Source organism: Oryzias latipes, chromosome 14 (genome assembly GCF_053564925.1).
Source record: "Oryzias latipes strain Hd-rR chromosome 14, Olatipes_Hd-rR_3.1".
Lineage (NCBI taxonomy): Eukaryota > Metazoa > Chordata > Actinopteri > Beloniformes > Adrianichthyidae > Oryzias > Oryzias latipes.
In genome coordinates this window covers 19,252,640-19,540,997 of record NC_136250.1, presented here as the reverse complement: position 1 = coordinate 19,540,997, position 288,358 = coordinate 19,252,640, and the positions used below count along the sequence as shown (strand labels likewise).

Here is a 288,358-nt window from a genome sequence, read left to right as displayed (position 1 = left end):
TTTTGGTCTTAAGTAAAGTATATTCAATTCTGCTTAATTTTAGTTAAAGTAAAATGTTTTTTTAGATTATTGTTAACAAATAAGGTCATATTTTAAGTAATAATTTACAAGGTTGATGCGTTTTCCAATAAGTGGCCAGAAAATGTTATTGTTTCTTGGTAGACACTTTTTAAACCCCCATCAATAGAGGTTTAGCTTTTGACTTGTCATGATTGCATGTAGTTATATGCATTAGATGTTATTGATTTTAGTGTTCAGCAATTCCTCTTCATTATGGGAATAATCTTATTTATTAAGGCTGCATATACAGGATTAAACAATATCCCTTACCTTCCAACACAACACACCGGGCACCAGTCATTCTCAGATAACCCTGATTAATGTCTTTTGGCATGGAGAGTTTGAGAAGGATCTTTTTTTTTTCACCATAACTCACAAAGGCAAGGATCTGCCCTTTTGGAATAAACTGCAACATATTACTTGCAAGCCTTATTATCAAAGAAAGACGGACATACATTATTTAGGCAGTGAAGGCCATTTTTACACAAGGCTGATTCAAAAACAAACATGAATTATTCATCTGAACATAGGCTTATTGGTTTTCTGAATGCAATTAATATTAAGAACAGGCAGTTTTTAATCAGACTCTCTGGCTTGCTTCTTCATGCCCTGAGACAAAAAAGTGATGGAATCCATCAGGTCGAAAGGTTGCCTGTTACACACACACATGCACACACACACACACACACACACACAAAAGGTGAAGACCTAAAGGTGAAACGTGGCAGTTTATTGATCTAAGGTAAAGGGTCAGATTTTACTGCTGCTCAAAGAAGATCAGTATTTTGTCTGGAGAGATCAATGAAATGCCTGCAGCTATGATTACCATAAATCTGACGTGTTACCATTACAGTTCCTTAAGGACAATAAACTGACTGTAAACTCCAATTGAATTTTAGCGCACATTAACTAGTACTGATGATTGAAAAAAAAAAAAAGCGTACCTTCCAGATGTGATCACTTTCCAAAAATGTTAAAAAAGCAACTTCAATGAAGCCGACATTTCCCTCAAATGTCGATGATGCTCATAAATGAACCCATTGCCCCAGACAGCACAAACCCAATGAAGCAAAGGACAAAGACTACATTAATTATGCAAGTATAACTGTTCATCCCCCCAATCACTACTCAAATACAAAGCACTTGTGACAGAATGCCTGATATCAAGTTAACGAGATATACCTATACAGCTGTTGGATAGCTATTGACAAAACAAAAACAAAAAATTATGAAATGTGGGAAGCGATTGCAAGGTCAAAGTTAGGATGACCCAGATAAAGACAGAGCCAGAAGTTAACTAAAGCTGCATTCCCATAAGTCCTACTCAGTCCTGCATGGCCTTGCTCTACGTTGATTTATAGTATTTTCATTTCGTGTGATCGCGCGCTGTGCCCTACTTTTTTAGAAAGCTTGAGGCTATAGGTCCAACTGTGCTGACTGGCTTGCAACCAGACATCGGGCCACTGACAGGCTGTGGAGCGACATCATAATTATCTCTGTTATTACTAATCTAGAAACACACTTGAGAATATGTTGCCTCCATACAGACAAAGAATGGGGCAGCCCGAAGCTGGAGCGTCTTTTTTTCTTTTCTGTAATGCCTTAAAAATAGACTAAAGCTGTCAATCAATTAAAATGTTCAAACACAATTAATCACATGATATTGACAGTTAACTTACATTACTTGCATATTAATTGCATAATTTTAATTGCTTATCATGCCAATTGTACAACCCTATTTTTAGATTCTCTATTTGCATAGTTAGACAAACAAATAAAAAAGGATAATGCTTTGTAAATAATACATTTGTTTTTGTAACAGTTTAAAATTTAAGAAAAAAATATGCTGAAAGGGAAAAAAAAGCCATCCATTCATTGAGGTCTATTGTCGCCGCTTACATCTCTAGCAGACTACATTCCCACAACTAACTTTATTACAGTCCCATCATACATAGCGTGTTCGTCTTGAGGAGGGTTGGGGTTAATTAAATAGGGTAATCAAATAACACAAACAATCATTTTGGAAGTGCAATAATCAAACTTTCAATAATGCAACAGAGGACAGTGTTCATTAAGGGACACACAACAAAATCTGGTATGCCAAACGAAAAACAGCACGCCCTGATTTATGCTGTATATATATATATATATATATATATATATATATATATATATATATATATATATATATATACATGTAAATATATATATATATATATATATATGTTTCTATTACTATATGCATTGTTATGTTAGGGGATTTTTGTGTGTTAGGATATCCCAAGTTGGTTTTTGATTTGGAAGATTGTAGACAAATTAAGATGCGCTGTTCTGAGCCCGCCTTCACCCAATAGTAGCTGGGTTGGTTCAGGCAGCCCTGCGATTCAGCAGGTTGAGTAGAAGGATTGATATTTTGATTCTTCTGAATGAATGCTCTGTTGACACATGAATGCTGGGTTGTTGTTTTGATGCAAGTTTCTAAAACTAACCCTAGTTAGATATTAGTAGAAATGTTTGTTATTTCACAAACCACAAACAAAAATGCTCTGTAGTTTAGTGGTTAGTGCTCTCACCAGAAGGCCCTGGTTTGAATGCCAGCTGGGACCGTTCTGTATGGAGTTTGTATGTTCTCCCCCCTGCATGCGTGGGTTTCTTCTGTGTACTCTGGCTTCCTCCCACAGTCCAAAAACATGCTTCATAGATGAATTGGTATCTCGAAATTTCTGAAAAGACTGCCGAGCTGTTCAGTGTGTATCCCACCTTCATGCAAAGGTAGATATAGGCTCCAGCAGCCCCGTGCCTCCTACAGGGATTCAGCGGGTTCTGAAGATTGATGGATGTAAAATTGCTGTATTATTTGAAATTTAATAAATTTTTAAAAAGTACTATAATATCCTAAGATTAGATGGCTATAAGTAGATGTGTAGGAAAAATCTATATGCTGATGTATTTTACAACACTATTGGTAAACATCTACTACAGTAACAAACTAGAGTTGTCTGAGGTGTACAGTAGACATCTACGATGGGTGCATATTAGTTTTCCAATAGACATCTTGTGCCCAGTAACGGCATTGTTATATTAACTCAGTGTAGTGTCAAACCTTCAACCAGAAAAATAAAACGACTTAAAACCCAAAACCAGTCCTTTGGCTATTTAGACCTAAATTACTTAAAGTATATAGAACTGTGCTCAGCTTTACAATAAAATACAAATCGAAAATTGTCAATCCAATAAAAAAAATGTATAGAAAATAGTGGTTGATATATTATCCAGAGTAGTTTGTCTTTAAGTCCCCTACATAGTGGTGTAAAAAAAGGTGCAATCAAATTCTGTCTGAACCATTATTAGTGATCCCTCAGGGATCACCCTGCAATTCTGTGCCAATTCATGGTGCTAAACGTGGTTTGGGCTACATGTATATTCATGGCTCATATGTTCTTAATAATACAAAGAAAGACACCTTTCTCTGCTCCAAGAATTTGGAACACTTTTAATGGCCGCAATCAGCCCAAATTATTTCAAGAAGTGACTGAAGACGAGCAAAGCTGTAGGTGATTAGACCTGAGAGTGGAGAAGTGAACCCGAACTTCTTTTGAAAATTGGAGATAGACTTCCTGTCTGTGTGCTGTACTCTTCTTTTATATTTTATTGCCAGTTGTAAACTGGACACACAGCAATGTCATGTATACTTTTTATTATATTAAATTTAGATAGGCGTAAAAGCTATGGTGTCAATTCAGCGCCTAATGCATTGCACATCAAAACCGTAAAACCGCAAATCAAAACCCCAATCTGCGAATCAAAATGCATACACTGAGAACCAAAACCCACAATTTGCAACCAAAAGCTTTAACCCAAAGCACAATCATATTTCTCAGCTGCCGATTTGTTTTCTCACCATTCTAAAATCGTCGTTTTGAGTTGCGCTTTTATTCTGAAATGGTCTTTTTGAGTCGTGCTATTGTTTTTTCCATTCTAAAACGTGCACACGTAAAATCAGCGACGCGTCAATCAAGCAGAGGGGAAGTGGGACATCCCTGACATCCAGTAGCTCATTGGCTACCAAATAACTAAGTCTCACGTCGACATACTAGTTTCAAAAGGTGAGCTTTTCATGTTTTTCAAATGTTTTGCTATATTAAATGATCAAATGTGTACTTTATGTAACCGGAGGACGCCAGCACAGTCAGATGAGGAGCTCCACCAGTAGCTGCTAGTGAAAAAAGATGTTAGAAAGTAAAATGTTACATGAAAAACTATTGCCATTCATTGTAAACAATGCTCTTCTGTGCTAGCCATGCTAGCTCAATGCTAGCATATTTCTGGCTCATTTCATGACTTTTTCAGATTAAAGAGTCAATTTTGTGTGACAGTGTCAGAATCGGTCATGTCAAACCTGGGAATAATGGCCCGTGAATTGTCACTAGGATTAATCAAATTTATTTTCCAAGAAGTACATTAATGTATATCCTCTAAGGTTTCTCAACATTTCTTTAGGGATTACAGAGGGAATTGAACATAGCAACATATTGCTGTGCCAAAAAATAGTATATGTGAACAGTCAATGCCCTTGAACATGATACATGCAGTAAAAATAGTGAGTCATATCCATGAGAGCCGTGTTCCTGGCAAATTTCATTTATGTATGTTATGTTCTTGGGGCTAAGAAAGTGACACCTTTCCCAATTGGAAATCAAGTTCACCCCTATTAAAAAAAAAAAAAAAATGTACGAACTATATTCCAAAACCATTTTATTGTCAACCTTAAACATTGCAGGTTCACAGGAAGTTAACTGTCACAATATGCAGCTACTGAGTATTATTTAAGGTATATGGGCGGCCGTGGTGCAGCGGTAGGGCGGTCGTCCCATGATCGTAAGGTTGCAGGTTCGATTCCCGCCTTGCACGCCCATGAGTCGAAGTGTCCTTGGGCAAGACACTGAACCCCACCTTGCCTCTGGTGGTAGGCGGGCGCCTGTGTTTGGCAGCGGAGCGACCACCAGTGTGTGAATGTGTGTGTGACTGGGTGAATGGGTCTGTGACTGTAAAGCGCTTTGTCCTTGTAGGAAGAAAGGCGCTATATAAGTATACGCCATATATATATATATATATATATATATATATATATATTCTCATTTTAACTTCCTAAATACATTTTTCTTTGTGTAAAGGATGCTGTGGAAATCATTGTTTAACTTAAACCAGGCAGAGCTGTTGTTCCTTCTGTGGCTTGTCCTCTCTCTGACGCAGACCTGTCCCTACTGTCCCAACAAGGGGTGGGTATTGTTAAGGTTTTAACGGTACTACTACTCTTATTGATACTGCTTATGGATCCGTTATTTTAACAATACTCTTATCGATACTTCTTGAGGAAAAAAAATACATAAGTAACAAATTAATCAATTATTTCCTCATTATGCAACAAGGTTTTTTTAACAAAACATTTTACTTTATACATTTTTCCAACTTGAAAAGTAAAATACATGAAAAATGAGTTATTTAGAGAAAAATAAACAACAATGTGTTGACATATTGCTGTCATGATGTAGATATAAAACAAATTAAATAAATGTTTGAGTTCATAAGATCATCCCAGAGAAAGTTTCTGCTTCAACTCCCACAGTGAAAGCTGCGTCTCTATCTGATGCCCGTGTTTCCATCTCTTTGAAGCTAAAGCCCCTCCCCCGCCTCATTACCTGCTTCTCCACTCTACCTGTTCACCTGTTCAAATCCTATGCAGCATTGTTTTTTCCCGCGCTCCTCCAGTGTGTTCTATACAGAGAGCGCAAAATATGGTCATCATAGCAGCAGTTTGACACGACGATAAGTTAGTTAATTTTACGTACGTACTGTCAGAACAACAGCCCCGCCCCCCGTGCACACAAATAGCCAGACAGACCTCTCTTCTTCAGCGAGAATAGCGAAATTAATATCATCATTAATTAACGGACAATTGACTGACTTATAGAGTTATATATGGCAAATAACGTTTTTATTTTGTGGGACACAAAAAAAAGCGACTTCTCCAGTACAGAACCGTTGAGGTCAGATTTTAACGATACAGCGGCCTTGAAGAATGTTGCCCCGGTACCCATCAGTACCTAGTCCCAACTGTTCAACCTGTGTGTGCCTTTGACAAACCATGTCCAAGAAATTTACATTTCTGTACTGAAATCTGCGTGTAATCACAGCAGGATGTAACAAAAACTAACAAAATGAACAGATCTGATCTGCCTTACAGAATGCTGCCCCCCCCCCCCCCCCCCCAAGAAAATAAATGGCTAATAATCACCACTGGTATTGTGTAAAACTTCAAGTTTGTTTTGTGCAAAAGACTGGTTGAGGGTTTTGCAAAGATATTTGAAACACAGAGTCAAGTGCATTAGATTCTGTGAAATTCTGCACCACACAGAGAAATTAAAATAATTGTTTTTAAAACTCATCAAAATACTTAAGGCGAGCTGATGGAAAAGTCACTGTTTTTGTGCAGGCACTGACAACTGGGAAGCAGATAGTGTGCCTGGGCATGTTGTCTGTGCAATCGTGGTCAAAATGGACAAATATTTTAAATGCTTTTCTTTCAGTTAACAGGAGATGTCTGTGAGCCTGCCCAGAAACACTTTGCATCACACAGGGGACATCACGGTCTTTGGGGCCTGCATCTTCAAACAAACAAAAAACAGCAAAGTCAGTTAACCAAAAAAGGAGAAAAAATTAAGATTAAAATAGTTTCGATGACCTTCAACAAGTTGTAGACATCCACGCCTTGTCGTAGCTGGCTCAGTATTTCTGCGTTTTTTGTTATGGCATGCAAAACAATGGCCCTTATAGAAACAACACAGATATACAGGATTAGTCCATTTTAAAACCACCACCTCATTTTAAAGTAACTAATATTTCTATGGATGTTTATTTGTGGAATAATTTTCAGGGGAATAAAATCATACAAAGCAAGTTATTGCTGGTCTGCTACAATTTTCTCTGCTGTGATTCACTTATACCATAATTCTGCCAGTATGCATAGTGCAGATGCACATTTTGTAAATTTGGCACAGCAACATGTTGCTATATTGTTCAATTCCCTCTGTAATCTCTAAGGAAATGTTAAGAAACCTTAGAGGATATACATTAATGTACTTCTTGGAAAATAAATTTGATTAATCCTAGTGACAATTCACAGGCAATTATTCCCAGGTTTGACGTGACCGATCCTGACACTGTCGTAAAAAAATTACTTTGTTCAATCTGTAATCCATAGCATTGAGCTAGCTAGCATGGCTAGCACAGAAGAACATTGTTTAGAATGAATGGCGATAGTTTTTCATGCAACATCTTACTTTCTAACACTTTTTTTCACTAGCAGCTACTGGTGGAGCTCATCTGACTGCTGGCGTCCTCCGGTTACATAAAGTACACGTTTGATCATTTAATATAGTAAAAGATTTGAAAAACATGAAAAGCTCACCTTTTGAAACTAGTATGTTGACATAAGAATGAGCCGGTTTAGCTCGTGCTGGTTTGCGGCGCCTTCCGTCCGTGAAACCAGGGTTCGACTCCGGGCTGCTCCCTGTTCCCTTCTCTACCCCTGTGCCGGTTCCAAGCCCGGTTTGAGAAGGTTGCGTCAGGAAGGGCATCCGGCGTAAAACATTGCCAAATTTACCATGCGACTTGTTCGCTGTGGCGACCCCTGATGGGAGAAGCCGAAAGAGGAAGAAGATGTTGACATAAGAATCAGAGTTATTCGGTAGCCAATGAGCTACTGGATGTCAGGGATGTCCCGCCTCCCCTCCGCTTGATTGATGTGTCGCTGATTTTACGTGTGTAGGTTTTAGAATCAAAACCGCAAAAAATAAAAGCACGATGGAAAAAATAAGAGCGTGACTCAAAAAGATGATTTCAGAATAAAAGCGCAATTCAAAACGACGATTTCAGAATGGTGAGAAAACAAATCGTCAGCTGAGAAATATGATTGTGCTTGGGGTTATAGCTTTTGGTAGCAAATTGTGGGTTTTGGTTCTCAGTTTATGCATTTTGATTCGCAGATTGGGGTTTTGTTTTGCGGTTTTACGGAAAACAATAGGCGCTGAATTGACATCATACAAAGATTTGTTACCTTTAAAATCAATGTTAATGCTTACTAAAAAAAGTGTTCTCCTTATAATAATTTTTTGAAAGACAACCCTAGTGTCATGATTTCACAAGGATGAGGAACCCAGATGCTGCAACCCAGAAGGAAGACAGGTAAGTGGAGGATGAGAATGGATTTATTGTTTGCTCCAGATGTGAAGATGGCTGATTTGAGGAGTGTCCAGGTTAGACGTGGCTGTGGCGTGGCTGGAGGGTCTTGAAGCGGTTAGCGGCTGCCGAGAGTTTCCGTGCTCCTGAGGCGTAGAATGGAAGGTCCGTGCTGCCGTCACTCGTGAGCGGTAGGATCCATAAGGGGTAACAAACTGGCGTCGAGTAGTGGCGTTGATCTCCTTTTGAATCCACAGAAGATGATCAGGAGAGTGATGGCAGCTGGTGGCAATCAGGAACATTAGGGCAGAGCTGGAGGGGGGAGGAGACCGCCAGGCACCGTGACAGTACCCCCCCCTCAACGACCGCCTCCAGGCGGTCCGGGACGCCGATCCGGGTGGGCACGGAAAAAGTCAGCAAGGAGGGCACGGTCCAGGATCAGGGAACGGGAGACCCAAGAGCGTTCCTCCGGACCGTAACCCTCCCAATCCACGAGGAACTGGTGGCCGCGACCCCGGCGGCGGACATCCAAAATCCGACTGACCGTATAAGCCGGGGCACCATCGATGAGCCGGGCGGGTGGAGGGGAGGCGGATGGCGGGCAAAGCGCGCTGTCAACGACAGGCTTGACCTGAGAGACATGAAAGGTGGGATGGACTTTGAGAGTCGCTGGGAGGCGGAGGCGGACACAGGTGGGATTGATGACCTTTTCCACAGTATAGGGACCGATGAAGCGGGGGGCGAGCTTGCGGGAGGTGGCCTGAAGAGGAATATTACGGGATGACAACCAGACTTTCTGACCAGGGTGATATGTAGGACCCACCACACGATGACGGTTGGCCGTACGGCGATTGGTCTCCTTAGTCTGGAGCAGAGCAGCCTTGGTCTGATGCCAGATGCTCTGGCATCGGCGGAGATGGTCCTGAACAGAGGGGACAGCGAGGTCTAACTCGTGGGAAGGAAACAGCGGAGGCGGGAACCCCAGAGCAGCCTCGAACGGGGACAGGCCTGTGGCAGAAGAGGGGTGAGTGTTGTGTGCATATTCGGCCCAAACCAGATACCTGGACCAGTCAGAGGAGTTCCGGTCGGCGAGACAACGCAGTGATGTTTCGAGCTCCTGGTTAGCTCTTTCAGCTTGGCCGTTAGATTGGGGATGATAGCCTGAGGACAGGCTGACTGCGGCCCCCAAGGCCCCACAGAAAGCCTTCCAAACCTGGGAGACAAACTGGGGGCCCCGATCCGAGACAATGTCCACAGGAATACCATGGTGACGGAATACATGCTGGACCAGGATCTCCGTGGTTTCGGTGGCCGTGGGCAACTGTGGGAGCGGGATGAAAAGGACAAATTTAGAGAAGCGGTCTATGACGGTGAGGACGACCGTGTTTCCCTGAGAAGGAGGGAGACCGGTTACAAAGTCCAGGGCAATGTGGGACCAAGGACGCCCGGGAGTGGACAGCGGATGGAGGAGACCAGACGGTGGTGAGTTGGAGGTCTTGGAGCGGGCGCAGGTGGTACAGGCAGCCACATACTCCTTAACGTCCTTAGTCATGGAGGGCCAGAAAAAACGCCGACGGAGGAGGCAGAGAGTCCTGGTGACCCCGCCGTGACAGGCAAGACGTGAGGCGTGGGCCCACGTGATGACGTCGGACCTGAGAGATCGGGGTACATAAAGTGTTCCGTCAGGAGGTTCTGGGTGATTGGGTTCCTCACCTTGAGCTTGCATCACTTTATTCTCAATGTCCCAGGTAACGTTTCCAACGATGCAGGTGGAGGGAATGATGGGGTTCGTGGTGCCGTCCTGGTCATCAGAGGAGCAGTACTTCCGTGAGAGGGCGTCGGGCTTAATATTGCGGCTTCCTGGTCTGTAGGTTATGGTGAAATTGAAACGGTCAAAGAACAGGCACCAGCGGGCTTGACGGGAATTCAGTCTCTTGGCGGAGCGAAGATATGAAAGGTTCCTGTGATCAGTCCAGACAATAAATGGATGAACCGCACCCTCCAGCCAGTGTCGCCATTCTTCCAATGCTAATTTAATAGCGAGAAGTTCACGGTTGCCCACATCATAGTTGCGCTCAGCAGGGGTCAGTTTCTTAGAAAAGAAAGCGCAGGGCTTCAATTTGTTGGAGGACTCTTCCCGCTGAGATAATACTGCCCCGACGCCTGAGTCGGAGGCGTCAACCTCGACCACGAATTGTCTAGCTGGGTCGGGTTGTATTAGTATGGGGGCTGTAACGAAGAGGTTCTTGAGAGTGTCAAAAGCTTCTTGGGCATCCGAGTTCCATTGGTAGGCCCGAACAGTGGAAGTGAGTCGCGTGAGGGGAGCCGCGATGGAGCTGTAATTTCTAATAAACCGCCTATAGAAATTAGCGAACCCTAAAAATTGCTGAAGTTTCTTACGCGTGGTAGGGGGTTCCCACTTGGAGACAGCCTCGATTTTAGCGGGGTCGGGTCGAATGCTACCTGCCTCGAAGATGTACCCTAAGAAGGGGACGACGGTGGAATGAAACAGACATTTTTCGGCTTTGACAAAAAGCTGATTTTCAGACAATCGTTGGAGTACCTGACGAACGTGGTTTCTGTGCTGATCAGGATGTTTAGAGTAGATCAGTATGTCGTCAAGGTAGACAAAAACGAAGCGGTCGATAAAGTCCCGTAGAACGTCGTTTATGAGGCGCTGGAACACGGCAGGAGCGTTTGTTAACCCGAATGGCATGACGAAATACTCATAATGACCGAGAGGAGTTTTGAAAGCGGTTTTCCATTCATCACCCTCCTTGACCCGTACGAGATGATAAGCATTTCGTAGGTCAAGCTTGGAAAAGATACGGGCCTCCTGAATCGAGTCAAAGACAGAGCTGATGAGCGGAAGGGAATACTTGTCTTTTACCGTGATCTGATTTAGTTCTCGATAATCTACGCACGGTCGGAGGGTTTTGTCCTTCTTCTCGACAAAAAAAAACCCTGCACCGACAGGGGAGGAAGAAGGACGAATGTGCCCCGAGGAAAGTGCCTCTTGAATGTAAACCTCCATAGCGGCTTTCTCGGGGCCAGAGAGATTGAACAGCCTACTTTTAGGGAGAGGAGCGCCGTCCAATAAAGTGATTGAACAGTCGTAAGGCCGGTGGGGAGGTAAGGCACCAGCCTTAACTTTGCTGAAAACGGTGTGAAGATCGTGGTAGCAACTAGGCACGTTAGACAGATCGATCTCCTCAGGAGATTTAACGGAGGCAGAATTAGCGGGTGGAACAGCGGATTGCAAACAGTTAGCGAGGCAGAACTCGCTCCAACCAATAATACGACGATAGACCCAATCAAATTGCGGGTTGTGGTGACGAAGCCAAGAGTACCCCAGAATAATGGGGTTCTGGGGGGTTTGAGTTACGAAGAACCGGGCGAGTTCTCTATGATTACCAGAAGTAATTAATAACACCGGTTCCGTACGGTGAGTAATCACCGAAAGGTGTTGACCCCCCAACCCAGCGGCTCTAATAGGGGAAGGAAGGGACTCTGTAGGCAGGGACAGGCGAGTAACTAGGCTGTGATCTATAAGATTCTGTTCAGCGCCGGAGTCAATCAAAGCGTGGAGATCCAGAGTTTCAGAAACATGACTTAACTTGACAGGAATGCGGAGAAAATCTTTAGAAGATGACAAGACTTGACCCGCCCGCGGCCTGTCCTCTAGCGGGGGGTTTTGGAGTTTAAACGCAGGCTACATTGGTGTACCTGGTGTCCTGGTTTCCCGCAGTAAAAGCATGCCCCTTCGATCCGGCGTCGCTGCCTCTCCTCTGCGGAAAGCTTGGAGTGTCCAATCTGCATGGGCTCGTCGGTCTGACTGCGAGAGGTTTCAGACTGGGTTATAGGAGAAATGTGTGCCGCCGTACCTTGTGGTGGATTAGCAGGACTTCTGCGTGGAGGCTGAGGTCTTTCATGCTGTCGTTCACGTAAGCGGGTGTCCGAACGGAGAGCCGCCGTGACGAGCTCCTCAAAAGAGTGGCTTTCTGGTTGCGAACACAGGTGGTCCTTAATGACTTCATTTAAAGACTGATAGAAGACCCCTCTCAATGCTGGATCCGTCCAGCCGGCTTCCACCGCCAGGATTCTGAAGTCTATGACGTGGTCGCTCACTGAGCGACTTCGCTGCTTAAGAGCCAGAAGCTTTCGTGAGGCTTCCTCCCGCTTACGGGGTTGGTCAAAAACCAGCCTGAATTCATTAATGAAGTGCTCGTACGATAGGTGGGTGACAGGATTGGCGGCCAGGAAAGCCTGAGCCCACTGCAGCGCTTTATTGCGGAGTGAGTTTATGATCAGGGTAATCTTGCTGAGGTCGGAGTCATAATACCTCGGGGCTTGCTGGAACAGGAGACTACATTGCAGCAGGAACCCTCCACAAGCTTCGACGTCGCTGAAGAATGGTTCCGGCTGCAGTCGGTAGTTTTCAGGTGACGGACCGGAAGCGGAAACTGCGGCGATGCTGGAAGCGGGAGGTGATGGTGCGGGGGTAGCCCCCTGGACAGTTAAATTCATCAAAGTTTGCGTTAGACCATCCAGGCGCCGAAAAAGTTCCTGTTGGGCAGAGGATACTTGCGACAGAGCGTCGGCTTGGCGGCCCAGGGCGATGCCTTGCTGGCTGACGGCAAAACGAAGTCCCTCTGGATCAGCTGGGTCCGGAAGTTGGCCAGTTTGTTCTGTCATGATTTCACAAGGATGAGGAACCCAGATGCTGCAACCCAGAAGGAAGACAGGTAAGTGGAGGATGAGAATGGATTTATTGTTTGCTCCAGATGTGAAGATGGCTGATTTGAGGAGTGTCCAGGTTAGACGTGGCTGTGGCGTGGCTGGAGGGTCTTGAAGCGGTTAGCGGCTGCCGAGAGTTTCCGTGCTCCTGAGGCGTAGAATGGAAGGTCCGTGCTGCCGTCACTCGTGAGCGGTAGGATCCATAAGGGGTAACAAACTGGCGTCGAGTAGTGGCGTTGATCTCCTTTTGAATCCACAGAAGATGATCAGGAGAGTGATGGCAGCTGGTGGCAATCAGGAACATTAGGGCAGAGCTGGAGGGGGGAGGAGACCGCCAGGCACCGTGACACCTAGATCAATAAAAATGACATTTTTAGCATTACAAAAAATTGTGAAAAAAGTTGATGGCGGTAAAATAAACCGTAAGACTGTTGCCTCTTTGTCCCATTGTTCTTGTGATGTGATGCAACCAAAATGTGTGCCACTGTACTCCAACAGGCTCCACTTTGTGGGATAAAGGAAATTTGACTGCTTGCCGGCATTTTGACGGCATGTCACAGCATCTAGCAAAACCATCCATTGTCCAAACCCACTTCATTTTTTTTTGGGTCACAGGAGCCCATTACAGCTACTATTGGGTGAAGGCATGGCACACCCTGCACAGGTTGCCAGTCTGCTGCTGGACCACACAGTCACATCTAGGGAGAATTTAGAGCCAGCAGTTAACCTTTTAGGCAGGTTTTTGGATTGTGGGAGGAACCCACACATGCTCAGGGAAAACTAACAAATGCCACATAGAAAGGTCCCAACCGGGGTTTGAACCAGAGCCTTCATGTTGGGATGTGAAAGAGCTAACGACTACACCACTGTGCAACCCCTAGAGAAAAACTGTGTAATGAAAATGTGGCTTATTTTCTGAGCTCAGGCCAGACCATCCCTTCAGGGGGGATCTGCTTGGGGATTTTTGCTTCACCAGAAGACAAGGAAGTCAGTATGTAAAAGTTAGACACAGGCAGAGACACACAGCAGATTCATTTCTTGTTTCTTTTTCTTTATTTTTACCCTTTCAGGTGTAAATTTGATTAAAAAAAAAATCAGTTTCAAGGTTGGTGGGGTTTTATAGGCTGATCAACCAATGACTCTATAAATGCATTTACAGGTGTTTGATTTTACCCATTTTACCAATATTTAGCCTAATTGATTAAACTGATTGATTGGCAGGCTGGCTGGCAGATTGATTGATTGATTGATTGATTGATTGATTGATTGATTGATTGATTGATTGTGTCTAGACTTTTTTTTAGGGACCCCAGATATGGGCACAGGTTTGGGAAAGGGGGGCAGATGTAAATGACCCAAATCTTATTCAAATCATAAACGTTGGTGGTTCTCATCTCGTGAGTGGTTTTAACACCCAAAGAAACTCAAAACAAGCCACAGAAAACCCTCGTCATACCTTTAGATTATACATTGACATTATGTTACATACTACAAACATTTTACAGTTACACTATCTAAAAACAACTCTTTTAAAAAAGCACACAATGTTAAAAAAACATATTGTAAAATATTTAAATATAATTGTAAGATTGAAAAGTATATTATTCAAAGATTGTTACGACCATGTCAATGTATTCAGATAGAACTTTATTATGTCCATTAGAAACATCACTACCTCACACGTCTTCCATTCTCACACTCATACCTTGATCCGGAAAAGTCACTGTGGACCCTGATGGGTGCTGCTCAGTCCTTCCCTCCCAGTTTTCTTCTATCTTTTGCTTCTTAATAAAGAAATCTGCGATCTTTTGTGACCTTTTCAATTTTTTCCTCTTATTTCTCTCCCTGTTTCTACTTGCTAATCCTAAAGAAATAAAAGAGAATTTTCTGTCACAAAATGCCATTAGTTAACAGTACCACTTTAGCAATGTAAGGAAATGTATATTCCGCCCCAGAGGCTTCCGTGTTTCAGGCTTAGATGTTTCCTGCTTCATTGTACCAGTTTCTGATTAAATCTGAAATTATTCTCCCCAACCTGTAGTAACCCATTAAATCAGGTGTAATGAAATCTAAAAGGATAGGAGGCTTAACAACCAGGATAGGGACTCTATAAGAACAGAGTAGTCCTTTATGCCCACAAATGAACTGCATTTTAAGGAGATATATTATTTTGGCTACATTATTTAAATCCTATTGGTAAATTTTAACTGCCTGAAATGCTTCCATAACTTATGTTCAGGCTGCTATCCTAACACTGACATGAAATTTTCACCTGCAACCAATCCAGCAACTAAAGTTTTTTCACAAGTTTAAGCCTGTTTGTTGGTTAAAATATTTTTTACAGTTTAAATGTTTCATTATATTATGATGTCAGTGACTCTGACCTAACCTCACCATATGAATATCGCTCCTTCTGATCCACGCAGAATGTGATTGGTGTGTTTAAGGAAACTCGGACGCATGACGTTCCTTATTAAGACATCTGTTAACATGCGATGAAAATCCATGTGTAACAAGCCACCCAGTGGTTACATTGGGATCTGACCTGGCTCCATATGGGTTTAAACTAGCCTCTAAAAGGAAGTGCACTTGGTGATCCGTTTGATCACTCGCTAAACAACTCCAATGGTGGAGGTAAATTTATGCTTAAGACCCACTCCAATAAAAATGAGGTTTTTCGTGTTTTTAACACGTTCATGTGGTATTTTTTATGATGGAAGACACATATAAAGAAGATTAAACCTAAATTTGTGTTTCTGAGTATGTCTTTATTTAAATTGTTGTGAATCAGGAGAAGACGAAAAAATGTCTTTAGAAAAAGCTTGTAGTTGTTACGTAAAATCTGCAAATGAACTACTGCAGCTCTACAGAAGCTGTGTCCTGGAAAACATTCATTTTATTTTATTTTTTATTTCAGCAAAAGACTGCATAATCATTATTAAAAGGCCACTGGAACACTTTGAAAATAGATCAAAAGAGGATTGGAGTGAGTCTTTAATTGGGCCCATGAACCAACAGGTCATGTGAACTCATACTCTTCCTTCACCAACTCCAGTTTTGTGTTAACATGGGTCATTAGCAATAAATCTACCAATCAGAGGTTTTATTTCAGATCGTCATTCCCAAATAAATCATAGAATTAAACATGTCAATCGAGAAAAGAAGAAATCATTGAAAAAGAAAAATGAACAGCTGATGTTGATTATAAAGAACATGGTCATCAAGAGACCCAAGGCACTTAAGCACTATTCTAATTCAAATATATACCCTGTTTTATATTTCAAAAGCAAGATTTTTATTTAGATTGTTGAGAAACTCCAACAGATAAAAAAACCAAGTGGCTTTAAGACAGTAAACATGAAAATCATCAAAGCCAAACCCTATACAACAAGTCTGTAAAAACAGCTGAAGTCCACTAACAACATGAACTTCAAAAATCTACCTTGAAAACAACAAAGCATCGTTTCATTTATTCATTGAAGTTTGCTATCTTCAGTTGTAGTCTACATGCTCTACTGTCAGCTACTGGAGCCGTCAGTGCTTCCCTGTCAGTGTGGTGCAAAGTGCTGCAGAATTCAAACATGGGGTTAGAGGAAGATGAAGAAAAAACAAAAGTTCTTTTATCTGAGTAAACAAAAGCTAAAGGAACTGGTGAAGCATGGACATCTAAAAATACTAATAGAAAAACCTTGAAGACAAAAGGCAATTAAATGATTCAAGACAGAGTGACTGTGTTTCTTTCAGGAAGAATAGTCCTGTAGATTTGGTTAAAATGGGTGGAGAAAGCTAATCAATTTCTCATCTTTTTATGGTTTGGTTTGCTTTTTTTGGAGCTAACCAAAGCGTGAAGCTTACCAGAGCATCTAAAAACTGCCCATGATCCTACATCAACTTCTCGTAGGGTGATAAACTCTAACCAGAAAATAGAAGAAGCAGAGAAAATAACTGGATAGTTTTGCTAATGTGCTTATAAATGCCTTACTTCCTCACAGCAAAACTGCTTATCCAACAAACATTTTATAACATGCTGTGATTAAGATCTACTCTGATTGGTGTGGGCGGCCGTGGTGCAGAGGTAGGGCGGTCGACCCATGATCATAAGATTGCAGGTTCGATTCCCGCCTTGCACGCCCATGAGGCGAAGTGTCCTTGGGCAAGACACTGAACCCCACCTTACCTCTGGTGGTAGGCGGGCGCCTGTGTTTGGCAGCGGAACCGCCACCAGTGTGTGAATGTGTGTGAGAATGTGTGTGTGACTGGGTGAATGGGTCTGTGACTGTAAAGCGCTTTGTCCTTGTAGGAAGAAAGGCGCTATACAAGTATACGCCATTTGATTGTGATGCATAACAAAAAAATGCTATTTTATTCCCCTATGCTAGTTTGGCCAGTTAAACCAAATTAGCCAAGAAAAAATAAAACCCTTGCAGATTGAATGTTGACAGAAGTGAATATATGATGGAGAAAATTTTTAAAGAAATATAGAAATATATAAAGAAAATTAAGCTCAAATTTGCATTTCTGAGTATTTACTATTTTGCTATTGGTTCACTATGAGCTTTCTCAGTCTCAATACAATCCGTCCTCGGAGCGGAACAACTGAACCAAAATGGCCACTGTAGCCAGTGGACAGCTGATGTAAACAGAGTAGCAATGAACGAACCAGTGAGCAAAGCAAATATAAAGCAACGACTGTCGTGTCATCAAACAGAAAAATTAGTCCAACTGTTTATTTGTCAGAACGCTTATTTTAACACAACTGAAAACACATTTTACATTGTTTTCGGTGTCTGGTTATGCAACACGGGCTCTGCACTGCTGTGACGCTACCTTGTTCCATAACAGAATTCTCTTAAAAACAATGCCATAACACCACAACAATGAGTAACACAGTTGGAAAGTGTTCCTTATTTTCCTTCAGTTTATATGAGTTTCTCCCTCTCAATGGAGAAAGATGCCCTTAGTCTGTTCTGTTTCCACTGCGCCAGTGTAGCTACAAAGCAGCTGTCAGCTCACATCTGCCCCCTACTGGTGGGGCATGCCTCATTTTCTGCTGGCATACAGCAGCGTTCTCACCGCACATCTCTGTTACCATTGAGCCCTGCTGTGAGGTACAGCGCTCCAGAGCCTCACCCGGAGTTTCCGCTCCGTATGTGATTTCGCAACACTTAGGCTAGGCTAAAGGGATGATGGTAAATGCATGCAGGCTTTCTCTGCAAAAACAGTTCTGACCACAACTCAGAGGTGAATTTCTAAAAAAAAAAAAAAAAAAAACTCCTGCTGCTCTGCAGAAACTATGTCCTGTTGGCTAAAAACGGCATAATCATAATTAAAAGACATCTGAGAACGCTTTGAAAATAGATCAAAAGATGAGTGGAATTAATCAAATGCTAAATTATTTTTTACTGTTAAAACACTAAAGAATAACATATGTCATGCTGAACGTAAAAACAAAATACATCACTAAAGTATCTTGATGTTTTGTAACCAATTATTTGTTGGTTTAATGAAGAATGAGAGAAGATCCTGATGATCAATATCCAGTATTCATGCAGAGTTGGTACTTATGAGTGTAAAATAAAATGAAAACATTTCAGTAACTTGAACAAAGTCAATGTGCACTCAGCAAGACTTATTGACACCAAGCTGAGTTGTGCTAAAGTAAGTAAGTAAATCTTTATTTATATAACACTTATCTCACAGAACGACTCACAAAGTCCTTCACAATGTTAAAACAATATAAAATCAGAGAAGTCACTTTCTTTAGTTTTCCCAGTTTGTTAAAAAAAAAGCATTTGACAGTAATTTTTTCACATCCATTTTTAACAGTAAAACATGTTGGCCGTTTATAGAAGACCTGATAATAATGGTAGATGTTTTGTTTTTGTTTTTTTACTAAAACAAAGAAACATGAGGCAAAAGAAATCACAGTTATTTTTTTTTTATAATATTCAGTTTGAACCTGAGTCCTAAAAACATTTTAGGAGTCATAGTTTAAAAAATAAAACATTTTTGTGAATCATACTATCAAATATCGGAAAATATACCTTTAACATGTCTGAAATAAATTAAAAAAAAAATAGAATTGCCTCTTTTAAGGAAGGACTAATAGTTGTTTTATACATATATATATATATACACACATATACATATATACACATATACATATATACACATATACATATATATACACATATACGTATATATACATATACATATATATATATACATATACATACATGTGTGTATATATATATATGTGTGTGTGTGTATATATATATATACATATATATATATATATATATATATATATATATATATATATATATATATATATATATATATATATATATATATATATACACATATACATATATATACACATATACGTATATATACATATATATATATATATATATATATATATATATATATATATATATATATTAAATTTTACAAAAACAGAGCAAGAAAAGAATAATCTCTGTTACGACCCCTGGTCATATGTGGTTGTTTCGTGCGTGTATGTGTTTGAGTTTCAGCACAGCTGCTGGTAAATTATTATTTTGTTTTTATTATTCTTCAAAAAAATTGTGTTGAGTATAGAGAGGGAAGGTCAGGCCTGTCATGTGTGTAGATGAAGGGAAGTGAAAATATGAGTGGAACTTCACAAACACAAGCAAATGATGCAGGGGTCAGCATTAAGAGTCCAGAGCACCTTACTTGCAGGATAGTTAACTTTATGCCCAAGATGTTGCACTTCTCTGCAGCTGAGCCACACTTCAAATATACAGATGCCATTCAAACCACTGGCCACTGGCCTACTGTTGGATGACTAAATTACATTTTCAAAGGTTTTCCAAGGAATCATAGACGTTTCCATCCACCTTTTCAGTCATAGATAATATTTGTATTTTTATCTTATTTATTGCTATTATTCTTAACAGCTTTAACCCAATTATAAGGCTGCATCCACACTTTTTTTCTTAAATACTTTTAACTTAATATTTTAGTTTGGTTAAACTATTTCCAAAGTGGAGTCTTATAAAATAGCATACAATATAGCAACAATATAATCCCATGACACCTGATTTGATTAGAATGAAATGTGTGCTGTGATGAAACTGCAAATAATATTTGTGTGTGTGTTTGTTTGGTAGTGGTCCTGATCTGCATCAGTATGAACTCCCTGTTCTATGGCCTGCAAGCTTAGATCTCAGAGCCAAAGCGCTGCAAGTGAGTGGAAAGGCTTGGAGTATGAACAGCAGCATTAGGCAAAGAAAAAAAAATTGGTTTGGTTGTCACCATTGTCAGAACGAATGCAACCCATTTTAAATATTGAAATAGGATTAAGAATGAATGCCTTTACATAATGCAGAAATTATAATTAAATTTTAAAAAAGAGAAATGAACTACTGCGGCCTAAAAGGCCCTGTGTGAATTTAATGGCCACCTGATTGGTTTCCAGTAGAGAAATGGAAACCACCTGCTTACTTTATACTTCTGGTGTGAACTCCCCTCCTGACAGGCATTATAGAAATGTGTTTCATGGTGATGTAGGTGAGAGAAGACAGGAAGCCCCGGCCCACAAATTAGGCAATTTAGACAGAGGAAGGAAGTACGTCTTTTAGAGAGGAGAGGAAGAGCTCTTTGTTGGATTATGCAATGTTGAGGACACTGTGAGAAAAATACAGGACAGGAAGATAAACTACAACCTGAGTGACTTTTTGTTTATATACACAATGGTAAATACACATCTGCATGGAACCCATAGATGGAACCCGCATATTATCCAACATATGTGGCGCTATTACTTCTTGCAGCATATATGTTGATAGAAAAAGCACACACATAGTTGTATAGATGTATAGATAGATGTATAGATAGATGTATAGATAGATAGATGTATAGATAGATGTATAGATGTATAGATAGATGTATAGATGTATAGATGTATAGATAGATAGATAGATAGATAGATAGATAGATAGATAGATAGATAGATAGATAGATAGATAGATAGATAGATAGATAGATAGATAGATAGATAGATAGATAGATAGATAGATAGATAGATAGATGGCTTGATGACTAAGCCACAGTGTACAGATTGTTCCATTTACCAAGATCTTTTCTGAAACTTCATCAAAAATGTAGTCTGTCATTACTTTCTTTGAAAGCTTAATTTTGATGAAAGTGGTTCTTACATGCTTTGAACTCAAAAAGAAGCAGAAATGAGCCATATAAGATAGAAGCACTCTGTACAAATGTTGAAAAACAGAAAGTTCATTTGGAATTAATGGTTCTGTCATGACTGAATCTGGCATTTTTTTTGGAATAGCATTTGTTTCACTCTCTTTGTGCACTCTTGCATTTCAATGACCTGGTGCATAGGATTTTGATTTCAATATGAAGAGATCAAAATCCAAGGAGAGGATGAATCAAAGAGAATGGTATGTTGGCAAATGAGGTGTATGGTAGCCAAGAGAGTTGCAAAGGACTTTACCATTAAACCTTCCGTTAACAGCTGAATGCGCTAAGCTATTGCACCACAAGGACCATATGATGCAACATTCCCATTCTGATAGAAAAAATGCAACGCCTTAGAAAATTACTGTTAAATTTGCATGGCAACCAGTTTCAACTCCTAGTGTCTTACTAAAACAATCCACCAAACATAGACTTTGCTCTTTTCTGCCATAACAAAACCATGCACCATAGAATAATTAACAATTAATTCACAAATGGCGGATACATTCAAAACGGAACCATTCATTCAAATAGACTTTCTGCTTTTCAAATTTTGTGCAGATCTAAAAACCCAAGTGGTTCTGTCTTATGCATGGCAAAAGTAGTACATGTTTACATGGTTGAGGACGACTCTGGGCAGTTGAGCATAAGTAGCACTGTTGCCTGAATGTCAGAGGTGGAATTTGAACCCACGCCTCATAAGGAGACTGCTACCTAAACACAGCACCTTGGTCCGCTCGGCCACCCTTACAGCTGGTCAACTGTGGGAAAAGAAAAAAAAAAATATGTTCTTAACAAATGCTTGTTTGTTTAGAACAGTGTTTTTCAACCTTTTTTGAGCCACGGCACACTTTAACCCTGACAAAAATCCCGCGGCACACCAGCATCCAAAAAAAAAAAAAAAAGCAGAAATTCATGGTCTGTATTGATCGACAGCCCCCCGCAATCTCACGTGGATTTTTGTGATAATTGTGGCAGAAAAAGCAGGAAATTGAGGCTGTTTTTTTCTAAGAGATGAACCACCAGCTAAAGACGAGCTTTAGCTGGTATTTTTGTTAGAACTGAGCGACTTTATCAGCAGAATTAAGAACAAGGAAGTGAAGACTTTAACCACTTCTGATTGGTCAAACTGATGACATGTGATTAAGCCTTCAAAAATGATTGGCGGAGACAGTTAAAGGGGCGGGACTTTTCCTTACACAGTTATAGCTGCAGCTAAATCGCGGCACCGTGATTCTTATCAAAATGTCTTTAATAGAATTAATTAAACACAAAGAAAAAGTAATTTTAAGATCTTTTATATTCCTTACTACTCAGTGTTTTATCAGGGCCTGTTGGGATACACAGAGAGCTGATTTCTTGGAGATGGAAAATGTTTTTAGATCAGTGAATGAGGGCAATTTCCCATGGCGCACTTGACCATCTCCCACGGCACACTAGTGTGCCGCGGCACACTGGTTGAAAAACACTGGTTTAGAAGGCAAAGATTATAAGGTGAAAATAGGCCATTCTTATTTATTTAATTTACAAGCAGGAAGACTACTGAGATGCTTTGCTTTTGGAGTAACCAATATGCTAGATATAGTTACAATGTAGGTACTATGTTAGGTGGCAGTACCAGAATCTTCTGCAGCCTTGGGCACTAGGAAAACCTTGACCGTCCATCCAAATGAACAGCCTATGTTTTGCAGCAGCAGAAAAAAGGGCCATTTCTTTTACTGCTCATATCATTTGTCTCAGTCTTTTTGTCCACTCTTGCATTTTCAGGACTTGGGGAAAGGATTTGGATTTAAATATGAAGAGAACAAAGTCTAAGGAAAGGACTAATGAAAGAAAATGGCATATTGGCAAACGAGGTGCAGACAAGGGAGCAGAGAGGACATGGAGCTTTTTCAAATGAAGCTTTTGAGCAAGAGATTCCTCTGGGAAAGTTTCAATCACCAACCTTTTGGTTACCAGGCAAATGCACCGGCCTATTATGCCACAAAGACCATATGAAGCAACATTCCCATTCTGAAAAAAAAAAAAAAAAATACTAGTTGGCCAAAAATGACACATCATTTATTGCTCTATTCATTTCATTTAATTTATTCTGAATAATAACCACGGGACATGCCTATTTATGGTCAAAGTCAACGTACTAAACAAATCTTTTTGTGAGAGATTGTATTTTAATCAGTTTTTCTTGAGCTTTAATGTTTGAAAGAAACAAAGTGAGCATCACCCATGTCTTAGACCTATCTTCTATGTGTTTCAGTAATATTGGCAGGCCCTCATTAGTATAGTGGCCAACGGGGAGTTTTGCTTTCCATTCTTCAAACCACAGCTTTAAGGAAACGAATCAAGGCCTTACACCACCATTCGTAAAGCTTACATTTTGCATGGCAACCAGTTTCAACTCCTAGTGTCAGGAAAAATGGAAAGAGTTTTATTTGCTCACCGAGCTGAATGCAAAACCCTCGTGCTTGGTGTGTCATCAACAGGTGCTCAAGGAATATAGCAATTCAGCTCCACTATAAAAAAAGGTTTCACCGTTTGCAGGGGCAGTCAAGAAAAGAGAAGCTTTACCAACTATTAGCTGGACTGATGAAACAACCGTCTCCATTCACAGCAGCTGTGACGTCAGTGATGGAGCAGTGAAAGCTACCTTACTGCAAACAAGTTGGTGCAAACATCCAAACCATTGTCAGATGGTGAACTTATGTAAAAATGCTGAAGGCTGCTAAGTCTTGTGCCCCAGAAAGCAGTCGACCTTTGTAAGCATAAGTCTGTTGAGGATTACGATTGCAGATACAACATCTCTGAGATTTGGAAGGAATCCAGTCATTTATTGCATTTTCGGTCACTGTTGATGAAAGCACCGACATCACAGATATATACAACTGTGCATATATTAGAGGTGTTGAAGAGACCGTCACAGCGGAGTTTCTTGAGTTGATGGACACAACAGCTAATGACATAGTCAGCTCTAGTTACTGGGCTGGGTGATGTTGGAGTGAACTGGTTACAGGACGTCAGTCTGGTCACTGATGGCGCCCCATCAAAGGTCAGGAAGAAGGCAGGTGATACCACAAAATTCAGGCAGAAACCAGGAAAAGATTTTTGGATCTTTCATTGTGTTTTTCTCACTTGAATGACAATTATATAACAAGCTGACCATAGGTTATTTGGACCAGCCCACTGGACCAGCCCACTTAAGATCAGACGGGTTAAATGTGGCCCCTGAACCAAAATGAGTTTGAGTTATGGCAGATTCATTCATGACGGAACCATTTATTCCAAATTGACTTTCTGTTTTCTTCGCAGCACGTGTCCTGACATTAAAAAACTAAAATATATCTCGTTCCCACAAAATAATATCTTGTTCGCACGAAATAATATTGCGTTTCCACAAGATAATATTCCGTTCCCTCAAAATACTATTTTTTCCCTCAAAATAATTAATTTGTGCAAACAAAATAATTAATTTGTGCGAAAGGAATAATTATTTACGTCATAAGTCATTCATAAACACGGATATGGTCTCCGTCCAGCCGCAAAAGCCGCTTTCAGCAGTAACTTCCGTGTCTCTGTGACCCACATTCATTCAAGAAAGGAAAAAGAAAAACAAGAATGATCAATTTATTATTGTCTCAATGAATATAAGAAAAATATCATAAGATTTAGGATACCTAGGCTTGTTGCTTTGCCATACGATTCACCGGACATAGCTCTTAGCTCCACCGCGGAGCTCTTTTTCTTGTCATGCTGGCATTCGGCAATTGGCCGGCCGGTAGACATACAGCCAGCTGATATTGTAGTTTATGGTCGAATAGGAATAATAATATTCAGGACTTGTCTTTTATTAACATACTCTTTAGCAGTCGGCTACATGCCAACTAGCCGATCAATTATCCTGTTATTCATGTCATAGATTTAAAGCAGATACCTTCACGTTTCTGTCTGTGTGTGTCATGTCTGGGTTCATTCACATCCTGATACGCTCCCCGTCCATCTTGCTGCAAAAGCCGCTTTCTGCCGCTACTTCCGTGTCTCTGTGAGCATTCAAAAGGGGTAAAAATAAAAGCAAGAATGATCGATCTATTATTGTCTCGATGAAAATCAGAAAAATTTGCTGCGCCCACAGGACTTAGCTCTTAGCTCCTAGCATCACAAACATGGATATGAGCAATATCCCATCATGCATCACGCATACCCAAGATGCATGATTACCGATGCAGCTTTCAAAGAAATTCATGACAGACTGCATACGTTTCAGGAAAGGATTTTAGAAGTGGAAAAAAATGCCCCACTGTGAATTATGGTGAAGTCATCAGACTGATATGTTCAAATGAAACAAGTTGACATCTCACTTGTTATCATCCAATGTAAACCAGGCTGCCAGGTGACGGGTTGATTAGGAGAGGCAAACTGGTTTGTATGAACCAGAACTCTTCATGACTACTAGGGATCAAAAACTTGTTTCCAGCAATAAGATGCAAATTATGTAAATTCATTCATTAATCTTCTTGACCGTTTTTCCCTTTCGGGGTCACGGGGTTGCCGGAGCCTATCCCGGCCACTTGGGCGTAGGCAAGGGATGCCCTGGACTGGTCGCCAGTCTGTCGCAGGGTAGAATATCCTCAATCACACGTCCATTCACTCTCACACCTATGGACAATTTAGAGTTGCCAATCAACCTATTTAGCATGTTTTTGGACGGTGGGAGGAAGCCGGAGATCCTGGAGAAAACCTACGCATGCACGGGGAGAACATGCAAACTCCACACAGAAAGGTCCCCCATTGATGTTGTGTTTTTCATGTCCCCCAGCCGGGACTTGAACCGGGGGCCTTCTTGCTGTGAGGCAAGAGCGATAACCACTGCGCCACCGTGCAGCCCATTATGTAAATTATTTAAAGTAAATAAATGTGATATTTTTATCTCTTGACCTACCATTAGGTTGACAGACTGTCAATTATTTTTTAAATGGGCAAACCTACAAAATTTGGGAGGGGGATCAAATGCTTATTTACTCCACTAAGTTGTACAGCATCTTTCTTGTGTTCTTGTTATTTAGTTAGTTAGTAAAAGCATTATTATAATATGCGGTTATTGTATTCAATTTAAACATTTTTTTACAGAGACTTTTTACTCACATAATGGGCATCTAAGCACTCAGGACATAGTTTGCAGCTGTTAGGATTCAGGATTCGCTTCTAAGTGAATCATGCTTCTTGTCAAACCACCTCTGTGACAAAATGCTTTGGAGGAAAAAGCAAATCTTCTGTGGTTGAAAAGAAATAAACATGAGGTAAAAGGTGCCAAATCCAACTCAAAATCCAATTTACCTGCATTAGATTATTGCAGCCTGCAGAATCTTCCTCCAATTCCTTTCACGCTGCAGCGGTAATTCCGATGGGCAGTCACAGTAGCACAGAGGCCGCTGAAGATGATCCTCATGGTCCAGCAAAATGTGGTAAAACAATGTTTCATTTAAAATTCACACAGAAAACAAGACATTTTAATAATTAACGAGTGATGGAGAGTGCGTGACTGCTTTGCGAGATGTGCAGTATTACAGGTAGGGAAGACAATAAGAGTGTGATACATGCAATGAGAGGGAAAAGGTGGAGGCAGACAACACTGCAAGTAAAAGTTAGGCTTCTCACCCTGGGAAAATGTATTGCTGTAATATTGTAGCAGATTTAAACTTTTGTAACTAGTTTCTACAGGCACCAGGAGCAATATGAAGAAAAAGAAAGTGTGTGTGTGTGAGGTGGGGTACACATACTAGTGTGGAAAAAACAAGAATAGAACTGGCATTTGAACAACACCTTTGCACAAAATAAGATAATGTATTTATTCGCAGGACATTTTTGGATCATCTTGGATGTATTGTTTAGATTTTTATGGCTTTGGGTGTTGTTGTTTATGTAAAAAAAGTAACAAATACAAAATTGTAGAAAAAGATTGGATTTACAGATGCTTAAAATAATAAATGAATAAAGGTTTAAGCTTGTGACACAACTATAGCCTAAAGCTATCTAGTTACCAGGGAGAATCACTATGATGCTATGTGCACACTGCCCTCGGCAATGAGCGTTTAAGTGACCACTTTTAATGAAAAGTCCATTTTAATCACTGACTGTAGATGAGAACTGGACTTAGCACCACACTCCCCCCCTCGTGTCCCAAATCGGAAGTACGACTGGTCCCAAAATCCTGTAGATTTCTGTTGAGGAATAAACAGCTATTACACATGTTTTTTTAGAATGACTATTCTTGCTCTGAGACCGTTTTTAACATGCTGTTGCTAATCCTCATCTTTCTTATGATATTTTTGCTGTAGCACAAGTTATTCAAGTGATAAACTGACCAATCAGATCCTTCAATAAAATCATTAAAGGTTTGAAGCATTTGATCGACAGATTCGCCCAAGCCCGCTTTTATTGGAAGGGGTGTGGCCTTCTAACATGCTCACTCCTGACTGGAGAGAATGGTTGCCATAGAAATGTGCACTCAGACTGACACGGACTAATCACAGATTCCAACATGGTGATGAACATATTGTGGAAAAATGGCAACTGAATTGATTTCATTTGGTTGGAAGGTTGGACATTTTCTATGGGTGATGTCACGCTCGCTCAGTCCAGTTCTCATATACAGTCAATGATTTAATTGGGCGTAAATGCACTTTCACTCTTCCATGTTTAAAACCTCCGTTCATGTGTATCCAAGCAAGTTTTAAAGTCTGCTTTTGGGCTCTACGTACAAAAAACGTGACCACGGAACATGCTATGAAAGTTAAGCCATTTGAACTTTGACCTATCAGGTACTCGGATTTGGTAGTTATGTACAGGTAAAGAGCCTTTTGCATTCACTCATTAGAATAGAGCTGTGAAAAGAAAGTCAAAGTTCACGGTTTGCAACACTGACATTTCGCACCAAGCTTCTTCCAACAGTAGGTGGCAGACATGTGCTAGTATCGGGTATCCATGTGAATAGCGTAGGATCACTAACTATTACCGTAATTTAGCCCCCTCAAAAATTCTATAATTTCACTGAAATCAGAGTAACCCTTTAATTAAAGCAGCAAGTTATCACTCTTGTTATATGTCTGAAATAAGTTTTTTGAAGCTGAAAAATTGTGTGAATGTTTCAACTATGTCTCTTTCTTTTTATGGCAGAAATCCTGTGAGCCTCACCTGGGTTTGGGCTGTTGTTCAGCTTAGAAATACAGTAAAAATCTCTTTATGAGGTTAGCATTTCACACAAGGGCATAGAAGGAACATTTTGTTCTTTCTATAAAAAAATGTAAATTTTGCACATTTATTTGGAACTTTTGCTGAATTCCATTTCATAACTTTTTAAGACGTCTGACCCTTCATGGGACTGTTCTGTTACATTTGCTTGTGGGTTACTTCTTAGGTTGACTTTATCATTGACAGTCATACAGCAGTGATACAGTCTCTCTGCTTTAATAAACAACCTAACCAGAAATGGACCTCATTCAGAAAAAAACATGACCATATAAACCCTTTAACCCTTAGATATCTTAGATGACCCCACCCTTACATTGACGTGAACTCCCTACCATGACAAAGGTGGATAAAGGTGGAAAGATTTCATGTAATCCATGGACACCAGTGAGGTTCACAAATCATTGAAAAGGGTTCAGAGCACTGTCTAGTGGGTCTAGATGACCCAACTCCCAATGTTAAAGTGCCTAGGATAGCACAAGGGTTACTAAACCTTTGAAGAGCTCTTTCCTCCAAAGAGGGAAGAGCAAAACTAACACATGCTAATTATAAAGGATCCAAGAAGTGGAATACTTCATTAATGTGTCATCATTTTCATACCAAAAGGAAAAAGGCATAGGATTTCCAGATTTTTGTAATCTAACAAAGGACTGAAGACATATGCTGTGGTCGACAGTATTCCTAAACCCTCTGCTATTCACAATCCATCTTTTAGCAAAGGGTAAAGTCAAATTAACAGCGTGCTCTAACTAGTGTATGTGTTAGAGTTAAAATCTCATTATTTGTTTCACACCTGGGTGTGCGAAATTTGTTCACCTTATTTGACACAACACTTAGGGAGGTGAGCTGCAGACTTTGGTGCCACACTTTGGTGGTTTAAGCCCCCTAATCCAACCCCTAAATGCTAAATGTCAAGCAGTGAGAAATTAGGTCTCATTTGTTAAAAATGTTGACTGTAAATTTTAACCCACGACATAGCTTGAACTTGAACAAGCTTCCACCATAAAGCCAAACAAGTTGGCAATATTTGTTAGTATTTGGATAATATACCTAATAAAGCGTGGCTTTCATCGTTAAATTGTGAACCTATCCTCTTCTCTTTTCTCTCCTGTGTTATGTGTGACAAAACCTTGTGCTGCCAGACACCAGGGAGTTTCTTTCCACAGAGCCTCACTTTCAGCAGAATGGGTTCATTATTTCTTTCTGCTAAAGGAAATCACCCACCTGTACAACAGACTGTTGCACTCAAGTTATATTACAGTTTAATTGCACTTTCCTGCTACCCTAAGAGCCTAATTTGCAGTGGCCCATTTTTTTTTTAGCCATCTTAATTGCTTTACTCTCCTAACAGTTTAATTGCTCTTTGCTAATTGTAATTTTACTACATATGTTTAGTAATGGTAAAATATATGGCAAGAAAAAAAAAGTAAAACTTCCAATGCAGAACATTGCAAGGTAGAGCATATTTTCACACCTAGATGCAAACAAAAATGTTCCTGAAGATCCAAATCATGTCTAGACTGTTTATATGGAAGGAAAAAATCATTGCAGAAGTAGTGGCATGAGACGTAGCAACAGTACTGGCTGTTTAAAATGGGTTCCTTTGACAAAAGGCAGGCCAAAACTATGCTGGACAGTACTTAGACACAACAAAGCACCTCCAAAGAGTAACTAAGATTATGAAAAGCTAGCTGGATGGTGATGACTAATGTCTGGGCTATGAACACATGCCTTGCAAGTTATCAGATGCCCACTGATAAAATAGGCTAGTCCTGGGATAATGTACAAGAAATGAAATAAATAATAAGAAAGCTCTCACAGTGCATTAGGGGTTCGCTCCAGGTCCAGCACCCCAAACCTCCCATTCAGTGGATAAAGGTAGCCAGAGGAGTTTAAAAAAACAAACAAAAAAAATAGATAACAGAAAACAACAAAGACCCAGGAGCACCAATGGAGGATGGCCTTCAGCCATGAACAACCAAGTCGTTGCCTAAGGCAGAAGAATCATAATGAGGAATAAGAAGAGGGAAAGTAACCCCTGTGGAGGGTTTGCTGCCAGCATGATGATGCAGTTGACATTAGGAGGTCCTTTTGACTTCAAACGGGAAGACTGAAAGAAAACATAGACGTACAAATCACAGCCTTATGGATAATTATACAAAAAAATCAGACAAACAAAATATAGAGAGCAATCTACACCACCATTCAAATAGCAGTGGAAAGCAAAGTTTAGAGAAGTGGTTTTAAATCCACGCCGGCGATGGTTACCAACTGGTTGGATTGGACAGTGAAGACCTTTTAAAACAGGTAAGCTGTTAAATGTTTTAGGCTGAGCTCTGACCAAAGTCTAATAGTGACAACTTTCTTATTCGTAGTTTTAACCTTTTAAATTCACCAATTAATCTCTTCACAAACTGCCATAGTCTTGAAAATGAAGCTACTCTGAAACTTGCAGTCCATATTCATAGATTTTGTATTCTTCAAAAAAGACAATGAGGATACTTACTATCTTGTTTACAACTGCCCTTATGGGTGGATACTGGCTGTCTGCGGGTGAAAAATATGCAAAATGCACACAGGTGGCCCACGCAAAATTTACTGATTGTAGAATGCTCAGGGAGGTCCTACAGTGAGAATATTCAAGAACATTTTTTCTACAGACATGCTGCGGGTGACAGGTTGTAATGAACACAAAAGTAAGTAAGAGGTGAAGTAGGTAAAGTGCAGGCACGGTGTACAGATTTATCAATTATTGAACCCCACAAATCCTGCGCACTGCGTAGGGAGTCCGTTGGCACATTCTATGGGCACACCCCATGCATGAAGCATTTGCACACGGTAAGTAAGGGGCTACAGTGCACACCGTTCTAATGACTAGTTTGGAGTAACGACACCGTACAACAGCATCACCCGTACGTCAAACTTCATGACATATTTACCAAAACATGCGATAATCATACATTCAATTTTCATGACGTCCCTTCTGGGGGCTGTATGAGCCTCTAAGTATCTGCAAGACACATCTGCACTCATCCTAAGATGTGGTGTCTATGACCCTCCACAGATTCGGACAACCCAGACCCTACCCTACCTAGATCAACCCTTGTACGGATGCATGTGACTAAGGCTTTGTCCTTTCTTAAGTATCTGCCACTTCCAATGTTCCAATAAAGTCGAAGTTTTCTAAGTGTTCATATTTGAGTTAAAACAAGGTTAGGTCTAACTGGATGTTATCATTGCTGGCAGGCTAGGAGTGCCCTTGGTTAACTTGTTTTGTGTGATTGGCTCACCCATCGGAAAAACCTTTAATCTCAGTTTGCCAAATACAGCCGCAGGGCAGCAGATAGATTGTGTGGGCTTGGCATTTGCCAGAGTTTAGAGAAATCATAAGAGGTCAAGGAAAGAATCAGACATAGAAACAAAAAAAAGTCCCTAAAAGCTTTCTTAGCCTTGGATGACTTTAAATTACATCTATAAATAGATTCTCTATTGATCTCCTTGGTCTATATAAATGAAGGACACTTCATAAATTGGTTAAACATTTGAGGCCAATAAGTAAAGAAATAAATTGATGTTCATTAAATGGGATTAAAGTTTATTACACCTAAATGTAATTTTGAAAATGCTGCCATAAAAATCTGATTTGCTTTCCTCCTATTTATGAGCAAAAGGCATGAGGAGACACACACTCACTCACATTCACCTCACAGTGAAGACTATTTCTTGAGATTACTGTTCCAGCTGATGTGGATGATAAGAGAAATTCCTATATTGTCTGAGCCGTTTCCATGTCTAAATAATTCTCAAGTGTTGGTGTCAAAACAACTGTATTTAAGTTTCTAAATAAATCAGAGCTTTCCCAGTCACAACCTGTATTCCTCAAACCTAATTTAATATTTACAGTTCTTGCCTCTGATCAAATTATGCGGGTACGACTGGTAAGAGCAGAACAGGTAATGTCACTGACTGGATATTGTGAAAAGCTTGTGGACATGACAGCAAACAACACACTCTGAGAAAAGAAAAAAAAATTTGTACAGAACGTTAGGTTGCAAGGAGCTGGCAACATTATATTTGTTTCATGGGTTACATATTATGTACAGTACATGTATTAAAATACCTATATGAAACATTTACCATACAATATCTGTATAAATCGTCTATTTTGGCCAAATTTTATGTTTGAGGGAATTTTTGCTTTTAATTTTTATTCTGTTTTACATATATTTCATTTAATTTTGCAAATGCTCTAGTGGTGTCTATCAATTCAAAAGGTTACAAAAACCCAATTTCAACCAATTAGTAGACACGCATAACACTTTTGAAATTAATAAAATCCATTACTTGCATAAAATGATGGAAACGTATAAAAACCAAAAATAATGAAGACATTACAATAATTTAATACTGCACTAATTTTATATTATAGAATTAAAGCAATTAATGATTGTTTTTCCAATCTCAAATGCTTGACTAAAACAAAAGCTAACACCAGTGAAAGGTATGCTACAACAAAAAAGGATATATATATATATATATATATATATATATATATATATATTTTTGTCATTGTTTAAAGTTCAAGCATAAGGTTTATGTTGTTCACGTGTCAATCTGGTGTCGGCTCAGACAGGGGATTTTTTTTACAAAAAGTTTCGAGAAAATCTCTGTTGACAACTTTCTTAGTGATACATTTTAGTAGTTTGATTTCCTAAGATTGTCTTGTGCCATCTGTAAACATTTTAAACTATAAAAAGGTTCTTTAATCAATCCTTAGACTTCATAGACAACACTAAAAAATGTTCAGAAAAGGTCAAAAGAATACTACTACAGTGAATGCTACAGTGAATTTTCGGTGAATACGGACATTCCAACCGATCGGAAACGATCAGTCTTGGAAGTATTGTATAAAGGCCACCAACTAAAATATTTATTTTCTTAATTTCTTAGTTTTTCTCAGTCTTAGTTTTTTTTTTTTATTTATCTTTAAAAAAAACACACCGCATGACAACAGTGGGTCTTAATATTTGAAATCATATTGATAAGAGACTACTCTGTCTGTTTTCAAATAGTACAGTGTCTGCCCCTGCGATTTAACATACCCTAGATTCCCCACTTCTCATAAGTCTTAAAAGCTGAAGGCGGGGCTAACCCCCAGATCGCCACAATATATTGATTTGCTATGTGAGCAGTGCTATTTTTGGAGCATTCCCTGCGGGCGCCACCAGGGTGGGGTGGGTGGGGGGTCAGGGCTGCATGGGCGCCTGCGGGCACAGGGTTGGTGAACCCTGTTCTAACGCTTTTGAAGAATACCTTACTTGCTAATGCTTTCACCCAGAAATGCTTTGTTTAGCATGTTGGTTAAAGACCTAGGGGGTATTCCAGGAAGCATGTTTAAACTAGCCTGACTTTAAGCCTGAACTCTGGCTCAAATCCGCCTGAACTTGCTTACTCTGGGTATGTCGGTTCCAAAAGACCGGGTATGAGTTGGCGCAATTACGCTCGACTTGGTAACCCTGGGTTAACGCACGTGCACGGAAGGTACATAAAGACATTCTCGATAGATCGCCGATTTCTGGAGTCACCATGGAAATGCGTGGAGAGAAAAAAAAAGCACGACACTTGAGACGGAAGTGAGACGGAGTCTGAGATTTTAATGACGGCCGATAAAGATTAAAAGTCCATCAAAAAAGTAACACGGCTGCATCATCAAAAAAAAGAGTTTCTGCTTGGAGAAAAAAAAGTGAACGCACCAGTTTCTGATTTTGTCTCCATTTTCTTTGTGACGTATATATATATATATATATATATATATATATATATATATATATATATATATATATATATATAGATATAGATATATACATATCTATATCTATATATATATACACATCTTTATCTTTCTATCTATCTATCTATCTATCTATCTATCTATCTATCTATCTATCTATCTATCTATCTATCTATCTATCTATATATATATATATATATATATATATATATATAAAACTTCAAACTTAAAAAAATTTCTTCTATTAGAAGTAAATAATTTAGTTAAATTTATCCAAACTCAATAATTGTTTATACAACTCAAATTTACGTATTTATCTAACTAAATGTCACATTACTCCATTAATCTTTTTTCAATCTTAATTACTTATATTTCTTGAACTTCCATATGTCTAAGTTTGAGCCGGCAGATATGCTCATTTTTATAACAATTAAAAGAACGGAAAAAAATGCACGGAGTGCAAAAACTCACTAAAGAATTTTCCGTCACTGTCATTACAGCATTAGGCGGTAGGGCTGCTATATAAACTCATCATCCTCTCCTTTACTCTCACTCATAGTGCAGAGACGTAAGCATAGTTGGACAAAATAACTCGGCAAAACACGGTGAAACACAGTATAACAGCTATACAACTAAACACATTTTGTCAAAAACCCACACTTAAACCCAAATCCGTCCAGACAGGCAAAGGAAAGATTACATGTTTCAGTTAGGTGGGGTTTTTGTTTGTTATTTTGGCCTTGGTTCACCCTGAAGCCTTTTTGCTTCACTTTTAGTTATTCTTGGTCGTTGTTTATTTGTTTGTAAATAAATGTGTCATACTTTTGTATGGAGACATTTGTTTGGTGTTTTTGTTTATTTAAATGTGGTGGCCAAAACAATTACTTTTTATGTTATGCCCCCTAGGTCCCACTAGACTCAAAAGGGGGCGTAACAGGTATTTAAAAATACAATTTTTATCGGAGCAGGGGGTATTCCAGAAAGCAGGTTATGCTAGCTCCCACGATAAGTTTGAGGCTAAGGAAGTTGATAACCTCAGCTTTCGGTTCCAGAAATGGAGGTATGTTTCAGGGTAGGTCAAGTTACCATGGCAACTCATGCTCTGAACATAACCTGGTCCGGAGCAGGTTTAGTTGAAACTTAGTTTGTTTACAGAGAGGTGAAGCAGCATGGCGTGTCCATTTGAAGATGATTTAGTGGATGAAGAAGCTCAGATAATACCTTTTTCAACATGAGAGGGTGATAAGACCATGCATGGATGTTGTAAAGATAAACATTTTTACTTTGATCCAACTTAATTATTTGCTTCATTTAAGATAAATCATTTTTTTTAGTTAAGTCAGCTTAAAAATTACACGTAGTTTTAGGACAATTATTTTCCTTTCATTCAAATTAATTCAATTAAGTAGGTGTAACTTTGGTGCTGCCGTTAGATCGGCACCGCAAGGGATTCTGGGATATCATTCCCTTTGCCTGTCTGGACGGATTTGGGTTTAAGTGTGGGTTTTTGACAGAATGTGTTTAGTTGTATAGCTATTTTACTGTGTTTTGCCGAGTTATTTTGTCCTACTATGCTTACGCACCATGAGTGAGAGTGAAGGAGAGGATGATGAGTTTATATAGCACCCCTACAAGTATGTATTGTAATGACAATGATGGAAAATTCTTTAATGAATTTTTGCACTCCGTGCATTTTTTTCCGTCATTTTTATTGTTACAAAAATGAGCATATCTGCCGGCTCAAACGTAAACATATGAGAGTTAAAGAAATATAAGTAATTAAGATGGAAAAAAGATTAATGGAGTAATGTGACATTTAGTTAGATGAATACGTAAATTTGAGTTGTATAAACAATTATTGAGTTTTATAGACGTAAGAAATTAGGTTGAGTAACTTTAACTAAATTATTTGTTACTAATAGAAGAAATTTATTTAAGTTTATATTTACATATATATATATATATATATATATGCGTCACAAGGAAAATGGAAACAAGATCAGAAACTTTGTTATTTTTCTCCAAGCAGACACTCTTTTTTTTTGATGATGCAGCCGTGTTACTTTTTTGATGGACTTATAATCTTTATCCTCCGTCATTAAAATCTCAGAATCCGTCTCACTTCCGTCTCAATTGTCCCGCTTTCCTTTTTTTTCTCCACGCGTTTCCATGGTGACTCCAGAAATCGGCGATCTATTGAGAATGTCTTTATGTACCTGCTGTGCACGAGCATTAACCCAGGGTTACCAAGTCGAGCGTAATTACGCCAACTCATATCCGGTCTTTTGGAACCGACATACCCAGAGTAAGCAAGTTCAGGCGGATTTGAGCCAGGGTTCAGGCTTAAAGTCAGGCTAGTTTTAACATGCTTCCTGGAATACCCCCCTGGTATCTTGCTCTGCACAAACAGTCTCGCCCACAACTCAGAGGCGGATTTCTGATGAATTACTGCCAATCTGCAGAAACTATGTTCTAGACAATGATACCTTTGGCTGAAAATGGCAAAAGACCACTGGGAACACTTTGAAAATAGATCAAAAAAGAGATTTCAAACCTCAAAGTTACAAAACTATAGAAATAAATAAAGTCATAAAAATGAATGTATAGCACCTGCATCTGAAGAGAAGTTGCTGGCTACTGTGTCATCAGAATATAGTTCTGGTTGCCTGTTTAAAATCAAGTCACTGACATGGCATGAATAAACAAACTTTCCTTGTGGGTGGTTGGACTTATGTAATTTACATTCATGATTGAGCCAAATGAACTACATGTTTTGAAGTGAATTAGAGTAATATGTCCTTAACAAGCAGAACTTTTAGATCCTAAGCCAGCCGCACAGAAAAGAGGAAGCAGCACCACATGGCTGAGCTCCATGTCATCATAGATCACGTCTTATAATAAAGTACTTTCAAAGAACTTTACAGTTATTGAGTTTGAATCAGAGTTTGTCTGTGGGCATCAATTAAAAGCATGTGGTTCCATGTAATAATTACACATTTGAAATCATAGCCTGTGACTTTTAGAAACCACCGAGCCCCTAAAGGGATTTAAAAGTACAAAAGCAAATAATTACTGGTTTCTTGTGCGCAACAGAAATCAACTCATGGGGACAAGAAAGAAACTCCTGTGCAGTGCACCAGTTGATCAAAATTTTTCTATCACATACCCCAAAACAAACCCCATGGCTTTAGAACTCATTTTTGGTGACATTAACAGATAACATAACTGTAACGCCGAACAACCAAAGCTGCAATTTCTTTGCAGGCGAGTTTGAAGGTAAAATAAAACCCAAAAAGCTCTTATGTCATTTTCAGGTAACTGACTCCGAAAAGGTCTTCTGCACACTAATGACTATTCAGCTTCTTGTGCCCAACAGTTTGTTTCTCCTTTCTTTGTTTCTCTCACCAGTGCCCAGTTTTATTTTTATTTTTTTTACCTCAATGTGCATTAAGGGGCTCCATAGCAACACGTATTTTCCAAGTATTCTTTATACCTATTTTCTCCAGTTTCATTTCATTCTTAAAAAGTAAATATTGATTTTTTTGTTCTTTTCCCAATATAAAGAGGTTGATAGTCTCGTGATTATGCAACCATCTTAACCTTAAGCAATATTAAGTCTTGCATTGTGGGTGTATTGACAATGGAACTTTAAAAATAAAGTCCTATTCCATTTTTCGTTGGGTTTTGGGTTACCTGCTGAGAAACTATAAGTGCATATCAGAATTGTTGCTACCATCTGGCATATGAAAATTTATCCTTATTAAATCGATTAATTTCCTTTATGGACATCTTTATTTGAGCAGTATTTAGGAGTCAAGATCAAAAGTGAAGTCCCATTAATTGTGTGTGTGCATGTTTAACCCATCCCTCAGTTGAGCAGGAAGCTGCAGTCACAGTGGCACTCAGGAAGGATGTTCAAACTCACAATCTGTCAGGACAGACACTTTCTGAGCTCATAATTTACTGGCATAACCCCCTAAAATACATACATCTATCAGTGACATTAACTGATATGTACGTTCAAGTCAAAGTGGCCCCTAAATTGCTTTTAAAATCAAGAAACGTGTCAAACTGTGCTGCGCCTGTGTTTTGTACATAGGATCAAAGTGAAACTTTGTGTAACTGAAAGCCGCTTTGATTGACAGACTCACTGCTGTAACAGAACTTCTCCCATTGCTTCTTCAAAGTAAAGAGTTGCCATTGTATGTAAACAGGTCTTCCAGAAACATCAAACTGGAAGACGCTGGCTCTGGTTAATTTGAGATTTCCCCGGAGTGTCGTGCAAAATGGAATAGAAGAAGTCCCATGTTTCCTCGCTCAGAGCCATGAAGAAAATCTCCAACTTGATCTTAAAAGACTGACCTACTTCCACAAGGAGGAGATGGAACTGTTCTTTGAATTCTAAATGTTAATTCAAGATCCTGAGTTCACTGACAAGAGAGCCGTCCAATGTTTGCTTTTAATTAAGTTTCAGAAATGTCATTTCACATATTCATAAGTCATCAGATGTACATTTTCAGCAAGTAAAAATGGTGTTCAGTACTGAAAATTTGAAAAACCTCATCAAATACCACTTAACTTGAGATACGTTTGTGTTAATGGGATTATTCACAGTATAAATGCTTTCAAAAACTAGAACATAGTTGGAGAAAGCAGCTCAGGGAATAATGAAAACATATACATTAAAATGGAAAATGCCCTTGGAAAAAAAAAAAGAGTTTGGCAAAGTGCTTTTGCTTTTTAAGGCTAAAAGGAAAAAAAAGACAGCAAGACATCAGGGTCAAAGTCTAACTAAAGATGAACTGTTTGTCTGAAATGGTGGAAGAAATGTCATATTAAAATGGTAACATTAACATAATGCAATATTGACATTTTTGTTTAGATCAGACTAAGTCAGGGGTCTGCAAACTGGGAGACTCCAGAGCCACATTTGGCTCTTCTATCCCTCCGTAGTGGCTCTCTGGTTAAAAAAATTATTACATGACATGAAAGTTGATTTTTAAAAGTAGGTGTTGTTTATTTCTGCATTAATTTAGGTTTGGCTTAGATCAGGGGTCTCAAACTCAATTTACCTGGGGGCCACTAAAGGCAGGGTCTAGCTCAGGCTGGGCCGCAACTTCAGCGCACACACACTTGTAAATATGTATGAAACACATACGATACTATTAACTATACTCTATTATTAACTGTTTTACTTATAAAACTCTCATTCAAATGAAAAAAAAACCCAAATAAAAAAATCAATAAGTAAATAAATCAATGATACATTTCTGTTTATTTAGTCTTCTATATCTGCTGTTTTTTTTTTATTTAAACGTCCCTATTAACGCAGTTCAGTTAACAGTGTTGAATTATAACCATTAAACCCAAAGGAAGACTCCAATTCTACAGTTCTGTAACCTCTGTCAATGGTTCTTCTGAACACGGCTTCTCTTGTCTTCTTCTTAATGCTGGACACTAGGCAGCACTTCCTCCCGTACAGCTGAGACCCTTAGTATAGCTTAAAAATGATTGTCAGTAAGACTTATTGAAATTTAAGGTGGAGAAGTCAGAGAGTATGTGCTCCCAATTTTGAGTCTGTGTTGAATGTTTAATTTTTTTAAGTTTACTTTTAAAAACATAGATCAGTAAAGGAGAAACAAAGTTCAGAGTTACCATTTTTGGATTTTCTTTCTTTCTTTTTGCACATTTAAACCCTGGTCACAAGTTATTGTAGAGCAGCCGGTCAGCCACTCCTCTATTTTCATAGTTGAATTCAAACTGTGGTTCGTAAAAGAACGGGCGCCGTTCATTGGAGATCAGAACATCGTTACTGATACCTGAGATAGGAGAAAGGTTCCAAAAACTGATGGAAATTCATGTTGGCGACACCAAATACAGTAGGTGCAGCCAAGATGCACCATAAGTGTGTTTGAGATCACGCAGGTGGACGCAACGCTGTGCACATCACCTGGTGTGTGAAATATGTTTTTGTCAATCATCACAAAAATATCACGAGAAAGGGGCGGGAGCAAGGCGCCAACCTAAGTGAACGCAGCTGGAAATTTAGTACTGTGCTGACTGAAAGCTGCCCTAATGACTATAAAACAATGCATTATGGGTAAACGGTGTCCTGACGGTTTTTGTAGTTGAGTGATTAATTAAAATTATTTAAAATACCTATTGATAAAAGAAGGCTACATACATTACAAAACATTAAAATAATTATAAAATATATAATAACAGATCATACTAAAGGGGAGAGGCATATTAAAACTAAATTGAATAAGGACAACTCCAACTTCCAGTTCTCCTTCAGTCTCACTGCCGCTCAGCGTTTGCCTTCACCCCCACCCCCCCCCCCCCCACCCCACATGCTGCCGTCTGGTCTCGCTCATGATCCAGGCGCGGCGCTGGTTCATCTCAAACACGTCTATCGTTGCAATGTTCACATGTATTTTAACTGTGTCTACGGCTAAATCTTGTGTTTGCGCCCACGTGTTTAATGATAAAACCCTGTTAGCTGTCACGCAAGTAGGTGTGTGATTCTCTGCGGAGAATAAATGTCCTGCTTTCAGGGTCATATACCCCACTGTGATTGGTTGGTTCGTCAACTCAGCGTGCAACACTGAAATAGTGTCATACATTAAAAACTGGTGGGATGCATTAACATTGAACTTTCATATTAAGGCGGGGGCCGCAAAAAATCAACTTGGGGTCCGCAAGTAGCCCGCGGGCCTGGAGTTTGAGACCCCTGGCTTAGATACTTTTATAATAGTAAATTAAACTGTGTAAATTTTTCTACACCACTGGTGATACTCAATAAAGAAGGTTTGTGTGATCAACCACTGAATGCACAGATTTTCAATACTAAGCAAAACTGGACTACAATGTTCAATCCTCTAAACTTTGTTTATAGGTGTAAAAAAAGTTAAGCATTTGTCATGTTTATATTCAGGTTAACAACAGTAGTAAGTAGGGAAAAAGATGACAGCACATCAATATGGCAGATTTTTTGAGTCATAATTTAAAGGGATATGAGATCCTCAATTGAAAATTTAATTCAAGCTTGGAATATGAAAATGCATTTTGAAATTCAAAATTGAAATTTACAATTCAATATGACAATTTTAAAAATAAAAATGACATTAAAAACCCATGGCTAAATCAATTGCATTTGAAATTGTCATGGGTTTTTGATGTCATAATACAAATTACAATGTGTTTTGGATTTTACTATTCAATATTAAAAATTACATTTGAACACATGGTTTGCTTTAATAAAGCAACTTAAAATCTATAGCTTCTTAAATTGCCATGCTATTTATGTGTCAAATTTCAAATAAAATTGTAAAACAGCACCCCTCTGGTGTAATGCATTTTCATTTCCATACCTTTGCAATTTTTTGTGTCAAGTTTTAATTTGAAATGCAAACTTTCAGACAGTCATCAGAGGATAGACAGACAGACAGACAGACAGACAGACAGGCAGACAGATAGATTGGTAACATATATTTTAGTAAAACTGAAACAAAACTCACATGCCATTTAAAAAACAACAACTGAAATATTCCAGATGGGAAATATTTACAGAAACGTCCTAAGTTTGAAGTAACGTAAAGGTTAAAACATAAGATCACGCTTTCCAACATACGTAAAAAAGAATCTGAGTGTTTCCTTATTTTTTCTTAAATCACATTTATCTCTCAGGATTTTGTTGTTGTTGTAGTTGCTTGTTTAGCATTTTTCAGTTCATGTATTGTTTCAGCTTTTCTATATCTTATTGCTGTGAGATTTTTGCTGCTTGTCATTACAGCTACTTTCTGGTTAACTAACAGGCTTTGCTTTCTTCTGCTCACTGGTGAAATCTTTCAGTGTTTTATTATGTTTTTCTATATTTAAAACTACACTAGGTGACAGGGTTGCTGGGACCCCCCGAAAGGGAAAAGACAGCATCTGTTCACATAGTACCTTAAGGCATAGTAAATAAAATATATTATATAAATAAATAAACTACTGTCCAATAGCAAGACCTGCCAGAAATACATCCACAACAACAAGGCAAGGCAGTTTTATTTTGTACAATTCTTTAAAAGAGTAATTCAAGGTGTTATACTGAAAAAGGAAAGCTGAAGCAGCTGAATTAACCCCTCAAATAGTAAAATCTGAAATTTGATGTAAGTCTTTAACATCAGAGCTTTAGCTCCAGTGTTTACATTCTTTCGACTACCCTAACTCGTCAACTGTTTGCACAATTTTTGTATTTCCAGCAGATTTTGAAGGGCTTGCACCGATATTTAACACTGAGAAACAGTGAATTGTTTATCCAATCAACATAAATTGGCTTTTCACCGATATGCAACAGGTTAGGGTTGGGCATATCAATCTGAGTATTGATAATACCAAGGTGAAGTATTAATACCAGTAAAAACATCTTTTAAGAAATTTGAGAAAGTTTTATTTTTCTAAATATTCAGGGGGGAACTTCCTTAAAGCAGTTCAGAGACTGTTTAGAAGGATGCTAGAGGGTGATGAATGTGGCTAAACACAGTGTTTAAGCACAGCTAAACCACTTACGAGACTAAGCTAACAAAACCAACCTTGCTGCCTACCTGATTTATCATGAAGGCTAAAAATCGAATCTAGGCAACTTCTGAGCGGTGAGGTTAAAGTAGCGATGGAATGGTCACAAACGAAACGGCTCTTAGTGTCAGCTCTTTGAAGTGAAAGATCAGAGGAGGCTCATGTCTGTGGGGCTGTTTTTTTTTTTTTTTTTTTTTCCAACCGCACAGGATTGGTCAGATACATGATATACAGTCGGGACATCTGTGTGTCCACCCCGCCTGCACTGAGCACCAGTGGGATCAGACAGAGTTACAAACAAAGCACTCAGGCAAACGTATAGCGAAACAGGAGAAAGGGAGTCTAAAACAGCTGCATTGATGAGAAGCAGCCAAAGGTGAGTTTATAATGGCTGCGCGCTCCAGCTGCCCTTAGTTAATCTAAATGTCAGTGAGAGTCAGAAAAGGCTGCAGCTTTTTTTCTTTTTGGTTTACAGATTTTTTTCTTTTTCAAAATTTAGTTCAGTTATTCTATGTTGTCTAAACTAAATAATTTCTTAAAAAATATTTTAAACTACATTTATATATACTGTATGTACTGTATTTTTGTGTTACTAACGAGGATGGAAGTTAGTGTGATCATAGTAATGTTTGTGTTTGTGGTATCAGTCTATTTTTCACGTTTTGCAACCAAGGTTTGGAATTAGTGTGGTCACAATAAAAATGTAGCTAAATCAGTCTGTTTTTTACATGTTGCAGACAAAGTTGGGAGTTATAGATGTTATAAATGCGCTAACATGCCTAACATGTAGCTGTGATGGCGTGTGGTTGTGTCCGAATTCCTTCACTGCTCACTGCATAGTGTACTATATACTGTGTTCGCCATTTTGTAAAGCTGTCTGAATCTACAATCCCACAATCAAGTGCCCTCGAAATTTCCCAGAAGCCTCTGCGAAAAACCTATTTATATCAACCCTCACTAGAAAAGGAGAATATAGCCCACAAAAGTGTATTTTAATATATATATTTTTTCTTAGAAACCATCAACAATTTCATCATCTCACCTTTTCATAGCTGTTGTAAAATGCCAAGCTTCATTAGGTTTTCACTTTTTGAAATTTGTTGTGTAAAAACAAATGATGGACTTATCTCCAACACTTTAGTGTCGCTTAAAGTTTGAAAACCGACTATTCATTCACGGTCCACCCTGAAAAATACGGTATATAGATATTCTCTGATTTTACGACCTGTTTAAATTTTTAACATGAAATAATGCATGTTCCTTAAATCAATTAGCATTTAAATAAATGAACCATGATTCATTTAGCACATGCTTTTTTTTTTACTAAAATTAATTTCATCTTAAAATTTAGAGGAGCTATTTAAGAGTCTCTTTTAAGTTGACCTTGTCATCATACCCAAATCTTCTAAAATAATTGAAATAACCTCCACAAGTAGGGCGCAGCTGTTGTAAGATTTGGGTTAAAAATATGGAAATGAACTAGAAATTACCCTTTAGATCAGTTTTACCATGGAAATGTGCAGTTAAAGCAAAATGTTTACCTCAAAAAGGATGAAATACAGTAGTTTATAACTAGCAGGGTATATAGATATTTTTTTAAACCTATTTACAGATTTGAAATAAATTCAGCTGACGGTTTCTCAATTGCACAAAGAAAAAAAAAATGTACTAAGTGCAAAGTAGTGAAGAGCACTTCACAATCGTTTAAACATCACAAAACACAGAGGCTGCTCTGAGTTCATAACAGTATTCACTTCAAAAAGAATCAGCTTGAAACAACAATCCACTAGTCCAAAACATAAACTGCACTTTTCTGGTAGCCTTTTACCTTGGCCCTTGCTTTCTCTTGAAAATAATGTTTTCTGACAGCCAATGAACATTTTCAAGCACATTTCATGACTTAATTTTTTTTTTTAGAATCTGACCCCATTCCATGTGAAAGCAGTTCTTGGCAGTTTACCACAAATAGAGAGGATTAAAGTTGTTTTTTGCTGACGGTTATAATACTGCAGGTTTTTGACTTGAACATGGGTAATTAAAACTGTTTTCCACTGTTTTGCTCAGATTCAGTCAAGGTTAAAGCTGGTTTTTCATGTGAAAAAGCTCCAACTTGGAGAGAAATAAATTTGGTGAGAAGTTGCCTATCTGTCTGTTCTATTCTTTTTTGTCCTGTTACATTAATTCCACACCGAGCAAAATGATGAGCATGCCAAATCCTCTTTAGAGGAAATGATGGTGCTCCTGCAAAATATTCCCATTTATCTGGGGTGTGATACTCCCACTGACACCTGGTTTTGACCTTTACTACACTTCAGTGATAATACCTCTGTGGTAGATGCTGATGAGGCCGAAAACACTGCAGACCACTACGCTCAGCATCTTTTAATTAAAGGTCCAGTAATATTAGACACAAATTTCCTCTCAATATTTCTTTTTTTTTATTGTCTATGCATTCCAGTGAGGGAGGCTGGCCAGTCATGCCCACCCTGGGTTGTTTCTGTGGTAATGAGCTGTCAAGGATATAAAAAAGGCCATTCTTTTTTTCTTTGCATATCTCCAGCTTCCAAACAGGGACTGTAGATGGGAAAGCGAGTTTGGCAGCAGCATCTGTAGAAAGCACGCCTTGGGGATTCTTGTGTCACAGATGCAGTTTAAGAACCATGTGAATGGAGTGGCTCTTCCTGACTGCAGGCTGTGGAACTGGCATGTTTGGACCTTCAGATTTTGTCTCGAATGAGAATTAAGGTGGTAAGAAGGACTAGTCGAAAGGACTAGTTAAATTTGCACATTCATAATGATCAAAGGACTTTCTCAAGTCAGTGTCTTCTATTGGATTTGCTGAAATGTTTGTTTCCAATTGTCTGAGCACTAATTGGCTTTTTATTTTGTGCCTGCTGACCACTGAACATCACACTTGTTGACCAGCAGAATGTATGGTCAAGAAGGCCAGTTTGAGACAGCGTCCTTGTTGAATTTTCCTCTCTACAAGCGTTCTTCTTTTTTTTCCTCAACCAATTTAAAATGGTCCCTATACTTTGACTGGTTACATTAGTTATAACATTCTACATTAAAACAGAGGTTCTGGATAAAGTTTGAAGTTTCAATAATGATTAAAGCTACAAGTAGCATTTAGCGGGCCCGAGCACGTGCGACCGCCTGGCACGAGCGACCGCCCCGTTAGCAACGCCCTGCTCGAGCCATTCTCGTCGTTCTTTCTTGTCCATTCTGGAGCTCCAAGCTAATGTTAATATGACAACAGCCTGTGGGGGGTGGGGGGGGGGGGACTGTAATCTGTTGCCTTAAGGGACAAAGACTTTTGCATATAGCATGAAAAAAATTCTTAAATCTAAGCCTCGTTTAGACCTGCTCATTTTCTCATTAAGGAGAAGAAGGTTTTTTATCAGATTAAGAAACAATTAATGATGATAATTGCTATTACTGTTCCTAAGAATGAGAAGAATAGAACTCATTCAATTTCCACTACAATGTCAGAGTGTCAGCTATGTCTGATAACTTGGCGAATTAGCTGGACCGGGATCTTGCAAAGTGCAGGTGGTTAACGTCCAGTGTGATGAGTCTGTGGACGGCAACAGTACAGCATAGCTTTTGGTTTCCACAAGAGAAGAATTCCTGACACATCTGCCCTAACAGACAACTACAAGAGGAGTTGAAATGTATAACACGGTGAAGGAGTTTTTGTGCAGAAAAAGGTACCATTAGAAAAGCTGGAAGCCATATCAGCAGACGGGGCTCCTGCTATGATTGACCGACAAACAGGTTTCATAACTAACTGTAAAGCTGACCAAGACTTTCCAAAATGTCTGCATTACTGCTGCTTCATTTACCAGTAGGCCTTATGTGCAGAAGTGATTGGCTCTGGACACATAATGACTCCTATTGTGAAAATCATAAAAAAAACCTCAGCTGCAAAGCAAAACAGCACAGGGTTTTTAAGGTGCTATTGGTGGAGATATCTGCTGAATATGGTGAATATGAATATGGTGAATCTGAACTTGTATTCTTGACTGACATTACTGGAAAACTAAACCACTTGATCTGCGAGCTGCAAGACATTGGCAAAACTATATTTTTTTATTGACCAGCCTGCCTGAGCCAGTGTTTTTCTTGTGGGGATCTTTTCTGCCAGAGCTTGGTCAGTGGATGTTGCTGCAGTTGTCTCCCTTGCTGGGACAGCTGGAGTTAAACACAGCAGCCTCACGGCTGTGAAGTGGACCCCGTTGCTGTCCCAGTCTGGATGGGCACTGTGGTGATGTTCCAATGTTCAGGCTGGCTCCTGGTATGAAGAGATTCCCAAGTACCATTTCCTAACCGCAGAGCCAAGGATGTGTTTACATGTTTAGGTCAAAAATGTGATGGACAGCTTCATGTTGTCTATTGATGTAAGTTTACACCTAAACATGCCATCCTGTTACTAATCCAGTTGATGTGGTTCTCCATCTGTGTCTAGGTGATAGAAAAGCATTTTTTTATATTTAGAGCTCTAAGCAAACAAACAGTTGTCTATATAAAAGAGCTTTTACAATTGTGCACTTTTAGCAGGACTTTGAGTACATGTGACCAATGTATAATGGATTTTTACAGACTTTGTTTAAAACTGAAGGTGACAGAGACTTTGGAGAAGTGGCTACATTGTTCTGGACTTCTTTGTTTCATCCACAGAAGAGTAAAATATGTGATTGATTTTGAAAAGCTGCTGAAAAATGTATCTTTTTGAAAATTGCAATTCTAATTTAGGTTTTACATTTTGTGTTCCATTTTTTGTGATTTTATTAGAAAGATTTGTGTTTTATTTGGTGTTTAAATGTGGTACATATTGTATATACACAATCTTCTTAGAGACATTTGCTATATGTTGTGTTTGTTGTCATTGTAGTTTAATTTTATTGGATGTATTGAAAGGAAATGAAAAGAAGTTGCAGCATTGATTAAAAAAGCATAAAAGAGACATTTACTGTCTGATGTTACATCTGTAGGAGTGTACTGAGGCTGGGTTTTGTTTTGGAGCACATTCATATGTTTTGTTTGTAAAAAAAAAAAAGATAAAATATAAAGTTAATTGTATTTTGGATGAATAAAAAAGCAATGATTAGTGCTAAGGATGTATAAAAGACAAACAAAACAAAGGAAATTGCTGTATTTTAGTGTTGAACTAGGCTTTCTAACTGTTTTACTTTCTGTCTGCCGCTCCTGGCTAATTTACATGTGAGCACACAGCCGGGGGGTGGGGGGGGGGGCTAACTCCACTCCTGCAGCAGGGGAGACTGATGAAAAGCTTGAGGATGTAAGATTGAAGTTGACCAGTTCCTTTTTCTAAATGTAAATATTTTTTATTTTGGTGCTGATAAACTAAACAGAAGTTATGATAAAAATATTTGCTTGAGTCAAAATGTCCAAAAATTTGCTTTTAGCACAATAGGGTGATTAAGGTGGGTAAATGTTTCTCGTACGTATAGTGCTGCTTTTCAAACGTGGAGCTTTGTAAGACGTATTTAATTCTGAAATCTCAGCCTCCTGAGACAAAGGGCTGATTTCCTATGAAGCTTGATTATATGACTGCAACGGAATCGACCACTTCCTGTTTGGCAGTGCCTTACGCAGGCACCGTCAGATGTACAGCCATGAAACTTGAGATGATGAGAGAAGAGCCTTCTGAGTATCTCCAGTTTTAATTTCATGCACATCGGAAAAAGCACATAGAAAATACAGGGGAGAATGTGCCCTATGCAATAACTAGGTGGCGCTATAGAGCTCGTCCAAAGTTGTCATATCCATTGGTTCAGAATGGAAGCCTCATCATATCCATTGAATTTCAGTGAGATTGGACAAGGAATGTGCACGTGAGAGCAACTTTTATGTGCATGGCGAGACGCCCAACTTTGCCGCTCTGTCACGACCACACACCCGCATTGAAAGTTATGGCTTTTTATCAGAGTAAACTTCAATGGCTTTTTAACAGGTGGACATCATTTTGAGGTGTGTCGGCTCATCCTACTTGGAGCAGTGATGCTCCAAGTAAAACATGTCATTTCCTGTTGCCAGCAGGTGGCGCTACACCTTTTCCAGATTTTTCCACTGCATATTTGTTCAAAGTCAGACTACAATAATGCACATCAATTTTTGTTCAGATTAGATTATGCATGGCTGAGTAATGGCCATTTTTCTTTTCATGGCGTGTTTTCGAAACGACCTCCAATTTTGACGTGCCGCCACGGTCACAAACAACCGTAAAAACTTAAAAGCTTCGCAATTTAACATCGGACATGTGTTTAGTTTACAAAACCAATGTTTGGAGTCATTATTCACAAATCTCTAGGAGGAGTTCGTTCTAGAATGAGGCCTGCAAATGACCAAAATACAGCAAAAACGACATATTGACACCAATATAGCAGACTTCCTGTTCAACTGACAGCTTGGTACCAAGAGACTTTTTTGTAGGTTTTCATTTGATGAACATGTCCTCTGAAAAATCAAGCTTGTATGTTAAAGAGCATGGCGGGGCTTGCGAAAACAAACATTGTAGGTGGCGCTATTGAGCCGTTTTTGTGCACCCGTGGGAGTGCTGTATATCTAAGTTGGAGATATGTATGGGGGAATCTCATTCTGAAATCTCAGCCTTGTGATACAAACGGCTGATTTTTTATGATTTTTTAATTATCTGACTGCAACGCAATCAACCACTTCCTGTTTGGCGGTGGCTTGCACAGGCACCGTCAGGTGTACACCCATGAAACTTTAAACGATGACAGAAAACCCTTGTGAGTATCTCCTGTTGAAATTTTATGAACATCGGACAAAGCACAGAGAAAAGATAGGTCAGAATGTGACAAAAAATGGATTTGTCACTATCTAGGTGGCGCTATGGAGCTCGTCCAAGATTGTCATATCCATTGGTTCAGAATGGAAGCTTCATCATATCAATTGATTTTCAGTGAGATTGGACAAGGAATGTGCACGTGAGAGCAACTTTTGTGTGCACGGCGAGACGCCCAACTTCGCCGCTCTGTCACGACCACACCCCCGCATTGAAAGTTATGGCTTTTTATCAGAGTAAACTTCAATGGCTTTTCAACAGGTGGACATCATTTTGAGGTGTGTCGGCTCATCCTACTTGGAGCAGTGATGCTCCAAGTCTAACATGTCATTTCCTCTTGCCAGCAGGTGGCGCTACACTTTTTCCAGATTCTTTCACTGCAGATGTGTTCAGAGTCAGACTACAATCATGCATATCAATTTTGGAATAGATTGGATTATGCATGGCTGAGTAATGGCCATTTTTCTTTTCATGGCGTGTTTTCGAAACAACGTCGAATTTCTACGCGCCGCCACGGTCACAAACAACCGTAAAAACTTAAAAGCTTCGCAATTTAACATCGGACATGTGTTTAGTTTACAAAACCAAAGTTTGTAGTCATTATTCACAAATCTCTAGGAGGAGTTCGTTCTAGAGCGAGGCCTGCAAATGTCCAAAATAGAGCAAAAATGACATATTGACCTCAATATATCAGACTTCCTGTGCGAGTGACAGGTGGGTCATTTCAGACTTTTTTGTAAGTCTCCATCTGAAGAACATGCCCTGTAAAAATCAAGCTTGTACGTTAAAGCGAATGCGGGGCGTCGGGACAAACGTCACTGTAGGTGGCGCTATCGAGCCGTTTTTGTGCACCCATGCCAATCTCCTATAAAATACGAAATTTTTCGCGACTCCTGATGTGTGTGCCAAATTTGGTGAGTTTTGGGGTATGTTAAAGGCCTCAAAAAGGCGACTCTTCCGGTAGAATAATAATAATAATTAAAGCTACAAGTAGCATTTAGCGGGCCCGAGCACGTGCCACCGCCTGGCACGAGCGACCGCCCCGTGAGCAACGCCCTGCTCGAGCCATTCTCATTGTTTTTTCTTGTCCATTCTGGAGCTCCAAGCTAATGTTAATATGACAGCAGCCTGTGTGTGTGTGTGTGGGGGGGGGGGGGGGGGTAGACTGCAATCTGTTGCCTTAAAGGACAAAGACTTATGCATATAGCATGAAAAAAATTCTTAAATCTAAGCGTCGTTTAGACCTGCTCATTTTCTCATCAAGTAGAAGAAGGTTTTATCAGATTAAGAAACAAGCAATGATAATTCCTATCACTGTCCCTAAGGATGAGAACAATAGAACTCATTCAATTTCCACTACAATGTCTAGATGAGTGTCAGCTATGTCTGATAACTTGGCGAATTAGCTGGACCGGGATCTTGCAAAGTGCAGGTGGTTAACGTCCAGTGTGATGAGTCTGTGGACGGCAACAGTACAGCATAGCTTTTGGTTTCCACAAGAGAAGAATTCCTGACACATCTGCCCTAACAGACAACTACAAGAGGAGTTGAAATGTATAACATGGTGAAGGAGTTTTTGTGCAGAAAAAGGTACCATTAGAAAAGCTAGTAGCCATACCTTCAGACGGGGCTCCTGCTATGATTGACCGACAAACAGGTTTCATCACTCACTGTAAGCTGTAAAGCTGACCCAGACTTTCCAAAATGTCTGCATTACTGCTGCGTCATTCACCAGTAGGCCTTATGTGCAGAAGTGATTGGCTCTGGACACATAATGACTCCTATTGTGAAAATCATAAAAAACCTCAGCTGCAAATCAAAACAGAACAGGATTTTTAAGGTGCTATTGGTGGAGATATCTGCTGAATATGGTGAATATGAATATGGTGAATCTGAACTTGTATTCTTGACTGACATTACTGGAAAACTAAACCACTTGATCTGCGAGCTGCAAGACATTGGCAAAACTATATTTTTTTATTGACCAGCCTGCCTGAGCCAGTGTTTTTCTTGTGGGGATCTTTTCTGCCAGTGCTTGCCAGCTTGGTCAGTGGATGTTGCTGCAGTTGTCTCCCTTGCTGGGACAGCTGGAGTTAAACATAGCAGCCTCACGGCTGTGAAGTGGACCCCGTTGCTTTCCCAGTCTGGATGGGCACTGTGGTGATGTTCCAATGTTCAGGCTGGCTCCTGGTATGAAGAGATTCCCAATTACCATTTCCTAACCGCAGAGCCAAGGATGTGTTTACATGTTTAGGTCAAAAATGTGATGAACAGCTTCATGTTGTCTATTGATGTAAGTTTAAACCTAAACATGCCACCCTGTTATTAATCCAGTTGATATGGTTCTCCATCTGTGTCTAGGTGATAGAAAAGCATTTTTTTATATTTAGAGCTCCAAGCAAACAAACAGTTGTCTATATAAAAGAGCTTTTACAATTGTGCACTTTTAGCAGGTCTCTGAATACATGTGACCAATGTATAATGGATTTTCACAGACTTTGTTTAAAACTGAAGGTGACAGATACTTTGGAGAAGTGGCTACATTATTCTGGACTTCTTTGTTTCATCCACAGAAGAGTAAAATATGTGATTGATTTTGAAAAGCTGCTGAAAAATGTATCTTTTTAAAATTGCAATTTCTAATTTGGGTTTTACATTTTGTGTTCCATTTTTTGTGATTTTATTAGAAAGATTTGTTATTTATTTGGTGTTTAAAGGTGGTACATATTGTATATACACAATCTTCTTAGAGACATTTGCTATATGTTGTGTTTGTTGTCATTGTAGTTTAATTTTATTGGATGTATTGAAAGGAAATGAAAAGAAGTTGCAGCATTGATTAAAAAAAGCATAAAAGAGACATTTACTGTCTGATGTTACATCTGTAGGAGTGTACTGAGGCTGGGTTTTGTTTTGGAGCACATTCATATGTTTTGTTTGTAAAAAAAAAAAAAAAAAAGATAAAATATAAAGTTAATTGTATTTTGGATGAATAAAAAAGCAATGATTAGTGCTAAGGATGTATAAAAGACAAACAAAACAAAGGAAATTGCTGTATTTTAGTGTTGAACTAGGCTTTCTAACTGTTCTACTTTCTGTCTGCCACTCCTGGCTAATTTACATGTGAGCACACAGCCGGGGGTTGGGGGGGGGGGGCTAACTCCCCTACTGCAGCAGGGGAGACTGATGAAAAGCTTGAGGATGTAAGATTGAATAAATAAAATCCTAGAGTTGACCAGTTCATTTTATAAATGTAAATATTTTTTATTTTGGTGCTGATAAACTAAACAGAAGTTATGATAAAAATATTTGCTTGAGTCAAAATGTCCAAAAATTTGCTTTTAGCACAATAGGGTGATTAAGGTGGTTAAATGTTTCTCCTATGTATAGTGCTGCTTTTCAAACGTGGAGCTTTGTAGGACGCATCTAATTCTGAAATCTCAGCTTCCTGAGACAAACGGCTGATTTCCTATAAAGCTTGATTATATGACTGCAACGGAATCGACCACTTCCTGTTTGGCAGTGCCTTACGCAGGCACCGTCAGATGTAGAGCCATGAAACTTGAGATGATGAGAGAAGAGCCTTCTGAGTATCTCCAGTTTTAATTTCATGCACATCGGAAAAAGCACATAGAAAATACAGGGCAGAATGTGCCCCATGCAATAACTAGGTGGCGCTATAGAGCTCGTCCAAAGTTGTCATATCCATGGGTTCAGAATGGAAGCTTCATCATATCCATTGAAATTCAGTGAGATTGGACAAGGAATGTGCACATGAGAGCAACATTTGTGTGCATGGCGAGACGCCCAACTTTGCCGCTCTGTCAAGACCACACCCCTGCGTTGAAAGATATGTTTTTTATCAGAGTAAACTTCAATGGTTTTTCAACAGGTGGACGTCATTTTGAGGTGTGTCGGCTCATCCTACTGGGAGCAGTGATGCTCCAAGTAAAACATGTCATTTCCTGTTGCCAACAGGTGGCGCTACACCTGTTTCGGATTTTTCGACTGCAGATGTGTTCAAAGTCAGACTACAATCATGCACAACAAATTTGGATCAGATTAGATTATTTATGGCTGAGTAATGGCCATTTTTCTTTTCATGGCGTGATTTCGAAACGACCTCAAATTTTGACGCGCCGCCACGGTCACAAACAACAGTAAAAACTTAAAAGCTTCGCAATTTAATATTGGACATGTGTTTAGTTTACAAAACCAAAGTTTGGAGTCATTGTTCAAAAATCTCTAGGAGGAGTTCGTTCTAGAACGAGGCCTGCAAATGACCAAAATACAGCAAAAATGACATATTGACATCAATATAGGAGACTTCCTGTGCAACTGACAGCTTGGTACCAAGAGACTTTTTTGTAGGTCTCCATCTGATGAACATGTCCTGTAAAAATCAAGCTTGTATGTTAAAGAACATGGCGGGGCTCTCAAAAACAAACATGGTAGGTGGCGCTATTAAGCCGTTTTTGTTCACCCATGCAAGTGCTGTATATCTAAGTTGGAGATATTTATGAGGCATCTCATTCTGAAATCTCAGCCTCGTGATACAAACAGCTGATTTTTTATGAATTTTTAATTATCTGACTGCAACGCAATCAACCACTTCCTGTTTGGTGGTGGCTTGCGCAGGCACCGTCAGGTGTACACCCATGAAACTTTAGACGATGAGAGAAGACCCTTATGAGTATCTCCTGCTGTAATTTTATGAATGTCGGACAAAGCACAGAGAAAAGATAGGTCAGAATGTGACATAAAATATATTTGTCAATATCTAGGTGGCGCTATGGAGTTCGTCCAAGATTGTCATATCCATTGGTTCAGAATGGAAGCCTCATCACCTCTATTGAATTTCAGTGAGATTGGACAAGGAATGTGCACGTGAGAGCAACATTTGTGTGCATGGCGAGACGCCCAACTTTGCCGCTCTGTCACGACCACACCCCTGCATTGAAAGTTATGGCTTTTTATCAGAGTAAACTTCAATGGCTTTTCAACAGGTGGACATCATTTTGAGGTGTGTCGGCTCATCCTACTCGGAGCAGTGATGCTCCAAGTAAAACATGTCATTTCCTTTTGCCAGCAGGTGGCGCTACACCTGTTCTGGATTTTTCCACTTCTGATGTGGTCAAAGTCAGACTACAATCATGCCTATCAATTTTGGATCAGATTGGATTTGCATGGCTGAGTAATGGCCATTTTTCTTTTCATGGCGTGTTTTCAAAATGACCTCCATTTTCGACGCGCCGCCACGGTCACAAATATCCGTAAAAACTTAAAAGCTTCGCAATTTAACATCGGACATGTGTTTAATTTACACAACCAAAGTTTGAAGTCATTACTCCAAAATCTCTAGGAGGAGTTCGTTCTAGAGCGAGGCCTGCAAATGTCCAAAATGAAGCAAAAATGACATATTGACCTCAATATATCAGACTTCCTGTGCGAGTGACAGGTGGGTCCTTTCAGACTTTTTTGTAAGTCTCCATCTGAAGAACATGCCCTGTAAAAATCAAGCTTGTACGTTAAAGCGTATGCGGGGCGTCGGGACAAAAGTCACTGTAGGTGGCGCTATCGAGCCGTTTTTGTGCGCCCATGCCAATCTCCTATAAAATACGAAATTTTTCGCGACTCCTGATGTGTGTGCCAAATTTGGTGAGTTTTGGGGTATGTTAAAGGCCTCAAAAAGGCGACTCTTCCGGTAGAATAATAATAATAATTAAAGCTACAAGTAGCATTTAGCGGGCCCGAGCACGTGCCACCGCCTGGCACGAGCGACCGCCCCGTGAGCAACGCCCTGCTCGAGCCATTCTCGTCGTTTTTTCTTGTCCATTCTGGAGCTCCAAGCTAATGTTAATATGACAGTAGCCTGTGGGGGGGGGGGGGGGGGGGGGGGACTATAATCTGTTGCCTTAAAGGACAAAGACTTTTGCATATAGCATGAAAAAAATTCTTAAATCTAAGCCTCGTTTAGACCTCCTCATTTTCTCATCAAGTAGAAGAAGGTTTTTATCAGATTAAGAAACAAGCAATGATGATAATTGCTATCACTGTCCCTAAGGATGAGAACAATAGAACTCATTCAATTTTCACTACAATGTCTAGATGAGTGTCAGCTATGTCTGATAACTTGGCCAATTAGCTGGACCGGGATCTTGAAAAGTGCAGGTGGTTTAACGTCCAGTGTGATGAGTCTGTGGACGGCAACAGTTCAGCATAGCTTTTGGTTTCCACAAGAGAAGAATTCCTGACACATCTGCCCTAACAGACAACTACAAGAGGAGTTGAAATGTATAACACGGTGAAGGAGTTTTTGTGCAGAAAAAGGTACCATTAGAAAAGCTGGTAGCCATACCTGCAGATGGGGCTCCTGCTATGATTGACCGACAAACAGGTTTCATCACTCACTGTAAAGCTGACCAAGACTTTCCAAAATGTCTGCATTACTGCTGCTTCTTTCACCAGTAGGCCTTATGTGCAGAAGTGATTGGCTCTGGACATATAATGACTCCTATTGTGAAAATCATAAAAAACCTCAGCTGCAAAGCAAAACAGAACAGGATTTTTAAGGTGCTATTGGTGGAGATATCTGCTGAATATGGTGAATCTGAACTTGTATTCTTGACTGACATTACTGGAAAACTAAACCACTTGATCTGCGAGCTGCAAGACATTGGCAAAACTATATTTTTTTATTGACCAGCCTGCCTGAGCCAGTGTTTTTCTTGTGGGGATCTTTTCTGCCAGGGCTTGCCAGCTTGGTCAGTGGATGTTGCTGCAGTTGTCTCCCTTGCTGGGACAGCTGGAGTTAAACACAGCAGCCTCACGGCTGTGAAGTGGACCCCGTTGCTGTCCCAGTCTGGATGGGCACTGTGGTGATGTTCCAATGTTCAGGCTGGCTCCTGGTATGAAGAGATTCCCAAGTACCATTTCCTAACCGCAGAGCCAAGGATGTGTTTACATGTTTAGGTCAAAAATGTGATGAACAGCTTCATGTTGTCTATTGATGTAAGTTTAAACCTAAACATGTTTCCCTGTTACTAATCCAGTTGATATGGTTCTCCATCTGTGTCTAGGTGATAGAAAAGCATTTTTTTTATATTTAGAGCTCCAAGCAAACAAACAGTTGTCTATATAAGAGCTTTTACAATTGTGGACTTTTAGCAGGTCTCTGAATACATGTGACCAATGTATGGTGGATTTTCACAGACTTTGTGTAAAACTGAAGGTGACAGAGACTTTGGAGAAGTGGCTACATTGCTCTGGACTTCTTTGTTTCATCCACAGAAGAGTAAAATATGTGATTGATTTTGAAAAGCTGCTGAAAAATGTATCTTTTTAAAATTGCAATTTCTAATTTGGGTTTTACATTTTGTGTTCCATTTTTTGTGATTGTATTAGAAAGATTTGTTATTTATTTGGTGTTTAAAGGTGGTACATAATGTATATACACAATCTTCTTAGAGACATTTGCTATATGTTGTGTTTGTTGTCATTGTAGTTTAATTTTATTGGATGTATTGAAAGGAAATGAAAAGAAGTTGCAGCATTGATTAAAAAAGCATAAAAGAGACATTTACTGTCTGATGTTACATCTGTAGGAGTGTACTGAGACTGGGTTTTGTTTTGGAGCACATTCATATATTTTGTTTGTAAAAAAAAAAAAAAAGATAAAATATAAAGTTAATTGTATTTTGGATGAATAAAAAAGCAATGATTAGTGCTAAGGATGTATAAAAGACAAACAAAACAAAGGAAATTGCTGTATTTTAGTGTTGAACTAGGCTTTCTAACTGTTCTACTTTCTGTCTGCCACTCCTGGCTAATTTACATGTGAGCACACAGCCGGGGGGGGGGGGCTAACTCCACTCCTGCAGCAGGGGAGACTGATGAAAAGCTTGAGGATGTAAGATTGAATAAATAAAATCCTAGAGTTGACCAGTTCATTTTATAAATGTAAATATTTTTTATTTTGGTGCTGATAAACTAAACAGATGTTATGATAAAAATATTTGCTTGAGTCAAAATGTCCAAAAATTTGCTTTCAGCACAATAGGGTTATTAAGGTGGTTAAATGTTTCTCGTACGTATAGTGCTGCTTTTCAAACGTGGAGCTTTGTAAGACGCATCTAATTCTGAAATCTCAGCTTCCTGAGACAAACGGCTGATTTCCTATGAAGCTTGATTATATGATCATGCTTCATGATCATTTATGAACATATATAGCTCGTCCAAAATTGTCATATCCATGGGTTCAGAATGGAAGTTTCATCAAATCTATTTAATTTTAGTGAGATCAGACAAGGAATGTGAACGTGAGAGCAACATTTGTGCATGGCGAGATACCCAACTTCGCCGCTCTGTCACGACCACACCCCCGCGTTGAAAGATTTGTTTTTCATCAGAGTAAACTTCAATGGTTTTTCAACAGGTGGACGTCATTTTGAGGTGTGTTTGCTCATCCTACTTGGAGCAGTGATGCTCCAAGTAAAACATGTCATTTCCTGTTGCCAACAGGTGGCGCTACACCTGTTTCGGATTTTTCCACTGCAGATGTGTTCAAAGTCAGACTACAATCATGCACAACAAATTTGGATCAGATTAGATTATTTATGGCTGAGTAATGGCCATTTTTCTTTTCATGGCGTGATTTCGAAACGACCTCAAATTTTGACGCGCCGCCACGGTCACAAACAACCGTAAAAACTTAAAAGCTTCGCAATTTAAGATCGGACATGTGTTTAGTTTACAAAACCAAAGTTTGGAGTCATTGTTCAAAAATCTCTAGGAGGAGTTCGTTCTAGAACGAGGCCTGCAAAGGACCAAAATAGAGCAAAACTGACATTTTGACATCAATATAGCAGACTTCCTGTGCGACTGACAGCTTGGTCCCAAGAGACTTTTTTGTAGGTTTCCATCTGATGAACATGTCCTGTAAATATCAAGCTTGTATGTTAAAGAACATGGCGGGGCTCTCAAAAACAAACATGGTAGGTGGCGCTATTTAGCCGTTTTTTGTTCACCCATGCAAGTGCTGTGTATCTAAGTTGGAGATATGTAAGACGCCTCTCATTCTGAAATCTCAGCCTCGTGATACAAACGGCTGATTTTTTATGAATTTTTAATTATCTGACTGCAACGCAATCAACCACTTCCTGTTTGGTGGTGGCTTGCGCAGGCACCGTCAGGTGTACACCCATGAAACTTTAGACGATGAGAGAAGACCCTTATGAGTATCTCCTGTTGTAATTTTATGAATGTCGGACAAAGCACAGAGAAAAGATAGGTCAGAATGTGACATAAAATGTATTTGTCAATATCTAGGTGGCGCTATGGAGGTCGTCCAAGATTGTCATATCCATTGGTTCAGAATGGAAGCCTCATCACCTCTATTGAATTTCAGTGAGATTGGACAAGGAATGTGCACGTGAGAGCAACTTTTGTGTGCATGGCGAGACGCCCAACTTCGCCGCTCTGTCACGACCACACCCCCGCATTGAAAGTTATGGCTTTTTATCAGAGTAAACATCAATGGCTTTTCAACAGGTGGACATCATTTTGAGGTGTGTCGGCTCATCCTACTTGGAGCAGTGATGCTCCAAGTAAAACATGTCATTTCCTTTTACCAGCAGGTGGCGCTACACCTATTCCAGATTCTTCCACTGCAGATGTGTTCAAAGTCAGACTACAATCATGCATATCAACTTTGGATCATATTGGATTTTGCATGGCTGAGTAATGGCCATTTTTCTTTTCATGGCGTGTTTTCAAAATGACCTCCATTTTCGACGCGCCGCCACGGTCACAAACAACCGTAAAAACGTAAAAGCTTCGCAATTTAACATCGGACATGTGTTTAGTTTACAAAACCAAAGTTTGGAGTCATTATTCACAAATCTGTAGGAGGAGTTCGCTCTAGAGTGAGGCCTGCAAATGTCCAAAATGAAGCAAAAATGACATATTGACCTCAATATATCAGACTTCCTGTGCGAGTGACAGGTGGGTCCTTTCAGACTTTTTTGTAGGTCTCCATCTGAAGAACATGCCCTGTAAAAATCAAGCTTGTACGTTAAAGCGTATGCGGGGCGTCGGGACAAAAGTCACTGTAGGTGGCGCTATCAAGCCGTTTTTCTGCGCCCATGCCAATCTCCTATAAAATACGAAATTTTTCGCGACTCCTGATGTGTGTGCCAAATTTGGTGAGTTTTGGGGTATGTTAAAGGCCTCAAAAAGGCGACTCTTCCGGTAGAATAATAATAATAATAATAATAATAAACATTCGAATTACAATAGGGTCCTTGCACTCCGTGCTCGGGCCCTAATAATAATAAACATTCGAATTACAATAGGGTCCTTGCACTCCGTGCTCGGGCCCTAATAATAATAAACATTCGAATTACAATAGGGTCCTTGCACTCCGTGCTCGGGCCCTAAATATACGGTATCTAACAGATATGGAACATAGCAACTCTGATAAGCTCTGCTTAAACCTTTTGTCAACTACAGATTTTCATAGTTTATGTAGTAAAAACAGAAGTAGTATTTATTCTAAATTTTCATTTAAGTGCTTGAAATCAGATAACCACATGCAAATGTATGGATGCTGTGGGTTCTTGGGTTGTCTGAGGTCGTGGAGGTCATAAGTCGTAGGGCTGCAGAGTGGGGAGCTTTCTGTGTGGAGTTTGCATGTTCTCCCCGTGTATACGTGGGTTTTCTCTAAGGGAACTCCGGCTTCCTCCCACCGTCCAAAAACATGCTTCATAGGTTAATTGGTTAATCTAAATTGTCATTGTGTGAATGTGAGAGTGCCTTCGCCCACCGATAGGCTCCGGCAGCCCAGCGACCCCGAAAGGGAATAAACGGAAGAAGATGAATGAAAAAAAAAGGTCTTAAAGGGAGTGCAGCTGTGTCTTTCAGATCCTTTGTGGTTCTTGCGGCCACCTTAAAGAATGCCATGAAGTTGAAAGGTGCAATTGTTGTTCCTGTCAACGTACTATACGTAAATGTATAGAAATAACAATGCAAGTCGCACACACTTTTGATGTTCAGGTTATGATGTCATACTGTGTCATTGTGCTGCTCTGTAGCCATTAGCAAGGTGCGCACACTGGTTTCTTACTGACCACACAAAAATGGTGCATGCACGGGGTGTGCAAGTGATACGCAGGTGCCCATAGAATGTCTGTGCATGAACATTTTATTCTACGGCGTCCCCAGAAGTATGATCTTAAAACTTTGCTAATTTTTCACCCACAGACAGCTTGTATCCACCCAAAAGTGCATTTGAGATTAAGGCTTTAATTTAGTTCAATTTTATTTATATAGCCCAATATTACAACTTGGTTGTCTCAATGGGCTTCATACCGGTGCTTGTACAGTGAACATCAAATCAGAAAATGAAGTCATGGAAATCAATAGGTAATGGCTAAACTATACTAAACAGACTAAGCTAAACTGGGCATCCCTGGCCTTAGACCCTCCAACTCGGTAAGAAAAAACTCCTAAAAAAACAAATCCTGGAAAAAAAGAAGAAATGTCAGTAATGTCTACATTAACCCTTGTGCTATCCTAGGCACTTTAACGTTGGGAGTTTGGTCATCTAGACCAGTGTTTTTCAACCAGTGTGCCGCGGCACACTAGTGTGCCGTGGGAGATGGTCAAGTGTGCCGTGGGAAATTGCCCTCATTAACTGATCTAAAAACATTTCCCATCTCCAGGATTTCAGTTCTTTGTTTATCCCAACAGGCCAACAGGAAATTGGGAATATGAAAGATCATAAAATACTTTTTTCTTTGTGTTTATTTGATTCTATTCAATACATTTTGATAAGGATGACGATACCGCGATTTAGCCGCAGCTTTAGCTGTTAGGAAATGTTCCGCCCCTTTAACTGTCTCCACCAATCATTCTTGGGATCTTAATCACATGTCATCAGTCTGACCAATCAGAAGTGGTTAAAGTCTTCACTTCCTTGTTCTGAATTCTGCTGAAAATTCGCTCAGTTCTAACAAAAATACCAGTTAAAGCTCGTCTTTAGCGGTGCAGCTTTCCACAAAATCCGGTGTCGGACGGTGGAACAAGTGAACAAAACCATGAAGATCAGAGACGCTAGTCTGTCTGCGTTCGGAGGATTGTTGAACTACATCTCCCATGATGCATTTGGTTATTAAAGTGACAGTGTGAGCGTCTGGGTGCACGACTATCTCCTCTTAACGTCGTGAAACCACAACGACCACAAATCAAACGGTTTTTAAATCTTTTAACTTAACTTTTATCACATCTTTAAAAAAAACAGCTGCAGCTTCCAGCTTTTTCTGCCACAGTTATCACAAAAATGCATGTGAGATCATGAAGGGACTGTGGATCAATCCAGACCGAGTTTCTCCTTTTTTTTTTTTTTTTTTTTGAATGCCGGTGTGCCGCGGGATTTTTGTCGAGGTTGAAGTGTGCCGTGGCTCACAAAAGGTTGAAAAACACTGATCTAGACCCACTAGACAGTGCTCTGAACCTTTTTTCTTCAATGATTTGTGATCTTCACTGGTGTCCATGGATTACGTGAAATCTTTCCACTTATATCCACCTTTGTCATGGTATAGGGCAGGGGTCGGCAACCCATGGCTCCGGAGCCACATGTGGCTCTTTCATCCTTCTGTTGTGGCTCCCTGTGACTTTGGAAATTAATAGGTATTTTATAATAATTAAATTTTATTTTAGTTTGTTCATTTTTCATGGCATTTCAAAGGCGCTGCTGGCTCCGCACGAAGCCACGTAAAAAACAGCTTCGTAATGAGCTCGTATTTATCGGGCGAGACCTGCAGAGCTGATAGCAGGGAGAGGCATGCTTGTGGCTTCAATAAACACTCCGATCTTCTGCCGGGAACTTGACGTGCCGCGGGGCAGAGGCCAACTCGCTGATGACAGAGAGTTCGCGCCAGTGTTGCCAGATAGAGTCACAGTTTTCCAGCCGAAAAGTCATCTGAAAACCGCCAGACCCAGCCAAAAACTGCCCAACACAGCTTTTGTTGATGTTCTTTTTCGTACTGGACTGATAAAATAAAAGATTTTTCTAAATAAAAGATAGTTCTGACTAATAATAAAATGTGTACAATATTGAATATTTCTTCAGCAGGCCGTCTTCTTCCATTCATTTTCTTAACCCGCTCTATCCCCCCTATAACCTGCATCCTGCTCTTTCATCCTTGTGCGGCGCTGGAGCCCCCGACTACCGTATTTTGTGCTCTCTGTGTAGGACACACTGAGGAGCGCGGGGGAAACAAATCCCAGCTACAGAGGATGTGAACAGGTGAACAGGTAGAGAGGAAAAGCAGGTAGAGAGGCGGGGGAGGGGCTTTGGCTTCAAACTCTGTCAGAGAGATGAAAACACGGGCGTCAGATTCAGACGCAGCTTTCCCTGCAGGAGTTGAAGCAGAGACTTTTCCTGGGATGATTTTATGAACTCAAACATGGAAACATGATTACCAAGTAGAACTCTTCAAAATAATAAACCTGATCTCTCCACATTCTCAGTGTCTTCCATGCATTGATAAACACATCGCTCCATGCAGCGATCAGACCAGAACCAGTAGCTGCAGCCACGGTATCATCCTTTAAAGAACACAATGTGCATTTGCAGCGACGTATGCATGTAGATTGTCCGATTGGCCAATCTACATGTCTACATGTCAATCAAGTCCCGTACTTCTCAGTGAGGACTTTGGTGGATTTTAAAGAAGTACCGGTAATTCCTTTTTTTTTTTCTGGCCCGCGATCAACACTCATGTCATTGAAGATCGACCGGTCGATCGCGATCGACGTAATGAGCACCTTTGAATAATATATACATGCATAATATATATAGTGATGTCAAAACGGGTTGTGGCTCCGGGTGCTTTCTTTTTTATTAGGGGCGGTCCCAAATGGCTCTTTGAGTAAAAAAGGTTGCCGCCCCTGGTATAGGGAGAACACGTCAATGGAGTCCTCTCCCTGGACGGGCAGGCAATGTACCAAAACTCTTAAAGAAAAATTAGCTTATCTAACTCTACTATTACACGTTTGAAAAAGTCCAGCAGATGGGCTTCATCATGGAGTTGGGGGGACGGCTGGGGTCGTGAGACGAGCCAGAGGCCAAATGCAGGAGCAGGAGCTCAGATGAGCCAGAGCCTAGGTCCACGGCCACAAACAAATTCCGTCACATACTATGTATTTAAACAAATGTTTTTGAACGACTTTCCCTAGACTATGAGGAAAAATACCTTCTATTTTTATTTATTTTTTGTCAACACATCAGGATAATTCCACATGGGGAGCAGTGTGCATAGAACTTGTAAACCCGTTGTGGATTCAATAAATTTCCACCACTATTTCCACACAATCTTAAATAGAGTAAGCTAATGTGTACTTTTGAACATAAAAAAAAAAAAAAAAAAAAAATATATATATATATATATATATATATATATATATATATATATATATATATATATATATATATATATATATATATATATATATATATATATATATATATACACATATGTATATATATATATAGAGGATCATATTCTAAAACATGTCAGACCTAACAATTTTATGCAGACTTTTACTTTTAACTTAGCCGTTGCTCAAAATGAAATAGCCCAATAACTTAAAAAAAAAAAAAACTTTCAGGAAAGCACAGTAAAACATCATTTAGCACCAAATTCCTTTAGGAAGGGTTCAAATTTATTTAAAAAAAAACAATAACATACATTACTTATAATTATTATTTTTGCAAACTATTTGGACCTTTTGCACAGACACAATATTCTAACAAAAAGTCATTTGCAATTTTGAATAAATAGTGAACTGTGCCGCAGAATAAGGGAAATATATTGCATTGAAATATGATTGAGATGACTGTCATTAAAAATATAAAGAAAAAATATATATTTTCTGGCAGGGCCGTTATGACTTTTTTTTACTGCAGAATCTCTCCAGAGTTACACTGTTATTTTACAGTCGAGGTAACCGCCGAAATGTCAAGGAGAAAGGGCAAACCTAAACAAAGCTTTGTGATTCATTGGATAAACTTTTTTTCTTTTTTTGGGGGGGAGATATCAGCACAAACTAGAAATGCTTTTCTGTTTGTTGGTTTCTCTGCCCTGTCTTTTCACTCAAAACCTGTAGACTTCAATAGATGTTCTCCCCGGTCCTGCAAAAAGTTTTGTTCTTCTTCATTGGCCGTCGACACTTGTCTGCTCAAGATAAAGAGGAGGGGAGACAGAAAATGATTTGTTGGTTTTCTTCTTCTGGTTAGATAAATACCAATATGAGGAAAAGATAAAAGACAACAACACAAAACAAAATTTCTCTGCAGGGAACTGTTAATTAAATAGTTGTCTGGAAAATGCTTCAGTGGTCCTGCATTGAACTGGTTTTGTCTGTATGACAAATTGATATCAGCGCCAGAAAATTTAAATAATTTAAATTTAAAACAGTTCTTACATGTGCAATTGTTTGCTGATGCCGGAGACTTTTGCAACAGTTATATTTAAAAAAATCACTATTTTTTATCACAATACCTAAAAAAAAAATTAAATTTTTTAAGGCAGCTACATTTTTGTGAAACAAAGCAGCTTAAAAACTATGACTTTATTATCCCTATTTATGGATCTGTAACATGCAGAACATACTATACTGTATCTTCATGTGAACTTGCAGACTGTTGGTTGATTTCACAATATTGTGCAAAATGAACTGTGAACTAATATCTATTTATGAAAAGAAATATGAACATTTTCAAAAATCTGTTGCTTTGACTCTTTAAAGCAGAAAATACAGTGAGTGCAACTGCCTCTCATCTTACAATGTCAGGTTTTAGTGGAAAACAAATTAATTTTTCACCCAGAATTGGACTTCCATATCACATGAAAGACAAGAATGATGTATTGCACTTAATAAAAAATTTCCATCATCTCTGGCAATCCTTGCACTCTTTGGCAGGTTAATAGTGGTCTTTTAAGAGTTGGGACATCATCCATTTCAAATTCCCAAGATAACCACTTTTTCCTCATGCTGAACATCTACATGGCCACAGATATGTGTTTCCTTACAAAGGAGACCAGTTCTACTATTTATAGACCAGTGTTTGATTGCTAACCACTCAGATATTTTTGCATCTTGTTCCAATGAAATAACATCACACTAACAAGCCCTTGAGCATGAAGATTTAGTGACCTTCAGTTATGTAAAACTATGAAATATTCCCAGGCCTCAGTAACGGTTTCAGGCCTGATAAATAAGTTTGAGCCTTTGATGCAACCAAATAATATATCTGTCTGTCTGCTGTGCTCGAAAGTGCACATGAGGTTTAAGCGGCATCTGACAAAGAATCTGAAGTTCATTTGATTGATCATGAACGCAATTTCCGAAGGGATATACATAAGAGGGACTGTCCAGCTTGTAATCAGTGCAGTCTTCAAAGGGTTGCATCTGTGATGGTATATGGGAGTGCATTAATGCACTCGGCAAGAGCAAAACACATGGGAAAGGCGAAATTACTGCGCAGAATTCATGGGGAAAGCCTTCTGAATGTGGCAAACACCATGTTGCAATGCCATTTATTTTTTAAGCCATAAGAATCAATGGTGACATCAGTGTAACAGAAATATTTCAGAAATAGGTTCTTTACTCCACTTGATTTGTGGTAAATTACACAAATATTGTATTTTTAAGAAAAAATGGGTCTGGGTTCTTAAGGATTAAGGGAGACAAATCTTTTTTGCATTACATTGGACAAACTCATTTGTTCTGAATTATTATTATTATTTTTTTTAAAGAATCTATAGTAGAAACTTCATTCCATATCCTTTTACGCCTTGTGGCTTCTATTCTAAACTCTTTGTTTAGTCTGATTGGGAATGTCATCTGTGCATCCATTTTCCAGCTGAACAACGTTTTTGTCCGTAACAACAGTACACTTTAGTCACATATGAGTTGTTATGTTTTACACAAGCTTGGAGTTGGTAAAATTAAGTGAAATCTAACATTACAGCACATAACACATCAGTTACATGTGAGTTGAAGCCTGCTTTTCTCCCATGGTCCAAGATATTTATGTGAAGCTCACTTATTAATTATTGTTCAGTATGTGCAGTGCATTTGTCATGTTTGCCTATGTGTTGGGCTCATGATGGACTGGCAGCCTGCTCAAAGGTTACCCTGCCTCTCACCAGATGACAGCTGGAATGGAATCTGGACCCCATGCGACCCTAAACAGGATGAGGCGGGTATTGAAAATGGAAAGCTGGATGGATAATCCTCTGAGGTATTGTAACCAGAGTTGATGTCAGGACAAAACAAACAGATGGTCTCCTCCATGATATAGCCTCAAGAGAAGCTGTGACAGACATATATGCACACTGGCGAGACCACACAGCCTAACACTGAGCAACTAAACAGAATTGAAGCCCGACTTTGATACTCCCATGGGGAGTATGTGTAAGCCATGTTCATAATCAGACCTGATTGACAAATGCACTGCAGTAATGAACACAGTTTTTTTTTTTTTCTATTTGGCTGAATGATGCTCACAGTTTCAATATTCATAGAAAACCAAGAAAAACAAGAGGGAAGACCAACCTTGTGTTTGTCATTATGTTTTAGGTTAAAGGTTGTTTAAACAGGGTTCCCATATTGAGAAGGGTTTAAAAGTTATTTAACTAAAAAAATAAAGTGTTCTAGTGATAATGGTGCCCTTTTGTAGTTAATTCTTTTCTTTTTCTCATGTTACATTATGGTTTAGACATGTTCTCTGGTAATTACATTGTAACAGTTAAATGAAATGTGCCAATTTTTACCAAATCTTTTGCTTTGTATTTCTTTTTTGAGGTAAATAGGGAAAATCTTGATTTAATAACTATCTTCCAGGAGAATTCATATTATTTACTTGCACGTCTTTTAAGCAGCAGTCAGCCCATACACTTTTGCTGTACAAGGCAAGATGGCAATGCACAGCCATGAATATGACACTGTCGTGTGAAGAAGGACATTTCTAGAAAAAGCACATGCATATTCAGCTGGCACTGCTTCAGATCAACTGGTAACGAAAAGATTTGAAGAGCTTCAGTGAGTGACAGATGATGCCACTCTCTGTTCTAACTGATACCGCATGTGGGAGGAAACTTCTGCATGTTGGAGATATTTGTAGAACAGAGAATCTTTTTGTCCTTCGCTTAAGAAAAAAAAAAAAAAAAACTTAAATGCGATGGCAGAGCAAGAAGCAAGCTCTTCATATCATTTATCCTGCACCTGCTCAGACCCTTTCTTCTTTTTGAATCCCTGATGAGCTCCTTCTATGTGGAGTCTGCCTGTTCTCCCTGTACTGCCTGATATATATATATATAAATATATATATATATATATATATATATATATATATATATATATATATATATATATATATATATTTTTTTTAACTTATTTTTATCTTTTTCCAAATACCTGGTTATTGATTTGATGTTGGTCGATCTATTGATGAAGTTGTTGGAAAAATATATTTGACCCAATTCCCAATTGGCATATGTAAGTTGTCCAAACTATTTTGTTTACTTTTTTGTGTTTAAAATGAGTTTAACTTATTTGAACCAGTTCAATGCTACAAATACATTGGTTTAGTTAACATTTTCTTGTATTTTATCAGATAGAAAGCAATGTGATTCAAGTCCGACAAAAACAATAACAACAACAGCATATTTGTGTATTTGCATTGTTTCAAACATCCATTACCAGCCACTCCTGGACTTTACTTATGTCCATTTTTCTTTCCAACAGGGTCTTGTGTTCTGCACAGGGTTCTGACCCTTTAAAGAGGCCCATCCTTGATCTTGTTTATATAATTTTCACATACCTTAAACTTTTAACCTTGATTTTTTTCAATACATCCCACCATTCTCCTTCTAGGCCAGTGAGTGCTGATTTTATGAATAAAATTTTCAAAATGATCAAAAGCATTCTTTGTTCTGTATTTTTAGGCTGCACAACATTATGGTTAAAAACTAGGTTCATTCTTTAAGTGCTTCATTGATGCTACATTTTCCCTGAGTGGAAGCTTTCAGCTAATTGTTTTGATTAGTAAGCAAGGTCTCTTTGATGTCCTCCAAATTCTGGTGAGGCAAAAAATATACTTCTTAAAAAAATATGAAAATGTGTGGAGGTGTCTTTTTAGTAAAATGCTGAGGAATAACTTCCTAAACCTCGCTGAAATTTTTGAATTGCAATTGCAGGGGTTGTGGTTATGTGTTGATAAAAATACAGTAGTCTTAAACTTTATGTTCTTTATATTATATTAAACTACGGTAGTACAAGTAGTAATAACAGTAATGATAGAAAGGATTTATGAATATATTAGAGGGTGAGTTTGGTAACTAAATTGGTAAATGGTGCATACTTATACAGCTCATTACTACCTTTTTAGAAGGCCCAAAGCACTTTACAGTCACAGTCCCAATTACCCATTCACACACCAATGGCAACTCAACTGCTTTACACTGGCACCAAACAACTCCACTGAGCTTAATGTGGGGTTCAGTGTCTTGCCCAGCACACCATGGTATATGGGTGAGCATCGCAGGAACTGAACCTGCAATCCTCTGATACAGAGGTCAACTACTCCACCTCTGAACCACAGCCGCCCCAACTAAGTAAACAGTTTACCCAACAGGTCACATTTCTAGTGAAGAAATAGTAAAGAAAGAAAGTACTCTGAAGTTCTTAAGTATGATAGTTACATCTTTTGACATACTGTATGATGGTGGTTACATTATAATACAACCTTTTGCCTGTTAAATCTCACAGAATTTGAACAAATATGACTTTCTTTCTGCAAAATGACTGAAATGAGCTTCGCTGAACCCAATCAAAATGTGATGTCCAAAACTAAAGAGCCAAATCCAATTCCAGTGAGTTTTAATTTATCTACAAATAATTAATTCAAACGTGAAGAATGTAAAAAAAAACAGTAAAGGAGAGACTCAATTATTTAATAATGTTGCAATTTTCTTATTCCAACAGGGTTAAAATTGGTTGCTGGAGCCTATCCAGCTACTGTTGAGAAAAGAGGAAGTACACTCTGAACAGTTTGTTAATCCATCACAGAGCCCAAAATAGCAAATCTTGTTTAAACAACGGTCTAAAAGAGCAACCAACAGGTTACATCAAACAATTGCCATCAGCATCCAAGACTGAAAAAAAATAAGCAAGATAGAAATGCATGTATGGATGCTAAGACAGAAAAGAAAAAGTCCACAGCAAGGAGTAAGGCAAGGCAAGGCAAGGCAAGTTTATTTGTATAGCACAATTCGTACACAAAGTAGTTCAAGGTGCTTCACAAAACAGAAAAATGCATTAAAATCACAATACATCATAGAAATAATCAACGTAAAATTTACTTTAAAAGAAAAGAAAAAATAAATAAATAAATAAATAAATAAATAATAATAATTGAAAATTGATTTAAAAATAAAGGAAGGAAAGGAAAGAAAAGTGCAGATAGGACCTTTCAGTCATATACACGGCTAAACAGAAATGTTTTAAGTCTAGATTTGAACATGAAGTTCTGACTCTGGGAATCAACAGGAGGCCGGCCCCTGTGGTCCTCAGAGTACGAGATGGTTCATATGGCACTAACATGTCAGAGATGTACTTTGGTGCTCGGCCATGGAGAGACTTGTACACAAGCAGAGCTGCTTTGAAGTCTATTCTTTCAGGTACAGGGAGCCAGTGCAGAGACCTGAGCACAGGACTAATGTGATCATACTTCCTGGTTCTGGTCAGGACTCGAGCAGCAGCATTCTGGATGTACTGAAGCTGTTTTACAGCTCGTTTGGAGAGGCCGGTGAGCAGGCCGTTACAGTAGTCTAACCTGCTGGAGACAAATGCATGAATAAGTATCTCCAGGTCTGGCTTTGACACTATGTTTTTGATTTTGGCAATGTTTTTCAGATGGTAAAATGCCGCTGATGTTACTGACTTGATATGGCTGTTAAAGTTCAGGTCAGAGTCCATGATAACCCCTAGATTTCTGACTTGATTTGAGGGTTTTAGAGACAGAGAATGAAGGTAGCTGCTGACACTTTCTCTTTGTTTCTGTGGGCCAAAAATAATAACTTCGGTCTTGTTTGAGTTTAGCTGGAGAAAGTTGTTCTGCATCCACGCACTGATCTGTTGGAGGCAGTGGCTGAGTGAATCCACCGGCCCATATTCACCTGTTGTCAGTGACACATAGATCTGAGTATCATCTGCATAGTTGTGATAAGATATGTTATTACTGCGTATTAACTGCCCTAGTGGCAGCATGTAGAGGTTGAACAGAAGGGGTCCCAGGATCGATCCCTGGGGCACACCACAAGTCAAGGCCATGTAGTCTGAGACACAACTCCCAATTTCAACAAAATATTTCCTGTCTTCTAGATAAGACTTGAGCCAACTTAGGGCAGATCCAGAGATGCCAACCCAGTCTTGGAGTCTGTGCAAAAGGATCCCATGATCAACAGTATCAAAGGCAGCACTCAGGTCTAGCAGGATTAAGACAGTGACTTTGCCATCATCAGTGTTCAGGCGGATGTCGTTGGTTACCTTGATAAGAGCAGTTTCTGTGCTATGATGGGGTCTAAAACCTGACTGGAAAACATCAAATGAATTGTTTAATAAGAGAAAATCAGTGAGCTGTTGGTAGACAACTTTTTCAAGGACTTTTCCTAAAAATGGCAGATTAGAGATAGGTCTGTAATTATTCAGTACAGTGGGATCAAGACCGCTTTTCTTCAGGAGAGGTTTAATGACTGCAGTTTTTAAGGCCTCTGGAAATATTCCAGATTGAAGAGACATGTTAACTATTTGAGTAATTGATGGCAACACACTGTTCAGGACAGACTTTAGAAATCTAGTGGGTAACACATCAAGGCAGCATGTAGACGAGCTCAGACGGGTGATGGTCTCTTGGACAGTTTGGTCAGTGACAGGTACAAAGTGAGTCAGCTTAGAGTGAGTAGGTGGCTGTTCGATAGTTATATTTGTTGTGGAGTTGATGGCTTTTTTAATGCCCTGAACCTTGTCATTAAAAAATACAGCAAACTCATTACATTTAGGTGTGCAAACCAGTTCTATTGGTAGCTGGGTTGGAGGGTTAGTTAATCTGTTTACTGTTGTGAACAGGACACGAGAGTTGCTGCTGCAACTTCCAATGATTTCAGAGAAGTACCTTTCCCTTGTTCTGCATAAGATCTGGTTGTAAGCGTACAACTCCCCCTTATACATTTCATAATGAACCTGGAGTTTTGACTTGCGCCAGTTTCGCTCAGCTCTGCGGCACTGTTGTTTCTGTGCCCTGACTAGATCATCGTTCCTCCAGGGAGCTTTCTGTCTATGTTTTCTCAATTTAACCTTCATAGGGGCAATGGCATCCAGAACATTCAAGATGCTAGAAGTAACAGAATTCAGCATTTCATCAACATTGGCACCAGAGGCGTTTTCAGGGTTAGTCATTTCTACAAACTGTGCCCTAGTGCTCTCATTTATTTGTCTCCTTTGGACAACTGCAGGGCCAGGCGGTGGTTTCGGAGCAACAGACAGGTCAAAGAATACACAGAAATGATCAGAGAGGGCGACATCAACCACACTGACATTGTAAATATTAACCCCCTTTGTGATGAGCAGGTCCAGAGTGTGCCCTCTGCTGTGGGTGGGGCAACTTACATGCTGAATTAGATCAAAGGTTTCAAGGACAGCATTGAGCTCTTTTGCATTAAAAAGTATCTCCCACCAGCTTAGATTTGTAGCACCTTAACTGAAGTCATGACTCATGGTCACTGATCTGTGTGCTTTAGCAAAAAAGGAAAGTCCTAAGCCTAACCTAAAAGATAGTGTCTACCTGTGAAGCAGGGGGCTGTTTCACAACAAAGAAGCTTGACAGCTGAATTCTGCCTCCCATTTCCCTTTTACTTCAGGAAATTCTGGGAACAACTAGTAATCCTGCAAACTGAGAAACTAATAAAGTGAAAATTCTTTAACTGTGGAGTCTTTTCATTAGGGCTTTCTTTTTTTAACATTTATTTATGCAAGACAAAAACTAGTTTAATTCTAGACTAGTTTTAACAGCCAGCCAAAGGAGATCATTTGTAGATTATTAACAATTTAAGTGATACTTTTTAAAGTGCATCCATAGTACACAGATGAGTAGAATGGTTGTCTACCTTTCAGCATATCCCCTCAGGGGTCACCACGGCAAATCAGCTGCAGTTTGGCAGATATTTTTCATGCCAGATGCCCTTCCTGACACAGATCTGTATCATATCTGGGCTAGGGACTGGCAGAGGGGGACCCAGACTATGGGCCCCTTTGTGACAATAAAGTTAGGCAGTAGCGTGAAGGGTGTTGCCCAAGGACCCACACTGGATGAAGCTCATCACGCCCTCTGAGAAATGAACCCTGGTTTCCCATCTGCTAGTCGTGCAATTAACCAACTGAGCTGTTCAGGTGCTTAATGAGTAGAATGGTACAGTTTGAACTAAAGAAAGAATTTGTGCAACATTTTATTTTTATTTTTTAAATATACAAAATAAATACTTTACTTATTGCACAAGAAGAAAAGTATTACAATTAAACAATAAAAATAGTTAATGTATCAAAATCATAAAAAAAAATTTTAAAATGATGATTATAAACAGTAGTCTACTGCCTTAGGTAAGACGGAGAACCATAATTAAAGCTTTTATAACTCACAGACATTTGTTTTTCAGGTCATATAGGAAATCTTTACCAGGATCATTAAATACAGACAACCCTTTTGTTGTAACACCTTTGATATAAATGCATTACCGACCACTTTAGAAATCAAATATGAACATGAACATGCAGGTGAAATTTCCTTGAATATGCTTTTTGGTTTCAAGTCTAAGTTTCAAAGCTTTGAGTGTTAATAACATGCTTATAGTGAATGTTATTAAGCTTGGAACAGGTCTTAAGGTTTTGAGTGGTTAAAGTTCCAATGCAATCATCTTTTGCGGTCATCTATTTTAAAAGGGTTGTCTGTGGTCTTTTAATTATGATTATGCCGTTTTAGACAAAAAAAAAAACTGTTGTTTTCTATAATATAGTTTCTGCAGAGCACCAGTAGTTCTTCAGAAGTTTGCCGGTGTGGGTGGGACCGATAGCATGGAGCTTTAATCTTTCTGCATAGGTCTTAATCTTTTATCTCGTTGCAGAGAGCTGTCTGTTTACACCCCCCCCAGCCTACTGGTGCAACAAAGACGGTGGGGCTATCCAGCCGTAAAGCGGAGTGCGGCAGGGAGCTTGTGGCTCGCCCAGCATATTTTCCACGTCTTTTTCAAACGGCATTGTTTTTGCCTTCACAATTGAAATAAAAAAACACTTTTTTTGCTCTCAATCATTAGAAGAATATCAGAAATAGAATATTTACAGTGAAGAGGAGGGTTTTCCCTCATTGTTTATCTAAGAACATAAAAGCAGAAGTTACAAAAGCTATTAGGAGATTTTGATTGGATTCCTTAAAAATGAGGCAGAGAGCATTTTCAACTAAATCTGTAATATTTTTCATGATGAAAAACTCTAATTTGTAATCATTTGTAATATCAGTATGTTTGGAACAAGAGGTCTGTAAGCTGAAAGTGAGGTCAAACCAACTGAGCAAGAGGCCTTGCTGAGAGACAGGATCACAGTGAGGACAATGATTTTACACAATTCTCACTCGAGGCAATACAAAGCTGCAGGCTATTTTAATGGCCAGTGTCCCTTTTGTTTCAGAAAAACAGGGCAACACAAGAAAGAATAAAAACAAAGGCACATAGTGCGGACATTAACCTGATATTAGAGGTTATGTGCTTTCCACAGCACAGGAGACTTAATATTTAACAGGTTTACAAGCTTTGCATTTCTTTTAAAGTGTGCTGCGGCTATCAGAGTGGGCTACAGAGAGCTGGCATAAACCATGATCTTGTTAACAAAACAAAGAGATGAATAAAGATGCAGAGAGCTGGAGGGCAAAGTGGTAGGCGAGGACTTTGTCCTTGGTCTCTAATAGCTCTACATATTCTCCATCAGCTTAATGTTTCATTCTATTTATTTGTTGTTGTTTTTTTGTCTTTTTTTTTTAAAATGACATAGTTTTGCTTAACTTTTAATTATTTTGGGAGGGCATGCCAGGGTCAACGCCTTCTGAGATATTAGGTTTCTCACAAATGATGAGAAATTTAGTGACTTCCTTGAGTGTACTTTGAAGGAGGTAATACGAAAGAGCAGCCTGCTGTCTTCTCTTACACCGCAAAAACCCGTTCATGCTACATTTACATTGGCCTCTGCAATGCACAATGAAAGTCTAAGTAAACACACATAAATGCTCATTTTGGGATTCTGTGTTCATATCTTTACGCGTTGCTAAAAAGTTTTCAAGTCACTTTTTGGGCTCTAAATTTTTCGATTCTGTTGAACGTTAAACCAGAATAAACTTTGACTAGTCAAGGGCTAGCATTTGGTAGTGATTCATGGGTAATGTCCTTTTCCAAATACGGCAGTGCAGTTTGTGCCCGGCTGAAATTTAATGACTCCAAATGTCTCAAATATCTGTAAAATTGAGATTACACTTTGACATTTCACCAAGGCTCTTTCTAACTGTGAGTACATGCATTAGTATTGGATGTTTCAACATCACACGCACAGTGTGTACTTAGTACCAAATACACTTCCAGGTCTGCATTTCTACACAGGATGGTCAAAGACCAAAGGCACATCTTCACTCTTACTATGTATTTACCTTCCTCAGCCATATTTCTTGATAAGCAAAACACTTACAGACCACAATGCATTTACAGAACAGGAATTTACCTAAAAGGTTTTCTTCAAAAAAACTCCCTTAATTATGTTAGGACTCCCTTTTCGCTGACTCACTCTTGACTTTTTGGAAAGCCGTAGATTTATGACTTTACTGACCTGCTGTGGGAGAGAATTTGAATTGATACTATTTTTTTAAGCTTAACTTTTATTTAAAATAAAAAAAACAAAACAAAACTTTGAATGTGTTTTAAACTGACATGACACAGACAACGGTTTTTACATGGTTAGCATGATTGTTCGCATTTTTCTAAATCTAATGTGATGCAACACTGAAACACATTTTAGCTTGCGTTACTTCACTGAATGGTCAGAATAATTAAAAAACGGGGAAATATTTTTCTCTAATTCCTAAAAGGCTAAATATTTTTTAGAATAAAAGTAGAATCTCTATATCCTCCCTTTTAGCCGAGAGACAAGGTGGCCTCTTGGTTGGAGAGGAACTGCTCATTGAAAAGAGCTCAATATTTTCATTATATTTTTGTTTTTGTTTAGTCTCTAGGTTTTTAACTTTGGTTTTCTCCATACATTTTAATCTACTGTTAAAGTAACTGAGGTAGTAAAATAAACAACTTATTTGGAGCAATAATTTTCTCTATTAACATGTGTAAACACCTATTTTGAAAGCTCCTAACATTTTTGCTTATGTCTTTTTCCAGCCAATCTAGTCAATAACTTGAAATGAAATGCAAATAATAATAATAAAAAAAGCCTGTAAATCCATCACACTTGCAATGATTTCTTCTGAAATCTCCCCGCTGCTTTTGTGAGATCTTCACAGATCCGGCCTTATTTGACCTCAACTACATCAATGGCTGAAGGAGAACCTCTTTGGGTCCATGGACCATGCAATGAAAATCCAAATCAAATTGAGCTTTGAGCTTCTGTAGAATCTTTCAGCCCACATGATCCTGACTGTTGCAGACTGAAGTGGTTATAAATTGCCAACCTTATTCTTTTTAAGTTGAAATTGGTGTCTTAAACCATCGGTCCCCAGGCCACAAACCGGTACCGGTCTGTGGGACACAGAAAAAGACACAGAAAAAAAGAAAAAGTTTCCCCCTTTTTTCATAATCCGATTCTCAAGGACGTTTTATTTTGTAAAACTTCTCCCCATCACATCCTACTCATTTTTTGATTGATTGATTGATTGATTTTTGACTGTCAAGTATCTTGGTCTCATGTTGAAAATCCACTTTCTTAAAGCATTTGCAGCGGCCGCTAAATTGAAACCGTCATGCTATCATAGTTAACTATAACCAAATTTGGAAAGTTTCTTTTTTCTGAAAAGAGCCAGTAAGGACACAGCTGATCATCCGATTTCAAAATAAAAGAAAGCTGCATTTAATAGACATAAAAACTTTGTTTAATCCAAATATGGATTCTTTATGACAGTTGTTTCCATAATAATAATGCATTATATTCAGCAACCGACTGTAATGTTACAAGGATGCTGTGAAAAAGTGAATCACTTCAGTTACTACATTTATGAAATCCTGGGTTTCATTGCTGTTGTTTTTGTTTGTTTTGGTTATTTTTGTCATTGTTTTTTTCTGTCTTTTTGTTGTTATCCCTCGCACCTTCAAAGTCGGACGAGGTTGAAGTCAGCGTCTTATTTTTAGCTTCCACTTTGACAGTTATGGGTTATAGGAAAATCTATATTGCATTTTGATGATTCTTTCACAAAATCTCGTGAAGTAATAGCTACAAATAAAAAAATAATAAAATGGCCAACTTCAATCTTGTACAGACCACTTTGGGACCACCTTAAACAAATATTAATATTTTTTTTTTTTTGGTCATATTCCACTGTTTTGTTTCAAAATGTTCTGGTCATGCCTTTGGTTATCTACAGACATTCACACATTCATACAGACACACTCATCCCAATGCTACATTATAAATCTCTCACTATTTATATTTTTGGGATAACTCTGTAACAAATAAAAACAATCATTTTGTTTTTTTTCAGTGGTGATTTGGTCTGTTCATAAAAACACTTTCTGCTTGTAGTCTTGAAATAATTGGATTATCTGATTAGTCAACTTAATCTGTTTTCAAGGTTGAAACTTTATTATCACTGGATAATTTTTCACTCCAATAATGAGACCATGTATTAGATTTATGCCTTTTATACACAGTAAACAAATAGCCAAAATTGAATTTGAAATAGACCCTTTTATATGATTCAAGAAATCTATCTGATTGAAAATCCTTGATTCTTTACCATTGTTTGTTATAAATAGTAAGCAATTGTTTTCAGAGGACTCTTACTGAAGAAAAAAAATCATTTCATTTATGCAGATTTATATAATCACAGGTTGCTTAGCCAACTCCCATTGCTGCTAAAAGTCATGTCATCATAATAAATTATAAAATTAAAAAATTATCAAATGCTGAAAATTATGACAATTTCTAAAAATTGTAATTTATTGTGTGGCAGAACTTGTGGCATTTCTTAACTAAGTAGATGTTGGTGAACATTTTCCATTTAGCATTTTTGAAATAGCACAACTCCCTTAGACTGTTAACTAATGATGAAAAAATAATAATTCACTATCTGAAATGGAATAAAAAGACTGTTTATTTATTTTTTTGTAGATAGTTTTTCTATGAAATTTTCCTAAGAAAAATGGTGTCTTCCAACAATAAAAAAGTGTAATATACTAGTTCAGAAGGTCATGAAAGGACATATACCTTCTTTCAAACTTGCAGGTCACAAACTCGTCAGATTTGCTGCAGTAGTTCTGGACCAGGAGTCTGCAACCTTAAAGCCCAGGAAAAATGCAAACAATAAAAATAAACAATTGTTTTACTAGTAAAGGGAATTACACTCCTCAGCCTCCCTGGGAAAGTCTATACCAGGGTACTGGAGAGGAGATTTCCTCCGATAGTCGAACCTCAGATTCAGGAACAACAGTGCAGTTTCCGTCCTGGTCGTGGAACAGTGGACCAGCTCTACACCCTCTTTAGGGTGCTGGAGGGATTGTGAGAGTTTGCTCATCCACTCCATATGTGTTTTGTGGATTTGGAGAAGGCGTTCGACCGCGTCCCCCGTGGTATCCTGTGGAGGGTGGTATGGGGTCCGGGGAGCCTTACTGAGGGCTGTCCGGTCTCTGTATGACCGGAGAAAGAGTTTGGTTCGCATAGCCGGCATAGTCAGACCTGTTCCTGGTGCGCATTAGACTCCAGCAAGGCTGCCCTTTATCACCAGTTCTGTTCATAGTTTTTATGGACAGAATTTCTAGGCGCAGCCAGGGGCTGGTGGGGGTCTGGTTTGGAGGCCACAGGATTTCCTCTCTGCTCTTTGCAGATGATGTTGTTTTGTTGGCTGCATCAGGCCAGGACCTCCAGCATGTATTGGGGTGGTTTGCGGCAGTGTGAAGCGGCTGGGATGAGGGTCAGCGCCGCTAAATCCGAGGCCATGGTTCTCGACCGGAGAAAGGTAGTTTGTCATCTCTCGGTGAGTGGAGTGTCCCTGGAGTGGAGTGGTGGAGGAGTTTAAATATCTGGCGGTCTTTTTCACGAGTAAGGGAAGACCGGAGTGTGAGATTGACAGGTGGATCGGAGCGGTATCGCTCCGTTGTGGTGAAGAGAGAGCTGAGCCGAAAAGCAAAGCTCTCAATTTACCGGTCAATCTTCGCTCCAATACTCACCTATGTTCATGAGCTATGGGTCATGACCGAAAGAACGAGGTCCCGAATACAATCGGTTGAAATGAGCTTCCTCCGTAGGGTGGCTGGGCCCTCCCTTAGAGATAGGGTGAGAAGCTCGGTCACCTGCGGAAAGCTCGGAGTAGAACCGCTTCTCCTCCACATCGAAAGGAGCCAGTTGAGGTGGCTCGGGAATCAAGTCCGGATGCCTCCTGGACGCCTCCCTGGAGAGGTGTTCCGGGCATATCTCACTGGGCGGAGGCCCTTGGGAAGACCCAGGACACGTTGGAGAGACTATGTCTGTCGGATGGCCTGGGAACGCCTCGGGGTCCCCCCAGAGGAACTGGAGGAAGGGGCTGTGGCGAGGGAAATCTGGGCATCTCTTCTTGGACTGCCTCCCCCGCTACCTCGGATAAGCGGAGAAAGATTGAAGGATGGATGGATGCAGAAATAATAAGATGGCCAAAGGAAAAGATACAGACCACAGATTTTAAGACACGAAAGCTCCTCACCATGCATGGAGGGTTCCATCCCAAATCCAGCACCCTGAGACTGTATGCTAGCTGCAAGCAAGGAGGCCGAGGACTAGTGAGCGTAGAAGCCACTATCCAGGCTGAAACATCCAAGATGCATGAATACATCAAGCTCAAGGCCCCAACTGACAGTGTGCTCAGGCAGTGGAGAGCAGAGGATGCAGTGCTGGAGGTCAGATCCTCATGGGAGGACAAACGCCTGCATGGGATGTACCACCGGACCATAACTTCAGTGGCTGATATCAAGAAGTCCTACCAATGGCTAGAAAGGGCTGGCCTACAGGACAGCACTGAAACACTCATCCTGGCAGCTCAGGAACAAGTCCTGAGCACCAGAGCGATAGAGGCTCAGATCTACCACACCAGACAAGACCCAAGGTGTAGGCTGTTTAAAGAGGCCCCTGAAACAATCCAGCACACAGGGTGTAAGGTGGAGGCAGGGAAAGCATACATGGAGTGCTACAATCGAGTGGCTGGAATAATATACAGGAACATGTGTGCAGAATATAGGCTGGAAACCCCAAGGTCAAAATGGGAAACACCCCAGAATGTGGTAGAGAATGAAAGGGCAAAGATCCTGTGGGACGTCCAGATCCAGACTGATACCAGGGACTCAGAGAAGAACTGGAGAAAGCCTGGAAAGTGAAGGTGACAGTGGTGCCTGTGGTAATTGGAGCACTCTGGGCAGTAACCCCCAAGCTGGAGGAGTGGCTACAAAAAATACCTGGAAAGACCTCAAACCTCTCAGTCCAGAAAATAGCAGTGCTCGGAACAGCTAAGATACTGCGCAGGACCCTTAAGCTCCCAGGCCTCTGATAGAGGACCCGAGCATGTGTTAGAAAACATATATCTATATTTTTGCTTTAATGCTAAAATCAAGGTATTTCTAGAGCAAAACTGGTTTGATCCATATTTGCATTAATAGGCGTCGAAAGGTTAAGTCAATGTATCTATATATTTCTAACATTATGTGTCGCATGGTCTTCAGGTGATCGTTACAGCCAGTCATGTTCAAGAGGAACTGGTTGCAGACAACAACATGGTGCCCAGACATCATTAGCCGAAACTAGAAGTCTCTCTATATCTTTGTGGGAAATTAAGTGTAGCAGTTTTACAAATCTGAACACTGTTGTCAATATCCTCTTTTAAAATGAATAGAACAATGACTGTTTTTGCTCCGTTTTATGTGCAATGAACAATGAACCATTTATTTACATTATTTTTTTTTTTATAAAAGGTGCTGTTCTGATATGTTGTAGAATTTCTGTTTCTGGCCAAGGACGTCTGGGCGCCATCTTGTCTGCAACCAGGTCCCCCTTGTCCTGTTGACACCTGAATACTTTCAACATCTGGAAGTGACGTGTCTTTGTGACTAGGTCATTGCTCACATTGAGGTTATTTAATTGCCAAGTTACAAACATTAAAGAACCATAAATTACTAAAAGAAAATATAGTTGAGAGTGCATCATTTCTATGAATATATCATATTTATTTAAATTTATAGTTTGTCAGTACAATTTGTTCAGAAAATAACACACTACATTGCTACATATTCAAAGTTGTGTGTTTTGAAGGGATGTAAAAAACTACCTAGAAAAATTTCTGTTGCCATAATTATTTTTAAAAAAGTCCCAGCACCATTTAACTAAATTAAAAGTCCTAAATTCAACAGGAATATTTTTCTTGTCCTTCCCTGTAGTGTCTGATATGATAAATGTTTTAAATGCACCACCATAATACAAGCAATCCTTTGATGCCCTGCTTGCAATTTAGTTTAGTGTTACAGGAGGTGTCAAGTTCAGTGATCTAGTGTAATAGCTAATGGGTCTGTAGACCTGCATCTGCAAATTTAGGGATGCTGTACTTGTCAAAAAAAAAAAAAAAATCACCACAGGATGTAAAGCCTAGAGGGAGTTTCACATCTGATCAGGATATCTTCCAGACACCTCCCAGGTGAGATGTTTCCGACACACACTATCAGGAAGTCGTCTTGGGGCAAACCTATGATTCCCTGGAGGGAGTTTATATCCAGGATGGCAGAAATGTGTGGCACCAACCTGCCACCAGAGGCAAGATGGGGTTTGGTGTCATGCCCATGTTGTCTCTCCACGTCAAAATAATCCAAAAGGAATATTATTAGACAATTCTACCACTGTATGGTCACATCTTTGCAAAATTCAGTGTTTCCACACATTGGACTGGATCGATGCACTGATAATTTTTTGCTGACTCACATGTGTGTTGTCCGTTGTAATCTCACTTGGTAGTTGTTTTAGTAAAATAAACCTACCGCCTATGTCTCAGTCCAGGTGGTATTTTCCAACATTTATATAATTGATTTATTTCAGTTTTGAACCAATTTTATAAAGGTATACGTCAATTCAAGTACCAACTTGCCTCAGACATTGATCTAGTTGGATCGTAGAAAAAGAAAATAAGTCGATTTATCGTTACATCGTATTAATTAAAGAAAATTTGTCAAATTGTAAGAATTTTTGACTAATTTGTTGGGGGCCCATTTTTTTGCTGTGTATATTCTAATTAAAAAGTGTCCCAGTTTGGTGACTTCTCAAAGTACAAACTTTGATCTAAATGAAAAGTGGTCACTGTTTAATCTTTAACATGAACTTGTGGCATCCTGCTAAACTAACGTTGTTTCGCATCGACAGTTCTTTTATAATTGCTGTTAGTTCTGAATCAGAAAATGGAACATTCACCTCTTTGTTACTCTGAATTAAAGTTTCTTTTGAGTTGCAAACCACTGAGAAGAGATAGAAAATTGCTGTTTGTGTGATCTGTTGTGTGCATGTTCCACAGCACTGCTCCCAATTATTTACAGGCTTGCTGCCATCCTTGCCGACGAACCGTGATGCTGGTAACTTTAACGAAAACATAGGCTATTACCCACTGTCATGTTATCACAAATCCACTGTCATGTGGACATGTTGATGCTGTTAACTTAATGGCTAGTTTACTTTCAAATTATAAGAAGAATTTGTGCCACATGTCTGCACCAAGAATAATGGAAATTCTTCTTTCAGACAGCAGCATATGGTTTCAAATAATGGTACACTGTTGGAAAATGGGAGAGTATGAAAACTGAAAGGTGGGCTGATGTGTGTGTCTAGACAAAATAAGACCAAAATCCTGGAAATTGATCCTGCATTTATTATTGTTCACTTGACAGCAGTCTAACGAGATGTAAACATCAGTTCCAGATTGTCAACATGTCTGCAAGAATACATGGTGTAACATTAGCATTTTAAAACTGTGTTTTTGTGCACATGACAAATAACAACCTCTGGGTTTCCTTCCTATTGCTTACCATTTTATTCTTCTCCAACCTTAAACTTTGCAGAGAGCTTGCATTGGTTTGTTTGCAATTTATTGATATGCTGCACCCTTTTTTTGTGTGTTTTTAGATTTTTTAAACCAAAGCGTTTTTGTGCTGTAAACAAGGTGGGGCATAACCTTTTAATTTCTGCCTCCCACTTGGAGGCAGATTCTTCTGAGTAATAAACATTTCATTTCACACACTGATAAGGTGTCACCTCTGACTGTAGCACAGGCTTTTCCGTCATTAGCCCTAACAGGTCAAACTAGTACAAACATCAAACTTCTTGCAATATTGATGGAGAGAAGACCACAAACAGCACAACTGCTCTTTTAATGGAAGCTTTCAAAGGCTGAGAAAGAGCTAGTTTAGCAGCTAGGGGACAGGCAGGCGAGCCAGCTCGGAATTTAGAGATGCCAATCAGAAGGCTGGAGATAGGCTGGGAAAGCTCCTGTAAGCCCACAAAGCCCCAAAATATTGCAATAACCTCCCCAAATGATCACCAATGCACTACTTAAGAGGCTTCAGATCCTTAAAAAACATTACCAATTTATTAGGCTTAGAATATCAGGATGTTGTTGCTTTGTAAAGGGAAATCTTCCATCGCTTCCAGGCAAACATCTTGATGTAGCCTGTGGCAATGTTTTTTGTTTATAAAGCTTTGGCCTGACTATCTTTATCCTCAAGTGATGGTATTTTGTTTTTAAGTGTAAAGATCCAACAAAGTTACTCAAATGTAAACCCCCTAAAAAAAAAAAAAAAAAAAAAAAAAAATCAAGAAATCAGTGATCTTGGTGATTTGTAGTGCACAAAGGAGTTTTTGTTTCAAAACACACTAAATACGGTTCTGGAATGTGCCCATGGTACTCACATTGGATGAGCAGGGATGAGCTTCTTTTTTTTTCAACTGTTTACTAGCACATGTCCACCACCTGCAGCTTTGTGCAAAATGTCGAAGCAGTGCAAATCTGTCTTTGTTTTTTCTGCCTTCAGTCACTTGGTGACTTGGTGAATGACTTGGTGTCATAGAATTTCACACAAACCACAATTATTATTTTCTCTTCTCTGATCAATTTTAAAATGTTTGGCACATCCGTGATTAAATGCCATCCAAGCGTCACTACCAAATACGAGTCTCTCTGATTGTTCTAACATTCAACGGCCGCGTGTTTTGTACAAAGAGCCTGAAAACGCTTATAGAAACTTAGTAAATGTGAATGCAAGAGTTTTAAACATGGAAGCGTTTACATAGACTTTTCATTGAAAGTGGCTGCTTGAACACGCTTTGCTGAGGGCAGTGGGAACATAGCTTTACATGCCAAGTCCACAGTTCCCTCAAGTATTTACTTGACCAAGTCAATGCATGCGTGAGTAGTGCTATTAATATATGTTTTACATTTTTCACAAGTCCCGGCTGGGGGACCTGAACCAGAACACCAATGGGGGACCTTTCTGTGTGGAGTTTGCATGTTTTCCCCACACATGTGTGGTTTTTTTCCAGGGGCCTCCGGCTTCCTCCCACCAACAGTAAACATGCTTCATAGGTTCATTGGTTACTCTGCATTGTCCCTGGGTGTGAATGTGAGTGTGCTTGGGTGTGTGATTTGTGGCCCTGCGACAGACTGGCAACCTGGCCAGGGTGTCCCCTGCCTTCGCACACGATAGGCTGGGATAGGCTCCAGCAACCCCGTGACCCTGAAAGGGACAAAACAAGTTTAGAAGATGAATGACTGACTTGGTCTAATATTAAAACATATACTTGGGAATTTCTGTACATTATTTTTTTTGTATCAACTCACAAGCACAAGAAAGATGCAATAAATAAAAAATGGGAAAATATGAGGAGACAAAAGAGTTGAGAAAAAAGAAAAATCCCAACCCGATTACCGTAATTTCCGGACTACAAGCCGCTACTTTTTTCCTGCGCTTACAGCCGTGCGGCTTATTCAGTGACGCGGCTAATTATTGGATTTTATTGGCGGCCGCCGTGTACGTATTTTCGGAGACAGTGAATGGTTTGAATTCTCTAACATCAAACACAAGTCATTTATTTTTCAACACACCTCTAAGCAGCCAAACAGCATGGACCTCACTTAAGGTCTTAGACACTTCAGTCATGGTTCAACAAAATGAAACACGCATGTCCAGCCGCATCCCAGAATCCTTTGGTGCCATTAGACCCAACGTGCACGTGATCGCCGCTACAATATGATGAAGCTTTCAAGTTAAAAGCAATAGTTAAAAGCAGCGTGAAAAAATCACCAACGGGTTTGGAAAAGCCGGTCAGCTGCGTGACAGAGAGAACAGCGCATGCTCAGGAGTGCATTTACCTCTGAGTCATAGTGACTCGGCTGGCTGCACGTAAATATGTGGCAATAATATCAGCCTTTATTTTGTCGGGACACGACTGGAAACACAAATTGACGTGGTCGTTTTAACGGTTTCTAAGGACTGAGCAGAGATTTGCATTGAAACGCTCACAGCCTCCGTGTGAGCTGGAGACTGCGTGTCGTGTGAGCTGCGGGGCCGATGGCAGTCTGAAGGCTCCCACACGTAACAACGCATCCGCCCCTCATACACAAAACGTACAGTATTAAGTCCGATTGCTCTGCACAGACACGATTTGCTCCGTCCACCGGCGCAATGGGGACGAAGCGCTCCTCCCTGTAGCCGCGCTGGCCAGAGCTGTCGGAGTAGATAGGAAGGGGAGACAAGGAGCGCGCGGGAGCGCGGAGCGCAGAGGCGTCGAGCCATTCTGCAGGCTGCAGCCAGGGCTTACTCGAGGCGTCCGCGGAGCAAGTGTTTGTTGTGGAAGGAAACTTCTGACCCACGCGCCGCGAGGAGGCACGCGTATCGCGCTGAGGCGCGCGCTTTTCAGTCGTCGCTGCTTTATTTTACTAGCGTGTTTTTTAACCAGCCCTGTTACTCCCATAACGCTGCCGCGACACAAGCGGAAGGAGAGCTTTACCCGTTTACCCCTCCATGCACTGCTGATACTTGCTCATTCTTAAACACGTACAACAGAATGGCGAGCCGGGCGTTGGCCCCGCCTTTAGCCCCTAAGACTCATGGGAAATGGGGGATCGGGGATGTAAATTTCCTCATCATAACTGAGGGATGTAATGTTGATTATATGGTTACTGTTTGTAATTTTATGTGTGATACCTAGATTGTCAATAAGTTAAAAAAAATAAAATAAAATAAAAACCATAACTGAGGAACTTGTGAACAGAATAGAGGTGCATACTGTTTGGCAGATGCAGATAGACTCAAAGACATGAGCCTGAGGCAAAAATGACTCCACCCACTGTGTGCTAATAAATCACACTTACACTCTGAGTCAGGAAGTGATCCGTCAGGATGACAATGTTGCCTAATTCATGCGGCTTGTACCCTGACGCGGCTTGTGTATGTATAAAATTAGTTAAACACGTGAAAATGGGTGGGTGCGGCTAATAATCGGGTGCGCTTTGTAGTCCGGAATTTACGGTACTTTTTTGACGTATTGTAAAAATGTTCCCGATGGTCTTTTACATATAATTAAGCCTAAAAGAAAAACCTATCTTTTTAGTTTCGACAAAGCCTCTGATGTGCGAATTGGTGTGAAAACAGCCTAATAAGGTCTTTCACTTAAACTGAGAATAATTTTTGACAAATTTCATGACAATAGAGAGATTTATGTCCAGCTCATACATCACAATCTGACATGTGGCAGCGTTTCTGTCCTCCAGCTCCACGTAGCAGCAGAAGTTGACAAAAATTGGAAGCCGTCTTTGCTTTTTCTGCCTTTAGTCTCCATGTGAGATTTTTTTTCCCATCCTCCTCCCACAGTCCAGAGGCAGATGTTTGGTTGACTGGTCCTTTTAAATTGCCCCTAAGAACCAATGGTAGGTTTGGTAAGTAAACAAAAGTTGTGTGCAGGTGGGATTTAAATAATTTATATCGCAAGGGAAGTTGCAACTTTACTTGAAGGAGAAAGTTTTCAACCATCTTCAAAAACACACATTGCACAGTGTCGTTACATTGTTGCACACGCCGAGAGCCGTGCATATGCTGGGAATAGAACCCGTGTGTTTGACATTGAAGAGTCACATATGGCAGCGGTGTTTGGTAGTGGATGTCTGGCTTGGCACTTCTTCAACTGCCTCTGTCAAACCATAGCAAATTGTCAATGAAAGTGAATCTGACAGTGCAGTGTGTACATCCAGTACAAGTCAGTCAAACATTTTAGGGGAAAGGTTCAACTTGGACTCTGAGGTGCTCAGACTCAGCAGAAGATGCACTCTATTTTTATGTATAGGCAAACTTTACCTAGCACTGGCAAGCTAATATTCATTGTGTTTAACTGTTATTCCTTTCATTCTTTAGGTTGATAATTGATTTGATTTGTTGTTGTTTTTTCTAGCATTAATTTTACACAATACAACAACATCACTCAGATACATCAAACTCATTACAAAAATAATGAAATGCAATGGAAAAAAAACATACACAAAAAAATTAACTTAAATGTAAGATGAAAATAATTGTGTCAATTAATCATAAGTTGAGATTCTTGCACGTATGTAATACACACTTAGGTCACAATGATTAATTATGTATAGTGATTATTAACTTAAGTCAAATAGAGTTTGATTTATTGCCTTAAAAGAAGTGGGAAGAAGCGAACATATATAATCCCACTCCTACTGAGTTATAACAAAATTGTAATCATTAAAAAGTTTTAAATTAAAAGGAAAAGAATGGCAGAACGTGTACAACAATATATATTTATTTTTTTAAAGGCTATAAATTCTTATTAAATGAAAAATATAGTTAAATTGTCAAACATTGCAACCTTTTTAACCTTTTGGCTGGATCAATGAAAGATTTGCTTGCTTCTTTTTTCTGTGTATAAAACAAAAATGTGGGATTGCAGTGCACATTAAGGAAAGAAAAAAAGGGGTGTAACTACCCATGTGGTTCATCATCTCCCAGGTTTAAAAGGTACACGTTAAAACCTCCAGGGGTTTTTGGCTAAAGATCAAAGAAAAAGAAAAAAGAAGTATAGTCAGAGAAAACTTGAGCCTTACTTTGAGGATGCACATATGCACAAAAAATCTTCGCCCTTAATATTAATAAAGAACAAAATGTTCACCTCAGATTTTTTCCTTCCGTGTCTTTAGAGGTTTTCCTAAGATGTTCAGTCTTTTGAACTCTTTTTATTAAAAAAAAAGGAAAAAAAAGAAAATTGATGTTTAGATATCATTCTGGTTTTACTTCACACGAAAGCTGGCTTTGTGCTGATTAAGGCGTACGACATTTGTTTCATGTCTCCCTTTTAAGACACTCAGCACCATAGTCCATCTGTGACCTCCTCCTGATAATCTCCACATAGAGCTGACCCACTAAACAGGATATGTGTTCATCAGTAGCAGATAAAGCAGTGCTTGTCAGTCTTCATCCTGTGCCCCTGATGCTTTCAGCTGATGCACAGTTTGGCTTCTTCTGTGCAATCCCACCATTTCTTTTTAACCTCGGCAGGGTCCTTGGCTCTGCTTTTTGTGAGCAGACCAAATGTGTGACTTTTCTATTTGGCAGTTTGTTATCAGTCGGTGATTTGAGAAAGAAAATTTCCCATATCGTTCTTTATGAATGATTTAGCTTCTCTTATCATAAAACTCAGCTTTTACTTTGTTGTTGCTTTCACTGTCATGTTTCTTTCGTTTAGTTAATGTATTTTTTCTTGTTTTTTTCTTTCAAAAATGCTGTGGAGAATTCACATCCATCCATTACTTTTTAATGGAAAAATCTGTCAAAAGAAATAAAAACCTACAAGCAAAACCAGAAAAACCCAGATGTCTGGCAGAACTTCTTGATGTAAAGTTTTTTTTGTGGTCATTTTAAATTTTCAATAACAGAAAAGATAAAATAAAGATAAATGGTAACAAATAATTGCATTTGATTAATATTTTAAATGAGTTTTTCCATTTATAATTACTAAAGGCCTGATTTTAACTTGCTTGATCAAAGGGTGGAATGTTTTGTGCTCTTATAAACATTTCAAAACCCCCAATGCTTTGATTTAATCTGAATATTTAAAATTGAAATAAATTTGATGTAATAAGTGAGTTTGCAGGCTAATCCAGTGTGTGTCCTGCAATATTCTGGATAATGGAATTTAACAATATTTGGCACGTGACTTTTAATACTAATACTACATCGGTATTTTTTTATTTTTTGTATTTGAAAGACTACATCAAAGGTGTGGTTAAAGAGTAAATATTACTTTAATTTGTGGATTTTCTGTGATTTTAATAATTTCTTGAACAACACAGGTTAAAAAAAAAAACCTTCCACAATGCATTAAATGTTTAACTAAATGACAAAGTAATGTACAATTTCTTTATTTTTGGACAAAATACATTTAAGATATTTGTTTTGAAACACAGCATTATTGCAATCACAGATGTAATATAAGTTTGTTTCCCCCTCTTTTTTGCCAGTGTACCGTATTTACTTAGGTGGGTTATTTTGTAGTTTGTTTGCTCATCTTCTCCCAGAATTGGCTGCTGCAATCTGGGCCAGCTAAAATTGAGAGCTTTAACTCGTCTTTGATGCCTCTTGCGGTGCAGATACCGACTGATCCGCTGTCTGGTTGCCCTACCTTTATAGTCTTAAAGTTTAACAGGTATACAAAAATAGGTGCTAATGTAAGATTGATGGCACTTGCTTTTTTTGTAATAGTGAGCAGTAACACTTAATAATAAGGTACCCTTAATAAGGTTAGTTATTACAGAACACTAAGCAATTGCAAATGGAAAATTTTAGTTAAGCTTTGTTATGCATTAAGTAAGGCAAAATAATAAACATTGGCTAAACTGCTAACCAATGGATTAAATAATACACTTAGTAAAGCAAAATAATGCATAAAGGTGTCTGTTAACACATTCATTAATGGTTAGATAATACTTTAGTCTGCATTAACTAATGTTAATAAAGGGTGTCTTAATGTGTTACCTTGTGGATAATAATGAATATGTATGATGTGTTTTTTTCAGAGTATTGAGCACACCTAGTGTTGAAGGAAAAGGCTTGCTAAAAAGACATTGAGTCACATTGGTCAGTTCTTTGCATGTAGCAGTGGTTTGACTGTGAGCATCTGTTCTGTACAGAAAACTGTTCAACTCCTAAAAAAACTGCTCCGTTCACCCAATAAGACTTTTGAATGCAGCGTGATCCTTTCCCAGGTTCACGCCTGAGCAGGCTTTCATTTGTGTTTGGAGGAGTGACCAGCTGAGTCTGAAGGGATTCTTCCATCGATTGTACCTGTGCATCAGTGTAGGTGAGGGAAATAACTGTCCATTTTTCACTACGTTTTTGATTTTTAAAGCCTTTAATGGCAAAATTTTAAAATGTGCCATCTAGAGATACTAACATGGATGCCATCGCTAAACTGACTGATAGTGTAGTTCAATAATTTAGCCTTTTACTGCTAATTACCTGATTGTAATGCGTTTCCCACTACTAAATAAAAGGTGTTCATTGACCCGACATTTTGACACTTTTCTCTAACCACCTATATGGTACTACGTTCCCTATAACATATATTTGCACTATTGGCGCACCATCAAAAAAGGCCTATTTTCAAACTTGTCACATAAAATACAAGCACTCAACCATATGGAACATTAGGCAAGAAAGAAGAGTCAGATATAAATCTGTCAGTCAATCAGACTTTATTAACTGTTTTTACATTAATTCTATGGACATATGTAAGACTGAACTCCTTCCCTACTCCCTGACAGCTAAAAAACTATATAGTGTGGGACTATCTAGTCCCCTGGATTTTAAAGCAATTTGGACACAATGCTCACTACTTTTTTTAAACAACAAATATGGCATCACTAATTTTCAGAAGTAAAAACCTGATCAATATGAGCATTTTACGAAGACTATTTATGAATCCACTGTGTTCTGATGATGAAAACTTGGATGGTTTATTAAAAAAAGTTATTTGAAATAAATAAATCGGTTAGTTCAAAAGGGGCCCAAGTCGAGGAGGCTTGTTTTTCCAGGAGATGATTTTGATTGATTATTATTATTATTATTGCATAGCTTAAAGGGAGGCTAAACCAAATGATTAATACTTTACCCAGATTTAGCACCAGTTCATATCATACAAATGCTATAATATGAAGCACCTTACTTTAATAATTCCAGACGACTAGCAAACTAAAGTGTCTGGACTTGGGCCCTTCTTGAATTAAACAGGGGCGCTGCCATATTGGATAACTAGTGCTGCCATCTATGGGATAAAGCTAAACCCATGCAAGAGAGGCCCAAGTCCAGAAATTTTGCACTTAATGCATTTTAAATGTCTAGCATAGTCAGTACATTACAATGGACTTGGGACTTTTTTGCACCTAATCAGATAGCTTTTCCCTTGAAGACCATAAAACATATAACATCTCTAATTTGAAAAATTGTGGACTTGGGCCCCTTTTGAACTAACCGATTCAATTCTTTTCTCACAAATATCATTCAAATGCAATGCATTGTGGTCTATATTCGCCAATCTAGTGAGCATTGGTACACACTGGATTTTCCCAGAGACTTCTGGGAACTTTCTAATTCACTTGAGTTTGGAATTGTAGATTTGGACAGTTTTACAAAAAGGCGATCGCACTATATAGTGCACTAAGAAGTGAGTAATGAATGGATTCGGACACAACCTTGAACTTGTTTTTTACATGCTACACATTAGCCATGTTAAAAGCATTAGCCACAATAGCATTTCTACAATACCTGTGACCAATGAGTTATATTGATAGAGACACAAAACTAGCCTGTTATCATTGTCCAAGATATGGATATGTCAGTAAACAATAAGGTTGGTCAGATTTTAAAAGGAAAATAACTCTGATCATCATAAAAATAAAACCTAGGTCATGGTATTAATGTTTTTGGACAAGATGCAACAGACGAATGACATTTCAAACTTTTCTATTTATTTGTTTAGAAAACACAAAGCATACCTGATGAATGGCTGTAACTTTGTGTGAATCTTATGTCTGTACGGATTTTAATAAACTGTTTGACTCAAATTTTTTTTTTTAAACGGGTCATTAGGTAGCAGCGTCGCCGCAGACCAGACCCCGTTGTATTTGTTGGCCGGTCTGCACCCAGGGGATGGCACGGGGGGGGGGGGGGGGGGGCTGTGGATGGGAAAGAGGGTGCAGCGAGCACTTTAGTTCAGGGCTCTGGTGTCGTGAGGTCCGAGAGGTGTTTGCTCTAAAGCAGTGTTTTTCAACCTTTTTTGAGCCACGGCACACTTTAACCTTGCCAAAAATCACGCAGCACACCAGCACCCCCCCCCCCCCCCCCCCAAAAAAAAGCAGAAACTCATAGTCTGTTTTGATCTACAGCCCCCCCCCCCCCCTCCCCCCGCAATCTGACGTGCATTTTTGTGATAATTGTGGCAGAAAAAGCAGGAAGTTGCAAATGTTTTTTCTAAAAGATGTAATAAAAGTTAAGTTACATACAAACTGTATGTTCGTTGTGGTTTCAATCCGTGTAACAAGGACGACTCATTGTACGCTAAGGCGCTGTCCCTTTAAGCCAATGCATCATGGGAGGTGTAGTGTGAATACGGCGAGAAAACGGCAGAAACACTTGCGTCTCTGAGTTTCATGGTTTTGTTCACTTGTTCCACGGTCTGATACCGGATTCTGTGGAAAGCTACACCGCTAAAGACGAGCTTTAGCTGGTGTTTTTGTTGGAAATGAGTGAGTTATGAGCTAAATTGGAACAAGGAAGTTTAGACTTTAAACACTTCTGATTGGTCAGACTGATGACATGTGATTAAGCCTTCAAGAATGATTGGTGGAGTCGTGGAGACAGTAAAAGCTGCGGGACTTTTCAGAAAACAGTTATAGCTGCAGGTAAATCGCGGTGCCGTCATTCTTATCAAAATGTCTTTAATAGAATCAGTTAAACACAAAGAAATAAGTATTTTATGATCTTTCATATTCCTAACTACTCAGTGTTTTATCAGGACCTGTTTGGATGAACAAAGAGCTGATTTCCTGGAGATGGTTAATGTTTTTAGATCAGTTAATGAGGGCAATTTTCCACGGCACACTTGACCATCTCCCACGGCACACTAGTGTGCCGCGGCACACTGGTTGAAAAACACTGCTCTAAAGCACGCCAGAACTTGTAGAGCCGGAGCCAGTCGCAAAGCACTGGTACGGGGGTTATGCACCAGCTCACCGCTACCGAGGGAATCCTGGTTAGTTTCTTATCCTCCACTTAGAAGTATGCTTCAATTCGAAGGGTCATCCTCTGGTCCTGCCAGAAAATGTGGCAATAGTGCAACATCTAATGCTACCATTGACTTTGAAAAGACAACAAGATCAGTCAATGTTGAGAGTGAACTCCCTCAGATGTTTCTTTCTAAAATATTTTCTACAAGTTCTCCTTTATTAGCTGACAGTATTTTATTTACTTGTGGAAAGTCGCATCCTTGTTTGTCCGGCTCTGTTTGTGCAACCGTAGCATAGCAGTGAGCCGTCATCTCGACTTAGCCAGTATGGCGTCCAACTCTGCATACACAACAAGCTAGTGTAGCAACCTTGTTTGCAACACATACAAAACACAGATAGATATAACTAAAACAAACATTACTGTGACTAAGCTAACTCCCAACCTTTTTATAACAAGTAAAAAAAATACAGTCTAACACTGTTACACGTTAGTGTATGCACAGTTGCACATGAACTTGTTAAAAAAAATAAAAATAACGGACATTTTGACAGAGTTCCGTGAGCAAAAATATGATATAACTGCTGTTGTATCCTCTGAATTATCCGTAAAAGAACATAAGGCATTCCAAAAAATTGTGCAGTTGGTCCTTCTACTGTGAGAAAGATTTCATCATATTTAGTTTGTCATTCAGGAAATAAATATCCCAGTTCCCCTTCAAAGTCAGACTCTGCAACATTCAGACTGTAAAAGCCAAAGAGCTGCAAACTCTGCAGCATTCTATAGCATGTTAAATGTGAACATGAAGGTGAAAGTATGGCACAGACAAAAGACAAAAGAAGAAGAAATGGAGTCTCAGCATAGACAAAGAGGCAAAGCAAGACAGACACTTCATGCAGAAAGACAATTATAACACCTGCTTTTATGGCTTCATCCAAAATGTAGTAATAGATCTGACTCACCTAACATATTCCTACTGTGTACCTGCTGGAGGATGTAAGCAGAAAGCAGAAATTTTCTAACTCTGCTTTTGTTGCGTGTACACAGAGAATGTAACAGATTGTGCTTAGCAGACGTTAACTTTGAACATTTATAGTCACTTAAAGCGAGATTAACGACATAACAAAGAGCAAGGCTAGGGAAAATCCCTGTGGTGCCATTTCTTCAGAGCAATTGCTCAACTAAAATCCACGACTTCCCAAAAATAAACAATTTAAGAAACGAGGAAGAAAAACCAGAAGAAAACAGAAGCAAGTTTCTTTCTTGCTGTGACGTGCGGTGAGGTTAATGGCTGGTGAGGCACTGACGTCATCAGTCAGATTTACAAACATATGAACCATACTAAGTAACTTATTAACCATTTGATTGACAACAGTTAACGTGTTTTGTTTAAAATATCATTTCAACATGTTTTTTTTCATATGCAAACTGCAGCATAGAAAAAAGCACAAACGTTATTTTCGTCTTACCTTTACTTGTAAATAAAGTCCATACGCCGCTCCTTCTGAAGAAAATGACTTGCCGCTTGCTATCACTTCTTCTAGTATTTTTTAGTGTCATAATCTCAGGGCTCACCGGCGCCCCCTAACACGAGGCACGACAATGTCTGGCCTCACCCAGCGGCTTTTTTGCCGGCGTTTAGCGCTCAGCACAAGAAACACGTCCCTCACATACAGTTATTTATAAAAACAAACACTGTACATCATATACATCTGCTAAATTATGTAAACTCAGCTCATATAGTACAAGTGATTGAACCGACATACAGAGAGACAGCAGTACCGTCTGACTGCATAGGTATTGCGCAATCCAAGGTGAGGCTCAGCGGGCTGGTGCCTCATCGCACGTCACTTTTTAGTATCTGAACGGCAAATGCGGAAATTCAGCGATTTTGAAAAGAAACAAAACCCAAAAATGGTAAATTTAAATGGAAAATGACTGCAAAGCACAAATTACTGATTAAATATAATAATTGAATTTATTTTTTCTCTTTTCTTCCCATAATGACAGGTGAGGCACAGCCTCACCTGCCTCTCCTGACTGCACGTCACTGCTTTCTTGACAATATGATGCAAGTCATGCTTCTCCATGTCTGTGAGAGGATGACCATGTATGGACTTCCTGCCTCAGCTGTTCATCTAGATTCTAGAATGATCAGTTAGGATATTGCCACACACCTGGTATTCAAGATTTCTACTACTAATTTTTCTCTGACACATCTTGATAGTTGCATTACTATTCATGTTAGTGGTTTCTTCATGTCCAAGTCAGGTCAAGTTGCAGACCTCTGCATGCCCTCTGATGACCTGTTGCTTTGCCAGTACCTCACCTCTGCCTGTCCATCGTTTTGTGCTTTTCAGTCATACTTTGGCTTGTACCACTCGTCTGTCGTGTCACCAAGTTCCTGACCATCGCCTGCACCTCACTTTGAGTTATGTTTCACGTATCAACCACTACCAGACTACAGTCTTCAAGGAAGTCATACCGTGGTGTATATCTTCCAGACTCCAACTTTCTTCTCCAGTGCAATCCCAATCCTGACCCATAACATATGTCCACACAGGAGTACAATACTATCCTTTTCTAAACCGACCAAGGTTAAATTTAGTCATTTCTGTAAATCTACATGCTGGGAAAAGATGACAGCTCTTTGATTTGTGTCCAAATCTCTACAAAAGATTATTTAATTGGTGGAGCCCCAAAACTACAACAAATGGATAAAAAAGCTTAGCCAAAAAAAAAATATATATATATTAAAAATTATAATAAAATAATAATAACAGAAATAGCTAAATATCTAGATGTATAGTACTGTATATGCAAGGTAAAGACCCAGTCTGATGAAAATTATATTTTTGGTGTTTTTGACATGGCTTTTATTCTGTTGATTCCTTACGTATGGAGACAAATTAACCTCAATATTGCATATTTGAGTACCTTTTTTAATCAAACTGTTGTGTATCAGGCGCGGAAAAATCCTGTTGGAAAAAAAGTTTATTTGAGATGTAGAAAACACAACTAGCACACACGAGGAGTAGAGAGATGATGCAGAATCAAAACCTATTTACTGCAGAGAGTTGCAATTCAAAGAAGAGATATAGAAATGCTAGCTATTGTTTTTTTTTTTTACCCAAAAAGCAACTGTGAGGGGAAGGGGGCGGGTTTGCACCGTGCCAACTGTCCTGCTCATGACTTAGATGCAAATTTCTATTTAACTCCCGCCGCTCTGCAGAAACTACATCCTATAAAAAGAAAACACTGGGTTTTTATTTAGGCTAAACACTGCATAATCATAATTCAAATACCTCAGGGAACGCTTTAAAAATAGCTGAAAAGATGATTGGAGTCAGTCTTCAAATGTGGATGAGACAACCTTCACATAAGTATACATAGCACATGGAAATCAGCTGAAGTTTTTAGTTTAGCTTACCTGTTTTTGGACCGAATAGGACACGTGGACACTGAGTGATTGTGTTGTGTATGTGCTTGTATTTGTACACACTTGCAAACACGCTGATGTGCTTTGGCACCTCGTTAAATTTTAAATACACCCCTGCCTTTCAGTTACTCAGTTGACCGTGAACTTCTCTGTATACCAGGGAATACTGTTGTCAAACATGAAGCCATCTATCTGACAGTTTAAGTCTGGCCATAACCAGTTGGGCTAAAGTACAGAGATCCCACGCAGAGCAGCATTCCTATATTAGAAAATCAAGGAGGTCCCATGAAAACGCATCACAACTCGATTAAAATGCTGTGATGGAGTCTTAAGAGAGCAGTTCATAAACAAGCGCTCACTCTATTTAAACAAAGTCACCACATAAAAATGGAAATGATCCACAATAATGTACCTCATCAAGAAACAACAATAATATTTTTACATTCTTTAAAAAAAGAATGTTGAAAGGGACGTTAAACAAATTAAATGGTTTTTTTTGTGTAATTTTTTTAATAATAGTTATACTTCAGATATCTATTTAAAAATACTTTATATTTTATAATTTTGACATGAAAATCATACTTTAAGAGTAAAAAAGATATCAGGCTTAGAGTGAAAAACCAAAGGGTGACATGTGAGTTGCCTTTTTATTCCCAGGCTTACAGTAAATGTGCCCAAAGCACACATGGAGATTTGTCAAGAATTGGCCAAAAGGGCACACTGTGACAAACCGTTGTAAAAAGACAGCAGATTTTCAACAGTTAAGTACTGTTTTTCAGAAGTAAAGTGAAGTACTGAAGGGTTTTCTTTTTCTTTTTTTTCTTTTAGTGCTCGAGATAAGAATTACAGTTAACAATAGACTTAGCTTATAATTTTATGGAAACATACTGTATTTTTTGCCTAGGAGGCAACATTTTCCTCTGTGGTTTGGATTGTTACAGCAAGACTCACTTTCAGCTTAATAATCCTTTCTCCTTGAATTTGCCTGCTCAGTAGTATCAATTAGTACATTTTTTAAATATAAATATGAATTTTCATTCATTCATTCATTTTCTTAACCATTTATCCCTTTCGGGGTCACGGGGCTGCCGGAGCCTATCCACTTCAGCCACTTGTGGGCGAAGGCAGGGGACACCCTGGACAGGTCGCCAGTCTGTCGCAGGGTAGAATGTCCACAAACACACACCCATTCACTCTCACACTCATACCTAGGGACAATTTAGAGTTGCCAATTAACCTATGAAGCATGTTTTTGGATGGTGGGAAGAAGCCAGAGACCCCAGAGAGAACCCACGCATACACAGGGAGAACATACAAACTCCACACAGAAAGGTCCCCCGTTGATGTAGTTTTTCAGGTCCCCCAGCCGGGACTTGAACTGGAGGCCTTCTTGCTGTGAGGCAAGAGCGCTAACCACTGCACCACCGTGCAAATATGAATTTATTTAATAAAACATTTGGGTTTAACATATAGTAGTTTAATAGTTGCTAAGGATTTATTGTTTAGGTTTACATGTTTTTATTTTTAGCAAGTTACTTACACTTACAAAGGTAAGATCTGGCTAAGAATTTTACATTAACAGTGCATTTTGTTGTTTGTATTTAAATTAATTTCGTTGATTAAAGCTAACATTGAGTTAGAGTTAATACGTTTTTTTTTCATACTAAGTTGGGAAGAAAAGCAACTTTATTCATTAATTGTCTTGTAATTATCCTTAAGTATTTAATGTTATGTTACAATGCGCTGTCTGATTTGAGCTTCTTTTCTTGCTAACCCACAGTTTTATTTCAACCAAAGAATAGATTAAAGGGCAAACTTTAGACCAAGGTTTTCCAAGAATACAGAAAAGCTTGTTTAGAGGAAGGCACAAAGCATGAATCAACAGGTTTTTTTAAGTGACTCTTTATAATAATAAGTAACGTGTTTGAGTGATAAATGTTTGTCTATTTTCCCATTATTTCATACCTTTATGTCTCAATTTTTCTTTTTCTCTTTTGTTTAATTTTAATATCTCACGAAGTGAGCATTCAGTAAAGACTTACCAGTCTTCTAAACTATTTAGAAAAAGACAGCACATTGTTTGACATTGATTTTAAACATCCTTTCCAATGCAAATTGTGTTTTTTTGGCGTTTTTAACATGTTCTTGTGGCATTTTTCTGATGAGCGAGAACATATATGAAGAAAATTAATTATATATCTGCATCATTAGGTATCAAGGGGTTAAAACCGCTCAAAAGATGATCAGAGCAGGTCTTCATCACAACTATGTTCATATTCATAACTTTTTTTAACCCAGAATTTTTCTGTAATAGTGATCTATTCACAGGTAAATATGACAAAGATCTCAGATTTCAGAGTTGTTTATATGTAAGTTTAATTATTAATTTCAGTGAAATCATTTTATGTTAATCAATGTTGCACAGTGGAAACATAATATATTGTCATAAGGTTACGAATTAGAAATGCTTTACAAGTCACATATATTAGGTAGGAGGTCGAAATAGAGTACCATCCTGGTGAGCGAGGACTCTATTGTATTTGTACAGTGAAAAGTTGCTACAGTGCAGCAAACTCTGTCTGTTATGCAAAAAAAAGAGAGAAAAAAAAAACCTTTTTTTTTGTTATCTGGCTTACTACCAAAACTCTGTAACTGTGATTGAAGGACCTTGGCAATCAAGTTTCTAGGGGTCACCGTGGATAAGAGTTATTTTAGCAAAATGAAAAATTTACAAGCAGCTCTCCGATTCTGTTATTGAGTACTGAAAGAGAAGCTGCTTAAAGGCACATGAGAGCCCAGTGGGAGTAAGCAAAGTAGCATCTCAGTGATTTGCACAACATAAGAGAGGTGAAATAGTGTGATCTAAAGAAACAAATATTAGATCTTTGATCAGAATAGTCGGTCATGTATTAGGTCTAACTGCGCTCTTGGGATGAGCAGCAGGCAGGCATGGTGATGGATGATGGATCAGTCAATACAATTTACAGCAGGTTTGAGTGAAAGGCTTTTCTCAGGATTCCAAGATAAAGTAAGATATTATCAGAAAAAAAGAGAGACCATCCAAAGTACCATGTTTTTGAAGACAACCCTGAGTGTAAGGTCGGGTTTCTGTCCATAGTTTGGCCGGTAAAGTGACTTTCACTCTGGTTCGACTTGTGTTACAGTCATATTGGCCTCGACAACGCACGTTTTAGCGACCTCTTCCAATGTAAAGTCTGTGTAAACACACTTACATGCGCATTTCCGACTTCCAATCTGAAAATTGTCACGTCCATGTGTCCTTACTTAATTTTTAAAGTCTCTTTTTGGGCTCTACGTACAAAGTGTTTGGCGATATTTGCACATTGAAAGGCAATTAGGGATTCAGATTTGGTAGCCGTGTTCGGTTCTGTCCTTTTTGGGGAGCCGGTTTAGCTCGTGCTGGTTTGCGGCGCCTTCCGTCCGTGAAACCAGGGTTCGACTCCGGGCTGCTCCCTGTTCCCTTCTCTACCTCTGTGCCGGTCCCAAGCCCGGCTTGAGAAGGTTGCGTCAGGAAGGGCATCCGGCGTAAAAACATTGCCAAGTTTACCATGCGACTTGTTCGCTGTGGCGACCCCTGATGGGAGAAGCCAAAAGAGGAAGAAGAAGAAGTTCGGTTCTGTCCTTTTTGATTCACTAAAAAACCAACTGTTTTAAAAGAAAAATTTGATTATGGAGAAGAAAGTAATTACTGCGGTGTGTGCCCAAAAAGAATCATATGAAACAAAGTCTTTCATTTATTGGAATGGAGCTGTGAAAGACAAATCCTGGAGACAGATTCACGAGATTTCCATTTTTTTGACATTTCACACCAAGCCTCTTCCAAATGTGAGTACATATGTTCAGTGAGAACAACATATATATGCTCAGTGTGTACATAGAATTAAATGTGATTTAAAAAAAAAATAGTAATATAGGACACAATTTCTTTATTGTCATCTGGATAATTACTCATATGTTTTACTAATATACAAGACTCCTCCAATGAGCTTCACGAAACAACACAAGCATCAATGTGTAATAATAATTAAGCGTCCAAATGTTTTATCGATTATTGGCATCTATTCTGTTTTTATGATTTACCTTTCAAGATTAAATTTACATTCTTGTTCCTATATTTTGTTCAAAACATTTCACCCAAAAGTGCGACTTATTCTCCAGAGCGACCTTAGTACCGACAATGATAAACTTTAATGATAAACGAAAAAGTTCTTTCAGTACAATCTATTTAAAGAGATTGTTTTTGATGCCCAAAAGTAGATAAAGGAACACAAACAGCTCCTCATCCATCCTGAGTTTACTTCCAATAAAAATGAGGGAAATTGAATTAAACATGTATGTATGATGAATGGAAAATTCTTCATTGTCAAATTTTAAATACTGCTGAAAAAAAAATGTTCTAGCACAGACCATTTTATAGTGAAAATATAAAAGAAAGATAAAAGAGGTTTAAAAGTTTTGGAAAAGTTTAAATAAACTATATGAATGCTTTAGCGTTGTTTGTAACAAGGTCATTTGGAAGCAGAAGGAAGAAGTGGTTTGCTTCTGTGCCTCACAGCTAAAATGTCCTGTTTCATATCCCGACTGGTGTTTTTCTATGTGAAGTTTGGCTGTTCTCCTTGTGCTTGTGTGGGTTTTCTCCAAGGAGTCCTGCTTGTTTGGTTCACAAAAAACATGCTTTTCAGGTTGACTGGTTATTTTTCATGCAAATGAGAGTGAATTAATAAAATACAGGAGCAATTATTAATGGTAGCCTAGTTTTAAATCTATCCAAAATGTGTGTCTTGTATCTAAGTGTGTCTTTCTTCCACACGTCTCGCTTTGCAGGAGTGTCCAATACAAGAATGGCTCAGATTTTACACCTGCTGACATAAGATGTCAGACACAATTTCTTCTGTTGCACTGGTCAGTCTGCATTAATAAATCAGGTCTCTTGACAGGAACGCCTTAAGGTACATATTGTAAGGGACCAAAGACGTTATTTTCTGTGATGTTGGTCCTCTTCAATTTCACTGGTGGGAAACCTCTGCAAATATAATAAGACAATCTGTGCTTTTCAGCACCTCGATATGGACAACAAATCCCTTTGAAAATGTTCCCGCAGAAACCTCTTTTGAACATCTTTAGTTGAATTGTTTGGTAAATAAATGGAGGCTTACTCTTACATTGGTGGATGTGATTGCTCTGCAGAGCATGTGGGCTGTAAAAAGAAACGTCCAGCTTTGTGGCGTAGCATTAAGCATTTCATTTTGAAAATGTCTTTTTGTTATTTCCAATAACTCTTTGTGCCAACATTGTTACATCAAAGTTTCTGTTTTGTTTTTTTATAAACACTTTGAATTAAATGTTTCTGACATCATTTTTACATTTCCCTGTCTTGAACAGGCATATAGTTCACTTAAAGTTCACTTAAAGAAAGAAAAGAAAGGTACTCATTTTATCTGTCCTTTTAAGACTGGCCCTGTTAGGCGAACCTCGCTGCTCTTTCATGCCTTGCTCATGTCGCCATGGCAACACACCAGCCCCTGCAGGCGTCTGCCAAATTGACAGTGTAAAACAGAGCGTACACATCCAGCCATTCATCCAGCCCCCACTCTTTCCTGAGCAGAGGCATTGCCCATGTTGTTAATTAGTTGATACATGGAAATCCAACCGGTGACTTATCAGATGAACCGTCATTTTCTGGCTATAAAATCTGGGATTGCTTTGTTCATTTTTCAAAGACTAATTTGCTAGAATTCAAGAGAGGCAAATTGCAAAAGGTGTTAGTGACCAAAAAACCTTTCAGGTTGAGATGGAATCAAGCGTGGGAGCAGGATCACAGTGTAGGAGGATTTAATAGACCCTTACCTGCAGGGTATACAGGCATTTTCAGCAATTGAGCTGTGATGTTAGTAAGCTGTTATAAAGCCGGAGATGACACAAACTGTGTCAGTTCATCGCCGACTCTCTACATAAAGACCATCCATGTAGTTACAATGCGCAGCAGGCATCAAAAGACATGCTTTTCAGCACTGGAAATCAATTAGTTTTGACATTTTGCATTTTAAAGAAAGAGCAGAACACATGATGTGGATGTCTGACATGACTAAACTAAAAAGCTTGAAGCAAAGCACATACATTTATAAAATAGGAAAATAGTAAATTGTATAAAATCAATATTTTTGTCCGCACATTTTAAGCAAAATTACATTAACACTTTTTTATGCCAATGTGATCTATAATCTACTGTGTCCCTGAAGTGCAAATTGCATCAACAAATCACTCAAGGAGAAAACATATTAAAGATCACAACAATTTAAAAAAAAATTAAAAATATTAAGAAACAGCATTACACTTTGGAAATCAAACCACAAATCCAAAAAGTTGAAATGCAGTATAAATTCAACCTTTTGGGAAACAATAGTAATTTCAAGAAATCAAAATAAAATGCTAAAAACTGAAAGACATCAAGAACTGGAATAGATAGGTACTATGGGGCATCACTGATTGGATGATGGTGTTTGTCCATTATTTTTAACCGAAAGTAATTTGGCATTAAATGATACTGGATTCCATCATCTAATCAGTGATTATTTAGTGATTGACTTTCCAAAATGTTTATTTTCATTTTCTCCATTTGGAATTGTGTTTTGGAGTGTAAGGTTGCGTTTCTATCTACAGTTTGGCCGGTAAAGTGACTTATACTCAGGTGCAAAGTACGTTCACATCGGCCTCGGTGATGAACGTTCAAGTGACCACATTAATGTCTATGTAATCTCGCGAATACACACCGCTACTTACGCTTTTTGGTCAGTTTTTCGGCTCTACGTAGAAAACCCGTTTTGAAAGTTTCACCAATCAGGGACTCAGTTTGGTCGTGACATTTGGGTAGTGTCCTTTTTAATTCCCAGAAGTGCCTCCTGATTTAAAAGTGATCATGGAGGAGAACCCAAACACTGCGGTTTGTGCCCAGCCGGAATTTGTGTAATTTAGTTTTGATTCCTAAAATTAAATGTTGTTGGAGTTTTTTTATTTTTTGTTTTACGTACTGTTAAGTTTTGTTATTTTTTGCCACAAAGGTTCTACCCCTTGTCTTGTAAAACCATGTACACCCATGCCAAATAAGGAGCACCTCAAAAAGTTGGGCTGCACTGCAGTCAACCTTGAACTGTATGTGTGTACTGTATTTCTGTTGTCTGTCTTGTTCTACGTTATTGTTAATACAATTGTTTCTCTCGCAATCAATAAAGTACAGGTCCTTTCTATTCTATTCAAAAATTTTAATTGTGATATTCAATATGTTTTGCATTGAGTGATTTGTTGATGCGATTTTGCACTTCAGCGCCACCGTAAAAAGCTTTTTTAAGTGAAAACGAGAAATTATTTGAACAATTTCTTTTTTTTTTACATATTGAAGTCAGTTCTTTGTTCATTTTTGTTTATACTGGTTTTATAATATTGCAAGCCACAACTAAGAAACAAGACTATTCTTAAAGAGTGCTACAAAAAGATGTTCTATTACACAAAAAGCAGAAAAAAGTGTAAATGTATACGAAACGATATTTACTCATACTCTGGTCACAAGCAGCTGGTGGGGGGCCAGATGTGCTAAAGATGAAATGATTTATGTTCATGAACAGTCCCTAGTGCAGTCTAATTAGCATGTAATAGGACACCAAATCTAGTACAGGAGGTCTGTTATTCAAGGATAAAGCTCATCTCTCATTTGAATGCATTTTTCATAAGCTGCTCTAATTAAGTTTCATTAGCATTATTAATTAAACATGAAAAGACTCTCATTTCCTCCATATCATGGTGTCTACTTCAAAACAGCTCAGACTGACACTTCCTATAATAATGTAAATCTCAGTTGTTGTTTTTTTATTCTTGTAAATGTCCACTACTAGAGTAGTTTGGCACAACCAAATTAGTGTTTGATAAAAATGCTTTGATGAAGTATCAGCTGATCCATTCATGTTGTTATGCTTTCCCAGTGGACTGGGTTCCAAGCAGAGATCTCCAGACCTTCGTTGCTTTTTGACTATTCCCCATAGGAGTCACCCCACCAAATCATTTGCCTTCAGCCCCATCATTTTCCTTTTTTTTTTTACATGGCACCCCCTTCCTGCCCCAACTCTCTGCACACTTTCAGGTTTGTGACAAGCACACAAAAATACTCGATTAAGAAGAGATCTCAAGAATGTGAATAAAAGAAAGTTTATTTGTGATACAAAAGATGTGCATGAAAGAAGTTTTTGGTGGTGAAAGGCTCTGGTGGGATAAACTCGGACCGCAGATGGATAAACCCCAGAGCCTAGACGCTGATGGTGGTTGAGGGCCACAACATTGGTCCAGATAGAAAATAGTGAAGGAGGGCCAGAAAAACCTATACGGAGGCCATATGCGGCTCATTAACTTAATTTTTCAATTCTGGCAAGCCGAACTGAAATAAACTGTAATGAAAACTTTTGTTAATGTTCTATTTTCCCTGTAATTTTGGTATTTTCCTTCGGATGGCACACTATAAATACATCAACCTTTGTTTAGGTGCATAATGTTATTCAAAATTCACGCAGTGTTGGAAGATTTGTTGTCTTTCTTGTATTAATGCTTGTTTTCCGGGTCATTTTTTTGCCGTTTCAATGTTCCATTCAGATGAACGCTACATTTCTCTAAGTTTGCGTTTTTCCAACCCATTGGTGCAATTGGCACTACAATGAAAACAAAAACCACAGTTTTGAATTCAAATCTTCAAAATGTTCAGTTTAAAGTATTTGAATTAATTTTCCATCCGAATTAAAGCATGTTTTCATCCAGATTCCATGTTATTTCTTTCTCATATGATTACCAAAATGCACCTTGCACCTGCTTCTTGCCTGGCCATTCTGTCAAATTTTAGAACCTTTTGTGGCCCACGAGTCAAAACAATTTGTCCACCCCTGATCTAGAATGTAAAAAGATAGTGGTAAAAATATGATTGTAGTAGAGAAGAAAGGGCAGATAATTTACAGTGTACTGTAGAGTGAGTAACATAAGAACCCAGCTCAAGTGAGGTAGATCTTCCCTATCGTAATTGTATCCCTTTGTGATTGGAATACAGATTTTGAGACTTAAAATGTTGAAATTACAGCTTTTTTTTCCTTCGTACAGCTTTTGATCACCAAAAGCTCATCCAGTATCACTGCTTCCCTTGTGTGGCTGAGAATCTGCTTTAGTCTGCAATGCAGCTGTTTAGCATTGTGTTGGCAGGGAGACCCCTCTACATGAAATTTCAGAGAAGCTGGGCCAAAAAACACTGGTGAAGTTCAGTATTGATAGGCAGTTACTATTCACACTCTGGGTGGTATAGGCATAATGCAATCGATGTAATTTCTCCCAGTCTATTTTATGCAATCAGGAGTTGTGTCAAAATTAAAAACATCAGGTCAGTCTCGACTGGGTAATGCATCTTAAACTGGGCCACTTACGACTGAAATTGAATCCAGTGGTTCTGAAAGAGATTGTTTTCAGAATTAATGCTGCATTCACACCGTTTTGTGTATCAATTTTTTCGTCTGCCGGCTCTTATTGACGGTTGTCCAAAAATGTGTTAATACACTTGACACTTCTGACACCTGTGGGAGGAGCTACCATCAGAAGTTTTTAGTCCTCATCGCTGCATGCATGGAAGACATGGATGACATCGAGAGGTCAGATTTATTCATTTTAAAGACCTCTACAAAAGCATCGGCAAGAATTTCACCATGTCTGTGTTCGTGAGAATATTCAGAGACTCTCCCAGGACGGTGAACTTCACCCTCTACTGCAGGAGCTGCATCTGAATGACGGCCCTTTCAGCCCTACTTCTGTCTCTCTGCGACCCAGTTTGACGACATGCAATAATTAGAGGATGGAAAAAGTAAAAATAAAATTAGAGGACCTTTTTTTTATTATCTCGATACAAATATGAAAAATATTCTGAAGTAAAAGAGGAAAATGATCAGATGTTAGTTTGGTCTTGGATGTGTTGACGACGTGATCAGCGGGTGGAGTCCCAAACTGAGTCCCTGTGTCTAAAGTCAGAAATCTGCCTCCCCCTCTGGTCACCGGCGGAAGCACTCTCCAGAGTACTGAAAGCACTTCATCTCCCTGCACACCCAACATACACTTCCTGGATGCCACACAGCTGACTCTCATTCACTCAATCAAAAACAGCATACTTAAGCACCGTACTGAGCTGCACTCAGTGTGAAGCATTGTTTGTGCCACTCTTCCTTCCTGACCGAGTGTTATAGTTGGACCTGATCTTCTGTCACCTGTCACCTGTCACCAGACCCTGCTGCCTGCCTGCCCCAACTCTCACCTGGATTTTGACTGTCCTGTCTCTCCTCTGAGGAACTTATGCCCGTTATCGACTCCTGCCTGCCTGTCCCTAATTCAGCTTTATGGACTTTAAGCTGAGCTAATAAACCTGCTGCATTTAGATCCAGCCGTCTGCCTATTCTTGTGACACCCTGATTGGTTGACGCGATGTGAATTCTTCAAAGTTCAGATATTTAAACTACGGAAACAATGATGCCCAAAACGCACTGCTGCCAGACTGCCGCACAACGCCCTGACACCCAAAACACGCTGCAAAACCTTTGATTGCATCTGTACATTGACTTAACAATGAAACTGGATGCCCCTGCCAATGGGAATCAGGTTTGATGTAAATGCACCTTATTGCTTTGTCTTAAAGTTGGTTGTTTTTTATTTAGCCTGCACAACCCAACATTCCACTCAGGTTTAACTTTCACATCAGCCAAAGCTTAAATCATTCAAAAAAGGTCTAATCTTCTCCTCATTACAAACTGATGTTTTCAGTTTGACTTAATACTGTACCCTGAAGAACAACACTTACTGTGACAGTGATGAGGTCTTTGCTCATGGATCCTCACATATTGATATTTTTACCAAAAAAAAAAAAGATATAAATTGTTTTTAAAGCACTTGTTGGTTTTAAAAGGTTAAAAGATTTTGCTCCCTCAGTGAGAGTAGATAAGCTGCTCAGATCAAAGAAAAGGAGTAAAAGAAATCAAAGACTGGTTTTAGTTTAACCTGCATGTGGCTTAAAGGCTCAAGGAAACCTTCACCCAGGGTACATGGAGGTCTACTGCAGCATAACTGACACAGCGTAACACTCACACAGGGCTAACCGCTTCAGTGCCCACGAGAAGCTGGCATCCCCGACCCTTCTGGATTTAGATAAATATCCTCAATGCTACTTTTTGTAGTCCCACTGGGATTTTTGGTGGATATCTTAACAATTCCAAATCTACACTGAATTCACCTAATCTACGTTATTTTTGTTAACCTTCATAGCTGTTTATTTGATGCTAGTCTCTTCCCTAAAATAAACAAATGGTATTTCTTACTCCATCCTGACCATCACCGTGTCCACTTTTTCTGGCAATGGAGTCATCCTTCGCCCGAATGCATACACATACATTTCTTAAGAAGCATGACTGGTTAACTTGTACTGTCAAATGTAACCTTATTCAACTCATAGCAAGATGCTGATTCATTTAAAAGAACTAACCCTCTCTTTGACACAGCTACTTCAACATTTGAAATCAAACAGGGTTTTTTTTTTATAAGTTATTTTTTTTTTTTTTTATTGTATATATTAATTTGGTCCTCTGATGTTGAATTAAATAATTAATCAACTTTATATCTTTTTTCTTTTAAAGGCCGCTGCAAGAAAAAGGCTTCACAGCAGAAAGTCTCGGTTCTCACTCCATAAACATCCCAACATAAATATTATTAACTCTAAATCTCTGAAACGCATCCAATTCACTGAAGTATAAGAAGTAAGTACTGTTTTTTGCTAACTTTCCAGTATTATTCCTTTTTTTGCACCTTTAGGTTGCGTCTCTATCAGGGTGAATTTATGTTTTTAATGTATATTTGCATATTTATAATCTTGAATTTGTTTCCATTTTAACAGCAAATCAGTTTTAATAGGTCTACATCATTTGTGAAAACATTGTTTGCGTCCACTTTTGTGCTTTAAGCTACATAATGCAGTATTGTGATGGTCCGGGACTCTGGCAAAGCTTAGAACTTTAACATTTTAAAACAAGTTTGAAAAGTTTCATCTTGAAATCAGATATAGAAAACATTGTTTTCCGTATGTCCTTTTTATTCTGTTCTTGCAATCTTCTAACTTTGAGGCACAAGAGACTTCTATCCAAGAAAGTTTAGATTTTATTGTTAAAGTTTGCAGGGCCAAACCATCCACAAAAATGAACAGGATGCTGTTTCTTGTTCTTCCTAAAGAAGACATAAAGCTGAAAAAGTAGACAGGCAAACAAATACAACTGTGTGCGTGATTGTTGCGTTGGTTATATGCAATTCATCAGTAATTCATGCGTCAATTAAGTAATATGTGCACCGTATAGGTGATATAAATACACATTCGTGGTATATGCGTGAAAATTCTGTTAGACATGCGTGGAACAGTCATGAAAAGACACAAATCTGATTCTTGCAAAAATTTCACACAATTACAGATTTATAATTACAGCTGTCATTAGCTCTTAATTTGTCCTCCTGATTTTAAACAAAAACAAATTTATATTTTTCACACTGATTCTAAATGTTAGTTCAATTTTCCTGAGGAAAATTATTTTATCTGGCGTCTTCATTTAAAGTGTTCTTGGTGGAATTTATGATCCGACAACATAATAGTTTGCAGCTGAACCCCAAAAGTAAACAGGATCTAATAGATAGTTAAATAATTTATCTAGGCTCATGGGGGAACTGAAGATCAGGAGCATCTGGCAGATTCTCAGGTCGGCAGACGGTGTAGCAGTAACCAAGCAGTAAAATATTAACATTAAACTTTTTTTTTTGCCTCTCAGTTGCTCCCTTTAGATGTCGCCACTGTGAATCATCGCCCTCTATCTCATACTCGTTCTCTGCATCCTCCTCGTACACATCAACCTCTTTCGTCTTCCTTTAAGCCTCTTTCTTGGTAGTTTCTACTTCAGCATCGATTCACCAACTTCATTACAATAGGCTTTCCACAGGTTGGGTCATTGCTGTCCCTCGTGCTCCTATCACCACATGAGCCATATCCTTTAGTGTGAGAAAAATGTAAAGGAGAATGGAATGTTAAATCTTATAAAAATATAAAAATAAAACATGGACCAATGGGCTTGATGGAAGATAAGGCACTTGTTTGTGCCAAGGTATTTTAAGTTTGTAGGATTAGTTGTAAACTTACCATTGAACCAACGTCTGCATCCAAGTCAGTTTTCCAAGGCCAGCTTGATAGACATAGCCTCTGACCTTTTGGAAAAGAATGGCACCCACACTTGAAATAGAGGCATGGACGTCAACAATAAACTGTCAGGACTTGACAAATAGAAGAGAATTTTCCTAAAGTTTATTTTATTCCTGTTTTGCAGCAAATGTTGTTCACCTTTCGGCATATCCTTGTAGGAGTCACCACAGCGAATCATCTTTCTCTTATTCACGTGGTTTGGCAGAGATTTTTACCCTGGAGGCCCTTCTTTACACAACCCTGTTTTTTTAGGTAGCTGTATTGAGGGCATCAAAAATAAATACACCATTTTCAGAAGCCTAATATTGTGCAGATAACATCCATTATTTAAAAAAAACTAATTTTACCTTTTCAGGAAATTTTCATTTCTTTAGATCCGCCTGTGTTCAAGTTCAGCTTAACTTAAAAGATTGTGTCAGGGGTGCCTTGTTTTATTAGCTGATGAAGTTATGTATTTTATTTTTACTTTTGAGAGTTCAGAAGTGAGCAGAAATGTGATTTCAGCATTCACCTTTTGTCTGTCAATTTCAGTCCCAACATGAATCAGCTGAGGGAGCGCTCAAATTGGAGATGGAATGAAACAAACTGCTAAGTAGCACAGCTCACTGATTGATTTTTGACTGTGTGGCTCTTTGTTACATGCAGTAGCTTTCATATTGAATGTTTTTAGTGCTGGCCTTCATACTTTACAACAAATAAAGCTGCTGAGAATGAATGTGTGATATTAACTATACATATGAAGCGATTTTGCCAGTGTTTTTATAAGTTGTGTCTTACATTATTATTTTCTTTTTAATAAATTTATTTTATGTCTATATTTTTTCAGTTAAAACATCATCAGAACAGAAAATGCTTCTCATCAAAACCAGCCCAAGCATTTAAAAAATATCATTTTTAAATTGGAACAACCTTTTAAAAAATATCAAAAAGCCTTTGATTTATTTTTTCTGCATTCGTCTTTGTAAAACTTCGATCATACTCAATAAAGTCCATTTTCTATCATTGTATGTAAATGTGCACGCTCCACTCTGATACACTAAATAAATCTCAGTGGTGAGTCTAATTAAAATTTGGAGGCCAGATGTTTTGCCATCTCTTTTTATCCCTCAAGTGTTCTTTTGGCAGCCTGAAGAGTCTATTTTTTAATACACAGTTTGGAGACACAATAAAGCAAACGGAAATCTCTTTCATATTTTGCCAGATTAATCTTACAATATAACTGTGTCCTTTGGTGTGAGTTTGTTCATCTACTCATCCTTTAGGACCAAAAGGGTTTAATCCAGAAATGATTTTTTTTTCTTTTCTTTTTTGCTAAATAGGCTTTTGTATCTGGGTAAGAATACTAACAGTGTGGCTGAAATCAGGAATAAAAGTGTGTTCATGCTTACTACTTTTAATCATGGGACACAACTTTAGTTAGTTGGTGAAATGTGTTTTTCTTTAACCCTTGTGCTATCCTAGGCAGTTTAACATTGGTAGTTGGGTCATCTAGACCCACAAGACAGTGCACTGAACCTTTCTTCTTCAATGATTTGTGATCTTCACTGGTGTCCATGGATTACATGAAATCTTTCCACCTTTATCCACCTTTGTCATGGTAGGGAGAACACGTCAATGTAAGTGTGGGGTCATCTAAGATAGCACAACCTTGGGGTAAAAAAGGGCATAGCCCTGCTAGGAGGACATCACCAACAGGGTTCTAAGCTGGGAGGACATTTGGAGAACACCACCAGCAAGACCCAGTTTCCTGGTGAAGACAGAATTTGACAATCTACTTTGCCCCAAAATTGATCTCTGTTGTATGTAGCTGTAAATTGAACATTGTCAAAGAATAATAAAAGAAGATGATCTGGAACGTTTTTGTCTTCATCTGTATGTCCTACTGAACATACTACAGAGCAGTCCTTTACAGTTTACCAATGTCCCCATGTAAGGTTTTGTTTTGAAAAGTAAGGGCTTCTTCCTTTCTTACTCCTTCCTCTTTACCTCAATTAAAAGCCTAATTGTTTCCTCAATTGTATTGATCCTTTTATCATTCCTTTTGCTTCCAAATCATCTCACAAACCCGTTGATGCAAGTCCAGTATGGACACATCACTCACTGTTGTGAGGTGTTTATGTTGCATCTCGCCAAAGTATGTGTTTGAGTCTAACTAAGGTCCTACTTGCAGCCCACTTCCCATGTCGGCCAGATTCTAGTAGACCCCAAAGTATCAATGAATTGGTTAGTGTGGTTCTCATGCACAGAATGTTGGGCCTTGTTACAATGATGGGGTACTGTCCCGTTTGCTGGGCCAGAGAATAAGGCTGTTGTGCTGTAAAAGGCATTGCACGTCAGAGAGCATCAGTATAGAACTTCTCAATGTTTAGTAAATTGGTTCTTAATTATTCTAAAATTACTTGACTAAACTTTAACAGTTGGTAATGCCTGCAGTCCAACATTTTTTACATCATTGTGCATATACAACTTTTGAAAAGGTTTGGTTTCTGTTAGCCAGGATTTAAACCAGGGCTTTATTGCTCTGATGGAACCTTTTTATGCATATCACTGTAATGCGCAGATGTTTCTGTCAGGCTGTGGAATCCTCTGTTCTATGAAGCAAAACTTTGAGTCCTTTCAGTTGTATAAAATTCAAATAGGAAGAAGTCTTTATTTCCAGGACCACAGTAGCATTAGAGTAGCCTTGAAATGACATCAGCTCTGGGACTCCGGGAAGAACAGAGTGAAGCAAAACAGGCAGGAGCTTAAACAGAAGAAACTGCAAAAAAGAAGATAAAGAAATCATATAGAGAGAAAGAGACATATTTTAAAATACATTTATTAAGACACTAACCAGCGGCTTCCAGTTTTATCAACTTTTGTCACGTAGAAACATCTAAAAGACAGAGAAACAAAGCAGAATGTAAGGCAAAGGATCCAGTGACTGTCACAAAACTAACTGTAAAACTGTAACATTTTAAAGTAATGAACGTGGGTCTGTTCATATTTTTATTATTATTTTTCTTACTTTGAGATCATTTTAATCCAAAAAAATCCTTTAAAATCAGTAAAACTACTGTATTTTCTCCACTACAAGAGACGCCTAAAATCCTTTTAAGACCGAATCCGAAATCTTCCCCCCTACTCCTCCGGCTTCTCCCTATCCATTCAATTGTAGGGGCATTTGGAGGGATAGGAGTGTCGGAAATAGTTTAGATTCAGGCTGTCTTTTTTTTTTATGTGTTGAAAACAAGCAACAGGAGTAGACTGTTTTATAGTCAACTCCTGTATCTTTATGTTTGTCAGTTTTTCCAATGGTAATTGAACTCAGCACATTCACGAAGCACGCCCCATCAAGTATGTACGGGCCATGGCAGAGGAAAAAATAAAAAGGAAAATAAATTGGTCAGAGGTTGGGCTGTTGACTGTTTTATTTATTTTTTTGTTAAACAGAGTCCCTTCTCATCTTCGATCAACAACCAATAACAAAAACAGTGATCATGACCCATTTACATGAACGCAGTTAAAGTCTGATGCATCTTATAGTTCAGTGTGCCTTATTCAATTTTCAATTCAATTCAATTTTATTTGTATAGCCCAAAATCACAACAACAGTCGTCTCGATGGGCTTCGAAGTAAAACATGAAATCAAAAGGATCACGAATACAAAGAGTTCAATAGAAAAATACTAAAATGAACTAACAAACTGACTAAGCTATAATGGCATCCCTGCCCTTAGACCCCCCTTCGCGGTAAGGAAAAACTCCCAAAAAAACCGGATTCCGGAAAAAACGAAGAAACCTCAGGGGTGCCCACATGAAGGAGGGATCCTCCCCCAGGACGGACAGGCGATTTACCAGAAATCTTAGAGAAGAATTAACTTATCTAAATCTACAACTACATATATAAAAGTCCAGCAGACGAGCTTCATCCAGCCGTGGTTATCGGGACAGTCAAAGGCGCGAGTCGAGCCGGAGACAGGAACCACAGCCAGGTGTAGGAGCAGGAGCAGAGACGAGGTAAACGGTCAGGAACTGGAGCACGGATGAGCCAACTGGAGTCTGGAAGCACTCCCACTCCCCAGAAGGGGAGAGGAAAAGAGGGACAATACATGAATCGCACTGCACCAAACAGAGGCATGGAGAACTAAATGATAAATTATGATCAAGAATAGAGGAGAGGAAGGGTAGAAGTAAAAAAGGAAAGAGGACAGAACCCCAGTGTACCATAGTTACCCCAGCTTCAACTTCTAGCAGCCTTTTAAAAGAAATAGTTATTAAGTTTAATTTAAACAAACTAACATTAAGTTAAATAATCTCTGAATACTAACTAGTCTGACAATAAGCCTGTCCAAAGAGGAATGTTTTCAGTCTAGCTTTGAATGTAGAAACTGAGTCGGCCTCTCTTACATGAGCTGGGAGTTTATTCCATAAGACAGGGGCTTGGTGGCTAAACGCTCTACCTCCAACCGTACTTTTACTAATTCTAGGAACCACAAGCAGTCCTGCATTTTGCGAGCGAAGTGTTCTGATTGGTTGGTAAGGGACTATGAGGTCCTTAATATAGGACGGGGCCATTCCATGTAAGGCCTTATAGGTTAACAGGAGGATCTTGAACTTAATTCTAGAATCAACTGGGAGCCAATGGAGCGAAACTAACACAGGAGTGATGTGATCTCTTCTGCTGGTTCCAGCTAACAATCTAGCAGCTGCGTTCTGAACAAGCTGGAGACTTCTTAAGGAACTCTTAGGACACGCTGCTAACAAGGAGTTACAGTAATCCAGCCTCGACGTAACAAATGCATGGATAAGTTTTTCAGCATCACTCTTAGAAAGTATATTTCTGATCTTAGCAATATTCCGCAGGTGAAAAAAGGCAGTTCTACATGCCTGAGATATGTGAGCCTTAAATGATAAATCCTGGTCAAGTAAAACCCCAAGGTTTCTAACTGTGGAATTGGGGGCTATACTTATACCATCCAGGGAGACTATCTGAGCAGACAGAGCATCTCTGAGGTTTTTAGGACCAAGTATAATGACCTCAGTTTTTTCTGGGTTCAAGAGGAGGTAATTAATTGTCATCCAGGTCTTGATGTCACTGATGCAGGCGTTCAGTTTCTCTATCTGGTCATTCTGGTCAGGCTTCATGGATAAATACAACTGCGTATCGTCGGCATAACAATGAAAATTAATGCTGTGTTTCCTGATTATGTTTCCTAGGGGTAACATATAAAGCGTAAACAGGATCGGTCCCAAGACTGAGCCCTGTGGGACTCCATAGTTGACTCGAGTGCACTGAGAGGAATGGCCATTTACATTAACGAACTGATACCTATCAGACAGATAGGTATCAGTTATGTATGACATAACTTTGAATATACACCGTTCATTGACAGTACACGTTATGATCCTGTGCGCACTATAGTGCAGAAAGTACAGTATATTTTAAAAGTTCAGTTTTACTTTAAAAATATTAGACTTTTTGAAAATTATTGAAAAGGAAGATGGAGAAGTGTAAGGTTAAAAAAAAAAAAAGCAAAAAATTCATCGGCCAAGTCATTGTTAGTTTTGCCTGTAACAATATTAAAATGAAAATGGAAAAGCTGCTGGACATCTCATATTCACAGTCACACTCAGCTGTACAGAGGGTGACATTGTAATGCTAATTTAAATGTGAAAATGTAATTACTTCAAAGGCGGCATGGAAATGCAAATATAAACTGTCAGGTTCTTTTGGAGGTGAGTCTTTACCGCCTTGCTTTTCTCAAAGGAGTGACAAGTATTTCTACCGCACTAATGTTGTTGTTTAGTTTATTAAGTTGTCCAAAACAATCCAAATGCTGATATCAAATGTCAGACATTGTTATTATTAAATATTATAATTTAAACTTTTAAAAAAGCATGTTTAACCAAAGCGCTAAATGAGGGTCAGTGGCAGGCAACAAAATCCGAAATACAATTTGTACATAAAATGTGTGCAACATAGAAGTCAAAGTGACAATACACACAACCCTGAGTTGGAAGATTTAAAAGAATGAAATGGGTAAACACTGGAAAAATAAAAGTAGGATCTTTTCACAGACAAAGAAGCCTATTTTTATCACAGATTACTTATGAGTAATTGTTTTTTTTGTTTGTTTTTTTAGAAAAAAGTTATGAATCAGTCTACTTACTTCCATTGTGAAGCAAAGGCAAAAACAGATCTATATTGTTATTATGGCTGTCAGCGATTGTTTTAATGGTTAATTAGTCAATTATTATGTATTTTCGAGCGATAATTGTTTACATAAACTGGTGTACAAAGTCTTTAGCAAAATAGGAAGCAAAAATATTTTACAGGTTTCACTTTGATATAATTAGTTAACAAAAATAAAATATATTCAAATAAAGTGGAATGTTCTTAAAAACACAATATTCTTGGCAAATATGAACATTGAACACTGGCAGAGGTCTCATACTTTTTTAAAACATGTTTAAAATACTTGGAGTCAGTGCAGCAGTAATCTACGGTGTGCACTGGGCCCTCCTCATAACACACTCATCCAACCGTAATTACTTGGTGCTGCATTTGAGGAACAATGTTTAAAAAAAAACGTAATTTAATAATGTTGTCAAGTTATGAAGTCATGCAAAATACTAATTAGATTAACTCCGGAAACTCAGGGACATTGATAAATTCTTGTAGCATTACCGGACCAAAGTGCCAACATAATAATTGTCTTGGCTACATTCTTTGCAACATATCATAGCTATTGCTAGCATTAGCAATATTGGCCCAGTGACATAAAATCATACACCCATACTGTAATAATATCATCTTAGTTAAAGTTTTCCTAAAAGAGATGTTGAAGTCTTTTTTTGTGCATAGATGTTGTGCTGCCACGAAACACAGGTTTGTGCTCTTCATTGACCTTATTGACTTATTAACACTGTAGTGATCCCAAATCAAGCCTAACTTACCCCTTCTGCTTCTTGTTCTGCCATTTTTTTAAATATGGCGTCTTCTTCTTCTTTGATTGAGGTTGGGATATACTCCCCCCCTAAAGTTTCTGTCATGCTTTATGATCCAAAAGGAACCAGATGCTCAAAAATGATATAGCTGTTTATTATATATTAAATGGCATATATTATGTATTTTTTTTAAGTCTTTCAGAGTAAACTATATCCATGAATATGACAGTATATTAACTAAAGAACCAATTTAAAAAAGATATGAGTTCATTTCGCAGCTAATTTTTCTACCTGAAAGTAAGACGACTTGATCTCTGAGGCTTTCTCTCGCCTTTCTCTCCATGTGGGTGCTGCCTATTTCCTGACGTCAACCTACACTCAGCCTTGGCAGCATGTCTGCGTTTTGCCCACGACAACATTCAAGCGTTTTCTTAGGCAGATGTACATACAAGATGAAAGTGTTTCTGCCGATCACAGCTAGCTCAGCAGAGAGAGACGACTTTAGAGGAATGCTCAGAAATGCATGAATGGATCAAAATACCTCTTTGTTTAAGTTTTTTTTTTTTTCTTGAGGAATTAAGTTGGTTTGGCGGGATATAGACCCTTTAGAAACAACATGTTGACCATCAAAAATTTGCTTTTTTTTTATAGCCGATAAGTCAACGACTTCGACTACTCGTCAAGATCTCCAATTGTTAACAATTACAAGAGTGCTTGGTCCTAAATTATCCACTGAATAAATATAACCATTAGACAAAAATGGACACTTTTGAAAATCAAGAATTATCCAGTATTAAAAGTGAATTTTTAAAAATTCTCTTTTCTACTGAGTTTATAGATCTCTAAGATTTATGAATTCTTAACAACCCCAATATCAACAACAACATTATGAGATTAATTTCAGTGGTAGCCATGTACAGTACAGACCATTCAAATGATTGGGAAGGTGTGTCCAAACATTTGGTATGTACTGTAAGTATTGCCCTTCTTACATAACAGGCATTTGGTGAATGACGAAACAGTTTCAGGGCTATAAGCCACTCAATGACTGCTTTGTCAGTCAAGAGCCTGAACCCTGTAGCTCATCACCCAAGCGATGCATGAATAGTCATTTCTCTCACCAAGTAATGCCAGAGGCAACCCCATTATGCATGCAAAAACATCACATCACTTGGACACACGTCCACATCTACTGTTACTGTTAGATGTAATGAGAAGAAAGTGGCTGCCATTAGGATGACTCACATGACTTTTTTTTTTTTCATTGAACTTTTATTTTGTGGCCTGTTTCAAGTTTTTGTGTGAGAAGCTGAATGCTTTCTTTTGCAAAATATTTCTGCACTGTTTAAGTGACAGTTTTATGCACCACCATCACATAAGGTTCAACACCCCTGGGCTCCTTTTTTTTTTTGTATGCATTACCATCTGTGCTCCTTCCAACATCTTGTCTCTTTCAACCTCGGCTTCTAATGTGCACGTGGACCCTAAAACAGTTTTTGCTTTAAATACTTTCATCCCAAAAGAGAAGTGTTACTATTTCTGCAATGTGCACTCTGTCACGTTATCTATTTATATTTATTCATGCTTTTTACTATTTATATGTGTCACTGAAATTGCATGCTTTCATTTCAATATGTAAATTTGTATTAGCATAATTAAGCTCACTTTGACCTGGTTCTACTACAGCATATTGCTTTTTGTATAAAAAAAAATTCTATACATAATTTGCTCGTTTTTGTAAGTCTGTTTGTTTTCATTACAGGCAGAAGGCAGAAAGACAGTATTGGCATCTTTCACAATAAGGATTGTTCAGAAAAAGGTCATATTGAATCCTGCTATAATATTGCATGTCTGGCATTATTATCTTGCTGTCTTCTTTTTTTGTCAGTTTTTTCACTGGCCCATCAAGAGCGACAGTTTTCATGGGTGAATTCATTGTCGCAAAGTACAAATTTCCCTTCTTATCATGAAAAAGCACATTATGTGTGACCTACAATAAAGCAATTTGCTAAATTCTACAATTTATTGTCTTTATTCTCTATTCTCTTCTTGTCTTGTAATTTTATTTGTCAAAGAAATATCATCAGAGAGAAAAAAAACAATAAGTGTGATATATATTTATTTGTAAAAGTAATATGAGCAGTAAGTAAATTCAGAAACTCCTTAACGGTTGTCTGTATTTTTAGAATAATGAATCGTGAAAGCCCAAAGCCTGTGCACTTAATCTGTAGGTCAAAATAATTGAAGTAGCAGAATAACTGAAGTGGAAAGAATGGGTACATCCTTGAAAAGTGAATATGTATGAAATTGCATTAGTATGCTTGTATAATGTCATTTTTTGTTCTTGCATTGAAGATAAACTGTGATGCAGTACATTAAAAAGTTCATTGACTATATTCAATTCGCCGTTAAACCTCATGAATGTATTATTTGCTTGAATGTATTCTTTAGATATTCATGTAATTCTATTAGAGCTCGTAATAAGAGTATAGAGAAAGTGTGCCTGAAACTGTATTATAAAACTTATTCCCTTTATATAAGAATTAATACTGATTTATTTTTTCAAACCTCGGTAGCTTTAAATTCAGAAAATTAATAGAATTCTTTGTATATTTTATCAACGAAAGTCTCAAAGTTAAAGGGCTTATTTCATGCAAAATCCACAATTTGAGGTATAAGTGTATTAAAATGTTAATTTCTCACAAAAAACAACCCAAAGAGGTATTTTGATCGCTTCACGCATTTCTGAGTATTGCTCTATAGACCAGCTCTCTGTGCACCAGCCCCTCCCAGTCCACTAAAACAAGTGGGTTCCCACATTGTGACATTGGTGAATGGAGAACAGCCTTTTCCAGGAAGAGTCTGCATTGCCAGGACCGCCCCCAGGCTAACGCACACACCCGCTTTCTCCCCAGATCTAGTGATTGGCTAAACTCTTTCCTTTTATATGCACGATATTCACATCCGTCTTTGCAAAAGTTTGGATGCTGTTTATTTTCGTGGGCGAAACACAGACACGCTGCTGAAGCCGACTCTAGGCCGATATCAGGAAATGGGCAGACCAAACAAGGAGAGAAAGGCGGTGCCTCAGAGATCAAGTCGTCTTACTTCCGCGTAGGAAAATGAGCTGCGAAAATAACTCATATTTCATTAGAAAAATTGTTCTTTAGTGTGCCAAAAGTAATATCATAGATATAATTTACTCTGAAAGGCTTCAGAAAGCATGATCTTGGACCTTTAAAAGACGAAGACCTTTGCCCAAGTTAATGTAACGAGGAGTCTATTAAGAACCTGAAAGGTCAAAAGAAACACTACAGAAATGTTATCGTTCTTTAACTTTATAGGGTCTTGAAATAAAAGTGTAGGTGAGTCTAGCATAACATGTTTTTCATTTCTGCACAGATCTACAGGGAGTCAGGCAATTAACATATATAAGAGCAGTGTACAAGTGCAGGTGTCTTTTTTTTCTTTCAGGTGGCTTAGGGGATAACAGCCACTGTTGGCAAAGGAACAGCACACCAGATCTGTTGTTATATTAATGCAGCATTTCACGGACTTTCTCCAACAGGCTCTAAAACTTCTGCACACCCTTCTGGTCGTTTTAATGTTATCTATTCAAACAGAATAATAAACTGTTGTATTTTCATCTCAAATCTATTTGGAATACTTTTTTCATAACGTGCTTTCATTATTTGAAAAGGACAAAAAACAAATCTTTTATTGAGTCTTATGTTCACAGAAGTTCGAATCTGATTCAGAGCTTTATTAAACTCATTTCTACCAGATCCCACTTTAATAACATCAAATAATGTGAATAACAATAACAGATAACATGGCTATTGCATTTGTCTGATGCTATTATTTGGAAAATTCACACATTTCCAGTTCTGAGTGTGAGGTATAATAAATTTCAAGAAAACTTACGTCCAGCTCCATTTGGTCTTTGACCAAATGACCAAATGGAGCTGTTGCGTCTGCTGTCTCATGATGACATTTTTCTTTATGGTATTTCAATAAAAAATGTGGTGATCTTTCATTTGGTCAAAGTGCATTAAAGCCTTTGCATGTCTTTTATTCAATCTTGTTTGGGATTTTGGAAGCAGAACATACTCAAAGTCATGAGAGAATACCCAGTCATCCCTTTGTTTAAAAGTTACATCCACTGCAATTCATAGGCTGTCACAAATGAACACAAACAATAATAGGATCACTCAAACTGCAAAGTTCTTTGTTTATTAGATTTACCTGCTGATGCCAATATGAGCTATTGTGTCAAGTCAGTTTAAGCTCTGGGCAAGTCTCTTGTCCAAGAACGATGACAGTGTCTCACAGCTTGTAAATAGTTTAGGACTGATTAGAGACACGGGTTATCTAAGAAAATATTCCAGTTTGTTTAGTTTGCACAGTTATTCACTTTGAATTCTACTATTGGCTACGATGTTCAATCCACACTCCTCACAATAAGTTAGGGATATTGTGAACAACTCAGTGGATGTCATAAACACAGTTTCTGTTTCACTTCAAAGATGTTTGGGATAGGGGGCAATTGTATTGGGGCGATAGATTTAGCTTATGTTTTGTTTTCCACATAATGGAGTCGCCGTGTACAGTGTCTCTTCCTTAATGGGGCCAAACATAAAAATTCCAAAAGAAAAACCTTTTCAATGTGGCATCAATTTCAATACTCTGTGGCTATAAAAAAGAAGATTTTGTCAGTAAGTCATTCCAAATTCATCAGCCATGAACACATGATGCAGCTTTACTACAAGCAGCACCACACGGCAATAGCGTGTCTTTGGGTTGGTAGTAGGCAGTCAGATGTTGCAGGTGAACTTCAGCAGCGTTGCGTCAAGACAGAACTACTGACAGAGTTTGTGACAGACTCACCAGTCAGTGATAGACCACAACCATAGACCTACGTAAGGACCTCTGCACTCTGCCACACAGCTGCAGGCCCGTGTATGAGATATGGGGGGTACTAGGGTTTCCAGACAAATCATTCGCAACCAACTCCACCTATTTGACTTGAACGCCAGACGACCTTTGAATTTGACTCCACTGACACCAAGACACCGGTACTGAATTTGCAGTGGACATAAAACTGTGTGACCGGGACAATGCAGCAATGGTCTATCATCCATAACCATTGATTATCTTACGTTGCTGGAGAAGACGAGGTGGGCGATATGCCAAGGTCATTATGGTTCCAAGGGTTCGCCTTGGTGGAGGAGATGTAACAGTCTGGACAGGCATCACCAGTCATCGCAACACTGATTTGGTTATTGTAGATGACCCAGTCACTGCACATTCTTACCTTAGAGACATCAAAGAACCCATCATCATCCCCCTAATCTACCAACCCACCCCAAACATTCTGTTCATGGATGGTAATGGTTCACCGCGTGGTGCCAGAATCGTCACAGCTGGACTTCAGAAAGGGGGAGTGTCTCTGAACCTCATAAGGCTATTGAGGAGCATGAGACATTGCTGTCAAGCTGTCATTGCAGCAAATGGTGGAAATACCTGCTATTGACATTGTCAACTTTTGTTTTTTGGGGCTTTCTTTATCATTGTCTTAAATTATGTGGTAATTAATATCAAACTAATGAAAATGATGTTTCTTCTCATTTATTATTTGTATTTTCAAAGGGACCTTTTCATGTTTTATTCAAATTCAGACCAAATAAGAAAATGACTCATGTAAATAACATATCCTTAACACAGTGTGAGTATTGTTCTGTAATTCATAACATATATATTTGTGTGTTTCTAAATCACGGCATGGGAATATTATTTAATGAGGCTACATTTTCCTGCTTTTTTCCATTGTTTTTTTCCCCTTTAGTATAGCTTTTAAAAAAAAAAAATCAACGATTTTTTTTCGCGCAGTAGAACTCTAAAGGGATTTCATCTTGAGTCAGTACATAATATTATTATTATTTTTTTATAACTTAGTGTGTATGTGTGTGTGTGTTTTTTTTATTTTTGCAGTATTTATTTTTACAATAGGAGTCATTGAAACCAAAAGTGTTGAGACTAATACTGAAAAACAGAACAAAGAAAAAAAAGGGGAAGAACTAAGGTAAATTCAGCATCTTTTTGGAGCTCTTAAATCTTCACATAATTACATTAGTAAAACAAAAAAAAGTCAAACAACTTTGTAATAGCCTAAGTGGTAATAGGCCTAGTATTTACACATAGGATACTGATTTTTGGAATTTTAAATAAAGGACATGATCCAAATTTTAATTTGTAACTCGCTTCATTTTGCAGACGTTGAGGAGTCACCACCATTGACCTTTCTATTCATTGTGATAACATTTTTATCCCCCTTTAACAGGGTTTTAATCTCTTTAAAAGCATTACTACTTCATTTAACCTCATGCCATCTCCACCAGTTCTCATAGATGGTGTGGGGATACCATTTGTGTTTGGCTGTAAATGCAGGAGTGTTTAAAGCTAATATTTATCTAAGAGAAATGCTGTTGGTGCATCTCAAACTGTGACAAGTGAGCATAATCCCAGCTCTGGGGCAAATGTAGACAATATGCAAAAAAAAAAGGAAGCAAATTTCCCTTGCTTTTGGTAATGCTGCAGTCACACAGGGCATGGGATGGGAGTTCTGAAACACGCGTTTAGCATATGGTATTCACACTGGACAAGCAGGGAAGGGCTTCTTCTTTTTTTGTAGATTTTTTGAGTAATGTCCACCATCTACAGTTCATGCGTAATGTTGAAGCGGCGTAAATCTTGTGGATTTTACTCCAGACTTTTTTTTTTTCACAGCCTTATTCTGAGATATGAAAGACTTGCTATCATAGAATTACCGGCTGGCACAAACTGCAATAATTAACTTATCGTCCATGATCAATTTTCAAACGGTTGGCACTTCCGTGAAATCAAAGGGATTTGTCACTACGAAATCTGATTCCCTCATTGATCAACGTTTAACTGGTTTAACTTTCAACATACGTTCAATGAAGATGCGTTTTGTACTTAAAGCCTGAAAATAGTCTTAAAAGTGTGCGTAGTTTCATGTGAACGTGAGTTTTACAACAGAAATTCTGTGTTACATGATTACACAGACCTTTCATTGAAGGTGGTCGCTTTAATGCCATTGCTGAGGCTGGTGTGAAAGTAGCTTCAAGCTAAACATTTTGCTAAACCATCTTCATCCATAAGGGAAGTTAAGCTGAATCTGAATTCCTCCCCTACCCCTCTGGCACCTCCCTACTGATCCAATTGTTGGGGCATTTGGAGCTTTAGTGGTTCTGAACTAGTTCTTTTAAGGGTAGTGACCTTGGGCTGGGTATCCCTTCAACAATAGGGTGATTTGCGTCGTGCTCATGCTGCGGAGGAGAAACGCAGTTCTTCAAGTGGATGTGCTCTGGAGCACAGAATTTTTATATTTATATGTAAGTAATGACTTTTTATTTCTGCATGACTTTTAAAAGTTATAAAACCAGTGTTGTTTTATATTTTCTGAGCGCTGGGAACTACACACTATCGTAGATAACCGGCAACTATTGATGACATCATAAAGCAGTCGTAACGAATTTGAAGGCACTATTTTTTCCATATCTCTCCACTTGTAGGGCTTAATGTAGGGGTAGCGGCAAGCCGCAGGGTCAGGGAATAAATTCAGACTCAACCTTTCTGACATCTAGCCACTTATTGTAAACTCTTTACAAAAGATAGGATCAGGCAAAGATCAAGATGCTTTTCTGACATCAACGAGATGACTCAGACAAAGTATTCTCCCTGTGCTTACTCAAATGTTCAACTATTAGTTTTAATAATCTTTTCATTGGCTGACTATTTAAAGTCCAGTTTTGTGAAGATGAAAGAGCTATTTCCATGTTTGTTTGAATTCAGATGTTTTCAACAAGCTGGCAGGGTGGTGAAGATCCTCCCACATCTTCATGCTCTGCTTGCAGGGGAGCCCTTTTCTGTTAATTAACCAAGCCGCATGGGGCTAAACATAAGTCCAAATACTCTTTTATTTATTTTTTATTGAAGCTCACAGTTTGCAGTCCCCTCAATAGGAAGCAACATAAATTGCCTATAAAATTGCATCCTATTAAGGACTTGATCTGAGACAAAAGGAAAATATATAGGGGTCAAACTTTAATGTAAGTTTTGGTCTTTTTGAACGATGCGTCATTTTGTCCCGTGGTTGTTTATGAAGTCGCACCCTTGAGACCATGAAAAATACTCAGGTAAATTGTTTTAAATGTCTAATTATTAAACGCTCTTACACCAACATTCATATATAATTGAGCGGTCTGAGATCAGATTTATTTGATTAACATCCAGTGCCAACTGAAATTGCTTACTTATCAGCTGCATTTAAATGAAATGCGTCAGCCATTCATCATTTTTTATTAAGGGGCTGAAGTCTTCAGGCTTAAATGCTTTCTGCATGTTTGGCCACACTCTGCGGCTTTTAGTTGTATCTGTCACCACAGGAAGTGGGTAATTAAAACTTGTTATTTTAAAGTCGGGAAACCAGGTTTTTTAGTGACAGTTTTTTTATTGAAACAACAGACTAAATTCTGTGAACAGAAAAAAACAGTTTAATTATAAAAAAACATCGCTATGTTTTTTTTTATCTTTTTATTTACATATTTGCTTTTTGGGTATAAAACAGGTAGATTTCATAAATTTGGGCTTCAGTGTTTAATTTTTGTGTTACATTTTCTGTTTCTGCTGTATTTATTACTTTTCTTCAAATGAAAATTGAAAACTGAAAATCAAAGCCATAAAAAAGCATTTTACTGTATGGATTTAACTACCGTAATTTCCGGACTACAAGCCGCTACTTTTTTCCTGCGCTTACAGCCTTGCGGCTTATTCAGTGACGCGGCTAATTTATGGATTTAATTAGCGGCCGCCATGTACGTACTTTCGAACTCAGTGAATAGTTTGAATTCTCTATCTAACACCAAGCACGAAGCATTTATATTCAACACACCTCTAAGCAGCCAAACAGCATGGACTTGACTTCAGGTCTTAGACACTTCAGTCATGGTTCAACAAAATGAAACACGCATGCCCGGCCGCATCCCAGAATCCTTTGGTGCCATTAGACCCAACGTGCACGTGATCGCCACTACAATATGATGAAGCTTTCAAGTTAAAAGCAATCGTTAAAAGCAGCGTAAAAAAGTCCACCGTCACCAACGGGTTTGGAAAAGCCGGTTTGCTGCGTGACGGAGAGAACAGCGCATGGAGTGAATTTACACTCCATTTACGGTTTCTAAGGAAACCGTAAAAGCGGAATTTTGCTTTGAAAAACTCACAGCCTCCGTGTGAGCTGGAGACATCTTCTCCTGCTGATTGAGCTGCGGGGCCGATGGCAGTCTGATGGCTCCCACACGTAACAACGCATCCGCCCCTCATACGCAAAACGTACAGTATTAAGTCCGATTGCTTTGCACAGAAACGATTTGCTCCATCCACCGGCGCAACGGGGACGAAGTGATCCTCCTTGAAGCTGCCCTGGCCAGAGGTGTCGGAGTAGATAGGAAGGGGAGACAAGGACCGCGCGGGGCGGGAGCGGAGCGCAGAGGCTTCTGAATTCTGACGCACGCGCCGCACTGAGGCGCGCGTATCGCGCTGAGGCGCGCGCTTTTCAGTCGCCGCTGCTTTATTTTACCGTTGTGTTTTCTAACCAGTCCTGTTACTCCCATAACGCTGCTGCGACACAAGCGGAAGGAGAGCTTTTCCCGTTCACCCCTCCATGCACTGCTGCTACTTGCTAATTCTTAAACACGTACAACAGAATGGCGAGCCGGGCGTTGGCCCCGCCTTTAGCCCCTAAGACTCATGGGAAATGTGGAATCGCGGATGTAAATTTCCTCATTATAACTGAGGGATGTAATGTTTATTATATGGTTACTGTTTGTAATTTTATGTTAGATACCTAGATTGTCAATAAGTAAAAAAAAAATGAAATAAAAACACCATAACTGAGGAACTTGTGAACAGAATATAGGTCCATGCTGTTTGACAGATGTCGATACACCCAAATACGTGACCCAGGGGCAAAACTGGCACCACCCACAATGTGCTAATAAATTGCACTCACTCTGGGATGCTGGGTGTGATCTGTCAGGATGACAATATCGGTTAACACATGCGCGGCTTGTACTCTGACGCGGCTTGTGTATGTATAAAAACAGTCAAACACGTGAATATGGGTGGGTGCGGCTTGTAATCGGGTGCGCTTTGTAGTCCGGAATTTACGGTATATTGTAATTTTAATCTGGAACAACTTGAATGCAGAAAAAAAGAAAAAAAAAACTATATAGGAACACTGTAAAGACATTCAAATTACAAACAAATTATAGGAACAAAACACAAGAACACATGATGTGTATCAAAATACCTAAAAGTAATTATAATAAAAAGAAAAAAAAAACACTATCCGAACACCAATGTTAATATATGGTCATAAGTAAACATAATCAAATTATTATTGTTATTATTGTTGTTGTTATTGTGGTTGTAAGAGTACTCGTCAGGTATATTGATGAAGAAAAACATCACATACCATGAATAAGACTGTTAAAGTATTTTAATGCTTAAAAAAAATCCATAGATTTTTTTCTCATCTTTTTTTCCTTTCAATGGGCAAACTTTAATAAGTGTCTGCCTACTCCCTTTTAAATATTTCCACATTATTATTATTATTATTGTTGTTGTTGGTATTATTTTTATTATCTACTATATTGTGCCATGCTGACTGCACTTTTTTAGCATGTTTGAAAAATACAGGGCAGATTCTTTTTTTTTTTTTTTTTTTTTTCTTCTTTCATTTATTTGTTACATTTAGTGTGTGTGGGGAGGGAGAAGGGAAGAATGTGAGGGGAGGGTGGAAGAGAGTAAAAGGAAGAAAGGTGAAAAGGTGGGGGATACAAGCACTGATTTGACTAAGTTATTAATTTAAGCTGTAACAATTATACCAGATCTGCTGGAAAGACGAATGTTACATCAAAGGTGAAAATCTGACACTAAGATGAGCGAGAAAAAAAAACTGTCCATCAATACACTGTAGGTAAGGAGGAGGGATGAAGCAGACAGGGAGCAGTGTGGAGTGTGCACGTGCACGTGGGGGTGGAGATACATGCATGCTGCCGACGTGAACCGTGTGTTCATATATACATACAGGGCAGATTCTGCAAAAATACAGGATTATTTGGGTTTGAGAAAGAAAGAAAAAAGAGAAGCATAAAATATTGTTTTCTCACATGGTTTGAACACCACAGGGTTTACACCTAAGGAATCTGCAGGAAATGACTAACAGTGTCAGACTCTCTTATCATCACCATAAAAGTAAAAGAACAGAAAATATATAATGGGAGGGAAAAAAACGCTGCAAACTTGCATTATCTTATTGAAATATTTCCAAGGCAAATTGCTACCTGAAACAAAGCTAAATAATAGATAAAAAAAACAGACGTGTGAGATTTTGTTTTCTTTAGATCTCACAATAAAACTCAAATCAATTAAACTCTGCAACAACTTCGTGTTTAAAGCATAGTGTTAAATTAAAAAAAAGACTAAATTGTGATAACCTGTGAAGGAAGCTGGGGAAAATGGAATGACAAAATTAGATTAAAAAATTCACAATAACAGCTATTTGAATCTTGTTTACAATTTAAGCAACAACTTTTAAACTTCTTTTTTATACTTATATGCCAAAAAAAATGGTCAAAGACTGAAGTAGCACAACTTTACACCTACTTTTTAATTAATAGATAATGGTCTCCTGAGGTTAGGTGGTTCCATCAATGAGGTGGAAAAAAGGCCAAAAAAAGTACATCTAGATTGGGATCTGGCTTAGAAAATGTCTTTAAATGAACCTCCATATCTCTTAATTTTTTTGTCAGCACAGGCCACAGCATCTGGGGCAAAACAGAGTTATGAAACGGAAGGTTTTCCTTCTTTTGTCCAAAACGTTTTTCCGTTTATGATTGTTTTTGTTACGTTTATGCTGATAGAAAGGCCATTTTGCTAAGTTGCTTCAAGTGGGAAATTTGTGAAGCAAGTTGATGTAAAACTATACAAACCGCTTTCCTTGGTTACATTTTTATTTTTGGTGCATTACAACAGCAAAAGAAAAGAAAAGAAATAAGCCTAGAATTTTGAAAAGACAGGTCTGGAAGATGGATTTTTTATTTTATTTCATTGTTTTTGGTCATAATTGTGTGCAACATTTGCATGTAGTCAATGAAGGGCCAGTACACGCACCTCACTGATGACAAGACTGCAGCGTGGGCACCATACAACAGCATTACCCATACATCATTAGTGCATGTAACTTACACTATCCTTACATATATTTCACAATACAAGTACCACGCAAACAACAATGGTACATTTCATTTTCATGACGTCCCTCGAGGTGGCTGCAAGGGAACTGCAAGACCTGCACTTGTCTACATTCCTCAATGGGCCCGGAGAAGCCAAAAAACCTGCCGCACCCACACAGGTCAAACCTTCATACAGGTGCATGTGACTAAGGCTTTAAGTGAACAACCGGTGTTACTACTTTAAGCTTCCTTCTGCTGCCTAGTAAGATCCTAATGGTCACGCCAAGCTGAAGATGGTGTTACTAACATCCCTGACTCATTTGTCGAAAATGATTATTGGTCTCTGCCAAGTCATCTGAATCTTACAAACGATGCATTTTATTTCCCCCAACTCCAGAAATCACAGGCATGTTAAGTTCCACACTGAATTCCTTAATTATGTCCTAATTGTCTGTCATTTGTTTACATGAAACGATAATTTGTGTTTCTAATATCCTCTTCCCTCATTGTGCCTGCTGTCTTCACAGACGATGGAGGGCCACCTGTGAAAACCCCATAAATGTTATCAGAGTGGCCTGTTGGAGGAGCAGCCGTGTGGCAGTGGCAAGGCGTGGGCGGGAGCTCTAATATGATTGGCTCGGGGACACTGTAAGCCTGAGTGGCAGCTCTTAATGGGAGCCCTGGAGATGTAACCCAACAGCTGTGTGTTTGCTGCTAATGAGAGATAGGGGGGTGGAGTAAAAGATCACATTGTGGAAACACTGATAAACTGTTGCTGCACAATGTCTGGGGAAGAAGGGGAATGGAGTTTTCTCGGGAGCGCACTGCTCGGGCTTTCCTTTGTGACAAAGCCCGCCTTTGACTCATTGCTCCTGGCTCATTGCTTTATGCTTAAGCGGTTATGATCACTCCTGTTAGTGTTTATGGGAAGAAAGGAAGAGAGTTACTGTAGCATGGGATGGATTTCATTCCCCGCTGAGCCATGCTGATTTATAGCCCTGAGCAAAAGCGTTGTTTTCCTTTCCCTCGTTTTAGTTTTTTTATTAATATCATTACAGTACAGCAACTTTAACACAAAACGTCAAACATGACCTTTGTACTCTACGCCAACATAAAGTCCCACGTCGATCATCTTTTGATCTATTTAAAAAATGTTCCAAGTGGTCTTTTAATTAAAGTTATGCCATGTTTAGCCCCCCCCCCCAAAAAAAAATAAAAAATAAGAAAAAGAAAACTGTAAAGTTTTCTAGTTTCTGCAGTAGTTCATTAGCAATTCACCTCTGAGTTGTGCAATTCTCATCATCCATCTGTTTACACTCCCTCCCACTAGCTAGCTGCCCCCACAACCCCAACCTAACTTGCCAGTGCTACAAAAATGGCAAACGATATTGGAGCTATTGATCCGTACAGTTTAAAGCCACATGCCAGCTCGGACAGGAACATGAAGACGTACAGGGATCTAGTCATCCACCAGTTGATGCATCAGAATGGAGCTGAGCAGGCAGCTTAGAGCGCCGATTCTAGCACTTACGTCACAGCTACAAGGTTTTTCCATCAGCATTTATCTATCTGCCCCTGATTCACGGTGATTTGCATAAAGAAATACTCTGAAGTGTCATTTTAAGCTTAATTTTCTTTTATTTATATATCACCATGAGAAAAATGACGGTGTTAAAACACCCAAAAAAAAACAAATTTTCACTGGAGTGCATCTTTAAAAAAATAAAAAATAAATAAATCTCAGGATCCCTTAATTTCCCCAGCATTCCTCCTCCCTCCCCTTACTCTGACAGCCTGAGGGTGGCGCCAAATGAATAAATAGTGGCCAACCGCCTCCCATTTTAGGCCACTCATTTTAGTACATGTATTGCATATCAACAAGTAAAATAACGGACTACCTGTTACATCAATTCGGGGCAAAGCGGTGCAGTTTGTGTTTCTCAAAAGGAAAACACTCCTAAAGCAACACGGTTGCAGTGAAGGTGGTTGCGCCTGTTTATTACGCAGCTGCTGAGAGATGACCCAGTTTGATGAGATATTCTTAAACTGTAGGAATCACACAATTTTCCGGGGTGGCTGCCGTGGTATGATGTGATGTTGAGTGTGAAGTTGCTGTGCGCTGCGGTGGATGGGAGCCCCACCTCCTCCCACGCGCGGTTGAGTGGAGAGAGCAAGGGAGAACGGAGAGAGGGGAGCAACTAACCTCCAGTACCCACAGTATCTCAGCACTTGCTCTCTGGAAATACTTCAGGGCTTCTTGCTTTCTGGGCTGCTCCGTTTCGCAGAAATGGCTCCTCTGTTGCGGTGATTCCGCCATCCGGCGCTTCTTGTGAGTGCGCTCTGAGCTCCATCCAGCATAGAAGAGACGACGGACAAAAAACGCGCTGGCGAAACTTGGATGCTACAGCCACTGCATATCTTGGGAGGAATCGGTTATTGAGGATTGAGAGGAGAGAGGTGGGAGGATGGAAAACGCTCGGGCATCCCAGTGGAGCGACACCCGTCGGTGTTCAGCTGTTTTTTAAAAGCAGCAAAAACTGCGTAAACTGGGAGAAAAGCTGTCAGATTAACCCCTCCGAAGCGGAGCTTGGCATCCTGAAATTGATGAAGAAAGTTCTCTGCACTCCTGGTGGATTTTGTGTCGGCACTGTGACGGGAGTTTTAGAGACCTGGTTGTAGGAGCGAACTGAGCAATCGAAGTTTCTGGATCAGGTACAGTATTTGAAGTTATTTATTTGAAGATTTGCACAAGTTAAGTTTTTTTTTCTCTCTCTCTCTTCATTGAATACCTCCGGCTTCTCGGGGCTTTTACACAACAAGTTGCCCACCGTGCGCCATGACGCACGGTAAAATGCTGAAAAGAAAGCGGCGATCGCTCCTCTGGCTCTTTTTTGGGGGTGTTACAGGTTGATGAAATGTGGAGAGGCAGCGGTCCAGATATGTCAGCCACAGTGAGGATCCGCTCTGTGATTGATTGGACGATGGATTTCAATTAAGGCGCATGCGAGGAGGCTGAAGTTCCAGCCTCCGCGCCCGATGGTATGAAGTCATTAAGTCTGCGTATCGGCGCACTTCAGCGACAGGGAGAGCGCGCGCGCGCTTCTATCTGATTCGTACCGGGCGATCGGCTAATTGCATTTTACAACACCATTATGGTTCTGCGAAGCAGAAAATGCGATCCAACCCCCCCCCCCCCCCACCACCACCACCACCACCACCACCACCACCACCACTCACACACACACACACACGTCATCCACTTCCCACTGCAAACATCAAATTAATCGCCATGGATCTGTTACTCACGCGAAACAAATTTTCTGCGCAAACATAGGAGCGCCCCCCCCCCCCGCCCCCCCCTCCTTCATGGCTTTGGTGGAGCTTCTTCCCCCGTGGGAGAGATCGGTGCTTATAATTGGGAAGTGGGTTTGGGGAGGGGGACCTTTGATCTGCGCATCTGCACTAGAGATCTCCCAAGATCTGTATGAAAAGGGTGTTGTTTGTCACCCCTCCGACCAAGCATCACGCACATTTTGATAGTGTGCTGCACATAATGATGTGGGTCCAAGTTCCCACACTCAGCTGTAGGCGAGGCTCCAAGGATGTCAAAACAGTGCAGATCAAACAAGCCACTAACCCACTTTCACCCTCTATCTATCTATCTATCTATCTATCTATCTATCTATCTATCTATCTATCTATCTATCTATCTATCTATCTATCTATCTATCTATCTATCTATCTATCTATCTATCTATCTATCTATCTATCTATCTATCTATCTATCTATCTATCTATCTATCTATCTATCTATCTATCTATCTATCTATCTATCTATCTATCTATCTATCTATCTAGCTGTCTATATGTCTGTCTGAATTTACTTTCTTGAGTTGATCTCACACTTATACAAATAGAATATTTCTGAAGTCAAAGGTTCATCTTCATTACTGGTCTGGCTTTTCCATCATTAAAAAGGAGCTCCCTCCCCCCCTACATTTTGCAGTAAATTCTACTGGTAGATCAGCTGTGTAAGGAGACCCATAGCTGAGATACTACCCATCATAAATCATGCTCGTGGGAGGGTAATGGATTTTACCTGTTATACTAGCTGAAGGCGCAGAGTCAGCCAATATATCAAATCACATCAGTTGAGAAAATCATTAAATCACCCGTTATCTCTCCACGCTAGCTAAGCACAGACGAGCGCTTCCTACCTGCACAAATTCATGAACTTGATTTGTAGCAGGTGAAAATGCGGGTTCTGCAGGATCCCAGGGCAAAAAAAAAACTCTTTACTGCAAAGTACAAAAAAAAATTCTAACCAGTAATGAGTCTCTGTTTGGTTCTGACACCACCCCAGCCCTTTCATATTTTAGTGGCCTAAAGTGATGCTTAAGCAGGACCTGTGGAGCGGCCAACTTAAAGAGCAAATGTCACCTATTCAGTCATTGACTTGGCTCAGTCTGTAGATAGTCTGTCTCTATGGCAACAAGAAATGCGGGTAGTTAAAATTGAGGGACAGTATAATTGTGTTGCGGCGAATGTGCGCCTGTTCTAATGTGCAATGACTTGGCACACACATGGATTTAGCTACACAGTCCTATCAGTTTTTTTTTTTTTTTGCATTTCCAGGCAAGTTTATTTAAGCAAGATTATCTGAACCCATGATGTAGCTTAAAAAAAAGGCATTGCATCACTATGCAGATAAAATGTTCATTTTGCCTAAAATAAATGATGGTAATTGTGAGGGAATGAGTCAAATTAAAAAAAAATGTAATTTATTTGTTTTTATAAGCACACAGTTCCTAAAATTGAAAATAATATTTGGACAAAAAATGAGTGGAATTCAGTATTCTTTAAAAAAAAAAAACAAGCAAACCAGTTTGACAACTCTTGGAGTGCCAAAGGTTGTTGTTTTGTTTTATTTTTTTTTTGCAAAACCAACGTATTGCACTGTTGAGAGGAGGATGCTTAACATGTGTAGAGATTTTCCCGTGCTGTCCTCCAGCTATGGTAGGAGTGATCCTGGCAGGTGAGGAAGGATGGTTGCAATTTTGTTATGTAGCCTGGTCTCATTAGAGCAGAGAAGTGTCTCTTTGTCGAGAGCTGGATCTGGAGACAGCCTGAGAAGTTGAAATGAAAGGTAAAAGTTGACTCAGTAGAACCTTTTTGTTGATTACCATAGAGGTAGTTCCAGCACTGACTGCTGCGCCTTCAAGTCTTGTAGCTGGAAGGAATATTTGTTCTTTAAAAATGGTTCTGGGACAGAAAGGGAAAATTTGAAAGCTAGAGTACAATATTTTCTGCACCATAAGGGGCACTTAAAAGCTTTAATTATTTTAAAAAAACGACAGTTCGCCTCATTGACAAATGAATTCTGGTTGTGCTGCATAATATTGAAGCAATTCTGAGAGGTACACAGTGCCCCGTCAAAATGTCTGTCTTTTTTTGCAAGTTGCAAACAAAATTGAGGGTTATTGTAAAAAACACTCAAACACAAAGTGTAGCAGTGTTGGACTGTGTTTTTTTTTTTTTTTTTTACATGTTATTAACATGTTATTGTAGTTAAAGTCACATTTGTTTTAGCGGTATCAGTCTCTTTTTCTATGTGTTACTAACATTGTTGGAAGTTACAGGTATTGTGAAAATGCCAACACAGCTGACATGTATCGGTGTTGGACATTTTTTTTAATTAGCGCACTTGTGTTTGTTTTTTTTGCAAGTTGCAAACAAGGTTCGGTGTTTTTGTCAGTACGCTAATGCAGCTACTGTGTAGTTGTGTTGGACTGTGTTTCTTTTTTATGTGGTACTAACAAGGTTGGAAATTTCTGTAGTCAAAGTAACGTTTGTTTTAGCAGCATCAATCTGTTACTTTTACGTGTTACTTACAACGTTGGGAGTTACGGTAATGTTAATGTGAATGAAATTTTTATGAAAACACTGGTTCCTCCCATTCTAAGATTCAAAATAGAGGAAACCAGACAAATATGTAAGTGCAGGTGAAAAATATGTGTAGCCCTAAGGTTAGGGGCATAGCTACGGGGGGGTGGGGGTGGGGGGCTGCCCCCCAGCAAAAAGACCCCCCCCCCTGAATTTTCAAATGAATATTTGTCTCCTTATTGACAAAAATTAGGAATTCATTAATACAAACATCCTCAGGCATTCATAATAGCACCTCAGCTAAAAGAACAACTGTTGTAATATTGATAACAACAATAAAACTGATTGAAATATGTATTTGTACCCCTTCTAGTCTTCTGCCCCCCCCCCCCCCCCCCATATAAAATGTTCTAGCTCCGCCACTGCCTGGGGCATGCCGTCATATGTTTTTTTTTGTCCATGCTCATGTAACACACTTGAAAAAAGTCCAGAAGACAACAAAACTGAAGTGACAAAAATAACATTAGAGCTACATCCCCAACTAATTTACTAAGATTAAAAGGCAAATAAGGTACATTTAGTTAACTTTCAAGTTTATTTATCTGGAATAAGCAAACACAAGTTATACATTATTTATGAGAGATTTAGAATTGTAATCATTGTAAAAATTATGATTCTGACCAAAACTCTGTTGATAGTAGCTTATCTTCCATAGACAAGTTGTCATAGTAATGTATCAGCCAGCATGCATGGAGTTCCCTTAGAGGTTTCTTGTCACTTTCTGTATCTAAACGCTCCTCCCATAGAAAAAAGCACACTTCCCCAAACATCACAAAATATTCCTACAGTCTGCCATCTTTTTATTTATTTATTTTTTTGTTCAAATCATCAGGCAGAGATAGGAATTTTACATTACAGTGGCCACATCTTTGGTTATTTTGCTAAAAATACCTGAACGTAGGACGCACAATTCACTATTAAAGTTTTCTTGATTCCAAAAAGAGTAGTTTTTGAAATCTTGTCACTATCAAAATGAAAACTCACTAGCAATTAGCAGACTTGTGGTTTGCCTTGTAAAATCCACAATCAAACAAAGTAAATGTGCACTTTATGAAACACTGGAGAAATTCTGCAAGATCCGTGAGAAATACACTATTTCATGTAGCTACTTGATGGGAGAAAATCCATGAAAAACACCCCATGTTTGAAGCATTTCATACGTTTAAAAGCATGTGATTTAAGGCCTTATGCCTTAGAGTGTAACAAAAATAATACTAATTTAAATAATAATAAAACTGTTTTCTTTTTATTCTATTTTTTTTGTAGATTTTTATGTACACTTCATTAAAACACAAAGGATCAACAAAAATACTTCCTCTATAAAAAAAATGTTAATTAAACAGTTTGAAGTTTTAGATTTTTTTTCAGAAATTTAATGTAATTTAATTGCCAAATAGTTTGTTGTTGTTATTTTTTTTTTCAACATTAAGGCAACAAAAAGTGCCTTCTTTCAGCAGTTTGATGTTTTTTTTATTTCCCACATTAAAACTGTGCCACGGCAGCACGTCCTCAGCCTTTTGCGGGTGGAAACCATCTGGACGGTTGTGCGAACACAGCATGAGGTGAGGAGTTTGAAGTGGAGCGCTGCTTCTTCAGTAAACTTCCCTTCTTGGTCAATCCACGGACGCCTTGATTGTATTTGGAAATATGTCAGCTTGGATTGTGTCTGCTCCACTTTCCTCTGTTTGTGGATTTTCCTCAACTGGATGTTTTTTTTTTCTTTAAACTAATCATTTGGGAAGGAACATACTCTGTAGAGCTTTGGTAGTGGTACACCACAGGTAAAGGAAAAAAATGTTGTGAACTTCTGAAAGGTTAGCCCGGTTATTACTTAGGTCAAACCTTCCTGCGGTGCAGCAACTAAAAGGAATTTTTTTTTATTTTTTGTGCCATCAATGATTCTCTGCTTCAATCGTATTTGTCTGTTGAGATTTGAGGGTCTGTGTAAAGTGTTGAGTGCGCTGCCCGACTACTTTAACAAAAGTCATTTCTCACAAAAACAACAACCTTCAACATGGAAATCACCAGGAGACCTTTTTGATTTCAAAGCAGCTGACCAAAACCGAAAGAAAAAAAAAAAAAAACTCTCACTGGACTTGCTAACCTCTTGTTCCTCCATTTGATTTTATGCTGATTTGTGATCTGCTGGAATCGGCTTGTAGTCTTAAGGGTCTACCACACCATCTGGGATGGCAGATGATAGCCAAGTTTTTTAGAGAAAAAGCGCTGAGATGCAGGAAATGTCACTCCTGGTTGTGTTGAGCACTTCTAATTTATCCATTTTGCAGCTCAGGTAGTGAGCTTTTGTCAGACATGGAGTGTTGTTAGAAATCTCACATGATCTAGCAGAGAAAAGTGTCAGAACAATCCCCACTTTGCCATCAGGTCGGAGCACTTTGAGAGGCAGAAAAGGAGTTGGATGCCGTCACATAAAATTCACTGCTCAGGAATGTGAAACGACAAAGAGGTGAGGATATTCAGCTGATGAGGAATTGTCAGGTAAATGCAACCTTTACAGGAAAAATGATGTTAAAGTCAGTAAACAAAAAAATGGGAACACCAATTTAGTGGGCTGCCAGGCACAGTGCCATCTGGAAGACAGGCATGAGGCCAACTGGAAGACATTAAGTCATGAGTGTCATCAACCATAACAATCATGTCACTATCAAAGCAAGCCTGTTCATTGTATAAGTGACTAAAATGGCAGAGGGACAGTCCTGGGCACCAAAACATTATGAAATTAATTAAGGTTTCATGTTTAAATAGCCGTTTAAAAAAAAAAGCTCTCTTATTTCAAAAGAACAATCACGCTTACATCAAAAAAAGAATTGAGTGTGTCCACTTTTAAAGTGCAGTTAAATCAGTTTATTCACATGATAATACAGTAAATTGAATTTTCAATTCAACTTGACACATTTTGAAAAAAAAACAAATGCTTTTATTTAACACAAAAGCACACCAAATAAGAAAAAACATAGAACACTAAGGGTTGTGTTTACCCTTAGCAAAAAGTATTACACTTGAAGTTTATTTTATTAAAAAATACTTGAGTATAAGTGCAGCACATATACTATAGACGATGTTCGTATAGTGTAGAAAGTATACTAACTAATACTTATCCAGACTAAAAGGTAAACTTCAAGTAAACTGCCTCACTTTAATATAGACTCAGGACCAAGTTACAGAGTCACTAAATACATTTTGCACGTTCCATGAATGAAATCTCAGTCTTTAACCCTTGTGATATCCTAGGCACTTTAACGTTGGGAGTTGGGTCATCTAGACCAGTGGTCCCCAACCTTTTTGTCACCGCGGACCGGTACAACGCAAGGCACGTTTACCACGGACCGGTGGGGGATGGGGGGTTGAGGTGCAACGCAAGGTGTGTATCACGGGAAGTTTGGTGTCGCGACTTTGGCGTGCGTTAAGTGTGACGGATGTAACAGAGACAATCCGGTCACTTTTCAAAATAACACGTTTTTTTCGAAAAAAAAACAATAAAATGGAAATTATTTTATCTTTCTGTGCGTCCCGGTGCCAAAATTTCCCGCAGCCCGGTACCGGTCCGCGGCCCGGTGGTTGGGGACCACTGATCTAGACCCACTAGACAGTGTGCTGAACCTTTCTTCTTCAATGATTTGTGATCTTCACTGGTGTCCATGAATTACAGGAAATCCTCTCCACCTTTATCCACCTTTGTCATGGTAGGGAGAACACGTTAATGTAAGGGTGGGGTCATCTAAGATAGCACAAGGGTTAAGTATGTCTCGCATTCGTCGTTTTGAGCAAATGTCTACCTAGGGTTTCTGCTGACTGGCCTTTACGTGAATTTGGTTTTGAGTTTTTTATACGCAAATATTATGCAAATATTGTGCAAATCGTATGCAATTGTGAGTGATTTTTTTAGAGATGCATACGAAAATGTGTGGTTTTCCATGACTGTTCCACGTATGTGTAACGGATTTTTTACACATGACCCACTGATATATAAATTTTATATTGTGTATATGGCACACGTATCATGTTAAAATAACACAATTGACGCACAAATCACAAATGAATTGCAAATACAGAGCAAAATAATCATGCACGGTTCATGTTCTAAATGTATGTGTTCTTTGCATGTTTTATTTGTACTTCTACATCTACATCTCCATTATTAGTCTGACTCAATGAGGCAGACCGATTGCAATATAAACCGGACGCACCGTACTGCTCAGTGGAAACAAGGCTTAAAATACACTACTTTTTGCTTAAAAAAGGGATAAAAGAATTACAAAATTTGCATGTGAGTTGGATTAAACTGCTCAGGGATTGAATTCCACCTAACTTCTCTTTTTTTTTAAACACAATGTGGACTCGCTGCTTGCATTTCATTGATCAGCTGTTGCCCACTGCATCGATTAGGTAACAGTTAGTGTGTCAATTACCTGCACTTCTAACTTAAATGGAAGAATTGAATATATGTTTTAATTTTTTAATGTAAAAGTAATGTTTTTACAGTCTTAGATCTGGATGGAATATTGTTTTCTATGAGCTGCTGCACTTTTTTGTAAATTTGTTTACATTCACTGGTGGAGCTTTGGATATTTTTCATCATTCTTACATTTCTAAGTTGTGAATGTGCTGAGCACCTTGCTTTTTTATATTAGATACATTCAGATGCAATTAAAACCACTTCTTTGGGATTAAAATGATGTAATGCTTGACATGGGCATTGATTTTTTTCTTTTTTTTACCCAAGACAGGCAGTTGTTGGTGAGCTGGCATTTTTTAACAGAGTTCAAAGTGAATTAAATTACTCCTGCATTGTGAAAACAGTAGCTAAAAGAGTCTTGAGTATGTATTGGCGCAGTCTGACTAATCCCTGATCCATAAGAGCCTTTATTGATTTGTATAGTTAAGCAGTGCATCAGTAATACAAACCCAATAAACAGCACACACAGCGGACAACATCAAATTGAACAAGACATAATTACAGTAGTCTGTGCATCCAGTGATGCACCACGCATGACAACATTTTTAAAAAATGCTTTCTGGAGCATCGAAGCTTGATTTTCCTCCTCTTCATCAATTACCAGTTGCACTCTGAACACACTGACATTGATGAACCCAATAAATGGAAGAATGGGGAAAAAAAAGACCAAATTCTTTAGGAAGAAGGATTGCAAATCAAAGATGACGCTGAAATAATGGGCCATAATTGAGGAGTTAGAAGGTTTAAAAATCAAACATGGTAATTACAGGGTTTGGCCTTCCCAGAAATATTGGGACCATGACAGAAATTCCTTTATTGTTGAAAACTACATGTAAAGATAATAGTAAAGTTACATAATGAGGGGAAAAAAGGTAAATGCCCTCTTATTATTGGGAAGCTTAATGGGCTCTCTCTATCTAGCTAAATGAATCAGGGTACTGCTCATCTCTCTGAATTGATGATATTTTGGCAGGTCGGTAAGCATTTATTCCTGAGGGCAGGCTACATAGCATAGGTTATTTTAAAAATACATTGCTTCCTCACTCAGCACACAATACGGTAATAGAGAAATAATGAGTCTCATGGTTGTGAGATTTTGTATTACATTTTTATTTGATTACTCAGCTGAAACAATCCACCTCAGTTTTCTCATTAGTTTTATGTTGGAGCTCAAAAAGATATAATTTTATGATCCAACATTAATTTTTACCTAAAATGAATAAAACTGAGCAAGGGAAACTTTTGGAAAGAAAAGAACCACCCTGGTATTTGGTCCTTTCCTTTAAGTATCTCTTTTTATGTTTCCTCTAGGCCTGCTTTAGGTTTGTGTAACTTGTTTACAAAAAATAATGTCTTCCTGCTGTACAGCTTCATAGAATTTCTTTTTCTCCTTTTGCACACTGAAAGTTCAGTTATTTTTTTAAACTTCTCCTAAATTTTAACTAATGTTATTACTTTTGAGGAAAAAAGGTACTACAGCACTTTAACATCCTCAAAATCTTGACCCAATTTGTCTTTGTCATTTACAGGACGATCTTCAGATGACCTCATGGAACTAAATTCCCGAGTCCTACTGTTGTTGGTCGTGCTGCTGCACTGTGGTCCTGCTAAAGGCAGTATCCTGTACCGAGTCCAGGAGGAGCAGCCTCCAAACACCCTTATTGGTAGTTTGGCAGCAGACCATGGACTGCCAGATTCAGGTCACCTCTACAAGCTAGAGGTCGGTGCCCCTTATCTTCGTGTCGATGGAAAAACGGGAGACATTTTCACCACGGAGATTCCCATAGACAGAGAGACCCTGAGGGACTGTCGGTCCCTTGTTAAGGGCAAGCCCTGCTATCTGGAGTTTGAAGTATCTGTGACAGATCTGTTACAAAACCCGAGCCCCCGACTTATTGAAGGACGCATTGAAGTACAAGACATTAATGACAACACCCCACAATTTCCCTTGTCTGTGCTCACCATCTCTGTCCCAGAGAACACAATCATGGGGGCATTATTCTCCATCCCTCTGGCTACAGACAGGGACTCAGAAAGGAATGGAGTTGCTGACTATGCGCTGACTGCAGGGCCAGATGCAGCCACCTTATTTGGTTTACAAGTGGCTGATGACAGGGGAGGGAAGCTCCCACAACTCATCGTCCTTGGCAACCTAGATCGGGAGCTAAAAGATTCTTATGACCTCACCATCAAAGCAGTGGATGGCGGGAACCCTCAGCGCTACAGCCAAGCTTTGCTTAGAGTAGTAGTGACGGATGCCAATGACAACTCTCCCAAGTTTGAACACCCCTCGTATGAGGCAGAAGTTTCAGAAAACAGTCCAGTGGGCCACTCTGTACTGCAGGTAAGAGTAGAAATATGAATGCATGCTTACACCATTATCATCCTTTTAGATGCAGTTCTTGTAACAATATTATAGTTTACGGTATCTTTCAGAAAATGTGGTTTGATAGTGTAGGTGTAAAATAAAAATAAAGAGCAGTTTCATCTTTCAAAAACTTGTTTCTAAACATAATGTGTTGAACTATTTATTTCAAAATCAACAAGTATTGAAAAACATTTAAATGTTGGATCAAACCCAACAAACTGGTTAAAATGTATCCCTTTAACCAGCGTCTATGTTTGCATTTCAGGTCAAAGCAGATGACTCCGACATGGGCCCTAATGGAGAAATTGAATACTCTCTTCACCAAGCAGTAGACCCTGTGCCAAAACTCCTACGGATTGATAGGACTACTGGAATTATCTATGTAAAAGGACCACTCGACAGAGAAGAAATAAACAGCCTTTCCTTTTACGTGGTAGCAAGGGATAAGGGTCCTCAACCTAAAAGCTCCAAGACATTCGTAACCATTGAAGTGACGGATCAAAACGACAATGCCCCGGCTGTGGAGATTCGTGGGATTGGTCTTGTGACTCACAGTGAAGGGATAGCCAATATTTCAGAAGACATGCCAGTGGGGACAGCTGTTGCTTTGGTGCAAGTGTCTGACAAAGACGAAGGTGAGAATGCTGTGGTCACTTGTGTTGTAGCAGGAGACGTGCCTTTTCAGCTGCGCCCTGCCAGCGACTCAACCAGTGACAACAAAAGAAAATATTTCTTACAAACTACCACTCCTCTTGACTATGAAAGAGTCAAAGAATACAGAGTGGAAATCGTTGCTGTGGATTCAGGAAACCCAGCACTCTCCAGTACAAATTCCTTAAAAGTGCAGGTGACTGATGTAAATGATAACTCTCCAGTGTTTTCCCCTACCATTTTTGAGGTTGACTTTGCTGAAGAAAACCAACCAGGGGAAACAATTTTGGATGTTACAGCCACAGATGCTGACAGTGGCACTAATGCTGAACTGTTTTACAACATTGTTGGGGACTCATATATCAAAGGTTTGTTTGAAATTGACCCAAACACAGGGGAAGTAAAAGCCCGAACCCCACTCGACCGGGAACATAAAGAAAGATATGAGTTTCGTGTCACTGCAGCAGATAAAGGTTCACCAGTTCATAAAGGAACAGCAACTGTGGTGATAAAAGTCCTTGACTGCAATGACAATGACCCCAAGTTCATGCTTAGTGGCTACAGCTTTTCAGTTCTAGAAAACATGCCTCCTCTCAGTCCTGTTGGCATGGTAACAGTCCTGGATATGGATAAAGGGGAGAATGCTCACGTTCACCTCTCTGTTGAACCCGATGGAGGGAAGTTTGTGGTTCAAAATGGAACAGGTACCATTCTCTCAAGCATCTCATTTGACCGGGAAAAAGAAAGTAGTTATACATTCCGTCTCAAAGCGGTGGATGGTGGAGAACCACCCAGGTCTTCATATGTTGGTGTTACCATTAATGTTCTGGATGAAAATGACAACGATCCTGTGGTCACTAAACCTTCAAATTCCTCCTTTAGACAGTTGTCACCTGTAGCTTCTCCAGATAGTCATGTTGACGTAGTAGAGGCAGAGGACTTGGACAGTGGGCCGAATGCAGATCTGGTCTTCAGTATTGCTGGGGGAAACCCATACCAACTCTTTCGCATCTCGCCCTCTAGTGGAGAGATCACATTGGCAAAGGAGATGACCCGCAAGCATGGTGGACTACATCGTCTCGTGGTGCGAGTGAGTGACCGGGGCAAGCCTCCACGCCATGCCACAGCCCTAGTTCACATTTATGTCAATGAAACCATCTCAAATGTCAGCTTAGTGGAAGCCTTGGTTGGACACAGTCTGTACACTCCCTTGGACAGAGACATTGCTGGTGACCCTGAAAGCAGTTTTGCTGCACAGCGTAGTAACATTTTGTTTGGAAGTCTTGCTGGAGTGGCGGGTGTTGTCATTTTGATCTTGGCAGTTGTATTTATTCGCCATCGTATTCAAAGGGAAACAAAGAGTGGCTACCAAGCTGGCAAAAAAGAAACAAAAGACTTATATGCACCAAAGCAGGCACCGAAAAATGCCAAGGGCAAACGAGGAAAAAAGGGCAAACTTCACAAGTCCCCAAAACCGCTGGGGGAAGAAGAAGAGGTCAGCCTTCAAAAAAGTCTCAAGTTTAACCTTGATGGAGTCAGCGACAGCCCCAGGATACACCTTCCCTTAACATATTCACCGGGAAGCCCTGACATAGGGAGACACTACCGCTCCAACTCACCTTTACCATCCATCCAGTTGCAAGCCCAATCACCCTCAGGCTCTCAGAAGCACCAGGCGGTCCAGGATCTTCCTGCTACCAACACTTTTGTTGGAACCGGAGGAGACGACAACTCAACCGGCTCAGACCAGTACTCTGACTACAGCTACAAGACCAGCCAATCCAAGTATAACAACAAACAGGTAAGGTAAATCACAGCAAATCTAGCTGCAGTGACAATGCTCACTGGTGTGCTGCATCATATGGTAATACAGGGAAGTTTTAGTACTCGCATACACCATTCCTGTTGTGTAAAGTAACTTTTTAAAGACATTTTAAAGCTTAAAGAAAACTCTCACTTTGCACTATGCAAGTCAGTCACAGTAATTTTCTGCAATTTTCTGAGAAAAATAATTTTTCAGTAACGTGAATGGAATTTGTTGTCATAGTGCCATTATTCAGGATTGTAAAATGGAGGATTGAACTTCAACATTTACTGCAGATTTTATTCCTTTTTTTATTTTCTATTTTATTCACTGCAGAACTGTTCAGATTATAAGGCTTCAGAGTGAAAGAGGACGTCTACTTCAACTTCTAACTCATATAAATTGACTAGATTGAGATAAAATTTTATTTTTGTTCTTGTAGCTGAAAATTTAAAGACTCACTCAGATGAATCACAAGCTTTTGGTGTTTTAAACATGTTCTTGTAGCATTTTTTTTTATAATCCTCCAATGGAGGATTTGGAGACAAGTGTTCAATGTGAATGTGCTTTACAAATTAAGCAGATAAGATAAAAGAAAAAGTCAACACTGTCACTTTGATTGCAACCATAGTGACATACCGTTTCCCTTCTCTATAACTTGTCTGGTGTTAATGTTAAAATTGAAGACAAGAGTATTTTGTCCATTTGTCAATCAACCAAGATTGCCTGTCAAATTCTTTTAATTTATTTCTTTATTTTTGGTGGCTAGTTGGTAGTGGAGTCAATCCGGCAAGGTCCATTTCTCTGTTAGTTCTTTCCGCTCTCCTGCCTGACCTCCAGTGCTCTGATCTCTGCAGGTCACTTTTTCTTATCTCTTTGCTCCTTATGCTCTTATCTCCTCTTATCTGTACAACATTTGGCAAGACTCAAATCGCCATGAAAACAGAAATATTATTAGACTCAGAGGGGATTAGATGGAGGGAAAAAAATACAGAGTCTGGGGATAAAAAAAACTAGTAAAAAAAACAAAAACTAGTGTGTCTCAGGATTTTTGTACCATTTGCAAAAGTGTGAATATGCATGTTGGACTAGACAAGTTTAAAAGTGCATTTTTTGTGAAGAAAGGGATTAGGCTTCTACTATTATCCTTAAATAGTTTAACTTGCAATATAATGCAGAAGAAAAAAAATGTCCAGATGTCTTGATCCCCCCCATTTAGACCTCTAAGCTTAAGTTGTTGAAACCGATCCGCCACTTTTCCATTTATTAGAGTACTTATTCATAACGAGTGAGTCAAAAGAGAAAGACAAAACATCCTGTGTCAATTAGAGGTAAAATCTGCTTCATTTAAATTCAAAGATCTTCAAGCTCCTAGCGTAGGGCCTGCCACAACAAACAAGTCACAGATACATGCTGTGATTAGCAACCTAAACATGCCTGATGCCTCTGAACTACACTGAGAAATATTTATTTATGATTTATGCAGCAGCGAGATCTGAGAGTGCTGTATTCGTGTTGCCACAGTGGCATTCAAAGATGGTCATTATTTTGTTCTGAAACTATTTGGCACTGGTGCACGCAGTTTATTTTCATCCGGCAGGAGTTGACACGGGCTTTCAAGATGCTTCCCACGTCACGGTGTCACTGGTAAAACAGTTTGACACTCCCGAAGGCTTTGCAGATAATGTTTGTCACATGAAAATTAGCAAAAATAGAAGGGAAGCATGTAGCTGAGTTCTAAACACGTGTAGGTGACACATCTTCAGAGCCAGCCTCACACTTGACTGGTTGGTAGTTTCAGCAGATGCTGGCTGACAGCTTAGGTGATCACAAGCTTTTTTTGGGTGGAGTCTGTTCAGAGAACAGTCACTGCCGTTCTGTTGACCGACAGCAAAAAGGACCAAAGTGACTGCAAGCCACAGGGCGTGTCTGGATTTCTGTGTGTTGTGCCAATCTGGGGATTTTGCACGTTATATCACTGCTGAGTGGAAGTGCGCTAATTGTAAGCTAAGCACTTGTCAGCTCTGCATATGAGCTTTCTCAATGTGATGCAAAAACGCTCTCGATTGATTGATAGACTGCGTAAAAACACGCACAGATGCTAAAGCTGATGTGACATACCTCAGCAGATGTTGTCTCATGTATGGCATCCCCTCTCACATCAGGAAGAACAGATTGGCCAAAATATATAATTAAAGTAAAAGCCAAGTTATGTGACAGATGCAGAGTAGTGCTGTTGCTTTAATTAACTGTGCTGCTCTGCACAACCAATGACACCCTTTTTTTCAGAATATGGTCAGGTATCCCAGGCTCTTGTTTTATCTAATCTTATCTAAAAGGTTGTGCATTCACAAATACAGATTGGGGAAAAAACGGATTATAAAGTTGAATTTAATGCAACAAAACTTTTTATCAGCTTGCCTGAATGAATCTATAGACATTTGTACAAATTATTTTACAACCACATGTATTTCTTTAAATCTTTAACAGAGAAAATCCATTTTGGACATTTATTCCCCTGCATATATTTTGATAAAAGTCTGAAGCTCAGTTGTGGAATACATAAACATCGTATGCACAAGGAAGGCTCATTGAAGATTCCAGCGCTCCAACAGATGTTTTAAGATGTCCTAATTAGATCACAGTCCTATCTGAGCATGTCTCAGCTATATGTGGAAAGCACTTCTTTGTTTTGTCTCCCCACACTAGGCGCTGGTGCTGCCATCAATTTAGAAACATTTTGATCTTCTCCCAAGACTCCATGGAGAAATTCTCAGCCCTTTAATTGCTTCAGATTAACCCAATCAGGCACAGAGTTTTTGGAATGCATTTCCAGGGACGTAATCTTATGGCTTTCAACTGACATATTTCTTCAGAGGAGAATTGGGGAGCGTGGACATAAAATAAAATGAAATAAAAATAAAATAAAGCCATCTTTTGTCGTGTACTTGTGCCAACATGCCAAAATAAAACACAAAAAACAAACAAACAAGAAAGTCACTTTGAAGACATTTGCCTGTTCAGTATCTTTACAACCACAAGTGTAAGCAGTGCTTTTAATGTACTGTACATGTGTGGAACCAATGAAATTCAGCACCATGGACAGAGCTTCCTTTGCCAACTGTTCCAATGCCTCTGTGCAAATTGAGTAGCTCTGCATTATGTGCATACAGACAGATGATATGCTTGTGTGAGGCAAATAAAGGAGAATCCATTCCTTTGTTGTCCTTTTTTTAAGAAGAAAAACTGTTTGTGATTGCAGTAATTGCTAATTATGTCTTCAAAGTCTTACATCAAAAATATGCTTTAGTGTAAGACTTAAAATCCCGCTAAAGAAAAGAAAAATGTAACTTGCTCACATAAAAGGTGCTTTGGCTCAGCTGGAATTTCAACAGAGACCCTTAAAGTTGCTTTCATTCTGTTTGGACCTGTTTGAGTAATATTGTAATTAAAGTGGGGACACTGGGAATTTTCCTCAGGGTCTTGGCAAGTTAGACTATTCTCAGGTGTATCCCTTATTTTTTGTTATTGAGCCCGGACAGAAAAAGGGGATTTCAAAGGAATAAATATGCATTACTAAACCTTGGATTGAAAAAATGTATACTGTAAAGTCCGTTTATGAGCTGTGTAGGACAATTTTGGTAGAGTTTATGATTCGTTATTACAGAGTATTTCATTTTTGTCATGAATATGTGCATGCCTTGATTTTTTTATTTTATTTTTTTACAAAATTAGAGAAAAGGCAACTTTAAAGGTCACCGAAAAACAAGGATGACCCCCTCCAGTCCATCTGGTGTCCCCTGAAACACTTAACTTAGTTGCAATTTGCATTCTACCTCCATTTTGACCTTTCATTTGAGTTTTAGCAGCAGAGTGGCTCATTTTTAATTTGTTGATTCAGTTTTTTTCTTTTCTTGATTTGCATAGCCGACCAGAAAGGTTTTAAATTTAATTAGGTTTAATAAAGTGTTTATTACTGTTGGATTAACCAACAGTCACAGAAGATTAGAGTGCTTTGTGCGGCTGCAATTTTTGCATGTGGAAAACAAACATTGTTTGTGCATTGTTCTTGTTTGCCCTCTCAGCTCCCTCAAATGTGTGATTTTTCATGACGGTTGCTGAAGAAACCGGTGACTCACCTTAGCCGTTACGGCCGATAATTAGCCCTGTTGGGTCCTCAAAGCTGACACCTTTCTTCACCCTGCACTTAATGAGAGATTAACATTTGAACAAAAGTGGGTGCTGCCAAATATGAGTTGTCATTTGGTATACAGTGTTCATCCTTAATGGAAAAGCTGTAAATTCTCCACGCACAAAAAAAAACAAAACAATAAAAAATATTTTATTCTTTTAAAATAAATGAGCATGACTCTCCTCGGGGTCTATGGTTACCTATAGCATATCCGGTGGATCCTTTGAGCAGAGTGAGTCAGTGTGATTCTTAATTAACCCGCTTCTTTGTTAAGCAGGGCCCACACTTTGTGAACTTTAGGCATCCCTTTGAGCTGGGATTAGCCCAATTTAGTTCAATACAGCTGTTTGAAGTCAGCAGAGGTGTATTTCAGACAAGGCCGGAGGCTAAATTTGCAGTTGTTCTACAAGAATGTGACACATCGTTCCCTCGTACTTGTGCTCAAGACTAGTGGAACTTAGAAATCATTGAAGACATGTCATCTACATTTCAGGCAGGAGTAGCGTAAGCACAGATCGCAGCTGACTTATTTTCCCTATCCTTTTCCATTCCCTTTTCCAGCATGCCTTCCAGTATTTTTCAGATGACACACTCATAGCTCTTTATGCAGCACATGTTTGCCCTGGCTGATTACCCAGAAAAGGAAGGCCAGAAGGAAAATGAAGTAATGCCGGAGTAATTTACCCTGCCCATACTGCATGTTTTCTGCTTACTGTTTTATAGTAGCAAAGTGTGATTCAGTAGATTGTGTTGGCTTTACATTCGTACTGAGTAATTGTGGTGCATTGTTTCCCTTTTTCAGGGCTGCCTTCTAAACGTTTGCCCATACAGCACACGCCTTGGTTTACTAAGCCATTTAAATACAGCCTATATTCAACTAAAAATTTTAGGGAAAGGAAGGATTAGGGAAAGAGATGTGGATTGTCTCTTTGGGGGCTCAGATCATGTGACGTTCGGGCCATAATGTTGGGCTGCGTGATCCATCATCAAGGCCACGGTGTATCAATTGCAGTCACAGAGATGACATGAGCAGATCTGAGCAGGAAGCTAGCACAGGTTTGAGTTATTTTTAACTTGGAGACGGCTGCAGAAGAAGGCAAGGAACGTGTAATGTAATGTACACAGGGTGCATTTTCACCGCTGTGCCTCTTATGTCATGTCCCTTTCCTCCCACGTCCTCCGATAAATACTGTCGGCTCCAGAGTGCGCCTGGATCATACTTTTAACATTCAGGTAACTGTCACTGGAGGTTGAACTCAAACGCAGACACCGGCGGGGGAAATCATTGCAGCCTTATTGCCCTCAACAAGCATTGTGATTCAAACACACAGGGGCAGAGTATGTAGACACCGGCAGATAAAGATAACAGAGGCAACAGAAACAGATCTTGTGCAGCGCGGTCAATGACAAATATAGAATGCCACAAAAGGACTTCCTAAAGTGCTGAAGTCTGCATCTGTTTATCCAAACATATATAACGCTGCACACTGCTTCCACTTTGTTAGGCGTGGAGTTCCACTCATCCTCACACAGTGGCAGAAAGTAAAGCCGTCAGAGCTCTTTCATTTTATTGTGCAGGCGCCTTGCATTAAAATACAGTGTGCTTTTCATTTAATTTTGTTTAGGATGGGTGAACATAAAGGCTCCGCTAGCAACATCCCCCTAACAACAGTAATAAAATTAAAGCATCTGAAAATGTTCTTCATGCATCCTGAAACGATTTGGCGGTAAATTACACAGGAAAATATGCTGACAAAGACATTTTTTCGTATGTATAATGTCACCTTTAAAAAAGACAGGAGAGGAGAAAGTCTTGACAACTCCTTTTGGTGTTTGCAGCACTGTGGAACCTCGTTTCAGAGACTTGTCGCTTCTAAAATGGGACATTATGGGAAGGTTGCCACCTCTATGATTTACTTTACATGCACCATGGACAAGGAGACATTTTCAAAGAAAAGAAATTGGGTTATGAAGCTGTCAGAATGATGTCCCTAATAATCTCAAGGCTAAATTTAACTTGTCTTGGAATTTGCTTGTTGTGGGTGCAGCTGTTTTACTGAAATTGGAAATTATGAGTTGGGAACAAAAGACCACAAGTGAGTTTTTATCTATATACATATTTAAAGTAATTGTACATACAAACCTATTTTAGAAAAAGTCAGCATTAAACTTGAATTTACTTTTAATAAATTTTTTTAATCCCTTTTTATTACGACAGAGTATTAAGGCCGTCAGAAAAATGTATAAATAAATAAATAAAGTCCTACAACATTGTAATGAAATAAGAAAAAGGCCATACATTTATGATAACTTTTTTAAATTTAGGAGATTAAAGTCAGAATTATGAGTAAGAGTAAATATTTTACAATAATGGAGTTATAATTTCATAAGTAAGAGGCTATTCATTTTAAATTTTATAAATTTACGACTTGTTTAGGACTTTATTCTCATAAAATTAATACTTTTTCTTTTAAGGTATTGAGTTTATTTTAGTAGTACATTATCTTTTTTTGTACTTTAATCGCATAGAATTATGACTTTTTCTCATACATTTGACTTAATTCTAATAAAATTAAGACTATTACTTATCATTTTCAATTTTTTTCTTGAAAAATACCACTTTTTTCTTGTAAATTTACGATAATTTCTTACAAAACATTTTTTCATTATTTTACAACTTCATGCTTTTAAATTTATATATTTTTCTGTTTATGGTGGCCCTAATACTGTGATGTTTGTTAACAGTAAACCTTTATAAAAATAAAAACAAAATAGCCACTTTTAAATAATTTGTAGAACTGATCTATAAATGAATAATAGATAATAATGTAGCTGCTTTAATATATCACACTTACTATAGAAAAATATCAATAATGTTAGGATTTTTAAACTGTTTCTTCATTTTTCTCTAAATCAAAATTTGTTCCTCTTTAAAGATTTTTTTCTGCACAATCATTTAGATTTCTGTCTAACCATATCTTCCAAATAGCTTAGAAAAATGCAATTTTTTTACATTTAATTAAATAGCAGAACTACAAAAAGTGTATTAAGAAATCTGGATGTAGGAAATTTCTGTTACTCTTTATCAAAGTTAATAATGAAATCAGAAACCATGTCTTTTTTATGTGTACTTTTAGAAGGAGAAAAAATTTGATTAGGTACATACAATCACTACACACTTTTTTTTTAAATAAATATTTCCCAAGCTAACTGAACATACTAGGAACCAGATAAAAAAAAAAAAAAACACTTGTAAATAATAATAATAATAATACCAATAGTATGAGCTTTAGTGAAATGTCTTTATGGTTCTGTTCATATCAATTGGCTTTCACAGGAATGGGATGCCTCTCCATCCCAGTGCATCTCTATCTTCTTTGGTAATTTTTCCTTGGAAACGGACAGGATTATGCTGAACCCAAATTTTTCTGACATAATTTCATTACCCGTCCTCTCTAATTTTAACTAGTTATCCTACTGGGTAAATAAAACAGACAGTAAAATCCTTTACCTCCACCCATTTGCATCTTCACTGCTGTATCTGCTTATTGCCATTAAAAATAGTGCAAAGCCAGTGGAAATTGTTGCCAACATTTTTCATAAAGCATCTGCAGCCATTCTTTGAAGTGGGCTATCATGGCAGGATGGAGAAAGTGTGCCTTACCTTGAGTTAAAGTAGACAGAGACGGATGTCAGCTTTGCAATCTGGCTCTGCACACTTTGAAAGATGGCACAGCTCAATAATCAAGGTTTATGCGGGAACACTGGATGCATACATCACCTGCTACATTCAGCGCAGCTACAACTTCTTGGCACCATCCAGATGCCCCGGTGCTGCTGCTGTCTGTCTGTTTCATGCAGGCTTTTAAAATCCAGGACATTTTAATTAGACAAAGACCAATCAACAGTCAAAACTTTCATCTCTTATGACTTCTGCTTGAAGCTTTTCAGGCTCATTATTTTACATATTTCTGGTTCTACACACTAACACCAAAAAGTTACCTCTGTTCTTGGTTTTTAAGTAATAAATTAAAATAAAATAGCATAAAATGAACAAACTAAACCAATGAAATCCATGTTCAATCTAAAATTGAACATTGCACATCTGGCAGAAACTGACATTTACAGTGCTCAAATAGAGAAAACATGTTTAATTTATGCAGAGATTTCTCTGTAAGGTGTTAAAATAACAAATAACAATGTTTTTTGTGCAACAGAAAACATACCTGTACACCATATTTCTATTTTAGTGGCAACAATTTACAATTGTCATGTTTCTTTTGTTTTTGTTTTTTTGGCATTTTCACATTCTCCCTGCAGTGCTTCTCAGCATTTCTTTTCAGTAAAAAGCCTCAAAGCTTTGACTCGAGTATCTAAATACAGCATACCATGTTTTTTTAGACAGTGGTACCATGATAGAACTTGACCTATCCAAGACTGCAATGAAACTTGTGTTTTTGTTCTTTTGAGCATGTTATTGTGGCATTTTTCTGATGATGGAGGACGCATTTATAGAAAGTCTATGCAGATCGTTGTAAATCAGAGCAGACAAATATTGTATTCGCTACGTATAAAATACACTGGCAGGGCCGCTGCTCTGCTTCATTTTGATGTCTGGCTCAAAACTATATAGCTGGAAACCTACACTATTTTTGTTGCACCACTAATGTTAGGTTGGGAGTGTGAAGGGGCTGTGAGCTAGCAGGTGAGTGTGTAAACAGAGAGCCCTCAGCAAAGGGGTGCAGGGTTGCCTCTTGGCGAATCTTCCTGCCCATAACCCAGAGGCACATTTCTAATGAACTGCTGTCCTAGAAATTTACACAAGTTTAGTTTTGGCAAAAAATGACATAATCATCAACAAAAGACCTCTCAGAAATATTTTACAAGAGAGCAAAATATGATCAGAGCGGGTCTTAAACAGATACTTCTACAGTCTTTCCTACTATATATTTGCTGCATTGCGCATTAAAAAAGTTTTAATATGCAAAACTTGTAAAATGATGAAAAAAAGTTTTATAAGAAATTGTCGTAAATTACTTGTTTAAGCAAACACTTTTAAACACGTATTCAGCCTTCAGAAAGCCAGTGGGAAAAAAATAATAATAATAAAACAAAAGTTTTAAGGTGTTTCAGATGGAAACAAATCTATCCAGGATGCTCCTGATTGAACCATCTAAGCAGACAAATGATAAACATGTTAGAGGGTAGAAAAGACCTCAGAATTGCAAATGGCTTCAATTATCAGGTCGTTGTAAGGAATGAATTAAGGATTGATTTCCTTTGTGCCTTAGTCTTGGACTGAGGTGTCAGATTTGCCTCTTTGAGATTGAGATTTGGAGGAAGCGTTGGTGAAGAATTGACATTAGTTATCACAAGTTAACACCTGAGTTATCAGTTTCTGCACTCTTATATCGTATTTAAGCCCAGCTGCAAAGACAAAATTCCTAAAGTATTGACACTTATACCAAGGTCTGAATTTGGACTTGTCAATATGCTCCACCATCTAAGGGTTAGTCACATGCACCCATATGGGGGGGGGGGGGGGGGGGGGGGGTTGATCCGTACAAGTGCTGCAGGTTTTTGGGTTGTCCGGGCCAGTAGAAGGTCATAGAGGGGAGCGGCCATGTCTTAAGGGGAGCACTGGTGTGTCTTCCGGTTTCCTTGAGGTTCGTGGTGCCACCTTCCTTAAATATGGAATGTACCATGGTTTTCTGTGTGGTAAATCTATTTGTAAAGATATTTGCTTGAGAATTACTCAGTTTTCACACATTTTACGTAGTTTATACACAAAAGTTATGTAAATCTTATACAATGGGGATTTTTGCAAGATGCATTCGCGAATTTGTGGCTTTTCACGACTGTTCCGCGTATGTCTAAAAACTATTCATGCATGTATATGGCACACATATCAAATTTAAATTATGTAATAGAGTCACTAATGAATTGCATATAAACAGTCCAATAATCCCACACAGTTCATGTTCTACACTGATTTATGTGATGTGTCAGTGGTTTTTCGTACTTCTTCCTTGGTTTTAGCGTGTTTCATTCGTGGTACATCTATGACAATTAAAACCACAACTTTTCTCACTTTTTCCACATATTTTCACGTTGTATGACCAATTCTCATCAATCCAATATGCAAAAAAATGTACGTAGAGGCTGTGTGACATAGCCATAAGATCTAAAAATCTCATACCTGCGTGCCCTAAAACAGGTTAGCCCATTTTTCACCCAAAGCCAGTTTGTATTCACCCATAGGGGCAGTTCTGACTCAGGCATACATTGTGTTGTTTTGGCAGATTTAGTTGGTGTTACTGAGAGGTAAGGTCCTCCTCATAAAAGAAACATCCGAACAGATCGTTAAAAATATATATGAATGAGTGTTGAAAATCTCAATCTATTATCTGCAAATATCATTGTCCGTGTATAAATTAAATGCGTAATATTGTCATTTAAAAGGAAAAACTATTTTATTCATAATGCAGGCTTTAGTGTAGTTAATAGGGAAATTGTGTTTAATAATGTAACATTACAGTATTTTAAGGGCTTGTAGATCTGGGAATACATTTCTGTACGATTGTAACTGAACCTTCTGCACTGCTGGTCCTGCTAAGCTCAAGCCCTCCAGCTCTGCTGAGTTGCTTCTTGATGCAGAAGGAAAATTATTAAAATGATGCTCAGTTATTTAAAAGTGATGGTCTCTAAGTATCGATCACGTTTTGATAAAATGTCAGTGGTTTTCAATGAGTCGTTTTCATTTTTCCACAGGTTCATATACGTTTGGCTACATGACGCAACCACAATCTGTGGTTTCTTTAAAATAAATGGGTAACGCTTTATAATAGGTGTCCTTAATAAACTATTTATAAGACATTAACAAGCACTTTTAATGTTGTAGTAAGCTGCTTATAAAGACATTTATTAGCAGTTGTAAATGTCTTACAACTGACTCACAAGTTCAAATAAGCTGCTTATAAACACATTAAAGGACTCATTAATAAACTATTTATAAGACATGAACAAGCACTAGAAAGGTTGTATTAAGCTGCTTATAAACACATTTATAAGCAGTTGTAATTGTCCTTAATAAACTATTTATAAGACATTAACAAGAACTTTTAATGTTGTATTAAGCTGCTTATAAAGATATCTATTAGCAGTTGTAAATTTCTTACAACTGACTTACAAGTTCAAATAAGAGACTTATAAACACAGTAAAAGACTCATTAATAAACTATTTATAAGACATGAACAAGCACTAGTAATGTTGTATTAAGCTGCTTATAAAGACATCTATTAATCCTTCATAAAATGCCTTATGAGATAATAACAGTGCTGCTATTAACAGTTTATTAAGTGTTTTGCAGCCCCCCAATCTAAAGCGTGATCAAATAGGGGTTCATATTCACAAGCCATTTATAAACTGCTTGTATGGGATTAATAAATATATTTACAGTGTTCTTATTAACAGTTTATTAAGTGTTTTGCAGCCCCCCAATCTAAAGCGTGATCAAATAGGGGTTCATATTCACAAGCCATTTATAAACTGCTTGTATGGGATTAATAAATATATTTACAGGTCCCATGTTAAGTGGACTTACATTTTCTTAAGTCCAGCTGCTATGACTTAACCTCAAAACTACACCACCTGGATAAATGAGAACCTTTACTGACAGTTTGAGTGTTTTGCAGCCTCCTAAAGTGTGGGCTATGTTTTGCCACAAACAAAAGCAAAGTACAGAATATGAAAAATGCCCTTTATAACATTAACCAAAGCCACAAACATATAACAACTCTAACACATCACAACAACATTGTGGATAACATTTTAAACTTTCAACAAACTTTAAAAAAAAAAAAATCAATATCTGCCCTTCCCAAGGGGCAGTAACTGTCCACTTTTTTTAAAAGTGTTGATTGTGTCTTCAATTTGTGAATTTGCATCAATTGTGTCGATGCAAGCTTTTGTAAAGTCGCTAAGTTTCTTTTTGGGATTGTGAAACTGTTTTAGCTCGGAGTACTTCTGTGGGGCTGCAATGGCAAGTTCTGCCACCGCAGCACTGCACACAACGGTGTTCCGATCTACTCCCACTTTTCTGAATGCTGCAGTTAATGTTTGTCCTTTGTTGAAGGCCTTGAGGACCTTTCTGTAACGCTCCACCACCTCATCTGGGACACGTGCTGAAACATAGAAAGGATGGTCAAGCAATGTTTTGAAATTGTGTACTCTGCATGTTTGCATGACATATATTAATTATCAAACATATATGTTCCTGATTTGATGGTCTAAAACTCTCTGTGTGCTGCCCCCTAGAGGTTAAAACAAGGTACTAAAGTTGAATTTTACGATTGGTCTATTTATGTCTATGTCCCATGTCAATTCAGAGCATTCGTGTCATACTTTACATCTCCAGCATATAAAAGCCCTGCCCATCTTAGATTGTGTAACGGTCGGACGTGAAAGTTAGACAACAGTTGTTAAGTGTAATTGTCATTTAATCCAGAAAACTCTGTCCTGGTGATGGGATTTGGAATGAACTTTCACTCAGGATTCTTTGCTACTATGTTAGCTTCATTTTATCACTCATACATGGTTCTGCAAACCCTCAGCTGTGCAAGCAGCCCCACTGTTGGGCATTGCTGAGGTCAGTATCACTCCCCATACTAAATAGGCAGTGTGAGTGTAACCAACCCTCGCCCCGCCACTTTTTTTCCCCATTTTTTAAATCCGGGCTGGGAGTGGAGTCTCCAACTGTCCTGTTGTGTTACCCTTTAATGGAATACACATCTCATCATTTTTATATGTTAACTATCTATACCTGTCACATTTGGGTTTCTGTCTATGTTATTACCTCTCTGTAAGGGGACACACCATAGCAATTATTTCTCAAGAAAAATTGAAAATCTGAAGTTACCTCTTCTGACATGTTTGCGGGCTTTGATTTGTCTCTTCTTTCCACTCTTGCCTCTTTTTTTCTTCTTTTTTGGTGTTCCCTTCTTCTTCTTTCCATTCTTCTTCTTCTTCTTCTTCTTCTTCTTCTTCTTCTCTTCATCTGAAGATGAAGACTCAGACGAAGAGTCAGATGAAGAATTGCTGCATGAAGAGTCACTCGAGTCTGAAGAACTGCTTGATGTACTTGCAGATGAACTTGACTGAACTTGGGAAGTTTTTTGTTGTTTCCCATGCAGCATTATGTCATTTGTGGAGGCTTGTGGAGGATGTTTTGCTGCAGAACAAAAATATAATTGTTGCAACCCAAAAGCACAGTGTAATTTTTAAGCTACTACTTTTATTAAGAAAAGGCAACAACACTACTTGTAGTATGTGGTGTTGCTTGCACATACCTAGCTGTTCTTTCAGAAAATCTTTTTCTGCTGACAGCTCTTTGATGAGCTCCTCCTGCCTCTGAATTTTTTCTGTCAGCTTTTTGATTTGTTGTTGCTGTTGTTTTGTTACAAGCTGGGCAGTAGGTGACACTTCAGCCTGATCTGTTAGGGGGAAAAAAATAAAAGTTTATCATTTAAAAGACTATTTGGGATTGGTAGACAACATTAAAACAACATTTTGAAGAATACATTTTGTGTTTTGCAAATATTAAGTAACATTCTTATGGTACAATTTTTAAGGGATGGTCAGCGCCAAACACACAAATCTGTATGACTGCTTCACGATCTCACTCAGATTTTTACGATGAAGGAAGTCAAGATAAGTGGGAGATTTTCCTAAAAAATCCTCCATGGCGTACATTGCAGTCAGCTTTGTTTTTAACTAGGACACATCAGAAAGTGCTCCGCAGCTCTGTGTCAAACTGGACAAGGCTGCGTGTGACTTCCTGAAACTTATGTCCAATCAAAAGGTCCGAATACCGTGACGTTGTCTTAGCCTGCTAGAAGTGCGTGCTGCAGCAGTTTTTATTTCGACTGAACTTGAGAAATCCGCGATGGGAGGGTTAGGGTTAGTGAAATGTTAATACAATAGTACATATTTCACCATTAATTTTGTGACATTATATGGGAAGCCGAGCTTCCCTTGCAGTCTTAAAGAAATCGCCACTGGTTTAAACGCTCCAATGTGAAAATACGTCTGTCTGAAAGCAGCATAACCGTTAGGGGTGTAACGATACGCTAAAATCTCATTTCGGTTTGATTCAGAGTTTCTTGGGGCTCGGTTCGATACGTTTCGGTTTGGTACTGATGTTTAACAAATCTGCCTGATATGAACTGATATTTTATAAAGTATTATCTTATTGTTATTTATTGTGTGTGTTTTTCTCCCTTGGGAGATTAATAAAGCTTTAATTCATATATTTTGGTATTTTTACTGTACAAAAAGCCAGAAAATAATTTCTTGCAAAATGCATTTATTGGTTTTATATAAGAATAAATAAAATTGACCTCTCTAGGGGATCTGCTTAATAAAATAAGAAAAACTATTAGCTGCCAGGAACTAAAAACTTTGAATAATTAATACTGGCATGAAAAATTAACTTGCACATTTATTTTCTTGTAGACTGAAACAGTCGGGTCATGCCGTTTTAAGAGCATTAACAGATCTATTCTGTGGCATACACTATCTTTGAGTAACGATGTCAACACAACAGAGCATTCCCCACAGGAGAGCGTAAGCTAAGCATTAGCCATCCTGATCCTGTGGACATGCGCACTGTCACCTCCATCACCTGATAGCTGTTGAAGCTGAAGTGCAATGACGTTTTTGGCCGTGGAAGGCGGATCTTCCTTCGGGGTTCACTTACCCGTGTGGACTTATTGCAGTTCTCCATAACTGAGCTACACAAACTAAACGCGCGGTCACAGAAACTGTTGCGCTGCGCGCGACAACCTCTGCCCCCCCCCCCCCCCCCCCGCCCCCTTTCCTACAGGCGCGCGAGTGCAGAAACCAGTGAGAGTCTCGGTGGAATACCACGAATAACATTAGTTCCGCCTCAACGCAAAGTTAATACATTTGCGGGGAAAAAATAAACAAACGGAAACGGTACGAACGTGAACCGAACCGAAAGTGCCGTACCGAAACGTTTCGGTCCAACTACGTGTACCGTTACACCCCTAATAACACGTCATAAACAAAATAAATATTAATGGACTGACCCATTTTGAGTTATTTGACAAAATATAATTAAAACACGATTCAGCTATTTTAGGTCTTCAGAGAAGGACTTGACATATTTGTTTGTAGCTTACCAGGGAGACGTGCTTCATCTGTTTGCTTCCTCTTCATACTTTTCTTCAGCTCGGGCGACTTAGCCCTTCCAGCTCCAGAGCGGGTGTACATGCGGCTTCGGACTTGTGGGACAGACACAGTGGATAACTATAGCGAGCAGCAAACTCTTACTAAGCTTAGCAACGATTGAACAAAAGCTGGGCCTGCGCACTAAGAAAATGTAAGCAACCAATCCAGTAGCGTTTAATTTGTACGACAGTCCGTTTCGTAGTGGGGGGATCAAAGTTGTCGATAATGATTGGAGATTAAAATTGGCGGCAAAAGACTGGCGGCAATAAATTCAAACTGGTTGTATGAAACTCAGGAAGGCGCTTTTATTAACGTAAGAAATGACCTTAGTTACCAGACTGCGGAGGCTCATTTTTGCGGGCAAATCTAAAAGAAAAGCCTTAAAACTGATCAAATGGATGCAAAAAAATCATCTTTTAAGAAGGGAAATGAAATGCAGCATCTGTCACAAGCGAATGAAATTGAAAAAATGGAAGACAAAAGACCATTATGCTTGGTAAGTATGATTGTTGTTGTTTTTTCAGTACATAATGGCTGCAGTTATTAAAAGAAAAATGTTGTGTTGGAAATTTTGGTTGAAGCCGATTAAGTTGATATAATTTGACTTTGCAGGAAATGTCAGCGTGCTGTGCATAGAGGAAAAAAAAGGGTGAAATCGATTCGACACAAGTCTCTATTCCAGCGTTCAAAAATATCCCTTTTTGAATGGATGCAGTTCATATACAGGTATGTGACTGTCTCCAACTATGATATTCACATCATTGCTTTTTAAGGTGGTACACATAAAACCAGGAAACTCTTCAGCTTCATACACGTTCCATTGATTAAACTGCTCTTGTACATTTTGTTGACCTTTCTTTTGTTTAGGTTTAAAGATGTTCAAAGGTTGTACCAATATGTTACATAAAGTATGCTTTTGGCGTAGGAGCAAGCATGCAAAAAAGAAAAAAATAATAACTGAATAAAATATCATAAAATTGAATTACATTAATCTAACATAAGAAATTAATTTGGTATGGCAGCTAGAAAAATATTTTAATATATTTTTTGATATTAACTAATTTCACATACTAATACATCTATGTATTAATACCAAAGTAGTAAAGTATTGATTTTTTAAATTCATACTTTGTATTTAATACATAAAGGTATTAATGTACAAGTTTTCTCAGAGAAATGCCAAATGCTAAATAAATTAAAAATAAATTTTTGCTGGTTTAAAAAAATTTAAACCACAAGTTTTGGTCTGTTCCTGATCCATCACAATTTGAATAAAGAAAGTCATTAAATTTTAATTTTAAATTATTTTCTAAAAGTCCTTCAGCATGAGAAAAATTCTACAAGAACATGTTAAAAACACACAACAAAGATGTTTATTGGAGTGTGTCTTTAAGGCAATTTGAGCTTGTTTGACATAAAAACATTAATTGTCTGAGGTTGTACTTGTTTTCTCTTCTTCAGATTTTCCCAAGGTTTGCGTCTACGGCAGATTGATATGATAGCAGATAACATAGCAGCAAGTTCTACCACTCTCACAAAAATGGCAAAAAAACTACGCCAGGTCTGCATTACTGCTGTTAAAAGAATGAGGCGACACAAGGGACAAATCATTGGTGGACGACATGAATTTGTTGTGATTGATGAGAGTCACTTCCGACATAAAAGAAAGGTAAGCAGAAGGCAGCATAGAATACACAGAAAGTGACTATTCGCACATAAATTTCTAAATACGTGTGACCAGTGCTGAAAGTTTTTCTTGGCTGCATGAACCCAGAAGAGGGTTTTGGGCTACGGTTAGGATAAGGGTCAGATTAATTCACCACGTGGTTTCCAAGCACAGCTGTTTCTGCAACTCACCTCTCCCCCAGGAGATGGGTCAACTATAAGAGTAAATTTCACACACTTAGGGTGTGTAACAGCTAATATAACTTTGACTTTAACTTCAAAAGCATGCAACCATCAACAAAATCCAGCCTTGGACGCACTTAAAATAAATGCTGGCATGTAGAAATGTGCATCTTGGTTGCACGAATTACGTGTGGCTAATGTGAATTTCCATCAGTTTTTGTGCTTGAACTCACATAAATATGTATGAATAACATCAGCCTTTAAAAAAAGCCCCAAAGAAAGACATCTATACTGAAACAAGCAAAGGCATTTGTGTTTGGAAATAACAACTGTCATACAAACAGCATTCATTCAAAATAGTATTTGGGGTATAATAATCATCAAATACTAACTTTCACATATGGTGCAACCAGCACAAAAAAGTGATGGAAATTTATATTGGCCACACGTAAAATGTGCAGCCAAGGTGCGCATCAGTGTGTTGCCTGCATGTATTTTAAGTGGCTGAATGTTGTTGTTGGCTGCAAGTATTTAACGTTAAACATAAAGTTAAAGTCCCATTAGCTGTAACGTACATAGGTGTGTGAAATGTGCTCTCCTGGAGGAGCGGTGAGCTGCAGAAACATCTGCAGTCAGGAATCACTTGGTTTAACCCTAACTCGTAATCTTAACCTTAACCCCTTCATCTGGGAAGGGAAAGGGGTTAAGGTTTCATCTTATTTTGAAAATTGCCTGCAAATAGTCACTTTCTATTTTTTAAAAGATGTTTTCTGTTACATTTTTCAATACGTACACATGTAATGTTTTTGTAATTTTGCAAGTAGTTGTTAATAACCAGTGTGTAATATTAAAAGAAGTATAATTTATCACCAATTCTTGATCCAATACAGTAGGTGTCCATATAATGAAAATCTCAGAATATTTATTCTTGCACCATTAGTCAGTCATCTTTTTTTACATTAAAAAAAATCATAAGCCTAAAATTTTTGTGTTTACTGTTTTTGTGTTAATCCTTTTCTTTCATTTTTTTAAACAGTATGGGAAAGGAAGAATGGCGGGAGCATGGAAGAGAAAGATGTGGGTTTTTGGTATGCTAGGAGTCCAGGGGCAGAGGAGTGGAAAGCCAGTTTTGAGACTTGTGAAGAAACGTACTCGCAGAGAACTTGTACCACTCATTGCCCGCCACGTGAAACCCGGGTCCACTATTATGAGTGATGAGTGGCGAGCATATCGCATCCTTCCTGCTCTTGGGTACAAACACTTCACTGTTAATCACAGTCAGTTTTACGTAAATCCACAGAACGGTGCTCACACACAACATATAGAAAGGGCATGGCGGACCTATAAAGAGCAAGTATGGAGGCTTCGGGGGAATCAAACTGAAGATATGCTACGTGATCACCTCTGTTTGATTGAATGGAATGAATGGCTTGCAAAAAAATATCACAGTGGTCCACTTGGACGGTTACTACACGACATTAAGAAAAAGTACAATTGATCCACTTAATGTTTTTTTTGTAATGTAGGAAGGGCGGATATTGATTTTTTTTTTTTTTTTAAAGTTTGTTGAAAGTTTAAAATGTTATCCACAATGTTGTTGTGATGTGTTAGAGTTGTTATATGTTTGTGGCTTTGGTTAATGTTATAAAGGGCATTTTTCATATTCTGTACTTTGCTTTTGTTTGTGGCAAAACATAGCCCACACTTTAGGAGGCTGCAAAACACTCAAACTGTCAGTAAAGGTTCTCATTTATCCAGGTGGTGTAGTTTTGAGGTTAAGTCATAGCAGCTGGACTTAAGAAAATGTAAGTCCACTTAACATGGGACCTGTAAATATATTTATTAATCCCATACAAGCAGTTTATAAATGGCTTGTGAATATGAACCCCTATTTGATCACGCTTTAGATTGGGGGGCTGCAAAACACTTAATAAACTGTTAATAAGAACACTGTAAATATATTTATTAATCCCATACAAGCAGTTTATAAATGGCTTGTGAATATGAACCCCTATTTGATCACGCTTTAGATTGGGGGGCTGCAAAACACTTAATAAACTGTTAATAGCAGCACTGTTATTATCTCATAAGGCATTTTATGAAGGATTAATAGATGTCTTTATAAGCAGCTTAATACAACATTACTAGTGCTTGTTCATGTCTTATAAATAGTTTATTAATGAGTCTTTTACTGTGTTTATAAGTCTCTTATTTGAACTTGTAAGTCAGTTGTAAGAAATTTACAACTGCTAATAGATATCTTTATAAGCAGCTTAATACAACATTAAAAGTTCTTGTTAATGTCTTATAAATAGTTTATTAAGGACAATTACAACTGCTTATAAATGTGTTTATAAGCAGCTTAATACAACCTTTCTAGTGCTTGTTCATGTCTTATAAATAGTTTATTAATGAGTCCTTTAATGTGTTTATAAGCAGCTTATTTGAACTTGTGAGTCAGTTGTAAGACATTTACAACTGCTAATAAATGTCTTTATAAGCAGCTTACTACAACATTAAAAGTGCTTGTTAATGTCTTATAAATAGTTTATTAAGGACACCTATTATAAAGCGTTACCAATAAATGAAATTATTGGGGGGAAAAAAAATCTCCTTTAGGTAAAGCTGTGTGGGGGCTCAGCTCCCTGATGGCATTGCCTGTAGCTAAAATATGATATCACCACACAACCCAGCCATCTTACCTTCTGCCAGGCAGATTAGTGCTTTTATCAATAAGCAGCTTAGCACCAAAGTGTCCCTCAATAATATACCGTGGCCTTTATTTTTTCCAACCAACTCCCATGTTTTTTTTTTTTTATATTTTTTATTTTGCCCTTATGGATTCTTACCCCTTGTTCCACTCTCCAACAAACACATCACAAGAGTCTTCACTTTGTTTTAACTCTTACTTTGACAAAACAGCTAGACATTACAGCAAGACATTATGTATTATTCTCCTCAGGTCACTTTAGGAACCTAGACAGGACCCGGGGGGGCAGAGGCCGGCATCCCCATCAGACTCAGTACCCCATTAGAAGCCTGTAGAGCACCATAAAACCCATTAAGATCCATTAAGGAAGTGCTCTGGTCCACAGACACCTTCAAGGCCAGTCAGCCACGAAGGTGCACAGTTGCAGATGCTATAGACTTATTTGATTTGTCACTGAAAGGATGTGTTTTCCCTCAGCGTTCGGAAGACAGATGTGGTCACCAGACTGGTTTTGCATATTTCAAGCATGTCATTATAATGTCGCTCTTCCCCATTTTGGATTTCTTTGATAGTCGGGGACAGATGCTCAGAACGTCACAGCGAGAAAACCCACACGCGCTAGAAAGCGTCATGAGAGGATATGACTTTTTTCTAAGCGCTTCTGAGCATCAACAGATGCCAGCTGAGATGTTGTTGCTGCTGCTTGAACATGTTCTCCAGTTAATGGGAGCTCACCCCACTCTCCCCACCCTCCACTGGCACAATTGCATGCAGCTGCGAGGTTTCGGCCTCTCATGTGATTAGCGCGCTGCTTATTATGTTTGATGAGGCTGACCCAAATCTTCTAGAAGCAGACACATTTTTAACTGAGACTTTCAGTCTAAATCCTAAATCAAGTCAAAGGTGAACCCCTGTGTTCGCCACACCATTATTTAATGGTGAAACGTGCACAAAGGAACTGCTGCAGCATGACTGCAACCATTTAATATAAGAATTAATTAGGAGTAATGTATTATTTTTTGAGCAATATTTCTAATACTGTGAACAGCAGCTGGTGGTTACTTCAATATTTGCAGTTTTCTTGGTACTTCTGCAGTTTAATTGGAGTAAATCACCTGATAATAACTGATGTGAGAAATTAAAGAGCTCTCTGGCTTTATGAGGGCATGTTCAGATTACTAGATTTATAAAGAAAAAATAATAAAAACTGCTTAGGGCCTCCCTGAAAGGACCCAAGTTTACTACATATTATCTGAGTATGTAAATTTGCAACACAAATGACCCTCCATTCTCTATATCTGGTCCTCTGGAGACTGTAGCTGCAGAGCTTTTGTGTTTTCTTAAATTGCTTCCATAGGTCAAAGTATTTATAAATGACTCAAGACTACAGACAACAATTATTCTTTATAAATAATGGCTTTTATAGTGAATAAGTATATTCCCTGGACCTCAAGTGTATGCACGTGGACTGGTGTAAGGTTTTTAAAAAGAACAGCAAACACCAGAATGTGCCTGATTAAAAAGATTTTGTATTAAAACAGTGTTGATTGAGATGTTTTTGATTAGTTATGTATTTTAGACAGTTACAGAACCAGTATTTGTAGGGCTTTGTTCATCAGATATTTTGGGGGATGGTTTAGTAATGTAATATGATTTACAAACGACCCATGTCCCATTTTGGAATACTATGATAGATCTGTCACAATCACTAGAAAAATACAAAAATGTTCTTGAAATCTTGACAGTTTAGTTCCAATAAATTTAAAGTTATCCCAATAAATAATAAAATAGCATTTCCTTTTATTTGTTATCATAGGTAGTGCTTCAAGATGAGAACAGACACCTATATACAGATGGCTAAAGCTGTACTTAGATGTGGGTGGAGTTTGTTAAAACCGTGAGGATTGACTGACTTATGTTTGTATCATTGTACAAATGTTAAAGGCCAGAGTCTTGCAAAGCAAACTAAAGTGTTCTAGGCGTGTTTCTAGCTACAGCAATATCCCGATATGGTGCCTCCAACTACACAAAAAATGTTTGTTGGTACTGACTGAGTTGTTTGTTTTATTTGCTGGTGTGATTGACTTGATACTGTTTTGTTTGTTTGATCTTTATTAAAATAATGGGATTGTCTGATTGATTTATTATTAGATTTGAATAATTTATTTATCTGATTCTTTGATTGATTTGTTTTCTTGATTGAAGGGTTTGTCCGATTGATATATCTGCTTTTTTGTTTTGATTGCTTGCTTGATTGCTTGCTTGATTGATTGATTGATTGATTGATTGATTGATTGATTGATTGATTGATTGATTGATTGATTGATTGATTGATTGATTGATTGATTGATTGATTGATTGATTGATTGATTGAAAGCAACTACAGCAACAAAAATCAAAGGAAAAATAAAATAAAATGATGTAGAAATATTAAATTTAGTTTTATAATAATTCATACATTTATTATAAAATAAATAATAAATAAAAAACTATGATCCTATCCAATTAATTGCTTTACCTTATATATAGACATTTTTGCACTTCTTTATAAAGTACACACATGTGATAATGAATCCATTAAATATCACAATTGTCAAATAGAGTTTAATTAATTGCTTTAAGGAAGTGGAGAAAAGCAACCTGACATAATCCCACCCCTAGTTTTAAGTTTTTTTCATATAGTTGTGACAATCTGCTTCTTAACATCGATTAAAAGTTATTGATACTTTTTCAGTCCAACTGAAAAAGAGAGTCCAGTTGATGGTGTATTTTTTTTATTTTGGAGAAAAGTTTGGTTCTGTCCTGGCAATGGAACATTGGACCAACACTTTCCTTATTACTGAAGTCCTAAATGGGTGTTGGAGTTTGCACAGCTTTCCTGTATGTGTTTAGTATCTTGAAAAAGACATTTGTCCATGTTCCCCTGAATGTTCAGACATGAAAAGAGCAGTTCAGGGTTATGGATTCTTTAGCCTGCTGTTTAGGGCTATTCAGTCCCTTTACATACAGCAAGGGCTTGGTTTGCACTTGCAGCAATAAATCAGAGCCATCTTGTGGGGGTTAAACTCTGCCAGTTTTTCCCACTGTAACTGATTCTGTTCATGTCTTTGAAGGGGAGAATTCTTTTGTCCAGCACTGGATGAAAGGGGTCTAGTTTGGGTGGGTGGAGGCTTGTGATACAACTTTGTTGCCAAGTCATTATTGATAGAAAATAAAGATTGAAAAAGTACATGAATTAGTCTTATCTAGTTCTAAAATGGTGAAACAAACAAGTTAGGAATGAATAAAACAAAAGAAACAAAACAATCTTGGATGTTGGAGACTGATAAGAGTTTCTAAAGTGAAGAACTCAGTCTTTTGGGATAGGAAGTGTTGCTCCTCACATCAAGAGAAGCCAGAATGTGTTATTTGGACACTTGGCCAGAAGGCATTTCACACTGGAAGAAATCCCCTTGACATTGGCCTTACTTAAGACATTAGTTCTCAAGGTTGACCTGGAAGAACTCTTCTACCGGTGTCCCACAGGATCTGATGGAGTTTGGCCACAAAGGCTCTGTGATATCCAGGGTCAGGCTGCTGCCTGTAGATGTATACATGTATGGATATATGTAAAAAGATAAATGTAAATAGAAAAAAGAAAGTTATTTTTAATTGACTAATTATTAGTACAAAATTTTACATTAAAAAAAGGACAAAAAGAAAAATTTATTTGTGGGAACAAACAGGCCCTGATTTATCCAGCCCCACTATGGGGTGCAGGTAGAATGTTAGTGGAGGGGAGTCTGATTGTGGTGATAGTTTGGGATCTTTTATCTCTCACAGCCGCTAAAATGCTCGGAAAATCCTTATATGACCATGAACCATTTTAATTAGTTCATCTATTCATTTATCTATCTTCTACTTTGATCTATTGTTTTTTTGTTGAATGCTCTTCGTGACACTCCACTTCGCATTTGCCAGACTTGGGAGAGGCACTAGCAGGTCACTGGTTTGTGTCCTGTTGAGGCGACCTTGGGAACAAAAAATACAAATTTCTTCTATCAGATTTTCTGTCATGTTACTGACTTTTTTTTTCTATTTATCAGTGAATAGAGACTAAAATGGGAAATGATTAAATAATGGATAATTAAACAATGTTAGAATCCCCGGGACCCGAGCGAACCTTGTAGAACCCCACATTGATTAAACTGTTTGATAAATAATCTTTCTTCTTCAAGAAAAGACATTTCAAGCATTTTACTGAGCTCTGAATGAACATAAACCAGGAAAGTTTTGTTGTTGGCTTTAAACAAGTTTATTATACATTTTCAGACAAGATGAAGATGTTTAGCTTCTCTGAGGAATCTGGAATAGAGCTTCCTTTACCACTGACTACAATCACTTGCACTGATACTGCTCCTCCATGTATCAGAGATGTTAAATACTGCTGCAAACACTGAAGGACTTAAGGTTCCTCGAAAAGTGCAGTCTGCTTTGTCCTATCTCTACTGTTGCATATCCAGTCTAGTGAGTTTATTTTTGCAGATGGTAGGACCATGGCTTACTGTATACAGAAAGTGTGAGGTGTGTTTGTTGGATAGTCTTTAATCCATTTGACTGCAGAAGTGTCCATATAACACAAGTTTTTGTCTAAAACAACCTATAGTTCTTTTCAAAAATGATTTCAGGGTTTACAAATGGGGAGTAGTTTTACCCAAAGCGGCAGAAAAAGTCATAGCTCAAAGTCTTTCTACAGGTTGTCTGTGTTTTTGTGCAAGCCAAAAGTGTATTATTAATCAAAAGTGACCTTTTCCTTTGCCTGTATTGGGAATCGCTTGAAATACATCATTTCAGACAGAGTGATGACAGTTAACAGAAGCACTTTAAACTGAAAATGTACTTTTTGTACTAAAGTTAAACGATAATGGTACAGAGTAGTATTAAGCTTCAGCATATGGCTTCATTAAGTAAATATTAATTGAGTTTACTATATGAACTTCATGTAATGACAAATTACCCAAATTTCAGTTTCATTAAAAGGTCAAAAATTATTTCTTCAAATATGTTCTGCTAAGTAAAACTTTTGAAAATGAACGAAGGTGCCCTGTTATTGCAATCAAAAGTTTTTGTACTAAGTTAATTAAATTTAAATATGTTATTAAAATTCAAGAGTTTGCTTCGAATAAAAGTGAAAATCAGGCCTAAAAATGTCACTACTTTTGTTGGTAATAACTGGTAATAAATAATAAATTTGAAATAATACATAAAGTATAAGGCAGTGGCAACAATTTTCTCCCTTTCTACTCCATTTCAACAGGAAAACAAAGTTTACTGTAAATGTCGCTATGTGTCAGTGTTACAGTGACACATGTTAGCGCTCAGGGGTGCTGGCCGTTTTTTATGTGCTGCAGCATAGAATCCGTACATTCTGCTTTACTGTCAGTCTCAGCACTGTCATTCCTCACTGACATGAAGGAAGAGCAGCAGGCTTGACAAAATGGGGGGAAAAAAATAGTCTTGGCTGCTCAGGTTAAAACCTTTAGTTTTAACTCCATGCTTATTGGTGCTCATTAACTCAAATGACATAATTTCTCATTACTATGTTACTCCAATGTCAATTTTAATTTCACCAACAAGGGTCATTCATGTCAAGTAAAAACAGCTGAATAATAGCGGGATCAATATAATGTTGGGTTATAAATTTAGTGAAACCACACATAAACCCTCGTTTTAAGTATAGATTTAAAGTTTGATTCACTTTTCTTACAGTTTTGATGGGAAAAAAGTCATTATGTCTAGCTTAAAGAATATAACTATGAAGGTAATTTGTGTTTTTTTTTTTTTTTAATTCTGTTTTTATTCAATAGAAGCTCTGTATCTTCTTTTATAGCATTTTTCTTTGGGCCAATATCACGCTCTTCTTAAGCCTTTCAGAGTAAATAAAGTAAATCCATGATAATGTATTACCTTTGATAAACTATGGAACAATTTTTTTAATGAAATATGAGTTATTTTCCTGAGTTCCTTTTCCTACTCTGAAGTAAGACGACTCCATCACTGATGCTCAGGCTTTTGCTCTGTGTGGGAGCCGCCCATTTCATGACGTCAACCTAGAGCCGTCATCTGCTGTGTGTCTGCGTTTCACCCATGAAAACAGTGTTTGTCAGCCTGGGGCGGGGCTGGATGTGCAGACTCTTCCTGGAAGGGGAAATCAAGAGTCCAACAGGTTTCCCTTGACATTCATAAAATTGTATTACAGCTCTTAAAAAAACTTTCATTTAATTGGCAGTTTTTTTTTTTATATTTCCACACGTATTTCCATTCTTAAAAACCTGAAGAAATGCCTTAATTTTTACGATCAGTCCATTTAAAAATGCACAATTTTGTATACAACTTGTAGATAATAGCTCATTTACTTTGATAATCATGAAATATAAACTTTTTTTTTTTTTTGCTTGACTGAACTATGGAAGAAGTTTCAATTTTTTTCTTTCAAAAATTCCTTTTTAGGGACTATGTTAGAAAAGAATCCATGAACTTTTCTACAGCTCTTGACATTGGGATATCATACGAATAGCGACATTTGCTGCTTAACGGGGAAAAAATAAACCTGATGTATATTTTGTAGCTTTTCGTTTCTAGCAGCTTCTGCACTGCTGCAAATAAAAGAGACTCAAATGCAAGGAATGGAGTCTGTTTGGAATCAATCAGCATTAAAGCATTCAGTAGCTGGCCTTGATAACTGCACAAGCAGCAGAAACATCTTATATTTATGTGCCGTAATTCCAGACCTACCTGCACGCCCCAAACAGCTCAGGTTAATTACACTTGCTGAAGGAAGCTTCGACACATTACTGGCTGGAGACTGAACATGCAATATGATTGCCATCCACAATGCACTTTCTGAGCCAAAGAAAGTGTTTTCTAACCTCCAGCTGAGAGATTTTTTACTGAGGAAGCACCACCATGGTATTCATTACAGGGCCCTGGTTGGGTTAGATACTGAGCCAATAAAACTTTCTTGAATTCTTTCTGTGATGCAGTGAGGAGTGCTATATCAGCATGCTGCCTCCACCTCGTTGCAGGAGGTCCACACAAAGGAGAAAGAGGGGCTGTGGGCAAGCTGTGCCATAACCAGCTGTTCTGTATTCATACTATTGAGTCTTAATAACACATTGATCCTTTATATAATGGTGTGGATGGAAAAAAAGTTAAAGAAATGTGTCCCCATAATTTATTCGTTTAAAATTGTAGACATGCCTTTACAAGGAATATTTTACCCAAGGCGGTATGTTCCTAATATTACTGGGGCATACATTTAATTAAGCTCAGTGAGCATGCTCACACAGCCGCACAGAATTATGTGCATGCGGAATGGGAGGGGGCTGTCTCGATTGGGGGCAGGTGCTGGCAGAGGTTGGAGGATGGATGATGATGAGCGCTTGGCTTTGGGACAAAGAAGATCTAGGTCTAGGTTTCTGGGCAAGATCTGGCCCTTGCAGTTACGGAGGAGAAACAAACTGATCTGACAGTGACAAATGAACCATCCCTTTTCCCCCCCAACTGCCACTTCCATGCCTCTAAGACTCCCATCCCCCCCCCCCCCCCCCCCCCCCCCCCCAGCCGTTTCCTCTTTGCCCCATCATTTTCTTTCCTAAGCCTTCCCAAACTCTGTTTTATTCAATTTCACCTACCGTGCTCTTTTTAAGTTTCTCTCGTCCCATTTTTTTTTTTTTTGCTTTTGTTCTCTCTGTGATGCTCACTCGCTTCCTTGCCTCCCACTACTGCCTTCATTATTCTCTGTTTTGCTCTGCTGCTTTAGAAGTATTTGAAATTGTTTGCATCTTAAGAGGTCCAGCTCCATTTTGTTCTGCAGAAAACATTGGGCTTTATTTGTGCTTGTTTATTTGTTGACCTCATCCTGTGTTTCATCCACTTTTGTTTCATGCCATCTTTTGCAGATAACATGCAATTTAAACAAATGAACAAATTGTCTCAAATTTTTTACAGTTGTTGATTGGAATAGCGAGAGCTTGGAGCCACCGAAGTTGCACAGAGGATGAAGGTGTTGCTCAGCAGTGATTATTGTTGAGGTTTAATGACTGTCTTGCTCCTGTAATAGACCTTGTGCAGTGTTGAAACGAGATGCCTGGCAGAGAAGACAATTAATTGCATGGCTTCCTTTTGTCCCCTTCTTCATCCCCTGTGTATTGGACTGAAACCTGATAAGATACAGCCCCAGGAGCCTCCCTAATACCTTAAGACACTTGTCTGACTGCTTTCCTTTTATTCTCAGTACTTTGGGGGTTTATTTGTCCTGTATACAAAATCAGAAATAATTATGTTATGTTTTCATGCTTACCATTTGCTTATTTCCACCAATAACCAAAAGACTAATACAAAAATATTGCAAAAAAGTGCTCTAAAAATAGATTTCCAGCTCTAATTAGAGATGCAAACCTCATGACTTCTTTAAGATTGTATTGGTTTGAAAACATGGAACAATATCGTATAATATTACAATAATAATTTGGCATACCAATAAAATATTGAAGTTTTACAGTGCTATGTATAAAGCAACCATTGGATAAACTACTACAAATATTTATATAAAAGTTCACTAAATCACTGTCTTGAAAATGCACAACTTACTTTTTTATAGCAGAAGTTTTTTTAAATATTATTGTTGTTCCTTTGTAAAAAAAAATGCAGTCATTTAATGGGATGTAAAAAATATGAAATATCACAAGCAGATTTTCAGATATTACTATTTAATATTACTTAACTTTTTTTTTTTTTTTAAAGATCTGGTGGCACAAAAATAATACCAAATATGTAATGTATAAACTGTAGAAGTATAGATCAGTGACATTTACTCAAATGTCATGGAGACTGTCTCAGTTGTGAGAATCTTTTTCTTTGCTTGATTAATTTTTTTTGTTGTTTTTTTATAACGTTTTGATCAAATTTCATTGTTATCCTTCTCTGCACTTTAAAATGTTATTGACCCTGCGTAAAATCTGTTGTGGAGATGCAAATATTCCCAATATTGCAGATTACTATGTTGCGAAAAAAATTGTTCTTAAATTAAACCAAAAAAATAACATGTCTTGCAGTGAAATGTGTTAACATCTTCAAATCAAAGTGTGACTGGGTTGTTATTGACTTTTGTTTTATTCTGTTTTCAAATAAAACAAAGTAAGCAAAATCAGATTCTGGGAGTGCTTGTTAACACTACTGTAATTTAGGATGCATTCAGGATCCGGTCCTCTTAATTTTGTCTGGATTGAGTCCTGAACCTTGCGTTTTGTCTGTATTCAGACTAGAGGCAAGGGAACTTTGCTTTCCCGACAAAAGCTCATGAACAAAACCATGTGACTAAACTTGTGGAACTCCTGCGCTTGCAGTCCTTGTCGGGATAGTTCATTCAAACTTCGTATTTCGCTGACCAATTTTAAATGCCTGTCATTAGTCCAATTGGAAACGAACCGAGACCACCTCCAAAGATGGGTCTGAGAGCGGGTAATGGTCCCAGAACAGGGACCACTTGGGTGTATTCAGACTGAAAATCTGTTCCGGATTATTTAGACACCATAATTTCTGACTTCGTTTAAAACGGGAGATCAGAATAAACAAAAAAACAGATTGAAAGAAGAACCTCACTTTGAACCATCTTAAATGCGAAAATTCAGTTATTTCAGATTTTACGTTCGTATTCATAACATTTTTGTTCTTTTTGTATTATAAGCTATTCATCATTTTTTCCATAGATATTGAAAACGTTTTTTTTTCACAATTTTTTTCAGTAAAATAAACTTCAGTCTCTTTTTTCTTCAATAATTTTCCTTTAAAATGGGAAGCTCCACTGACATTTCATGTTTAATTTGTTTTACTTCCGTTGGCTGGGGCACAAGCGGTTTGTTTAGTTTATTAAATTAAAACCAACATAATGCTGCGTTTTAGACCGTTAATTACATTGTCTGATGTGTAGTACGCTCCATTAGATTTTATTAAGACTGTAAATCAGTGATCTCAGATGTTGCAAATGTTTATTTTGATATTTTTGAGAACAGGTTGACAATATCAAAGTATTGAGATACTCAATACAGCGTATTCATCACATAAAAATACTTTGAGTTTAATAGTGGTACTTTGTTATATTGTTTTTAAAGATGTCTAATATTGACTTCCTATTTTAGAAGGATTCCATTGCATTGGTGTATTTTGTATATTGTGCCTGAATGGCACTCTTAGAAAATCTATAAAAAAAATAATTAGCAGTCTGTAAGTACATTAAACTTTTTAACACCGAAGCGTTAGCTCTAGTGTTTACATTCTTTTGATTACTGTAACATGTCGAGTGTTTACAAAATTAACGTAAATCCAGCAGATCCTGAAGCTGAGAAAAGCAGCCTTGTGCTGCAACACTTAACAATAGTAAAATGCTTAAGAAATTGACAAAAACAAAAAAAAAAAACTGATTCTGTCGCAGAGAAAGGTTAATTTTAAAAGGTTAGTGTCACAGCTGAACCCGCTTTTCTTCGCACTGAAATTAACTACGTTAACAGTCGAAAAGTTTCGATAAATCAAGTATATGTTTTTAAGGTGTTGCCAGCAAACATCTCCAGAATTAAAGGGTTAAAAAAGACAGGATGAAAAAAAATAGAGGAAAGTGAAATCGAATGTTCCTGTGTTCTGTGTATTACTCAATTATATAAAAACACTTCCTACACATTTATGATCCAAACACATTTATCTGTAATCCTACTTTTCCATATATAATTGTTGTTTTTTTTTGCCTTAAATGTTGCATGGTATTAACTAGAAACCTGTCCAAAAGCAAAAGCAATTTGTTACAGAACTATGAAAGCTGTGAACATGCTCACAGTTTAATGATAGGGGGGAAAAAAGAGAGAGAGAAAAAAAAAGCTACAGTACACTGTTGTTTACGAGCATAAAAATGCAGTGGTGTTCTAAATCATTATAATGCAAATTCCGAGTCTGTTAAGCAGCGGAGCCCTGCACACATTAGATGAGTGCAAATCCATCAGGCAGAGCAACAAAATACAGAGTACTGAATGTAATTGGAATAACAAATAGAATGCTATGTTTTTTAACATATGGTCAATATGCTACAGATTGGAGTCGGGGCAAATTAAATAGGGAAATGTCCGCGTATGCCGCAGCATTTTCTTTTGGCAGCCGCACTATGTAGTGCCATTAAGAGAACAGCTCGCCAAAGCAAATGGAAAATGGGATGAATAATATACCTGAAATATAGACCGTCAATCAATTATAGGTAAAGATTGATAGCAAACAAGGGAACTTATGTCTTTATGTAGTTTTGAGGTTGCAATTTTTCCCCCCAAAGCAGATTCTATAAACAGCCCGGATTTTCAAACGTGATTTCTACCTTTTCTTGCTTTCTACCGATTGTCAGTACAAACAAAGCACTTAGTGGAGACAAAAGCATTGCAGTGTGGAATCTCAGTTCTCAACATAATGACTCTCTGAGGCAGCAGCAGCTCATACGGGGGAAGATTGTTTCTGGTTGGCAGTCATATGAAATGTCATCTGGAATTTGACAAGATATGAAGAAGCAATCCCCTTTGAGAGCTCCACTGAACCGCACATTTTCTTATATTGTTCTCTTGTTATAATCAAGCCCTTACGGCTGACCCATGTCATTGTGTGATAAAACTAATTATTTGCCACAAGAATTATTGTGGGCTCCGCTCTCTGGAGGTTAGAATAACTGGCAGCCTTCTTATAATATTAAACTGATTATTCTGTGTCACTGGCCAATAATGTGCTCAGTGGTGTTGATCTCACGAAGCCAAGCATCCTCACCGAGCTTTTTATTAGCTCTGCATCAATATTAGAAAACACTTTAATAAACTCGGGTCTACTTCTACTTTCAGGAAAATATGAAATATTTGCTGCTTTTGACAAACTTATTAGAAGCGCTGGCTACTTTCGAATGATCAAACTTATTTGGAGCTTTTTAGTTTTCTGTAGGAACATCAGACATCTGAATTAATATCAGTGTGGACTCGACTGAGCAAAGGATCTGAAACTCTGTCTGTCCTTTAGTAATCCAAGGGATCGCATAAATAATGGTAGATAGATCATCTGCAGCAGCCACGCCTGTCATATTTCACGGGTTAGTCTGAAACCTCAGCTTGCGCGAGCATCATCTGACACCTCTATACTAATCTTGTTTGATAGAGTTGGTAAAGATGCAGTGTTGAGAGAAGGGTGATGCCTTTGTGGATTTAAAAGAATTAGGCTAACGGCTTCCTCTTACTTCGGATCCATGGCTTTCGGAAACCAATCCGTCTTCCAGGTCAGTGCTTTAACCTTGCAATGCATTCATTAAGTTGTGTTACACTTGAATCATGTTTGGGCCCATTACCCTTTACAAATGATTTCCTCTGGTGTCCAGCTTTGTATTGGGGTACAACGAAGACCATGTCTGGTTGTTGACACACTACTTGACAGTGGCTATATTTTTTTTTTACCCCACTATGGCAATAACAGATCCCTTTTATTTTACCAGATTATTTCATGTCTTCACAAAAGCCTGACAGTTTTTTTTTCATAAAACATTCATTCATTCAGCATTACTGGATACTTTGTGATTAGTGATATAAAATCTAAAAATCTTATCTTAATCACTTAGGTACAACTCGTTAACGGTATTTAAGAAATGAACCGAGTGTGTTGTCACCCACGGAAAATGACTTGCTTCCAGTTCCAACAAAATGACGTCAATTCAGTCAGTATTTTTTTGCTATACGGATGCAACCATGTTGGAACCAGAAATCTTCAGTAAGCAGCTATTGGTCTAAATCTCTGTTAACCTTGTGCTATCCTACGCACTTTAACATTGGGAGTTGGGTCATCTAGACCCACTAGACAGTGCGCTGAACCTTTTTTCTTCAATGATTTGTGAACCTCACTGGTGTCCATGGATTACATGAAATCTTTCCACCTTTATCCACCTTTGTCATGGTAGGAGAACACGTCAATGTAAGGGTGGGGTCATCTAAAATAGCACAAGGGTTAAGTCAACTATGGAAATAACTCTTGTCAATCAGGAGTGAGCTTGTTTGAAGTCCACATCCCTACTGTTAAAAGTGCACTCGAGGAAAATCTGTCAAACGCATTGAACATTTAACGTAAGACCCCATACTTACACTGGGGCATCTGATTGGCCAGTTTATAACTTGAATAACTTGCACTCCAGAAAAAAAAAATAGGATTAGCAAGAACATATTAAAAAGGTAGCAGAGCAAGAATAGTTATTCTGACAAATTTAATGACTAATAATAGCTGTTTGAGTAATAGCTCTGTAGTACCCTTACTCTACACAAGTCTATGGGATTTACTTCACAAGGGTGTAGGGGTGACTTGAACCAGTTCTCTTATACAGTCAAGGGTACAACCCTTTTTTCAAAAAGAAATTCAGGACAAATCATCCTTCATAATGCCACATGGTAGCACTTGAAAGCTAAAAGGGTTTAATGTCTGAACCTTAGTGATATCCATAAACTAATAACATGAGATCTTTAAGTTACATGTTAGACTCATGTTACTGTTTTGCTTGGGGTCAGCGCTATTTCAGCAGTTTTCAATTGTAATGACAAAAGGACTCTATAAAAAAGAAACTAGAAGAGGACACTTGCAGACAATAATTACTTGAAGTCCTTTTAAGCCTTTATTTTCACTCATGAACGTATCAGCTTGAAACATGCCTCCCCTTGCTGCTCAAAGACGTTTTCAGTAACACATCTGCTCATTTATTTATTTGCAGTTATCATGGGTTTTGCAGACATCTGGCTCACTTTTGGATGCGGGTCTTTCTGGAGCACTCCCTCAGGCACTTGTCCGTGTTTCTTTCTTTTTTTTTTTTCAAACTGGCTTTCATTCTACAGCTACATTGACTATTTTACACCATTGGAATTGGTTCGCTTGCACCAAGAATGGTAAAATCTTCCTTTTTATTCTGTTTGAAGTCTTGCGCTCAGTTGCTGATATAAAAAAAAGCTATTTTGATCAGAGGGCGCTGATACCATAATATTATTACATGTTATTTATCTGATAAATCTATTTGTAGTGGTCTTTAAAGTTTAGAAATGAGTTTATGGTTTTGTATCCAAAATATCAAATGTTTATTGGGAAAGAATGATTTAATTGCAAAGATTTGGTAAAGACATTTCTGAGTTTCTTGAGTTTAGCCTCCAGCTGCAGGAAAGTTTGGTGGCACAGCTGGAGTGGCATTCTGTTGAAGGCTTCTGTTGCTTACTGTAGCACGTTGGTATTTCCGTGACTGCACAGTTTGAGCTTCAGGGCATCCTACAGTAGGACAATTGTCCAGCTTCCACTTCAGTTAGGCCATATGCATCTGCTGCAGCTGGAACCACTGTTGTGTGCTAAATGATTGAGTTTCTTTGTTAGCCTCATTGAAAATACAGCTCATGTTTTCACACCAAGACTTTTTTTTTTTTTGTTTCTGTTAAGGAGCACTATGCTGTTGACGTTTTACATTTTAGAAACTAATTTTAAATGTTAATATCACAAAAAATGTTATGTTTTAAATTTCCGGTGCACAAATTAAAAATAAATAACGTTGTTTGTGGTTTTTTTTATGTCCAAACGTTTTTTTTATGTACCAATGTAGCTATCATGTAGTGTGTCGCAAACAAAAATTTGTTACTGTGAATGCAGTTAGTAAAGTCTGAATAGATGCGTTTCAATTTATTATTAAATTGCGGCAAAATGGATTTGCAATGATAAATTTGTTTAATGAAAGAACGACAATTTTGCAAAACAATTTTCATTCATTAAAAAAAAAGTTTTTGTGCTTGGAGGAGGTGGTTTTTGAGGCATTTGGAAATTGAGATATTGTGCAAAACTGCAATGGGAACACTTCTTTAGAATTAAATTAGTCAGAAAGTTAACAGTGACAATGAGCTACCTGGTAGGAGCTGGTTGCTTTGGGCGCTACACAGCGGTCGCCACAAAACCTCCAACAGCATCACACAGCTCATGAAAAGTTCAGTGTGTCATGCAGAATTGTTGGATCCACAGTTCTTCTGTAAAATCACCAACCATGATTTCCCCAAATCGCTTCATTCTTAGCCGCTCCCATGTGTAAAGACCTTATCCGCTTCATGGGTTAAATAAGACGCTGACGTCTCCTTTGATAGATGATGATAACGGCGCTAGCGCCGTGGCCATGTTTTTCAATATAGATTTTCAATACATTTTTGTGCATATTAGTAATGTAAACACAGTTAGCTACTGACAGACTTATCTCTGACTCTTTATCTCGCTTAATGTACCTCATATAACAGTATTTCAAAGAATACCATTCATGCAGTGCCCTATACAATCCTATAGTGTGGAAAATGTGTTAGCTCTCTTAAATACAGGTTATTAATGAATAAGGCTACTTTATTGTGCATTATTTTCGTAAAACAACTTTTTTAATTAGGATGAAGTTTTCCAAGGAGAAAAACATAATACTTTATTTTCTGCATACTATAGAAAGATTAGTATAAAAGCCATCTATCTAAACTATACCCCACAGGTTCACCATTTTCTTCTTAGGTTCCACTGTTTTATCTTAAAATGCTTTATTGATCCTCACAGTAATAATGAAATGGCAGTATATTAAAAAAGGGAATTAGGAAAAAACAGGGGGAAATTAATTGAAAGCTTAACAGTATGGGGGGGGGGGGGGGGGGGGATTTAAATCAAACAGGCCCAGTTGAATGAAAACCATATTTAAAGTTCAACCTCTGTGGTTAAAAATGTGATGCCTAAGCCCATACATTCCCTCAAAGTTCATCTCATAATTGCAAAGGCCAAAACGTTTGCAAGGTGCTGATCTAGTATGCCGATGCTGTGCTCCTTTAGTTCCCAAAGGTAATAGGGATCTGTGATGGGTAAGGAGACAGAAGGCACGAAAGGCAACAAGTTTCTAATTGACACTTTTAGGCTTTCAATTTTAAATCCTTAAAGTCCCAAAAAAGTTTAATACAGGAAGTATTTGGACATTTGGTTATTGAAATATACTGAAAGAAAAATACAAAAATTAAAAGTTCTTCTCAAAGCCATGAACACCAAACTACAATGTAGATATTAAGCCTTCAAACTGGTGACTTAAAACACATAAATGAATAAATAGAAAAGTCTTGGTTCCTGGGTTTGCACAGATGAAGCTCTCCCACTGTGGTACACTTGTTATCTGACAGGAACTGTGTATATCCTCACTGATTCGCGTGCTTCCTTTGAGTATTCTCACCTTGTTAACTGGGTTGCACACAGTCTGCAGAGATGGATAAGCTCAAATACAACAGAATCCCGAGCATTTCAGAGTCTGCCCGTGAAAGCCCTAAGAGCATGTTAAAAATAGTCTCTGCATTTAATAGTGATTCTGTATGAGCTGGATAAGCAACAGTCTTAAGTCAATGTGCTGCGAGTGTGTGATAAGCCTCACGTTTGACCGTGGCCCTTTCCAAAACCACATGGCGTTGATCTTGTGTTCTCTGTGCATGTAATGCCAAGATTTTGTCCCCAACTCTGTTGAAATGTCTTTAAGCCATCGGATTATTGTTTGTTGGAGAGTATTGAGGTTTCTCCTATCATTGCAGAGGTTTTTGTTGAGATTTAACTGCACTTAAAATAATACAAGGTATATCAGTGGCTCCATGCTACCCAACGTCACACCTCCATGCCGCACTGTGGGGGTTTTGCGAATAATCATCCATGCATTTATGCTAACATAAAAGGATAATCAGATCGAGAGAACAATCAGCTTGTGATTTGAATAGACATGTATTTGGGCTCTGCAAACATGGGGTTTTATTTGTCTTTTGTCACTGAGCGTCTATATGGTTTTTATATGTGCTTTACAATTAGCTTGATTGTTGTGGGTGTTTCTCCAGCCTGGAGCTTGCCGTCTTTTGTTAACCAGCTTGTCTGCCTCACAGTCGGAAACAGTCATTCACTCAAAAACAATTACCCTTATGACTTGAAAATAATCCAATTAATTTCCTTCATTTCCTATGTAATAATGCATAACAGACTTCATTTTCCCCCCAATGCCATAAAAGACATAAGGTTTACACAGGAGAGTGCCACTGCCTTTGGCTGCTTAGTTTCTGCTTTCCTGGAGACACACTTCTTTAATCTCCTGCCTTTATTTGAAAAGATCTCTGAGATGGTGGTCAGACCCCCGCTTTGTTTGCAAAAATGTCCGGTGGACACTAAGACAACACAATAAGTGACTCCACGAGGGCTTCTGCTTCCTTTTAAGTGTTTTGGACTTGCCAGTCTCAATGCGGGGAAAGGGAATATGCCTCATTCTTTAGTTTAAACTTGTATTTAATAATATGGCTCACTGAAGACATCTTGACACATCTAATCTACATCTTGATGACATTTGCGGTTTAATATAGAACCTTAAACCTTTCTACGGGAGATTTGGGGTTTTATAAGAGTTTTTTGATGTCATGCAGACATTTCATCAGCTTAGTCTTTTGCTTCCCCTAAAACCAGTCTTTTCCTTTTATCAAAGCAGTCCTTCGATGTGTCATTTCCTGCAGGATAAGATCAGAGGTTGCATGATGTAACTACGATGCCCACCAGTTTGGTGTGTCTTGACTGTTTGAATCCAGCTTGCGTCTGCCTTGGGTAGTGCGTTCAGCTTATATTTATCTCAAAGGCTCTCTCTCTGATGGCATTCAAGGCTATCTGCGATCATTAATTTGAACATGTAGGAAAATTGCCAAAAGAACCAGAATGTACTTGTTGCCTTTTTCTTAAAAAAAATGGATGACTTGAAAGGTAATCTTTAAATATAGAGAAAGGAATCTTTAAAAAAAAACTAAAAATGACACCTCAAACATGCTCATAGTATCAAACATTTTAAGAAAAAGTTTGTTCAACTTATGCCTGAACGCATGAAATATAGATGGAGCTCTTGTAAATACGGAGACTTCCAAAAGCCAAACTCAGAGACATTTTACCCAATATGATAAGGTACTATCTCAATTGCTGTGCATGTTAACTGACTATTGCATTAAGTTACATCACATTAAATGAAGCACAGAGCTGCTATAAGACATCACCTAGCAGCGGGGACGAGATGTGTTTTTACTTAAGAGTTACAGACAAAGGACAAAGCTGAAGTGTTTCACTTTAAGTTATTTAAAATAATACCTCCTTCATGTATTTAAAATCAGTGTCGGACCACACACTGATATAGATATGTCTAATTACCTTTTCATAAAGCCAATTATTAGCTGTGAGTCTTTAAAAAAAAAAAGAAATCACATGCTTTACCGTAATCACTTTTTTTAATATCTTATTGCCTTTATAAATATAGTAACATTATTTGATTGTCATTACAGCCACCAAATGATACTTAAAAAATGCGTCTATTGCCGTGATCTCATGCTGTGTTTAAGGCATTTTTTTTGCCTTAAACACATTGTGAGTATTGTCTCTCACACATTCAATTTGAGCTTCTTCAGGTCGCTTAAAATGTAATTTGAAAAGAAAGAAACTCAATAAATAGCTTAAAAAAATGGTCAAAGATGGTAATGGTAATATTTTTATATTGACAAAAAATACTTAAGGCTGTGACTTAACTATATGTCATGCCTTGTTTATTCATTTTTCTCTACTTTGTATAAAATGTTGTTATATTATGGCACCTGATTCCCCCCCCAAAAAAATTATACCAAAAAATATAGTTTATGGCTCTGTACAGATGTCTTGCATTGCCAAATTGACAGAATTTTTTTTTTTTGCTGTTGTCTGGATAATTCAGTAAATACACTGAATTTGATTAGACTTTAAACCTGTTTAAAAAAAACAATTTTTAATTCAATCTGGCACAAAATTTTAATATAATCATTTTGCCCATATGTTTGTTGGGTTAATGAAGCAGAAAAACAATTGAATGTCTCTTATGTCCAATCCTTTTGCTTCAAACTTCAAGCCCAATATGTAAACAGAAATATGAAATCTTCTAAAGATTTTATATTTTAGAAGAATAAATAAATTAAAACCACAATGTTACAGAAGGTATTTCTGGTTAATGATGTATTTTGTAGCTAATGTTCACACATTATTCAGGCATAGACATACTTGCATCATTCTAGTCAAGACATTTTCTTGCTTTTATCCTTTGGTACATCACTATTTTTGTTTTTCTTCCTTTTTGTTGGCCTTTCAGTTCTGCAGCGTTGTCAGTACACAGCCTTTAAGTATCTGTGGACATATTCTCCTTTTGACTAACATTGTTTGCTTCTCTTTGATCATCATGTCAAAGCAGAGGATAAAAAAAACACACTAATTTCCGAAGGAAAAAAAAGAAATGTGTTCTTTTCATGTGTCAGAACAGATTCACATGGTCTAAGTCATTTATAAAGATGGAGACCTTTCTGCATAAAACTACAATGTTCTTGAGACTCATTCAAATATAAACATCGTGTTTAAAACCCTTAAAAAAAGAAAGTACTACAGAGCCCTGGACATAACCATCAATTTCTTTTTCCCTTAAATTAGTATTTTATGTACACAAAATGCTAAATTGTGGCCTCAAAATAGTAGTTTGTGCACACAATTTGTGTGCAAGTGACCATTTTTTTGCATACAAGTTAACATTGTGTGCATTTTTTATTTGCACAACTAATTTTGGTGCAAATGCTGATTTGCGAAAAAACTTGTTTAGCTTTACTAATGTTATGTCCAGGGCTCTATAAAATTAGAAGAGAGCTGCAGTTTTTCTTCGGTCTCCTGTGAGTCAAAAAAAAAAAAAAAAAAAGGGAAAATGAGCGGTCGGGGTTAAGATAAAGGAAAGTTCCAGTAAAATGTTGGAGTGAGCAACTCAATTGGGGATGGGGTCAGGTCAAGAGAAGAAAAAAGTGGGGAGTGGAATGCGAGACTGCAGAGTAAAGAGCATGTGTGAATGTTTCATTGGCGTTTGAGATCTAGGGTGTTGCTAGGATACGTGAGAAAAGATCAGCTGCGCTTGGACAACACCAACTCACCAAGTGGATGTGGCCTTAAAAAGAAAAAAAGGGGTGTCAGAAAAAAATGACTGAGCTTAAGCAGTTTTTTATTCATAATGATTTGTGAAAAAATTAGCTTTTGCCATCCAAAAACACTAGTAGTTTATGGTAGAATTATGCAAATTTAATAATTTGAACATGGAAAGGGAAAGGGGGAAAAAAGAAGCCACTTTGAAGCTACAAGTCATGTCAAAAACGACTACAATATCTATGGCGTGTATAGGTGTTAATGAAATTAAATGACTATCTTTCTCTCTGATGAAGCAATTCTGAGACAGCAGAACATTTTGCAATGTGTCAAAAGGAGAAATCACTACACAACCTTATCAGCTCTGTGTATGCATTATTTAAAAGGGAGATGTTCAGTAATTGGCAAGGTTTAAATATCTTGAGCTATGGTAATTGAATAGTCTCCCCACTAATGGAAAAGTGTCAGACATGCTCTTACACCCAGCAGCCTCCAGACAGTGAGTGACGGAGCATCAGGGGTAGGGGAGTGAAGCACGGAAAGAAAAAGAAAGAAAATATGCTGTTTGCTAGGATATTGAAGAGATGATGATGCCATGATGAGAAAGAAGGGCCGGGTTGTGTTTTTGTGCTGCCATAAAGATGTGTGAAATGATTTCCTTCCTTTCGGCCAATATTTATCTACTAATATTATCACTCCAGAGCCGCAAGTCTTGTTGACTTTGTTCCTCATTCCTCATTTTTTGACCCCACCCCCTAGGAGTTAAAGGTTAACAATGAAAGGATTTGTGTTAAAATATTGTGATATTTGGTCTTTTTTTTGTTGTTGTTAGGTATAGCTACAAATTGAATGCTTTTACAGAAGAGAGGAAAGAAAACAGACTGTTCGACAAATCAATTGTTATTGTGTCAATAATGACAATTTGTTGACATAATTTCACTATTAAATGGCATGTTTTCTAACCCTAATATGCAAGAGTGTACGAAATGAACCAACATTTTTGTATACTTTTACTAAAACAAACACAAATACCACAGGAAACGCACAAAAAGGAGTTTTGCTCAGGAGCACAGAGGAACACAGTACCAGAAAAGAAATATTTTCAGACTTAAATACCCAACCCAAACCATATTAGCCTATTAAAGAGAGAAAATGCATACAAAATTGTGACAGGATATTTGCAAAAGTAGGGATTAAGTCAAATTCCTGCACAGCTTTGCATATATTATGTTAAGACAAAAGGAAACAATGGACTAATAAGACCCAAGTACACCATCCTAATTCCCTCTATTGTTAATGTTTGAATATTTGTAACATTTTATTATGTAGTACAGTAAATAATTAACTTCACATTTACTACCCTTAGTTATTTGCCCATATTGATTCCCAGTCTGCAGCATCACCAGTCAAAGCAAGGAGCACCATAGAAAACATCTTTTATGCCCACTCTATTACAAATTCCTTTAAATAAAACAAAACAAAATGAAGACGTGATTTTAAGTATACTTGTCTGGAGGGATTTGCGTCAGAAGTATATTGAATTTGCATAAATCATATGTATCTTAATGTCTTTGCTGACAATTTTAGCATTTCCTGTGTCAAACGCTGCAACATGAGGTCTTGATTTGTGGCAACCTAAAAGATTCCACTACTGTTTAATTTAGAGAGTTTCCAAGTCGAAAAGCCAAAATTACATGTATGTGTTACTGGAGAGTATCTCTATAGCAATGATGACAACATATATAAACAATGTATGGTAAAAAAGAATATGATAGGAATGGAGAAACAAGACTGATATTTATTCAAAATAAATAGAATAAATTATCAATTAATAAAAATAAGATAAGCAGAAAAAGCTTTATTTAAGAATTGTTGCAGTTTTTCTAAATGTTTGCACTGGTAACGTTAGGTAGGGGTTGTGAGAGTGGGAGGGACTGTAAACAGATGGGTGATGGGAAGTGGGGGCGAGGTTACTACATGTCAGTGGTTTCACCTATGACTCAGAGGCAAATTTCTGATGAAATACTGCCACTCAGCAGAGACTATGTCCTAGAAAACAACATTGAATTTCGCTGAAATCAAGTAATTGTAAATGAGGGGGTAATGGGAAATTTGGGCAGGCTCACAACTCGGAGGCGCATTTCTAAGAAATTATGTTCTGCAAAATAACATATTTATTTATTTTTTAAATTTGGGCTAAAAACCGCAAAATCGTAATTAAAGGACCACTAGGAACACTTTGAAAACAGTCTAGATGTTTTGTGTTTCCATCTTGAGTTTTAATTCATCCACAACAAAAAAGGCTAGTTACAGCCAAGAATCCCCCCCAAAAAAATGGATAGAATAGTCAACCCTGAAATACAGTTAAAGCCCTAAAGGTAATAGTGTTGGAGTCTTCCACTATTATGATCTTGTATCTTGTGGCGACACAACACCATTAAAAAACTGCATTAAGGCAAGGATATAAAGCTCTGAAGGTGGCATTAAATGTCTTCTAGTCCCCCGGTCTGTAAACAATATTTCCTATATAATGCCAAGGCACAGCTTTTTGTTCCACTGTTTTCTGTGGAAATTAAAGCTGTCTCGTCAAATCTTACTGTGCAATAAAGAAGTAATCTCCAGGTCAAGTCTCTGCTGTGGAAGGAAAATATATTGATGCAACCCACAGGCTTGCAAAAGAGCCTCTTTGAATTCCATTTCCCCTCCAAGATAACATGAGAAAATAAGCTTAATGCATTGTTATGGAGGGTTGTTAGCTCCGCTGTGTTTCGGGGCCAGTGGCTTATCTTTTGATATTTACAGTGCAGGAAAGGTGTATCAGAGAGGCTTGAATAGTACGTTTTGATTTCTGAAGCCTGATGCTGTGACATACATTGCAGAAAAATCTCAGAAAACTGAGATGGGAAAGCATCATGAACAGAGCTTTGTGATGCAGTGGATTTCTGATACGCCATTAGTTAAAAAGGGCTTTTCAATGACAGCTAACTATGATGCAAGCACAGAACATACCACAAAATAGGTTTAAAATGTGTACATAAACCTGCGTTGCATTGTCTGAGATCAAAGCAACACTGACTCAGAAACTTTTTTTTTTTTTGAGGATGTGCATGGAACATCTCTGCTGTCATTTGTACAGCCCTTAGTAATTGCCAAGTCCAATACATCTTGTTCTTTATAAATCAAATTAACACATTGATCACCCAGGAAACTATCTAATAACACAAAGTGGACTGGTAGAAAATAGTCTCATCAGTCTCTTGAAGTCTGCAGTGCTTGTTCTTTTCTATAATTAATGCAAATGCACTTTTGGTCCTCTAGAAAATCTTTGTTCTCTAAGGTTTCATTGATCGAGCTTTGCGCTGCATAAATGTTTTAACATGGCAGCTAAAGAAATCCAGTTATGCTGCTGCATATGACAAATCAGAGAGCAATCAACTCAAATGGCATTACACAGACCTGCTGTACCGTTTCCTTTTTTTTAATTGAACTTGTTAAAAGTCCCACTCGGTTCATTTTTTGATCTATTGTAAAAACATTCCCAGTGGTCTTTTAGGGTATATTCAGACTGGACACATTTGGTTCGCCAAAAGTGACAGTTTGTGTCCCCTGATATTCTGGAACAAAATTTCTGTCTGAATACACCCCAACGGACCCTGGTTCGGGACCCATCTTTTGAGGTGGTCTCCGTTCAATTCCAATCAGACTAAGCCCTGGGTCGCTTTGAGTTTTCAAACTCAGTCTGAATTGGAACAACTGGACCAAAATGGCTGCAAGTACAACCCAGCAACTCATTGAAATGTGGTTGAATGAATGCAGGATCATTGGAACAACTTTTAATGTGATAAACGTTGCTTCTCACACTGTTTTCCCGACAATCTATATGTCATAAATACTTATCAGCATACCTTCTTAGCAGTCGTCTCCTCAGTAACTGCTTTGCAGCGTGTCACAGTTGTACCAAAGTAGTAAGTTAAAAGTGTTACGTCTTCAAGATTTGTCAGCGAAATATAAAGTTTAAATAAGTGAACCATCCTGACAGGGATTGTGAAGCAAAGGACTTCCATTTTTCTTTGTCTTGTTGCTTTGCCCCGCCTTCGTAATTCCTGCCCAATCACTAAAGAGATTTGTAGTCTAGTTGGTTCAAAACAGAATAGTCTTGTTGTAGTCAGTCTGAAAACAGACCAAACACAATAGTTCAGGACTTGATCAGGACCAAATTATGCAGACTTGGTTTGGATCAACGGATGTTTCTGTCACGGTATTACTTACTTTACTTTTGTTTTCAAGATGTCTTTTGTTTCTTCGTGTTTTGAGTTCACTTCCTGTTTTATTTTGAAAGGTTTCCTGTTATGTTGTTGTTTCGAGTTTTACTTTTGGTCTCCATCTGCCCTCATTGTTTGCACCTGTGTCTCGTCTGTTCTGAATGTATTTAAGTCCTGTCCTTCCCTTCCTCCTGTGCTGCTCCATAGTTTGTTAATATGCTGCCCCCCCCCTGTTTTGGGTATATCACCTGTTTCTAGTGTTTTGAGTTTGCCTGCCTACAGCAGTGGTTTTTGGTTTGTAGTTTTGTTTAGTTTCTTGATTATTAAAGATCCTGTTCCCCTGGAATCCTGCCTCCTCCTGTCTGCGCCTGGGTGCTTCCCACATTCCCCCACGTAACATTTTTCTGGTCTGAATACACTCTTAGTTATGATTATGTTGTTTGTAGCAAAACTAAAAAAACTGGTGAAGTTTTCCAGGACATATTTTCACCAGAGCAGCAGGAGTTCATTAGAAATTCCCTTTCTAAGTTGTGGGTGGGACTGTTGGAGAGTCATTTCCCTCACAACCCCAAGCTAACATTAGTGGTGCGAAACATTAGTGCGAACATTAGTGGTACGAAAAATGGTGAGAAACATTGGAGCTATTCAGATGCCAGCTTAGACAAGGAAAACAAACATGTTTAGAAATCTAGTTGTCTACAAGTGGATGCATCAGAATGGAGCAGAGCAGGGGAGCTTGTGACTTACCGATTATAGTTTCTACATGCAGTTTTTTTCAAACTGCATTTTTTCATTTGTTCCTGATTCACAGCGATTTGAATAAAGAAAAAAAAAATCAGAAATGCAGTTTTAAGCTTAATTGTGGAAGGAGCTGAAACATGCCATTTGGAGAAGACAACCGTCAAACCTGAGACAACTGGAGCAGTTTGCTCATGAGGAGTGGGCCAAAATACCTGTGGACAGGTGCAGAAGGCTCACTAACAAATTCAGGAACCCTTTAATTGCAGTGATTGCCTCAAAAGGTTGTGCAACAAAATATTAAGTTATGGGTAACATCATTTTTGTCCAGCCCTATTTCATTAGTTTTTTTTTTTTTTTTTTTAATAATTCTGTTAATCAACCACTCAAAAGTAATGACTGATTTTGATTATGATTCAATGAAGTTCATTGTGTCTATAAGTTCTATTAAGCACTTAAATTGTTTTTTTTATCAGACACTGGGTTTGTTTTGTGTAAAACCTACCGACATGTTTCGGCGGAATGCCTTCCACCTTCGTCAGGGTCGTCATCAGATGGTGGCGTGTGACGTCTTTAAAAACAGCTGATTTGTGACTGAGGCGGAGTCACCCGTCAAACTTTGACAAGTGACTCCGCCCCTTGATGTCCGTCTTTCTCTGGAGGATGTTGCTCCAGGTGTGAGAGAGCAGGAAAGCCCCCTCATCCCGGTTCATGGAAGTGTGGGCTCGTTTTCTGATCTCCACCGCCTCCATGATCCATCTGCGGTGTCTGTTGTCTTCGGTGCGGAGGACTTTGGCCTTTTCCCAGTCCATGATATGGTTTTCTTGTTTGCAGTGATCCGTTATGGCTGATTTCATGTTTTCTTGAACTGCCTGTTGTCGTCTGGTTCTTGTTAGTATTTTGTTTGTTTCCTTTTCGCATTCTTTTTGATGTTCTGTTTTTCTTGTGATGAAGGAGCGTCCTGTTTCTCCGATGTATGTTTTATTGCAGGTGTGACATGGGATTTATGATTTTGATTATTTAATTTTAATACATTTTAAGTTATTGTTACTTTTGAACGTTTCAAGTCATTTCAGTGAGCATTGTGGACTTTCTTTAACTGAGGGGTACCAACAATTTTGTCCACCACTGTATGTGTCCTCTATCATGAGAAAAAATGCTGCGAGAAGATGTTAAAAAAAAACAAAAACATGTTTTTTATAGGATTGGTTCTTTGAATGACTTGAGGATTTCTGATGTTATTTGAAGATTTATCTTAAATGAGGGCGAAATGGGGGCAGAATGTCACCCTTTCCCATCAGACGGCAGGAGATGCTCACGAATCGATGCTGGGTAGGATTGTTCGAACTCTTCCTGTCGCAATTGACGGGCAAGCCAGCTGTCGAGCAGCCATCAGTAGCTGCAAAGAAATAACCCCACATGGGGTTACGGCTGTTTGTTTTGTGCTTTGATTTTTGTGGGTCAAGACGCAGATGGAACATTCCTCAAAAGAAACATTTTTAACACATTGCCAAAAGCTGAAAATATGGGGACACACGCTGTTGAAACCAGGCCATTTTCATCCATTTCATATATTCCTAGAGACTGTGTCAATGAAACAAGAAAGAAACTTTGATCACTGCTAGAATGTGTTTTATATGCAAGAAAATATCAATTTCTTGCAGCAGGACAATAGCAAACATTGTTGCATGAGCAATGACGGATAAACTGTTTCATTCGCTCTTTGAACCTTCGGTTGCATCATCCTTCAGGATAAAAGGCTGACTGTTCTTCCTGATCTGGCTCACAGTGCACGCAATGCTGCCCTACAGTAGAAGTGCTTAAAAACAAACTAGATTTTAAATGATTGTGTCTAAATTATGAGGGTCTCCAACAGAATAAAACAGGCTACAGTTAACAGGTTTAAGGGGATATTCTTTCTTAATATTTGGACCATTTATCAGGTCGTTGACAAATAATTGCGCTTGACACTATTAAACTGAGAAATGAGAAACTGGCGGCAAATGGAGAGAAAGAGCGAGATGGATTTGATGGTGGCTGGGAATAACAGTCTGACACGAAAGAAATTAATCCTCAATATCCACTGCTCCCAGTGCACCTCCACAATTGCAGGCTCAGGCTGTCTAGTCCATTCATGAATCACTGGGCCTCGGAGAGATGCAGGAGAAAACCACCAGCTCTCATAAATAAAGCAGGAGCCTACTACTGTAGTGCCAATGAGTCATCTAGGTCTGTTCTCATTCACTTTCGGGAAAATAAAGGGACTAGCTTGATAAACTGGCTTGAACTCTCCCAAAAACAGTCCACGTCTACATTTACTCCCAAATTTTCCCCCTTTTGACACATCTCCTGCGAAAACACTGTCATCCAAATTTACAAACACACGAGTTGGTGTAGAATCTAGGGGCATAATGTTTCATTTTAACAATGATTCGATCCACATCCTAATCTGTGGTTGACGATACGATTCACGGGGGGGGGGCTTGGTCGAGGTAGAGGGGTGGGAGCGAGTCGCCCCAGGTTCATTTTAAACTATTTGAATCACTGACGTAAAGTCAATCCAGGACATCTTTGGCTGCTTTGGACAAAAATTCAACCTTTGTGACTCGGATATAAACGCCCCGGTACTGGTACTGAGCAGTGCAGGTGAAGTTTTCCAGATTCCTTGTGTTTCTTGCAAAACAATCAAGTGTAAATTTAACAAAGTTCAAACAAAGTTTGTACACATATTTCATTTATTGCCAGAGAAGGTACACTGATAAAAGTGTTTATGATATAGATTTTTAGAAAAAGTGTGAGAAGCAATGTGTATCATGTTAAAAGTTGTTTGATGAGCCTGCATTCATTCAACAACATTTCAATGAGTTGCTGGGTCATACTTGCAGCCATTTTGGTCCAGTTGTTCCAATTCAGAATTAGGAAACTCAAGTTCAGCCCACTGTTGTTATCACACATATGCGCAAAACTTTAAAGAAATTCAAAAAATGTTGAAAAAAACACAATTTTGCAATTACGCTGTCTCTACTAAATCACAATTATGCGAAAAAAACACAAACCAACTCGCGCAATAAGTTGTTGAAAAACATGACGATGGATATGAACAATAATTTGATTTACAGCAGATACATTCATATTTCTGCCATGCCACTAGCACTCATCATTATCTATGAAAGGAGACGTGGCGTCTTATTCAGGTCTTGGAGTGGGGAGCTCCTTAGACATAGGAGCGGCTATAAATGAAGCGATTTGGGGAAATCACGGTTGGTGATTTTACAAAGGAGCTGTGGATCCAACAATTTCACATACTACACTCAAGTTTTGATGAGCTGTGTGACGCTGTGGGACCTCTTGTGGCGCCTGCTGTGCTGTGTCCAAGGCCGCCAGTTCCTACCAAGAAACACATTGCCATCAGGTTGTTGGTCACATGACTCATTCGTTCCAAACAAAAGTGTTTCCATTGCAGTTTTGCAAACTATGTCAATTTCGATATGTCTCAAAAACCATATCCTTCAAGCGCAAAAATATATTTTTTAGATAAATGCAAGTTTTTTTTAATTGTCGTGTGTCCATTAGGCAAATTTATTATTGCAAATCCAATTCGTGTCATATGAAATTGCACAAATGAAGTCAATTGAAATGCAGCTACTCTATGGTCACACGTCTTCACAAAATTCAAAGTATTTCCACACACTGGACTGTAATGATGGCTTGATCTGATCACTTTTTGCTGCCATCTCACGTGTGATATACAGTAGGTCAATGCGATTAACAACTTGCTTCTGATCAATCTGGTTGGATCGCAGGAACATAATTCAATTAATTGATTAGTCATGACACCCCAAGAATCCCTTTGAAGATCTCATAAGAAACCGCTTTTAATTTTCTCACATAAACCGTATGTGGATTTTTGCTTTCAGTTCTCAATCTGAGACGGATGATACAAATAGTGGTTATCGGGAGATGATTTTTTTTTTTTAAACAGATATACATCATTTCTGTGAGCTTGCTGGAGATGCTTCAAATCAAAATGTCATGAAAATGCCAACGGGGAAATACCCCCCCCCAATATGCCTCTAATGTTAGAAGGAAAGCAGAAAGCCTCACTGAAGTCCTGCAGTAGTTCTTATTTATCTGTGTCAAATAACATAGTTATGATAATCCACGGTGTTTAAATACACAGCAAGGACAATAGACCGTCAGAGCGTCTGTAATTAGCATAAATACCATGCAATGTTGAAGTGCAGCTGTACAAAAAGTCATAAAGCATCTTTTACAAAAGGCTATCCTCTTAAATTTCGCGACAAACAGTTATTGTCGTCAATGGGTCTATAAAAAAAACAAAAAATGCGAGAAAAACTGTTGAGAAATGCACGTCAGAGCAGGCTTTGAATGGTAGGTCAACACACCCTCAACAGCAGTGGATCCTATTACTTCAGTGCCTTTTTTCAACGCTTTATATATTGAGTCGTCAAGGGGTTTAGCATAACAAAAACACACATTCCTTTGAAAATAATCAGGTGCAAGGACTGGACCCCTAAAAAAATGGAATGAAAAGCACTCATAACCAAAGGAAAACATGAACAGCTGCTCGCTCTTAAAGTGGCATCAAAAAGGCACAAAAAGGGTTATCCTGGAGGTTCATTTTAATGGCCATCAAGTAAGATTCCTTTAATTACTTGGTTGTTTTGTAATTTTTTTGTTTCCCTTCTTTGAATCACCTTTTTAGAAATGACTTTATCGCACATTTGCGTGTTTTAAAGTTCATCCGGGTGAGTTTTAAATGCCAGAATTTGTGATATAACACAGGTTGGCAGGTGTTACCGCCTCATAAAAAAGTAAATAAACATGATGTGTCAGCTCATATATGATATTTTGCTACCTATGTTAATTCTTTAATTTCTACATGGCGAGCACTGTAAATTTAAGGAGCGGAGTCCCAGCAAACATGGACTGTGACAGCTCCACTGCAGCGTTCATCTTGCAGCCGCAATACACTTTATCTCCAGCCGTTTTACCAAAATCAAACCATATTAATATTCCTAGCTTAAACACTTATTCAGTTTTTCATCTCATGAAATTTTATTAGGTTCCATGTTGGTTCTCAGCTTTTATTTTCCTGATTGCTGCACCCCAGCTTTGTGTTTGTCATTACTACTCCCACCAAAAAACAAAACAAAAAAAAAACAGCTTTCCGCTAACAGCTTTTATTTTCTTCACATGTTCTATTACTCATTATGACATTGGGAATCATGTTAGATAATCTTTTTTGCTTAACCCTATAACCATATTTAAAACCCGCATGTTTGAAAAATTGCTCAACCTTTGCCTGCCAAAAGTGTGACTTATACTGCTGAGCGACTTATATATGGACATTTCTTCTTTATTCTGCAATTTTTTGGCTCCTCCGACTTATACTTCAGAGCGACATATAGTCCAAAAATTACAAAAACTTGTTTTTTGCCCTGTAGTTTATCATTGTTCCACTAGGGGCAGTAGAAGGGCTTTTCCTTCTCATTTCAAAATGGCTGCCTCCATGAAATCTCCAAAACACTGTTGGCAGGAAAAGGTTGAGCAAATTTTCAAAACTTTACTGTGAGAACAACAGCGGGACAGAGGATGGAAATTAGCCTAGGCTACAATCCTGCATATTTACAGTGTCTCATTACCTTTAGAGTATTCTACACTGTTTGTTGTATGCATTGTCCCTTAAATAAATAAATACAAATACTTATTTACTGTTATTCATTTTTTAAAATGACATCTTGTTGTATCGAAAAAATGTAAACATTTGTTGAAAATGAAGCCTTTATAATACAGCTGCACCATTTAAAAAATGTCTCGATCAAATTTTAGACAGTGGGTAAATAAGGTGCCTTTTTTTCCTAGTTAGCATTTTAAACTAAGTTTGTTGTGAGCAAAAATGTAGGAAATCACCCAACATATCATATTTGGTACGATCTAAATCTCTTAAAAACAATAATGGTGTATTTTTGTGTGTGTGGATTGTGACGGGGTCCCGCCGAGAAAAGATGCAGAGGAGCCAAGGTGAGGAAGATTGGTCTTTATTGCCGACACAGTTGCTGCACGCAGGGCCATGCAGCACACAGCACACTCTGTCATTCCTCTCTTTTCGCCACCTGCAGTGCTCACCTTAAAGTGGGATGCCACGCCCACGGGGCGTCGCTCTCAATACCCAGCCAGGCGGCACCACAGGTGGAAATCATAAATAACAATAAATAACAAAACACATTATTACACAAACAATAAACACGGTGTGGCCCCCCCTCGGCATCTGACGGTGCCACACCGTCACACCATCCCCCTCCTCTGAGGGATCGACGGTGTGCCTAATGTAGAGGCCCTGTCCGGTTGGTCTGCAGGCATCAGCGGGACTGTCCTCCGGCGCGTAAACATCCACCCACGTCCTCGCGTCGGATGGATGCACGGGCTGCGGCCGCTCCACGATGGCGATCCCTCCGATCCGCTCCATGGTGCGCCGCTCCGGTCGTTCCCAGCCCCGGCTAAGGCCCTTCCGTCGGCCACACGCCCCCGCTGGTCTCCTCCCGGACGGCACCTCAGCCGATCGGAGCCGCCGACAGCAGGTTTCAGGCGAGTTGTGACGCCTCTCCCGGAGCAGTCCCCTGACGGCCCGGTAGACGTCGGTCCGCCCCTTGTCCAGCTCCGCGCAGGCCTCCAACGCCCGCATCCGCGGCAGTGGAACCGGGCGGTATGCCCGTCCCGCCTCCGGCCGTCTTCGCGCTCCGGCGGTCCACCCCTGCTGTCCGCGTGGTTCGCCGCTCGCCATGGGCGCCGAGTTGGACGCCGTAGTTCTTTCCGGGCCCCTGGCCAGGCCTGAAGCACCGCCAAGGCCACCCGGATCCACCCCCTCTTCCTTAGAGGATGGACTGCTTGGAGGAGGCGCTGAGCTGCCGGGGAATCGTCGTCCCCACCACGCCGCTGCGTCCTCACCTTTTTGCGGCCCCTCTGCGATCCCACTTCTGACACCATATGTGACGGGGTCCCGCCGAGAAAAGATGCAGAGGAGCCAAGGTGAGGAGGATTGGTCTTTATTGCCGACACAGTTGCTGCACGCAGGGCCATGCAGCACACAGCACACTCTGTCATTCCTCTCTTTTCGCCACCTGCAGTGCTCACCTTAAAGTGGGATGCCACGCCCACGGGGCGTCGCTCTCAATACCCAGCCAGGCGGCACCACAGGTGGAAATCATAAATAACAATAAATAACAAAACACATTATTACACAAACAATAAACACGGTGTGGCCCCCCCTCGGCATCTGACGGTGCCACACCGTCACATGGATTTTATCAAAAAGGTATCCTAATTCAAAATAATAATATTAATTTTCCATTCATTCCTTTATATACTAACTAGGCTTTACAGAGTTAAAAATAAACTTTTAATTGAAAAGACAAAAACAAGCTGCACTGAAATGGAGCTAGTGCACAGACCATAGGGAAATAAAACGTTCTTAAGTTATTATGACATTTTAAATCAAACTAACCTGACGCCTTGGCTATAGCCGATGCATAAAAATGACACTGAAGTGTTTCTATGAAGCAAATTAGAACTAAGAATCAATAAGTATCTGCACAACTTGTAAAGAAAAATCTTCTGCTAAGATAAATGCTTGTGACATATAAAAACTCAATAAATGTCTCATCTCCTAAGCTTCCACGTCTTGGAGATTTCCTTGGATTTGGTTTGTTTTGACAATAACAATACATTCATTCAGAGAAAATCCATGTAGGTTTTTTTTTTTCCTTTTACAATCATGTAATCTTAAGCAGTGAATCAAGTTGTGCTGAAAACGTCTGGCAGATGGTGATCGGCATTGACATTTAAGGTTATTGTTGACCGCTGCATATAGCATGGCTGCTTTTAGGATTGATATGACATGAATCATATTTTACCAAGCCTGTCTTGGAGTTTAGGTTTAAGTACAGACTAATTTATGACAATAAATATAATATGATATCTTACTAGAATTAGGAAAAAAACAAGATTCTTGTCTGAACTTCCCATATTTGCTGTAAGCTGTCACAAGTGGAGTCCTATATCTTACTCAATCTGGGAGTGAACAAGGTTGGTTTGTGATTCTATGGTAGTAGCTACAAGCCCCTTAATGTACTGATGGACAGGGTCAAACACCATGATCTGTATTTATCAGCGGGATGCTGCCCCTGTGCTGTAAATGTGATTTTAAAGCCTCTTTATCCTCTTTTTGAGGATTTGCAGTATAGCGGATCACATGCGAGTCTCCCTGCACTTAAGCCACACTATCAGGAGCTCAGTAGGGTATCCATAACACACAACCTCTTTTCATTTAGGTTTTTTTTTTTTCGTTTTTGCATTTATTGAGGAGCTATATGTACATTGGAAACTGTTCAAACTCACAAAGCAATCTGCTAAGTGCCTTAACCGAGCTCCTTTAACCCAATGAATAGTGGACAAATCTCAGAGAGAAATGTGTCTTTGCTGCCCAAGAAGCTCATTCATAAATCATTTGTGCACTCGAAAGAAAAGATTAGATAATGAACAGCATCATAATGGGCTTTGTATTGGGATGTGGAACATATTTGCCTGTAAATTAGAAACATTTTTTTTCCCCGCTTAATTCTAACTCTTCCTCAGTGTGCCAGACAACAGGGAGCAGAATGTTTATTCAGTTGATGGGAAAAGCATCAGGAAAAACTGACAGTTTGTCAATGGTATTTAGGAAGACTGACTATGAATGATACCTCCTTTGTGTTTTAAAAGCTCACTGCTGAAAATGCAAAGACTCCTGTTTACTATCTTATACCCAGATCTCTAAAATCAAAGCTTAATCAATATCCCATTGAAAGGGGCTGTGCAATCAAATGGAGATGGGATGTACCATCACACTGCAAGGAGGCCAGCCTCTGATGGTAATTACACAGCACTTTATGCTAAGGATGCCCTAACGAGTGTCCATTTTATTGGATCCAATGGGCCACCTGCTCCCTCCATTCAGAGAGGATTCATTGATGTTATAGTGTGACAGTATGACCAGCTCACTGGGGGGAATTGTAAAGGTTAAATTTGAATGTGTTTGATGGCCTGCTTGTTTTCTGATGTTGATGTGGGGCTTGTTTTATTCTCGCGCACCGATCCTGGTGGCAGAGCAGACCGACAGCACACAGACAGGCAGGCAGGCTGATTCCAGAGGAGTGCAGAAATCTTATCAAATAAAGTGTTTGTTGATCAGGCCTGCTTGTTTTCTATTATTGCTCCGCTTCCCGAGCTTTTTAAGCTCCTCAGCGGTGTCAGCTTACCGAAAAGATGCCGCTTTAACATGACGTTACATAAGCCTATGAAAAGCAAAGGTAAAATATAAGTGAATCTACTTTGGCAGCATGTTCTGTAACCACCCAAACAGACTTCATAGGGAAGCTGGGGGGGGGCTTTAGCTAGTGAGAAATCATGGCCTGTCAGAACCATGTCTGTCTAAGCTTCAGGAATCTAGGAAGCTAATGCTGTTTGATGTATTAACCATGATGGAGGGGGCAGTGTCTGCGTGTTCATGCTCAGTCCTGTAAGGATTCGTCGTGTCTGCATTGGTGGGGAGGGGTTCCTCGTTTTCCTGCTCGTGCGATTGTGACTGTGGGTGTGCACAAGTGAATGTGTGTGTGCTCGCTGACAAGCACAAGAGGATGGAGAATTTATGTTGTTTGATGTATTAATCATGCATATGTGGGACTGAGAGGCTTTGCGATGGGTTGCTGGAGCTCTGATTCTATCTTCAATCAGTGGCTCATTTGGGTCCCTTTGTGTAAGTGCTTAACATTGTTTAGTATAGAATAAGCAGCTTGCTTATTTGTGTACTGTTTGTGTGTGGCATTTGAGACAGGGAGTATGGGATAAGGGGGCTTGAAAGAGTATTTCTTAGATTTTCCATGCATGGAGGGTATACAAAGCATTGTTTTGTCTTTAATGTATCTATCATCCAGCTTCCAGTTACAACTTAAGTGTTCAACTGAGAAACCAACTATCTGGCTATAAGGGTATGGTTTCTTTTCTGGCTTCATTGTACTTCATAGGTTGTACCTGAAGGTGTGTAAAATCTCCATGAGTGACCCACTCCAATAAAAAAAATTGTTTTTTGTTCATTTAAAATGTTCTTGTTACATTTTCTAATCATGGGAAGACATATACAAAGAAAAATAATCAAAAAATTCCATTTCTAAATTGTTCTTTGTTCCCTGTGAGTCAGGACCATACAAAGAAATGCAGTTGGAAAACACCTGTAGTTGTGATGTAGGTGCTACTATTCATGTGCCACAAGCTTTCTGAGTTTTCCAAGGACTTTGTCTTTATTTTTCTCATCTGAGCTGACATCTGGCTCCAAACTCTATGGCTCTTAGCTCCAATATTGCTCGCCATTTTTTTGTGTGGTTTCTAATGTCAGGTTGGGGATAAACAAAGGGATGATGGGAAATGAGAAATTCTTATTCTGGGCCAGCGGTCCTCCCCACAACTCAAGAGGTCAATTTCAAATAAACTCCTGCCGCTCTGCAGACACAAAAAAAATGTTAAAGTGTTTTGATTTTGGCTAACAACAGCATAATCATAATGGGAACACTTTCACAATAGACCAAAATGTAGATCGGACTGGAAATTTAAGAAAGTCCATTCAATAAAAGTGTTATTTTTTGTGCTTATTTTGCTTCCACTGGAGCATCCACTTGTGGGCAAATCAGTATTCAGAAAGTTATTAAGGGCACAGAAAATGATTTGGCTTTTTCCAATTCACTTCACCCACCTATGCTGTTGAAATCTTGAGGCACACCTACTGTCTAAAATTTAATCCATGTTATCTTTGGATTACGAATGTATTTCATTTGACACTTTAATTCACTGCGGAGCACTGGTTCTGTTGCCAGGCAACTCTGTTAAGGAGCACACAAAGGATCATTATAGATTTCTTGGGTGCAACTGTTAACTTGTACTTTTTAAGAAGACACTGTGCCACTTTGTGCAGTGAGAAAGCTCCTGTTTGTAGCTCTTTCCTGTGCCTTAAGTCTCCCTCTGGCATTCAATATACATTAAAGTAGTCAATTATTTACTCAACCAAATAGCTGCTTGCAGGAAATGTTTTAGCTTCATGTACAGTGTCACTGCAAAACGATGAAAGAATCAAGTTGAGGGCCTCTTGTTATGCGTCTATCAGACATATGTTACTAACTGGAGACGACAGCATGGCCCTCAGTATTTAAATGGTTTGTGGTGCTTGCTCTTTGATGGCTACGATACGACATGACGAGCCATAAATATGTCAGATATGACTCAAAAGAGCTAAAAGAGGATCTGGCAACAGAGGATTCATACTAGATATTTGGCTTGCAGCTCCCATTGTGGAACGATCCACCAAAATTCCATCAGCGGATTAATCAGACCTGTCATCAATTTCATACCAAATTTGAATCAACTACAGTATTGCCTAGAGAATTGTCAGGGCTTCCGCACAATTGTGAGACAAATGCGTGCCTGTCTGCTTGAGGAATTCCCATAAGGTAATTATTTTGAATACGTACTGTGAATTATGTAGAATTTGAGCTTCTTTTAACCCTTGTGCTATCTTAGATGACCCCACCCTTTCATTGACGTGTTCTCCCTACCATGACAAATGTGGATAAAGGTGGGAAAATTTCATGTAATCCATGGATACAAGATCACAAGTCATTGAAGAAAGGTTCAGCGCACTGTATAGTGGGTCTAAATGACCCAACTCCCAACGTTAAAGTGCCTAAGATAGCACAAGGGTTAATGTGCACTTATGGTTCATATTCCTTTTTTTGTTTTTTTTTGTTTTGACCTCTCAAGGAAATGATTGCTTGGTGGCAGAAACTTGGGGAAAACTGGTAGCAGGGCTGCAGGACGCAATGGGAGACACGATAAGAATCGGGATTGAGAATGAGAAATGAAGCCGGATTACAAGTGCATGTCTGGCAAATGGGTGATGAGACACAGAGCACAACGTATTTATTTATGACTGAGTTTGTTTGGGCTACGACTGAGATGCAATAGCTGGATTAAAAAGCTCTTCTCAGAAAAAAAAAAAAAAAAGAAAAGCTTTCTAGTGATGTTTAAAGGCCTCCACACGGAGTTCAGCTCCCTCAAAAGGAGTAATCTCTTCATCTTATGATTTCAATATGTTTTTTTTCTGCTTTGTTTCACTGCACAGTGGTCTTCTCCATCTCAGGGTCTGCAGAGGGATCAATGTTTGAGAACACATTTGGGTTTGGCAGTGACTGGGTGCCTGTTGCCAGAGATGAAAAAGGTCACTATGAATCTAATTAAGCCTGATTTTTCAGTTCCGCGATAAGATGGCGGCGCATGAGGGCTCCTCATCAAGTTGCATCAAAAAGATTACTCTGATGAGATGCAGACACACTTCTGAAATCATCCAGCTCTTAGACTTACCATTTGGGACATCTCAGGTGCGAAGTAACAAATTGAAACGAGTGAGACAATGAGAAGCGCTAATAATAGTAGCAAATTCATGCTTATGCAAGTTTAAATATCACAATTCACATTCTTGTGCACATTTGTCTTTACATTTTTCTTTTTAATGGTAGCTTTTCAGACACATTTTCCATGTTTTTAGTTGAAATATTCGGCTTAAAGGCACCAAAAATAGAGTAAGCTTTCACGAGGAAGGGTGGGGTGCACCCTTAACAAGTCGCACATGATCACACTCCTCTGGGTCAATGAAAAAGCGAAGTTTTTTATTTTTATTTTATTCAAAGAGGAAGCTGGAGTAGAAAATTTAGTGAGTTTAGACATTGAAAATGAATTTCTGTCATATCTGATTACAACCCCCACCCTCACCACCATCATCATCCGACATTCTGCTGTTTATGCATAGTATATATATCTATCTATATATATATAGATAGATATATATATAGATATAGGAGAAACAGCAAACAAACAGTTACCATTTTGCATTAAATGCACTCTTCAAAGTTCCATTTCGACTATCTTTCAATCCGTTCTAAACGCTTTCGCAGTGGTCTTTTAATTATGGTTTTGACGTTTCTAGCCAAAATGAAAAAAATAACTGTCAATTTCTAGGACATAGTTTCTGCAGAGTGGCAGTAGTTCATTAGAAATTCACCTCTGTGTTGTGGGGGGAACCACGTGCATAGAGTAAGCCCACCCCCACTTCCCCTCATCCGTATTGATACTATTTTGTAGCCCCTCACAACTCCAACCTAACTTTACCGGTGCAACAAAAATGGTGAGCATTATTGGAGCTTTCCAGCCATACATGGATCTATTTGGGTTAGGATTAGGGTTACGGAGCGAAGCGTGCCGATTGTAGCACCTACGACACAGCTTCAAGCTTTTTCAAATGGCATTTTTTTATTCAGATCAGAAATGCAGTTTGAGCTCAATTTTCTCTTTATGTGTGCTCCATCATCAATTTATTCCACAGAAGCATGTTAAAAACACCAAAAGATATTCCTAAGAGTGTGTTTTAAACACTTCAAAAATTTTTCTTGGCCTAAACTTTGTAAATTAGTATTCCTCACTGGTTGGTGGGTATGTACAACCTCACAGGCAGGGATTAAGGTATGGCAACTTTTGTTCTGTTCTTGAAAAAATAAAAGGAAAAACAATACATATTGATTGGTTTCTTAGAACTCAAAGCAACTGCTGGCAGGGTTACAGAAACAGAAAATGAAGTAAAGGTAAAAGTATCAGTCATAATCCATTTTAAGACAAGCCTGCAACTTTGCTATAAAGAAAATAAGAACTCTACAGCTACTAAAAGCAAAGATTTTCATTTCAGTAAAGTCCATGTGAGCACTCCAAATGAGCTGTTTGTTCTGACTTGCTTTTCCATGCAATTAGGAAGTTGGTTTAACTTTTTTTTGTTTGTTTACACTTTTTTGTGTCTTTTTGCTCAAATATGGCATCTAAATTCTGTTTGCTTTTTCTCCTTTTTTCATTATTTGGAGCTGTTTTGATATCCAATTTTAGCTTGTCCTTAGTGCGGAATTTTACACAGGAAAATTTGCTACAGTTGACCATTAGAGGGCTCTGAACCCACACGTTCACTGCAATTTGCAAAGCTGCCAAAGCATCTGCTCGGCATAATTACAGAGTATGACCAGATGTGAACTGACAAACTTTGGGGCCAAGTTCTGACAGTTATGTAAAATTTGTTTTCTCTCGCCGTGGGGCACTGAAAGCTAGAAACTCTAAAGCTGGCTCAAGTTTATAACATTAGATAACCACTGACGCAAACATTCAGATTTATGCCCCTCTCCATTGCTGCAATAACGAGGGTCTACTTAAGATCAATTGCCGATCACATTAGATGTTGCAACCAGTTACCTTGCATCACTTCTTCTATAAAAAGCTGTGAACTTTTTAGCTCTGACTGTTTTCTCCAGTAGAGCTCCACAAAAGAAAAGGCAAGTGATGTTCCTGCTTGTGAAGTGCAGAGTCACACGGTGCAAATATGTGCCTCCCAAAATATCCTGCTGTGGTTAGATGTTGTCAAGTTTAAACTGAACCTAAATTTCCCTGCATATTAAAATCAATGTCTTCATCTGTCATATGAGTTATGATGATAACCAACATAATCACAAGAAATTGACATACTGAAGGAATTAGGTTGAAATATTTCAAAACCAACATCAGATTTCTTTTTTAAAGACATCAATGTGATAAGACTTAAATATTTACGTTCTAATCATCCTCCACAAAGCACACTTTAAAGCCTTTTTAAAAAAAAAACAAAAAAACAGTGCGCTTTATATATGGAGTCATTCTGGTTGTTCTTATGATGAAGCCATTTTAAGAAGTACATGGCTGTCAGTCTGTTTTTTACGAGTTGCAAACAAGAACGGGTGTTTTTTTTTATGTTACCGACAACATGGGGAGTTAGCGTGTTCACATTAATGTTTCTTTTAGCAAAATCAGTCCTTAAATAAAATTAAAAATAAACCATTCATTGGCGCTGTACCTTATAATGCGGGGCATCATATAGTGCAGAACATATGGTACTACCTATGTAAAATGTAACATTTAAGGGTCAATATCATGCTTATTTTAAGCCTATCACAGTAAACTTTGGCCATACATATGATATTACCTTTGGCACACAAATAAATGATATTTGTTATTAAATAGGAGTTATTTACCCAGCTTTTGTTCCTACCCGGACTTGTCCTTGTGGGTGTCGGCCATTCCATACGTCAACCTAGAATCGGCCTTGGCAGCAAATGCATGAACGGAAATACCACTTTGTAACTTCTTTCCATGAGGAATGAACAATATAGTACACTTAAAAGCTCACAAAAGTTGAGTTCGATTTTGATATAGGCCCATTGAAATGAACAGTTAAGGCATTTACTGTGAGTGAGTTCCAGAGGTTTAATAATCTTTGAAAATAATACTTTTTTTAAATTATTTTTTAGTATTGTAAGTCTTAACTGATATTCTTGAAGGTAAACTAGCTTATCACAACATTTGCTCTCATTTTTTAGCCTCTTCCTTCCATTCTCATTTAATTTGTGTGCTAAAAGGGACATGTGTCCTCACCGACAAAAACTTGTGCTCTTGAGAATCTTTCATAGTTTTCCTCTAGTGTCATAGAAAAAGGGGGACTATTGTAAAAATCCACAATTATCGCACAGTAACTAGGCAACAGCAACCTTTTTTTTCCTATTTGTAGCAAAATTAATTCAGAAATGCTTTTGGGTTTGCAACAAACTACACAGTGACTTTGAGATTAAACTTTTAACAGTTAAAATTTTGCAGTTAAACTACTGCATATCAGACAATGATTGCAACTCTGGTGTATTTGACTAAACTATTATTGATGTGCTTTACACACAATACAAAGTATTATAAATGCTATTTAGTTCCATTGGCGTATGAATGTGTGTAGGAATGGGTGAAGGGGATTGTGGTTTGTGAAATGCTTTGATTCGTGACAAGGGTGAAAAAGTTGTGAACATTTCAATGAATAGAAAAGTTTTGTTTAATGTATTTTTTTTTATTTATAAACTGTAAGCTATGTAAACTTTTTTAAAACAGTGGTACAATATAAACCAAGAGTTTTTGGAAATTGACAAATTGACAAATCAGATGGGAACTTGTAATAACAGTAAGTTTCTCAAAAATCCACTCCAATGAAAATTCTTCTAGGGGTTTTTAACATTTTCTTGTTGCATTTTTCTGACAATGGAGGACATACAGTATATGTGTTTAATTCAACTAACTAGTTTTGTATTTAATCAAATTGTTATCTTTTTTTTTTAAGCCAGGGAGCCATAATGAAGGAATAAATGAGCTGCATGTGGCTCCGGGGCCTCAGGTCGGAGACCCCTGTCCTAGGTTGTCTCCTATTCAGGGACCAACCAGACTCATGTCTGCTAAGTGTCTAAGATCAGACAGGATTGTGTGAGCCCTGCCATACATTATCTGTTCATTTTTCTTAGTAATAAGTGATTAGTGATAATTTTACAAGTTTAAGATTTATTAAACATGGCAAAAATACGGACATACTTATAAAACACACCTAATTGAGTCAGTCACTCTTTTATGTTTCTCTGACTTGCTTCTCTTTCTCCATAGTGTCCTCCACTGTGGCCCATCAACTCCCTTTGTAGAGTCCAGGTTTTGATCATGGATTAATTTCCAGAGTTTAATAGTACTTCAGGCAAAAATTGGCGTCTGTCCTATTAACTAAGTACTATTACCACATGTCGTCCTCACAGTTGAAGACAATGAGTAACTGTAGAAAGACATCACCTTCTAAACCCTAAAGCCAATCAACATTTTAATCCTGTCCCCTTCCCAATTAACTTTTACCACTCATCCTTTTTCTGACTTCCCAAAAGCTTATCCCTTTACTCCAAATCTCTTCAGACTCCAGAGAATATTCCTAACATCATATTTCATTAGGTTTGGTTTTAAAACAGCTTTGGCTACCTATGGAAATTACATCAAACAATACTCATTTTCATACAAATGTGAGAATATTTGTACCCGTCTCTAGTTAAGTGTAAGAAAAGGTAAATTGAACAGTTTGTAAAGGTGAGGAGAAATAAAAAAAAATACATTTAAATGGCAATGAATGTAAAGCAAATTATTTGAAATTGTTTTTGTTACTATTTAATCAAAAATCAGTTGAATTATCAACATTCATGAACTTCTTTGTTTCAAAGTTGTTCTAAATTTCTTAGAATGATTGTGGTAAAGTGGAATGATCACAATTCATATGGTTATATTTATAGCTTTCTTCACAAAGGACATTTCAACATTACAGTTTAGGCCATCAATTTGCTATAAAAAAATTGGACTGCTGAAGAAGATAGACTATTTAGTATCACAGTGCAGATGTTCTGAAGTAGAATAGAATAGATCTGTATTGATCCCACAAATGGAAAATTACCTTGTTGCCACAGCTCCATTATAAACAGAAGATGGGTGGGTGGGTCGGTCGGTCGGTTGGTGGGTGGGTGAGTAGGTGGGTAGGTAGAGTTTTACACAAGTACATGGTAGGTATATGTTTGAAGACGTGACCATTTGATAGCTTAAAAAGCAGCAGTTGGCACTAATTCACACATTTTGTTTAGCAAATAAGTTAAAAAGTAGTTTTATAACAGCTGAGAACTGATCACATGGGCTTTTTGTTGCTGTTTTACTGTGTGTAAATGTTTTACAAGTAAAAAAAAACAAAAAAACCACCCAGAAGGTACAAGTTTTTAATATGTAGTAAATCTTTTGGGCATGAAGATGCTACATTGACTTTTAAAGAACACAAAGCATCTTCCGGTTTGGCAATTAAGTGTTCCACCATCAGAATCTACACTTGATCCAAAGTCTCCAGGGGATTCAACAAGAAGAAACGTGTTTGTTTGCTCAAAATCCCAATTGCCGGCAAGTGAACACAATTTTTTGTCAGCAAGAGACGATAACGTTTATGACTATGGTTCACCTTCGACACCATGCACTGAAGAATTTCATGCTCCTATAAAATACTAAAGGAATGTCTTTTGATTTAAACGGTTCCAGTAAAACTGGGAGCCTTATGTGTTGTAGACGTGGCACTGGCACAAGTTCCCTGCTGGAAAATGCCTTGCAACTGAGAGCAGTGAACCAACCAGAAGGAGTTTTACACAGTGTCTTGAAATGTGCTCTATGGTGAGAAGTGTTCTTGTAAGGGAAAAAAAAAGAAGACATTTATAACTCATTGTAGGACAGAGAGGCTGACAGAGAGCTTTTTGTCGAAGGGTGATGCATTCACCCCAGCACTCCCACATCCTGTCTCATGGCAATGCATGACCAGATTTGTCATTAGATGTGGCAGTTATATCCACACTTGGTAGATTCCGCTGCAGTAAAACTTGGTTTTACTGTGACAACATTATGGTATTTCAAGGCCAATGCCTTTGCTGTAATGAAATTCCTTTTGGTAGAGTAAAAAAAAAAGGAAGAAGTAAATTAAAAAATGCCTCTGAATAGACACTAACACAGACAGTGAAAAATTCAAACTCAATCTTGCCAATTAAAGTCCCACTCTGAACATCAATTAATCTATTTTAACCCTTGTGCTGTCTTAGATGACCCAACATTACATTGACGTCCTCCCTACCATGACAAAGGTGGATAAAGGGGGAAAGATTTCATGTAATCCATGGACACCAGTGAAGATCACAAATCCTTGAAGAAAAAAGGTTCAGCACACTGTCTAGTGGGTTTAAATGACCCAACTCCCAATGTTAAAGTGCCTAGGATAGCACAAGGGTTACAAGTGTTCCCAGTGGTTTTTCAATTAGGATTTTACCAATTTTAGCCAAAATCATAAAGAACCTGTGTCGTTTTCTAATACATAGTTTCTGCAGAGTGGCAGCAGTTCCTTCAATATTTGCTTCTGAGTTGTGGGTGGTGCTGTTGGCACAAAGCAAACCCCCCCTCCCTTTACCATTGCCCAAATATGAGCACTTTTCAAATACCAACCTGACATCAGAGGTGCAACAAAATCTAGCCACAGTCCCGACAATAAAAACCAAGACGTTCATTGATCTATTTGTCTGCAAGTAGATGCATCAAAATGGAGCGCAGCTACATGGGGTTCGCCGTGGTAGCTTTTGCATCACATTTACAAACTTTTTCCAACTCTGTTGTTCTTGTCTGCTCCTGATTTACAATGATTTTAATAAAGAAATACTCAGAAATGCAATGTTTAGCTTTATTTTCATATATGCCATGGAAAATGCCATAAGAACATGTTAAGAACACAATTTTCTTCGGAGTGGGTCTTTAAGACCTTTAGGATTTATGTTTTTAATACAATCACTCCATCCCATTTTTATTTCCCCCCTTTTCATTAAAAAATGTACAGTATGCGAACAAAGAACTTCTGGTTTTTAGTCACCCTTCACCCCCTACCCCTCCTCTGTCAGATCACTTCATCCTCCACCCAACCCATGCTGACTCTTCTGCACTTTCCCCCTCCCCACCTCGCGCTTATGTTCCTCCCTCCCCCTCTCCAGCGTGTCCCCTAGTTTTCTGGTAGCTGTGTCTCTTTGATAATCCAAGACTCTTTGAAGACTCCAATTCCACGCTGCTTGCCTCGGAGCTATTGCACCTACAAAAACAACTGTGTGTGGGTGTGTGTGTGTGTGTGTGTGTGTGTGTGTGTGGAAGAAGAGAAAGAGCTGTAGATAGGATGAGAATGGAGGACATAATGGTGATATGGGAAATAAAAACAGTTCCATATGCATTTCCTTTGCCACCGCTCCAGTCTTTATGGTTTTACGCTTGCTGCATACTCTGAGAGGTGCACTCCTTCATTGTCATATTTGTTGGTGCAGCTCATTTTTTTCTGGGCCTTCAGAGGCAGCAGCTCATTGATTCCTGCATACACGCCAAAATGCCAGAGCCAGGATGTACTCACAAACACTGTAACTAGATGGAAATTCTGGGTCCCACACTGGGGGAACTCTTCCAGGCTATCAAAGATGCACAGTTTGTTGCTAATGTGTGCAGACTGTGTAAACATTTAGTATACACCATTATTCCTCTTTAAGAACCCAGAAATGTTTGACTTTTTTCAGATTTTTGTCTTTTTCCACAAGTCTTTTAGGATTTGGCAAGCAAGTAATTAGGGAAAATGACTTGGCTAAGCCTAAAATGCCACCACGATTCAAACTAATCTTCCCAACAATTTCCCTCCCACTTACCTTTGTCTAACTGCTTTCGATGTTTCCATCTCCATTGTCTCAGTATCTGCTGTTCTACCATCTTAGTCTGTCGCCCTCCTTTTTTTTTTTTTTTTTGTCTCTGTCATTCTGCCTCTCTTTGGCGACAGAGCTTGCCATTGGGATTTAGAAGAAATTGAATTCAATTATGAAGGAATTTCTCTGCAGTACGATTGGCATCATTTCCTCCACACAATAGAACATCATTCTCATATCTCTCAGTGTGAGGGAATGAAAATAGGCCGTGCACCATTCTTTCTCTCATCCTTTTAAATTGAATTTTTCATATCACAGGGGCACTGAGACATCAGCCGTTTCCTTTAACATGGGCAGAAAACCCATTTCATAATATCAGGGAAAAGCATAACTGTGATTCAAAAGGAAAAGTCTGCCTTTCAGTACCAGAACACAGGCAATATACCTCAACTTAGTATTGATAAACATGGCCACATGTGTTACCTGCAGCTTGAAAAGTTGAGGGTGTTCCAGAAGAGTGTGCTGTTGTCATGTAGCTTCACAAACTAAATTAAAGGAGGAAAAACATACGCTTCTAACCGCTGGATTTATTTCCCTGCACTTGATTCTGTGCAAAACATAAAGCGTACCACCTCATATCCCCATTTTATTAGTTTCCTGTTATTAGGCGACAAGATGCTGAGATTGTCTCTGCAGAAGCCGGATTTTTCTGCTCGCAAATTGCACCCAAGATGCCACTATCTTGCAACGGCAGTGTTTAGTTTTGGGCTTACCCACCTTAATTTAGACGCTTGGAGAGCTTTTTGCTCCTTGTGGTGAAGTTGTGAATATTCAGCGCCTTCCATCGGCCACGGTCGCTGAGCCCGAACAACACCTTTGTGTAATAAAAAATTTAGCTGAAAACAGTTGGCCACACTTTAACTGTGACAAAAACAGCAGAATTCATGGCACATGAACAAACAACAGGAGATTTTACTTAGCAAACAGTGTTTACATTTATCTTACTGGGATATCATTTGAATAAGTTGAAGGGAAACGAAATGGAGAGACACGTTTAGATGCTAGATAGATCTATTTTGCTATTCCTTACCGATTTAGCATGTTGTTGTGAAGATAATTGCATACAGAGCGAATAAAAAGGATTATTTAAGTTATTTTAATCAAAGATTTGTTTAAATGGAGGCTGCTTTTCATAGAGATGGAATCTGTGGTATAAATAGAGGATGGATATCTATCTAAAAATTGGCATCTTCATTAAGATTTAAATCTAGATTAGAAAAATAAACAAGCTTATAATAATAATAATAATAATAAAAACTTCTTTATGTAACTCTCTGTTCACCCAACCATTTCATGCACTCGCAAGTTTGATCTGCAAGTACAAATTTGAAAGCGAATGCAGAGAATTAAAAACTACATTTATTTGGCATGATTCTGCTCAAAAACGCCCTTAGAAGATGGACGAGCTTTTCCAGCTTCAAAAAGTTCCTGCAAGCCTTGGCATTGGCAATCAGTGGGGCTTGGCATGATGACAGGCCACCTGATGGTACACTGGTCTCCGGTCACTCTAGGGCAGTTGGAATTGGGAGAGAACTCGGTAAAACATGAAGGTGCAGCACTCAGTCTAGTCTCTCTGTCTCGTCCTGGATTTGTAGTGTGAGTCAGCAGTTAAAAACAAAAATGAAAAAAAGGATAGTCCTCTTAAAGCCCTGTTGTTTAGAGACATTTAGGTGCTACAGAAAATGTATTTTCCTTTCTTTAAGTTGCACAAATATAAATCAAACAGTATTTTAAAAAACATATTTTTAAAAATCAGAAGAAGTTATTGTAAACCCTTCTGTCCTGCTGAGAAAAACGATGTAGCCACAAAACTTGTACATTTGACAATACTAAGAAAAGGATAAGAAAAATTTGCCAAAATCTCAATAAAGCTTCGTTCACAGACACACACACACACACACCCACCCACACACACACACACTTTCTCCCAGGACCTAGCGGTGATCGGCTGAACGCTTTCCTTGTATCGGCACAATATGCACATCCATCTTGTTTTCTGGGGTGAAACTCAAGGTTGACGTCATGAAATGGGCGGCACTCACGAAAGGCGGTGCCTCAGAGACAGAGTTGTCTTACTTCCGGGTAGGAAAAGGATATGCAAAATCTCATATTTCATAAAAAAACAAACATTATTGGTGTGCCAATGGTAATACTGTATATTATCATATACATGGATATAGTTTACTCTAAAAAGGCTTAGGAAAGGCATGGTATAGGCCCTTTAAACTTGAATTATAAACAAAATACTTACTGTCATATGTAAGTCTAAGCTGCAATGTCTGCTGCCTGTTTTTAAATAACCTCAAATTAATTCTCTTGTTTTCACCAACATCCTTATCCCTCCTTGAAGTCTCAAGATTTACCTCACATAGATCATCACTTCCAATTATCTTCTAAAGTCAATTTCTCCCTTTCTCAATTTCCAATAATCGCTCTTCATTTCAAGCTAAATTATGACATAATGTTGGTTTGTTTCGTGTGTTTGGCCGTCGATATGCTTTATCAGACAATTCAATAATATTTTTCATAGGGGCTTCTGAGTCTTAGTAATTTACACATCTTTATCTATAGTGTCAGTGCTTTTCTTGTGCTATTGTTGGCTTCTGCAAATCAGGAAAAAGACAGAAGGTGTTGATTGGTTTAGTTAAAAACTGCAAGTGAACACAACTTATGATAGATAGACGGTATGTTTCTAAAGCACAAGAACATTAAGAAATAAAATAAAATAAAAACTACTTATTTTATGTCATTTTATGTTTATTAGAAAAACAGTCTTTTACTTCTTTAGAGTACTTAAGCAAAGAAAGAAAAAATATCTATTAAAATAAAACTCTGCACCTTAGACTGGTCCTCAAGATTGTGTGGGTATTGACCAAGCAAGCACTGCACTCTGAGGGAAAAGGGTAATAGTTTAACCATCCAGTGCCTTGGCTAGAATGTCTTGGATCAGTAGAGCCATTCTCAGTAAAATGAACCTGCAGGAGATGAATTTTACCATTAGCTTAGGAAAAAGAAATTATCTTTTTTTTTTTTAAATCAACACCTAGAAACCCACAAACCTGAGAGAATCAAAGGTTAGTAACGCTTGATTATTGTTGTTAATGTGATCATTCATGTAAAAGTTATATTAGGCATAATTTGTTTATTTAGATAATTCTGGTGCACAGATTTACGGATGAAGATAATCGCTTTCTAATACCATTAAAGTCCCCTTAACAATTTTTTTCAAACAATTTGACTTGTGTCAACACATGAAAAACAGTCAACAAATGAGTTAAATTTGTTTCAGCTAAATTTATACCAGTTTTAAACCCTGCAGACTGTTGTCATGTCAAAATGCCTCTCTGATAATCTTTTGATCCATTTTCAAAGCACTCCCAGTGGTCTATTAATTATGATTATGCCATTTTTAGCTAAAACCAGAAAAACCTGCAACAATAGGACATAGTTTCTGCAGATTCACAACAATTTAAATTAATGATAATACTAATAATGTTTAGCTTCATTTTCTTAATATATGTCCTTCATCATCAAAAAAAGGCCACAAGAACATGTTGAAAAAAACACCCAAAACATGATTTTCATCAGAGTGGGTCTTTAAAAGGCAACTTATTAGCTATTAAACCCAAAAATATCAAGAGCACAACCTTCAAACTCCGTTTCCCATCCAAGAAATGTCTGTGACCACAATAATACTTCTTTAAATACTTTATTTGCACTAAAGGATTCTCCAAACAGTATTGCAAACAAAAAGAAAACTATGAAGTAATTGTTCATTCTGATATGTGTGTGTGTGTGTGTGTGTGTGTGGGGGGGGGGGGGGGGTGTGTGTGTGCGTGTGTGTAAAGAGAACAACGATTCAACAGAATCCCACAATCTTTTATTTCAATAGATTGAATTTTTGATATTGAAGTAGTCTATTTCTTTTTAAATGTACAAAAGATTTAATGAAATACTTTTTAAAGCAGATCACAAGGAATATTGGGAAAAAAAAGCCTTGGAGACAAGGAAGCCACATTATTAGAATTTTCATTGATGCATGCAGTACATATAGACGGAATCCCAGATGAGAAAGAGGAATGCATGTCCTCGGGGCATTTTGTGCTAGGTATACAGTAGAGTAAGGTCTGCCTTGTAAGTTGTATATTTATAATCACTGCTAACTGTCCTATCTTTGAGAGCCGATACTAAGGTTTTAGCTGTTTTAAAAATACAATCATGTGTTTATCTTGTGAAACTGTAAAATATATATAAATATAATATAAGCTTTCAGTTTGGTTGTAAAATATCAAAGATAAGCTGGTGTTGGTCCAAAATAATCACAATTGTTTTTTTTTTCATCTGGGATTTAAGCTTCTATTAAGAATAATAAGCAATCCACATGGTTTTAGTCATAAGCTGTGCTCAAATTTGGGACCAAGTCTCTCCAAAGTACAGCTTAGTCTCCACTCTGAAACACTACACGGAGGATGGGTTGAACTTAAAAGTTCGAACTTATTCATGTTTGTTTTTGTGTGCAATAGTTTCTGTGTTTGCAGTGCCGTAACAACATTTATTTGTTGATGCAGCCCCTGAATTTGGACACAGCTATCTTCTCAACTTGTGCACTCTCTGAACCCGCTGACATGTTCTCAGCAATCCAGGCTGATTATTTCTCCAGCTATGTTGATACTGCAGAAAGAATAATGAGAGTTGTGGCAGCTGTTTTAGTGAACAATACGGGGCGTTCAGCAGCTTGAGTGCACATGTAGCAAAAACAAATAGCAAACCTATCAAAGGTCATGAATAAAATCAGCTAAGAATGCATATGTTTGGGGGAAAAAGAAATAACTGACGAAATAGTGGATTTGTGGGAAATAAGTTTGTGGCCCTTAAAAGCAAAAGCTTCCGTTTTGTTTTCAGTTTAAAGAATGTGAACTTTGTTGGTTTATATACAAGAAAAATTGGTCAAACCTGATAAAAACAAAAAATTATAATCAAACAGTAAAGGCCGTGTCTGTCACACAGCCACTACTTTCATTTTGTGCATATTGCATGGATGAAAATTGGTTATATGTGAATACGTGGTAAAAGTATGAGAAGTTGTAGTCGTTATATGAACTTTTCATAGATTTATCACGAATGAACCACATTAAAACCGTGGAAGAAACACAAATAAACCACCCATAGAACATGTAAATCAACGTAGAACATGAACCATGTGTGATTATTGTGCTGTTCATAAGCAATTCATTAGTGATTTGTGCGTCAATTACATAATTTTAACGTTAAATGTGCGTCATTTTACCTCATATAATTTATACATCGGTGGTACGTGTGTGAAAAGTCTGTTAAGCATACGTGGAACGGTAGTGGAAAGCCACAAATTGTGCGTCTGCATCTTGCAAAAGTCACACACAATCGTGTAATATTTATGCAAAAATTGCATGGACTTAACCTGGGAATCATGCAGTTTTTGAATAAACTATTTCTCAAAAATGTCAACTCTTGACCCAAGTTTAAACACAAATGCAGCTGCTTGGGTCCTGCTAAATTCACACTGGGCATGTGATGTTCCAGAACGCGCTAAACGTGCATTCTTAAACATGTCTATCATGGTGTTCACACGGGACTGTCACGCTAGCACATATCCGCCACTCACTGTTGGAAGAGACTTGATGCAAAATGTTGAAGCGGTGCAGAACTTTCGAATTTGTCTTTCACTATCTATTCCAATATATGAAAGACTTGGTGACATATTTCGGCCAGACACAAACAACAGCTATGATTTTTTCCTCAATTATCAATTTTCTATCGGTTGGCACTTCCGTGAATTGAAAAGGGATGCCATCCATACATCATTACCAAATCTGAGTCCCTGATTGGGCAAAGTTCAACTGGTTTTACTTTCAACATGCATTCAATGGCTGCTTATTTTGTACTTAGAGCCCGTAAAATGGTCTTAAAAACATGCATAGAGATACATGAACGTAGGTTTAGAATCCAGAAGCCTAAAACATGCATACATACCTGTTTACATAGACTTTTCATTGAAAGTGGTCATTGGAACGTGCATTTCCAAGCCCAGTGTGAACGCAGTTTGAGTCTCACAATAAGCGAAATACTGGGATTAAACCCTTTTTTTTTTTCCACAAGTTTCTCTCTGTCTTTTAAAGAGCTTCCAAGATGTCCTTAAAGGGGCAGGTGATGTAAATTCAGACAGTAAACTACTGGCAACATCAAAGACCATGCTGTGACTCTGACTAATTTCAAATGCTGAATCATTTAAAGTCACATCAGTAAACACCCAGAATGTATTTAGATTGTGTCTTGTAAAAAGAAAAACCTATCAATAAAAACTGTTTTAGTGCCAAGGCTAAAACATCAAAGCATCATGAAATAGGATCTGATTATAAAGGGTTTAAAATAATAATAAAAGCCTTCTTGGATCAGTGCATAACCTTGTCTATTTTTATCAATTATGAACAACACACTCTCTTGTTTGTAATTTGAAAAATGCTCATAGAACCTAATGGTTTTATGCTTTATAAAACAATCTTTAGTTCCAGTTTTTTAAAGCTGTCTTTTTTCTTTAGTACTGTGTTTTTAGTGTCATTTTATTGTTAAGGGACTTTGTGTTTCTTTTTTTTCAGATTTAACCCTTTAATGCCTGAGTGTATTTCCAATTATTAAATTACATTTTTTTGGTCAAGATAATGCTAAATGAAAGACCCTTTCCAATAATCTCTTGATCTACTTCCAAAATGTAATATGATTATGCTATTTTTAGCCTAAATTATCAAAAAACAGTTCATTTTCTAAGATAATTTCTGTCAAACGACAGTAGTTCATAAATGGCGAGCAATATTAGAGCTGTCCAGCTGTACAATTTGTAGCCAGATACCAGCTCAGTTTAGTGAAACAAAGACGTACATGGATCTAGTCATCTACAAGTAGATACATAAGTATCTAGCAGCTCACCGAATGTAGTGTCTACATCACATCTATAAGCTTTTTCAAATTGGATCTTTTCCATCTGGCCCTGATTCAAAACAATTTGAATCTTGGAATAAATGGTACGTTCCAACTTAGCGACATACACCGTGAATGGACTAATGACCAGAAGTGAAATTGAGCTCAGTCACAGCATGTTTTTTGGTCAAGTTGCTTCAGCACCAGCCCAGATAAACATACCTCCACCACTGTGCAGTGGGTCCAAGATATTTCCTTTCAGTTTTTTTTTTCTTTTACTTATTTCTTTACTCACCTTGTCCTCACCTGGTCAGAATTGTACCAAAGCTCTTGTGATGTATAATTTTTGGTTGGGGAATTGTTCTCATTGTCTTTGTACTATGCTCGAGTTGAGGATTGGCAGTGCTATAGGGCTAAAATATCGTTTTACTTTAGCTTAGCGTGAGTGAGAATATATATTGCAACTCTAGAAATAATGTTGCATTATCCCTTCTCAGTCTCGCAACATCTTAATCCGACAATATCCAGACAATCCCATTCGTCCCCTCCCTATCTCTCAAATTCCAACCCTTCTCCTCTTCCCTCCAGCCAGTGTGCCATCCATGTCTGCCTGACCAACTCCCCACTCCTGTTTAGCCTCCCCTTCCATCCTTCTTCCGCCTTGCTGCATCTGCATCCCCTTAGGCCTGGCTAAGGACTTTTTTTTTTTTTTTGGTCTGTCTAAAAGGGGGAATCTTTTTTTCCCCATCTCTGCGCAGCTTTAGCTTGTTATCATATCAAACTGACTCTCTGGAGTGGAGTGTTGCCACAAGGAAAAGTTTCAGCAGGAATCCATATTTGAACAACTTAGCGCCCTCCTGCTCCTATATGTTTTCGGAACCTAAAAGACAACAAGTAGTTTTTCTGTTGGCTCCAACAGCAACACATGCTTTTTGTACCTCATGTGGTGAAGTAGACAAAAAAATCCTCAGCATGGTTTATTTTCAGCATGTATAAGTAGTTGCATTTATTTAACTTTAATTGGTTAATGAAATGAAGTAACTGAGTGACTGTTAGTTTAAGGCATAGCTAACAAGCGCTGACTTCTACGTCTAGATGTGTTTTATCCTAAAGATTCTCCTCAAAAAGAACATATTTATTGAAAGGAAAACCAACCAGCATCTCTGTTATTGTTTTCTCCATTTGTGCTCTAAACATGCAAATACATCTGTGAAAAAGAAAATGCATAAAAGTCACGGTTCTCGTGTGTGTCAGAAAGCGTTGAGTGCTCTTTGATAACTGAGAAGTCTAAAGTTCTGCAGCTTCGTGTGCTAGTACTGCTAGAATAAAAGATAGAGAGCAGAGCACACACAATATAATCAGCAGAGTGTTTGTCTTTGTTTTTCCTACTGCATCACTGCAGCAAGAGCAACATAATGGGTTGGGATGGTTGAGAAATAGACGGTTTTCTGGAAATGTTATGATGCTTACTGATATGAAGGTGTTGATGGCTCTTACCTAAGCTCTAAAAGCATTTCTTTTCTTTTCTGTTTGCTAGAAAAGTGGTTGAATGGTAGAAAGCTCAGGCCATTTGTATTGATCGGGGCTGACTAGCCTAGCAGAGGCAGGCCTGTTCTGCTCTATCAGTGCTTTCCCGACTTTTATGAGAGGAACTCAATGTGTAATGGGGGTGGGCTAAAGAGTGAGCACCCATGTGCACTGCAAAGGAGTCATCTTTCTGTTGGGAGATCGGTAGTAAGTAGCCATTAGTAAACTGATCCTCGAATGAGGAAATTTAATGGTCTTCTAACTGTATTTACAAGCCATTCAATTTGATAAAGGGTGTGATCTCCTCTGATTAGTAACATGCTGCTCTGCTCCACTTGTAGCAATCAAATTCAGGATTTCATTAGCATTTTTCCTTCATTCATTAACTTCTTTATCTTTGATCAGATCTTATCAGCATAAACAAAGGATCCCATGCTTGCAAAATACTGCTTATGCCGTTTTTCTCAAGTATTTTTTTTATGTGTTAGCCTTGGTTCAAGCATTTTTTTGTTGTTGCAAAATTGTAAAAATTATTGCTTGGCTTTCATCTGGCTTAGACATCAAAAGCTTAAAAGAGAGCGCTAGAAAAACATGTTGATGGTTGCTGACTGAGACCTCTGATTGGTGGACTAATCACTAACATTGGAATTGTTTTAGTGGAAATTTTGAAAATGAATCTCGTCTGACTAATCAGAATAATGGGAGCAATGAAAATATTTCTCACGTTGTTTGCATACGCAGATATTTATCACTGTGAATATCTACCGACATCCAAAACACGCTGTATAAATGTCTGCCTCGGTGCAGGCAGAGTAATATACCTTCATTTCCTTTCTACGCATTTCATTTAAACTCACTGCTGGGTAAATGTATATATTGTTAATCCACACTGTATTATTCGCAGTATTTAACAGTCTCGAATGCAATTAGGTATTCAGAATTTACTTCTTCGCACTAGATCAACATGGCACTTCTTTCTGGAGCACAGTATTTGTAGAATCTCTTTTTTTTTATTTAAAACATGCAGCATTGTTGTAATTGCTGCTGACTGCCTTAACATGATTTATATAATTCCTTTGTGTAAGCAGAGCGCTTTCGTTCAGTGTGTTTAAATGCTTGGCACACATTTAAATATTTAAATCTCATGCTGCCGAATGAAATGGAATGTTCTTTGATAATAGTTTTCTTCTGCCATCAATTGGAACATTTATTTTACTGACGTCAATAACCTCACTGTCATCATATATTTATGGCTTACGTAGTATTCATAATAATAATAATAATATGGCAAAAGACTCTTTAATATTTAAGGTTGTTAAATATTTGATCCGGCTTTCTGACTTTTAAAACTTTCAGAGGCAGCAGTATTCAAATTGTATACTTGGGTTTTCCAAGGTGTAGTATTTATATGGGGCAAAGAAAACATGACCAAAAAAGACGTTTATTTTTGTCTTTTATGTTAAAGAATATTCCTTTTTTTGTGTCTGTTTCTCAGCATCCTCATCGCCGAGTGACCTTTTCCACCACCAACCCTGTGCAGGACATGCAAGATGCCTCTCAGCAAAGCTACTATGACAGCGGCTTAGAGGAATCAGAGACTCCCAGTAGTAAATCATCATCTGGTCCTCGTATCGGACCCCTGACCCTGCCTGAGGACCACTATGAGAGGACCACCCCAGATGGCAGCATAGGGGAAAACGAACACCCAGAAAACGGTACAGTGACAGTTACCTCCATTCTCAGTCGCTGCTCATGAATATTTATTGCATGTAAATGTCTCTATTTAGCTCTTTTGTGTGTGTGGACTTGCAGTTGTTATCTTAAGAGGACTTCTTTTGGTATAATCACCAACGCTACAGGGACCATAAGCTTAATGGAGTTTTTCGGCTGATGCTGATACACACAGCTGTAATGTTTTGGTTCCTAGCTGTGTTTGGGGTTATCATGTTAATAAAGGCGAAATCAAAGACACGGTTAACTGGTGATGGTCAAGGCCAGTGTTATGATTTGGATCAGCTGTCAGAAATTACTGGGATGTCCCAAAAAAGAATAATTCTATAAATGTCTGGGGGCAGTTGTGCGTGAAGTTTTAGGCGGAGGTACACATTTTGTGCATATAGCACGGATGAAAATTCGGTCATACGGGAATATACGTGGAAAAAGTGGGAAAAGTTGTGGTCTTCACATGAAGTTCTTACAGTTGAATCCCTGAAACCACGGAAGAAGTACAAATAAACCATGCTACACATAAATTAACACACAACATGAACCGTGTGTGATTATTGCGCTGTTTACATATAATTGATAAGTGATTCATGTTTCAATTACGTAATTTGAATGTGGTATGTGTACTGTATACGTGATCTAAGTTATATATGATGGTAGAGGCTTGAAAAGTCTTTTAGACATTCATTGACTTACATGAAACAATCATGGAAAGCAACACATTTGCGAATGCATCTTGCAAATATCACGCATAGTTGCGTAAGACTTACCTAATAATTGCGTATAAACCATGCAATATATCCATAAACTGCATAACTCTCAACTGAACAAAACTTTTGAACAGGTCAAAACCAAATTCACGTAAAGACCTGTCAGTCAAAAACCTTGACAGACATGTGTGCACATCAATGAATGGCAAACACAAGAGATACTTAGGAATTAGTTATATCATGCATGTATCACAAAAGACCAAAATTTCATAAGTGAAAAATGTACTAAATGTAAGTATGTAAGTAGTGGCTGTGTGACACGGCCTTTAAAGGAGAATTTCTGCTGTTGTCTGTCCGTTTCAGACTAGAGATGTTGTGGCATCAGTGACGCTGACTTGTCGATGACTGTAGGAAATGTTATTGGTTTTAAAGCAGATCTCAGCTTTTGTGTGTGTGTGTGTGTGTGTGTGTGTGTGGGTGTGTGGGTGTGTGTGTGTGTGTGTGTAGTATCACGTTTGGAGTAAGCAGTGCATCCATCCCCTTCATCAGCAGGTCCTCTAACAGACATCCCTAATGACCCTCTCTCACAAGTTTGCTAATTAAAAAGCCTAACTAATGGAGCATTTTCTCTCTAAATAAATCTAAACCAAGACATCTGTGCAGACAACACAGTGTTCGCTCTAAGCATTTCCTGTATAAGTGGACACAAGTTACACAGCAGCTGCAGGAGTCATCATTTCTATGCACAGTAGTCTACCTCTAGCCTTGTAGTCAAGATATTCCTTTTTTAAAGAAATAAATAGCAATCAAGGCCAAAGCTGTAACTGTCAACACATTCAAATCCCCAGCTTTTTAACACCTAAACATAATCTTATACCTGTTTAATAAATATAATTATAATTCACAACAGCTAAGTTATTCATGCAGTGCAGTTCTTGTTGATAAAAACTATAATGTCAATCTGCTTTCTAAATAGAGGTATGCTCCTTGCTTTAAAATAATAATAATTGAATAGTTTGAATGAATATAGGTACAGTATTGCCCCATTTATTTCAATATTCGTGCTCAAAACGCTTGTTAGATACTTTTGCGTCCAAAGAAGATGCTGCATGGGAGGAGGGGAGCGGAGATGAAGAGCACGCCGGCCCGTCGGCTTCCTTGCCAACTGCTAAGGAATATTTCATAGCTATTTCCACCGGTTCCTGAACTGCTGTAACCGAAGTTCATGCCCCTGCGCGGAGAAATGGCATCAGCTGACTCAGAAGCGGCCAGGAAACATCCTGATACACTGAAGAAGATAATCCTGGAGAATAATTATTATCCAGATGAATGAATGACAGATGAAACCAACCTCTTCTTGAAGAAGATTCCCTCTGGCACTTAACTGATGGAGGAGGAAGCACGGGCTCCTCTCTGGTCTTTAACCCCCACGAAAATGGAGAGGGGAAATGGGGGGAATACTGTACTCTTAAAGGTACCTTTAAATACCCACTCTGATGAAATAGTGCTTTTGGGGTTTTTAACATGTTCTTGTGGTATTTTTCTCACGGTATGATACATATATAAAGAAAATTTAAAAATAGCATTTCAGAGTATTTCTTTAAATCGGGAGCAGATGAAAAAATACAGTTAGAAAAATGTTGTTGATGTGATGTAAAAACTACAATCGGCAAGCCAAAAGCTCCCTGCTCCGCTCCATTCTGATGCATCCTCTTGTTGACGACTAGATCCGTGTACGTCTTTGTTTGACCCCGTCCGAGCTGGCATCTGGTTCTAAACTGTCCGGATGGATAGCCCCAAAATTGGTCGCCATTTTTCTTGCACTGGTAACGTCAGGTAAGGGTTGTGAGAGTGGGAAAGAGGATAAACAGATGGGTGATGGGAAGTGGGCACGGGGTTACTTTGTGTTAATGGTTCGACTCAGAAGCTGATTTCTGATGAAATACTGGCGCTCTGCAGAGACTGTCCTTGAAAAAAAACATTGAATTTGGTTAAAAATGGCTTAATCCTAATTAAGACCATTGGGCACATTTTTATAATAGATCAGAAGATGATCAAAGTGGGACTTGATGGGTTTTCGGTTTTCAGATATTTTCCTTTACGGTTTAGGTATTGGATTTTTCCTACCTCAAAGTTTGCTTTAAGCACCTAAAACGACCAGCAAATTATTTTTATCCATCTTAAATATGTGTTTCTGTGAACAGACTCACTCCTATGTGCATAAAATGTCAGCTTTCAGTGCCTTGATCTTCTTCCTGAACACTGCTTTTTTGTAAACGCCTGTGAAACTTCAGCTTCCTGTTTCTGTGGATGCCTCTCATAAAACTCAGGAATCACAACAGAATGCAAAATGTGACAGCTCTCTTATTGTTGCGCTTATTTTACTTCACAGCGTCTGCTCCAGACGATTACTTGTACACTGGTTTCAGCAGTAAACCTGCATGGAAAATTATGAACCACTATTTTTCTCGTGGCCCTGCAGCAGCATACATTGGAATAATGTTTGTGTCACAATGCAATTCTCTTCACTTTATCAAACACTGCACTTAAGCTTACCAGTTGTTTTATGTATGGCAGAAACTCATTCCTGCTGGTAATATATTTTAAGTTCATTTACATTCTCAAAAACATAATAAAATCTGCAGCATCTTTGATCGAATTCCAATACATCAGTTTGCATCCTTCTGGCACTTTTAATGGATTTTTCCCTGCAAAGCCCAGTTAGGTAAGTTTTGTTAAGATTTAGCACAACTAATTTTAAAAATGTATTTACCTAAATCAAATTTATGTGATTTAATAAAGTAGGCTAGCTAATAATCATCAGGTGGGGGACAAATAAACTCTAATATGAAATATTTTCGGACTCAGCTTCATTCCAGACCCTTCCTTGAAATCTTGGGTTGAAATTCAAAATTTCAAAGGGCAAAGAATAAAACGCCTTTGTGTGTTCAGAATGAACCTGAGTGGAAAAGAGAGGTGTTCAAAATGATGAGCAGAGTGGTAGAAGACCTGAGAACTGAAAAAGCAGTTTTAAGGTGAGCGCCACTGTCTTGCAAGCAATCAAGGACGATCGTAGAGTGAGAGCAAAAAATGCGTCTGAGGGGTTACTATGATAGAAATGAACAAGACGTAGAAAAGAAAAATGAAATAATAAACAATGCAATGAGGGTTTGCGCACCATATAAATTTGAAAGAACAGAAAAACATATGAGTTGCTCCGGAGTAGAAGTCACTCCTTTTGGAGAAAGGTACAACGCTACTGAACAAATCCGCCAAGCCCAGCATAATGTTGTGTTCACACTAAATACCATTCACGCGTCAAGTTCATGTCCGCTGCCTCTTTTCCGATCCGTGTCAAGTTCACGTCTGCTGTCACGCCTCAAATTTGATGCTCAATGCTTGTCTAAACGTGATTTTGCCTCATCGCTACATGGAAGCATTGACTGTACATCTCATTTACAATGCACGGAAGACACGGGGGGTGTTTAGAGATCGGGATTTTTGGTTTGAATAGTCCTACGTAAACATTAAGAATCACGTCTCCATGTCTGGGTTCATGAGATCATTCAAAGTTTGGGATGTTTATGGCCATCTGCTGCGGTTGCTGTGTCTGAATGATGGGGTTTTCAGCGGTACATCTGTGTGTCAGTGACCTAGTTTGGCAACTTCCTGTCCCGCATTAGTCCAAGGAAAGGAAAAAACAACAACAATAATGATAAAAAAATATCTCATAAGGTTCAGGAGGAGAACAATCAGATTCTCCTCTTTTTATATATTTTTTTGAAAGTGCTTCTTCTTCTGCATTGTTGTCAGTAGCAAACGCTGTTACACACACCTACAGTGGTTGTTAGTGGGAAACAACCGCTTTAGGGGAACCAGTGGTTAGTGGGAAATTAGCGAACATATGAGTTTAATGAATATGTCAGAATTCCCTGCCTAATCTCTAACTACTAAAAACTAAATAGTGCGGGACAGTCTACAGTCCTAGACGTTAAAAGAAAATTGGATGCCATGCTCACTACTTTTTTTTTCTTTTTTTGGAAATGGCAAGTATGATTACGGAGTATCAAAATATAATTTTACAAATGTTTACATTAATCAAAAATTGTTATTTTATTGCTTTTTTGTTGTCATGGTTTTGGGTCTAGGTTTAGATCTTTTTTCTGCCTTCCAAACATAATGATCACAACAGGTTTTGCTTTGCAATTACCTCAGCTGTTTCTGTTTAAGTTAATTATCCCACAGTGTATTTAAGTCTGGTTAATCATTGTCAGATACTCAGTCTTCTCACAGTTTGTGTTTTTTTTTTTTTTTTAAAAAGCCAAGCCACGTCTAGCCCACCGCCACCATACAAAGCTGTTCTTAATGAGCTGTTGGATTAACAAAGATGGATGCAAAATGATTCCTGCCTTTAGCCCAGAAAAAAAAAAAAAAAAACACTTTGTCATATAAAAAGGCTTAACATTTTTGGTGTTAATGCTTTTTTGTTGTCTGTTAGAAATGTTTCTCAGATGTTGACACCATAAAGGGGAGAGTTGGTCTTGTCGATTATAATCTTTCCCCTAGATCCTATACGGTCAAGGTTGCATCTTGAACAGCTAGATAAGAAAAAAACAAAAGGGGTCATTTAGCTGCAATTAGGAAATACTATTGACTGTTACTTGGTTAAACACAGAGATTTGAATTGGTGACCTTTTGATTGGAGGGCAACCAACCTCCTCTGAACTATATCGAATAGATTTAATAACTTCAAACACAGGCTGGTTGATTACCCAGGAGCCATTTCCATTTTTGAGATAAATTTCCTTCCTAACTTCTGTTGTTGTGGCTATTTATTGTCTTGAGTGTTTATTTATTTATTTATTTATTTATTTTTTTTTTTGTCTTTGTGAGCAACAGTCTACTTTGTTGGCAGCAGCAGGAGAGCAAGATTGTGAGTGGAGATGGAGCATTTAAAGAATGAAAAGGTGGCACAAGATGGGGAAGATGTGAGATTGTGACAGGAAGCGAGGACTAAGAGCCTCCGACAAAGAAGCAAAGCCCAACGGATGCACACACGGGACAAGGAGATGCAAAGATGAACTGCCAACCAAGGATAGACCTAATTAAAATGTGATTCCCACTTTAGGGAGATAACGAAGAGCCCACATAAAATAAGAGACAGAAAAAAGAAAAGAAAAAAATCAACTGAGATGGAGGAATTCCTCCCCAGCTCCTCTTGAATAGTGACATAAAGTCTTTTTTAAGCATCTGTGTGGCAGAGTGACAGGTTGTACTGCTACACAGCTTTGTTCATCGTGGTAAAGATGACTGACAGTCAAAAAATGGGAAGGTGAGCATGAGGTGTCACTCCATTTAAGTTGGATTAAATGCAATATATGAACCCCAGACTGTCAGCGTTTGCATCAGAGGCTCCCAGGAATATCGACATGGGATGTTCTTTGTCATCCAAAAGGATTTCTGACAGTTTTTAAATCTACATTTTGAAACATTTCAGATGGTCTTCATCTTCTGTTTAATATTAAAATCTGATTCTTCATACAGGCATTGTAAAAACTGAAAATATTCTTGAAATATGATTGAAACTTTCTTTTTTATTTGTGACTTCTTCTTTTTTTGACATCTAGATCTAATTTTGCTGTCAGATGTTCAACATTTGCTTCCCACTGATGCAATATGCCCTTGGTTTCCCAAACTGGGTGGCTCAAAAGAAAGTGTGGGTGTGTATTTGGTGTACAGCAGCCTCTCTACTTCAATAAAGAAGACATCAACAGATTCCTTTTGAGTTCTTGGCTTAAAAAGTAAGAGCAAATTCTAACTGGAGTAATAAAATTTCTGATGTATGACATGTATGCTGCCTGATCTGCAGCAATTAATTTCTGCAGTTCCTTTTTTTTTCCATGTGCCTGAACAGCTTCTCTCTCCTCCCACTTTTTTCCTAATTCTTATCCTAAGGCTGTTAAAGTGCACTCTATTTCCTCGTGTTTTTTTTTTTTCCACGCTGATTTTCCGCGCATATATCTCGCAGAACTGCGTGTCCAGTCTGACTGTGTGCACACTTGCACGCATTCATGTTTGCAGCAGCGACTGTTGCATCACATCCTGAATCATTTGGAATACACTGCTCTTTTTATAATGGACTCTCATCATAATCAGTGAGCTTTGTAATCCCTTTAAATTGATTGCTTCACACAGCATGAAAAGTGCTTATCTTATATGCCTGGTTGCTGTCAAGATGCATGATTTGTCATGCACAGTGGAATCAGGCAAAGACCAGTCTGCACCATCTGTCCATTAGACGGTGTTTCAGACATTTCCTGTCAGATTTTGATTTGTGGCTCTGTCAGGGTTCAGTGTTCGTTAACGGGCTGCTCAGTGAGAGAAAGCATGACGGGATTTACTGTATTTTGATTTACGGAGGGCAATTTTAATACTCCATCAAAGTGATAGCAGTCTCTACACAAACTAATCAGGCGCTTTAGTCATCTTTAATTCCAAATCTGGCTTGATTTGATTTGATGTCACATGGTTTCCCTATTGCTGTCATCCATCATGTAACATAAATATGCCAGTGACGCGTTGCTTTCAAGCATCTATGATGCTGACAATACGTTCACGCCGGCCATGTGTTGAGCTTTTAGGAACACGTGGGTTCAAGATCGCACATTCAGCCTGTGGTGTTCACACGGGACAGGCAGAGAGGGGTTCCTCATCTTTTGTTTTTCTTCTGTTCAAAGTCGAAGCTTTTGTTTTCTCGCAGCTCTATTCAGATAACTGAAAGACTTGGTGTCATGTATTATAATACTGGCCGGTCACAAACTGTAATAATGATCCATTTTCAAACGGTTCGCACTTCCGTCAATTAAAAAAGCTGCTACCCCTATTGGAAAATATTGATTTCATAAACTCAAAAAAGCTTCATATGGTATTATACATAATTAATTTGTTAAGTCTTGCAAAATGTTATATTCATAAATGTAAATTAAATGATAAAACACTATATTTTTTTCAATTCCTTAAAGATGTAATCAGTAATGCTCCACTAACAAAAGATCCCTCAAAACTATTGATATTTGTCAATCTTTGCTTGTGTTTATGTAACCACCCCCCTGGCTGTTTTACATTATATGAACATTTGTTCTCTTTTAGGACTGTTTTCAATAAAGTTGGGGGAAAAAGGAAGGCAGCATACATAGCTACTAGAGCGCTAAAACATGTAAAAACCTTTGAATTGACTTGTAAATTTAAGTGTTTTGAACCCGTAACGCAGGTTTGTGGCCGTCTATATAGACTTTTAAAAGCAAGTGGCCGCTCGAATACCAGTAACCGAGGCCGGTGTGAACGTAGCTCACAATTGGAGCTCCGAAGCAAAGTAGAGTCAGATAATTTGCAACCTAGAACTTTGCGTAAGTCATCAAGGACCAATCATGTTCCTTCTTTGTTCTTTGATCAATAACAAAAGCTCTTCCAGGGATCAGTTGTTAGTCGTCTTGGCTGCAATATGAAGGCTTGCGCTGACACAGGTGGACTGGAAACAGGTACAAGCATGAACACATACTCGCACGCACAAACTCCATGGAACACAGATGGGGGGGATTTTGATGTGGCCGCCTGCCCGGCGAGAGGCCTTCTTGTGTGTGCAGACCCGCTGTCCATATGGGCTTTTAACAAGGGTGAGATAAAATGGCAAAAATGTCATTTGCATGATAATGAGCTTCTTTGGTAATGCTGTTTGATTTCCCTGCTTTAGATCTCACAGATAACACTGTTAGCGTCACATATTTGTTCCGTTTGAACTCTCGTTGGGGGGTTTTCCGCTGCTTTTAGTGCCTGCCATATCTGCATCAGACAGGGGTCAGCTGATTTAGTCATTACTGCTTTAACATTATGACTTTCCTGCGAGCATCTGGTTTATGTTTCCACAGCACAAGGAATTAACAGGCTAGAGGAAGACACTGGTGGGTATAATTTGAAGCTATCAGGCCTTCTTTGTCCTGTGGGTGCAAGTTTGGGCTTCTGCCCAGGAGCCAGAACAGCATACAAATGAAGGAGCGATAGTTTCCTCAAATAGATGTGTACTGTCAGTGTGGGGTAGTATGCTACATTTGAGTTATCCACCATCATCATCAGCTGCTGTTTGAGCTCCTGCCACCCAGAGGAAGGACCGGTCATGGGACTGGCAATTTCATGGGGGGCTTCTGTGGAAAAAAGGTCCTCTCAAGTGGTCCCCTTAGGCAAGTAATCATGACTCATGCGCCTGTAATCCTGTGCTCATTCTAGCACACGCTTTATGCTTTACTCACATTAGCTGATGCTGTTTGTTGCTCCCCGATCGTTTGCCGTTTTTGTTTCAGAGCAAATAGGTCACTGGAAGAGCCTAACTGGAGCAGAATTAAAATGTGGATAAAGCTTTGACACCATGGACAGCGGTAACCCACCACCCATTTAGAAAATACTTCATGGGACGATGCAGCTGAATCCAATGAAACTGACGAAGTGTCACTATGGCATAGCTTTGAATGGGTCCCTGTTTTCATCTTCCCAATTTGAACTGGAAAATGTGTTTTCGCTTGTGTGATCACCCTCAATAAAAACAAAGCTCCCATTCAGAACTTTGGCCACACACGTTGCAGTTTTTGTCAAATGACAGCCGACAGGCCAGACCCTTGAAAGTGGCTCTCTGACATGTTATCACATTTCAGACCATTAGGTAAAGCAAAGTGGCAAATTGGCTTATTGTCTTACAGAGGGAGCTAAATGATTGTGCGACAGAGATTGCAGCCACATGTGAAATCAAAATGGAAACAGACAAGATTCTCCATTATTTCAATAAATCTCTCTCTTGCATTTCATTTCATACAGACATCATTTACTCATAAAATTTCTCTGCAGTTTCATCACGGTGTCCAGCTGGCTCAGAGACGGCAGTAACATCCCTGATAAAAGGATTTTTCTTTTTTCACAATTTTTTTCTTCTCTTGACTGGAAATTTGGTCAAAGATATTTGTCAGTCCTTTTTTTGTTCAGCTTTTTATCATTTAAGACCCAATTTGATTACAATCATGTTTTTTGCATGTTCTTGTGGCCTTTTTCTAATAATGGTGTGCACATTTAAATCCGATTAACCCCCAAAATAGCTTTTTGGAATTTTTCTTTATTTAATTTGTTGTGTAATCAGGAGCAGATGAAAAAATTCTGTTTAATAGGCGAACCTCAAGTTGCCTACTCCAAACTCTCGGCATTGGCGAAGGGAAGGGGGTTCGTGTTGCACCATGCCAACAATCCCACCCAAAACTAAGAGGCAAATTTCTAATGAACTACTGCTGTGCAGAAACAGACTTTTTTTATATAATGGATAAAAAAATAAAACAAATTTTTCCTCCCATTTTCATTTTAAATTGTATAGTGTGATAATAACCTTGATACTATATAAAAAAACATTTTGATGAATTATGACTGTGCATAGAGCAAAGTTAAATTAAAGACCCACTCCTATAAAAATTGTGTTTTTGGTATTTTTAACATGTTCTTGTAACATTTTTCTGATAACTTAAAGACAAATGAAGAAAATTAAGAGTAAAATAGCATATATAAATACTGAGTAATTATTTATTCAAATCATGAATCAGTAGCAGACGATAAAAACATGCTGTTTAAAAAAAGATAGTATTAGCATTAGCAGTATTAGCATTAAAAAAATACGTTGGGTGGGCCACATGCTCCCTGCTCCAATGGTCCCGCCCACAACTCAGAGACAAATTTCAAATGAACTGTGGCCGTCTGCAGATTTTATGTCCAAAAAAAACAGAAAAAATGGCGTAATCATAATTAAACACCACTGGGAACTATTTTAAAATAGATCCGAAGATGATCTTAGTAGAACTTTAATACTAAAAGTTAGATTTATGTGTGTGACTATAAATATTAATCAAAAATAAATGAATACAATGACAAAGGCACATTACAGATCATTTAATTCACTAAAACCTGCATGAAATTAAAACATGTGCAAAATTATAGGAATATAATAAGGGACAACTTTGTGTTAGGCTCCAAAAGTAGTTCTTTTTAACACCACACCCTCACTGAATGTCTCTGATTTTAGCACTAAGCCTTTAAAATGAATGAGTTAGCCAGTACGCCTAAGCCAGTATCCCTAAGCTTTAGATCTGCCCACGTTTTACTCAAACAAAAGTGGATGGCTCTATGTACTTAGGAAAAAAAATTGGATAGTGTGCTGTCTACTTGTGCCATGCCAAAGAGTCTTGGCAGCAGGATGCTGAAGCAGCAGGTTTGGAGGTGGTAATGCGTGTGTAAATTTAGAGTTGAAAGTCCAACTTAATAAAGACAGAAGAATTTCTACATCAAGCCATAAGAGAGGTCTCTTTTTGCTGAGTGTGTGCTGGCTGGTCCAGAGGAACTTGAGATGGAACTTTAAGGATAATTATGGATGTAGGATTAGTAAGTGGAGGTACAACTCTGTTGCTCTCTATGGGTCTTCCCGGTCTCACCCCAAATGTGATTCGTAGAGCAGGTCGAGAGCTGTGCAGCAGGGAGGGGACACTGGCTGGGGGCCAGTTCCACTTCAACCTCAGTTGCTCGGGCGGTGCAAGCTGGCGTCAGAGAGAGGCCCTGGGGGACATTTCTCCATCATATTGTGAGCTGCTAAACCTCCCTCTAACTAGTGTTCTGCCCTGCAATGATGGATGGCTGAGGGCGTGGGATTGTACTATATGGCTCTGACATGCATTTTCTTATTTCCAGTAAGTCCCACAGGACCCACACTGCTCCAACTAAAGCTTTTCCACAGATCTCCCAGAGTTCCCTGCAGTTCAAGAACCTTGAAAATTCTGTGAAGACTAGATAAAGCCAAACCATGCAAAAAAATGGAGAGTGGCAGACCCCCCCCCCACTTCAAAAAGAATCAATTCTTAATTTGCACATGTGTGTTAGCATGGTACATCATGCAGTCAATAGTCCACTTGCTGTGAGCTAGATCAAATTTACCCAAATTAATCTAATTTTTTAATATGACATCAAGAGTTTTACGTGACAATTTATCCCTTATTTGCGCTGAGTAAAAGGCATTTCTTTGAAGCTTAAAATAGTTTACGATCAAATCATTTCTTAATAATTACTCCAGCAATTTATTATTTAAAGCCCAGTCTCTGAGAATCCTTGTTCTCAAGCCAATATTTTGAATAATTCTGACAGAATATTGCATGACAATGTAGTTTGATTCCACCATGCCTTGCTGCAGAATCTCTGGTCTAATTAGGTGGCACGTGTGACGCTGTTGCAACGTCGGGACTGATTGCATGTACATTTTTGACATTTGCTTAGAACTGTAAGTTTTCGTGTTTTTGCCACCCTCCCTTTTGGTAGCTTCTCTGCAGATGAGATGGCCGTGTCATTCATCAGGCTTCAACGATAAATTTGCAAAACTAATTTTGATGATACATCTACAGGAAGTTGATCTAGATTGGAGATGGGTTACAGTCGTCGAAGGCACCAAAAAAAAGATGCAGCAAGAAAGTAAATACAAAGATACCAAAAAAAGGACAAAGATATGACAGAGTATATTATATATATATATATATATATATATATGACAGAGTATATATATATATATATATATATATATATATATATGACAGAGTATATTATATATATATATATATATATGCTTACAAGAACAAGGCTGTATATAAACAACTAAAAAAGAACCAGTTTCATGTTTCAGTGCATTGTCAGCGTTTCCTTAAGCACTGGTTTCACATATTTATGTCTTTTAGGCTATGTTCACACTGCAGGGCTTAATGCTATTTTTTTTTTAAATAAATTTTTTTGCAAGGCCGTTCACATTTCCAATTAATTGCAAACTTTTGTGATCTCCTATGTGACCGAAAAATGACCCAGAAGTGACCCGCATGCGCAGAAGAGTAATCAACGGTGTATAACGTTACTCGCTGTTTACGGAAGTAGCTAACGTCAACAATGGATGTCAACAACAGTGTTGTCAATGGCGGAGCTCTTTTTGCATTATTACATTTATTTTCACAAAGGAGCCAGCACAATTGCAATCTTTTCATTTTAAGAAGGCATTGGAGCCGGGATCGTCTGTATCCACTGTTGTGGAATGGGGATGTGTAGGTGCTGGGGCAGCACGCGTGACTGTAAGAGAGAGGAGAGAGCACGTGCAGCGCCGGAGGGAGGGACAGGGGGCAGCTTTGGGGGCACGCATACATGTTGTGTGTTACAGAGGAAGGAGAACAATAATAAAAGAAAGCTTCCCCCAGAAGAACTGCTATTGACTCTTTGTTAACCCGCTCTGAAGAATTTGAGGGTCCGAATGGGGGAAGTGAACCCTGAAGGAGGATCCGCCTTCGGCCCTGGAGAAGGTCTCCCCCGCAATTCTGACCACGGTCGGAAAGGAAAAAAAGTCTAAGGTTCAACACCACGCTCAGCCATTTCGCTGGAAAATTTTTCAAAAACCGATAAGAGCCCTTGAGTTTGGCCTGAATGGAGCTGTCACCCCAAATATTAATCCAGTCGGTGACCTCACTTTCCTTCCACTGGCTGGTCTCAGCAGCATCCTCCGCCATGGTTGATGTTCTAGTTCCCGCCTACTTCAACGCAGAATAATGACGTTTAAAGTGTATCAATGCGGTACGAGTCGGATTCATGTGGCCTGGCCATTCAGACGGAGGTCGCATTTCATAAGATCGGATACAGGTCGCATAGGAGTAAAAAAATCGAAATTGGTTCATTTCAGCCTGCAGTGTGAATGTAGCCTTAGTGAGTTTTTATAAGTTAAGGATATTGAAAAGAATTTGCAGGAAACTGGACCTTTTTAGTATATTTTTTGACCCACAAGAAGCGGATTTCCGGCAGGCAAGCCCTTTACGCCATCAGCAGTATAACTGCAAAGGTCTAAATGCATGATGGTACATGGATTTCTATGATAAACTAACTCCTTATGGCATCACCATAAATGGCTGCATTGATGGATTTAGTCGTAATGTGGACGGAGGCTTACACCACCAGCTTTCTTTTCAGAAAAGCCTGGCTTTTTCCTTTTGAAATGACAACCTTTTTTTCATATTAATTTATCACTTTCTTCTCGTAAGTATATGTATATTATATGGCGGCCCCAACATTCCATCAGCCACAGCACAAAACAAATGTTGAGGATTGTTTTTGCTTTGGCTGTTTGGCCAGCCCACAATAAAGGATGATTTGGGAAAAAGATCACATGTAGTCACCATGTCTGAGCCAAATACTGATCCAGACTAAAACTGACCCAGACAACTGTTGTGTGCTTGACCTAGTTTTTTTTTTTTTTTTTTTTTTTTTATGAACTGCATTAAATTTTAATTCCATTATCTCATTAAGATGTTTTTGTTCTGTCCATGTATTACATTTGAGATTAAACATTAATGTTGTTATCTTAATGCTCCTATAATACAGTGAAGTGGAAGGCCCACATGTGTATAACTGTGGTGAAGAACAAAAGCAAAAAGGCTCCTGCATAATTTGGCTTTATTCATCAAGCTGGCACAAATATGGTTCAATGGAAAATCTGAATATGTGTTGCATATCCTTCACATACATGAGCCTGAATTCCACTCCTACTTCAGATATAAATTCATGTGGGCATTCCTCCATTCAGACATTTGCATGTGAGGAATAACCATCCACTGCTACAGAAAATACAAAGAAATACACAAAACATGTCAGTGCATATGAAAGTCAGACAATTATTGAGAATATCATGGGTAGTTTTGCTGCAAAATGCCTGGAATTTGAAGCAACTTAGTCGTAAGACAGCCAGAAAAGTTAAGCTTCAAGGCCGGTGAGGAAAGTAGAAAATGGTTGCATCCAGGAATCTTGTGTTTCTTTGGCATGCTGCACTGCTTTCTTGTAACACGATAAGTTCAGGGACAAATATATAAAGTTGGATCGCATTATGTTGACTTAGTTATCTGGCTATACATTTTTCAATCCAGCATCTTCCAAATCAGGGTCTTCTGGAGCCTAACCAGGCTATGTTTTGGGGAGGTTGAGAAAACTTGGGTAGATTCAGATTTCTTCACATGCACATATGCCTTAAAAAAGTTAAAATATATCTATATATATGTAAAATATTCATGCAAGAAAGACCAGCAGCTGGACGATCTGTGCTTGCATATAAAGCTAAGTTCAAATCAGCTTCAGCAAAGCTCACTCAAGTGACCACTTCTAATGAAAAGTCATTGTAATCGCACGTAAAACGGTGTTAAGGGCTCTTGCATTCACGTGTCACTGCGCACATTTCTATTACTTTTTTCAGGCTCTATGTACAAAAATACATCCTCTTAAAATTAGATAAAAACAAATTTCTGGGTTTTTATCATGGTTTTGTGAGACTAAGCTACGTTTACACTGGGCTCCACTACGCATGTTTAAGTGACCACCTTTAACAAAAAGTCTATGTAAACACATGTATATGCACGTTTCGGGCTTCTCCATTCAAAATGTTCATGCGTCACAACACAAATTTCTTTGACCATTTTTGGTCTCTATATACAAAAGGTGTGTCTACTGAATGCACGTTGCAAGTTGAATCCGTTGAAATTTGACCAATCAGTGACTCTGATTTGGTAGTGAAGTACGAATGGCGTCCCTTATAATTCATTTGAAAATTGATCACAGAGGAGAAATTAGTATTTTGCAGCTTGAGACAAACTGGAATTATATGTAATGGAAAAGGATGGCCAAGATTTGTGAGATTTGCACCACTTTGATATTTGGAACGAAGCCTCTCCCAACTGTAGTGACATGCGCTAGCAACAGTCTAGTGTGAACACCATATGCCAAATATTCTGCTAATCTGCCTTCTAAACTTTAACAGACCTACATTTTCATCCATTGATTTACTAAACCCACTTCATTTTCATTTGGGGTCATGGGGCCTACCGAAGGGTGAAGGTGGTGTACACCCTGGACAACTCGTTAGACCATCCCATGGCTAAATCTACATTTTAGAGACCAACATTTACAGCCTCCCTTAATAATAAAATAAATAATAAAAATCAACAACGTTTTTGATCCCGTGTCCTAGTTTCCCTTTTCTCTAATCAAAGGCTTGACTGAAAAGCTATTACCAGACGGAGGGCATGGTGAGCTCAGCAACATGGAGAGATGCTGATGTTCTTTTCCTCTGTCGCCTCAGTTACACAAAAGACTTTTTTTATGTTATTAAAATTTCTATATTTTAATCATCTTGCTCCAAACACATCTATGAGTTCTGAACATTGGCATAGTAGCTTTCCAACTGACTGCTTTAGCTTGCTGACTTAAAAAAATAAAATCCAGGGAACAACTTTGTGTCTAAAGTAAATGGTCAGATAAAGCCTCGCCTTTACGGGATGGTTATTTAGCCGTTGCATGGGCTGCTTATATGACTCTACAGATCGGATTTTATGAGCTTATGCTGATATTTGTCCATATAGGACACCAAAATGATCTTCCTGTGTTGGTTTTATCTAAATCTGGGTGTGCATTGATTTTGTCAGTGTTATCTTCTTGTGTCACTTGTGCTGATGCATGCAGGCTGCACATAGTTCCCTGATATAAATCTGAGCCTGACCACTTGCTTTTTGCAAGAAGTATATGATGTATGAGCAAATGATAAAAGCTGCCACGGACTGGCTATGACCATAGGTGAGGCTATGTAGTCCACAAGACGTTAAAAACAGGTCACTTAAGTCTCTTGCTGATACATATATAAATATTTATATGTTTTTTTGTTTTTTTTTAGCCCAGAAACCTTTTGAATTTTGGGATAAGTTGAAGCCCAAAATTATTATTTTATTTTCTGTTTGTATTTTTTTTCGCCGAGTTAATCATGTTTCACATCCCACACTGTAGTGACCAGAGGCATTGACTGTAAAAACTATGTACGAATCGAGGTGTGATGTCACCCATAGGAAAGGCCTTACCTCCAACTCTTGCTAAATCAGCCCAAATGCCTCACCATTGCTTCCTGATATGGCCACCGCCATGTTGAAACCAGTCCACAGTGATTGGTCCAAGTCACTCTCAGTCAACTACTGTCGTCAAACAGGAGTGTGCTTATTGTGAGTCCCCACATCCTTTCACGCCTCTCTCTTTTGAACGCTGCGTTTCCATTGACTATGTGTGCCATTTGGATTTGTGATAATAAAACTGCCTGATGGCAGATGTCGATTCCGAAAAAAACTTGCAATTATTAGAAAAAAAAATTGTGCTTGTAGGAGGTGTTATTTTCATTTTATTTTTTTCCCAAATGAATGAGTCACCTGACCAACAACTCTGCACAGGTAGACAGTTGTTGTCAGAGCCTATCCCGGCTACTGTTGGGCAAAGAAGGGATGCAGCCTGGACAGGTCGCCAGCCTGCGGTCGCTCCCCTGGATACCGCTTACCCTGCCCGGCGGCAGCGCAAGTTGGCCTTCTATGCCGGCACCTGGGCAGGCGGCTGGCTGCAGACAGAGTGCCGCTGCCAGAGGCAGCCTGCTCGGGCCTCCTACCTCTTAGGATATTTTTCTTATTGGCTGACGTTATTGGCACGTATTTATGTGCGACGAGCATGAAAAGTGACGGAAATTCATGTTGGCCGGATGTAATATGTGCAGCCATGATGCGTATTGCCAGTACATATTTTAAATGCGTCCAAGGCTGAATTTTATCGTTGGATGCACATATTTAAAGCCAAGTTCAAAGTTAATATCCAATTAGTTGTTAGGCTCCTATGTGAAATGTGTTCTCCGCATTTAATCCATCTTCTAGGGGAGCATGTGTGCAGCAGAAACAGATGCACTCAGGAACCATTTGGGGGTTTAACCCTAACCGTAACCATAATCCTAACCTTAACCCTTCCTCTTTGACCGTGCAGCTAAGGAAAAAGTTCCAAACTAGCCGCATGTATTTAGAAAATCATGTGCAAATAAGCTTATTTTTTTTAACACTTTAAAACGAATTGCAAAATAAGAAGCAAAAGGCCTTTAAAGATGGCATTGATGAAGTCTGCTGACATTGGCTACCTAAAATCTGTCAAACGACTCAGACTGTCAACATTAGACCCACATGCTTTACCGAGGTATGTGGTTGGTTAGTTAATAACTTGAATAACTTGCGATAAAGAATAAATATCTTTAAAAAGAAATTAGGATTAGAAAGAAGATGTTAAGAAGAAGGTATCAGAGCAAGAATTGTTATTCTGACAAACAAAATGACTGAGTAATTCTCAACAGAGGTCTATGGGATCTTGGGTTCTTGAAACCAGCGGGTACTTTCTATCTGGAAATGCGAGAGGGGAGGGGTTGAGCTGTCCATTGTTTTAACAGTCTATGATCAAAGGCAGAATTAGTAATGAGATAAAGTCTCAATCGAAAAGGGAAGAACAACAAACGGAAAACGGAAGACATCTGCTTAACATGTCAATAAAATCAGCCAGTTGAAATTAGAGAGCATTCAAGTCATGCAGAGGAATAAACGCTTGGGGAAAATGCTGAGAGGAAAAAATATATCTTTTTAGATTTGAAAGTAAGATAAAAAGAAAGCTAATTTATTTGTTTTTATTATGTTTGATTATTATTTAACTGATCATTTTTTAGGCTATGATTGAACCTTTACTACTTATTAACTGTATAGGGTTTTTTTTATAAAAAGAAGCCTAAAGTCGAGTACACTAATGAATAACAATAAATGACACTATAAAAAAATCAACCATAAATTTACTTTAACCAAGTCATGTAAATAAAATAATACCTTGAATTTTCTTATTTTAAAGACAATTACGATTTTAATAAGTAGAAAATTGACAATACGATCAAATTACAAAAAAATGCCTAAAAACCTAAATTTATGAATCCTAATAAAAATCATTCTTGATGCAACTTAATTTGACAGAGAACTAGATTTTTTCAAAGTTTTTTGTGTACACAGACATTTTCCAAAAAGATGTGAATAATTTGTAAAAGATTTTAATAATTGTACTTATAGTTTTCAGAGCCTTGCGTGGTCAAACCCCAACGAAGATCTCTGACCTTTCAAGCCCATACTTTTCAATCCTTAAGGTCTTCCAACCAAAAAATCACCTAACCTTTTCAAAAACTTTGCTTTAAGACTACATCTCTCGTTTCAAGCTTTCACTCCTCCTCTTTAGAACTCCCTTCCATTGACGCTGCACAGATTGACTCTGTTGAGCGTTTCAAATCCCTGGTTAAGATTTTTTTTTTTTCAGCGGTTTATTTTGGTTATTGTATTTAGGAGGGAAAAAAAGTGCTTTCTATGTCTTCTTTCCCCAAAAGAAAAGCATTCTATGAGAAGTGATCTGTGAGAGAATCATTACCTTTTTTTATGAAGAAATATCTGGAGATGGGCAGGAATTTGCAGGGGAACTTGTGGCCTTTCTTTTGAAAAATTAGCACATAAAAGCCAAACACAAAGGTTTCCTGTCAGCCTTTGCTAAATGAAACATCTTCCTTGCATGAGACCATGAAGCTGCCACTGAATGAATGGGCTGCAGGAAAGGCCTTAAACGGGAGACGGGCTTCAGAAGCAGGAGGCCAGAAAGAGACATTCAGAAAGGGGGAAAGGGGCTTTTAAACACAAAGCAGGAGCAGACAAGTGTCTTCTAACTCACTTTTTTATATTTTAACTAGGATATGATTGTAGTACTCTAATAAAAGTGGATTGATTATGGTAGTTCGAATTGGTTCCACTTTTTTTTTTTCAACCGTGACACCTCTAGAAATCCTAAAATGTTGTACTTACACACTAAAGTCCCCTCTGGTGGTGGCACCACTCATTTAATTTAGGGGCAATTTTTGAACCAATCCTGTCATACAGTGGAACAAAAAGACTTAAAAAAAATCAGCTTCAAGGTTGTGATAAAATTTAACACTTTTATTTTAGAACACTAAACCCCAGGAAATAATTCCACTACATCAACTTACCAAGTAAACAGCACAAAAATGCTTATTACCTGCTTTTCTCGTCATAACGACGTGGGTTGAAGCTACAAATACAGCAGACATGTTCAAAAACTTGCTAAACGTGCATTCTTGAACGCACTTTTAGCCCATGGTGTTCACACTGGATGAGCAGGGAGGGGCTTCCTCTTCTTTTGCTGTTTCTACTGTTTACTATCACATGTCCACCACTTACAGCTGGAAGATGTAAAATATTAAACTGGTGCAAATCTCATGAATTATAATTACCACAATTATTAATTTCTTCTTCATGATCAATTTTCAAATGGTTGGAACCTCCTCGAAATACAAGGGACGCCCTCTATACGTCACTACCAAATCCAATTCCCTGATTGGTCAAAGTTTGACCTTGTTTGACTTTTAACTCGTGTTCACTGGCTGCACAGTTTTTGCTTGGATCCTTAAATTGGTCTTAAAATTACGTATAGCTACTCATGGGGGAAGAAAGCCAGATTTGAGACAAAAATAATTTTTGAAAGCAAAGAAAAAATAAATTAAAAGCAAACATTCGAAATTTTCATTTGGTACATAGAAAGTTTTGTTTTTAAAACTGAACATTTTGATTGCAGTCTAGGAAACTTTGAATCTAACTTTTGTTCTCAATGTTGTGGCACAAATATTACTTCATTGATGTGAACGTAGCTTTAAACCGAGCATGGTCTCAAGTATAAGAAACACTCCACTGATTCTAAATTTACTTGTATCATTTCAGTGGGACAAAACTTGAGTTATGGTCAAAGAGTTGCAAAAGAGCATGCATGGGAAGAATAGCTTATTTATTATTCATAATCTGTAAACACACTCATAAGTCCACACATGTCAACAAACATCCTAAAATGTCAATAAGAGTCTCAACTAAAAAGCTGAACCATTTCCATCAAAACAATGTTAGAAAAAAAAAAAAAAAGAAATATCCAATTATTGCATCTTAACTAATAGTTATGAAATCTGAAAACAGCTTTTTAAATTCTCTCATCTCCAAATCTGTAAAAGCCTGGTTGCATAATATCATTGGCGCTTCTGGCTTTCCAAATATTTCTCTGGTTGGGGCCACAAATGGACCAGTTATGGGCCAACGTGAAAAGAAAAAAAAAAAAAAAGATAATCAACCCCTTTTAACTTTGATGTTTTGGGGTGTGTTTTTTTTTTTTTTTTTTTTTCTGCTAAGAGAAAAAAGTGCTGATCAAGTCTCCATTGACAGTGCTGTGTCATCAAACTGCGGCTAACATTCTCACTGATTGAAAAATAAAAAAAAATCCACTACAGCCTGATAAATGCTGCAGATCTGCTCATTGTGGAACAGAAATAGACAGCTTGACAGAAGTTTGATTTAGCTGGCAGCCTCTTTTTTAGAATGGCAGGGCGGTTCCCTCCTTCTCTCCTGACCTCTGATAAATGGAACCATAGATTTAATAGGGAAACAGCTTGCAAGTTAGGCAGGATTTTTAAAAAGGAAAGACAGTAAAAAGAGAGCTGGAGGTACAATGAATGGCTTGACTAACCAGCCGTGTTTTAATAGAATTGATCATTGTAGGAAGATATGAATAAAAAGCAAAAGAAAACACACTTTTTTTCAGTTTGCTACCTGAAAAAGTCAAATAAGACTTACGATAAACTCTGAATTTCCATATTCTCCCTATTATATGGATTATAAGGCGCACCTTCAATGCATTGTCTATTTTCAAACCTATATTTATTTTATTTAAACACGAGGATAAGCCACTGAAAATGCAACATCTCATTTTCAAGGGGGTCATCTATTGGAGACATTTAGTAAATTTAGACTTTTTTTAAAATATGTTATTATTTATTCATTTCATTTAATCATTAGTATTATTTTGTTTACCATTTAAACTACTATTTTTATCTTACTAATATCTATTTTTTATGGCACTTTAAGATGCTCTGTAGCAGGAAAGGTGCAATACAAATAAAGTTGAATTGAAGAAAAAGGAAAAAGCAAGCAAAATCTCTCACGCAGACACACACACACACACACACACTACTTTAAATGACAAAATACACACGTAAAAAAACAAGTTTTAAATTTTAAGGGAGAAAAAAATACCAAAAATATTGGTTTTTTTAAATTAATTATTGCAAAATATAAAACACATGTAATATACGACAAAAGAAACATTATAAGCCTCAAATAAGCAAAAAATAAATGAAAAAATTACATTTCAAAAACAATGAAGAATGAATTAAGAGAGCTCATTTAAATGATGAGCGCTCTGAGATGGAGTGAAAAGGAAGAGGTAGATGATTCCAGTCACTAGGTGTCCTAATTCAAAAGCTGCTTTTATATCAGTCAAGATAGCAGAAATCATGTTGTGAACTATAGGGAACTGAGTACTCTTTTAAATAAAAAGGAAGGTTAAAGTAAATACATTTTAAAATAAATTGTGGCCAGTGAACTTTTCTGCCATTTGATGGTGAGAGCCAACAAAGATGTTGGTGTGTCAAAATAGGGCAGCGAAGAACAAAGCAAAATAAATGGTTGTAGATAACATCCAGGCAATATAAACAAGCTGAAGTAGCAGTCAAATGAATATAGTCTGCATAATCTAAAATCAGGAGCAATGATTGAGAAGCTAATCTTTTTTTTCTTACATGTAAGTTACAGCAATTTGCTGATTGATAAAGACTTTTTAGATGTTGGTGTAACTTGTTAGAATTGGAATGAATAAGATTTTGGACAGATAAATTGAGTTCTAACCAGACACCAAGATATTAAAAAGACTTTGTTATAACTTATTTAAGCCCATTAAGTTAGATTAAAGAGTTCGAGATAAGTCCGTCTGTCAGTCAGACTTTATTAACTGCGTTCACAGTAATCTTAAAACCTATCAGAATACCTGTAACTCCCAATCTTGTCATTGACAAGGTTGGGAATGCGCTAACAACTCATTAAAGAAACAGACACTTTGCCATGTACTCGTAAAAATAAGGACTGGATTTTAAGGTGAACTGTTGTGTTTGAAAAATCTTTTGTGTGCCTTTTAATCCAGAAAATAGGGTAGTAAACCTATATTTTATGGAAAATAACTTAAAAAGTTAGTTGTAAAACCGTTCGGGTTCATTTTTTATTATCAATTCTAGGACATTGTGGATAATAACTCTACTAATAGGATATAAGATAACATGACACAAACCAGAGGCTATTTTTTAGAAAAATAGCTATTTCTTTTTTCTATGCCCAAGTTCTGTGTGCATAGATGCTCACAAATTGTATGTTGTCAATTCCAAAATCTTTGTGTTTATTTTCAAGTCAAAGTCCAAGTCTTCGGTGATTAAATCCAAGTCTCAACCGTTCAGCTGTACCTTCAAGTCAAGTCTCTAGTAGGCCTGCACAAATGGTTACCTTAAATGTGCTAAAACAATCTTATGGCGGCTCGAAGTATTTAACAAATCAAACAAATCCCTTTATGCATTTGACCAATCGCATGTAAGCCTTTACATTGTTGACCAATCGGATGTATCCTTTTAATGTTAGATGCCCGCCTCCTATGTGGACAAGGGTCATTTGCAGTGTAATTTAAATTATGTTGACTTTTGATTAACATAAACTGTTGCATTGAAATGGAAATAATGTTTTGCTATTCATGAATCACAAGTTATTTCATCATTGCAATATTAATCACTGGTATCGCAAAGTTTTGCTCATGTCGTGCAGTCCTAGTCTCTAACGAAAAAACTGCTAGTCAAAATGAATATTCCGTTGTCATAAACCTTAATTTACTCTTTATAAATAGCTCATGAGGACAAAAAAACAGGCAGTTGAGTGTTGCTAAATTCTCAAAACAAAGGAAAGCTTTTAGAGAAAGTTGTCATTTTTAAACCTGTAAGCAATGAGCTAAACAAAAAGAGAGAATAAATAAATGAAATTGTTCCCTGGAGAGCTGTTGATATCTGAGTCCCAAGCTTCAAGTTTCAAGTCTCTGCATGTGAGAATTAGATGTAACTGGAGTCTAAACCTCTAGTCCGAGTCCAAATGTCTGGTTCCAGGTGCATTTACTATAACTGAGCAAAACGTTTTTTTGTATTGACACATATGTTTTTTGACAAGATTTGGGCCTTTAGGCCTTGTACTTGTAAAGTTTTAGTGGTCCAATTGCCATTCTCACCAAAAGAGAAGACCCCTGGTGTATAAGAATCTTGTATTTTACACACTTTATGATTTTAAGTACTCTGCAGAAGGTAATGCAGCTCAAATCTCTACAGCAAGGACAAGAGGAGATTGTAGATTTTTTTTAGTCTACTGTTTGTATCATAAATATAAACTCCAAGATATTTAATGTGAATAATTCGGTAAGAAAAAAAGCCTCCACTGATAGTCATTTATATGTTGATAAACTGTCAAAAAACACAAGACTATAGGAAAAATATTGGATGGCTGCCCAATGCGTGTTTTATCTGATTTGTTTGCATACCAATATTTATTTAAACAGCTTTAATTAACAGTGAACCAGCTCAAAATAAGGATGAACTGCACCAATAAAGCACCTGTATAAGCCTTAAGAACAAATGCAAATTTGAGACTTAAAAGTGAAACGCTGATCGCTGACTAATAATATTCAGTATACACACAGTATTAAATAAATTAGGCCCGGAGCTAATCCAATGCAAAGCTTCACAAGCTGATGTGTTGCTATCTGCTCAAGATTTTTTTTATTTTTTCTTTATTTTAGCAGTGTAACTAGTCTGTTTCATTAACTTAAAAAAGCTGCGACAGAACAGTCTAAAAGCTGTGATGTGAATTTCATGAGACACAAAACACAGAATCTTTAATGCTGCTCATAAATATATGTATATTTTGTCATTTGCAGTGTCAGGTGCTTTAAATTTGGAGTTTGATTCAATGCATTTTGGGTCAGAATGCAATTTCCAGTCAGTAATTGGCCCACACTACAGCAGGAAGCAGCTCTCCACTCATGCATTTCACAAACACCTCTGCGCACCAGCAGCCAAACGATTCTATTACTCACAAAAAGAACCATATCATCATTTAGCACACTTTACTCCAAATCCTCCACCAGTGTTTTTGAGCTGCTTTTATCTGAAGATGCCTTGTGCATGTGTCACAGTTTGACAAAGCCTTAGTGTTAGTTGACATATCACACCGCATATCAGCTTCTCAATTGGAAGAGCCGGTGCATAGCGGGATCTGTCAGCAGGTGCTAAGGCTTTGTCAAATGCAGTGATAGTAAAGGCAGCCTTCAAATGAGGGAGCTCTATGACAAAATGGAGGATAGGGAAAGATCTGACAGGAGGTGCACCAGCACCCACTGAAGCAGCTACAGCGCCTTTTTTTTCTGATGTGCCTCCGGCCCGACATGTCCACTCATCAGCGTTTGTCAGCAAAGGGCTCGTCTGCTAGGAAAGCCGAGAATTTGAGTCTGCGAGGAAGACTTTGACACTCACGCTACAAAACAATTCTTATCCTGCCAGAGCCGTCTGCAGACAGTTTGACTGAGAATTGATTAACCTGTGTCCACCAAAACATTTAATCTTTTGTGCCTCAAAAGGATGGCTTTATAAAGTGGTGCAGCTACTTCTTTTGTTTGAGGAAATAAAAGACAAGTGAAGCTGGTGTAAGGAGGACTTTTGGGTGCAGAATAGACCTTAAGATATATGTTTACCAATTCCTTACAGAAAAGCACTGGGGGATGATAAAAGTTCACTGCTCTTTATCTCTCACATCACCTCATGTGTAGCCAAGGTTAGAAAGTTCTCTGCATATTCATGTTTAGCTGGACCCAAGAAAAGGCAAAGAAAAAAAAAACTGCATTTAGTCCATGGTGTTCACACTGGACAAGCAGGGAAGGGCTTCCTCCTCCTCTTCCTTTTTCTAAAAACAGTTGTAGGGAACCTTGCAGAGCTACGTGGGAATTTGAAAGTTTTATACTCAGATACTCATAACGCGCATGTATGTGCATTTGCATTTTTCTCTGGAAGTGGTTGCTTGAATGCGTGTTACAACATGAACATAGCTTTGGCTTGGTTTCAGGTATAAAAAAGATGGTCTAAATTTACCCGAGTTTTGGGCAAAGGGTTTTGGACGTAGCTACGCGTGAACACGAGAGTTTGAAAGCTTAAGTTTGTAACTTTTTATTGGAAGTGGTCGCTTGAATGCATATTGCCGTGTGTTGGGGTGTGAAAGTGGCTTCAGAGACCAAATCATCAACGTTGTTAATACCGTCCAGACACAAACTGCAGTTATTCATTTTGCCTCCATGATCAATTTTCATACAGTTGGCGCTGCCACTAATTAAACTGGACACCCACCATACGTCACTACTAAATCCAAGTCCCTGATTAGTCATAGTTCAAACGGCTTAACTTGCAAGGCATGTTCAATGGCTGCACGTTTAGCACGTAGAGCCCAAAAGCGGTAGTAGAAACTTGCTTGACTCCACATGAACTGATGAGTTCTCAATGCGGAAGCCAGAAACATGCATGTACCCGTGTTTACATACACTTTTCATTGAAAGTTGCCGTTTCAGAGGGTGTTGTGACACCTTAACATCACCATTGTTCTTCTGGGTTCTATTCCAATGAAAAAAAATACTCCATGTACATAGAACCATGTGCAGCAAGTAGCTTTCTTCTTCCAGAGCGAGTAAGGGGGGAAAAGGGTTTTTGGTGTATTTTGTTTACTGCGATTGCAGAAATCACTTGAATAACAAGACTTGACATGTCACGGCTAAATAAATACAAGCCCTGGTTTCTTGTTGACAACCAAAGAATACATTCACACCCAGTTATTATACTGATTGCCACTGCAGACACAGCTGTCCGCTCAGACAGGGATATTTCTCCTCCTGCCTATTGTTCCTCTAAACTTCTCTTGTCATTTACAACATAAGCTGTTTCCAGGGAGCGCAAAAATGCCATTTGTATCTATCGTCCTCCCGAACGTTAGAAGCTGTTTTCCTCCATCATTCCTCCATGAGCTGTGGCTCTCTCATATTTGTTTGCCATCGATCACATTGGTGTGGCGTGCACACTGGAAAGCAGCCGATGGGGAGAGGCAGCATTTGCAATCAAACAGAGAGGAGCAGTGTGAAATCTCAGGAAGAGGCAGCACCCCCCCCCCCACCAACACCCACCCCCCACCCCACCATGCCCGTGGGCAGGGGATCAGACGATGAGGAAGCCTGCCTCAGACACTCAACACCTCCCACCGGCACCCTGATGCAAGCAGCATGCAAACCCACCCCTCGCATGTCAGCCAGCAGGTTAAGCTCTGTGTGTACCCCCACTCTGTGACTGTGCGGTGGAGTGCATGTTGTGCCATCGCAGTCAAGGTGCTTTTAGCGGCTTTTCCTAAGGTCTGCTGTGAGTTGCTAATGTCCTGCTGAGGGTGGGAGATGGTAATGTTACTGTTTTAATGATGCTACTTTAAGCAAGCAAACAGGACTGACCTCACCCACTGGAGAAAAACAAATGTGATGCAATCTATCACTGCTAAAAAAGAATGTGCAGAAAGGATTCCAGAGAATAAAAATCACAAGCTTTTTGGGGTTGGTTTCACTTACTGACATAAAGGTCCTGATCTGTTTCCCATTGTCTATCCTGGCTCCCCATCCACGCCATGCAAGACTATGAAGTTAAAAGGGCTTGTTCCGGAGGGTGAGCAGGTTTATTTCAGCAGCAGGTTTTAGGGTCGAGTAGATGAGAAAACACCCATTTTCCCACTGGGCCTTTGGCCGGTCCCTTAACCTGAGGCTGACTCATTTGCTTCATCATGTCCACAAAGTATTCAAACAATGATCATTTCAGCACAGTGTGGGAGGATGTTTTCATTCGCAGAGCAGACAGGTTTTTTTTTTTTTTTTTTTCTTTTCTCTACACGGTAAGTGAACTGCTCTACAGCTCCAGATGGCTAATGGCCACAGCAAAAGCAGACACAAAACTATAATTATCAGTATTGATCTTTTTGTGGGAATGGATTGGAGCGTGACAGAAAGGTCAGTGCAAGCAAATACAAAGAGTCGTGCTTTTAGAAAAGATTCATCTCATCATAACATGGTGTCAGAACAACACAACAAGTTCCTTATTATTAAATGTAAAACCAGCTGTGAGCTGACAAGTGTAAATGGAATGCACTAAAGAAGCCGCCGCAAAATAATGTTTATTGAATTGTCCATTTTCTCTTTTTTTAGAAACAGAAATAGGGGGAAATTGTTTACTAAAATCTCCAGCATTAGATCATCTGTGTTGTTTTTTGATTTTTTTTTTATTTTTATTTTTTTGATGACTCATTTGGCTCTCGAGAAAGAAAATGACATGTCTCTGGCATGTTGGTTGTATATTTATCTGTCATTGCTGATTTTCTGCCCCTGAATGATAAAACAGGCTTCAGCGTATGCATTTCTAATGCTTTTACATATCTTCAAAAAAATATATATTTTTTTTTCTTTGTCTTGGAACCTAAAGTGAGTAGTCGAGCTGGCAGCCGGCGAGGAGCTTCCATTTTCTTAAACACTTGGGAGGAGTTAAACGCTGAAGAATAAAACGTGGGTGGTTCCTGTCAAAAACTTGCTTTTGTTCATACAGAACATGCACCCATTTAAAAGTAATTTCAAATTCATGGAAATGGAAACATGCCCTAATGTGAAGTGTTCCCGAAAAACCTCCACAAACGCACTTTTTCCTTTTCTTTCCACTGATTTGTAACTTTGAAAGTACACATGAGGCCTTTTACTGAGGCGTAAACCTCCTGGAAGCTGTGAAGAGGTTTTAATCAAGTGTAAAATCCTTTTGGAGAAGGTGCCTGCATGGCACGCTTGAGAGCGCGCTCCTCAAAACCTCTCTCCCACTTGTCTTCCTGTGAACCTCTTTTGTAGCACGAGTCCATTTTGCCGCCGCGATGCATGCAGACAGAGCTCTTAGCAAAAGCGAGAAAATGAGACTCTGCTCTCCAGTCTCATCTTCTATTTCAGTTGCCTGTCTTTTCTTTTTCACTCTTCATTCAGTTGCACTGGTCAAACATTTATAGCCCACGTTTGCCAGTCTAGTTTAGGCTCTGGTTTATGTATTATGATACAATTAAAGATCCACTCGAATAAAAATCACATTTTTGGTGTTTTTAACATGCTTTTTTTTAACTCCTCCTCTTCTATCTAGAATGCTGTTGCTCTAACCAGCATTGTTAGGTTGGGGTGTAGATAGATGATGGGAAATGGGCGCGGCCTTAGAGTTCCGCCCACAACTCAGGAAATTCCTTGTGACCTCCTGTCGCTCTGCAAAAACGTTTTTCTAATGACACAGATGTTTTATTTGGGCTAAAGACGGCCTAATCATCATTAAAAAAACACTGGGAACGCTTTGAAAATAGCTCAAAAGATGATCGAAGTGGGTCTTTAAGCATAAGTGAGAACATTGCTCAGTTGTGAAGGAAATGAATTAGGTAACATCTAAATATGTGGGATTATACAAACAATGGGATTAACTGCAACAAAGGCGCAAGCTAAGTTTCTACTTTGGCCAAATATTATTACTGAGATAAACAATGGGGCGATTGTATGTGGATTACCGCTGAGAACACAGCAAAATACTTACCACTGAGAATGACAGAATCAAAATAATACTTTGATTCATTAATAGCAGATAAACTCATAACATGTCTTGTCTTGGTGTCTCTTGATTGACTGAAGCTTTAGTGAGCCAGATACAGCTTTTCCTCCCTCAAAGGTCTGACATTTTGTGGGCTAATTATCTTGCTACTGGTCATGAGTACAATACTGATGATACGTCTCATAGGCTTACTGTCAAGCTGGCATTCTTCTCTCTATTAACCAGTAACTCTCAGCATGCCTTCCAAAAAGCCCATGCTTTATGCTTTGATGATGCTCAAGTGAGCATTTTGTTTTTTTTAGTTTCTTGTGTGTTTGCGCCTGTCTGGGAATAATTTAATCTGTCTTGTAGCCACGAAAACAAGGCGGCGCCCGCATGATGGACGTGTTCTCTTACGGCGTGGACAGCCTTGTGGCGTTACAGTAATGCGTTTATCACGGCAATCAGAACTTTACATGTCAGTGACATCACACACGCTCAGATGTCAGCGTCTGCTCCTCGCTCCAGACATTGATCTGGCAGTCCCAGCACGAGTCTGAAGGGATAACAAAGATGAATTGAGTGGTATTCCCATTTAATCTGGCCTGTATGTTTCGCTTGTCAACAGGTGCTCTGCTTAGCAAGTCTGTCAAGCTGCCAGCTGCAGATTTTGGGTGTACAAACACATCAGCCTTCTTGACTCTCAGAAACATGTGCTGTATTTGGGTGACAGCTTTGGCAGACTTATTTGTAGCTTTCATTTTTTTTTCAGCTTGAGCAATAAAACGAGGTCACTGGGTCATAGACCCATTTATTTAATTAGAAAGGCTTGAATAAAAAATGAATGATAACCAAGGGCAAGGAGCTCATTTAAGGAGTGTCAATCAATAAGTGATTGAAACCTCCTAATTGGCCCAGGGGATCTACTTATTCCCTCCACATTCAATCTCTAATAAGTATGTTTGCTACATTCCATCTCCCAAGGAGTTTAAACTGTATTTTTAGTTCTACATATAAGCAAATGACATTTAATTGGAATAAATAGCTGTTGAACGTTTTAACAATGTGATGATACATTGCAAAAATGCCAGACAAACTGCTGTGGAATACTTGTAAGTGACATGGAAACAGCATGCTGTCTCTTGCATCTACCACACCAGCTTGTGGACTGCACAAACACTAGTGCTCATTACACAGTGCATAGCGACAGCTACATAGCAACCGTTGCTGACTGCTTAGCAACAGCTGCAAAGATCTTAAGGAGGGGGTGGGCTTCGTGGAGTGTTTCAGATGACACCATTTCTCTTCACAAATGTTGATTTACTATTTTTTTTTTTTTCTTTGATGAACGTTGCTCAACTGGTGTGTCTCTCTCTGACTGTGCCATTTCCTCTCACCTGCCCACAGATATCCGCTCCCTCCCTGACGTGGCCATGACCGGAAACTGCACGACGGAGTGCAGTGAACTGGGCCACTCGGATGCTTGCTGGATGCCAGGGCATCCCTCCCCCGTACGCAAGACCAGGAACCCCCCGAAACTCTCCACCTTCGTGCCTTACCAGGAGAGAGGGAGCCTGGGACGCCTGGCAAATGGGAGCGCCAGGCTGGGCGGTGAGGACCCCCGGTCACGGCTCCCGCCCTCCCGCAGTGCCTATTCCAGCAGTGGTCATGACGCCAATCAGGACTGCCCCTTGGAGGAGATGCCCCTGAGTGTGGCCTCTGAATTCCCACCCACATCCCCACCTAACCACACCCCAAAGCGAGAAATTTACCTGTGAGGAGCAAATACCCACTCACTGGTCCACAAATAACGAGAAGGTGGGAACAGGTTGTTTGTGCGCTGAAGCCAATGGCCACTCTGTAGAGGTCGTGACTCCTTCAATTACTGGCATGAACACTTGCTTTTGTCATTTCTGACTTAAATTATTATCAGCATATCTGTGAATGATTGCTCAAAGTTAGTTGACGCACCTACTAATTTATTCAGAGCCTCCAAGGATACAATTTGAACAGACGAAACAACAATGGAAATGGCTACACTCGTAGTAATCGATAATTGTTGTAGTTAGGCAAGTTCCATTCTGTGAAGTGATCTCTTGAATTTGAAAGTTGTGATCAGTGCTCTTGTGCAATGACTAGACATTATTTGATAGAAAGCTAGTCCGGCCATATCGTAAGGCATAAAAATTTTGACCAAGAACCAAGGAAACTGGTCATTCTTAATGTACAGAGCTGTAAATACATTTGAATGGTGTGTTCTACATATATTTTGTCTGGTATAAACTGAAAAAAATGCCTCCTAATTTTAGCATATTTAAGCTTTTCTTTACTGCTGCTGTTTAAACTTGATTGAAACCATCTCCCGGTGTGGAGCTTGATATTGGGAAAAGCATTCATCTGCTCCGCAATATCACACACACTCACCTTTGACCCCTAATCACAGTAGAATGGCCTTTACCTCCACTCCCTGTAGAGCTCTGCCTCTGGTGGAAAGAGCTGTGTGGCAGCATTTAATCTGACATTATGTTTCACTGACTTGCAGCACTGTGACCTGTCGTTCATCTTGAAAACGGTTGACTTGGCCGCAGAACCCCAGGGTCACAATGACCAAATGTGGACCACACACGTTCGGACTGCCTTTACACTGCACGGACGGGATTCTCGTGTTAGTCGTATAGATCGCTATTCGGCCCCTGTCTTTAGGCACAATGGAGTGGGCTCTTCCTCCGAAGTTGGTAGTCTTTCTTCTGTAAGAGCTAGTTTATATCTTAAAAAAAATGCTGGAGGACTAATTACAGTTTACAAAACATTTGGGAGACTTATTGTAGGAATTTAAAGGGCCTATACCAGAAGGAGCAAAAGCCGGTGCCTCAGAGATCGAGTTGTCTTACTTCCAGTTAGCAAAATGAACTTCAAAAATAATTTATATTTCATTAGAAAATGATTCTTTAAAGTGCCACGAGTAAAATATTATTATATATATGGATGCAGTTTACTCTAAATGGCTTAAGCCTGAACTTACACTGGTCCGTCTGTGGTGCACCTCCGTTGCAGGAGGAGTCCATCTCAAGACTGTCAGGTCATTTTTTGTTGCGTCTCCGGTCGGTTCGCCCCCGGCTCCCGGCAGAGAAATTTGTCCTGCTAACCCCGTGTCACCAACATCCAAAACAGTAGCATTTAGGCCCCATGCCCTCTCTTTCCTCAATGAGTTCTTGTAAAACGAGTGTTTTATCTCATTAACGATGTTGTATTTTTGTACTTCCAAAATTAAACTTTAGGTGTTTATGGCAAAAATGGACACCATTGTTATGCATGGTGTTAGTGTGTGTAATTACATGGGCATGCCACCGTTAATGACATAAAAGTTTTATTACGTTTTAAATTTGAAAGGGGTGTTTTTATTTTGGAACCTGCACCCTTTTCCCTTTTGCCCGGCATTTTACCGCAAAATTGATGCGTTGGCAGACTGCAAATAGAACTCCTGCGAAAAGCTTGCGTTGCAGTGCGGAAGGACGTACTTCAGACGCAGACATAATTCTAAATGATTAATAAACAATCTATGTTTTTTTTTTTTTTTTTCAACCCAACAGAGATGCACCGCAAACGGACCAATGGAAATCAGACTTTCAAATAGCATGATACAGGCCCTTTAGAATAGATGGTATTTCTATGTTTCCCACCATCATTTTATCTCACAAAAAGGCTATATTAGACTTCAAATCAGCAGCTGATAGCTGAAAGGTCAAAAGGTGAGTTCAACTGGAGTAAAATGAAGTATAATTTCTTTGTATCGAGGACAGCATGCCTAATAAGTCGTAAAATATTTTGCCTTCTCTGGCTATTAAACAGAATAAAAATAGGGTATGCCTGAGAGATTCATTTATCTTTACAAAGATTTTCCAAGTGAATCTGAAGGATATGTCTGAAGGACACCACATATTAGACAGTAATTGGACGTTAATGATGACTCCACTAGCCTTCGCTACTACATCGTAGCGCCAGTTGGTGTCTTTGATTCAAACATCGATTTGATTAGATTTGTAGATACCTTTCACCTCTGCAGAGTATTTCCATAGTGAGATTGTGCCTCTGAGAGAGGATGGAGCAGCACAGAATGGACATTTCCTAATTAAGGTGAGTAATGAGTCCTGAGCTAGGGCATGTGTGAGCACACCCCCCAGGACAAGGCACCCACCAGATAATGCAAATCCACCCACCGAGCTACAATCAGTTAAAAGGGGTATTTTAATCTGCACTTACCTCATCATGCTGCCACTGCAAATGGCGCTTAGAATAATTAAACAGAAAACAAACACACACAAAAAGAAAACATATGGAAACTACTGAATGTGGCTGCGATTAAATAAACTTGCAGAATATCCTGCCTTTAGGGGGGAGGAAGCACATTAAGCCAGTTTGAAAGCCATTTAGCGACGGGAATAAAATTTAAACAACAAGCCATGATACACTGTGATAACCCCCACCCACCCCCCACCCCTGTCTCAGAGCTGTTGGTTCACCAATCCAAAGCAGCGGGTGAGATCACTGACCCGGAATTAATGACAAGTGAGAAAGATTGCAAAGAGTGATAAAGCCTATGTTGCACCCTCTCAAATCACAGTTTTCATCTATTTGAGGGATTTCACTTGATTTAGATTCACAGCTGCTTTGGTGCCAGATTTATCTCCATCTTAACCCAATTCCAGTCTGCATATCACTTAAGCAAATCTTAGAAGCATCCTCTAACTTGTCGTCTGGATAGCTAATAGACGATAGGGAGGTAGCTCCCAGGCAAAGCTCAGGCTTGCTGGTTGTTGATCTAAACTGCGGGACAGGATTTTGATTCTAATCATCTGCAAAACAAAAACAAGCCTGGGCCTATACCACCTCTGTCCCTCTGGATGAGTGGAAATCTTTTTTTTTTTTTTTTTTTTCATATTTTTCTCCAATGACCTGCTGCTCACTTCTGGAAGAATTTATCACCAGGTTTGCCCTTTCTTTTGAACTCATGCTGAATTAACTGTGTTTGCCTCTCTCTCAAACACAGTTCTGTTCTCTTCTTTGTCAAAGGACCTGAGAAAGCGCTCGAACACACTCCAAAGTGTGACAAATGATGTTTAATTTGTGCTTAACATTGATTTCATGTTGAGTATCTTTTGCCTCTTTGTAGTATGTATTGTACGGTGATCATTCCTGTGGACAGATGGACAAATAACTGTAATGAAACTGGCAAAGGATTTCTTTTTCTGTTTTTTTTTTCTTTTTTCTTTCTCCTCACTGATCTAAGACTCTTTGCAATCTGGTTGTGTGAAAAAAAAATTAAAAAAAAATTGTTGGTGGTGTTGTGTACATAGATCTTCGCAAACCCTGTGTCCGTAGTAAAGGAGGCGGTGATTTTAGCATGGATTCCAAAGATGATTGGTAGAAGCTGTTTACTCGTTTGCTTTTTGATTCTAGTTTTCTGAAATGTCAGTGCTGGTTCATAATCAGAAGGCCCTTCTCCCAAACGCACTGAAATGATCCGAACATTTCATACTTTTTGACAGGTCATCAAAGACGATTGCCTTGAAAATATGTCTTTGCAAGAGAGAATCTAGTTGTTATCTTAACTGTTGGTATATTTATATAGAATACAATGCTTGTGATGCCATGTTTTTGTACAGTTTTATGTACATACAAGTGAAGCTTTCTAAAAGTTCTGAGAAAAGCCGGTGGCATATAAAAATTGTAACATGTTTTTCTTGAGATGTGCACATCTTGCCTTGGTTAGATTGACCTTTGCTGAGTCAGTGTGAATGTGGCTGTTCTATGCCTGCACTGTAGTCATTCACCGGCTCCCACCTGCTGAGGACTTAATCAGTTTTTATGTTTATTGTGAACAGTGGATCGTCTTCTCTTACCAGTTTGTTAAACTCCTGTGTTCTGCTTTGTTCTGTTTCCGCATGTTGACAAATTCTCTTGTAATACTGTAAGTCCTCATGAACTTTGTAATAAAATCACTTCAGGGGAAAAAAATACAGATGCCTGCCTTTCTTTTTGTTGTTTCCCATTATTATTCATCACTTTTGACTCTTTCTTGTCACATTTTTTTTAAGATTTGCGGGCTTGAAGCTACATTGTATAAATTGCATGCCTTTCACAAGCCAATTAAAGCAAAGGGGTATTCTTGTCGGCAAGGGGACAAGTGCCTCATTTTGTAGTCAGCAAGCAGTGGAATGTTGCAAAAAAAGCACTTCAGGATTTGCTGTAAGAGAGTCCTAGGACTAGAGGTGCACAATCCCATCATGCTTTGAGCCTCATGCAAAATATTTCTTTAAAACCCAGAAGAGCTGCCTGCCTCTCCTCTGTTCGACGCCTACTTACAAGGCTACTGTCTTCTGTTAATTTGACAATGTCTAAGGCCTGAACTGTATGTCCGAGAGGTCAGCATTTTTTCATTGCAAATGAGTTTTGACTGGGCGCCTTTAAAGAGAGCGACTCGTGCAATTGCTCGCCTTTTTCATTCTCCCTATAATTGATGGTTGGCACATCAACTGAACTTCATTGACCTAATTGTTGTTACTCAGATATGATATGCAGTCGTGTGAAGTAAAGTAATGTAATGCAAGAAGTGTTGGGCCAGATATTCTTTTTACCATTTGGCAGGATGTCGGAGGATGTAACATTTGAAAATGAACTCTAAACCTCATTTCCACTGAGCAGTACGGTACAGTGCGGTTTAGAATGGTCCAGGCAATTCAAGCAAACGTTTCCACTCCGAGCTGCACCATCTCAACCGATTTTGTAGCTATGCGTCATAGTAGTGCGACTAACTCCAAAAGCAAAGCTATATACAACATCAATTGAGGTCATCCAGCAGCTATTTTTTTTCCTGCTTGGCTTTTGGTACTTTGTATGTAAAAGTGTTGTCTGAGAAAAGATGGCGAGTGGCGAAGAGGAGAACTGGTGAAAGAGGAGAACGTTGCCGCTAGTTTGGCGCTGTCTTTTGTCCTAATGACCTTTTGCCAATGAACGGGATTCATCGTGTGACGACAGTAGCTCCGCCATAACCATTTTGTTGCATTTTTCTATGCATCTACAACCAACAGGGACCCAAAAATGGTACAGTTTGGTATGGTTCAAGGGGTCAATTAAATATTAGAGATGCTCAAAGTACCATACCGTACCATACTGCTCAGTGGAAACAGGGCTTAAAAGACTGTGAAGCTACATTCACACTTGCCTTGATAATGCAAGTTCAAGCAATCTCTTCCAATGAAAAGTCTATGTCAACAAGTGTTTATGCACGTTTTTGGGGTTCCATGTTCAAAACTCTTGCATTTCCTCATCTTTATGCATGTTTTTAAGTCTGGCTTTGAGCTGTCCATACACAAAACACACGGCCATTGAACACGCATTGAATGTTAAACCTTTTGAACATTTACTACCAGGTACTTGGCACTTAAAAGATTCAAGATTCAAAGGGTTTATTGTCATATGCACAGTAAGAAACGGGTTTCCCTGCACAATGAAATTCTTACTTTGCTGTCTGCTCCAAATGTCAAAAAGTATACAGGAAACTGAAAATTCACACAAACATACACACAAAAACACAAGATGTCGTGCAAATTCTAAATGTGCAAAAACAGTGATAATAAACAAAAGGGACAGTACCTATACATCACTACCAAATTCAACTGTTTGAAAATGTATCATGAAAGAGAAATAAATAATTATAAGACATCAAGTCATGTATCGGAATAAATTTGTGAAAGAAAAAGCCTGGAGCAAGATTTAAAAGATTTGCACCAAGCCTCTTCCAACTGTAGGTCCATGCTGGCCACAGTTCACTGTGAATACCGTATGCGAATATGTGCATTCTTCAACGTGCTACACATGCTCAGTCTGAACAAAGCATTATTGGACAAACCCTTCCAGGAACAGGAAGTCCGAAGAGTAGAGATTTTTACTCAAATGTCCAAATAAGGGTTGCCAAACAAAACAAACATTTTTCTTCCAATAAGAAGGGAAATACCGATGTGTTCAAAGACACAACTGAAGAACCTGCAGAAATGGACAGTGGGGCAAGAGGCGTGTCACCAGGCCTATAAATGAAATTGGAGTCAGAGGGGAAGGGGGTCTTCTTCTGCTTCTCCTTCCTATCTGTCTTTCATGTTTTTCTACATTCTGCTTTATCTTATGTTAATGCTGTGTTGTTATCTGACTTCTTGTATAAGATTATTTGCTGTTTTGAACCATAATAAATCATTTGATTTGAGTGGACTGAACTTTAGTCTGTTCTCTTCTCTAAGATAACTATTTTACCCAATGGAATTTATTAAATAATTAAGTATAATAGCCTGAGGCAGATTTTAGCAAAAGACTATCCGAAAAGTCATGCATATAATATCTCACAAATTAATGTAAATTGCAATAAAAATGTTTTCTATTAGGCTACTTTCCTAATTTAAATAGTAAAACACATTCCGTTTTTGGTTACCTAAGATGTAATAACACCAACAGTACTTAAAAAGAATGCCATTAGAAACTAAAGGAGTAGACATTTAAAAGCCAAAAGGAAATAAAAGTTAGTCTTTTGGAATACCAAAAGACTAATTCCACTGGGATTCTTAATATTAGGCAAAGCTCTGTCTTCAGAAGTAAATAGGTCTAAAGGGAAATGAACTCCTACAAGTTTTAGGAAACATTTAAAAGTTAAGCAACAGGGTTTTTTTTTAAAGGTTTTACCTCTCTGGTTTGTCAGGTTTTATAATTAAATGTCATCTATTAAACAAACAAAAACTATTTCAAAGTGAAAATATTTATAGAAAATCTGACATAAAAAAATATAAAAATGTGTAATGAGGGTTTTATGGCCTTAAAACATTTATAAACCTACTACATGGATTATCGCAGATAATTTTTAGAACGTAACCCCAGCAATAAACAAGGGAACACCGCAAACCAACCATCAATAAAATGAAATTTATTTACAATAATAGTAAATTTATTTACAATAATAATAATTTATTGATTAACAATAAATTGTAAATCAAACAAATGAGCTTCCAGATATTTGGAACGTTCAAGCTCATTTAACTCACCTGTTCAACTGAGTTTAGTCGGTCTGCTCTGTTGCTGCACGGCGTTCTCCTGCTGCTCTGCATGTTCACTTCCACTTAATATCGTAAATTTACGAGTTTTTTTCTTATAAATTTACGACTTAAAATCTTTTAAATTTGCGAGTTTTTTTTCATAAATTTATGAGATAAAAACTCGTAATTTAACTTTTTTTTTTTTTTTTTTTTTTTTTTGGTGGCCTTAGTACTCCGTCGTACTAAATCAAGGGGCATTCAGAAATTTACCATTGCTCCTAAATTCACATCAGATAACTCAGCAAAATGATGGTAAAAGGTTTGATCTGTTGTCAAAGCAGTTTATCCAAAGCTGCCTAAGAAAACTCCATGTGACGGCGTTAGAGCCTGAAGTCTTGTGTGATTACCAAAGTGGTGTAGAGTAGATTGTAGCATCTTTTGTGTTGCTTAAACTAGGATCATGCCAATCAGTATCAAATTAACAGCAAAATGTCAGAGAGAGAAAAGTTTCAATTCAATAAGTCCAGACTTGATTGAAACCCTGTGATGGAAAAGACCTATGTATAAAATACAATGGACCACAGTTACAGTTTATAAGTCAAATGCAATCTCTAATTATAACTTACAACTTGGGGAAAAAAATAATTTTTGAAAAAATACCTAAAATTTAGAGCTTCAAGGACCTAATGAGTGGCTCAGTTTATTGTTTTTAATTAAGGAAAATATTTTATAGTTTTTAAAGTAATGTGCACTGTTGTTTAAATGCCACCCTTTTATGAAATCTATTTCTTTTCTAAGACAATACTGAGCCTCATTCCATATAAACAATATTTAAAATGGCTTTGTATAGTAGAGTGTGGGTCCTTATCTCACACGCCTGCAGCTCAAAACTGTCAGTCACAGAAAATACTGGTTGAAGTAGAAAAAGAAAAATACATTATAGAAAGACTCAGAACTAAAGGCGGCCAGTGAAGTGTTGTTGGTTTTTATTTTTTTACTTTTGCTTTTAAAATTACCATCAGTTAAATAAGAACACTATGTGGCTTCCAGCAGCTTTAACCCTGTTTTGTTTCACATTTGGAAATTTTTCCCAACACGCAGTTTGTTTTCTAGTTTAACCTTGAGCCAGGAACAAGTTCTGTCTGCTGTATTATTGATATATAAATCCAAACGAATGAAAATACCACTAGTACATTGCAAAAAGAAAACTTAAAAAAAAAAAAACATTACGTGCATGTTTTTTTTAATATGCTGTGAAGTGAATATACCATTTCCTTATTGACAAATATTGGAATCAGGGATATAAAGTTTATAGGACTTATTTTAAGGGAAGTAGGTAGACAAACATTTAATATCAGTTCTTGGAAAAAAATAATTGCAGGCCTGTTAATGCAATCTATCATAAGTTTTCAATTAAATAAAAAAAAAGGCTAGATGGGATCAGGGGACTGGCCATTTAATGGATTAAAAGTTATTTTGATCATTTGAAAACATCTGTGAAAATGGGAGAGCATCCGTAAGAATGTTTGGAAATTGTATGCAGGGTACCACAAGGTTCAGCTCTGGGCCCAGAATTGTGTTATTATTTTATCATGACCTACGTAAAATACTTCAATTACTAAAACTCATACTATTTGCTGATGATAAAGTACTTTTCGTTTCAAGTGATAATTTAAAACATTTATCAAATTTAAATAAAACCAATGTCTTAGTATGCATTAACAATACTGAATTTCTAGGAGTAATTTTAGATAATAAAACCATCAAATCAAGTATTTCCATCATAAAAATCTACTATCTGTTCTCTGTATTTACTTCAAAAAAAAGAGATATCCACTAAACCCATTGAGCTAATTACCATGAACACATCCATGCTCCATTTGTCAAATCTAACATACCGAAATTACATGACTGTACAACTTTCAAGATGGTTTATTTTCAGTATTAGAAAAGATAACATTGCCCACAAGTGGCTGGGATAGGCTCCGGCAGCCCCGTGACGCGGAAAGGGAAAAAAAACGGAACATTATGAATTAAATTCCTTGCTTCCAATTCCTTTTCCAAAAAAATGTTTTTTTGAAAGAGAAGGAGGATTTAGATTAAGGAGGACATTGATCTTCAAAACAATTAAGACTTAGAACAACATTAAAAAGATAATGCATTACAGTAGCCAGAGTAAAACTGTGGTATGAATACAAATTCAGAATTAAACAATGTCCAAACATTAGCCACTTGAAAGTAAATACAAAAAAAAGATTTTCAATCTTCACATCAAAACCCAATAGATATTGGTTATAAATGCGGTCATTGGTTGTTGTTGATAACTGAATGGGTGATTATTGTTATCATCAGTAAGGGTATTGATTTATCTGTTCATAATTGTATATGTTTGATATAAATAAAATACATGTAAATTACAATATTGTGCAATTTGATTTTGGATTTGGGGTAAAGTGGTGTCAACATCAGTGGTGCAGTCATCTTTACAGTTGACATATCATTTTGTACTACAAAGGGTCACACGTTTCTTCTCCTTGGCTTGTAGCAAAACATTTGCTCAGTATTGACCCCAAAATGGCATGTTGTTCCTCTGAAGGACCTTCACAGCCAGTTTAAGTGGCAATGAAAGTCCTACTCTGTAGCAAAAACCAGTCCTCACTGTAATGTTAATAGACAGAGATAATGAAATACTCCTGTAGGAGTGGACAAGGGCTAATGTGCCCATATGATGCTTAATTTAAAGATCAGACACCCTTGGAGGGATAAACCTTTCTGGAAATAAAAGCACTCTCTGCTTCTATATGACTGTTAATCTACACTCATTAGTCATATTTCCCTCAGTCAAAGCCAGGACTAAACGCTATGACTCACACTTCAGTCGATGAATGGCTTTCTTCTCCAAAGATTGCAGTGTAGTTCATGATTGTCTGTTTGCTTCCCACACATCGCCTTGGTGAAATCTGGCATTACATGACACGGTGGTTACAAAACAGCAGCTCATCAAATGGTAAAGAAAATTACAGGTGTGAAGTATAAAGTAATTTGATTCAAAACAAAATCTGCAAACATTTACTACATCACATGTATTTTCAATGCAGTTACAAAAATCTACAAAGTTTCTTGTAGAAACAAAGCCCTTCAGAAAATTATTTTCTGCCGTTGCTATTTTTAAAAGCATTTTGGTTGAAAATGGAGCTTTGACAAAAAAAAACAATGTCACAATATTCAAAGAACACACAAATACACACTCTAGAAAGTCATTTTAAAGGGTCCAATGGTCATTTGCACTCGGGACCCCTTTTTTACGCTAAAAGCCTTGTCACACAGCCACAACGCATATTTTGTGCATTTTCCATTTGTAAAATTTCGGTCTTCTGTGATACATGTATGATATACCTAATTCATAAATGTGTGTGCGTTCATCTTTCGTCGATGTGTGCAGATGTCCGTTAAGGGTTTTAGCAGGCGTCTTTAGGTGAATTCGGTTTTTACGCAGTCACTACGTAAATCTTACGCAATTTTGAATTTTGTGAGATGTTAAGGAAAAATTTTGTGGCTTTCCACGACTGTTCCAGATAGGTCCAACAGTCTTTTCACACATTTGCCACAGATGTATAACTTTTATATCACATATATGGTGCACGTATCAAGTTCAAATTACATAATTGATGCATGAATCACTAACAAACTGCATATATTTGTTCTTCTCATGTAGTTTTAACAACTTTTCTCAGTTTTTACACATATATTCTCCGATGACCAAATTTCTTCCGTGCAATATGCGCACAATGCATATGGTGGCTGTGTGACATGGCCTTAAGTTCTTATACGTGGGTGTTTTGCACTGCTTCCTTCTCCTGCCGGCCTTGTTAGTGACAATCAGTGTAGGCCAGGGGTGGGCAATTCCAGGCCTCGAGGGCCGGTGTGTCTGCATGATTTCCAGATAGTCTTGCCCTACTCATGGCTGATTACCTGGTTCAGGTGTGTCCAGCCAATTAGAACATGCCAGAGCAGGGTATGCTGGAAAACATGCAGGAATGCGGCCCTCAGTGCCCACCTCTGGTGTAGGCTGAGGCAGAGAGCTGCATCATTGAGTAGCATAGGCATGCAGATTGTTGGGGGGGAAAAAATCTGCTGCTCAAACCACATCTCAAATAAATCCTTTGAAAGCTTGCATGACCTATCATTAGCACGGAACATGTTACATGATTTTATCCTGCAGAGATGCAGCATTAAAAGTATCCTAGTGAACCACTGGCGATCTGAGATAAATCCCAGTTTTTTGTGCATGAAGAATAGTTCTTTTTGTAGCATGGCAGTTCTTAAATTCAATCTGATGGCTTTGTCATTAGGCGGTCCCTAGGGTGAAAGGTCATTTACCCTCAAGCTTGATGCCAGGCGACTTTTACTTGTTTTGCCAAAGAATGTTGACTGTGTGGGAATACACTGGTGGATTTAAAAGAGGATTGCTGCACATGGAAAAATCTTTCATCACCAACACACAGAGCTTGTGTCAAATCATTTGGTGGCAAAGCGTCTAGCCAGTATCGACCAAACTGGCCCTTCAAACTCCAGCTGATGCCTCAGTTACAAATTCTATATTAAATACCTTTGTGAACTAGTACTCAACCTAAAACTTGTTGAAATAGTGTCTCACTACCAGCAGCAGAACAGCTTTAAAAGGGTTGCAAAACTGTAAAAGGTCACACTTTCTACTCCAAAGTTCTATTCAATCCTTTAAAAAAAAAAACAACTTGCATGACCAGATTCACTGATTCTATCAGCTCTGATGCCATGTGTTAACTTGATGCTAACTTTAGCTCCCCTCACCTCCCAGGGTGAGAGGAAAAGTCAATTTTATCAATAGTGTCTAACCTTACAGCCGGACAGGGGGATCAGTCAAAAAGCCTCATTTTTTATTTAGCCTTTTTTTTTTTTTCTCAAAAAGGTTGCTAAGCGAGTGAAATGACCCAAAAGAATCCAAGTGGCAGCCAGGAGAATATCAACATTTCTTTGTTCTGCTCTTGCATTAAAAAAGAAAAGAACAGATCCTACAACTAGGAATTTCGTACAGCTACTCCAAGTCATTGACAATGTTTATGTAGTTAAATTTGAAAGGAAATACAAGAACATTTTAGAAAAGGGTCAAAAAGGGATTTTATTTGCACCAGAAGTGAAACAAACTTGATTTTGTGCCATTTTTTTGCGTCTGAATCGTTGCCATTGATAAAATAAATATATAAATAATTATGAAACGACCTGATAAAAAATTCTAAGTGAACAGCAAAAGCATGTACAAATAAAAACTCCTGATGTGCATCTCAAAAATTTTCAGCTCAACAACTTTAACCCTCAATTCTAAGATGAGAATCCCTGCAAACAGACACTTTTGTATCTACATTTTTACAAACTTCTTCACACCGTATTTATTACTTAAGCTATCAGAAATGTGTCAGAATTTAAAGCTGGAAAATGCAGCTCCATAAATGAATACACCTGTAACACTACAGACTTACAAAATGCCACTGCACGGGGACCTAAGTTTTTCAGCAAATTCAGCACGTGGCCAGGCAGTGGCATTTGTTATCATGAAGCGGCTGTCACATCTTTGCACACCGCGCGCAGCTTCAAAGGTCTCAAGATTGATTTTAAAATTCTTTTAATGGTTTATAAGTGTTTTTATGGTCTTGGGCCTTCTTATTTGAATGATATTCTTTTAAAATATGAGCCCTCGCGGACCCTGAGGTCCTCCGGTGCTGGCCTCTTAGTTGTTCCCAAGGTGAGGACCAAAACTTATGGTGAGGCTTCGTTCTGCCATTACGGTCCTCGCCTGTGGAACGGCCTGCCAGAGGGCCTCAGGGCCGCAGAGACTGTAGAGGTTTTTAAGAAGAGGCTCAAGACCCACCTTTTTAATTTAGCTTTCAGTTGATTTTAACTGCTAAATTATTCTATTAGTTTTAATATAGGCTATATTCTATACTATACTTCATTTCATTTTATGCATCTTATTCTCAGTTTTTATTTATTTATTTATTTATTTTTTAATAAATCTTATAATTTTAGTATCTTATTGTGATTTTAGCCCCAGTGTTTCTTGTGGGAGTCTTTTCTGCCAGGGTTGCCGGCTTGCCCGGTGGCTGTTGTTGCAGTTCTTGCCCTTGCTGGGGCGGCTGGGGTTTAATTTTGCAGCCTCACGGCTGTGAAGTGGACCCTGGTGTTGTCCCGGTCTGGGTTGGCGCTGTGGCCATGCTCCCGTGGGCGGGCTGGCTCCTGGTATGAAGAGTTTCCCAAATGCCGTTTCCTCACAGCAGAACCAAGCCTTGTTTGTTTGTTTGTTTGTTTGCTTGCTTTTTTATTTATTTATTCATTTATTTATTTATTTATTTTAACTTGCATTGGTAGTCAACATTCATTGTCGTGGGTCATGTGCTTTAATGGAGGGGAGTGGGAAGGGTGTAGGGTGGGTTGGGTTTTTACTGTAATGTTGTGTGTTTTTTGTTTTTAATGTTAAAGCGCTTCGAGCTGCACGAAATGCATGATAAGCGCTATTTTATAAAAAATAAAGTTTGAAGAAAGTTATTCGATTTTACGGTGACCGGACAATTTTTTAACATCAGGTCAGGGTTACCAATCTGCCCCTGTGCTGGCCACCTGGTTGTCAGAAATCGTAAAGCAGCAGCACGGGCACTCAACGAGGGCCTTTGACATGGGCCGGGGGTCCATTGATGACCGGACACCAATCTGGCAATACCGGCCATTGTGGGTCCTTCATGTGGTAAATGCAGTACACTTGTGTAGCACTTTCTAATTTCCTTGAAGGCCCAAAGCGCTTTACAGTCACAAACCCATTCACCCATTGACACATATATTTACATGCTGCCGAACACTTGTGCCAACCTTCCACCAGAGGCAAGGTGGGGTTCAGTGTCTTAGCCTTGGACACTTCGACTCATTTAAATTGGGAGACAGCCTTGATGCTACCCAAAACTCATCAAGACGTTGATAGCACCACAGCAAACTCCAAGACCTATGTCTTGATGAATCACTGTGGATGCTCAGAAGAAACAGAAAGAAGACAGAAAATTGTGCTTTCTGCACTACTCATAGAAGAAGAAGGGCAGCCCTGTGGCCGCCCAGCTGTTGCCTGATTTCATAATTGCATCAACTCCGCCTGAATGACTGCTGATTACGGCCACCATCTACATTCATTACCATGCCAACAATTTTCAAAAATTCAGGCGGCACGAAGTCTTGAAAGTTCTGCCGATGCGCGGTGGCAGTTGTATTTGTAGCCATAGCATTAAACCTCTCTCTCAAAAAAGGTAAGATAAGGTGTGTAACAGTTAATCAACAAAATCAATTATCGATATAAATCCCTATGATCCACCCAGATCGATTGATTGTATCAGAAATAGAAAATACCATTTGAATTGAGGAACCGTAGGTTTACAGCAGATGGAACGCATGTGATGGCAGCGAAAAATGTTCAAGCTCGGATCGGATTGGATTGAATCATTCAAAATGAACCCACATCGCCAATGAATCGTATCATTAACCACAAATTATGATATGAATCGAATCATATTTAAAATGAATTGTTACACCTCAGGTAAGACACTTACAAAAAGGTGTTAAATATAGTTGAACACTCACACTCCTATACACCCTAATTCTACAAGCTTTTGTTTTCATATTTAAAGTTGAAAAGTGCAATTTAAAGCTTGAAGTGGTAAAACTAAGTTCTGAACATCTAGAGGTTTTGAGAAAAAGGTAATGTCACATAAAATAAAAAATAAAATAAAAAACTGTGTACTTGTCAGGATAACAGAAAAAAGGCAGTTTCCAGGAAAATGGATTAAAAATTTAAAGCTGCTTCTGTGCAGTAGAGGTCCACCAAGTCTTGAGTCACTTCTAAAGGTGTTCCAACTTTGCTTGATTAGCGGTACATACAACCTTCTCTGTCTGTAAAAAGGCAGTGCTGAAACACACTGTGGTACCATGCCCTTGTTAGCTTCAGCTGAAAAGTATTGTACTGCTGAAAGGAATGTGTTGTTTCAAAAATGGCAGGAAAAGGGTAACTAACAATGGAAGAGTGACAGACCATTATAAAACTGAAATTGCAAGTCTTTTTTTTCTGAGGAATTGTGAGGAAATCAAGGTGTCAGTGAGTACAGTTACCTTAACCATTAAATGGTGCTCAGAAACTGGGGCTTACTCTGGTATGGAGAGATCTGGCAGACTCAAAGTCACACGTGGATCAGAAGATCCGTTTCTGAGAGATAACATCTGAAAGGTGATTAACGGGACAGCAGCTTCGAACATAGCTTAATTTTGGTCATAAGTTAGACCCATGTAAAGAGAAGACTACAGGGTTGACAGAAGGAGTTCCACTAAGAGAAGGAATGGTAAGAATGGAAAAAAAAAGAGAAAGCAGCTCACCTGGGCCAGGAAACACTGCCACTGGACTACTGACCATAAGTAGGTTTAATGGACTGTTTAATCAAAATGTGAAATGTTTGGCTATTGGTTTAGAATATATATAAGTTGCTAATATGGTGAAAGGATTGCTCCACAAGGTGCAACATGAACTGTAAAACATGAAATAGGAATGCTCCTTCTTTTTGTTGCCATTTGGGCAGAAGTGTGCAGTCTTAATGACATTTATATGGCTATAGGTCCTGGTGCTGTGTATTAGGTCGGCAATGTTCTGCTTGCCCCTCATGTATAGCTTGATATCATCCATGAAGAGAAAGAGACCCCATTCCTGAGTTGGTATCCATAACAAGTCTTGTTGATTGTTTGGCAGAGAAGGTCCAGACCTATGCAGAGTAGCAGTGGGGTCAAACCATCTCCTTAGTATATGACACTTCTGCTGGAAAATTATGCAAGTGACTTACAGTTGACTTTAGGGGTGGTTTTCTAAGACTTTGTTGAAGGTCTTAGTTACCATTGTTATTGTTGTAATACTCCAAGTATTCAGTAATCTATGTGTGCTGAGTCATCTGCTTTCTTCTAATCAATCCAGGCAGTACACAGGTTGGTGTGTCATGACCTGCAATTTTGAGCAACTGTTCTGTCAAATAAGAGTTTATGTTTGGCTCCTCTGGTATCTCTACCAATTCCTTTCCTTGCTTTGCACATGTATTGACCCATTTGTCAACTTATCTTGGTTGTAATTATGGTAATTATGCCCGGCATGTACTTCCACATTTTGAAGAAAATGAATTTTTGCTAACAGTTGCAAAAAACTGCACCCTGAACATTCTGTAGACCATCCCTGCACTGTCACTGCTTGGTCACATGGTATTGTACCCACTGCAAACATTCACTGCTGTGTTTTGGTGAGCAGCATGAGGTGGAGAGCCTCTTCCCATTGTCTCTGTTACTGCTGGACACATTCGGGTTTAAGCTGCTCACGACAGCGAGGTCATTGTTGCTGCTTTGGGGAAGGTTGGGGTTTTTGTTGGGATTCTTTGAAACTCCCGACGACAGCATAAACTCTGCTACAGGACTTCCTAATGAGGGACTCTCCCCAATCTTCTCCTCCTATAATCCCACTGGGTCCTCTTTGGTATCACGTGTGCTCTCACCCAGATCATTCTTATAACTTTCAACAATCCAATTTCCCCTTTCCGTCCATATCCAAACCAACAGTCCTTACGAGAGGAAAGTCAGTCTGTAGGTGGGTCGGTCAGTCGGTTCAGGTTTGAAATTGTTCCCCATTCGTTTAACTTTTTCTGAATTTTACTCAGAGGCACTATTTTCTGTTTTTATCTCTTTCTCTTTACGCTTTTGTCGTAAATAAATAAATCAAAACCTCAATATCTGTGACTTTAGGGACAATTTGCAGGTTTCTTCATTTGCAGCCACTGGGATTCTTGACACTCTTCTCTATATTATACTTCCTTCTATTAATTTTTAATGCAGCTCTGCTCTGCTGAAAACAACCTTTTTTGAAGGATGTCTTGTCTCAGTTATATAGTTGTCTCTTTTTTGACTCATGGAAGTGTTTTGCCATTCAACAGTCACAGAAATGCCTGAAACCATATTGTAATTGACAACCCTAAAGATGAAGCCCAGAAGATAAAAAATTGAATAAATTACTTTATACACAAGCTTGGTATAATTAAGAAAATGTTCTGAACATTAGCCTATTTGAATGGGAAAGCTTTGATTAGATGAAAAAACAAACTTTTGAAAAAAATTCCAAAAAGGATTTGGAATTGCTTTCTTAAATTAACGCACTAGATTGAGAAATGCTTGCAAAAATGCCCTTGTACCCTTCTTTTCCTGCTACTTACTTTTATTAACCCTAAAGCTGATGCTACACACACACACCAGGCATGTGTTGCATGTTTAGGAATGCACTGAATACGGGTTTTTGAAAGTACTTCTAGAGTATGGTGTTCACATTGGTCTGTCGCTACCCAATACTAATAACCACAACCGCAAGAGGCTTGGTGCAAAATGTCAAAGCAGGGAATCTTGCTCAAGGTTTTTTCTTTCACAGATCTATTCCGATATGACAGATTTGGTGTCAGATATCTCCAGCCAGGCACAAACAGCAATTATTAATGTTTCATTCATGATCTCTTTAGAAAAGGTCAACACTTTTGAAAAGGACGCTACCCATACATCATTCACAAGTCCCCGATTGGTCAAGGTTCAACTGGTTTAACTTTCGGTGCAAGTTCAACTGCAGTGCGTTTTGTACATAGAGCAAACTGAGCTTAACACTTGTGTGTCAATGCTTGTTTTGAACACAAAACCCCAAACCCACATATGTGTGCGTTTACATAGACCATTCATTGAAAGCAGTTGCTCGAACACACACACATTTTAGAGCCCCGTACCATAATAGTGAAAACCTGTGTAGTTATTTGACAAACAAGTTTAAAAAGTCTTTATGAAATGTTAACAAAGGTATTGTTAATTTTCTTGAAATACAGAGAAAACTTGACTCAGAGAAGACTACTAGTTAGTACCCTAAGTTTTTTTTTTTTTTTAATTGTGGCATTTATAGCTTACCTACATTCAATTCACTTTAGTAGATTTATCTTGTTTAGTTTGAATTCTCGGCACCACGTGGCCCTTTGCATTTCTAACAACAGGCATAATCATGAATTATAAAAGGTCAAAAAGTTAACATAGTGAAGAAGTTTTCCCCCATGACACAGGGATTTTGGGTCATTCCTTTATAAAAACAGGCAAATGCAATTCATCAGATAAACTCTGCCCCTTTTCTTCCTTTCCTCCTTTGGTGTGCCCTACTTGGCACACATGATACACATACTAGATGCAGACTATAGTCAAAAAGGAATTTAAAGCACATTTTTCATGGAATGTGTGTGACGGGCAAAAGACCAATGATGTTTTGTGAAGTAACATTTAGTGGGTGATTCTAGAAGACAAAAAAACTTAAATAACTTCAGCACTTTTCATTTTTTAACATCCAAAATTGTGTGACTAGCTAAAAATGTTACTTTCTTACCCTCCTGCTCAAACTAGTGTCGTATTCTGCTGCGCATACGGCAATAAAATATTACGATCTGTTTTTGATATGCAGAGTTCTAATAGGGCATTCATTGGAAACAATACAGCTGATCACAATAATAAAAAAAAAGAATATCCGATCACTGATTAAGTTGCAAAATATTACACAGATTAAGTCTTAAACTATGATCTGGCCCGATTTCTGATCATTTGGTTAGATTGAGTTATCCGTAGTCATTCATAGTCACAACTGCCTTTATTGGTGGATGTGGTTCTGCAGGTGAAAAATGATCAAATCTGTACAAGGCACACAGGTGGCCGGCAGGAACTTTTAAGATCGCAGACAACCGGATGAGCCCATAAGGTAAAATTGTCCATGCAATTTTTTTATTTTTTATTTATGGGCATACTTGTGGTGGTTGTAGTGAATGTTTATACATGCAGGCGTTTCATACAGACCTTTTATTTTACTAAACGCCACTGCGCAGGGAACCCATTAATGCTGTTTAAGTGATAAGGGTGGGCTCCTTGCATGTCCCTTGTGCACAAGGGACACGGCTGTTATCAATAAGGAAATTTGACAATCAGAGCATCATTGTCCTGGGCATCCTACGGGCACTTATATATTATCTTTATATCCCATATGTAAAGCATTTGCGTGCGGCCAGTAAGCAGCCACTGCGCGCACCTCACTAATGACTAGTGTGGCGTAACGACAACGTACAACAGCATAAGTGCATGTAAGTTATGTTATTTGTACAAATATTTTATGATACATTTACCAAATTCACAACAATGGTACGTTCCATTGCTATGAAGACCCTTTGGGTTGCCACATGAGCCTCAATGGAACTGCAAGACTCCTCTTAAGATGCAGCTGTTCCTCTCTCTATTGACCAGGAAAAATCTGTTTGATAACGAACTAAGGACTTTAATTATTTTAGTAGTTTTATAAATATTTAATGCACCATTTATAACTTATAGATTTTTTTTTTCTGCTTCTTCTAGTGTTTGTCATCGGGTGTCACCATAGAGACACATATTTTGTGGTGCATAAGGATGAACCTCATGGTTTGTTTCAGAGTTCAAGTACTGTATAAAAAAGTTTCATCCCTGTTGTCAAGCAGGGGTAAAAGTGAAAATAGTAGTGGAGGTCTGAACTGCATTCCTTCAATCACTCAGCCAAATGTGACTCACCTTCAACTTCAACTTTCTTTCCTCATCTAAAGTGACTTTCAAAGAGAAAAACGCAACTTGAGATGCTACACAAATACACACAAACCATATATATGTGTGTGTGTGAATAAATGTGGGTGTACTACGAAGAATTTTATTCTAAATTATGTATCCTTATGATAATGTAGTCTTTGGAATCTGTTTGAATTTTATTATAACTTGAGTTATGAAAAGTAAAAAAAGAACACAGTGAGAGTAGCAGTGGAGAATTTCCTTTACAAAAGATTACATGAAACGGGTTACATGAAAGCTTTTTTTCAAAGAGAACGGTCTTTAGGATTAAATATAAAAGTACTAGGAGAGTTGGCTTACATACCCAAACAGCTACAGCAGATTCCACGTTGGGGAGGGTCTATATATATATATATATATATATATATATATATTGTGTGCGTGTGAGTGCGTGTGTGTCCTCCATCATGAGAAAAAAACCACAATAACATGCTGGAAACACAAAAAACACTATTTTCATCTGAGTGGAAGTGGATCTTAAAGTTACATGTCTAGTGTCCATTAAGCTCAAGTTGCACATCTTGACTTTAAACGGTGATCTATAGCATTTTTTTTTTACTTTTCTCTAAAAAAGAAATGAACTTTTTTTTTTTTAATTACACCAAATAATGCTTTTTTTAGTCTCTTACTATTGAGCTTTCTCAGAAAATATCTACCACACTTGATGATGTTCAGCTTTGAGTTCCCTGGAATGTTGTTAGATGAGAATGTTTGAGGAAATACTGATCTCTACATCCTTACAGTAGGGTTTGTGGTTGTGACACTGTTCCTTTGGTGGTTGGGTGGGACATGTCACCATGGCAACTGAATCAGCACAGAAGAAGCTTTTTTGGCTCTTTGCAATACCAGCAAGTAGCTTCCACTCATTAGCTGCCAACATGGAGTTTGAAGACGTCATGCTTATTTTACATATGTGCTTGTTTTCAAGCATACCGTACCCTTTTTTTTCTTTTTTTCTTTTTCCCCCTAAAGATCCTACTATGCTTCTTCATAAAAAAAGCAGGAAAAAAGGGAGAATTTCCTGTTCCAGTAAAAACAGGAATATTCCAAGGCTCACACTTCCCAAATGCCCATGATTTTTTTTTAATATTATAGTGTAAAAAAAAAGAACCCAGGAGAAACAAGAAACAAACAGATACCCAACTTGACTAGCTCGTCTACTTTGTTCAAACCCAAAGACAACAAGATTTTAAAGTTCTGTCCCAGCAGAATTACCTTTAAGCTGGGGTGCTAGTGTACTTCAAAAGTAGCCTTTACAAGTCTGCATTATGGAGAGAAAAAAAACGTTTCTTTGGTGGATTGTAGAGGCTTTACAGGTGTGTTTTTTTCCACCTTTTATTTTTTTTCCCCAAGTCAAACACTTTCACAAATATATCTATGTAGTTCAGAGATATTCAGTATGGAGCTGCAGGAAGCACTGCAGGGAAACACTGCTCTCCTCAAGCCTCTCCCTCAAGATGAAACTGCTTCTCAGCTGCCACTGCTGTTGCCTTGGAAACATGCTTACTCTCACTCTTTTACCCACACTCTTCACCACTCGCTTCATTAAGTGCGTTGCCGCTGGCAATTAGAATAAAACCAGCGGCAGGGCTGACTGTCTTGAAATGCGGTCTCCAATTAAATACTTTCAAAAAAACAATGTTTCTTCCAGCTATATGCACTCTTTATACAATAAAGCACGCACCTGGGATATATAGTCTTCTGAAAACTACACCACAGTTTCTGTAACTGATCATTCTTGCATTCTATTAATGAAAAAAAATCTCACAGTAATTTTCTTCTTTAATTTATATTTGATATTACCCCGTAAAGTCCAACACATCAAATAATTTAGAGGAATTTTAAATGTTCTGGAAATAAGATGTTTTTTAAATAATTCGATGAAATCCACACAAAAAATGCTATCATTTTTTTTAATCTATACAGATAGTATCAATGTTATTATTCAGGGATTTAGTACACGCTACACATTTTTAACATGGAGTAACTGCATTATTAGGAATTAATTATCAACACATTTTACAGTTTTTCAATAAGCAAGTAGTCAGTAAAAAAAAAACAAAAAAAAACAGTTAGGTTATTCTCACCGTATAGTTTTAAAAATTGGCAAAACCTTCTCCCGCCAAAATATTTTGCAAGATTTCACAGAGGCAGCCATTTTGAAATGAGCAGTAAAAGCCCTTCTACTGCCCCCAGTGGAATGATGTTGAACTAGAGGGCAGATAACATGGACCAAATTGTACACAATGAGATTTTTAAGGAAAGTTTGGATCATGCTAATGAGATAGAATTCTCAGAAATGCGTGTATCAAATATGATACAAATGGTTATATAGGGTTAACACATAACACATATCACAGGAAGAGGCCTGCTTGATCAATTCGGGTACCTCTCATTGTCTATGCAGTTTTGATTGTTCAATTTAAGGTTATTTCTAAGTATGACTGGAAGAACATTTTGAGTCTCACATGGCTGCTTGTGCTAAAAATCGTGTTTCATTGTTTAATCTTAGATTTCATTTTGTAGAGCCATCTATATTTGATCTTAGTTAAAAACAAGTGCCCAAAAAGAACATTTGCATGTTTCATGAAACACAACATTATTAATTTAGTCCTGCCTGTCAACTGGCCTCGCACTTACAAAGAAAGAAAAAAAGAAGAAAAAACGACTGAATGGGCTTAAGGCGGTCCTTCAGAATCCTGTCTGAGAAATGTGGTGCAAACTTTGGCCATGGCCATTTTACCTGCTGAGGGAGGAGGGGAGGGCAGAAAAGGTCTCACATTTTTTCAAACAATTTAGAAAAATAAGGAGGAATTCATAAAAATATTTTTTTCCAAACATGCAGAATGATGCAGCTCTTCACTCTAATTGATAATTTTTTCACATGCAAATCTCATGTCATTTATATGCTAAACATTGAATATACATCACACCATTAGGCAATTACAGGTATTCCTGATTCTGATTGATTGATTTGCTATAATCAATAATAAACGGATATTAACCTTCAAAGGGCCAATATGATGGATTTCTTCAACTTTCAGAGTAAACTTTATCCATATATATGATAATATATACCATAATAGTGAAAACCTGTGTAGTTATTTGACAAACAAGTTTAAAAAGTCTTTATGAAATGTTAACAAAGGTATTGTTAATTTTCTTGAAATACAGAGAAAACTTGACTCAGAGAAGACTACTAGTTAGTACCCTAAGTTTTTTTTTTTTTTAATTGTGGCATTTATAGCTTACCTACATTCAATTCACTTTAGTAGATTTATCTTGTTTAGTTTGAATTCTCGGCACCACGTGGCCCTTTGCATTTCTAACAACAGGCATAATCATGAATTATAAAAGGTCAAAAAGTTAACATAGTGAAGAAGTTTTCCCCCATGACACAGGGATTTTGGGTCATTCCTTTATAAAAACAGGCAAATGCAATTCATCAGATAAACTCTGCCCCTTTTCTTCCTTTCCTCCTATGGTGTGCCCTACTTGGCACACATGATACACATACTAGATGCAGACTATAGTCAAAAAGGAATTTAAAGCACATTTTTCATGGAATGTGTGTGACGGGCAAAAGACCAATGGTGTTTTGTGAAGTAACATTTAGTGGGTGATTCTAGAAGACAAAAAAACTTAAAGAACTTCAGCACTTTTCATTTTTTAACATCCAAAATTGTGTGACTAGCTAAAAATGTTACTTTCTTACCCTCCTGCTCAAACTAGTGTCGTATTCTGCTGCGCATACGGCAATAAAATATTACGATCTGTTTTTGATATGCAGAGTTCTAATAGGGCATTCATTGGAAACAATACAGCTGATCACAATAATAAAAAAAAAGAATATCCGATCACTGATTAAGTTGCAAAATATTACACAGATTAAGTCTTAAACTATGATCTGGCCCGATTTCTGATCATTTGGTTAGATTGAGTTATCCGTAGTCATTCATAGTCACAACTGCCTTTATTGGTGGATGTGGTTCTGCAGGTGAAAAATGATCAAATCTGTACAAGGCACACAGGTGGCCGGCAGGAACTTTTAAGATCGCAGACAACCGGATGAGCCCATAAGGTAAAATTGTCCATGCAATTTTTTTATTTTTTATTTATGGGCATACTTGTGGTGGTTGTAGTGAATGTTTATACATGCAGGCGTTTCATACAGACCTTTTATTTTACTAAACGCCACTGCGCAGGGAACCCATTAATGCTGTTTAAGTGATAAGGGTGGGCTCCTTGCATGTCCCTTGTGCACAAGGGACACGGCTGTTATCAATAAGGAAATTTGACAATCAGAGCATCATTGTCCTGGGCATCCTACGGGCACTTATATATTATCTTTATATCCCATATGTAAAGCATTTGCGTGCGGCCAGTAAGCAGCCACTGCGCGCACCTCACTAATGACTAGTGTGGCGTAACGACAACGTACAACAGCATAAGTGCATGTAAGTTATGTTATTTGTACAAATATTTTATGATACATTTACCAAATTCACAACAATGGTACGTTCCATTGCTATGAAGACCCTTTGGGTTGCCACATGAGCCTCAATGGAACTGCAAGACTCCTCTTAGGATGCAGCTGTTCCTCTCTCTATTGACCAGGAAAAATCTGTTTGATAACGAACTAAGGACTTTAATTATTTTAGTAGTTTTATAAATATTTAATGCACCATTTATAACTTATAGATTTTTTTTTCTGCTTCTTCTAGTGTTTGTCATCGGGTGTCACCATAGAGACACATATTTTGTGGTGCATAAGGATGAACCTCATGGTTTGTTTCAGAGTTCAAGTACTGTATAAAAAAGTTTCATCCCTGTTGTCAAGCAGGGGTAAAAGTGAAAATAGTAGTGGAGGTCTGAACTGCATTCCTTCAATCACTCAGCCAAATGTGACTCACTTTCAACTTCAACTTTCTTTCCTCATCAATGATCCATTACCATTGGCACGCCAAAGAACACTTTTTATCATTGTCATTTATTTATTTATAAAGCACTTTCCACCACCAAACAGCTGTCCGACAAAGAAACGCCGGCACTCCCAAGTAAACCGGGTCCAGTGGCTCATTATCCAACCAAACTATCAGAGAGGGCGGTAGGAGAGAATGGTTTACATCCAACAGGGTGTATTGATCATAAGTGAGGAGGGTGCCAGTATTTTGCACTAGCCATCGTAAAAACAAGAAAAAGTTGAGCTTCAGACGGACAGAATGCCATGAACATCAGCGCCATCTTTCTAAGCCTGATTCAAGGCAGCATCGAAATTAAATATTCATTATTTTCTATAATGAGTGGTGCCCGTTTCATGACGTCAACCTATGTCTGCGTTTTGCCCACGAAAACAAACAACATCCAAACTTTAGCAAAAATCCTTGTGCATAGTGATGTAAAAGGAAAACGTTTTTGCCGATAACTGCTAGCTTCACGGAGAAAGTTTGTTTGTGTGTTAACCTAGGGGAGGGGCTGGCAGTGCAGACTCTTCCAGGAAGGGGCTGTTCCCCACCTGACATTATTATGTGAAAACCTGCTAATTTTTGTGGTTTGGGAGGGGCTGGTGCTCAGAGAACGGGGTTTTAGAGGAACAGTCAGAGATGCTTGAATGGATGAAATACCACTTTGGGTTGGTTTTTGTGAGGAATTAACATTATAAAACACTTAAAAGCTCAAATAGTTGATTTTGTATGATATAGGCCCTTTAAGGTCTCATATAAAGGTTGATAAAAACATGAAACAGTCATTTTAAATAGTGATATTTCTGCTCCTAGATAGTTGACAGCACCCAACACAGGACTTTAGTGATTTGAAGGGGGGAAAAAAAGGATTAAAATGTATACATTTATAAATGAGTTAACTGAGGCTCTGTCCAAATTCCTTCACAGTGCACTATATAGTTTGTTTTTCATGCTGTTGAGCTGTCCTACAACTCCAAAATCGAGTGCCCTAGAAATTTCCCAGAAGTCTCTGCGAAACACCAGTTTGCATCGATGCTCACTAGATTGGCAAATAAAGACCACAGTGCATTGCATTTGAACATTTTTCATAAAGAAAATATATTTAAATGTAATTTTTAATAATTTCCATATGGTAGAGCACTAAATAGTTTTCTCTAGATAGATAGCACTTTCTATCTGCTATCTATCAAACTGATGCACAGTGCGGCAGGTCAGCTCAGGCGGTAGAGAAGGTCGTCCAACAACCGAAGGGTTGGCGGATCAATCCCCGCTCTCCCCAGCCAGCTGTCGCCCCCCGAGCGCGGCCAGTCTGCAACTCAGCGCTCATGGGTCAAAATGCGGAGAAGAATTTCCCTATTATGGGATAGATAAAGTATCAATTAAAAATTATATTGTTTTTAGTAGTTAGGGAGTAGGGTGGGAATTCGAACAAAGCCTGAGTTTTTTATTCATAAGACTGTTCAGCTATGGAGACACTGGACGTGTGAGGTGCATTCAAGAACATGTTTACCCCATGAGGTTCACACTGGACAAGCAGGGAGGGGCTTCTTCTTCTTCTTTGTCTACTGTTTACTAGCGCATGTTCACCACCTTTAGTTCAAAGCAGTTTGGTGGGAAATGTTGAAGAGGGTCAAATCTCATAAATCTTGCTACACGCTTTCTCTTTCTCAGCTCCATCCCGATATATGAACGACCTGATCAAAGAAGAAACGGTTGGCACTGGCACTTTTGTGAATTAAAAGGGACGCCAGAAACAGTCTTAAAAATGCGTGTAGTGACGCATGAACGCTGGGGTTTATAACGCGGCAACCCGAAACGCACATTTACGTGTGTTTAAATAGACTTTTCTTTGAAAGTTGTTAGTGAAATTCACAAAGCAGAGATCAGCGTGAACACAGTTTTTGACTTTTTCAAAGCTGTAGTGGGACCTGGGCAATCGGATCCCCTCTCCTATACCCCTTCTTCCCTTCCGCCTGCACAGCAGTTTTTAGTGGTGGAGTGCCAGGATGACTCCTCTTTTCACCACTGCATTATGACTTTAATGAGGAATTTGACGGCTTTCCCTTTTTGGCTTGAAAATATCTGATTACTGCTCCACAAAATAATGGCCAAAAAGTTCCCTTGGAAGCTCACTGGCGCTGTTGCTGCAGCGGCAAAGATGAAAGCAGGATTTCCCCATTCTCTTTGAACTACACATGCTGCCGCGTGCACCATGCACAGGTTGTGCATTTCAGACATCATTTTGTTTTATGTATTTGCAGCCTTTTAATGAGGGGTTAGCCAAGTGACACAAGGCTATTGAGGAAAATCAAGTTTTGGGATTTTTACAGCAGATTATAAATCCAAAAGAGGCACGAGTGCAGTGTTAAAAGAAAATAAATTAACTTTTCTAGCTGTCAACATGAAACTGATTTAAGAAATATTTATCCGGTGACTTTTGTACTTTTATGTGGATGTCAGTTTGTGCTCCAGCTTTACAATCATGTGCAGAACCAAAGAATTACAACAGTTGGGGAACTAAAACCTAAACTGTATTGAATGAAATACTCTTAAAATAAGTTAGGGATAATGCCCAATGAAGTATATATTTTCAGAAATAAAAGGACGATGGGAAAGTCTGAACTGTGCTCCTCTTTGCATCGGATGGTTTCTTCTGTCAAGCATCTTAATTTTTGACAACTCTGATAACACCATGGTCACCAAGGAAATAAATGCAGAAAAAAGCGGATCATTTGATACACTGACCTCGACTGCAGCGGCTAAAGGAAGATTAAGAAAAAGAATCGGTTCAGAGAGAAAGTTCACCTTTTACAACTTGTTTTTGTCTAGATGATGAATCAAAAGTCTGCTTCAAAGAAGCAAAGACTAAAGTCTAAATCAATGCAATGCCCTTGGGGGCATGGTAGCACGAAAGGACTACTTAAAGAGCCCGCAAGACATGTTCTAAAAATATCACAAACACAATGGAAGTCAATATGACTTCAAAAAGTTCCATTCATGTTTAAGACAAATGAGGAGTGCAACGGATCCATACAGATCACTAGTGACAGTTCTGCACACTCATGTAACACGGATATACCCCCCCGAAAACTGCTCCTCGTACGTACCTCACGCCTGCATCATTCAAATGAACTGTCCGTTCACACCGAACTCAATTCCTGTGTCAAATTCGCGTACACCATCTTTGTTTTAACAGCGTCAAAGTTGCTGCTTGACGTTTGTCCAAAAGTGTATTAACCCGAAGCTCCTGAAGTGTGGGGGAGGAGCGCCTGTCTAAAGCTGTTTTACACTTCAATATTTCAAGCACCAGTTGGAGCAACTGGTGCTTGAAATATTCATGTTTTCTTTGTATGATTCTGACAAGCGCGTAAATACTTGCTCTCTTCTTCTGAGTGAAAAGCGACTTTAAGAAGCGTAAAGTTGCACAGCGCCACCTTGTGTACAATAGTATTTCTGTTTTACATTCAGCGCCATCTAATGTCAGGGAATGAAATTGCATGTTCGCTCGGCTCATCGTCAGCGAAAATCGCCTGGGTGTGAACACAAAAAACGTGGCAAAATACGCTGGCGAATATTCGTCCCAGTGTGTACGGGCCCTTATGCTAAAAATGTTGCACAAAATGTTAAATTGTCCTTCTCTAATTGCTCAAAAAACTCAAACTTGTTTCGACAAGAAGATTTATGATTTCCTTGGCTTAAAAAATGTTAGAAGTGATTTTTTTTGTACCACTAATACATCTAGTGTCCCTCCTGACTTTCAAATGTTTGAGCAGATAAACAGAAATAAATCAATGTTTCATGTTTTTCTTGTCATTTCTGTTGTGTAAATCATTGATTAGAATTGCGGAAAATAATTACTATTAATATGTGAGCAATCAATTCAAATTAAAATAACTACTGCTAATTGTTATTATCATTACTTTTAGTCCACCAGGCTAGGGCTTTGTGTTTGGGGGAAAGTTGCTGTAAGCAAGTTCTGTGTAGCTCCTCGTATATTCTCAAAAAGGTTGGAGACCCTTTTGTTGGTGATGGTTCGATTCCTCCTCATGTCTTATTTCCTCCCTCTTTGATTCACGTTCTTCAAAATGACCAAATTAACCAGATAGGTGATTTTAAACTAAAAAGAAAATCACTCGTGTTTGTCTACTGTCTTGCTATTGTGATAAATTATGGAATAAGGCATGATAACAGGTCTATGTTTTGTTTTGCTTTGTTTTTTTCCATTGTTTTCTACATTGGGTTATGTGACCGGAACTTCTTTCTTAGGTGTACATTGTCGCTGTGGTATATCGCTTTTTAATCCACACCCTACAGCCAATCAGAATCGAGTATTCACCTGGTATTACTATTTTAAAATACCTTTGAGATGCTGTTAAAGTGAATGTGTGGTACTGCAGTAGGGTTTTTGAAAGAGTCTGGCGAAATGATACGAATCATTATAAGCATGTTAGGATGCGATGTAAGTTCCGATATATACCCAAATCAATACTAAAAACAAAATAACCCAATTTGTTTTGAAAGAGTATGGCTTAAATTTTGTGTCTAAATATTAGTACACCTTTCACATTGCTAACATTTTAAAATACACCTTAATTAATGATCAGAAATTGAGCACTAAAGCAAGTACTAATATTTCACTAAATCGATTTTTTCCTACACTCCTACTGCAGCATTACTTTTTTGCAGGACTTTTTTTTTTTTTAAATCAACTTTTTTTTTTATTACTGCAATCTAAAGAACAATTACCACTTATACTGTACATCACTAACATTTCTGTTTCAAATGTATTCATATTATTTTATAATTCTGTTTAGGTTTTTTTATGCAATATGTAATATTATGTAATGTACACTTTTTGCAGTATATATAACAAATCTGCACTTTAATCAATGAAATATACACAAGTTAAATTAAGAGAACAATCAACCAACAATATAAAAATGGTTGAAGGCAGAAAACTCAGTCAAATTGACTAATATCACATTTTCAATATTAAATTTAAACACTTATTGGAAATCCGTTATTCGGTTGTTTTTTGGCCACCAATTTGCTTACATAGAGAATTTTTAGCTCTAAATAAAAAAAAAAAACATTAATTAAATCAAATCAATTGTCCTGCAAAATTTTGACTTCATGACTAATTATACCCCTATACAGTACTATAACTTATTCAAGATAGTTTGTTTTAAATTTAATGAGGGGAGAAAGCTATCTGTCCAAAAAAAGGTATTCCTTGGGTAAAATGATTGGGAACAATTAAATAAAATAGTCATTTATTTAATATTTTTTTGTGACTGACAAGTTTACGTAATGATTTTACTTTTAAGAGATTTAAGATACATTATTATAATTGACTTATTTGACAAAACATAGAAAAACCTGTAGAATAGTTTTATCTGAAAGAGTCTGATTGCTCTGCTCATCATTTCTTTCCCTTCAGCCACCAGTTTTTCCGTGCTCCTTTGTCCTCCTTGCCGTCTTTTATTCACTTTCCCTTCACCACTTTGACCTTCTCACCTCTTTTTAAACTTTAATTTCCTCAAAATGTGTTTTATCACTGATTTATGGACTAACTCTGAAGGCCGGCCCGCTTTCCATTCAATCACTAATGAACGGGAACAAAAAAATCCAAGCGTTAGGATCGATGCTGTCTGGTGCAGCTACAGTACGTATTTGGCAGAAATGTGTCTGCCCTATTTCATCTTCAGGATACATCACATGTACACTCACTGTGCTTTGTCTCCCCCCTCATTTGTACCCTAGTTCTTCTTGAGTTGCACACTGGCAGAAAAGTATGAAGAACCCACCAAAAAGCCATTTATTCGTCATCTAGAGCCCAATCTGTTTGAAAAGCCGCCTGGAGTCATTATGTTTACATGCACAACAATGTTTTGATCTTAAATAAAATGGGATCAGGTCATGGAGTCAGGTTATTAACCTGGAAAACTGTCAGATTTAGGGATGCCACAGTTTGAAGAGAAGTGTCAGATTTGCTACATTTTATGCAGCAGGAAAACCTATTTGGATAAAAGTGACTCTTCGTTAGCAAAATTAAACAAAGGATTGTTAATGTCTGTCATTTTCTTGACGCGTTTTTGTTGTGTTTGCCTATCATGTTGCATTTTGTCGATAATCCTCTGTTGTTTTCTGTTAGAATTAACTCTTAATCTATTTGACCCTTATATTGTGTTCAGGTCAAAATTGACCAATTCTAAAGTGTGAAAACAAGTCAATTTTAAAGCTAAATTTTGAAATCCCAAAACTTTCTGTTTCGATTGCTTTTATAAAAGATATTTTGCTCCAAACACAACATGAGGGTTAAAAGAGTAAAGTTTTAAATATGACTTCGTCAGGTCTTCTGTTTTATGTCATTGTCTTTGTTTCATGTTTTTACAGTTTGTCAGTTTTTCCACTTCATTTTATTATTAAAATGCATCGATTGCATTTTGATCCTTCACACACAGAATTCCTGACTCTTGGGCAAATATTCTCCAGGAATATATAAGTGGATTTAACATTAACACCATAGCCTTACGCCTCATTTTGTTTTCCTTTTTTCAGTTGTTGCCATTAATTTAGATACATAATTACCAGTTATGTATTAAACTACAGTGTCAATGAGTACCGGTAGGTTTTTTTCTGGATCACAAATTTTCCCAGAAAAAAAGATTGTTTGTTTGAAGTATTTCATTCATCTTCTTCCAAGTCATAGGGACAGCAGTCTGAGGAGAGATTCTAAACGTCCTTCTCCTCAGAAACTTACTCCAGTTTTCACAAGGGGGGGACCTCAGGGTGGTGCAACAAGGCTTACCAAGAGATGGTCCCTACAGCACGTTCTGGTGGGACATGCCCGACAAACCTCCCCAAAGAAGCATCCAGAGAATATCGGAAAATTATGCCCAATCCAAATACAACTGGCCTCTCTTTAGGTGGAGGAGCAGGGGCCCTACTGCGACCTCCTCACCGTATCCCTTAATGAGCACCGGGCCACCGTGCTGGTGGACACTCATTTCACTCATTTCCATCTGGGCTTTCATCCTTTCTACAATGACCCAAAGCTCATGACCAGAGGTGGGGGTTGGAACATAGACTATAAATTGAAAGTTGTTGGCTCAGCCCTTCTTCGCCACAATGGATTGTTACAGTGACTGCAGCCGGTACACCCATCCAACTCTCAATCTCATGCTCCATCCTTTCCACGTTTGTAGAGTTCCAGATTCTTTATCTTCTGTGCTTTGAGCAGGAGCTCTGAATCTGCAAAACACTACTTTCAGATTGAAGATCTCCTGAATCCTGGCGAGGAGTGGGCTGATACATCACTAAGTAGAGGTCATAAAGATAATCAAAATGCTCCTCTGTGGAAAGGCATCAGGGTGGACGAGGTCCAGCATTAGAACCTCGTAGTTTCTGGATGTTGTGGGGCTTTCTGGGGTGACAAGTCTTTGTCAAATGGCGTGGGGTTTGGGTGCAGTGCCCTTGGACTGGCAAACCGGGGTGGTGGCCCCCTCTTTTCAAGAAGGGGAACATCTGAATTGAATACGGATCCCTTTTCTTAGCCTCACTGGGAAAGTCTACTCTAGGGTAGAGAAGAGTAGAATATGGACAATTGTCAAATCCCTAGTTCTTGAGGAGTGGTGTTGATTTATTCCCAGTCGTGGAACAATGGATCATGTTCTTGAGCACAGAAAGGAGCCCCTGGGTCAAATCCCGGCTGGGACCTTTCTGTGTGGAGTTATCATGTCTTCCTCGTGTTTGCATGTGTGGGTGTTCTCCGGCTCCCTCCCACTGTCCAAAAACATGCTTCAAAGATGAATTGCTGTCCTTACATTTGACTGCATGAGTGAGTGTGTGGCCCTGCGACAGACTGTCAACTTGTTTGTGGTGTGCCCTGCATTTGCCCAGCAGTAGAAAGGTTAGGCCCTGGCAGCTCTGTGACACTGAAAGGGGTATAGAAAATAAGAAAATGGAGGGTTGGGTTTGTTCTTGGTCATGGCGTTGTGGGAGGTACTCTGGAAATATGTGGTCAGGGGACCCCTTCCTAGAGCTGTCAAGCCCATGAACAACAAGAGCAGGAGCTTGACTGTAGAGTTCTATAAAACAGTAAAAACAAAAACTAACATCGCTGTAACCCGTATAATTGTTTTTTTAACCTGCAGCATGATCCAGAATATGGCAAATGGTGCATATTTCAATAGCACTCTACCATCCTTGACGGTCCAAAGTGCTTTGTAGTCCCATTCACCCATATGCTCACACATTCACACAGCTGCACTGCCTAACACTGGTGCTAACCTGTAACCACCAGAAGCAATGTGGGGTTCAGTGCCTTGCCCAAGAACGCTTCAACACGTGGCTGGGCTGTTATAGAATAAGAATAGTCATCACTATATTCTTTGAAATTGTAATTTTCTACATGTAATTTCAGATTTTCTGCATATTATTTCTCAACGAATTACTTAAAGAATGATTTAGGAAACCTTACAACTCCTCAGTGTTAAATGTGGGCAGTGAACAGGTTTGTCCTTTTCTGCTAATCTAAGTTGCAGTCCTCTACCAGTTGTTGTTAAATTGTATTTGTTTGTTGGAATTATGCATGCGTACATTTTAAAAAGAAATTCACCAGTAAAACATCAGTTTATTTGCTGTAGAAAATGAAATGCGTTGCAATTTGTATTGATGAAAATCATGCAAATGCACAATATCAAAAATACTGACAACAAAAAACCGGTGATGGTCTGCTCTCTGAGCAGCATAACGCTTAGATTTCCGGTTGAAATCTCAGCTATCTGCAGCCAGCTTGTGTGTTTTTAGGCAAGATAGCGTGAGTCACACATGTGCCATTTTGTGATATTTTACTGTGCCAATCATGCTGACACTCTGGCTGGTGGCGGGGTCACCTGCGTATTCTCCCCTCCGACTGCTCACTGAGGCACACAGAGAGGTGTTCCTGTGGAGGACAGGCAAAATTACGCAATTAAAGAGCTCTTACAACCAAAAGAAACCTTCATCTAAATAAACAAAACTCGAATGCTCATGAGCACGCCAGCGTTAACATATGGGCAAAAAAGAATGACATGTGTGTGTGTGGGTTACAAGAAAGGTCAAACAGGGTAAACAAAAGAACCGACAGCAGAACCACAAATCCAACATGTGGGTAAATGTTACATCAGTATGAGAAAAGCTGAAAAAAATAATTAAAGACAAATTTAAATTTCTTTAGTTTAATTTAATCTATACTGAATCTGCTAGTGAATCTAACATAAGCAATTGTTTTGCAGCAAAGCACCACAATTAAGCTTTACTTTTAAGGGTGTTTTTAAACATATTCATCACTTTTTAACGCATAATTTTCATTTTGGTTGCTAATGAATTCAACCATCTATAGCTACTGATAAACCTAAACTGAAAAAAACAAAACACAACATCACCACTAATGAGAGTTACCTGAATAAGCCCAAGAATGTCATAGTTTGTTAGTCAGTGAATATGCAAAGCTGCTCATTTAAACACTTTTTTTTTTTATCTAAATGATGATCGAGACTAAGTTAATTTTATTATTATTATTTTTTTAAAGGACTTGGCATGTGGCTACAAAATAAAAATCTGAAAGTGAATTTTGGTTTCTCTTCAGGAATTGCTCTGTTAAGGAAACAACTAAACACAAATCATGAAGCTTAAGGACTGGAAACAGAGCAACAAACGACTATGTAATTCTATTATGGCTATAATAAATTGTCAGATGGTAGGTTGATGATCCTTTTTTTGCAATCATAAAGAGGCAGACTTTTTTTTTCCTGATAACATTTAGAAATATTTTAAAGATAGTTTTTGATGTAATGAGTTTTTTTTTTTTAGTTTGCACTGAGAAACAAACTTAATTAAAAGAAAAACAAAAAAATCATCAGTGCCCCTTATAATTTTTATATGAACTAATTACAGATATTAAATCTTTTTTTTTTTTTTTTTTTTTTTACCAGTTGCAAGCAAGGTTGGGCGTTATTGTAAATCTGCTAGCGTAGCTACAAGTAGAGGTGTTGGTTGTGTTTTTTTTGTTTTGTTTTATTTGTTACTACCAAAGTTGGAAGTTATAGCACTGTGACACGGGCACATAAGGTTTTCCAATGTTCTTTTTTTATGAAGCCCTGTTAAGTGAAAAGGTTCTATGAAGAACGCATGTTTCCTTTTTATTTCAATATGTGAGTATTTTTGTATATGTGTATACATGTGATGCAGCTGACATCACTCCTACACAGCTGGATGCAATCAGCTGGAGTGCCTGAACTCATGGAAAACGCTTCCAGGTTAGAAAAGACTATCAAAAAAGAAGGTGGTTCTCCTTAAAAGAAAGAAACTCCAAAGACTAAGAGCGCCCTTCCAAGGAGCAACCATCAACAGAGTTACACCTGGAAATCAAGCCAACAGGAGGTCCGGAGGAGGATCTGACTCGGACCTTTCATAATTCTGCCACTGGGGATTATTGTTATTATATATCCGGTAATGGACCTGGCTGAAAAGAGACCAAGATCAGGTTGAGACTCCCTGACAGTACTCCAAGGGACTGGATGAGATCATTTCAGTGTTTCTTTTGACTTTGTGGAGGAGATCTTGAGTTGGAGCCGCTTCCGCGTTTACTAGAGAAGGACTGTAGACGAGCACATAGGGCGCCATTGTAAATACATGAACAGACATGTAGGGATGTAAATTGAAATATACTAGTGCGGGATAAAAGAATAGATCTGGATACATTTGTTTATGACGATTGAAAGACTCTAAATGAACGGTAAAGTGTTACAGCATTGTCACTTAACGTTTGTGTTAGCTGTATCCGTTTGTATCTCAAGTTGCAAGCAAGGTTGGGAGTTACAGCTTTTGTAAATACGTAAATAATGTTTTGTATCAGACTGTTATTTTTGGAATCACTAACAATGTTGGGAGTTAGCGTAGTCAGAGTAATGTTGATTCAACAATATCAGTCAGTTTTTTTAAGCGTTCCAAACAAGGCTGGGAGTAACCGGTATTGTAAATATGCTAACGCTATCATGTAGCTGTATTGGACTGTGTTTTTTTTAAGTTTACTAACAAGGTTGGTAGTTGGCGTAGTAACAATAACATTCAGCGGTATCGGTCTGTATTTTACATTTGAAACAGGGTTGGGAGTTACAGATGTTGTAAATACGCTAACGCAGCTAACGTTTTGTATCAAACTGTTATTTTTATGTATCACTAACAAGACTGGTAGTTAGTGTAGTCACAATAACATTTGCCGCTACAACTTTGTCAACAAGCACAACTCCAGTGTAGCGGCTGCGGGCTTATGAGCCGCTAGAAAGGCTGCGACAGGTCCTGTTTGCGACGCGCTCCACAAAAACTTTGACCATGAAATCCACTTTTCTTGTGTGTCGTGATTTATTCCACTTCATTATTGCATCAGATGACACATGTGGTACGATCCTTTTGAAGTATTGTACATAATCAAGTGTAAAAGCGGTCAACAAAAAATACTGGGCCCTGTGCACCCTCTCTGTATCAAACCAAAAAACCAAACTAACACAGGTGACAGGTGCGCCTAAATGAGATCTTAACTAGTCACGTGACCAAAAAAGGGAATTATATACAAACATGATAATGGCGCCTACACACCAGCCCCTAATTATTTGGCAAATAGACAAATAATTACACACACAAAAGAAACATTAAATCAGCATAAACAATACAAATTCATTCAGTTCTTTTTTTTCACATTTTTTTTTTGTTTGTTAGTCAATTGGCCTCCAAGAGCCGTATCTGTCTTTCAAAAGATCACAAGTCCTTAAATCCATGAAATCTTCACTTCTTCATGAAGCTATTCCTTTTTGTTTTCAGCCTCCAGCAGTAAAACCATCTTTGTAATTGGTCGTTCCAAGCAGCTGGTCTTTGTCTTGACTCGAACTTGACGTACTAATCCTCTTCTGTCTGGGAAAGTCTGTAGTACTTTTCCTAGAACCCATGAATTTCTGGGTGCTGTGCTATCCACGATGAGCACTATGTCTCCAGGCATTAGGTTCCTTTTCATCCCAAGTGCTCTTTGTCGCTCCTGCAGTTGTGGCAAATATTCTTTCGTCCATCTTTTCCAGAACAAGTCTGACATATATTGAACTTGTTTCCAACGTCT

At 38.4% G+C, this 288,358-nt stretch overlaps 2 protein-coding genes and 2 long non-coding RNA genes across 4 annotated transcripts; 2 read left to right on the top strand and 2 right to left on the bottom strand.

Moving 5' to 3' along the window:
- Nucleotides 1-112,723: 112,723 nt before the first annotated feature.
- LOC105355641 (uncharacterized) lies at nucleotides 112,724-131,692 on the bottom strand. Its single transcript, XR_910002.3, has 3 exons — nucleotides 131,553-131,692; nucleotides 112,937-112,978; nucleotides 112,724-112,861 (listed from the first exon to the last, which is right to left on the bottom strand). It is a non-coding gene; the product is annotated as an uncharacterized LOC105355641 (long non-coding RNA).
- On the top strand, nucleotides 128,963-255,443 carry pcdh1a (protocadherin 1a). Its single transcript, XM_011483680.4, has 5 exons — nucleotides 128,963-132,061; nucleotides 141,299-142,113; nucleotides 142,403-144,589; nucleotides 219,910-220,129; nucleotides 250,836-255,443. Exons 2-5 carry the CDS (start codon nucleotides 141,319-141,321, stop codon nucleotides 251,204-251,206), a joined length of 3,573 nt encoding a protein of 1,190 aa, XP_011481982.1. The 5' UTR covers nucleotides 128,963-132,061; nucleotides 141,299-141,318; the 3' UTR covers nucleotides 251,207-255,443.
- Nucleotides 156,536-160,124, bottom strand: LOC110016400 (uncharacterized). Its single transcript, XM_023962317.2, has 4 exons — nucleotides 159,987-160,124; nucleotides 158,133-158,276; nucleotides 157,703-158,014; nucleotides 156,536-156,968 (listed from the first exon to the last, which is right to left on the bottom strand). The coding sequence occupies exons 1-4, from the start codon at nucleotides 160,075-160,077 to the stop codon at nucleotides 156,649-156,651; spliced, it is 867 nt and encodes a 288-aa protein (XP_023818085.1). The 5' UTR covers nucleotides 160,078-160,124; the 3' UTR covers nucleotides 156,536-156,648.
- Nucleotides 160,395-194,816, top strand: LOC111948624 (uncharacterized). The gene is made up of 4 exons (XR_013647407.1): nucleotides 160,395-160,531; nucleotides 160,648-160,761; nucleotides 161,497-161,704; nucleotides 162,920-194,816. It is a non-coding gene; the product is annotated as an uncharacterized LOC111948624 (long non-coding RNA).
- Nucleotides 255,444-288,358: the final 32,915 nt, after the last annotated feature.

Excerpts from the sequence above, each read along its gene's own strand:
- pcdh1a (XM_011483680.4), top strand. The coding sequence starts at position 141,319 with ATGGAACTAAATTCCCGAGTCCTACTGTTGTTGGTCGTGCTGCTGCAC. Across the intron at positions 142,114-142,402 it reads TGGGCCACTCTGTACTGCAG|GTCAAAGCAGATGACTCCGA; the intron begins GTAAGAGTAGAA and ends TTTGCATTTCAG. Across the intron at positions 220,130-250,835 it reads AAACGAACACCCAGAAAACG|ATATCCGCTCCCTCCCTGAC; the intron begins GTACAGTGACAG and ends ACCTGCCCACAG.
- LOC110016400 (XM_023962317.2), bottom strand. The coding sequence starts at position 160,077 with ATGTACACCCGCTCTGGAGCTGGAAGGGCTAAGTCGCCCGAGCTGAAG. Across the intron at positions 158,277-159,986 it reads AGATGAAGCACGTCTCCCTG|ATCAGGCTGAAGTGTCACCT; the intron begins GTAAGCTACAAA and ends TCCCCCTAACAG. Across the intron at positions 156,969-157,702 it reads CCGCAAACATGTCAGAAGAG|CACGTGTCCCAGATGAGGTG; the intron begins GTAACTTCAGAT and ends TCTATGTTTCAG.